The following is a 202,817-nucleotide window of genomic DNA, read 5'->3' as shown; positions in this document are numbered from 1 at the left end:
CCACAGGAACTCTGTTTATCATGGGAGTTACATAACTCTGAATGCCAGGCGCACTCACTCACTTCTTAGGTCTGATTTCTTTTGAATACAATGTGATTCTGTCTGATATTTATGTTATCAGGTCACATTTCTGCATACTGCATATATATCTATTTTATATATCTATAGTGTAAGTAGGAAATCAATGGTCAGAATATGGAACTAGGTCAGCGCAACCATCAACAAACCCTATAGAACTGTGTTGTGATCAATGCAGTGTACAGCTGCTGGTATGAAGGCAGTGTTGTTAATACTCCTCACAGCTGAACACCAGTCGGAGCGGGATGGAAGGAAAGCTGTAGCAGCACGACCGGTGATGTTCTGAACGGCTGGGTGTTTACATCACTTCTTTTTCTTCCCCCCCTGTCAACTTCCAGTCATTCATGTTGCGTGCCTGCCCACTAATGCACATACTAACTCTACTCTTGACTCCGGAGCTGCAGGGGAGATCTATTAATAGAACGCTCTGCTATGCACTGAGCCTCCAGCATGTTGTATGGTTACACAGCAGCGGACATGAACTGGTGGGGTTTTGTACTGGCTCCAGACCTGCACTGACTAATAGACCAACTATTAGCTGTCATTAGCTTGATTTTAGTTACTCCATCATTTCATCTTATGAGCCTGATTTATATGTTCATACTGTATGTGTGCAGTGCAACATGGATGGTGTGTATCCACTGAGCTTTGGAAGCTGTCCATGAAAGCCAGGCAGACGCTGTCTTAAAATGAGGTAGCAGTCTCTAAACCACTTAGCATTTCAACTTTTCCTCTGCCATGACTCACCATTTCCTTCCACTTTAATGCAGGCCTAAATTATTCATGCCAATCCCCATCAATCCAGGAGCTATTCACTTCTTAAAGCAGCTGAGTGCCTGAGGAGCTGTTAGCTACGGAGCTGCTGATTGGACTCCTGTGTGATCTCCACATCTACCCTGCACTCAGGCTGGAGACAGATGCATTAACATAGGCGTGCTTTGTAATCCTAAATAGGATCACTTTTGGCCAATATTTAACAAATGTGAATAGAAACAAAGTCATTGAAATATTGTGTCAATATTTTGATGTGACGTATTAGGAACCTGTGGTGAGTGTAATGGCAGCAGGGGCCTGAATCTTAAGCTGCTGCTGGGATTCAATAATATGGTAAAATACACCTTTGTGACACATCACAGTGTTTATCATAAAAGTCACAGTAATTTCATCCACTTGCACAGACTCATAATCTTCCCTGATCATCCATCCATCATCTGAACCCGCTTTGTCCTGCAGTGCAGGGTCACCGGGCCTATCTACAGGTGAGAGGCAGGGTAACACCCTGGACAGGTCACAGACGGACAACCACTCACACTCACACCTAGAGTCACCAATTAACCTAACAAGCACGTCTTTAGAATGTGGGAGGAAGCCGGAGCACCCAGAGAAAACCCAGGCAGGCACAGGGAGAACGTGCAAACTTCACACAGAGAGGCCCCATCCAGAACCGAACCAGGAGGCGACAGTGCTAACCACCGTACCTCCGTGCTGCCGTTGAGATACTTTTCCTTCTCTTTCGAGGCAATGTCATGTCATCTATCTTCATAATCTACACTCCAAGGTCCATGTTTTAGCCCTAACTCACACTGCAGGAGTCTAAAAATAGTTTTAAAATGATTCTGATGTTATTTTCTGAAGGGTTGAAAGTCCTTTACATAAATAAATATATAAAATTTAAAGTATGATTGTATGCAGTCCTCCACAGTGATCAGAGCTGCTTCCATAACAATGGTCTGTCATACAGAGCAGTGTTTCCGTGGCTAAGAGGTCCATGTGGAACTGTCAAAAACTGTGGCCTCTATGGGCTCTATACCTAGCTTCCTACTTCACACCTAATAGAGTTTGACACTAATGGCGATAACTTAACCATCTTTAATAATTACCACTTGTTGGTGTGGTACACTGTGTTCATTGATAAGGCTGATATGATATTACTATAGAAGGTGTATGGACCAAAGTCCAGCACTGATAAGAGTCAAACAACAGCAACAGCTGTGGATCAGAGCAGGCTCACAGCCGGGCTGGGCAGCAACACCCTGTTCTCACTGAGATTAATCCACCTACTAGGTCAGGACTGACAGCACGAATCATTCTGACCATTTACTGATGTCATCAGCTTTTTTCATTTTGGTGGGTATATTTAGGACATTTAGACTAAATATATTTGTCTTCTCAGCCAATCATAGAGCTACTGTTCTTTACTGTAGGAGAATAATCCCACCAATATAAACAGCTCAATAATCTAAACAGATTAATACAATTGATATTAATTTTGAAACATCTGATATAATGGTTAATTATTGACAGGGAGGCATCATTTCTGTTAAAAAACAACCATTTTCATCATGGACTCATTAAATGTTGTGAAACACTGGATCATAAAAGATCCTGATCTGATGAAAGCAGGCGTGTGTGTGTGTGTGTGTGTGTTTTCCTCTCCTTAGCAACAGCTCAGGATTGTGCCAGTGTTGACTGCCTTCCGGCCAATTAGTGCTCACCAGCTGTTTCCAATAATTACCTCTCCCTCTGAGACCGAAGATGTTAATTTGACAAACTGCAGCATTTGATTGACATCGGCTTCCAGTGTTTCATCACTGCCATGATGTCATCAATGAACACATCTATGTATTTTTGATGTGTTTTCAGTTTACCTGCACAGACATGAGAAACCTTTCATGAGAGATTGGGTCCCAGTTAGATTGAGGTTGTCTGTGTTTTATGAATGATACATACTGAATCAGGAATTTATGATGCTACTCAGATGGTTGCTATTTGTTTTGGTTTCAGTCTGGCATCACTGATTGCAGAGTGATAAAGTCGTCGCCTATAATCAGATATCAGGGCACCCACTGTCTGTTTTCTCTGATTCCTGCTAACCTTGTGGTAAATTTTAATGAAGACTGAACTCTCAGTGTTATCATGTGTGACTGTGTTATCGTGGGTGATCAGTATCACTATAAGTTTATGCAAATATCTGGCCTAATAATGACAATAAAGTCATTTCATACATATTCCTAATGATATGTAATTGTTTTTAATTTCCTGAACAGTTATTAGAAAATGTTGATGACTCATCCTGCACTAGTGGCAGACACACATTTTCATGCCATGATATGCTTTTTCCTTCCTCTCCTTCCCCAGCGTCACTGATTGGTGGGCGGAGCATCAATCCATCGCAGTTGACCAATCAGAGGGCTTTTCTGGAGTAGGTTGGCCTTCCTGACTTCCTGTTTTGTTTTTTTGTACATGGACCACACATCCGTCGTGTTTGCCAGGTGATGGAGACCTAAAGCAGCAGCTAGCAAGCTAGCACATAAAGTAAAGGACATTAAGGTGAACATACCTGCTAAACATAAACATTTTAACAGCATCACAGGGAGCATGTTAGCACGCTAAGATTAGCATGTCCAAGGCCAAGCTTCACAGAGCTGCTAGCATGACTATTTATAGATTAGCAAAGAAACCAGCACATGTACAGTATGATGATGCAGATGCTGGTTGTGTTTGCTCCTCATAGAGTTGGATCACGGTTATTATGTAGACCTGATTCAGGAATAGTCCTTAACCCACAGTTAGCACAACCACGCTGTGGGTGTCTGTGCTGTGGAAGCAGTTATATTTAGAGGTTTGAAGGCTTTCCCTTTGCCTTGTTCAGTGTTTACTGTACAAGCATTGTTTTTCATTGTGATTGTCTTGTGTTTTTCAGATTTTAAATTCATCCACCTGTCAGCCAACAAAACATACAGCCCAATAAGAGTCGAGTGGATTGAGGCATACGTCATCACAGCCACACTGGTTTCTGTAGTTTTCAGGTCAGCTGACCTGACCTGTGCAAAGACCTGCTGGAGAAGATCTGATGATGTAAGTTTTTAACAGAAATGCTTTTTCCAGGTGTCATAGTGCATCCATGGACACATATCCAGTCAGCACTTGTAATGTCTACCTGAAATAATTTGTGCCAAATTATTTTATATAAAAATTAAGGATACATAAAAAGTCAGGAGTCAAACTAAACTATTTTTAATCAAAGTACTTTTGTGCTTAGTTTGAAACCAGTATTGCTACATAGGACTTTAATTTGTCTTGTATCCTCACTTTTTTTTTTTGATTGAACAACAAAAAATAAGTCTGGACCGCACATTTGAAGTCAGCATCACAAACATCAGGTCGTCCCATTTACCAAGAACTGCATGTCACCATAGCGATGTCCGTAACAGATCAATTTATTGTTAACAATCACTGTTTTGGTATAGCGTACTTCAGCAAATGGAGTAAAGAAAACACAGATTAAAATAATGTCTAGCTAACAATCGCAATAAAAAGAAATAAATAGAAAATAATCCGATTAAGGTCTAGTAATTCCATGTTCATATGAATACATAACATCTACAGTATAAGTTAATAAATTGAAGCTACTGTATAAATACATCACCAGCATGCACAATATTGTATTATGGAGAATATTGGAGCAGTTATCATCTTACACTGAAGAAACAGTATAATAGGCAAGTGCATTTTCTTAACCAAGAAGGAACCGAAGACAAAGAAAATTCCACAAACCTCAAATTTGCTTTTACAGCTTCCACTTTAACATTGCATGTGCTCTGTCCATGAGTTAGGTCACTGATAGAGGGGGGGTCTGTGGTTCCCGGTGCCGTCAGATTGTTATGAAGATAGCAATAACTGGAGAATACATTTTTTTTTAAACCTTTATGTTTTTGTCCTTTCCATTCACTTTTATTTTGCTATCTGGATCAAATTGTTTCCAACAAACATGAAGAGCCAATAGAAGTTGTTATAGTAACGACAATACTGACAGTAAGAATTAGGTGTCCAAAAACAGTTAATTTATTTAATAAAGCACATCAGCACATGAGAGGGACAAGCTGCACTAAGTTTACTTCATGAATCTGTATTTTTAGTTACAGTATGACTTGTTGTGACTCAGCTGGACACATATCCGACACAAAGCAAACAAAAACATCTTGTTTTTTTTTCATGTTATCTTCAAATAACATAGACAACCTGCTTTTCACTCGACGATCATGGGTGCGGTGCAACTAAAGACGTCTGAAGATTTACGCGATGAAGTTCGACAAAGCCTGTCTTCACCTCTGTAACCTGTCTCACTCTCTCTGTCTCTCTCTTTCTCTCTGTCTCTCTCTCACTAAGCAAGGCCATGACATTCAAGGTAACTCGAATTTTCTTGCTGTTCAAGCATCAAAAGTGTATTTCTAAATGCTCCTGCTCTCACCAAATACAATAAGACAGCTCAGCTTCATTTGCGCGATAAGACCAGTCCCTGCCAGTGTGAAGGTATCGTTACCAAACAGTCACACTGTGATGAATGACACGTCTCCTGCTTCTAAAGTGAGATTTTGGCAAATGCTGCAGAGGCTATCCCAGAGGGGGTTTCAATCTTTTATTATTTTTTATCGTAGGTTATTTCTCAAACTAAAATTGTCTTCCCTCCTCTTACCTTTTTTTTAATTTGTGGAAAAATAAAGAACAGCAGCTGCGTCAGTACCATCGGCTAAATAGGCCGCCGATGTTTCACCGCCCCGCCCCTCCCTCCCTTTTTTAAATTTCTACGAACTTTTTAATTATTATTATTATTTTGTCATCATTTGTGAGCGCGCGTGTTGTGTTGTTTTGGCAGAATGAGGTTTGAGGCTCTTTAGTTGTTGCCCTCTCCTCCCTCGTCGTCCTGCTGGTCGCTTGTCCACAGCGTCAAGTTGTCTCGTAGCAGCTGCATGATGAGAGTGGAGTCTTTGTAGGAGTCCTCGTTGAGGGTGTCCAGCTCGGCGATGGCGTCATCGAAAGCGGTCTTGGCCAGGTGGCACGCCTGCTCCGGGGCGTTCTGGATCTCGTAGTAGAAGACGGAGTAGTTGAGAGCCAGGCCAAGGCGGATGGGGTGAGTGGGCTGCATGTGCTCCTTGCTGATCTCGTGGGCCTCGCTGTAGGACTTCTCGGAGGACTCCACCACTGTGGTTCTCTTCTCTCCCGTGGCCACCTCAGCCAGGTAGCGGTAGTAGTCGCCCTTCATCTTCAGGTAGAAGACCTTGCTCTCGTGCTGCGTCTCGTTGCAGTTCTTGATCAGGAAGTTGTCGAGGAGGTTTAGCACGTCCTGGCAGACGGCCTCCAGCTCCTTCTCGATCTTTTCCCGGTAGGCGCGCACCATCTCGATCTTCTTCTCATTGCCATCAGCCGACGTCTTCTGCTCAATGCTGGAGATGACGCGCCAAGATGAACGCCTTGCCCCAACCACGTTCTTGTAGGCCACTGAAAGGAGATTCCTCTCCTCATTGGATAGTGCTTCATTCAGCTCTGTGACCTGAACAAACACAGAGGAGAGAATATGGAGGTATTAGCAAAAGCTCCATGTTGTCAGTTTTCATATGTCTTGATGACTTCCATCAGATTTTATGTATAAATTGTGCTACAGAGTATATAAAAATGATTGAAAAAGCAAACTCAACTTCACTCAAGACAACAATGACTGTATCCAGCAGAGTAGGCCACACCTCCAGCACGGTGACATCACCCTCTGTGGTGACTGCTTATTGGCTGTTTACAGCTCTGAAAGCTGGTTTTGTTTTGGCAGGCCAGTGTCTGGCTGGAGGATTTAATCTTTTATGCCCCACTGGGACTGTGCAGCAGAGGCATCTTTACAGACCTTTTTCTGAGTATAAAGCCTGTTGTTGCTTTCTTTTTCAGAATTCAGCTCCATGTGCATAGCAAAGCAGGGGGGGCCCCAGCCAATCACGTGGAACAGCTCTTCACAATGCCTGTACTGAACGCTGTAACGGTCATGGTCACTTTAAATACCGATGGGAACGTGCAGTTATAGATGTATTTCTTAAATATTTATTTTTAAAAAACTGTTAACCTCATGAGGGGAAATCGGGGGATGAGGTATTCTCCTCTGGAGAAGGCCAACATAGTTTCATGACAATCCATGCCCTAGCTGCTGAGATATTTACATCTGAAGCAATTTACCAAATGTGTGAGACCACACTCTCCAGCCATACTGTCAGGTAGTGATTAAAATGTTTTTCAGTGTTCATGCAGGACCCTCCACACACGGAGGAAGGCTTAAACTTGTGACCTTTGAGCTGCTTCACTTCACAGTTATTAGAAGCTAGTCGCTGTGTCACTCTGCTTTGCAATGATGCACAGTAACTGCTAATCCCTGTTCCACTTGTTGCTACAGCCTCTATTGATGCAAACCTATGACTAATCATGTGCTCATCAGCTCGTTCTCAGCATGCACAGACATCACAACCATCTTTGGCTGTAACTCTCACAGCCAATCTTGGTTGTGCTTGAACTGTAAGAAGGGAGTGAGTGGAGGGCAAAGAGCAATCTCTGATGCAATCTCCAGTTTCCATGGCGACTGTAAAATCTGCTTTGTGTGAACCTTTCTATCTCCACTGGAGATGCTGGCCACAAGCTGTTCATGGCGTGGATGCTGACAATATGGTGAAAGCTGCAGTATTAACACACTTATGTTGTGTGGTGTCTATTTTTAACATTTGATAAGCCAAGCCACTTACTAAAAAACTGAAAATAGAATCCCTAATCTGCTCATCAGTTTGGTCTAGATTTCTCAAATACTACTGGACAGAATGAAATTTATTGGTGGTGCTGCCAGACAGCTGACATCTTTGTTTACAAATTAACAAATATTTAATCAACTGCATTGACATTTAGTGCAATAATAAAAAAATCTGACTGATAATCCCTGATGTTTCATCTCATTTAAGGGTTAAAATCCTGTTCAGCTAACTCAATTAATGACCAAACACCTACAAAGCTAAGAACATTTAATATTAGCCTTAGATGAGCATTGTGGACCTAGATACGTCAGCATGTTAGCACTGTGAAAATGCTGCTGTAGTTAGCATTAACTCAAAGCCCTATTGTGCCCGATTTTAACCTCAGAAGTGTGTTAGATAGGTGATTAATCTATCAATTATTGAAATGGTTAATTAACTAATCACACAGTTACTTAATGGAATGCGCTAACTAACCATTCCATCAAGTCATTTATTTAACTTAAGCTTTGCTTTCAAGTTTTTCAAGACTTTAGATAATTTTGGACATGACATGCCATTCAGAATGTTCTGTCAGTGCTTCCTGGTTGCTATTACACACACACACACACACGTCACAGATGGTGAGGAAATGAGATTTTTCACTATTTCGCAATCACCTAGAAAAACAGAAAACCTTTAGCTCAGTGTGAAAAATATTTACATATATTTTTATATTTGATCAAAATGTCTGTTGCCTACACTGATCATTTTTTTAAATTCTACATACAATCATGAATTTTGCATTTTCATAGTTGTTTTCTTCTGTTCCAATCGGCGTAGCCCGACAGACAAACAACATCTAGATTTCATTAACTCATCGAAGTAGTTCCCTTTCCAACATGGGCTGGAAGTGTTGACCATTTACTTTAACTTTGCAAAGCGGCTGTATATTTCCAGACAATTTTGTTTGCAAGAAGCCTACAACACAGCTTTCATGCTCTTCAGAGCAAGCTAATCTTAAATCCTTAAATGTTATACACTCATTTATCCACCCTGACATTAAACTTTAGAGTCCGATGCAGCCTGTATGTAACACAGCTGTAAACTTCTAAGCTTGTTCACTAACAAGTGTTTCTGTGCATGAAGTTGTAAAAATTACAACAGTCATAAATGAGTTGAACTCTGTACTAGAAGAGTATGAAGACAATAACAATGATGCCCATTGCACAATGAACCCACATACAAGCCCAGGAAAAAGCCCCCCCTCCCCAGCCCCTCATCAGTCCATTCTGAAGCACAGCGCTATGCCTTAACCCATTAAATTACAATTAGCTTAAACAAGTGTCTGATCTACAGCGTGTAGAAGTAGAGTAGGTCGGAGCTGGAGCAGCAGAGAGGTCAGAAAAACAAGGCCTAAACAACCCATCTGTACAAACATGGCTGCCTTTGTTTCAGGAGGCTGCAGGGTGAGCAGAAAGCCCTGACGGAAGCTGCGGTGCGGGGATGACAATAGCGCTCTGTCTACCCATAAAGCTCATCAATCGCGCCTGCTCTCTCGTGACTCATCCTTACACAAGGCAGTCAAACTTCCAAACAACTGAGTGTTAATACAAACAAAGGCCAGTCAGGACAATCAATAACTTCCCCTTTGACGGCTCTCAGCGTTGTTGTTAATATCTCAGCAAGTGCTGCAGAGCTAGGAAGGTGTTGGGCCTGAGTTAGAACTCAATGCAAGCCACCTTATATTTCTATTTAATAGGTTACATTTCACAGAATGAAAGCTTGCCACAGACCCACAGCTCCCCCTTTTCTCTTCCTGATCCTGATTCCTTTCCTTCTGTCCTCCCTTTGCTCATTTTCTCTCCTAACCTGATGTGACAACCCCCCTGCCGACACTCTTTCAGGCTGTGGTGCACAAAGGCGCCGTGGACTACCTGACGTCACTAGCGGCGTGAATAGGGTTAGCTGCTTTAGCCACAAAGAGCCCACTGCTAAGAAGAGGGGGGAGGAAGGCAGCATATGCATGTATCTCAGTAATGATGGTGGAGAGGAGGCTTCAAGCACACCTCTGTTGCTATGCTACCACATATGGCAGTTTTACTGTAATTACAGCTGATGTTTCTTAAACCTAATTGGTCTCTTGCAGAGAGAAAGAGACCAAATACTAGTTAACATAAAAAGCTGTGACCTTTTTGATTACAAGCGTTAGAGTAAATAGTATGAAAAAAGAAAATGTTGCCAATTTACATGCAGTGATATTTGCCATGGAAAAATATAATGTGTCTTAAGCGGGAAGCTGCTGCATTCAGCCCACATATTTTCCTGCTTAGCTGTCAGAAGATTTCCTTTTATCCTTCCTTAAAAAACACGTTTGACTAAAACAATATTTCTCACTATAACAGAGCTACTTCTAATTTACATTAAGTGATTTCTTTCAGTTCTTTCATTCCAGATCACTGTTTGGAGCGACTCATGGCATGTTGACTAATAGTATTACTAGCAATGATGGTGCCGAGGTTATGATGTAAGTGTGTTACTAGTTCTTGGTCACATGCTGACACTTCACACTTTGTCATATTTTGGACGTTGTGCCAAAATATCCATACTCGTCTGTAATAAGCTTGTAAACTCATTCAGGGGCATAAAATCCAAACAAACAACCATTGTCGGGTCGACAGAAGCAATAAAGTAACAACTTCAACCATTCCTCTACAAACATGAAATATAATGTGACTCTGACTCAAGAAAAATCTCACCAAAACCGGAAAGGAATTTGAAAAATACACTGTCTGCAAGCTAGAAAGGTCCACAACAGGGTGCCCTTACCTCTAAAGCAGTACCTTGCTCTGGTAATTAGGTCACTGCCATATTGACAGATACTGAAGTATCATTAACATCTGCGGGCACTGGATTCCAGAAAAACACCTTATTCTCTCACTGTATCACCAAGTATGGACTTTCTGGCCACAGCTAGTGCTACAGAGCCACATTACATTTGATTGTGAATGCAAACAAGGATGAGTTGTGCAATTCACATCCTGCTGTTGATTTATGACAGCTAAAGTCATGGCGCTTTCCCAAAGGTCATTTTTTAAGTAAGTTTTGTCAGACAGGATATTCATTCATGATAAAAATAGCATATAAATGTAGCTTTGTGTGTATTTACAATAACTACCGTGGGTGATGATCTGCTGGATAGAAAGTTTAAATGTTAACTTTAGTTCATTCTAAACCAACAATTGTACAAATGGTGTCTTCAATAACTAGTGGGGTTTGGATGTTTAACAAAGTAGGCAAAGATTTCAACGAACTCTGTGGTCACATCTGTTGTTCCAAAGCTGTATTTTAGTTCTGTGAACTGATACTAAATTAATGACCATTTTTGTAGTCATTTAATGTAAATAGCAGGCGTATATTTCCTCACACTTCAGCAGCTACAGGGATACTTACTGTCTCATGAACTACAACACACTTGCAGGTGTGCGTAGGTGTGTGTGCGTGTGCGAGATGCCTTATATTGCTGCAGACATTAATGTTGTACTCTGTGAGTAAGCACAAGGACGAGTTGACATCAAGATGATAAGGTGCTGTTGAATTGCACATACTGCTGCAAATGTAAGTGAGGCTTTTGGATGCGGTGAAATGAACCTGATTGTAGTGTGTGTAGGTGGGTCTGGTAGGCATTCTTTGTAGTGTCTTTGTGATTCACCACTGAGTCAAAACTCATTTCGGGCCGTCCCGAGATGACACTGGCTGCATTCATAATTGCACTGAGGCTTAGGACAATGTTCTTATCTCAGAAGTAAAGAAAGAGTTTTGAAGAGTCCTGTCGCCCCCCCCGCCCCCACCCCACAAAAACTACAAATGAGGATGAACTAAAAAAAACAAGAAAGGGTGGCTGACAGAAGACAGACATTTACTGAGGCTATAACCCCATTTCCTAGTTTAGAACACTTGCTCGCAATCATTTCTAAAATTAAGCTCATTGTCTGATATACAACCTCAATCTTCCACTTATGAGCACAGTTTGAGATCCTGCATCTCCCACAAGATGCACCAGCCCACTCGTTCCCACACCCACCACTCTCCCTCACAGCTGAAAAACGTATCCATCAAAAAATAAGACACAAGATTTTAAAAATTTATAATGAGGGAAAAAAAAGATTGTGGATGAAGTGCTGGGCTCTCTGTCAACTTATGCTGTCTCTCATAGCAACAGACTACTCAGATGCTGGAGTGTCAGACATCAGATTGGCAGTGACAGTGCTACTGTTTACACACCAGAGTTTTGACCATTTTATTACACTACTATTGATAATGTTATACCACTAAAATGTCTATGATTAAATAGAGCCTAGTTTCTTCTGGTAATTAGCCGTTGTGTGCATCGCTTTGAAACAACTGAAGTGTGCAAAACGTCGCACAGCCGTGACACATAAAGCACATACATACAATCTATGGAGCAGCTGCAGCACAATAAGTCAGCTAATGCACTGAATGGACTTCCATGGGAGAATAATGCACTCAGTTCATTAAGCGTGATGGAAGCCTTGGCTCTCTGTGTCATGAACTTCCAAAGACAAAGAAGTAAGCTTCCCAACAGGGTGTGTGTCTTTGTGTGTGTGGGAGTGTGAAAGCTAAATCACACTAAGAGTCCAATCAGCACATCATACAGTAGTGGCTATGGTAACTCAGTTCAATGAAGGTGTATGAAGATGTATTTCTCTGAATTACACAATATATATATATATATGCATTCACATACAACTGCTGTTGCTATGTAACATGAATGGTGGTGATCTGTGTTAATCTCTTCAGATTAATACAGTGAAACCGGTCAACCCTAAGAATAAATGAATGATGAGACCAGGAGTGATGTAGTTTCCTTATGTAATCAAGTTCTACCCTGCTTTTTAGACTGATTTGTATGGAGCTACAGTTGCAGACTGAAGTCTCTGTGAACAGTGATGCTCATGATTAACTAAAGGGAACGCCATCTCCTGTACATCAGGTTCAATCTGGGTTGAATACATGTTCAATAAAAGACAACATATCCACGTTTGTGTGACGAGTAGCTGGCAGACAGCCTGCATTTGATGTTACTACTTCAAAAGCTTGAGAGATAAGAGTTAATGAAAGGTGACAAGAAGGCGCACAGGGACGTGCCACAAAAAGAACATTACTCGAATTAAAATATAATGATATAAATATACATGTTTTTTTAACAACAGCTCAGTGAGAGCAGAAAAGGGCAATTTACTAAAATATAAATGTAACAGAAGATTAAAAACTATATTTAGAGGTGGAAGTAGATGAAAAAATCTATTTCTTGAAGATTAATAATTAATATATATCAAAGTAAGGGGGGCTTTGTGGGGGCCCATGTGGATGATGTAATAGTTTCATCAGATATGCACACTGGTACTGGAATCTATTTAAATGAATACTTAAAATTCACAGTCAATGTTAACATCAATGCAGTTTCTGTCATATGTGCAGCATTACTGCAACATACAGCAAAGCCCCATCCCACAATGTGCAGCGCGGGTCTTTGTAACGCATGGTTGCTAATGAGTACTTCCACATGTGCCAAGAACTATTAGAATGCATGACGACATGAGCTATAATCTGTGATGTGTAGTTTTTTTTTAGCATTTATAGCATTAGCTTTGTGAGCTACACGAATTTACTAGAGCATGGCAACTGTGTCCTGGTAAAAAAAAAACATGGGTAGACCTAAACCTTAAACCTGTGCACCTAATTATTAAATACTGTGTCCTGGATAATAAGAAATACATTATAGTTTCAAAGCTGACTGGTGTTCTTTAGCAAATGAATAATTGAATTGTTGATGCTGTAAAAGCATGCAGTAGCTGCTGCTGCTGAGACATGCTGTTCTCATATACTTATTCTAGCCTCATGTAGGCAGCCCACAAGCCCATCAGCATTATGTCTGGGCCTAGTTCCTCTATCCTCCCGAGGATGTGTGCAGCATCTTGCCATCCCGGCCGGCTTATTTGGTTCTGTTGCCACCGGGGCGGTTGCCATGTCTGCAGTGGCAAGGGATTCCCCTCAAATGATGGGCGAGGCAGCAGACACACCCCGCTGCCCAGTGCTGCAGAGAGACTGGCTGGGTGAGGGGCAGCTCTCTTCCTCTGACTCGGCACAAATGGGAAGGGGTGGAGCCGGGGCCCCCTACTGGCATTACCACCACGGCCGGTCCTAGAGAGCAGAGCATAGCAGCACGCAGCATGGCCTTTAAACACCCTGACACCTTACTTGTTGACTCATAGAGCTAAAGCCAGCGTTCACAAAGTGGCTTCTACTAATCCTGCTTTCAGTAAAGAGACTTAGCTTTTTATGAAAGCAAACACACACTGCTGTTGTGGGGGAATATGGCAACCGAAAGTTAAACTAGTATAAAAATAACAGACATTAAATGTGACAAAAAAAAGGTTATCATTAGTGTATAGAGACATCATAAGAGCCTCCACCTTCTTTGAAATAAAGAAGCATTGGGCCTTGTCACACAGCTCAGCATTACTGGACTGCTCCTGTGCTCCTCCAGTGCAGGCAGTGCTGATACAGAGATGCAGCCTTTGTGAAGCAGTGATAAAGCGCTGCCTATGAAATGGTGCACTACGGGTGGGCCTGTGCTGCATCTTGGCAGATGCTGCGGCACGCCTCTGTGTGGGAACCTGCTGTAAGAGGTCGAGGACGCAGGGATGCGGCTGCTACACAGCATCGATTGTTAACACCGTCATGCTCATGGGTGTGCAGCCAGGGGGGAAAAGCGGCAGCATTTGCTGCAATATGACATATACGGAGGAGATGGTTCTGGAAAGCTGTCCGTCCACCAACACCCACGTCTGAAAAGTGAACGGTTCGTATTTTGTGCGGCTGCTTCTGCGCAAATCGATTGCGATCAACCTTCAGCCAACATTGCGCTTTTTCCAATGCGCCAAATGCGCAGCGATGAGGGGCAACGGTGCCCACATGTTTCCCCACATCACGCTAAAGAAAAGTAGAATTTCAACACTAAATCGATGTCTCATTATTCGGTGTAAACCGGAACCCGACCATCAGCTCAGCCTATACGATGTCACTGTCATCATCATGGTACCACCTAGTCCGTCCTCTGCCCCGGCACTATGCGCATCTTTCGACGGATTCCTTTCATGCTCTCTCTTATTGTTGGGCTTCATTTGATCCACACAGACGATGACTCTCTAATCTGATCTTATCTTTTGTTCCGTGTCTCATTTCTCTCGGTTCTTTTACAGCCGAGCAGCCCGGTGGTTTGTGAAGGAGCCTGGCGAAAGGCACCGCCCCAAGATCAAACAGTCCGCATTTCTACCACAATCCACCGCAGCACACCGCCACACAAACCCCCCTACCAGATTTACTGTGAAGCACTGATTTCCAATCAGCCTCCCTGTGTCTGATCGATTTCATTGATACATCTGCTATGTGTGGACGCTGGTGAAATGTTAACCAAGGCTGCGCGGGCCCGATCAAATCATGATGTCGGCCAAATCCTATAATAAGAACCTACTATCACTCTTATCGTGATGTATTTGTCATCAGCGTGCTCTTTAATCATAAGTTTCATACACCATTTTTACGTGGCTTCTCCACTTCTGTCAAAACGTGATCTAACGGACCCCCCTGCCTGCGTATACTGTCCCAAAGCTAGGTTAGCTAGCTTTTACACACTACTCACACACACACACACACACATACAGACACACACCGAAATGAGGTTTATAATCTAAAAAGGAGACAGAAAGGAGAAAGGTCATTACAGCAGCAGAAGAAGCCTACTCACCGACTTCATGGCAGCTGCCATATCATCATACCGCTCTGCCTGCTCGGCCAGCCTGGCTTTCTGCACCAGTTGCTCGCGGTCTACCATTTTCAAAGTCGTGTGTGTGTGTGTGTGTGTTTTTTTTCTGTCCGGTGTGTGTCGGAGCTGGAGAAATGGATAATATGACTGTTTTTAATGCAGAGTAAAGGTAACGGTCCTGTCGCTGCAGCTGCTGCCTGCTGTCTGTGCGCCTGCCGACGGGACACCCCTCCCCCTCCGAGCACTTTCTCTCGATTGTGTCACCACCCAAAAAGGCGTGTCCAGGCGGAGTGATGTAACGACCCAGGCAGGCAGCCCGGAGACACTGACAGCGCAGCCCACTGCCCTGCACTCAGCCCGCTGGAGGGGGGCTGGTAATGTGCGCTGTGGTACATTTACACATGCCATTCTGTGTTCATACAGAATATAGAGTATGATTGTGAACCAGGCTAATGCTCGCTGGACGGCCCCACACCCTGTATACAGTCCTGATACAGCTGTCACCATCATCCCTGCACAAAAATCAAGCTGATTGTGGACATAAAAAGGCATTTTCCACACATGCTAATGCATGTTATGTTATGTTAGTAAAAAAGACTACAAAAATGGCAACCTGCTTGTTGCAGCTCCATAGCATACAGGCCTACAGCTCACTGTTTTACTATCTATGGCCTGTGTTCATGTTGCAGTATCAGTCATACAGTTAACTAATCCAATACCTGCAGTATGTCATGCAACAGGCTGGCTGTCTCAAGGTGTGTCTGAATCACCTTCTGAGCCCATGTAGCTGATAAGGGACACAAAGGAAAGACACGCCTGTGAGCACACAGCGCTTCATGTCTGATGTTAGTGCAAAACAGCTGCCTGGCAGTGCAGACCCACAGCAACAGTATTATCATGGACAGATTTACAATGAGACCTGATTATACATACGGTATGATACAGCTTATGGATTGAGTAGTGTGAGTATGAGTAGTTTCATTAATATTTCTGCTGATCGTAGTGATTACAGGTAAGAAGCAGGCTCATGACGTGGATGTGCTGAGTCATTTTATCATGACTCACCAAACACGCCCTCTTATACAGTGGACTTTTTAGAAATCAATCAATTTAGATCCAGTTCTGCTCTTGAAGCCTGCCAGCTATGCAAAGCTATAATGTCTGTGTGTGTGTGTGTGCAGATCATTTGTCCAAATGCAGAGAGTATTTCTATTAGAGTCACAGTGCTGAGATACCAGCAGTTCAGATCATAAATATGCAGAAAAATATCTCAACTCAAATACAAAATGCTGTTTTTTTTAAATATCTAATAGTCAAGACCAAAATGTAGAAATTCAGTATCTATTTAAAGCATTTTAGATGTCACCCTTATGTTCTTCCCGTGTTACCCTTTTTGCAGCACACTATTTATTACTGATACATTTATTTACTGCTTCATTTTAATTGACTTTGACTTTAATTGTGCCAGTATTTGGTCAGGTGTGACCATTTTTGGAGGCTAATGTTGCCCAACATTATATTAATACGGTATATTTTACTGGTTGCTGTCTTTATACTCCAGTTTTGCAGATGTTACACTACAATTATGGATTTATTGCCACATATCAATGCTGTTATTAGTCCATTATCTCATCATGAAACAGAAAATATCATTTCTTAGCTACATGTGCTAACTGAGCTAACGTTTCATAGCCTGTGAGCTTCAGAGTCAGCTTCTTTGCATTAGCCACAAATGCAAGGTTCATAAATAATGAATGGAAGGAAATGTCAGGCTTGAAAATAGCAGAATGCATAAAAAGCTGAAACGGACCGACTGAATCTCAGCCTGGTTCTCTCCTGTAACTGGAGACATGTTGTTTTGCCTGAGGTGCATCCACATCTCCCTTGGACAAAATCCAAATAATGGATGAACGTATCAAACTGATACACGTGTCTATGACAGGTTCAGTGATTTTTGCTGTCTTACACCAAAAACATAACAAAAATAAGAACATTTATTTCATCACATATAAAGGATTATTAGTTACATTTATTTATACGGGGTTAACAGAACAGTTATTGGATATATTCACAGGATACACACTTATTTATTGAATGTGTCCTTGTTTTCTTATGGTCTCATTTCCCATTCATTTTATTGTACATATTTGTGAAATGTGGCTCTAAAATATTTAACCTTTATGCACACTTTGCAGTATATTCCTCACTTATTGATCAAAGTGTAACATGTACAGTAAATATTTTAACAAAGAAAGACACGGGTATAGCTTAGTTTTTCTTTATCAAATACAAATGTGTACACTGTATTTTATATCATAATTATAAAGTGCTTAATAGACATAGTTATAATATGTAATCATATAGTTCCATATTAGTTGTTTCGTATGTTGTTGGTGGGGTGTTCCTTCAGCAATGTGAACGCTGTTATTTACATAATGTATACAAGTCCTATGTTGGTCCGCCCACTTCCTACCCAGGGGGAGGAGGTGGGAGTGTGTTTCTGCTGAAATCACAACAGTGAACAGGTGACACCAGCATCTTCAGAGTGGTCACAGTTATGCACGTTCCAGGATATATGGGAGCACTGCTGCAGGGAGGCTTCCATACCGGTGCACTTGAGATTGTCCAGCAGGATTGTTCCCGTGCCGGGCCCAAAGAAAGATTCCCCCCGTGCCGCCATGGCGTCCCCACAGCCCAGACGACGACACACCACCTGGGCGTCGGGGAGGTCCCAGGCGTCATCGCACACTGTGCCCCATTGAGAATTTAGGTACATCTCCACACGGCCCTCACAGCGGTGCTGGCCACCTATCAGCCTCATCATTCCTGCAAAAACAAAGTGTTGTACTTTGATTTTTTCCACAGACTTTGACGCTGTGTCCAAAGGAAACAGATGTGAGTTAAATGTGACCTACCTTCAGTAGGTGTGGTGGTGGTGACCGGTGTCTGTTCTGTTACTCTGAAGTCACGTACGTTTGGCATTAGGAAGAGCTGAGGGTCAAATGCTGGGGAGGCAGAGGAAACAGAGTGATTCTTCTGTGCAGGAAATATCAGGTCACAAAGGCTGTCCTCTAATTACTGCACTGATATGAAGCCTGTTTGCTACCTAGTTCCACACACTTTGCAGAAGCAAGTCTTCCAGCCCTCTTTGTCAAGGTGTATTGTTCCCTTGTGTTTTCTAATTACCCAACAAAAGCAGTATTGCTCAAGATAGCTAATTAATATAATCACATTTCCTCATCAATCTGAACCAGGGGGTTGTTGTCTAAGTAAAGAGGAGGCTCTGTGTGCTTTTAGGCTTAAAGAAGTGTAATCTGGCCTGCAGGCAAGCAGTGATGCTGATGTGCTTTGACTCATCCACTGTATTTTTTATGCTCTCTGGGCTGTCTCCTCAGAGTACTACAGTCATGCATTGCAACTGGACAGCTCAGCAGGGCGGGCACAGATGACTGGATAAATAGGAGGTACGAGTTTTCAGTGGAATCTATGACTTAAGTTAGATGATTATATGAGAACAGATACAGACTTTCCCCCTGTGCTTATGCACGTTGTGTAAACCTTGTGGAGCCTGGTTTAACTCTATGTAATCAAAGTCAGGTCTTACGTGCACAGATGACTCCAGCGTCTTCATGATGGCCACAGTTGTGCTGACCCCAGCCCAGGTGGAAACACTGGGACAGCGCCAATTCAGTGCCACGGCAATCCACGTTGTCCAGGAGGATCGGGCCGGACCCGTAGCCGAAGTAGGCCAGGCTCTTGGCCGCAATAGCAGGGCCGCAGCCAAGCTGCCTGCACACCACGTTGGCATTGGGCATGTCCCAGTCATCGTCACACACAGTACCCCAAACATTTTTGTAGAGGACCTCTACACGACCCTGGCAGCTGCTGTTACCGTTCACCACACGAATAGCTGGTTAGGATGAACAGGAAAAACAGACATGAGTGTCATCTTGAAGAAGAAACTGCTCTTCTTACATGGCTGATGTCATAGTGTTAACCAACCAGAATTCAGTACTGTTACCTCTTGCCTGAGCAGTTGTGGTAGTAGTTGTAGTAGTAGTAGTGGTGGCGGTGGTGGTGGTGGTAGTTTTTGGCACTGTGACGGGAACATTTGTGACTGGAACTGGAATGAAGACAAAAAAAGAATGGTTTGATTGATAATGGTGGAGTTTGAGTCTGTGGAAGACTTTCGCCACCATGTTATGTGACACCATGTGTGCTGCAGCAAAGACAACAGGGAGCAAATGGCTCCCCCTGTTGGTCATTTGGCAAAAGTGCTCTTTTTATTTACTGCTGTGGAAAAAAATCCATCAGCAGTAGTTGTTTTTACCTTGAGTGTTCTGTGTCCAGAATCCTCTCTGCATTTCTGTAGGCGGCATAGTAATGGCTCCTGAAGTGAGTTAAAAAAAGAAAGAGATTTTTAAATCAATACAAAACAATGAAGCTAATGTACACATCAACACCATTTTATTCAAATAACAATTTGTTAATTCTTCAATTATTTTCAAATCATTTCCTGTCTGTCCACTATTTTGATCCAGGTCCATATACTTGCTATTTCCTTTAAACTTTGTAATTCATGGTCCTGAGAGGATCCTGCCAACTGATCTCTAGAACCATAAGGTTTATTGTCTGGTTGAATGTCATCTACCTAAGCTTTAGCTGAACTGTAGCTTGTTGGCATGCTTGAATGAGCTATGAGTGAATGAGTTAATATGCAAATTAGCTGTAGAAATAAACCAATTCTATCAGGCTAACATGCTAAATTGTGAATGTACTTAAGTTCAGCACACACAACAGTATTCATGTTAGCATTTAGCTCAGAGCACCATCAATAAGACCACACAGAGCTGTTAGCATGTCAGTAGATATTTGGTCCTATTTGTATTTATTTGTGTGCTTACATTATGTACTTCCTGTGTTAATGGACATGACATGACTGAGTGCAGCGTACCAGTGCAGGTAACCCCTGCGTCCTCATGGTGGCCACAGTTGTGTTTGCCCCAGCCTAGGCTTTTGCATTTAGTCAAGTCCTGCTCAGTGCCATAGCAGTTGACATTGTCCAGGAGAGTCAGCCCTGTGCCATAGCCGAAGTAGGAGTTGGTGTGTGCGGCGACGGCACTACCGCAACTCATCTGTCGACACACCACTTGGGCATTGTTGAGGACCCAGTCATCATCGCACACTGTCCCCCAGTTTCCCTGGTAGTAGATCTCCACCCGGCCCTGGCAGGCATTTTGTCCATTCACCAGCCGGATGGTGCCATCTCCTAAAACAAGAGGGAGAGTAAAGAATTGGCAGGGGTTGATGCTGAGTACACATTTCTCTACAGAAGATATATGTACTAGGTTTTTATTAGAATCTCTATTAATGTTGGGGAGGATCAGAGGAAAATCTAACTTTGTGTGTGCAGGTTGAAGAAATGACTATAGGACACTGACATAGAGAAAGGGGGGGAGTGCAGGGCCACACAAAAAGCACAGGTGTTGTCATCTTATGCCTCATCCCAGACAAAACCCCGGAGACAATAGACATTCTCATGTGTCCATCATTGAAGAAAGCCATGAACTTGGAATACTTCCCTACATTCTCAGTGGATTTCATGACGCCGCTGAGAATTCACTAGATACGTCACTTTCCAACTAAATTAGACTCGGCTCCGGTCTCTCATCATCCTCTTGGGAATTAGAGGAAAAAAACAACAGGCCGACCACAACAAAGGCAAACCCTGCAAACAATAAGGGTGGCCTGGAATCCAAGAGGCCTTTTGGACCCCTTCTACAATTTCCAAAAGCCACTTTCTTTCCTGAAGCCTTTGAGGTTGTCTGCTTCAGTTCATTTAAATAAATATTTCTCTTTCATACATTTTTGGACCCACACAATGACAAAATAAGGGAACAGTCGTTATTTAATAAAATCTGCCCTTGCATTTTGTGCCAACAGCTGGCCTGCCACCTGTCCACTAGATCTGTGTGTATTTCATGTTGAAAAAAATATTTAATCAGACAGAAAAGGTGCTTTGAAATGTTATTTCTCTCAGATTGAAATATGCATATTCTATAGCCTGTTAGATAATGTGTATTTTTAAATTCGAATTGGAATGAGGTGAAAGTGAGATTCATTTATTTAGCGAAGAGACAAAGCAGCATCTGTGCTTAAAGCTTTATGCAAATCAGCCTGATGGCATGGATCCTATTTTGGAGGTGGCACACTAATTTCATCTGCTGTGTTTGCTAGAGATTAATTCCACACGCAGGTGTGGTTTGATTCTCAAAGTCAGACACTTCCACCTGTGCGGCCACATGAAAAGAAATGACATGATCCTGGCACGAAACAGCAGATTGAAATACGTGGCTATGTATCTTTATGTGGGCACATGATTGGGCCTCTGTGAAAATCTCTGAGTATGAAGAGAGATGTCTCTATAGTAGCCAAGAAAATGGTGGAGAAGCTTGTTACAGAGCGATGTAATAGAACATGAACTCAGCATCCACCCCCACCTCCTTTTGTCTTTTAGCTACCAAATGGCCACATTATTATGGGAGACACTGACAGTGATTCAGTGACATTCCTGTCCTTGATGTGTGTTTCAAGCTAATTGACGTATGTGTATGTGATTAATCAGTTAGCCACTAACTTTGTCCGCTATTACAAACATGAGTCATAGGCTTGGCCTGCTGTGGAAAATGGAGATAGTGACAGGAAAAACAGGGAAATATTGAAGTGGAAGTTGCAAAGAGTGGAACTAGGTGGACCCTAGAAAAAAAGGTATTACTTTCTTCCATACAGTCCTTGTTTTAGAATCTCATTTTCATTTATGGATTTTGGCCATTTTATTTGAGAAAAAAGGCCAATTCATCCCTCCCAGATTACAGCTTGGCAGAGTACCAATCTCATTTTGATAAAAGCAGAGGACACTTACGTAAACCAGAGTTCTCCTGAGGTGGTGTGGTTAGTTCCTCGAAACCCCTGAACCCCACCAAGGCTGGTTCTGGTAGCCAAAAGAAAGGAAAGCAGAATATTTATTTTTAATTTTTTGTCACTTTGTCCTCTTCTCTTACTAGTGTTATACAAAGAGATGATTCACAGCTCATACACTGTAGCAGTGAGCAGAGTATGAGGGCTGTACCTCTGCAAGTGACTCCCACATCCTCATAGTGGTAGCAATTGTGGACACCCCAGCCCAGACTAGCGCACTGGCTCAGGTCTGTTTCACTTCCACTGCAGTCCACATTATCCAACCTGATGTGACCTGTGCCCTGTCCAAAGTAAGAGCTGCTGCGCACCGCCACGGCCACTCCACATCCCATCTGCCGACACACCACGTTGGCATCCACCATGTCCCAGTCGTCGTCACACACTGTGCCCCACGAGTCGTTGTAGCGCACCTCCACCCTGCCCTCACACCTGGTGCGCCCGTTCACCAGTTGTACTTTGGAGAGACGAGGGCAAAGATTAGTCAGGTTCAAGTCTTTTACTGCTCAGAAAAGTTCTGCTATGTGTATCTCTGATAGAAATGATATAAGATAGACTGGCCTGACTCTAATGACATGTAATAGGAAGAAAAGTTCTTCTAGGACAAATCTAATCCAAAGTTTAGGCAAACAATAAGCCACATGACTCCTTGGAAGAGGCTGAGGTGGATGCAGGAGGGTGGGGTGGGAGGTTACATAGCAAATAAGTAGGGATTAGGGAAATGGAGAGCTGGGAAAGTGACCTTGTTTAAAAAGCCCTGGGCACTGCTCAACCTCCTGTACTGTCTTTCATGGACACATCCAGACACTGATAGGTTTTCATAGCTTTACTTCAATGCAGGCATGTTCTTAACTAGCATGAATGTTATGGTAAAGTGAGAAGGTGGAGGTAGCTCTCGCTTACCTTGATACTGCGTCCTGACTGAGCTTTGCACGTCATTTGCTGAAACAGGGGAGGGAGGAGGGGAGAGAAAGCGAGAAAGTATGGTCAAATTATTTGTTGAAAGGCGGTTCTTGGCCTTCCATAGTTACTGTACTCTATATCTACTATATCTATTTTCCTGTAACACTAGACACAGACTGAAACCACAACAGAAGGCCTGTTCTGACTGCACAGATACAAACTGAAATATGCTAGCCTGTCGCTTTATTTTGAGTTTTTAACCGTGTTAGTGACATGAAGCAAAGGAGAAAGTCACGTTTTGACACTTGGTCCAATCATACTAAATGTGATGAAACCCTGACACCACGAGGAGACGCATCTCAACATTTATTGAACAGTTAAGCCATGCAAGTTGCACCACCTAAACATGAACTGCATGTCCCTGTAGTGCCACCATCAGGTCAGAAATCATTCTGTCCAATACTTCAGTTTAAAGCTACACTGCAGACATTCTTCTGGCAGTGAGAGTAAATCCATAAGCACTGTATGCTAGCAAATGTGTCATTAGTCCAGCCAACCTCTTAGTCGTGGCTTTGGAGTTTTGACTAATGTGTAAGACCCTGTCCCTGTTGGACAGCACTGAAGGAGACTAAAGACTGACTGATGTGGACATGCATGTTATCTTACTGCACTTGCAGAGGCGGGTATTTGTTAATTATTTAAGGCTATAGGTATTACATGTACTCTACCTAGATGATGTGGAAATGTCCCTTTATTTTTGTAACTATGTGTGAACATGAATAGAAGTAGTGTGGCGTTATCTTTGGATCACTGTCCAGTACTGCTGTCACCATCCAACTAACACAACATACACACAATATCCAAAACACATGATATTTGTTTCTTTCTTTCTTTTTATTTTATATAGGTTAGCCAAATCAATACTTTTAAATATTTTAAGCAAAGCACAGAGGATCAATGTGCCCTTCAAAGATGTTAGTGTTTTGATGTTCACATGTTTTCCCAGGAGTTAACCTGGAAGATGGAGGACATTCAAATGCCTGAAGACAAATAGCTCAGATTTCAACTTCCCACATAGACACCAGGGTGACTTTTTAAAAACATTTCACCCAATGTAGGCCAATTCTTAGGCTCCTTTCATTTGAAATATGAACAGAACATTATATACATATAACTGAATACTTTAAGCCTCGGGGTCTGTGAATCCATCTTTGACATCATACACAGCAGCTTATATTCTGTGAGGAGACACTGTTGTTATTCTAAGGAGGATCAGGGATTTGTTACTTACTGGATACAGCTCGTTTGTTTATCTTCATGTCTCCTGAAATTAGAAATGAACAAAAAAAATGTTAAAGCAAAACATTTGGGCATCTGTTCAAAATCAATTTCTATCAAAAGATGAAACCAATAAGTTGGTGTCAGCACATTTAAATAAATTGGTTCCTGTATTGTAGGCTACATGTGAGTGGAATTGATCCTGGCTCACTTCTAAATAACTGTAGGGCTTCTAGCCAGCGATCACTGGGAAACACAGGACAGACAGTAACTGTGGACACAAAAGCATCTACAGGGAGTTCACTCACCGGTACACCCGGTTCTAGAGCAGTATCAGAAGCTCACACATGTTTAAGCACTGACACAGAAATCAGCTTAAATGTCACAGTCTGTTTGAGTTTATGGTGAAGGAAAATCCAAAAATGTTAAAGCTCTTTATATATATATTGGTCTGTTTTGTTTTGGAGGAATAAATTAACTATGTGTGCGATTTGGTTCGGATCTTCATACAGATAGAAAATGGTTGTTTGAGGACATCTTATACTTTAATATGTTGTTGTATCAGACACTGAGACATGAAGCAAGAGCACTAAGAGGTCTGTTACATTTCCATACATATACACACATAAACACACTAAAGCAATAATCAGCGCAGATATTGACCTACAGTGTTACATGATATCACAAATGCAAAAAAGTAAAACACTGATGTGTCTTTATGAAATGATATACGCTACTGTTCAAAAGTTTGGGGTCACCAGGCCAGTTCGATAGCTTCTCTGATCAGCAAAACAGTTCAGCTGTGCTAATTTCACAGGAGTTTTCTAATCATCAATTAGCCTTTTTTACACCATTAGCTAACACAATGTACCATTAGAACACAGGAGTGATGGTTGCTGGAAAAGGGCCTCTGTATACTTTTGTATATATTCCATTAAAAATCTGCCTTTTCTAACTACAATAGTAATTTACCACATTAACAATGACTAGACTGTTTGTCTGATTACTTTAATGTTATCTTCATTGAAAATATTTTGTTTAAAAAAATAAAGACAATTCCAAGTGACCCCAAACTTTTGAACGGTAGTGTATCTGTACACATCCAGGCATCCCCCCCCACACACATACACACACACTCACCGAGTCGCAGCAGCACACTGACGGCCACCAAGAAGAGGGTTCCCAGCAGGGACCCCAGGAGCCAGACGGCCGGGTTCCAGCACCTGCACTCACTCTCCACCACACGCTGGCCTCGCATGGCTGCCTGACTGACCATCCGCCTGCAACACACACACGTAGTCCCCCTCATCAGGCTTCTCATGGCTATATGCAACAGCAGACACTCCTGGTCCTGGTTCAGAGTAGTCTGATTATAGTATTGGATTGTTTTCTCTGATGGAGCCTGCAGTTGTTGTTATTGTGCTGTAGTAGGGTATTGATAGTCTGAGGTCAGGACTGGGCAATAGCGCAAAAAAAAAAAAATCATTCCCAGAGGTCACATGACACACATTGATCTCCATGGACATCAGTGAGCGGTAAGGAAGTTCAGTTGGCATACATACTAAATTTCCCAGATATGAACAAATACACCCAGTTACACTGCTGTTGTGTGTTTTATCACAAAATGGCCGCCGACCTGGCAGCAGGGCACGGTCTGTTACACTGAGAGTTTGAGTGAGTTGGTTTGTGAGCATCATCAGCAGCTGGGAAAGGCTAGCGTTACAGACAGAGGCAGGCACCTGTGTCATTGTTTTCAAGGGGATTTTCCTTCAGACAGAGAATATCGGGATTCACTGACAATCACTCAGTAAGGAGAGTTCGATAGAAACATTGCCAGACACCAAATACCACACATCAAGATGACGTTTATCAAACACTGCAGAATAACGGAAGAAAACGGCATAAACGTAGGGCATTAAAGGTCATCAAATCACTGAATAGTTTTGCTGACTTCTCCGATGCAAATCCATCTCCGATGAATCCAAATATCCTGTCAGCAAAACCTTTACTATGTTTATTCAATTTAAATGTATCAATATATTCAACACTTAATTAATGCAGCCTGATCTGATCATTTTAACATCATTTCATTGAACAAAGCTGCTGATTTTAAAACTCTAAATATCCTCTTTACTGAAATTTCCCATAAATGGAGCGTGGAGTGTCGTTAGAAGCTTGTTGTCATTAGGAGACCAGAGTGTGTGGCTCAGCCTTGGCCTGTTGTTTGTCTCTTTGCTAATGCAGAATTCCCCCCTGACCTTACACAGGAATGTGTATTAGGGGATGATGAGGGGAGAATTTGATATTGGACCCTTGAGATAGTGGACATTCCGGGCCCAGGGGGCACAAAAAGACATTTCTGCTTTCTGTGGTCCCCATCGTCAGGCCTAAGCACTGCTTCCTGCAATCTGTCACTAGAACCCTCCAAAACGCTTAGGCACCTGATGACACTGCAGGGGCGCCTCTCGTCTCCTCGGAGAGCAGGAGGCGAGGGCTGATAGGGGTGGGGGTGACGTTAAAGTATTAAGCCACTGTACTGTATACATACAGTTATCTTTAGCTTGTGCAGGTAAATTGAACACACATTAGTGATGAAAAGAAAACAATTACAAATCCATTTCCAGCGTCTCACAACATGCAGCAGGCCAGGGGCCCACGGAGAAGTCACGGTGCTTCTAATTAGGAGGTGGGGATCTTAGCACCAGCACAGCACTCGAGGAGCAGCACTGTCTCATTTGCAGACTGTACCAACAAACCACTCGAAACTCTGGGACAAATGGCTCCGTTATGAGGGATGAAAAATAATCTAGTCCCCAATGTTATGTTTTTCAATACTCCATTCATAGTAGGATGTAGCGCAGATCCGCTGGGGAATAATGTTGCCTTTTGTGTCGGCTCTGCTTCCCCTCCCTTCTCACTTCCCAGTGCTGAGAAATAGCTGAAAGATCTCGGCCCCACAAAAATACCGCATTAATGTCTGAGATAAACCAGAGAATAAGACTGTCAGTCCCAGAATTTGGTGTCATTCAAACAGGGAATCAATGCATTTGTCAGCACTTAATCTGAACATAATCCTTCAATGAGAAGGAGAAATACATCTTGGAAAATAATAGTTGGAGAATATAAAGCAGTTTTGCAAAGTTGACATGACATAATCTCAAGACTCAAGATCACATTGTTCTATTACAAAAATGCATAAAAAACATGAGTTTGAAGATGTTACCATCCACTGCATTGAGCCAGGTTCATGTTAAAATGATGATTAAATTGAAGGCGTATATCAGGCATATAATGGAAAAACAATACATACCTGTTTTAAGGATGTATCTCGACCCAGAAGGAAAAATAAATAAAAATATAAAATAGGTATCCTCCCCCAGAACTAAAAAAATGTCATCAGAACTCAGACAGCGTGCAGCTTAATTCCACAAGTCACAGAAAATACAGAAACTTTGCAAAGAAATGGATGCAGGAGTATCCAGCTCAATGTGTTTTAGGTCTTTCATCTTCTTAACCCTGCGTGGCTATAAGTACCTGGCTTCAGTGACAGAGATTACGTAAAACAATAAATACCACAGCATTGTATGTTAATATTCTAACGCCCTGTACCTGTCTATGCTTAAAAGAAACAGGAGGGGCCAAAAAAAAAAAAAAAAGACAAAGACAATGAAAGCTAACCCTTTACTGGTACCCCTTCATCTCCAGTTTCAGGTAGCGCTCTCAGAAGGTGCGGTCCTGCTCATCCCTGCACACACTTTCAGAGAGAGACAAGGCTGCGCCTTAGGTCCTGTGTGTGTGTGTGTGTGTGTGTGTGTGTGTTTTGGGACTCTCCCACACAGAGGTGCTCTAAACTAGCGGACAGAGCAGCAATGCAGACATGAGAATGATGATTCCTAAACTTGTACGCTGGAGTTCACAGAAAGTTTTGGACATCATCCAGTCTTCATTTCATCCCACAGAAAATAAAAACTGAATTCACTAACTTCCAATAGTTTTCAAAAACTATACATACTGTAAACATACTAAACATAGTGTACTCTTTTAGGTAGAGTACTATGTCTTTCCTCTGTTAGTGTTCTGTTAACACCTTCTGTCGCTAATTAGCATTTCACATAGACTAGTCAGAGGCTCATTGTGTCCATGCACTTTCATTACACTGTACATAATACTCATCCCACTGTATGGCTCCTGACAAGCAAAAAGCTCGGGGCCTCTCTGAATTGTGTAGCAGACTAACACCAATTGATTCCAAGCACTAATCCTCCCTGAGCCTCAGAGAAACGTGCAGGCTGTTCACGGTCATTGTCAGAGATTTCAAGGACCAATTCAGGGCTCCTTCCTGCGCTGTCACCCAAATCAGTGGCTGAGCCAAAATATAGGAATTCTGTTACAAGCTCATTTTCTGAACCTCCAGGACAGAAAACAACACACACACACACAGCAGCAAATGGGTGTAATTGGGAAAACTTCATTTAACTATTTATTGATATATTTGGCTTAAATGAGATCTTACAGGATGCTCCTGATGCATTCCAGGTTTTAACAGTAGCCCAGATTGCAACCTCATTCCCACCTCACCACCAGATGCCACTAAATCCTGCAGCAGTGTTCCTTAAAGAGGACACTGAATGTAGTAGTGTTTTTCTACAGCCAAATTATGCACAGTTGCATTCAGAGCAGGGGCTATAGCACAATAATTATTTAATTGCAGCAATAGCTAAATACTTTAACTGTTCATATTTGTAAACCTGCCAGACACAAATTGCTATATGAGAGCATCTTATGTAGCCATCTTCAAATGTTAAAATGTTGCCCATATACAAATGATTTACTCACTGTTAAGCATTTGGTTCTTTAGCAGTGTATTACTAATTTCAGCGAGCTTGCATGTGCTTTACACCAGAGAGAGGGGTTTAATGCTATCTTCAAGTGTGAGAGAAAACCTAAAAAACCCTAAATATTTGGCACAAAGGTCCCTTAAACAACCATTGTAGAAAGTGGGGAAGAGCAAAACTAGCTATCTATGGCTGTGGCTGGAAGTCCCTCTCACCTTTGAAACACTTTAAAAAGAAATCTTTTGCCAACTGTGACTTCATTATTTCCCACACACTAGTGTTTCCTCTTCATATTGTTGATGCTTGTTTATGATTTTTAGCAGGATCAGGCTGTATTTGCTTCACATAATGTGACAGCTGAAATAACAAAACCTGATTCCACTGCTCAAACATGTTTGAACTTACATATTTCTTGCTGAAAAGCACAATAAGCTCAATATGTGCTGCTGCTGCTGCTGACAGTGGCTGAAAAGTCAAAACAAAGCAAACAAAGGGCCTGGATGAGATAAGGTTGGAGGAAGACCTAGCTGAAATTCCGAGCAGAGGAAGAGTGTGAGGAGAAGATGAGAATTATGATGATGCCTTATGAACATTTGGTAAGGTCAGCTATTGTGTCTGTTCATGTTGCTTGTTTTTACATAACCGAAATGCTGCAAAAAAAATCATGTAAGGAGGTAGAAATTCTAAGATCATCTAGTGGATGTGTTTGACAAAGCTGTGGGTTAATGGTTTTGGTCCCTCTGGCTATAGGGGTCCTAATTATGAACTTAACACAAATAGTCCTGCGTGACATCCTTTCACCTTTGTGAAGACATTGTGAGACTCATTTTAAATAGGTCAAGAAGAATGGTAGTGTTCTGTGTCCCACAGGTGGTGAAAACTGTGACACGGTTCACACATCCCATGTAGAATCAAATCCATTATTGTCATGCAGCTCTTCAATATCTGAACTGAATGAAACCAGAAACTATTGTCTGAATATAGGCTTGACTGGATGTACTGTATTTACTTTAAGTATTTAGATAAGATGATGCTTCTGGAAATTACATAACCTTAAGGGTATTATGCTTACAAAAAAAACTGCAAGGAAATGCCAGCCTGTCCTTTGAAGTGCCAAATAGTTCTTATAAATGACAATATGCACTCTGAATCACAATGAAAAGGGGAATCAAATGTCTTGGTAATAGTAGACTGTAAAGCAGCACTACCAGCCTCTGGTCATTTGGCTTAAGTAAATAAAATCTATTTACAGAGGTTTTACTTACTCAATACAAATGTCATAAAGTAATTTATTGTGTAGGTCCTGATAAAGATAAATGGTTCCAAAAAGATCAGAAAAAATAATCTGAAGTATATTGCAGATATATCAGATAAACTTCCATCTACAATGAGTAAGGACATACAAAAAGGACTGCCAGATGGTCGTGTCCAAAAATACAGAGGCCATATGTGCAAGAACACACTGTGTGTGAAAATATAGCTGGAGAAATATGTGCACGTCATATGCATGGCTTCAGATCTGTGCTACAAACACAGGGCAGATGTGAGAAGCGTGCAGACAGAAATATGCATGAATATAAGGAGCAAATCAGGGCAGATGTACAGTAGCAGGGATGTGTGCAGGAGTCTCATCACTGAAATATAGAGATATAGAAATAACTGTGCAGTGGAAGAGCACAGCAGCTGGAGTTATTTATTTCAGCCGGCTCTCTTCTGCCTCTTCACAACAGTCTGCCACACGTGAGCAGACAGAGATGGGAATGAGACAGGGAGCGGCCCAAGGACACTCTGATAACAGGACGGCGTGCCGTGGCTCTTTCTGTCCGTCCGTCTCTTTATCTTTCTTCCTCACAGTGAACACAAACCCTTAGAGATGCTGTCAGCTACTGCACTTACACTGGTGCTGATCAAAAACAGAAAAAAAGAACAGCGGAAAAATACACCAGAGGAATCCTCCGCAGATACACATGCCACCCAGTGGTCAGACAGAGTTTGATGGATCTTGGCAACATGATATTGAAAAAGTATGTACATACCTTTGAGGATTTATACACTTCAATATCATTGCCTTTGCCAAATAACTAAATCTCAGGAAGTATTTTGTCAGGGTCCTGTGGCTCATATTCAACTGTACATTCCATGTGTGCCTGACTTTGAAGTCGGGTTTTTGTGAACTTATTTTTAGCCCAGCCTGCTGTGCCCTCTGTCTGCCTTCACTGCCCTCCTTCCTGTTTGTTACTTATCCAAAAAAAAAGTGCCACAGAGAAACCTCTGTCATGCACACAAATCATCTTGAACAAATCTATTTTGAAAAAAACATGTTTGGGTGTTATTTTAGAATAAAATAAACTGAAAATAAATTAATACATTTAAATGAAGGAATTTGATCACCAGCAAGATTGGATTCTACAAAATAGAGCATCATGTCAGACAGTGTGATTTATCTTATACCAGGTTACTAGAAAAAACAAGCTAATGTATTACTAATACATACTAATACATACAATGTATGTTAAATGAACCCACCCTTTCAATTATAAATCACAAAATGCCTCTAATTAATCGAGACAAATTTTCGACCCTTAACAACTCAGCATTAGCAGCGTGTGGCCACTAGTGGTCATCCATCTCCCACTAGTTGGTTGGACCATATGTTGGAAAGCAATTCTTATGTTGCCTTCAGGGGATGTCTGTAAAACTCTAATTATTGTCTACAAACAAGCAAACAAACAACAAAACAAAACGTGTAAACCATGTAACCACGCAAATCTAGGCCTATTTATGTAGCCAGAGGGGATTGTAACACAGTTATCATCCAGTTACAGAGGGCAATTAGTAGTAGAATTAGCGGCGGTAAAACAACTCTTAAGAGAGGAACTGCTGAAATTTTTGATTGATGATGATGATACAGCACACGATATTCAAACACTCGTCATGCTGTTGTGGCATGATAATTTTAATGTTTCTGTTTATACTTTCTTTAGCCGTTTTGTCACATTATTTGCATCACTTACAATGCGATTATGTGAATAGGAAACACGGGCGAAGTGGCCGTGAAGGCAGCACAGCTCGTGGTCGGGCCAGCAGGATGACGCTGGACAGGCTGAGTGTGACACAAGTGTCTGTCAGATAAACAAACCTCTGCTTGCATGGCTCTGTGGACCTTTAACTACTAACGGTACCATTCTCCGTATTGCTGCGCCAGTGGTTTTAAAGCCGGCCAGAGTACTGTGGTTAAAAGAAGATGTCTCTATTGATGCAAAACTACATATAACAATAGAGTCCGCTGAGAGGTGAGTTTTATTACGATAAGTTGTTGCAAGAAAACTTAACGGGTTAGCTAGCACTAGCTAACAAGACGTAGTAGCGTATAGTAGAGACTTGTAGCTCCAGGAGAGACTTGCCATTCATGCTTTTAAAATGCCTGCCATGTTTTCCGTCATTTATTTGAACATATGCCAGTATTTAATCATATTAAAGTTAAGCTAGTTTATTAGCTCGAATTAGCGAAGCCCCCCATCCTCTCTGTAACATGAGCCGAGCACAGGCGTCCATATGGGCACCGCTACTTTTAGTGGAGCTAGTGATGGGTAAAACTGCTTTTCAGTAATGGGAGCTAACTGTGCAGGGTTGTTTGCTGGACATTTCACTTGTTGCATTGGTTGACTGTTACATTTATGCCCTTACATAAACTCCAGTCTTCATTGTGTTTCCTGAGTATATGAAGAATTGGTTTTTTTATGTTGCTGTGTAACAAATCTGGTAATTTATCATAGTGTATAAGAATATTATCCGATATTAACGTAGTTAAGATGTTTTCCTCTTTTAACAAGCTTTTTTCATAACTTATAAGAAAATAGATTTTGTTGTGCCATCTCTGACTGCTGTCTTTTTTCTTATTCCACCTTCAAACTGAGAGGATCTGTCTCTTAACCACTATCTATGTTATTAACATTTCATTCTTATTAATCTTAACATTTGGCTATTTTTTTTTCCATCTCTCTCACATCCGCCCACAGTCTCATCTTTCCCATGACCTGATGATGATAATTGCATGCTGCACGATGCATGGCCTCTCTTTAGAAATGACTTCCACTCACCTTTCCTTGCATGTTGTGCTGTGAATGAGGCATCATGAAGGAAGACAGGGATAACCCTCTGGCACTGTCATCCAAGAAACCATGCCAGGGGCAGACGGACTATGGACAGGAGCTGGAGAGGCTGCGTGCTGATTTGGAAGCAGAGAAGAACCGATCGCAGCGGGCACGTGGACAGCTCGCTGTGGAGCTTAGGCGCCTGCGAGAAGAAGCAGAGAAGGAGCAGCAGAGGACTGTGAGGGAGCTAGCTGCCAAGCGAGGGTGCCAAAAGGATAGATTCGGCAAACTACTGGTGGAGGAAGTGCACTCTAAAGGCAGACAGTATAGTAAGGTTGAGTCCACAGGGAAAAAGGCTTTTTGTTTTTGCAGCGGTCAAACGTATACAAAGTTGGAACAGTTGCTGCTGACACTGTATGAGAAGATTAATGGTGAGCAGGCAACCTATAAACTGCATCACAGGCAGGAATTTGAGGTAGAAAAGGCCATTTTCCTCTGCCACCTGCTTGAGGCCCATGCAAGACTTTTGCAAGGGACACAGAAAGCAGGACACCCCAGTTATGTTTTCAAAAACTTCTTAAGGAAGCCAGCTCAGGAAGAGGGCAGTAACTCCTGTCAGACAAGGCCTCTCCGAACTTCCTCCAGGGCCTCGCTACAGAGATCCCAGAGTGCCTCCCACTCACCTAAAAGGAAAGCCAAACAAGATCGGTGGAAGCCGTCTTCTGGAAGGGATTCATGTGCAGCTGATCCCAGAACCACTGCTGCAGTCGTGGACACCTGTCAGCTCAGCTCTCTGAGAATTTGTCACCCTCACAACATTCCCCATGCAGGCTGGGACGACCAGCCCTCTTACTGTGCTACTGAGTCCTCTAGGTCAGATGAGTCAATGGCCACCAAATGCATGGAAAGAAACATGGAGGTAAGCGGGTTCATTTTCCTTCATTAACATCCCAACAAGATAAAGTTAAAATTCAGTAGCTTTCTAGGTAGAAACTTGCCTAATATCTGCATACGTTTAAATCAAAAGTGTGATGTTTTTCAGGCCTCTTTGCTGTAGGGTTTTTGTTTTACAAAATATTTAACTTGCCCATTTTTAATATTATCTGCCCTGAGTGATATGTTGCTATGATGTGGTTACTGGTGGATGTGTGCAGAGAGGAGATGTGGGTGGATGTGTTTAAGCCTCTTGTTTGAGTGGCAGAAGTGGGTCAGTGTGCTTCCTCTCTTAAATTTTGGATCAAGTTTTTAGGAAATTAAATAATTAACCAAAGCTTGAATCAAAGCAAGCTATCCAAACAGCAGTGCCCACTTGCCCAGCCTCATGGTTATTTCATATTTCTTGCATAGCACTGTTCTGATGTAACTGTTGTTATGGACCAGGGGTGGGGAACCTTTTTTACATGAGGTGACAAATTCATTTTCCTAACATGCTTTTTTTGCATTTAATAATAAACTTAAAAATAAAAATAATAATCTGCACTTCTTATTATAAGTGGGCTGAAATGGCTCCTACACACCCACCTACACACACGTGCGTGCATAAAAGCTCACACATTGACCTCCCTAATGCGATGGCTCTTACTGATTCTTTCTCACTGGGCCTCTGATATCTGCTGGCGATGATGCTATCCACTATTGATTTTCAGGGTTGCTGTCAGTCGGTCTTAAGCGGAACCGAGATTTTGCAAGAGTCAGTTTTGAAAAGAACTGCTCACAACTATAGGTTGTCTAGAGCAGAGATGCAAGATGCAGATCTCAGTGCATGTCTCGTCAGAATGGCAAAGTCTTCTGCACATACATAGAGTTTATAAAACTGAAGCAGAGGGAAGTCATTGTACTTTGCTTTAGGTTCGTCATTGCTTTGCAGCTCAATGATTTCATCTTGTAGGTTCTTGGGCACCTTAGACAATTATGTCTGTTTTAGCTGTTATTTATATATTTTTTCATTCATCAAAAAACCTCTTTAGGAAAAACTAACTAGTTTAGGATTGATTTCCCTTCCTGCTGTAATGTCAGTTGTGTTTGACCTGCTGTCTGCACTGCAGTCTGATGGCAGGCCGACTGGGAGGCTGTCAAAGTATGTTTGTATGAAAGAATGTCAATACCACTGAGCCCTGATGGCTACAGATCCTCTCTGTGCACAACATATCTGGTTTGACATGTAATGGTAAATACTGACTGGAGCCTTTTCTTTGTTGTACAACAATGAGATTTTTTACATTTACGCTATTGGGCTTTGTAAAATGTGACAAATACACATGCTGATAGCAGTGGTCTTGTGCACAGCAGTGATTTCACATATTTTGTTAGTTGGTTGTCGTGCTGTCAACATCATTCAGGGAGTACATTTATAATGTCAAGGAGCTCAACAGAATCGAAATAGTGTTCAGTGGAGTTCATGTAAGCTGAGAATTCAGCTGTTGGGCAACTATAGTCATGGTCTTTAGAACAAACTGTAATTAATAATGTTTGAAACAGGCCGAAGTCTTATCTGTTTTTTTTTAACCTTTCAATGTGTTAGAGCATTGCAGAAAAATATAACGAAAGAAGATTTGGCAAAATGAGCCACTGCAGTTTGACAGATTTGTTGATGATGTACTGGCAGTGTACCAGAAATTACCAGTATAGAGTTGTTTTTTCTAAAACACTGAACATTTTTTTTACAAAATGTTCATTCATTTTCTACAAGCTCTAGAAACAGTGGTAAAGGTTTGTTTTCCAAGTCGTCTTTGTTGTTTTTGTCATGTTTCGTTCCTTGCGTGTGTACAGTTATGGCTCTAAAAATATGTTCAGCCCAAGAGCAGCTGCTGTTGTTGGGCGTTTTCTGGTCTGGCCCACCAGACAGTGTTGGCATTAGTTAGCAAAATGTATTGTAAACAAGTTCCTCTACTTTAGCCCATAACCCCTTCTACTTAGCTATGTCAAAAATGATCCATCTGTACCTTTAGTTTGGATGCAGTAAACAGTTGCTATCTGAAATAATGTTACGGCTTCTTTAAGATCATTTGAGCTTTTTTTCAAATATTATTATTGTTTGTTGGTGTTGTGTGAGAACTTAACAAAAGGCTAGCCCCTCCACCCAACAAACCCCCTCCTTAGGCCTGTGTTTACATTGCTGCTTGTTAAATTGATTTATTAAGCTTCCTTGCTCATTTCATTGTAGTTACATAATGAAGGATGAAGGATGAATGGAGTGTGATGCACTACTTTTATGTTTTGCTGCCTCAATCACTCTGCCTAACATCATAGATTAGGTTAGGTTCCAGCATTTCTAAAATACGAGCAGCATCATCTTGTTAGACATCTAATTTTTTTCTTTATTGCACAACTGCAGTAAAACATCAAAACTGTGTGGACACACTTGTTCCCCTGCCTGCCTCCTGCAGCCTCCCTCTGTTGCAGTGTCTACTGCCTCTTGAACAATCAATAGGCAGCCGACATCATTCCAGCGTCATCTCCATGGAAACGAGCTCTAGTCGAAGCAATGATTGGGCCCCGTCTCAAAGCCAGCCTTTTTGTGATAGGATAAGGGAAGCAGCCCTCCCTGCCCCCTCCTCTCAGCGACACTCGCCGTCTTACACACACATTTTTCCCTTCGTCCTCTTTCTTCACCTTTATGGCGCTGCAAACAAGATGGGATTAAGCATCCCTGTCGAGCGTTGTTGCATCTGGATGAAATGCTTTTTGACACACCAGCATCAATGAGGACAGACACACAGCTGTGGAGTCAACATGCCACCCACACCTCAGCCTCACTGAGAGAATGAGGACCGGAGTGGGGACCTGTTAGTTATATCGTTCTCTGGTATTTTTCTCCATCACACGTTTTTGTTTTTAGCCATTTCTGTTTGGCCTACATGGGCTGTTTGAACAAGACGTAGGGTAAGAAGCGGACTGGTGTGTCTTCGTTTTTCTCTAAAAAAAAAAAAACCCTCACTCAGGCCTCAGCGGTCTCTGTTATTATAGTGAGCAGGACTCTAAATCTGAGTACCACACTGTGATAAATACTAAAATCAGTATGCTCAAGAATGCGTGATACTCTTGAATTGCCTTTACATGCCAAGGCTGAAAATATGTAATATCCCTTTGGAGCTGATTGTCCTCATTTTGGAAAACGTCACTGCGCAGAACGAGAGGAGGTACTTTACAACTCTTGGTTCATCCGTAACTGCTGTTAGTCACAACTAGTGCTGTTTTGTCGGATTTACACTCTTGCATTTGGTTACTGACAACCATAACAATAACAGTCCTCTGCGTAGTTTCACCTTAGATGTGGAAAAAAAACTGTTTTTGAACTGTTGGCGAACAGGGGACAGTGACATCTTCATCATTTTGAAGTCAACCTGCAACAGCTGATCCGTGTAATTCTCCTCCAACAAATGAAAAGCATGCGATGGCTCGGTCTTGGCCGGGCACCTCATTTGGTCATATTGATCCCATCTACGCTGTTTGACTTTGACAGAGAGTAATGTATGATTTGTGCACTCGGCCTGAGCAGCCTGAGTCTGCACCAACGCATGCGGAGATGGAGAGCCGCGAGGAGGCTGAAGCTCCTGGGCGACAGCAGCAGGAGCTGAGGGGGCCTAGAGAGCAGAATATTATGCAACATCGGCTCTTGGACAAAGCGCTCCCAGTCCCAACCACTGCTAATATCACCCCGACATCACTGTTAGGGAAGAGGCACCACTCACTTTATGCAAACCTTGGTGGCTTTGAAGTTGAAGGAATGAGAAAGGTAAGTGTGGAACATTTGTTTACCACACCTGGACATGATTCTGATGTTTACATTATCAACATGTTTAAGGCCTGGAGAAAGGCAGAAAGGCGTGCACTCCCACTAATGTTGCAGACTGTGTGATCTGTGTTGGTGTTGGTTAAAATCTTTGACTGAGAGGAGAGAGTGTGTTTGTTAGTGTGAAGAATTTTTGTTAAACTGAACTTGTGAAGTTACCAAAAACAGTGCTGTAGTAAAGTTGTCAGCAATTATGCTGATCTAGTGTGACCTTGTAACTGTTCATGCCTCTGCATGTGCTCCTCGGAAACATAAGATCCACCTAATGCTGTAGCTAATTAAAAATCAATATTGAACCCAGTGGATGCTCATATACAGCAGTGAGATACGGTATGCATCTGTCACCACCTCAAACCAACTAAATACTTCTTCAGGTTGTAGTGTCAATAAAGTCCCAAAACATAAGAAATAATGGATTGTGAAAGGTTCTAATGGACTAAGCAGTCACCTTTAAAGATTGCTGACAGCTCCTTGTTTCTGCAAGCAAAACAGTGTCTCCATCCTAAACTGTGAATGGTAACACATGAAGGCAGCTGAATCAACCTGAGCCATGTGGACCAGCCACTAAACCAGCTACACCATTTGCCTTTTTTTCAGTCATGTGACTCTATGCACCTGCTTACCGATACTGTACTAAAATATGACAGGTGCATGATCAGAGCCTTTTCTTAACATTTATGGGGAATATTTTTTGCAGCATTTCCATTCAAGTTCTTAAACATATCCAAATATTAGACACTTTGCTTTGTATCCTTAGATGTGACAGGTTTTCGTCATCTCAGCAAGGTAGTAATCCCTGTGCAATAACTGCCTGCTGTGTTCCCCACCCCCCGCACACTTTATTAACCACTTCTCCGCATCAGTTTAGCAAACCCCTAATGAACTGTCAACACACAACCTGGGAGAAGATCTGTGACCACAGACGTTTGAGAGGGCGCATCAAATGACCCATTAGAAATCATTTGTCCTTTTTATAGTGGGGGGGCTGTCTCTCTTAGATTACTTTATAATTGCACAATTTTTTACAGCGAGGGTTGTTCCTTTGTTTTCTTATCACCTGTTCCGCCTGTAATTGATGACTGTCTGGGATGTGTGTGTTTGTATGGCAAGATGGCTTTTTTATCAGACAGACATTGATTTAAGAACGGTGCAGGAAGTTGCTGAGTAGACACTGAGAAGAGGCTGAAACAGAGCATCCTCTGAATCAGCTGTGTTATAAATGGACTATAAATGTGGGTGGTTTATCAGATCTCCATGAGACAGTGTGGGTTAGCTCAACAGTAAGTTATACCACATTGATTTTATGTTAAATGTTTTGCTGAAAAGGGGCCTCACAGTTTTTTTTATTCCATGGCTATTTACACACTGGTATATAATTTTAGAAGAAGTCACAACACAACCAAGCTGTCTTCATATCAGTATAGTACAGTATTTTTTGGTAGAAGTCGTATTTCATTTCTTCCACCTAGTTATGTGTTTATTGATAGAAAGGTGCTTGGGTGGCACTTGATGAAACATAGTTCATCATAATAAACCTATAAAATCATAGGTAGGTGTTCATTTGCTGTTGTAAAACATTTTTAATTTAGAACCATTATAGAGCATGTTATCATTTCTAGGTATGGTTTGGGGAGCATCGTGCTTCCCTTCATGGAAGAATCAAGCACGATTCCACTGAAAGGCTAACATGTTTGTTGACTGTGTGGTCCTCTGTGAGCAACTCTCTTTAACACCTGTCTTGATACCATATGGCTGCCTCTCTGATTGTCAGTATTACACACAGTGTGGGTTCCAAATGGAGCTTCAGTGAGATGACATGTAACCCCCCCCCTTCTCCTGCTACACTGCTGAAGATGTTAATTTTGCAGATAGCTGTAATCCCCCTTTGATCATGAAGCTAAAAGGCCAGACTGACAGTCTGTGGTTTTTGAAAAGTGGTCTTCTGTTTATTGTAGCATCATTGTACCATGCAGCAGTACTACAGTAATGATCTATTTACTCTATCCTCTAGTTACCTCTGACAGCTGCAGTTTATTTGTAGCTGATGTCCAAAACTGTTATTTTGGAGTTTTGTGTGGGGAAATAGCTCCTCTTTGTTTACAGGGGTAGCTCTGTTTACACAAGAAATGCCTTTCCATCAGTTGTTACAGTGAGCAGGGCATTTCCTGCCTATTAAGATATCCTAACCCTAATGTGTCACTCAGCCTTTCTCTCAGAGCCAGTAAATATAGCCTTTGGTATCTCGTCAACGTGTCATTTCCCTGCTGTGAATAAAATGGCATAACTGATGCTCAGCAAAAAATCTAGAGAGCTGTTTCCACTACTCAAAGCAGCTCAAGTGCAGAGAGATTTCTAAGGCTAAGAGGTACTATTAAAGCCTGGGTTCTTTTTCCACAGTCTCCTCAATGGAAATGAGGCAAGGTTATTATTAGAGCACAGTGTCTGTGTAAACAATGTGTGTGTAGTAGACTGGTAGGACAGCTAGGATAGTTTACCCACTGTGTATTATTGATTTAAACTGGATTGATTTTCAGTCTTCAAGTCGTAACATATAATTCAATTAGATATAGATTGCAAATTGAATGCCAGATACCTGTGCATCAGAATACTGGGAGTAAGGTCCATTGTCCAGTCTCTTGTCTTTTTGGGTTACATTGTTTGAAGGTTTTGATATAGATTGGTTGCTAATTGCAGACAGCTGGGAGTTGACTGCTTTGGTAGCAGTCCTGCAAGTCAGTGCTGACCCAGTTCGTACCAATGGGACATCTGAAATTGGAACAATGTGTAGAAAAGACCTGATTATACCACAACTTTGCATTTAATTCCCTGAAATTAATCAGAAATCTCACAGCATGTATGTACTTATATGAGTCAGCCACTCAGTGTTGTGCTTTTGATGAGCCAAATATCCACTATGTGAGATGACATATCATCTCTTGATTACTAATTTAAAACAACAGTCATTTCCACTGATCTCTGGACATTCTCTGGGCAGTATTTCATTCAACATGAAAGAACACTTTGTATTTACTTGTATTTTGTATTTATGCGGCCATCCAGCTTATTTTTTGTATGTATCTGCCTTTTTCTGTCACACAATCTGTTGTTGTTACTGCTGTGTTGGAATAAGGATCCCTCCTCTCTTGCCTGAGCTTTTTTTTTTTTTTTTAAATGTTTAGTTTCATGACACATTTCTTCAGGGATTTTATCTGAATCAATAATAAGGACTGAGGGTGTGCTGCACAGACTGCAGACTCCCCTAAGGCCCTCTGTACTGCAAATAAATTAACGTTTATTCAGCATTATATTTTCTTGATTAATCACCCCTTGAAAAATGCAAGTATAATTGTAAAGCAATGAATTATTTTATCCATGCCAATAGTCCAAATGGAAAAAAACAGCATGTAATAACAAAACAGCAGACCTTACATTGGGGGTGATACATTTTTCCTTGGTTCATAATAAGTAATGAATCAATTACCAAAAGTAGTTTCCAATTGAATTATTACAGTATTTCATTATATGGATAGTTTCAGCAAACAATCCAGAACATAGCATTATTCCTGTTGTTGATTTTTGCCTAGTCCTAGTTGTGTGCGTGTGTGTGCACATGTGAGTGTGTTGCATTGGCCAGCCATGTTATGACTTGTGAATAATTGATAGAAGAGTGCGGGGGTATTCTCTGGAGTGCTGGTCTCTCACTCTTCCAGCCATAACACTGTCTGTCTGTCTGCTGTCTGGCTCTTGCATCGAGGAACACCATATACTGCACAGAATTCATTGTATACTGTACTTGTTTGGATCCTCAGGAGAGTGTGCTTTGTGTGGCCAAAGCTGATTTGTGTCACACAAAGAGTGTCTGGCTCCCCTTGAACATAAATTATCTGGCCTATATGGCATCCTGCAGGGTCTGTTTGCTGTCGGTGACATTTCTGCGTCATTTGCTCATTCTCCCAAACTGCTGGTCAGATGAAACCCATGATTGCTAGTGTTCCCCCTCACAATGGGAAATGCTTTTTGCTTGGATGAAAGGGAAATTCATTTTGTTGACCTAGTGTTTGTCAAGAAAGGTCATATGTTTTTTCATTTTAGGATTGCCTCTACCAGATGTGTTTTTTGTCTGTGTAAAGGTTTGTTTCGGCACTGTTATAGTGTTTACACATTCCAGCATGGTTCTCAGAGATTTAATGATTGTTCCTGACCCTCTGTTGCCCTGTCCTGGATCTCTGAACTGGAAACTCATCCTGGTCTGCTCTGCTCTATGTTCCATCTGAAATGTAAAACATGTCATTGTTAAGCCTATAGAACATGATCACTTAATGATGGAGAGATGTGTTTTAGAGTCAACTTTAATGTCCCCTTTCTTTTGATTTTGTTTTTAAAGGAGCTGCTGCCTGAAGAGCAGTGTTGTGTTAACACACGGCCAAGGGCAGGCTAATCAATATTTTGTAACGTTGCCAACCCACAGAGAGCAAACACAATAGCCAACAAGCATGTTTGCACCTGACCTGTGATACAGTAAGGGATTTCCTCATGCTCAACAAAATACCTCTCTGTGCTGGAAATCTGGGGGAATTTTTCAGCTCAGTGTGCTTAAGGCGATGAGATGCTGGCTGGAAAACTGCAGTGACGACTAGTGGTGGGAGACAAAATTGATTCTTCGATGCATCGCGATACGGCCGTGGACGATTTTGAATGGATTAATAAATCTAAACGTGAAATAATTACGTATAATACATGGAACGAAAAGGCGAACCTTTAATGTGTAGCACATTGTCACCTGGACACTTTACTAGGACAAGCACAAACAATCTTGGCTTGTGTCATCGCGTGTTTGTGTATGTATTTAGTGTTGTGAATGATCGAAGGAGTGAGAGCTCTTACCGTTAAGCGCTAACCGTTAAGATCTTTAAAAACTGCGTATGGATAAAGACTGAATGTGTCTCGCTGTGCGCTATGTTTTTATCATGTCTCTCAATCATAATGCTGGTGCACTGGTTCGTTAGTTAGGTAACTAGCTAGCTACTGTTTGCTAACATAAGTCCATCCATGAATGACAGGCTGATTATTTCATTGCCTTTTATTTACCAGCCTCTCTCTTCACTTGATGCCCACAGCCTGCCCCATGACACACAAAGTTATTAAAGTGATTAGTTGCCCAAACTGGTTGTGTGTACACATTAAAACCTTTTATTTCGCTTATAGAAATCTAAAAGCACTATTATCGCTAACAAAAAATGAATAATAATGTGGCCACATTTGTCACATGCTCGCTTTGCCCTTAGTAACATATACATTGTATTAGAATACACAGATGTGGCCAGATGTGATTGGAGTGAAGTGTCCGTTTGATAAACATAATGACAAGTAGCACTTGTTTTTAATATGCAGATGAAAGATGTGGTTTTAAATGTTAAATTAGATTAAGTGAAGCCATTTCTACCAATGTCTACAAATTGCTGCTGGTGTTATAGTGGGGCTCGATGTGCTTGTATGCATAATGTAATTTTCTTTGGAATCATATGGATGAAGGGTTATATCCTTTTGAAGCTCTTAGTGTTGAGCCTATGGAGGATCGGGGAGGAGAAACAATTCATCTCCGCTACATTTTGTCTCCCCTTTATCCACTTTCTGCTGACGCTGCACTAAATGAAATAATTTGGTGACCCCTCCTCCTGTTCGTCCTTTTCCTTTTTAAAAGGCCAGATGTTCTCTACATGTCTGGTGCCTTATTAAGCCCTCAGAGGCTCATAAGATTGTGACATTTAATTTGTGGACTGATGAGACAACCATGCTGGTAGAGTTTTTAATTACTGGATAGGATAGTGTTGTAACAGCTTTAAAAGGAAGCAGTAGATGGTAACACATAGTCACCATTTCTTCTAGTTGTTTTTCTTCATTTGGATTAAAGAGTTTGGTTGCATCATGGATCCCAGTCCTGCACAATAACAGCTATGTTCTCACATCTTATAACCTTGATATATGGAAAAAAGGTACTAACAAGCATATGTGCATTTTATTTTTGCACAACCCCACCCAGAGGACGTCTTTGTGAGAGGGTGGAGGAGGTAGATTGCTGTATGCCTGGGGGAAGTAAAGGGGTGTCTTGTGTTGGCTCTTTGTTCTCCGTGTATGAGAGACCCCCCTAATCTGTCACCGTCAGGTACCCCAGGGAGATGAGTCGTGATAAATACAGGAGGGGATTTGAGAGGACACTTAAGAGGGCTTCTTCATGACTTATATATGAGTGTAGGGGGAGAGCTGCTGTTAATAAAACACCTCAGGCCACAAACAGCTTTGTGGTTTGTACTTCTCTTTTGCAAAATGAAGTCTTGCGATGGCAGAGTTCTCATGTGAATTTGAGCAGTTGCCATCCAAGGATTTTTTTTCATATGAATGAGTTTCATATTGCTGCGCTTATCGTTAATAATCAGAACAAAAGAAGGGGTGTTTCCAAACATATTAAAGATAGATAGACATATATTTCTGAACATGCCGTGGGCTTACAAATTCGTTTACAGTCTAATGGTGCCATATTCAATCATTAGAGATTACCGCTGGTTGGTACTAGGCTAAGGAGATCAGATTCATATCATTTGACTGCTGCTAAGCAGTTCATGAAACCTCATTTAAAACCATAGATGCTACATGAGACAGATAAAGAGTCATTGATCTGACGCTTCTATGTACTGCTTCACTGATGTTAGGTCCATTAGTATTAACTTCAGTGGAAGGCCACTAAAGCCATTTCCAGCCTTTGCTGGAGACTATATTTCTGTTACTGGTCTTTGCTGGTAATTAAACCTCTCTCTTGCTACGTTATGCTTTTGCCTGTGGGCGGTGGTTTTTCCCCTTCCAATATTGCTGGCAGAACACAAGGCCTGGGCTAATTAAGGCACATTTCCAATTTCAGCAGACGGCCTCCTTCATGCCAATGAGGGAAGCTCAGCAGCACGTATACATTGTGTGACAATAAAAATGAGTTTGCAGTTTTTACAAAGTCAAAATCAAACTGTGGAATAACCTGACTGCTGAATAGCTCATAGGTATTATAACATAACATTATAAACATCACAGTACACTTCAGGAGATGTGAGACGTTAAGTAGTGTCCCCAGAATAACTGCACAGCAACAGCATATTTAGTTTCAGTTTTTAGGTTTAACATTGTTTTGGTTTGTTTTTCAATTTAGGCTAAGCCACAGTAAGCTTTGTGCCATTATTGGGCTTGAACACTAACAGCCAAATAAATCAGTAAATAAAGGTTTATAGGGTTATTTTCATATCTTGGTTGATATCGATGTGTTGCTGCATTATCTTGTGATTTCATGGTTACAGTTGCAGTAAAGAACATATCTTTGTCTTTATCGTATTCTTGTACACACTATCAGCATTTGTACTTGCTACTTCAGTTATCATGTCCAACAAAGAGTTAACAATGGCAAACCGTGTGCGTCTATGTGCCTGTCTGTGTCTTTGTTGTAGTCTCCTTAGAGGCTTATAGTGGGGGATTTCTGGCTGTCAGCTAAAAATGCTGATGATGGTGTTTCTACGAAACCAGACATTTCCATACACCGTGCATAAGCTTGCCATGGATCCCAGACAAAAGAACAATCTGGTGCGACCTAATGAATATGTAAGAATAAATCTCTGACCATTTAATAATCTGTTCCAATTTCTGTCACAGAAGCTGAAGTCCCCTGTGGCCTCTGTAAAAAGTATTAGCCAATTGCTATGTTTCCCCTATCCTTATATAATAAGATTTTGTACACGTGTATTCTATCTATGGCTAACATGCAATGTTGTGCCAAACAAAAGAAAAAGGAATATGAAATGAGGCATAAAATGATGTAAAAACAGTAGAAATGTGGGGATTGCTTAAATAATAAATAGTAACATTGCATAAGAACAATAATACAAAAAAATATGAATAAATAATAATAAATCAAACAGGCACATTAAAGCTGTGAGAAGGGTGATGGTTACAAAACATGGTGCTCTGTGTGCCATTTACATATCTTTTTATCTCTTGAGTAAATCCCTTTCAAATGTACTTTTTAACCATACGTAGATATAGCGAACTCAGTACCAACATTTTGCCAGAGATTGTCTGTAAGTTGCTTTTCTGTTGCTCTGGCAATAAAATCTTTGACAAAGAGATGATTGCACAGAATCCCTAAGCTATTTTGATTGAGGGCCTTGGAGGCAAATAAAATGGCACCTGACCTAGATAATGAGAAAGCAATTCAGCTTCCTCTCTTTACACCTCTCACTGTCAGCCTGCTGTCAGTAGTAAAGGCAATGCATGTAGCTAATTTATAACAAACCACAAGCAGTTTGCGTTCTGGGGCGGTGCCCATCACAGAGCTACGGTTTGTATCCCAAACCCCTCTGCATGTTGCAGTGTCATTTGACAAACATGCACTCTTTGGTGGTTTGAGTGTAGGAATGGATTAATAAGAGGGAAATAAGAAGAAAAAAAACTTTCTCTTTCTACTTACAAGGTCAGTGACATATGTTGCTGTAGGAACCACCTGCTGTCTTTCCACGGAATGGTAGAGTTTGACCTTCATTGGTTTTACAGTTTTTTAGGGCAGATAGAGACAGTGGGTTTAAATAACGCAGTGCACATCCCGTAATACTATTGAAGGTTGCCTTACATTCTGGAGACAGTATCAGAGTGGTAATCAGTGTCAGTGTAGTGTGCATGGTGGGAATGTGTGCACTCCCTTCAGGTATCTGCTTGTATTCACAATTAGTGCAGACAGATCAAACGGTGCATAGGGAGATGGCTCCATTTGTCTTGTGTGCAGGCTCAAGGCTCTCCTGACAGACGTTTGTGCAGGGACCCTTGCCCTGCTGCTACTGAGTTACATCTGCCTTGCTGTACTGAGCCAGGCCAATGTGAAAACAGCACTGCTGTGAGAGAGGAGAACTGCCTGAATGCTAATATGAACACTGGCCTTGGGTAGACCTCACCACCTGCAGCCTATTTCAGTGAAGAAGCAAGAGCAGGGTGGTTGGTAGTTTAAAAGAAGCCAGCATTACCTCACGCCTAAAGAGAAGCCTCCGGTGTATTTCAGTATGATTCCCAGGAAACAATTACACAACATGGACGGACTCCAAGATCATTAGAATCAGAATGGAGGCAGGCGGAGGCTGAGTTCACTCTGGCTGGCCTTCCGCTGAAGTGATTGATTAGGCTTTAGCATCATCGTCCTGAGAGGCAGAGGCGATGGGACCAGCTGACTCTTCTAACGGATGGCAAAATAACTCTGAAGGACACAAAGGTTCAACAGTAAGCTGAGGCCAACTCTCTTTAAGCCTTTAAAAAGTATTTGCTAGGTATAGTACAGATTGCTGCTGCAGTAGCTTTCCATTTTATGGGACATAAAGGAGGTGTTATGTTTTTGCCAATAACATCTTCTGTTGTATTTTTTACTGCCACTAAGAAGTGCCATACAGGCAAAAAAACAGTAATTATCCTGTGTGCACACGTTAAGCTACAGATTTGCTTCTCCTGTGTAAACCAAGAATTGCTTTAATGGATGTGGCTTAAAAACTCGATTCAGTGACTGATTATTATTAGTAGTACAGTCTTGTGTTACAGCAAATCATTTTTCTGTGGCTTTTAAAATCAGCATTATTTATAGCAGTGTACCAGGTGTAAGGAAATTGATAATCATGTTAATATAAATGCTAGCTGATTGCTTTGTATTCTGCCTCCTTAGCTTTATCAGCCTTTTGCATTTGCCTTTTACATTTTCCTCATGCTATAATGGCAGCTTGTTCAGAGTAGTAAGTTATACTGCATTTTGCATGATTTTGACATATATCTATAGGAAGCTTATTCACATTAAAACAGATTTTTCCCCTAAAGCTCTCCCCTATTACAAACAGTACAACAAAATAGATCAGTCGGTTCAAGGCAGTTATATAAAGCAGTATCTATGTGTCTCTGAAAAATGGCTGTATCATCACCAAAGCAAATAGTCTGATAATGAAATGCTGCTCATACATTTCTCATGCTTTACCCTCTAGTATGCAGTTTTGTTATGTGCGACAATATATCATCTGAAGGCAAGGAGGGAGGAGATGAGATTCTCTCCCTATGTTTTAGGTTTAGCATGTTTTCCTAGTGTGTTAGTTCTCTGACAGCCTGACCAAAGTTATTTCCTAATCAGAAAGTAAAGTGTTTAAAGCATAGATGGATAAATCATAAGAACTTCTCACTCGTGGCATTAGTGTCATTGAAAAAAGATGAAAAGGAGTGTTGTCTTGTTTGCTTCTGGCAGCAGCAGAACGATGGTCTTAATACTGCTCTGTCATAGTGTGAACAATAAACAGTGAGGCTGATATCAGTCAGATAAACCTGAACCAGACTACAGATGAGTACAGCTTTCCTGTGAATCACTCTTCTTCTCCTGAAAGGACAGATACTACCACTAAAACATAAGCACTGTCATACAGTGAGAATTACTTTGATACACTGGATTGGAGAAACCTTCAGATAAACTTTGTCTTACACTATCTTGTGCCAAGCCATGCCCAAAGGGAGCATTCAGGTTCAAGGAGAGGTACTGCTGACTTGGTGTTTGTATTCATTATAATTGTTGTCAGTAAAGCAGCTTTTGTGCCTACAGTGCCCGATGATGGTCGAGTTTTGTTGTGATTTTATCCTTATATCTGAACTGTGAGTGTTAGCTGTCTGCCACTGGGTTTGTGTTACTGCCACAATAATTCGGGAGGAACACACTGGAGCCTCATCTGCTGCTTTAACAGCTTTAACAGCTGGTCATTAGTGATGTAACTTCAGTAACAGGTACAGTCACATTAAAAACTCACCAGGGAGCCAACAGATTGGCCATCAGCTGCAGTTACCAAGACAACATATCATCAAGATGATGGTCACATGATTGTTAGACTAGTTGATGTCATATGGATGTCAAATCTGTGTTAGTCTGTGCCGCTACAAAGTGTCATTGTGGCAGGGGATGATTTTGGGTTAGTAATGAGATCCCAAGAGTATTACGAGATAATGGTTCACATCTGGACAAGATTCCTGTTGATTCACATGTAGAGTGCTTTTGTCCTGCTTTGTGTTCTATGAGGTAAACCTCCTTTGTGGTTTTGTGGGCAGGGACCAGCAGAATGTTTTACACTAGTCCACCATGCCTCAGGTATCAACTAACCTTTCTCAACAGCAGCAGTTCCTGTCTCATTATACGTAAGCACCCAAAGTCAGTCTAGGTCAATGTATTTTACCTAGGAGGACAAACCCTGCATAAGAATGTAGCAGGTCTGTTTTCAAGCTTTCCTTCTGAAGGCTCATTAAGTGCATCCCTACACAGGCAGGGTGGAATCACTCCCTTGAAGAACCAGTCTCAGCTTTCCCTTACTTCCAGGCTCTATGCATGTGGCCACTAAACAGTCTGATCACCACATTGACAATCTGCCATGTGCTGCTTTGTTCAGCTCTCTGTTCAGCCAGGCATCACAGGCTTATTTGTGCAACACCAATACTACCTCCATATATTTATTTCAGTACACAATAATGGATATGATCATTGTTTTCTCAAAATACAGGCTTACCTATTGTTTTTCAGAAAGAACAGAAAAATTCAAAAATCTGTTGAGAGACACAGTTACTGTTAATTAGTATTCAATAGACAGAGAATCTCCAAGGAAGACAGGAATTAGAGATGCTGGAGCATTTCATCGGGTGGGGCAGGGTGCGGATTGATGAGAAAAATGTTAAAAAGAAAAACTTGTCTAAACACTTTCAGTGTCCTGGATGTGAGAGCAGCAGAGCTGTCCGTGCAGCTATGCCGAGTACTATAATAGGCATTCAGTGCCAGTTTGACGAATGAATGAGTTGGTCTAATGAAAAGCCCATTCAGTGGACTGTCATCTGTCAGCCAACATTAGACAATGCTGTGTAAACCCTGGTTGTTCCCCACAGTGGGGAAGGTTTTCTGCAATCTGAAGATGGAACATGAATTAACTAATTCTGCAGGAATGGAAATAAATAACTACTGTAACACCTCTATGTGACCTTGTGTTTTATCAATAACTCTGTATCTTGCTTTGTTTCAGAATGGTACTGACTATGGCTTCCTGGTACATCAGAACTCAGAACTCTTGCGAGCCCTTGATGAGCTGGAAAAGACCTGCGCCACGCTGAGGGAAGAGAATGGCCTGCTGGTAAGACTAAAAATACCTGAGTGTAGTCTTGACTGAAGGCTTCATAGAAAGTAGGCCAGGTGCACAGGCATGTTAAACTCCATCTCTAATATATTTTGCTGTGGCACTGGTAGCACTGATGATTTCAGACCATGTATGGAGTCCCACTTTAAACTGTTAATAAGCCCTCCTGAAAAAGTATTCGCATGACTTTTGTGTTTGGCATTGCTATGTTTGCACTGCTGCAGGCACTGTCTGATGGTGATATTTGTGTGTGTTTAGCGGAAGAGCAGCGCCCCAGAGACTGAGGAGAAGGTCAGGCGGCTGAGGAGAAAGAACACAGAGCTAGCTGTTCTTGCTAAGAGGCTGGAAGAGAGGGCACGGAAGCTGCAGGAGGCCAACCTCAAAGTGGTACACCGCACAAACAGAATATTTTAAACATTCTCAAAGTGAAATGGGATGCACAGCAGTCTGTTTGCTTTTTCTGTAAATCAAATGAAGCAAGCAACCCTCGTCATCCAAATCATCTCACTGTCATGATGTTTAGTAATGAATTAGGAATAGAAAGGCCGATGGGTGATGAATGGGGGCCTCATAATATACCAGTAGTCATTGTAATGTATCACCACAATTTCCAAAGAAGTCTTAAGTCTAGGAAGTAGCTAAAGATGTAAAATCATTGTATAAATCAACAATAGTGCTAAAGGATAAACTCCTTTATAAAACAAAATAAATATTTATAGCAATTTATTGCTTAAGGTTTCTTTCCATAACACTATCATTAAAAGTGTCATTCATCCATGACAATTCAACAGGTTGATGAAGTCAGCTCTTTAACAAATTTAGTCTACATCCTAATGAACTTTAATGCATAATATAATATAAAATAACTGCATTAGGAGTATTTCAAGGTCGCTGTGGTCACTGGTTGCTGTATATTGTTTGTGCATTCATTCACAAGACCAGAAGAGAACTTCCAGCCACATGCAAATCCCCCTTTCATCTTCTGCTCACTGAAGGGCAGAGCAGTATGCTGTGACTACACCAACATTAAGTGTGCACTCCAGAATAAATGTTCTATGTTGGTTGTTGCGTGGTTGGTTCTTGGCCTGCTGGTGCTATATCATCAGTGAGGAATGTCAGTGTTCATCCCTGCAGGCCACAGTGACACTTTGAGCTCTGACCTGGGTTCTTTGTTTGCGGTCCTGTGTCACTTGTCAGTAACTAAGGTTACATATTTCCTTCACAGGTGAACTCTCCGTCATTGATGAGACCTGGGTCAGTGGAACAGTACAAAAGAGCTTTTGCCCGCCAGCGAGCTCGTGACCTAGCCCAGCATGCTGACACACTGCTCCGTAAAGACAAGGAGATTGCTGCTCTGCAGCAGGAGTGCAGAGAGCTGGAGGCCCGGCTTGGTACCACTAAGGTATTTATAACACAACTGCTCGGTAACCAAAGTAAAGTCACCTAAACTAGATTGAACTGTGCTCACTGATTTAGCCTTGAGTTTATTCTTGACTGAAAGTTTTTATCTCAGTGTTCCATCCACCCCAGTTATCTTCACTACCACAGGCTCATGATGCAACAAGCTTGCTCTCTGCTGGACAGCATGGGTACTGCTCATCCCTCCCTCTCCCTAAGCCCGTATTACAAAGGCTGCGTCATTGCTGATGTCTAGATAAATGACACTGCAGGAATAGGCTGCCTTTCTAAGTGCCTGTTTTTAATTACCAGTGACTTAATTCTCCTGAATGTGAACATCTGTTGGGTTTAATAATTAAAGGTTTTATGGGGTTAGCTGTGCAATGATCTAGTGAGGATGTGCTGAAACTTACACACATCGTTTTTGTACAAAAACAGATTGACTGCATGTTTTTATTAATTCATACAAGATTATCTACAGGTGTTGAAGAGAAAACTGAAACTCTGACTGATGGTTGTATATGATGCACAATTATGTGTCTGTGCAGGGCTCCCCTCTTCCATCAGGCAGAGTAGAATTTGAGAAGCTCCTCAGAGAGTCTCAGAAGGAGGTGCTGCGGCTCCAGAGGCAGCTGTCCGTCACATCATCCAGGCAGCAGTATGACCACAGACCTGACCACGGCGGTCCAGAGAAGTGTGTGGAAACTGATAAAGACCAGAGAGAAGAGAAGGTAAAATCATCTCCCTCGTTTAAGAACACTGTGATACTCTGCACTGTGACCTCTGCTGCTTTATCAGCTTTGGTAAAGACAAGTGTCCTAACTATGCACTGTATAACTGACATCAAAAACATCTTGTAATTATATGAGTCACCTGCTGCTAACAGAGCACATCATTTGTACACTATAAACATTGCAAATATTGGTTATACAGCATTATATGGTCACTGGTTTAAATGAAAGCTTTTTGAAATTTTCCAAAACCTAGTGTATGTTTATGTTGGCATGGTTGCTGTTTTGCAGCGTTATATAATGGCTTGTCGTTGGACTCAGTACTAATCTGCCACAAGCCATAATGAGATGATTCTCTGTCTTGAACTTGGGCCTGATCAAAGATACCAAAGTCACATACTGTGATCCACTCTGCATTCAATGCTCATCTTCTCTGCGCTGCGTTCAATTCTTAGAAACAGCACTCCATCGGAGAATTGATGCTCAGAGGTCTCGGTCACTTTCTGAAAGCATGTATGTTTTATATGTATGTATATATAAGCAATTGCATCATGCAGTATAGATATTATCATTTTTGTACACTTTCATTTATCCACACCAGTAAACAGCTGTTTCAGGGGCAAATATCAGTTCCCGGTGTCCTCTTGTGAGCTTTATTTTACAAGTAGAGTTAACGTAACTTTAAATATCTGCATAATATGTATCATTTTTTTTAATTCTGCACTGCTTGTCAAGTAAATTCTCTGCCTGTGAAGCTCAAATGAGAATGCCGATTGTGGTAATCTCTCATTTGTGGGACGCACACACGCACTCACAGTAGCACACGCGCACCCAGAAAGGGGCCATGTTGTGTGAACTCTAATCCCCTCTAACAACAGAATGGTACAGTCCAGTAATCCGCTCTCTGTTGCTGTGGCAGCGGTGAGAGGGTTTTGGGTGGTAGGTAAGATTCTAGCCGCACTAAAGACTTTTCTATCTCGCCCTGCTCTGGATAACTAGCAGGCCAAGGGAAGCCTTGACATTGCCACAGATCACACGAAAGGGGTAGGTCATCTTGTGAATTTTGTCTGTGTCTCTGTGTGTAGGTCTCCACAGTCTGCTGTAGTTCTCCTTGGCTATCCTTATATGCATCTGCTTGGTGTCAGTCTGAAGCCGTGCAGAACTCAAAGTTGAGACCTGACACTGAAAACAAATCAGTGTCATGATGAATAAGGGGTGTGAGAGAACTGGCTCAAGGCAGCAGGTGTTGCATTTGTGGTACACATTAAAATCACCAGCTTATTCTCAAAGATTATTAGTATGTCACACGCTCCATGTTTGTATTACGATATGAGTCGCAGCTAAGGGGATTTTTCTTTGCAGCCTTATAGCTGTTGTTTTTTTCAATATTTATTTAAGTAAATCCTGTGGTAAATCCCACCCTTGTCTATGATGGACTGCCACTTTCTTACGAACCAGAAAAACTGCACAAGCATGAGGCCTAGTCAAGGACAGTCTGTCAGAAACATGGTTTTGTAATAGTCATGTTTTGGAGCTTCCAGATGTAGATTTCATACAGACCGATTTAGTGATAGGGGGTAGAGTGTTTCATTGGTGGACATCGATATGTTCCGTATTAAAAAGAAAATCAACGGCCAGGCCAATCCATTAAGGTGCTTTTAAAAGAAGTGATCCAGTTACCCGTTTCAGTAGTCTGCAGGGATTACACCAATGTGCTTATGGCATTCAGGGCCTGCTGAATGGGATCTGACCCTGCTTTAGTACGCATGGGCCCAGGGTGTACTTGATCCTTTAGTATACATGGACCACATCAGTGTGAAGTGTGCACAGTGGCACCTCACTGTGTGAAGTGTGTTAGCAGAGTTAAGGTAAGCACAGACAAAACCACCTTCAGTGGCACCTGCTGTGGTCTCAGTATGAACACCGACTGTAGGCATGGCAGGGTCCTGCATTCAAGTCAATTATGTGACTGTGTTTACACATCCTGCACATGACTGTTGCTGCTGCACTAAACTTCTAGTTTACTTTAACTTTTATGCATGTACATTTTTTTGAGCTCACATATTTAAAATAGTGTAGTGTAGCTATGAAAGTCCACTGATTTTGTCATGTTGAATGTGTGCATTTGCAAAGAGTTTCTGATTACTTTAATGCCAACGCATCTCTGTATTCTCTTTTGCAGAACATAGATCTAGAGATCTACAAAAATAAAAAAGAATGGATTGTGCATGATTAAATATGGATGAAATTCCTAATTCTCTTCAGGATTTTGAAATAAGGTTTAGCATTTTAGCCCCTCAGTGTCCAGCTTGCCTGTTTAACCATAGTTCATTCTAGCAAGCTACTTTTTGTATACTGCACAACACACTCTAGAAAGTTGTTATTTTTTAGGGTTTTTTTCATTTACTATAGATCAAATTTCTGCATGAATACTGATCCCAACAACCTCAGGCTGCAACCCGAGCAGCAATGTTGATTCAATATGTATTTTGATGCTGAAAGAACAGGAGACTCCTGGTTTTGCCCTCCTGTAATTTCTTTTATATTCAGATTCAGAATACTTTATTTGTCCCAGAGGGGAAATTGACAGTTGACTGCATGAGCAATGACTCTTTTCTTCAAAGGCAGTGTAACAGAATGATGCTTTGTTTACCACAGAAGTAATCATCAGTGTTGGAGTCTGCTTCCCCCCTGGTTTACAGAGACTCAAACTTAGTTTTATTTTGGCCTGACATCTGGTTAAATCACGGCATTAAAGTTTGATAGTGACAGCTGCTGTTTGTCATTTTAACCAGCAACAAACAGCACCAGCTGAAACTGGAGCTCTGAGGCAGCACACTGTCCCTGATTAAATATGGTATTACCTGTGTGTAAAATAAGAAAACATGCATACATGAAATGAGGTTTCACAGTGTGTGTGCAATTCACCACACTTAAAGTTAGTTTGATTATTAGCGTCATTGCATGAAGCCGATGCTCAATAACATAATGACATAGAATAGTTGGCTAAAAATGAATATTTGGTGAAAAGCCCATATTAACACAGTAGAATCAACTAACCAATATAAAAGACAACTGTAATATATATACCCTGAACCAGTGATAGACTGACTTCAAATAATCAACAGTTACTTGAATTCTGCTGTCTGTACCCATTTTATTTAAATCATGTATCCCACAGATACCATGATTATTTGTATCAGTAATGTTTTCTGGGTTGTAATTTATGTCGAACCCTGACTGATTGCTTGTGACCATCAATTCCATCACCAAATTCTTGATTGACATACTGTGTTATTACCTATTCCAGGTAATATAAAAAAAGGTATCAAATATTTACAGCTACACAGATATTTATGGCCTGCGATAGTTATCCTCTGACATGATTTACCCAACTGATTAATTTCGCTAAATGTAGTTAACATTTCTGTTCGGTGGCAGGAAGCAATTGGTGACTCCGTCACAAGGTCAAGTCAGCATGATGTTTGCGAAGATGATGTTGTCCCTTGCATTATGTTACTAATTTTTATTAGTTATTATTATAATTCTCGGCCACAATTGTTGAAGAGTTTTTTCTGTTCGGTATTCATTGAAAGATTCAAAACATTTTTGTAAAGCTCACGTCCTCATTAGCAAGAGACTGTATTCCTTCACAGGCATTGCTTGACTGTACTACTACTGTCAAGTGTGTACAGGAATGTCACACACAACTGGATTTCATGTTTAAAGGGCTTGTAGCCTCACAGCTTATGTATTGTAGAAAATGCAACAAAAATATTTCTTTTTTCCTCATATTGCAGCTTTGCTGCTCAACATGGGACAAGATGTACAGTATGCCATGTGAACGTGTGGGAGCAGCTCTGTGAGCATAGAAAACATAGCTCTGTACCACATCCTAGTAAGATCTCCAAAAAAAGGTGCAGCCGGTTAAAAAGTAACTTTTGTTAGGTTAGTGTGTTGGCACATAAACCTTTGAAATGATTCATAATAGCCTAAGCTTTGGTCTAATGCTCTCTGTGACAGTCCCTTTATTCCTCACAACATTGTATAAATGAGGCATTATGTAATATTCCTCCCTCTGTGCTCATTCGTCAAAACCATGTCAGAATTATATCACACGTTGGCTGAACCCTGATTATATTTGCTCTGAACTCATCACTGCAAGCTTTAACATTCCCTTTTGAAAAAGGATTGCTCTTTTATGAAATATGACCTGTATCTTAAGTATACAGGTAGTTAACATTGTGGAAAAAAGAAGCTGAATGGTGAGTAAAAAAGAGTGTGTTTGAAATTGTTGTAAGAATCTTACCTTGGCCAGTGTTTCTCCCACCTCAGTGTATCGCTGCCAGATTGTAGCAGCAAGCTCCACACACTTAAGCCTGCCCACTTAATGGGTATGAAGTGCTAGGAGCTAATTAAGAATCACAAGATGGCTTGACTGCTTTAACCATGACTGATCAAACAAAGGTGGAAATCTTGCCAGGACACTGGGATCCTCTTGACTCTTTTGCATTCGAGATAGACATGATGGGATGTTTACCAACCACCACCAAGAAATCAGCTGCAGAAAAATCAGCCGAGTGCCCATTTAAAGCCCTCACCCCTGTGCACTGTTTCTGTCCAGGGGCCAAAGGAATTAGTGCCTCCTGCTGGCCTTTCATCACCACTACTAACACCATCTGGTCCTGCATCCAAAAGATAAACCAGGGAAAACCTTGTTTAACTTCAGACATGTCACTGATTTACTGCTGAAGAGTTAAATTGTTTTAAGACCTTTTGTATTAACCATAGTGCCTCATGTCAGAAACCATTCTGATTGATATAAGTTGTGGGAAAGCTTAGGTTCTTTGCAGTGTGGTGGAGGACACCATTAACATGACTCTACTGATAAAGGTGGTTTTGCTAGAAAACCACTATCTTGTTGCCTAAAGGTAGTCAGCTACATTATTGAAGAGTGCTGTTTACTGGTTGACCATTCTGTCTGTTAGTGGAAGGTTGCTTTTAGAACATGATAATGAAGATTCTCAGTCATTCAGGTAATTTTAATTCAGAATGTGCTTTTAGAAGAGATTTGCAGATAATGTAAACTTAGCATGGACTAGTAGGAAAAGAACTATGTTTCTTTTTGCAAGGTAGGTGTTGTGAGGGTGTGTTTGGTTAATTTAATTAGCAGCATTACATAAAGTTCCTCATGCAGCATTCAGGAAAGGTTTTGTTAATAAAACTGTTCCTGACACTGTTTCTGATATGTATCTTCAGTGTAAAAGAAAGCAGAGATCCCCTTAGCAGCACGTGGCAGAGTGCCTTTGATCCTGTTATTGGGTCATGGCCTTGGCTGCACTAGCACAGTTTTACTCTAAACATAAGTAGGTTTGCTCTAAAATTAGATTCTGATTCCTGACTCTTGACCCTTAACCAATGTCAACCTGGTTCTCAGTTACAAGAAACTTTTTCTGTTAAATTTCAAGTTATTTGTCTAATGGTAATTTGTTAACAAACCTAGTGTGGAACAATCAAGTTGCTAATTAGAAAGGACAGACTCACTGCTTAATGTGTTCCAGTCATGTTGGAGGCTAGAGGGATTCCCCCAGGATTATTCAGTGATTGTAGTTGGACCACTGAGAAGGAAGCTTGCTGCTAATCCCTCTCTCACAGAGGGGTGCAGTGTTAAAGGTTACTGCATATAACAACAATCATGCATTTGCCCCTTTAGGTTCAGGTTCAGAACCGAGGCTTTTTTCTGCACTTTTTAAAGATTTCCTGTGTAAATGAGGAGTGACTGAGGGATCCTATCTGTTCCTCTCAGGTTATAGGAGAGACCCCGTGTGTGGTATTAGATGAAGGTCCATCCAGGTGTGAGAAGACTCCCGGAGAGGAGGAGGAGGCGGGGCAGCGAGTGACGCCCCTTCCGGGCCTCAGCCCGACCCCCTCCTATCAGGAGGACCACACAGAGGAGCAGCACCTACAGTTTCTGGTGAGACCTCGTAATATCATACTTCAGTAAGACTAAAGAATGAGCCCGTCAATAAGACCTGCAGGCTATTTCTACTGCACACGCCCAGCTAGATGTGTATTTTTTCCATTAAAAACAGCTTTAAATACTGATTTCATTGGTACACAACAGGTTATGAAAGTTGATAGTGTTGCTGATGCTTATTTAATATTCACACATTAACATGTTGAACAAGTGTCATTGTGTCAGCTGGGCTGAACAGCCACTGCCACATCAATACCACATTGCAGACATAGTTGCCCCCCTCTTACACTCACCAGTGTAAAGAAGTTATTTTTGATGCGTTCGCGCCCTTCCACCAGGGACATGGTGAACATAAGCCAGCATCAACTTATCTGCTTGTCAGTCATTTTAAAGCCTTCATCTGCCTATACAGATGATGTCCTGACATAACTGTACATCCCTACATTTTTAATAAGAGTTGTTGTTTGTCAGCAATGCACAGGGTTAATAAGTGTGACTATATTGGCTCTCACATCAGTCCTGTTCTCTACAAAGACATCCTTACACACCTCAATATGCAGTAACTGCATATTGTACCTAATTACATATATTTACCTTTGTCATCACCTTTGCATTTTCGTTTTGTGAAACTGAAGCATGAATGTCAGCGCTGTGACTTGGCTGACAGCCACTGAAGGAAACACTACAGTCTGATTTGTTATGTAATGCTGGGATTATTTTGATCTTGTCCCTTGGAAACAGGAGAGTAGCACATTGCCCTTGCTGATTCTACAAGTAGGTTTCGCGGTTTAAATAGACCATATTTCCTTTCAGCTCTGTGTCAGGATTGAAAGTGGAAATTTTTAGACAAAAGCAGAGTCCTGACATTGTACATCACACTAGTTGAACAAAAGTAAACAACGACATTTAATGCAAAGTACAATACAGTAAGTGTGTGACTGCATGCAGTCATTATTGTTTTAGATGACTTTGGTGTGTGTCCCTAAGATCATCTCTAAAGCTCAAAGTGTAATTCAGTTCTCCCAGTTTCTAGTTGGACAAAGAGAAAGGAAAGCTTGGGTTTTAAGGAAAAAAATATTGTTGAGCTTGTAGACAGAACATAGGTGAGACACAAACAGCAAAGAAAAACGCAAAGAAAGTGGGATGTTAGACTGACGAGTAGCCGATTTACATGAGGTACAGATGTAGGACAGTCCAGCTTGTCAGCTGAATAAACACTGAGCTCCATCTGAAGCTATGTTAGCCCAGAAAGCATGCAGATGATATTTTAGTTACACTAGCAACAACAGTCCAACTACTGTTTTGTTGGATATCTGTAGAGATAGACATAAAAACTGATAGCTGTTAAATTTGGTGTAGACTCGATCTTCTCTAGATGATGAATATAGTATACATATATTGTCATCTATTGCCATCAGCAGAGGTGATACTGTAGCATGATGATCAGCTTCAATTGTCCTATAGCATGCTAACAAACTGTTATTAATGGTGTCATCATAGTAAATATTCATACCAACACCATATCATGTTAACATTGCTGGGGTAACCATATCATTAGGTAAAATGTAACATCTGTGTGTTAAATCAGAGCCATGGTATTCTAGAGTCAGTACAAACTGATTTGACAGTATTATAAATGTAGCTGTATACAGTAGGACATGCTTGCTTGCACATTCAACCCCCACCCCAAGCTGCAACTGACACAATCAAGCAAATCAGACCACAGATTGCAGTTTAATTATCTTTATTGTCTTGCTGTGTCATCACTGTTGAGAGTGCAGTATCTCTTCCAGTCAGCTGTGGGTGGTCTGCAATTAGCCTGTCTGTTCTGTAGCTCTCCCTGTCACAGTCACAGTGGTAATACTTGATGAGGCCCTGTGGCCACGCTGAAATAAGCTGATTTCTCCTATGCTGGTCCTGCATGTAAGCTGCATTTAGAATAATTAAAGGATGCTAAGCTTTGTAATACCTCATTGCTGTAGTGTCAAAGGTCAATATGGAAACTAAAAGCCAATGTATTCTGTTTTGCAACATTTAAATGCAGATCAGGTGGTATTATATTACAAACTGTGTTGAAATTAAAGATCTAGTTTTCATAATAAGGACACAGTGTAACTGTATTTGTCATCTGGTACAGGAAAGTGAGCTGAGCAAGAAGAGAAAAGAATGTGAAAATCTTGAGCATGAAGTAAAGAAGCGACAGAAGAGATGTCTGGATTTGGTAAGCAATCTTCCTCCTCCATTATTGCCTTCACTCGTGCTCTCTGGCAGCCTTCCAATCTGGTTTAAGTATTACCATGGTGGACATAATAAGGACTGGGGAGACATGGCTTTCCTCTGGTTTATCTCAACATTGTCCTGTGGTTTTGTAACAGGAGAGCCAGCTTGAGGATGAGCGAGGCAAAAATGAGCAAATAAAGGAGGAGACAGATCTCCTCAGGAGGAAGGCGCAGCTGCTCGACCAGGTCAGTGTCCGTCCCCTATCAGGCCTCTTATAGGATGAAGATGTGTAGCTTTGGGGTTGTCATGTCTGTGTTACTGTATTGTTTTAGTAATTGCTGTTTAAGTAGTTGATTAATTTCTGGAGAGCTACAAACGCAGTTCTTCACTTCATAAATTGCTGTTATCTTCTAGACTCGGGCTGAGAATGAGGAGCTGAGGGAAGATCTCTCTGAAGTGACCGCTCAACACAATTCAGTTCTCGAGGAGAACCAGAGACTCCGTGCCAAACTGGAGAACCTAGAGCAGGTCCTAAAGGTACTCTGTGTATGTCATTTTAAAATGCTCCCCACCATACCATTCCACTTGCTCTGATTGCTTTGTTCTTCTCTTCTTGTACAGCATATGCGTGAGGTCGCCGAGCGAAGGCAGCAGCTGGAATTGGAACATGAGCAGGCACTGGCTATCCTTAAGTTCAAACAGGATGAGATCAAACGGTTACAGCGGGTAAGGAACACCACAGCTTGATCACTTTATTTGTTTTTATAAGTACTTTTCTTGCACCCTCATCTATAGGGTGCTGTCAGTGTAATAGAGAGAAGGCTGCTCTGTCCAGCAGGAGGCAACCTTTGGGTGTTAATAACACATTACGATTATTCAGCAGAGCCACTGTACTGTGAATCAATATTTCATTGACAAAACAATGAATGTTAACACTGACTTGAATGTGTTTTTATTCATTAGGCTCAGTTATTTGCTAAGAGGGAGCATGAAGGAGTGGTACAGATGCTGGAGGTGAGTGTGTTTTACACAGCAGTGTGCAAAGGCCTTTTATTGCCATACTGTAAAGCCCTGATGTGCATTTAAGGCTTTAAGAAATAAAAAAAAATCAAAGCTACCAACGTTAAAGTCACACAAAAGACTGGAGCTTAGAGCACAAGTAAGAGGAGGAGACTTCCTCATGCACTGCTGTAGTCCTGTGTGCTAGGATAAAAAGAAGTTAACTATTGTAAGCATTTTTGTCTTCCTAACAGAGCAAAAGTATGGCAGAAGGCATTCCATTGCTACTGAAACAGCATGGATATATAGTATTGTGGGCTCTATTCTTATCTAAACACCTGGCTGAGAGGCTGTTACAGAGCATACTTGTACTTTTGTTGCACTCGTAGGCCTGGAAAACCGTTTGAACAGATGGCTTCTGCGCTGCTTTGTGACGTTTGTGCCTGCTTGCTCTCTGTGCGAGTGCAGCACACTTTGAATTCAAACTGAAGCCAGACAGCCGATGGCAGTTGAAATCCCCCATCTGTCTGATTGGTTACCAATTTGAATCATGAAAAAAAAAATATATAACGCTTCAGCACCTAAAGCAAAAAAAATCCACTGTGGGTGACTATTTAAATCTGGTGTCTGTGCTTTCACATGGTGGTTTTTGTTATAAGAGTTTGTTCCCTAAAGAAGTGTGTATTTGATTTTAGGAGTTGACTCAGCTTGTGTTGCAGAGGGAGCTGGTAGAGTATAGTTACTCCTGTTTCAAAAATGGCTTGTTTCCTTCCTCTTGGCTCTTGGCTTCATTTCTCTCACTTTCTGCCTCTCTGTTTAAACCCAAAACATCACTAGAGAAAGTCTCTTTCCTTCCCAAGAGCCTGAGCAATGTTGCCGAGTCAACACACAGCCTTTTTTTTAAACAGCTATTAGGAATGTGTGTGAGTTCATTCAAATGGCAGAGGTTGGCTGCTCTTGGTAAAGAGACATTCTTGTGATTCTTGCATCTGGGAGGATTTTCTTGCTGACCTGGGCTCAGACTGCTGTTGTTCTACTTTATTAATGTCTTTTATCTTTCACAGATGCATTGTTTACCAAGCATGTGTTTGTTTTGTGTATCTTTTTGTCCTTTGTGCTATCTTTTTGCTAACCAGAGTACACTGGACTGCATGCAGGTACATCTTGACCCTAATTATTTATCTCCCTGCCTCAAATTCTTCCCTGCCCCCCTTAGATTGAACCACCAAACTGTTGTGTACATGTGGATGAATTGAAAGCAAGAGCAGCACTGAGAACATTTAACCACTGTTTGATCTTATCACTAATTTTCGGCTCCTCCAAACAATAATAATTTCAAGTAGAGAAATGATTTCTTTTGATGTTTAAGCACTCATTACCACTACATCTCACTGTAGCTAGATAATGTTTGGCTGCAGACAAGACTTTGCGTAGGTGCAAGCTAACAGGAAATGTTGTTCAGAGAGTTCTCGTGCAAAGGCTTTTGTCAGATCGGCCTGCCAGGAAACTCCCACCGCAACCGGAAGTGAAATCAGCCACATATAGAAACAGCATGGCTGAGAAACACTTCTGTAGTGTTCTAACAAATTACCTTGCTGTCTAGTGGCTTTAAAGTGAACACAAGTGAATACAACACAGAACCAACATAAAACATCTCAAACCTGTGCTGCCTTACTGGCATTTTAGTCCTGTTTCCTATCTTACCAGAGAGAAACTGCCCCTTTATCTTCCTTTTTCTTTCTACTGAACCTGAATCTGTTTGTGTTTGCAGCTAATAACCAATGTTAAGTAACAGACTGTCTTGTCTGTCTTGCAGAAACCTAACCACACACTGTTAATCTATTGCATAGTACTGGAGATTAGCCATACTATACTACATAATATTCCCATTGGTCCATGCAATTAAATAGTCATATATGTGTAAGATCAAGATCAGTGATAATAGTCCATTGTTATAAAGGATAAGGACCTATAATAGCTTTCTGCATGACACTGACATTTTAGAAATGACGGGGTTAAAAGAGAAATCCACTTTTAAACACTAAGTCTGGTAAAGTTTAGAGGAAATAAAGCACCACATCTCACTGACATTTATTCCTAATTACATATTGACGACGTCCTATCTCATAGTGTTGGAAAGTGGATTTTTCTAGCTAAAGATGCGATGCACTGTGTTAACGTGCTCTTCATCTTTGTACACCCTGTGTGTAGTCAAAAGTACGAGAACTGGAGGAGAAATGTCGCAGTCAGAGCGAACAGTTTGGCTTGCTGTCCCAGGAGTTGGAGAAGTTTCGACTGCAGGCCTCAAAGGTGGACTTGGCCAGCGCTAGCCTCCTCAACAATCCCAGCCTCTCTGTTCTGACCAATGGGGTGGGCCTGACTACAGAGCGCGGTAAGATGTTGGCTTCTTTTGCTCACTCTTGACTGTAGTAAGCTGTATATGAAGGGATTCTTCTGGTCATACATTAGTCTTTCTTTGTATGTAATTATGTTTTTCAAAAACAAGTCCCATCACTTAAAAAGGAATTAGCTGCTAGCACTTAAGCATGGCTTGGGAGATGCCCTCAGAAGCAACTAAATCCACCCTTTCAGTGTTTATATATTTTTATTGTTAACTCTGCAGTTTCCTTTTAAACAGTTTGCACACATTAAATGCTGCCTGAGTGTGTAAAATGCATTGTTCATAGAATATTTATTATGATGTAATCCCAGCGACAACTGCCTTTGCTATAACATCGGTACAAGTCCAAATCTCTCCTCCTCTTCGTCTCCAACCTCTTTCTTCTACGCTGTCCATGTGTTTTAGACTGCACAGGTGGCTCATGGGACATGGTGTCTCTTGGTGAAATAGCCTTTTGGAGTCTCGAGGGAGGTGACACTCTCTCCTGCCCTGAGGGTAATGATCCGCTCGGTACGCCGTGTCTCTGTTACTCATATGTGTTGGGCACGGCATGTTCTGACCTGTCATCTCACCTGCACCGTCACTGTAACAGTCCAACACTGTAACAGAGCTTGTGTGTAACGTTTTCCATCACATGAGGATCAGAGCTTGTGGTCTGAGGTGTCTGTGGAGCATGGAACCAGTTAAGCCCCTTAACAGTGCTGGTGTGACACGTTGCCACAAGATAGTGTGACCTCTGACCTCAGACAGATGGAGACAGGATTTCTCCCTCCACTGTTTAATCAGCCATGTTCAACCTTGAGCCTCCAGCATGTCAAACCAGAGACCTCACCCACCTAGCAGCTCATGGATTCAACCAGGTTAACAGGTGAGAGGGCCAAAGGTTGTCTGTTAAAGTCATGGATTATGCTTTTCAACTTTCTCCTAGTAGATGTGGCCGCCGCACTTCGCATGGGGGCCACCCCACACGCTGCGGGGCTGTCCAGGGTGGAGCGCTCTCCCGTCACCAAGCACCGTGAGCTGCCCACCATCAGCGTCAGCAAGTCAGGCTCTTCCTCCAGCAAGTCGGAGACCACGCACGTCACCCCCAAATCTGACACTCACCTCAGCCCGCACAAATCAAGCCCAACGCATGAGGTACATGCAGTAAGATTGTACAGTGCAGTACTTGTTAGTCATTTCAAAATCAACACTGGGTTTTGTTTTTTGTTCCCTTTTTAGTGATTAACACACAGTTTGTTCAGTTTTTCTTCTCAGGGAGAATTTCAGCTGCTATATGAGTATAATTGCAAAAAAAAAATGAAAATATTTCCACAGAGCCCTGCTTGTAATTAAGTCAGTGCTGATGAATCATCTGTTTATTTTTTTGTTTTTTTTGCAAACTTTGCATGTTAAGCAAATCACTACCAGTAATTTTGCTCAAAGCAGTTACCTCTCAGAATAAAATACAGTGCAGTCCAATATTTGTTTCATTTATTTGCTGCTTATTTTCTCTTCTAGTAACACATTTACTGTTCCAGTAACAATTGCTGGGTATATTCATATGAAGTCCTGTTAGTAGGTTAATGCTCGTCCTTGTTGCGTTCCTTCTTTGTCTGCACAATGATGGGCAGATAGCTCATCAAGATTACCAATGCACACATTACAATCACATTGTTTGTGTGGATTTAATGGATTAAAAAGCCCCCCTTAACCTCCTTGTCATCTCATGGAAACACCATAGCTAAATATGCTGAAGATTCTTCTACACACATACATTAACAAAGATTTTGGATCTACTGCCAAGACTTAAGGGTTTTGTTCTACCATGTCTTCAAAGTGAATTTCTGGTCATGCGCAGCAGACATCTTGGTGGTCTTTTCATTCAGTCACTCGTCTGCCCACAGTTCAATAAAGCTCATATTTAGTGAGATAATCCACTCGGCACTGCGGATTATGAAGGTTATACAGTAGTAGTTGTAGGTGATTATGCTTAAAAAGGCTTTCCCTGTGAGCTATAAATAAATATAAATAACAACCTCTCCTATTGTATTGTGTGTAGCCATTATGAATGAAAATCAAACTTCAGATATCAAGATGATTCTCTGCTAACAGTGAACACTTGCATTCATATTAACACTTTGATTAGTCCTTCATGATTGAAGGATTTACTGCAGCACTACGTTACATTGTATATGTATAAGCAGTTTTAGATTCCTATGGCCCTGTCAGTTCACTGTGTGTTTCTGCTGTTCTCAGGTGGACACTGCCAGTGAAGTAGAGGAGTTGGATGTTGATGTAGCCCCGGCACCTTACACAGCCAGCAGAGGAGCAGCAAAGCTTCAAGTTTTTATTGCAAGATACAGGCATGTATTAAAAAGACAGAATGCATGACTGACTGCAAAGAGTTGTTGAAAAGTGATGAAAATTAATTTTACTTTTAACAGCTACAACCCTTTTGATGGCCCCAATGACAACCCCGAAGTGGAGCTCCCCCTCACTGCTGGAGAATACATCTATGTGTATGGAGACATGGACGATGATGGCTTCTATGAAGGTAATTTTGACGTTTTATTTCATTATTTTGTATGTACAGCTTTAGGTTGCTCTGCATGATGTGCAGCATGTTTTTGTGCCTCCTATCAGGTGAGCTGATGGATGGGCGGAGAGGGCTGGTCCCCTCTAACTTTGTGGAACGTGTATCAGATGATGACATGATGGGCGCTCACCATCCAGAGCCTGGGGACATGTCCCATAACTCCCTGCTAGACAGCACCCTGCATAGTGCCAGCCACCAGCATCCCCTCCACACAGGCGTCAGCGCCTCAGAAAGGACAGAAGCCTCTGCTGCCTCCGGTCCTGCCTCAGCCCCCTCAGATTCAGCATCGGCCTTGGCTGTCCCAGCCCCCCTCACCAACGGCCTGGACTTGGATTTGGAGGAGGTGGGAGTGGACATTGTGCCTTACCCACGTAAGCTCACCCTCATCAAGCAGCTTGCCAAGAGTATCATCATCGGGTGGGACCCTCCGTTGGTGCCGGCTGGGTGGGGCAATGTGTGGAGCTATAATGTGTATGTGGACCAGGAGCTGCGACTCAATGTGCCCTTTGGTTCCCAGACCAAAGCGGTGCTGGAGCGGCTTGACATAAACCTCAAAGCCTACCGCGTGTCAGTGCAAAGCCTGACAGAGAAGGGTCTCTCAGACCAGCTCCGCTGCAGCATGCTGGTCGGTCGGGACGTTTGTGTGGCTCCCACGCAGCTGCGTGTGGAGAGGGTCACCGCCACCTCTGCCAACCTGACCTGGCTCCCCAGCAACAGTAACTATGTGCACATTGTGTCCTTGAATGAGGAGGAGTGTGAGCTGGTGAAGCCTGGCTGCTACTCGCTGTGCCTCAATAACCTCTTGCCCAGCCTGCAGTACACAGTCAAAGTGGAGGCACGGCCGCACCGCACACCATGGGAGTTACCCGTGGAGCGGCGTGAACACAGAAGCGCTACAATCACCTTTACCACACTGATGGCAGGTCAGGATTCTGTTTTTTAATCTATTAGATATTTTCAGATAAGATTCAGATAAGAGATTTTGGACAAATGAGTATATTATTTGAGTATGTTTTTTTAAATAAAAATTGATTTTTATTGATATATTTATTAATGCAGACACTCATTCTTGTCCATCTCAATGTGGACACATGGCTCTCTCTATATTTCCACTTAGAGGTTCTGGTATCTGTGCATGCAAAAAAAGAGACCTATGATCCTATTTAAAACCTCAGTAAAGATTTGTGTAGATAATACTGGCAGTAGTATGCAGATATTGCTGTTGGTGACTGATGTTTGTGGTGCTGCTACTACTGTAGTGTGGAGTGTAGACCTCCAATACCCACACCACACTACAGCAAAACAGTTTTTAAGGTCTGCTCTTGTCTTTGAATTAGAGCTTTATGTGTACTGTTGCCTTTTTTTGGTATAGAAACATTTACTTTGTGAGTCTTTCACTTTAGAGTTACTTTTACTTGCACTACTTTTACAAAGGGAAGAAACGTATCACAGTCATATGTGGATAACTAAACTCAACTTGCGTCCAACAAGCCAAAAATATATATTTTTATCTATAGCTTATAAGGTGCATCATTGTGTGACATTTCTCTAAATGATCAATCAAATTTGCTTTAGTTCCATGCCCACAGCCTGGGAATGCAGGTATATGGATTCTAAGTTTTTTAACTTGCCTTTAGTGTAGTGAAGTTAAGATGACAACTTTCTTGGTAGTCTCTTTTTCGTAGAGTGGTAGAGTCTTGTACCCAGTGTAATAATTCCTTCTTCTCCCAAGCACTGTATTATATGAGCAGTTCACTTTGTCCCACATGAACTTTGAAACATGGTTCTCTGTGTATTTTTTGCAACTGGGTGTTTTATGCCACTTTTAATTGTTGCAGGCCCCCCTGATGCTCCTCTGGATGTACAGCTGGAGCACGGTCCCTCTCCAGGAATTGCTCTCATCAGCTGGCTGCCAGTTACTATAGATGCAGCAGGAACCTCCAATGGAGTTCGTGTTACAGGATACACTATATATGCCGACAAGAAAAAGGCAAGGACCTACATTTTTTGTTGAATGTTTAAAAAACTGAAATTAGTATAAATATATCTGCCTCCAGTTCAAGTGTAAGTTATAATGTGTGAAATGTCATTTTTCTTTCCAAGGTGCTCGAAGTGTCTTCCCCCACAGCTGGCAGTGCCCTGCTGGGCCCCTCTCAGATCCAGTCCCTGCAGGCAGCTCAGGAGCTCACTGTCCGCACCACGTCCGCCCACGGGGAGTCCTGTGACTCCCTGCCAGTAAACGTGCCCTCCAAGCTGGCTGCTATCATGGCAGGCCCAGTTATCACCGCCCCAGTTGTGCCACCGCTGCCCTGTACTGCAGTAATTCCCAGTAACCTGCCCTCTCCATCATCCTATGGAAACTCTGCTGCCAAAGTCTCTGTGCTGCCCAGCACTTTGCCATCAGACCAACATATCACAGGCCTAACAGTGGAAGTTGCTGCCAACCCGCCTCATGCTCTCCACTCTCCACACAATTTCTTCTCATCTGCCTCATATGTGCAGGCCTGGGCTGACCCCTCATCAGCCGCGGCCTTGGCTGCCTGCGAGGCCACGTTACATGTGGCCTCCACCACCACTCCAGTGGTAATCCTCACTCTACTTCCATGCTTGAAATGAAAACGCAAAATGTGTCCAATGATAATGTGCTAAAATTGCAGGTTTTGTTAATAGGAGCACTAATTAACTCAGTTAGACCTTCAGTAGTTTGTTGCTTGTTTAACATACTTTTAATGATGACTCAATGGCAACACGGAGGAGGTAAAATTGGGCGCACACTTTGACAAGTGTCAGTTTTGTCTGATTGGGAGTTGATCATTGCATTGACTGTGTTTTCCATTTACAGGTTAATGTGACCTCCCCACCCACCTCAATACCGCCGATATCTCCACCACCAGCAACTCCACAATCACCAGTAACATCAGCAGCAGCAACAGCACTACCGCTACCAGTGTTAGAGCAGCGCAGAGACATCGACAGCCCTGGAACAATATGTCCTTTCCCGTCTATCATAGATTTTATTGACGACCCCAGTGCCAAACTTGGGACCCCTGAGCGCATTCCTACCCCACCTAAAGCCCCAATAACAGACTTCCTTAACCCTCAGGACACCAACCTCCTCCGACCTCCCTGCACTTCACCTCTTGAGTCAGAGGTAGAGGAGGAGCAAGAGAATACACGCCTGGTGTCCATCGAGGAGTTTCTGAGGCAGGACCAAGAGCAGGTGTACAGTAATAGGCAGCAGGTAAATGCTGATGTATTGACACCCTCCGATGGTCTCTTCACTGTGGAAATCAATTGAGTATGTACTGTATGGATCAGACTGAGTGTGGCTGTGTCTTTTCGCAGAGTTATGGCAGAGGTCTTGTGGAGCCTGCTACTGACTACCAAGCGGACAACAGCCGCTCAGACCTGTCTGACATCCTGGAGGAGGAGGAGGAGGACCTTTACTCTGACCACCTTGGAGAAGTACAGGCCAGGAGATACACAGTTGGAGCTAACAGGGTAAAGAAATGCGTGCTAACATGTTGTGATTATGCATATCTATTTAGGGATTTTGTTCTCTCTTTAGTTTACCTTCCATGGTTAAGTTCTCATTTTGAGTCTTTTGATTGTGATTCTTTCCTCTTTCTTTTCTTTTTTCTTTGCATTTGCCGGGTTGTCATCTGTTTTTTCTGCACTTCCTTTGTTTTCACTGAACAATATAATGTTCCACCTCACCTTCACTGACCCATCCTTGCTTGCTTTGACCCCTGGCCCTCCTTGCAGTCACGTAAGTTGGAGCCACCAGATAGTGATGAGGAGGTTCTTGAAAGGATCCTTAAGTTGCCTCCTCAGGTCTACCACAGCAAGCAGCTGTTCATCATCCCTGAGGTGACAGAAGAGGAAGATAGCAGTCAAGAAGAACCTTTACCCCGCCACAGCCACCCTCGGCCAAAGTCCAGCCATCTTCACTCCAAAGAAGCAGAACGCCTCCATCATGGCCCCCAGCATCATTCACATCACTCTAACCCGCACCCACACATCCCTCCTCCCCATCACCACTTCAACAGGGATCCCAGATCCCTCACCAAAGAGCCTTTACTCAGACACGGACCCTCGCAGGTCAAGCCCAAGACACAGCACAGGGTGCACTATGCAGACACAGTGGACACTATCAAATATCCTGAAGAAGACAACATGAGTTTATATGAAGGTCCCATTAGCAGGCGGGTCTCAGCCCACTGTCCTCCTCAGCTTACCCCCAACAGCAAAGACAGATCACTGCTTAGAGGGCTAGGGGACCGCCTTAGGAAGGAAGCCATGCTCAGGAGTCAGATGGCTGTTGCTGCAGCAGCCAAACTTGGTCATGGCCTCAACCTGCCAAGATCCCACCCTGTCAGCAAAACAGTACGAAATGTGAGGTCACCTGTTAGTCGTGGAATGGAGATCGATGTGGAGTACGGCACAGATGACAACGAGGAGCCCGCTGAGTACAGACCTGGGGAAGTGGTGGTGGAGCAGATGAGCTCTGAGTGGTGGGTGGAGGGGGCTCAAATGGAACACTGCAGACCTCCTCTTCACCGCAGAGGACTGAAGGCGGATCCGCTGGTAAACATGACTGCAGGCCAGCTGCGATGGTTGTGTTGTCCCAGCCCCCTCCCCTCCTCTGTATCTGTGTGGATTTTTTCCTCTGAGTCCTTTAGTAAATAGCAACAACTCCACCTCTTTATAGACAGCAACTTACTGTTTTGTTCATCATGCAGGGGGCAGAGAGAAATCAGGCAGCACATGTAGTAGACAATTGACAATTTGGTGGCCAAACTGTAACCACTAAGTTCCTACTGAATGTTTAAAATAATAATCACTATTCTCTGGATTCAGTATTCTTTTTGTCTGATTTCTATCAGACAGCTGAATCTGGTTTCCCTCTGTATGCCTGCACCCATTCCTGCTAATGCACAGTGGTAACCCCTCAGCTCTTGAGAACTGCCCTGCATTAGGTTACCATGCTGTGCTTTGAGGTGTGTCTGTGTGACTGCCACTGTGAAAAAGGAACATGTTCATGTTGCAACAATGACATGTAGGAAACCTCATAGTTTGTTAAATTTGATGGAGTTTTTGATCTGTATATAATATAAAACTTTTTTCTTATTTTTTTAGGAGTCTTGCCAAGTCCCTCCAGCTGAGGCGGGTCCATCGTGGGGGGGCCAGACAGAGCTTTCTTGTAAACCAGCATGCTCACAGGCCATGCAACCCAAAGGTCAGAGGCTCATTTTCCTCTGTCTTTGTCTTTTCTTTCTTACTTACTGCACTGGAAATGTTTAAGGCGATACTGACACACCTGTGCCTTCTGTTGGCAAGCTTCCCCCCTCTCTCACATGAAGGCAGCCAGATTAGCACCTTGAGTATGAAGTGGTGGGGGGAGGAGGTGCTGTAGCTGCAGTGGAGAAGTAGGAGAGAGCCTGCTAAGCTGAGAACCGGCTTAACCCAAAGTGGCTTGTCATGACAGGAGGAAGTGACAGACATTAAAATAGTACGTAACTTCGATTAGCCAGCAAAGAAACAGCCTGTGTTTGGACGTCCAAGCCCCTCTCTTTCTCCTCCTCCCAGCACACCTCCCCTCGCTCTCTTCCTCTCTTCTCTGCTGGGTCATCTTGCCGCCGCAGACCACATATTTATTTAGTCTTTCTGGTCTTTCTGCTATATTTGTGAGTTACATACATAAATGCATAAGTGCATACACATAGAGGAAGGTAGCAGTGGGAAGTTCTGTCCTATCTACTAGAGAAGCAGTGAGGATGTGAAAGTGTGCAAGTCGTCTGCCCGTGACTCTTGCCACAGATGGGCTGATTCTCCCTAATGAGATAGAGAACGCGTCTCTTGAGTGCAGCTTAAAGACTCACTACAGCTCTACAAATTTGTCTCTCACTGTCAAATAGGCTCCGGGCACAACGCTTTTAATCACACTGATACCATACTTCATGTCTGCTATGCTGCACACACAGCAGGCCAAATTTAAAGGCTGCTGTGTCTAGTGTATGTGTGTATTCAAAAGCACCCTGGTTCATGTTAGTATTCCTTTTTATTTGTGTTTGTGGCTGTGTTATAAATTAATGTCCATAGATTTAGATTAGAGATAAACGCTGTCACTCGGTTGCAGATCATGAAAGAGTGCACGTTTGTCAAACGGCTCACACAGCTTAGGATCAGTGGTTTAGCTTGATTACCTCTTTTAAGGACATGCCTGTGCTGGGCAAACACTGCTCATAGCAGCACTGCAGTTGGTGGGCAGTGGGGGAGGTGCAAGCTGCCTATACTGTGCAAACTAAGCTTGACTTCTCTGCAAACTCTGCTGTGTCGAATACATTCAAACAGTCACTTTTTAATGATATTAAATGAATTGCATGTACACAAAAACTTGTTTACCTTCCTAACATTGATTTTAGATTATGTAAAACCCACAGGAAATACCTGGTTGGGTTTGTGTTTTGTAAGATAAGTAAGATAAGTCACATGACCTATATTATTAAATACTGTAGGTATGTGTAACAAATGGTTTTCTGTGTGTGTCCACAGGTGGCGAATTACCACAGACAAAAGGAGAAGGTGACGTACGCATCTTCGTTGCCCTCTTTCCATATGATCCCACCAGCATGTCCCCCAATCCTGATGCTGCTGAGGAGGAGCTGCCCTTCAGTGAAGGACAGATCATCAAAGTATGACCACTTGCTGCTCAGACAATGACAGTTATGCATATTTCCATGTACAGAAAATGGCAAAGAGCTACAACACACATGTGCATAGAAGGCTGAGTGACTTCTTTACATCATGTTACATCAGCTGATACAATTTCACCACCTGTACAGGTTTATGGTGACAAAGATGCAGATGGGTTTTACCGTGGGGAGTCAGGTGGTCGCCTGGGCTATGTGCCATGTAACATGGTGTCTGAGATCCAAGTGGAGGACGAGGAGACCCGGCAGCAGCTACTGCAGCAGGGCTTCCTGTCCACAGTGACTGCATCCATGGAGAAGATAGGTATGTCAGTCAAAGCGCTGTATTTTTCTGTGAACTATATTTTCTCTCTTGAAAACAAGTGCATTTCGGCGTCTTTTACTATAGGTGTAACTCGTAATGTTTGACCCATGATATCACCATGTTCATGTGTAAGTGGTAAGTGAAAATAGCAGCACCAGTGACGCAGAATCGTGTGCATCAGCATTTCTTACAAATGACTGTTTGTCTTCTTTTTGTCTTCATTCAATTGGAGGAAATATTTAAGAGTATTAAAGATTCCTTTGCTGGTAAAAATTATGTAAAAACTCAAGGCTCAGGTCAGATCTTTGACCCGAAGCTTTTTGTGCACTGTGCTGCTATTAAGGAAATTATAACCATCTTCCAGTCACTGCCTGCATTTATATGCAGGTGTCAAAAAACTAAATCTATGTCAAAGTGTTTGTGGTGTTAATGGTAGCAAGCCACCCTACAAAAGCAAGCTAACACTTTGCTTCCGTTTCCTGCCTTCTACCCAAAGCAGTATTTGCAGATGGTTTAACCTTTTCACTTCCACTTGTTCTCACTGCTGTGTCTGCTGCTCACTGGTTGTCATTTTTTAAATGGCTCTTCGCTGGCTTTTCATTGTCTATTTTGTCTGGTCTGCTTCTCTCAAAAAGTTACACCTGTGTTTCTGTTTGTTTTTTTTTTTTGTTTTTTTTTTAATTTTATTTTAAAAAACTCCATTAAGGCACTCGCACACACGCACAGCTTCCACGTCGCCCTGTTCCACCGCCGAAACCGAGACGATCCAAGAAAGGTGTGTCTCACTGCAGATTGCGGCTTGCCACCTCTGTCCTTTCTTCTCCTCTCTGGTTTGCTTCCCTCTCTCTCTCCTTTACTTTAGACTTTGCTCTTTCAGTTGCTGCTTCTCACTCAGCGACCAGGGGGGAATTTTAGGCCACCTACTATAGTGAATACATACATAACATCCCAGCATTATGGGCAAATATGACCCCTATGATTAAGTGCTTTGATCTAGTTTCAAATGCTATAATTACAGCCTAGTGTCACACTTGCTCAGTGCTTATAGGCTACTCAGACTAGCATTTTTTCACAGGTTAACTTTTGATGATTTTGGAAGTAACACCTGTGCAACAACTTCACACATGTTAAATACATACTGAGTCCTGTCATTGGATATTCATGTAATACTTTGCAGATACAGCAGCAGGGTGTTGCAGCATTTTGCTAATTGTTCACTTATCTTCTAAGAAAAAGATTTCTCCAGTATCCTGCTCCTATGTCTCAAATAAATTACATGAAGGTCACTTGTTAAAACATCCATCCCCTCTGATCTCCACTTTTGTGTTCTAGCAGGATTTTTTACACATTGGTTCTCGTATCTTTCTATGATTGTTCTTATGCTCTCTCCCCCCTCATCTCATCTCTTCTCTTCTAGTGGAGTCTGCAGCACTCTGGGAGGAGAGTGTAGACTCCTCCAGTCAAGGTTTGTAGTTAGTCATTTAAATCTGCATCTGCATGATCAGTGTGCACGGGACAACTGCATGCCTTCACCTTACTGCCATTGCTTTTTTTTTTCCAGAGGTCTGTATTCTAGTTGCTGATAATACCTGGGTTCTACTGTAATCCTTCTTATAAGGGACTGTGTGATTAATGAAGAATCTGAAGCTGTTTAAAATCCTAAAAGGAAAGAATTAAATAAAAAAAGCCCTTCAGCGGGTTGGAAATGACTAAATGAGAAAAAATAAACCTGATGATGTCAGCAGCTCTTCAAGATCAAGCAGTCCCATTTCTTACCTCCAATCTTCATTTGGAATTTGAAAAAGCATCATTATATCTAATAATCTAATCCTTTCTGTTTGTCTTTATTTGTGCTAGCAGCGTTGCAGAGTGTTTTCTTTTCTTTATATGATGTTAAGTATTTGACTGACTGCAGCACGCCTCATGCTGCCGTGCTGGTTTTCATGGAAATAAATATGCTGACTGTGTTAAACTGTTTTTATTAACACTTGATATGTTTGTCTGCCATTTTTTGACTTTCCCTCAGCTTCACATGACGCTAAGTGACATGCAGAGACAATGAGTCGCATGTCAACAGGCTGGATGGCACTGCATTGGCATCTCTAATTCTTAGGATGTCTGACTAGACTCTTTGCTGCTCTCTGTTTGATTGACAGATCCCAGCCAGGCTGCTGGTGCTGCAGCTGGTGGGAACCAAGCTCCAGCCGCCCGCAGGATGGTCGCCATCTTTGATTATGATCCGCGAGAGAGCTCCCCTAACACTGACATAGAGGTCAGACATGAGACAGATGTTTTGATTTGTTCTGTGCATAGGTATATAAACTGTTTGCTCATTGATCTGTTTTGCTATGACTCTTCAGGCTGAGCTGACCTTTAGTGCAGGAGACATTATACATGTGTTTGGAGACATGGATGAAGATGGCTTCTTCTATGTAAGTAAAAAAATACTGTGGATTTTGGAGTTGTGTGTGTGTGTAGGATGTTGACAGATGCTAAAACCTGTTGGTGCTGTAATTTGATTCATTTTAATCAAACACTGCTTTCTTTCATGTATCAGGGAGACCTGAATGGACACAGAGGTTTAGTTCCCTCCAACTTCCTGCAGGCTCTACCAGACCAGGCCACTGCTGACCTTGCCCCTGCGCAGCCTGCACCAGAACCCAAGAAAGAATCGCAGGTAGCCAAGTATTTCAGTCTGTTTAGCAAATGTGTCTATATGGAACTGTGGATGACTCATCACTGACATCAAAGCATGCTGTATTTTGATTTAATTGTTCATCACATATTATTTCCAGTGTCTGTTGTTTTTCTGTTTCTTTAACTCAGCCCTGTTGCATATGTTTCTGTCCCGTTCTTTCCTGCATGACATTTTGCAGAAACAAAAACGAACTGTACACTTTGAGACGTGATCGTAAGTGTTTTGAAACAATCAGTGCTAGTGTCCCTTTGTTTACTTTCTGTTGATAACCTCTCCCATCCACCCCTAGCTGTGTGTCTACAGTGCACCTTTGTTTAGAGTCCCACACCTGCCCATGTGTTTAGTCTGGATAAGTTGAGATATCACTTCCTTTTCTCTCCTTTTCTGTTAGTATATCCTTCCCTTAGGAACAGTAAATATGGAGTGCACTCCGCATAAACAGAGAACTTAGTAACATTCAGATATTCCAGACTTTTTTTAAAACCAGTTTTACCGTTCTGTAGGATACCTGGATGTGCTCTGCGGTGCCACAAGATGCTGGGCACTCGACACAAGAGGAGGCTTTGCACCCCCAGACTGAATCTTCTTGCCCTGACACGACAGAGCACACAGACCTGCGGTCCCAACTGTCACCCACTGCAAGCCCCAGGTCAGACCTGGACCCCGCCTCGGGCCCTGCTGCAGACCTGGACTCCGCCTCGGGCCCTGCTGCAGCAGAGAGCAGCCACTCCCCTCCAGCCCCGCATCCTGCACACAGCCCAGCACAGACAGACTGCTCAGTGCCAGGAAAGAAGAAGAAAGGCTTTTTCTACAAAGGCAAGAAACTGTTCAAAAGGCTGGGATCCAGCAAGAAAGAATGAGTCAGGACATCCAACTCGGAATACTTCACATTGAAAGCACTTTCTCTGTCTGTACTGTTACTCTTAGCTGGTAGTTAGTGCGGTTAGTATCAGATCCAATAACTGATGCTTTAACTGCCAGTACTTATACACTTGCCTTAGACTAATTTACAGCATCAACGTTCAGCTTATGAAAGCATGTAGAGATGCATGTTGAAGTGAGCAAATATATTCTCTAAATGCTATCTAAGCTTTTGCAGAAATTTAACTCATTAGAGGCTTTAAAGCTTGAAATTGATTGGATGTATTTACAACAGTAAAATGCAGGAGATAGCTAATTTTATATTAGCTTTAGTGCTCATGTACTGGTGCCACTTTATTTATGTGAAGCAGCAGTCCATCTCTTCCTGTAAAGAATGCACTATCCATCCTCAATGGATGTAATTAATAATTTAAATACGTCTGCTTCCCTCACACGTTTCTTGTCTCGAAGAGTATTTATACAGTACACTTTGTATTAAACATGTTATTTATTTGTAGCAGACTCTTGCTCTTATCATCATCAGGCTGCATGAAGTGGCATCAGGGCAGGAGGTTAGTAAGATAGTGCTGTCACAGACAGAGAGGAGCCTCTTTGTGTGTGGAAATTAGAGCCACTTCTTCTGTAGGATCAGTTGTGACTGTTGAAGGTAAATGTAAAAAGTGTGTGTGTGTACATGTGTGTGTGTGTGTGTGTGTCCACCAGTGAGACTGAAAACAGATGCCTTTTTCCGATGTTATCACGGGAACTCCTGATGGTTGTGACAACAGTCACAACTGGCCTAAATATTACATACTGCATATTTTCTGTGTGAGAGTGTGTGAAATGTGTGCAGGGATAGATGAGTAGCATCTGAGGATCAGCAAGCTGCTCTGGTAGCTAATAGGGCTGCAACTATTCATTTTGAAACATTAATATACTGGGATCATGTTGAGAAAACATGTCAGTCCCCTGTTGGGAAAACCGTTAATGATAGTGGTTTTGTTCTCATTGTTACAATTGAGGCCATCATTTTAGTCCATATTTTAGGCATACTTTAAAGTATGCTGAATTAGTTATTAGCACTTCCTGTGTGCAGTGTACCCACGGATACTCAGACTACTATAACTGCATTACGTATGAGTTCTGCAGCTCGTATTACAGTGTGTTTATTTGATATAGAAATTTGATGTAATGAGTCATAACTGAATTACAGTAAACAAAAGTGGCACACCTTGAATTTGTAACTTCTCTCCACTTTAATTGATTGCTGGGCTAATTGTTGCAGCCTGTGCTAATTTGTTGCCCAAACTCATGCTCAGACTCACACACTCTGTGCTGCACTTTGCTACTGTAGAGTTTGTTGTGGCATGTTGGTGTTTTTTTTGTTTTTTATGTGCGACAGCGAGCAGGAACAGCGTTCCTTTGAACTGCATGTGCAGTTTGCAGTCATGGAACTGGTGGCTTGTGGCACTATTGTACTGTGATAGACTTTGCAATAAGATATTCATTTATCTTTTACTTTGCCTCCACGTTAACCTGTGACGTTTGAATCTGAAATCTTCATCAGCCCGTGCGCAGTGTAACAGGGGTTCATGTATTGTTTTCTGCCCGCACATCTTTACTTTATTTCAAACAACTATATAACAATATAACCATCTCAGATGAGGTGAATGTGTGGAGCAGGCCCTGCAGTGATTGTTCACTCAGTCTGATGGACACAGAGGCTGTTAGGTAACTTCTCAGGTTTTCACTCGTAGTTTCTTTTCAGTGCTGAGCCACTTGTCCACTTTGGCTGACAAAGGGCAGCAGAATATGCCAAAACGTTAGGTGCTTTGCCTGTTACCATACAGTAGCTATGTGACAGCAGCATGTGGACGTTTAGTTGTGTGTTTCTAGATTTTTCAGACTGAGTGGAAGTTTGGAGGCTTTTGGTTTTCTTCTTCTTTAATGTCATGAATGTTTCATTTGTCAGTGTTACATAAAGGGAGCATCATGATGATGATGATGATGATGATGCCAAGAATAAAAGGGAGGGTAGATTCTAAAAGACACTTTAGATGTGAAATAGCCGGGATAGAGGCAAGACTGAGGCTGCACTGTATGTATTATTTATTGTTTTTTTTTTAAGGGTCGATGCTCAAAAGTTGCCGAAATGTACAGTTGAATATTCATACTGATGTTGTATTTAACGGCCTTTAATGCACAAGTATTCCTCTCTACCTGCTGTGTAGTGATTTAGGCGGCTCCACTGTTGACTGATAGGACCTAGACCCATATGTAGGTAGTTAGTATTTTAGCTCAGCTGATCATATTTAGCCTTACATGAAGACCTTGTTTAGTCTTAAGATGTTGTTTACAGGATGTTTATTGACTGCATGCATACCAATGTTATACCCATGTTCGGCCTTATTTATGTTGCTGTCACAGTTGTGTTTTTGTAGGTTGACTCGTCTACAGTATTGTAGATCGTCACTGCAGTGGAGGAGGAGTCTGTATATAATGTTGGGACTTGTTATATATTTTCATACAGTGCGGGAAACTTGTTTTTTTTTTTTTGTCTTTCCTGAACTGCATTCATCATAAAATCCAGTGTATAATTGACCTTTTTATATTATGTATTTTATTACCCTTTTTGGAAGCTCATCTGTAAATATGTTTTGTTAATATTGTTTTTCAGAGTTTTGTTTTGCATGTGTGGACAGTGTTGATGGAGGAACAGTATGTAAAGACGTAGTACGCAGCGGAGGACTCATTGACTTGAAATTGTGATGTTTCTTTCAAAAATGGATCTTTTTACAGAATAAAGTATGTATATTTTCACAGAACAGTGTTTAATGCATGTGCTGCTGCCTGAAAACAGAAGGTAAAACAAGATGCTCTTTCATTTTTTCCTTTATTGAGTCCATGAAGTTCACAGATTTTACATTGTGTTGATAATATTCTCTCCCTCTTTTTTAAGGAGAGGTGAAACAGAAAGAGTTTTGCTCGGCGCCACACTCTGCCCATGTGAACTGGCTGCTGCAACACTCTGGGTAATGCGTGGCCTTGCGAGACAAAAGCAGCTTCCTCTTTCCTGACTTCCTGCGCGGGCGCCATGCCGGGCCTCTGCTCTGCTCTCCCTGAAGCCCACAGTACACTCATCCATAAAGTAGGAAACACTACACTGTGGCGTGGAGTTTAGTAGTGCTTTCTACTTTATGGATGACTGCACTGTACATCCATCGCTTCCTCCTCTTCCGTCTTGTGTCGTTTCCCACTTCTTCTTCTTCTTCTTCTTCTGCACCTGCACTCGTGTCTGCAGCTGCACACAGTAGCCCTCCCCTCCCCTCCCCACACGCCCAGACACACACAGTACACACCAATATGAAGTCTCTCAGTTCAACAGCCTTACACCAAAAAAAAAGCACACTTCCTGATTCAGCTTGAAACATTTGCATGCCTGGTTTTCTACATGTTCAAACCCAAACGAGGTCCGGTAACATTTCTAATCAATGAGACAAAAATGAGCCAAACGGACCTCGTCTGTCTTTCATAAAAACAGTTTTTGAGGCAAATTTCAGACCCGGTAGAGGAAGCGCTATCTTGAGGAAGCCATTTTGACAGGCATGAGTAAGCTTTTCTGTCTGAGCAACATTAGAAGTTGTTAAATAAAGTTCAGAATATCTGCCGTCAGCTCAATTTGAAACTCAAATAAACGCAAATATTAAAAAAACAAACATTTAGCATTTAAAAAAAATTATATTACAGGCATAAAACTTTGAAAATGAACTTTAAAATACATAATTTCTTCAGATTCCACATGTACAAAGGCCCTTTGACTGTAGATTTGTTGAAATAAATGCACAATAACTGAAATAAAAGCTGTTTCTCTTTCCAAATCTGACACCGTTCTTACAAAAAAAAGGTCACAAATAATTGTAGCATTAAACAGACAGTGTCGTCCATCATACTTTACCTGAACCCTGTGTTTTGTTTTCTTTGTTTTTTCTTTGTTCGAAGCGATGAGTGTCCGGCAGCCTCACAGGTGTCTTCTGTCTGTCCGAGGAGTGGATGCAGAAGAAGAAGAAGAAGTTGTCTCCTTTTGAACCCTCCTCAGCCACGTGATGCAACCACAGGAAGAGGTTTAACAGTCACAGCCGCTCTCTTTCTCTTCTTCCGTACTTACTTTTTCTGCCTTTCACAGACGCCTTGAAAAAAAAAAAAAAGCAGCCATGCTGATTTTACAGCGCTAACAGACACGAGAACGTCCCGCATTTTAATTTTAAATTCATCATCAGACTCATATTAATCTGTGACATTATGATGTCATTGATACTTGTGTAGAAATCCTGTATCTTCGTGCGGAACAGTGCAACATAATGAAATAATCCCACCATCAAGTGACCATGTCTGTGTCCCGTGTACGTTTACTGTACATATCACATCAGTTGAGATTTGAATGACTTGTATACATGTACATAAAGTGTGTTAGGCGACAGAGAGAGGAGCAGAAACGTTTCCTGTGCAAAGATGTTTTCTCAGATAACCTTAACTTTCAGCACACATACGCCGTTAGAGCATAGATTCACAGTTTTCATAGTTTCAATTCAATACTTTCGATTCCTCGCACGTCTGGCTGTAACTGTGTGTTTTTCTATAATGCAGAGCCACACAACAGTCAGGCTGGACCATGGATGTAAGTTACATTAAGTAATGTGGAAAAAGTTCCACTAAGAGAAGCCTAATGTGTGAGTACACAGAGCTCTCACCTGCTTTACTTACAGTCATAGGGTACAGTGAACATGCAGGACATAAAAACTCTGCAAATAAGACATTTTTATTCCTAAATGATAACTTAAGTATAAAAGCACATTTTTGACCTCTGATAGTTAATGCTCAGTTTTTAACATGCCAAAGAGAGCAGCAGCTTTTCGCTGTCAAAGCATTGACTACTTCATTTTTTCTGTCTTATGTAGGTCACTAAAACATGTTGGCTCGGATGTTTCATTTTTTCTGGGATGCATTACAGTGACAGATTATTTCATAAGCTCCAATGAAGCTTCCCATATAGCCGACATAAAGACATTTTATTAACATATTATTGAAGATGATATGAGACACATTTCCTTTCTTCTGGTTTTATATGTGAGTATTGTGTCAGTGTAGCAGGCAAAGAAATGCACACAAGTTACGCTGTGTGTATGTAAAGGTGGAGCCTCTTTAACTGCTGCCTATACAGATAGATTAACCCTGTGGTTTCCTACCTAAAGGCCCAGCCCCTTCAAAAGGTCAGCAGATAAACTGAGGAGTTGTGAAATGACTAAGAAGAGGGGGAAAAAGCTGTGCTACAAATATGTGAAAAACGACTTGTTGCCTCAAAATCTTACTCTGACACTAACGTGGAGTGTTTCCCTCAGCATGTGGAACAAACACAGTTCTGCAGAACACACGTACGTTCCCTTTAGTTTAGAGAAAAGAGCAGACGTCACTCAGACACCTGAGTGCATCCGATGTGAGGAATAAACCTATTGTTTCTACGTGTGTGTCCGCAGCACAACAAAGAAAAAGATGACGCAAAAGGTGTTAGGAAAGCACGTATTGAGTTTAATTCTAAGAAAAACTACAAAAAACCTGCAGCCTCCAAAGGCAACAAGAACAAAGCAGAGTTCAGACCAGAGTGTGTAATGCTGCACAGTGTGTTATTTTAAGAAAAAGTTCACAGTAATGCAACATAAAACCAGCCACGCTCAAGCCGTTCGCCTCAGCGTTAGCCAATCAGCTAGACCAAAATTATGCTTTTATTTATAAGTAATAACAAACAGCTCACAGTCTGTGTGATTATAAATACAATGGGGGAAAAAGCCTCAGCTGTGATGCTACGGTTGCAAATAAAGCCAGTGAGAATGTTTACAGCATGTTATCTTTAGAAGCCACACACATTTTGTAGCCTCTAACCCTCCAATCTCCTGACCCATGCCCTGAATATTGCTAATCCCTGCCCTCCTCAACTTACTGAGCCTCCTCTGAGGGGAGAATACAGCGTCCTTCACCTGTCAGACCACAGCCAGCATTCACTCATCTGTGTGTGTGTGTGTGTGTGTGTGCCAGTGAGGAACTGGTGTCAGCTCCCCATGTGAGGAGTTCACCAACTCCTCACAAGGTGCCTTCCCAAGCCCACGCTGCCTCTCATGATAGACCTTATCTGGGCACACAGCCATTTCCCCTCCCTTGCCTGCACTGTCCAAGCTCCCCCTGGGCCACAGCCAGGTGTCGACACCGCTGAGCCAGCCGTCCTGATCCCTCGCAGACCCAGCAGGCTGCATGTATGCTGAGCCGCTCAAAAAACAGGATCCTGTGGAGCACTGTTTGGGGAGAAAGAGCTACTACTACCAGCAGCTTATTGATAACAGTCATAACCAGCTGTAATTATTTTACATGAGTAATGAAATGCCTGTAATTTACACAGAACACATTGCTAAATTTGACATTTGTGGTTCTCCACGGTGTTGCTTGACGGTCAAGCTGGCGCGTCAACAGAGAAACGTTTCCCCTCTCTCCCTCTGAAGAGCAGGTTCCCCTTTCTATTTTTGTTCTTTTACTCCACATGCATCTGTAACATGATTTCAAATTCAGTCTTCATCTTCGTTGTCTGGAAAATATAAGACAAGAAAAAGGAGATCTGTAAAAACTCAGGACACACCATCATGCTGCATCAGTTTGTCAGTTTGTCATATCAGTACTTTCACTTTTGATTTTTGAAGAATACTTCTTGCTGACAAGAAGTATCAGTAGAATGAAGTACTTGACATGTGAGCGTGCTGTCACATTGAACATACAGAAGTGACCTGAGGCCCGGCCGCTGAAGCTGCCTCCTCTCTTAAAGGGAATTGAAATTGTCCGACATGACGAGCTGCTCTCAGTTCTGTAGCAGCTCTCTGCTCTGCCTGAGAGAGGAAGTTTGTTAGCCTTATGAAACATGCTGCAGTTTGAGTGTGTGTTTGTGAGATAATGTCCATCCCCCATGTAAAACACATCCTGTTGCTTCACTTTGTCCACATTACTCCCACCACGGTTACACAGGACATTCAGACACTGAGCTGGAACAAGGTCGTTTTTCAGCAGAGGTCAGTGAGAAGGTGCAGCACCTCGCTGTCTGATCTGACACTCTGCCTCCGCTCAAAGCCTTCATATAGCCAAATAAGGGCAAAAGCCACACATGCAAGCACCAATGAGGCCATGGCAGGCCTCACTGCTGCCCTTGTGTTTGTGTGTGTGTGTGTGTGTGTGAAAATGAAGGGCGTGCTTCGCTTGACTTCTCTCAGATGCTGCTGTGGAAGACAGACTCTGGGCGGAGCTGAGAGCCTTCCTGACAACGCCTGCGGTTGTAGAAGCTGAGTTCTCGGTTTGGTTTTTAGTTTGCTGGTGAAATGACTTCACCCACAGACACAATCACAACTCGCATGGAACAAAAGAGTCAGAGAGGCTGCTTCACTATGGAACTGCTCTCTGAACAGTGAAATGATACACATGAGCTGAAAACCCACATGGAGGCGTTCAGACTGACACCTGTGGTTTTCATCTCATTTGGTTATCAACTGTCAAACACTGGAGACACACACACAGTTCAGTGGCCTGTTGGTGAACATTTTCTACACTTTAATTACCACAGGAAATAGCAGCTGCATGTGTATTCACATTCAAATAAGGCCTTATTGAACTGAGGTTTTATGTATTTAGTCTAACCTGCAGGTAGACTGTAGATAGGTGTAGAATCAAACAGTGGCTGGTGTCAGATTACTTTCTTACAGCTATTGTTTCCTACTCAGACTCATTTGTCATTTTTTAGTGCCAAACATTAAAGACAAAAATGAATGGGGGATGTTTATACTAGCAATATCTATCTATAAATGGACTCTGTACTAGTGTGAACATCTGTCTAATTGTGTCAATTCGTATCTCAAATCTTAAAGATAGTTATGTTCTTTTAAAATAAGATATTTAGTCCAAACTTGTTAAGTTCTGATTTAGAATGTACTTTTTAAAGCAAGCTATAGAAATGCCAAGATGATGCAAACAGTGTATTTCAGAGGAAATGTGCACATTAGACCTGAGAGACCAACACCATCACCTTATCAGCACTGTGCTCCTTCATACACACAATGACTTAGACTCAGCACCTTCTCTGTTAATGGAGCACTGTACTGGAGAGCAGTACATTACTGGAGCAGATGTTTTACTTTTTATTGTGTTGTGTTATGTGTTAAGCAGCCTGAGTTCATCAGTTACTTTAAAATAGTACAGGTAGAGGACAGGAAGTGAGACAGAGCTGTTGTTTGTCTCTTGAGTTGTAGTTTCACGTATGACCTAGTTCCAGTCTATTTGCATCTTTCCCTGTAAAGATATCACTTTATTATAAAGAATAGATTCAGAAACACTTCCTGCTGGTATACACTTCTTGTGTTATTAAATGAACAAGGATCTTCCTTCTTCATTACAGTAATAAAGAAACAAGGTGTTTCCTAAATTTAGGTCGGGGAATATGCTGCGTGTTATCCCATCTCTTCCTCCCATATTCCCAGATTGAAGTCTGTCCAGAAAAGTAAAGTAAGAAAGGTCCCTAATGCAGGAAAGTGGGACAGCTTTATTGGGTATCACATCACAGACACATTAGTCTTTTTATGCGGTTTTCGTCTCATGTTATTACTTGTAGTGGTAGTGTGATCGGACTGACATAAGACAGCCTGACCCTGGTCCCTTGGGTTACAGTGAAATCAGACACCAGGACCCCCTGGCATTAAATATGGTTTTATCCTAAACAGTAACACAATACCATGCTACACCTAAACAGTACCTGATACACACAGCATCACAGGATAAACACCTATAAACCTGAGATGCTGTTCTGTGACTATTGTACAGTGAAACAGTAACCACAGCAGAAACTGCTTTCACTTGGGCTTATCCTTTATTATGAGGTTTACACTGACGGTGTGGCGGTGTTCACTGCTGCACTCTGTGATTCAGGTACGCAGTACAAAGCACCATCTTGTGGTTGAGTGAAGGAAGTGCAGAATAGCAGGAGTCTATATGTATGTATACATCTATGCAGTGTTTAATACCCTGTGAGGCTTGGCCCAGTGAGTACAGCAGACTTATCTGATCAGTCAAGGGTGTGACCGGATTCTGTGGTGATGAGGACTGGTTCTTTTGTTTTGTACAGTTGGTTGTACACAATGTCTACAACCATGCTAGTGGCTCAGTGAGACTGTTGTGAATATTAGTTGCCATATCTTGCAAGAAGCCTCAGCCCCTATTAACTATCTGTTGAGACTTGTTTTTAATCTCAATAATATCAACCATTTATACCTCGTGTTAGTTTGCTGACGTTTGTTATTCATTGTCTGTCTCTCTCACGTATTGCTGTGTCATACTGCAGTCAGTCTCAGTTTGCTGAGCCAGGCAGACATGGCAGCTATAAAATGTACCATCACAGGCATTGCGACTGTTTATGCAGTGTACAGTAAGTTAAGATGTGAAAAGAAAATAGATGTATAAAAATACAATATATTATAGTTACTTATAAAACAGTTGTTTATTGTTTGAACAATCAAATACATAAGAAACACCCATGGGAATATTTGTAATCACAAAAAATAGTTCAGCAAGACATAAACAAGATGAATGTATGGTGGATGATGTTTACTACATCAACAGAGTTATGTCTTCACTGCAGTGTCCCTGGATTTATAGATCACTCCTCTGCTTTTCAACTCACGAACCACACCTTCAGAAAGGGATAAAATGATGAGTAATGTAATCAGGTGGCACGTACACACATCAGGATGAAATTAATTCTAATCAAGGACAAACCTGGAGGTAGTCTGCCCGTCACTGACACTGCATATACACCTGGCTTGAAGTTGCCTGTGTGACGGAGCAAAAATATACACATTTGTGATTGGCAGAATAATTCCAATTATGACCTGATGAGTTCTCATTGATATTATTCACACAAAAAACAAAGTTATTGACTAGGTTGGTACACTGAATGTCATCTGAGCAAGACACCATAGATTAGTGTCCCTAATACACAGTGCAGATCCTTACCTATTCTCTGCCATTTAGCTACCCAGCTGTCTTCAGGACTCATCATGGCGATCACACTGTGAACGTACAAACCATATTGGTAAACAAAGTGAAATTAATATAAAAACAAATAATATAATCAATACTTCCGTCAATATTTACCCATCAAATGAGGAACTTGTGCATTCATAAACCATTTCTCGGTTCCCTTTCATCTGAAGATACGACTCACAGTTGTCACAGCCGTCGTATTCAAACTGATCAATGGTCTGAAAAGATGAAGGGAGTTAAGTGAGAAGTGATATAAACGCAAAGACACAAGACAAGACAAAACATTTCCGATCATGGGCTTACTTTTACTCAAGCGTAAACACCACCACTAATGTGTGGTATGTATTTATTTTCATGAATTAATACCGGGAGACGGCGCATCAGGTCGGGTGCTTTATTATAAACATACCTACAAAGAACCACGATGTCTCTGCGTGTTTGAATAAAAGTCCTGACGGAAAGTCAGCTTTAAATGATTACTTTCCACTTTTTTGTTTGTTGGTTTTAGTTCACAACTGGAGAAAAATATCGCACAGAGAACGACTACACGTTAGCATAGAAGCTAGCTCGAGTATTTTTTTGGCAAATTTAGATTTTACCTTGACGAGTGAACAAAGAAGACAAGCTCGCAGATGGCGCAGGTCTTTAGGAACCGTTTCCAACGCCATTACGTTTAGCTTTATCGGGAAAAACGACGAATTTAGTTAACAATCCCAGCAATTTATGTTTCGAGTGTTATCCAGTCGCTGGGTGATTACGTCACACTTTGAGGACCCACTTAAGATACGATCCTGTTGCGTGCCTGAATAGAAATATCTTAATCACATATTTAGTTTGATTGCCGCTGCTAGGCAATCAAACTCTGTTATTCACCCTCTTCTTCTTCTTCTTCTTCTTCTTCTTCTTTTTTATTCTTCCGTACGTTTTTTGGCGCAGCATATCTTCATCATACATTGACTGATTTCAGCCATTCAGCTATCAAAATGTTCATCTCACGGAGGACATTCCGGGTCAACTTCAGTTTTTTTTTTTTTTTTAAATGATAGTTTTTCAAATATTAAGCAATTTCGGTGTCATCTGCCAAATGTATCTCCTCCTACAAATTTCAAGCTATAGACTCCATTTTAGTCTTAAAATGCTCATTAGATGCTGCTTTATCAAACTTGTATTCAGAATTTTCTAATTTCGAATCATTTCTGCACGCCATGCTCTCAAAGTTGGAGTGGTTTTTGTTACCATGGTGACAGGCTGACACACAGAGGCATACAAACCTTAATTGCTCTGATTCTCCAGCAATTCAGAGCAATCCTTCACATGAGCATTCAAAGCAATGCTTCAGCTGCAGCAATCAAACTTGCATTTTCTTCAGGAAATGCCCTTTTCTAGTTATTATTATTATTTAGCTCTGACGTCAATGTATAGACCGCATCTTAATGAATTATTGATAAGTATAACAATTCATAAAGCCACTGTAAAATCAGTTCTTTAATTTAAGTAGGATGTTGGATCCATTTTTACATAATGTAGAACTTTTAATCTGGAAAAAATCACTACACCATGTAGTGATAATGATCATTATCAACAGACGTTATAGATAAGCAGAGTTACATGCAGACCAAAGTACCTTTAGTATACTCACTAATTAAAACATCTCAGCAATGACAGAAAAAAATGAAGCCAAATTTTTTTTCTGCCAATATCATGGAGTATTTGAGGTTTATCTGCTGGGGTCTGGAGCTGGAGACTAGACTGGTTCCTGAACAAAGGCGCCCTCTACAGGAAGGGACAGAGCTGACTTCAACATCTGCCAGAAGCTGCTTCAGATTTTCTACCAGATGGTCATTGCCAGTGCTCTTTTCTGTGGTGTACTGTGGTGTGCTGGGGAGGCAGCACTAAGAAGAGGGACGCCGCGTGGCTGGTGAGGGAGGCCAGATGAGTAGTTGGTGCTGAGCTGGACTCCTTAACATCTGTAGCTGAGAAGAGGATCCTCAGCAAGATATTGTCCATCCTGGACAATGCCCACCACCCTCTGCACCAGACCATCATCAGGCACAGGAGCTCCTTCAGTGACAGAATGTTGTCCCTGGCCTGCTCCACAGACAGACTGAGGAAGTCATCTGTCCCTCAGGCTACGGCTCTTCAACTCCTCCCTGTGAGCAGGACCTGAGCCATGTGTTAAGCCACTTACACATCCTCTTGCTGTATTGTATATTACAGTATTTACTGTATTTTTGCACACCTTTAACTCCACTGTACATATATTATATATGTTCAGTGGATATATATATTATGTGTATATATTATATACTGTACCTCTTATATTTGTACACATCTGATGCTGCACCCAGCATTCAACAGCAGTATTTTCCCACCCATGCACCTATTTAGTCCATCCTGCACTACTTTGCTTTTTATTTTAGTACCCTATGTTATTACCCTTATGAATGCTGTTCCAATGAACAGGGATCAATAAAATGTCTGCACCAAGCAACTACAATGACAACTAGAAATGTTTGATTGCTGCAGCTGAAGCATTGCTTTGAACGCTGATGTGAAGCATTGCTCTGAATTGCTGGAGAAGCTGCAAGTCCAGCAATTCAGAGCCTTGTATATGCCTCCGTGTATGCCTCTGCGCGTCAGCCTGTCACCATGGTAACAGCAGAGGAGACCTCAAAAACATTCCAGCTTTGAGAATGCACATGTTAAAAATGATGCCGAAATTGCTTAATATTTGAAAAATTAAAATTTTTTGGAAAAAAAATAGAAGTTGACCCGGAATGTCCTCTGTGAGATCACTTCTTGTAATCACTTGTAATCCAATTAATTCGATCAAACTTTGAAGGACTGATTTGTTGTTTGTCTGTTTGTGTGTCTGTCTCTGTTTGTTTGTTAGTCTGTCTGTTTGTCTGTTTGTTTGTTTGTTAGTCTGTCTGTTTGTCTGTTTGTTTGTCTGTCTGTTTGTCTGTTTGTTTGTTTGTTTGTCTGTCTGTTTGTTTGTCTGTTTGTTTGTTTGTTTGTCTGTCTGTTTGTTTGTCTGTTTGTTTGTTTGTTTGTGTAGCCTGCAGAGTGCTGTATATATATAACTGCCCCGTCCTCTGCGCCTCGGTGTGATCATCTGTGTCTGATACGGCAGTTGGATCAAAGCGAACTTAATAACGGGTCAGAAAGTTTAACGGCTCTCGGTCAGAGCAGCAGGAGATCTTTGCAGACGCAGGTACGGAAGTTGTGCTGTTTCCTTTCCTGTATTGTGACATAATATGGAAGCTAGTGGGGAATTCTATGCAGATTTATCTAGATAAATGAAACATCTCAACCAGCCTCATTACCGCGTCATTGACGTTATGCTCAATGCTAACGATAGTTCCTGCTAGCTCTATTATACTGAAGCTAACAGAAAGTTAGCATTATCAGGTTGTTGACCTGCGAACAGCCTGCCATTTACACACATTTCATGTTAGAGCACACTGCCATGAACTCGTAACGTTCTAAGAATTATGCTGCGCTAGCTTAATTGTAGTGAAAGTGTTGTGATGGCTACATGTCAGGTGTTGACCCTTAACCTTTGAACTCCTTTTTTTTACTGACTTGTCTGTTTCCAGGGTTACCAGCTCAAGCATGGATGTTAGTGAAAGTTCACTCCCCGACACTATCCACCTGAATTCTTTCCCTGCCAAACTCTGGCGTTTGGTGAACAACCCAGCCAACACAGCCATTTACTGGGACAGCCACGGGTTGGTCGTTATTATCAACCAGCAGCTGTTTGAGACAGAGGTCCTGTCCCCCAAGTCCAATTCTGAAGACAACGATGAGACTTTTAAAACCACCAACTTCTCCAGCTTCATCCGTCAGATGAATCTGTACGGCTTCAGGAAAGTTGATCCACATATAGTATATATAGATGGCGCCGGGGATAGGGTGATGTTTCATCACTTTTACCACCCAAACTTCAAGCAAAACCATCCTGAACTCGTCGCAACCTTGAGGAGGCTCACTGTCCACAATAAGGCCAAGATTCGAGCAGGTGAACAGGTGAACTGTCGACCCCCGAAACGACAGCAGCAACCGAGTGGAGACGGCAACAACATGCAAAAAGACGAGTCTCATTGTATGAGTAAAACAAAGTGATTGTATTTCACTTCCACAGACATGCTCTGTCTAACCAGTTGTGTTTTGTGCAGTGTCTGCAGGCAGCTCCTCACCGTATAGCTCCATGCACCAGGAGTCCCCTCATCCTTATTATCCAAATAGACCCCAGCCCATAAAAGCACATGTCGCAACCCCAATCCCACCAAGATACCTGATGAGAAATCATGGGGCACCCCTTTCTACTGCCCTCTTTGCATCACACAAAGATATGCCAGGACCTTTCACTCGCTGCCACCCTGGAGTTGCCTCAACCTCCAACACTCTGCCGCGACTGGCCCCTGCAAACCTGGAAAGACCACATTACTCCAGTATTAATCCCTGGAATGCCCAATATCAGCCTTACTACTACCCACCATGTGAGATATCACCTGCTTATCAACAAAACACCCACTTGTTGACAAAAACTATAATGTGCATTTACTTGGTCGTAATCAGTGTATTTATGTTATTTTTATATTTTGTCTTTTCTGAAGTTTGCTGTTACTACCATCCACATCTTATGCCATCACATATGTCAGGTGGTTATTATCAGGTAGGTGAACTGTGCTGTGTTTTCTCCACCATATGATCAGTGATTCAATAAGGACAATGAGCTGTTTTGACACCGTTATGTTACTGTTTTAGGCAGGATATTCTCTGATTGAGTTGTCTCATGGGGCCCAAAACCAGTACTTTAAAAGTAATGCAAACCAGGAAGAGAAAAAATGTGACTTTGACACATTTTTCCAGTTTGCAAATGAGGTGATGCAGACTCCCCTCAACAGCCCGATTAAAGTTGAGCCCCCAGAGAGGCCTGAGCCTGTGTTACAGTCAACCTCCAGCACTGGCAATGCAGATGGTCTCTGGCCTGGATCTATAGAGGAGGCTGCGTCAGGCGATGCCCCCATAGTTACATATGAACATCAGGAGTCTGTGGCTTCGGTACCTGAGCAAATGCCCGCAGATGCTATATGTGAGGTGAGTCCTTAAACAGGAAATGAAACACTGACTGTAGTTAGGTCATTTCAATCCTGGCCCTCTGAGCTGAACATGCGTTGTTGTGACATGTCATTATTTTTAGATAACTAAAAATGATACATTATGATAACTACAGACAGTGTTTAATTTCTTTTCTTGTTTACAACACTATTTTATAAAGGTAAAAATTACAGCAGAATCCATATTTGTATGTTTGATATGTATGTAGCACAGCACTAGATCTGTACAGTATTTGCTATAGTCTTCCTTTGTGTTATGCCAAGGTTACCCATGAAGATGCAGATGACACTGTGGTCATAGAGGTGGAGCTCAGTGACATTGTAGATGGCAGTGAGGATCAGAGCTGTACGGAAAATACGCCTTGATCCTTAGGTGAGACATGACAGAATATTTATGGAGGCCAAACAAGTTATCAATAGTGAAAGGAAAACGTGGTAGCAGTAGCTTTGCTGACAGTTTTATTTCTCATTGCAGATTGTTGAGCTCAGCTTGTTGAGGACAGGGAGTCCTGATTCACTTGAGATCTTAACTTTCTTGAGATCTTAATCTCCAATTTCTCCAATTTAATGTTTGTTTGTTTTTTGGGTGGGGTTCTAACTTTTTCTCTTTATTATCTTATTTAAAAAATATTATAGTAATTGTACATTTTATGTAATTTTAGTGTTTTCTATTTTTATATTACATTCGTAAGAAACAGTACATTTGAGTACAACAGTGAGAATTTCTCTTGTACCACACGACATTTTAAATATGTTGTTGTTTTACCTCCAGATTTTAGATATAAAGATTTATTGACTTTTTAAAGTGTTGCTCATATAGCCTGACTACATTTCAGTATGCACTATGCAGATTGTTTTAGGGGATTGCTTTTTATATTTTATAAAGGAAGAAATATTAAATATATGTAATGGGGATTGAAATAGTAAAAATGTACCAATATGTTTGCTTCGTAGTAGTGACCATGAGGTGATGATTTCTTCACCTTTTTTCTTTTTCACTACTTTTTATCAACTGTGTAACAAGTATTTGTATGAAGCGTTATTAAAGTAAAATAAGGTTGGCTTGTTTATTCTTTTATTTAGGCTAGATAGTCCGCTAGCTTTGTGGACAGTAGAGGGAGCCATTCACTTGTTTTTTAAGAGCACGACTGATGTGCGCCTGCTCCGCCCTCGGTGTGTAATGCTGCTTTCAGGTGCGACTCCAAAACTCCGCCTTTTATTATCAATAACTTAGAAAACGTTTTCTAACATTAAAGTGCATTCGGTGGACAATCTGCTGCTTGTACTAAAATTAGTATTTGATGGCACTTGATCATTAAATTAAAGTTGGAAAGAGTTGGTGAAATTTTACTTTACATTTCCAACAGTAACATTTATTTTTTTACACGACTTGTTTTTGTTTTCTTACTCCTCCCCAGTCTTTTGGCCGCTCGTTTTAAAAAAAAAATGTCTGATGTCCGTTAGCACATGAACGCAGCAGGACAGCCGAGCAGGTACAGGCTGTCAATGAGATCCCAGGGGAGCGACAGAGAGTCCGGGAGGTAGACTTTTGGGACGGTGTCACAACTGTACACAGTGTCTCTCCGCTTTATCACCTTTACGTGGAGTCCACGAGGAGGTCGGACCACTTTTACTCCGCACTTGTTGCAGCGGTTCGTCCTCGTACGTGTTGATATTTTTGATAAACGATTCATTTTCCCCCTCGGGGTTCTCAGGAGGATCGGGTCTAATTTCTCACAGCGCAGCGGAGGCTCTGAACTCGGGGAAAGCCTCTTGTCTATTCTGGCAGCCGCTTGCTTAAAATGAGGACCAACAGCAGAAAATGAGTTTATATGAATGTTGCAGAAGTCGCCTCGTTTTCGGATCCACTTTAATCACCAAGTTACGAGTGAAGTAAGCAGCCATCGGTTAATAATTAGATAGAGCAGTGTGCTGAATTTAACAGCTTCTTCGAGGATTATTTTTCGCAACTGCTCGGCTGTAACAAAAAAAAAAAAAAAACATTACTCAACTTTCAGCAGCGCATTTATCCGCCAGCACGCGCTGTAACTGCGGCGGCAACCTGTAGCGCAGCCTTTGAAGTTCAAGTCGTGGCTGTGTTGCGTTTCGGGTGGATTTATCCAGAAAATGTGGCCGCCACGGGACCCGCTGTCTGTCGACGCCACATGTGATTGTAAGCTACAGTGACTGACGTGCACTGTAAAACAAAAGTCGGATACACAGGACGTGGATGCAGCAGTTCAAACACAAACGGGGACGACGGTGTGATGAAGAGCAGCCTTTTGGAAACCAATGCACACTTCAGCATCTGACATAACGCGGCGCGTCCTCACGGCGCATCGGTGCGTGCAGCGTTCCGCCGGCCACATTAATGACACTGGATAAAAGTTCATTGTTGTATGTCGAAGGTTTGTCCGCAAGGAAGCTCCATATGAGAGCTATGCATTTCTATAACGTGTTTGAATATGAACTCTGCTGCTGAATGGAAGTTTCGGGACATTCAGGCTTGGTTTATGATGGAGGTCCTCCAGCTTTAAAAGTTTGGATTGTATCTGTAAAGAAGTAGTCACCGAGGCAGAAAGACGAGGGACCAGTGTGTATAAATATTTTCTGAGTTTTGTTTATCCGCGGTGCTTGCCTGCTTTGAAGTCCACCATGTGCGGCCGAGCACCGCCGCTACAGCCGAGGCCATGACCGTCCCCCAGCGGCGCCTGGCCGGGCTCTGGCCGTGGCTGCTCATGGCGGCCCTGCAGGTGGTGCTGGGCCAGCCGAGCCTGGAGTCGGAGCGGCCGGCCCTCAGAGCCCTCATCAAGGTGTCACTGCTGAAGCACGAACCGACGGGGAAGCCCATCATTTTGGAGGGGGTGTTTGTTGGAGGAAGCGCCGGCAAAGCGGAGGGAAAACTAATGCAGGTAAGGTGTCATCAAAGAGTGTTTACATGTTGTCACTGAGCATGCACCTACAGACACAATCCACATGGACACCTGATGCCAGGTGTGTTTCTGTGGGCCACCCTCAAAACTCAGGATGAACCAAAGTCACCTTAGTACACTAATGAAACATGTTATGTGTCATTCTCTGTACATGTACATGGATCAGAGGGGATCTGTCTGTGGACGCTCTCATTCCATCCATCCAATGTCACAGCACTGATATGACAGGGGCTCATCTTTCAGCGGATCCATCCCTCTGTGTACTGACTATGGGCCCCACATGCTTCTCCTGCAGACTCCTTTGTCTGATGAACCATCAAAATAATCAGCATGTGATGACAAAATATCTAAATTCTGTGCTGACAAACAGCTGTTACCAACGTTTGTTTGTTTTCAGTCTGTTTTAACAGTGGTTTGGCTGATTGCCCAGCGGTTTTTATCTGTTCTAAGGTGACGGCTTTGTTTTGCTGTAACTATTTTTGGCATCAAACTTTCTTCCAACATATTTAATATCTAGGTGTGGTAGCATACTGTTAAGTAGCACAGTAAATCATGTGGAGACCTATGTAAACCGGTAATTTAGGCAAAGTGATTTTAGCAATAATATAAAAACATATTAACCCCATAGATGTGAAATATGTGGTGTATTCAGTGTGCATATTTAGGATTCAGGAGTGGATTATGGTTCCCAGACCATAAAGCTCGTCTGTGTCGATTTATTTACCGTCTCCAGAGAAACGGGGACGACAGATATGAGGTACTGTAGGATCTTGTCTCTCTTCACTCACCAGGTGTGGGAGGTTTTGTGAATGGCCAAGCCAGATGCTGCAGTTTGCTATAATTGATAAGGATTTACATGCTTCTTTACGGAGAAAGCCCATTAGGCACGGTGAAAAGGCCCTGCTGTTTTCCTTCCCTGATGTGACTTTAATGTGTCTGTGTGGGATGTTGACAACATGCTGTGATGCATATCACAGCCTTGCTTCAGATCAAACGTGCTCCAGCTCTCTGGGATTTCCAGCTTTCTTTTATTTTTCCATATAAAATCCTTTACTGTTTGCATTGTGACAGGGTTTGATCAAGGATATAGAAGAGATTTGTCCCCGCATTTCCCTAAAGGTGTAAAACAAGTTGCACCGGGGCCACATTTAGCCAATTATTTTGTTTTTATGACTGACACAGTCAGAATGGCAACAGGTTAAATCCCTCTTTTTAAGATCCCTCCCTTTTTTTCCTCATTCTTTTTGCTGCCTAAATAGTCTGTACAGTTGGTTTTGTCTGCTCTTCTGTTTTCTTGTTTCCTTAAGTCAAACCCATGATTGTGGTTCTGTCAAAGGTGTAGTTTTGTCAGACTCCCTTGCCGGGCTGCTCTCACAGTGCACAGAGGTGGTGTTATGCTGCAGGATGCTCTTTGTTGCAGCTTAGGCCTGTTCTAACAGGCCTTCACTGCCTCTGCAGGCGGCTTTACAGTCCCGCTTTATGTGCTTGTCTTGTGGTGGATGAGGGGGATAAAGGCTGGCAAGTTCCAGAGATAGGTTCTGTGCCTCGGTGTGCACACCAGGCTCAGTCTCTGTGTTGAATACGTATACGTCTAAGTGTAAGTCAGCTTGGTGGGGTATTTAATGGAGATGTCTGTGAGTTTTTTCGTGCTTTATGATTTTTCAGCAGCTACCACAGCTTTAGTTCTGGACCGGGCCAATGCATAAAGCTGTTTTATATCTTTTCAGTTTAGCTGCAGATTTACCTTCATCAATGTGATGCTGCTCTGAGCCCTGCTTTATCCTTTGTTCATATTAAGATTTCTTCTGTAAACCATCACATCCTGTTTTGACCATGTCTGCTAATGTGTGTGGGACCAGCTCATACTACTCGAGATAGAGGACGTTCCCAGTTTCCTTAAGTCTATTCAAGTCATGGGACTTTACTTTGGTATGTATCTCCCTCTGATCTATTAAACTGTGATCTCCCTGGAAGTATGCCCTATCCTCTGAATGAACACGTTCTTTGGGACACTGGGTGGGGTCTGGCCAGCACTATTTGGCCAAATACAAGCACTATGGAATTCTGACTGTCCCTTTCAAAGTAGTCCAAAGTCCAAAAGCTTCAGAGATAATGCTGAACTTTTGAGGGGATTGTTCCTCGAGTCTCTGCAGAGATGGAGTTTATCCTTAACACACTGCCCAATTAAGAGACTCCACCTTTTTTTCACTTAAAGGCATCTTGACTTTCCTTTCTTCAGTTTCTGCTTTGTATTTTTGGCTCTTTGTTCTTTGAAATGTTGAGTTGACCTTTGAGAGCTCCCTCAAATACATCAGCTGTAATTAAGGCAGGCCTGACCGTTGACTGAACACCAGTTAACTCTGCACCACTTCACATTCTTTGGTCTCATTTCTCAGTGTCCCATAAGGTACTGTATGCCTCCTCGTGTCTCTCTCTCTCTCCCAGAGGCCTTGGTTGTTCGAGTCCAGTATCTCCATGTCCCCCCGCCCTACCTCCTCCCTCCGTCCGCCTCCTCCCGGCTGGCCCTCAGCACAGTCGTTTGGGAACGAGGGATGGGAGGGCGGAGGGGGCGCTGAGGGAGAACATCAAAGTGTGTTCAGTTCCAAACGTGAGCTGGGATGATTAAAAGCTGAGACTGTTTACACTGCACTTCCCATATGGGCCCTCTCCTTCCCCTCCCTCTAGATTTCCTGTCCGTACTTCCTATCTCCCTGGATGAGATAACAGCCTGTTCAGGGCTCCTCAGGGCTCCTTGTGCTTTACATTGCAGGGGTTGCTGCAGTGTATAGTTTGACTTTAGTATATGTGGCATAATGTGCAAATGTTTCATGTTCTGAACCTTAGTGCATAGTCATAGACAGTTTGTGGATGAAACGAGACTGTGAATGGAATATACTAAAAGAAAAATGGATGGATGCTGAACTCAATAAAACAGTAATCCTCACATTTGGCAAACACATTTGCTCACTGAAGTCAAATTCTTGCATCTCTTTTGATAACACACTACTCTGGAGTACTCTGAATTTTGCTATAAGCCTCACTTCACATCCACTGCACTCATGTCTGGCAGACAAACCTCTGCTGTGTCCACTGGTATGGATACCATATGAGACCTCAACATAAACAGCAGTAGAATCACGTCCCCATCCATCCCATCTGCCCCTCGGCAACACTGGCAGTTACATAAAGGTATGAATGAAATCGCCATAAGCTCACAATTTCCCCCTGCTCCTGCCCAGCGCCTGTTAAAAAGAACACCGACTTTTTTGTGATTAACTGCTGTTTGTGCAGAAAGGGAGGCCATTTGGGGACAGGTGCCAACTTTAAAGTCAGCATATAACATTAGAAACATGCTGCTCCAAAGATTATTTACATTCCTTTATTTAGCCAGCTAACACAGATGTGCTTTCAGGGCATATTTCTCTTTTCTTATTTCCATATGGTCATCAGTTCAGTTGGCCCGTCACTGCTTTGCTGCCGTCTCCTTCCTCCAGTGAGACCACAGGTCTGTGTTGCCCCTTGTTCATTCCTTGAACAGACCCCTCATGTGTGTCTAGGTTATCAGACAAGCTGTGGACTAATGGTTTCTCCTGAGCAGGGATCAGACAAAGCTGCAGCCTGCAGCACAGGAAGCAGGAGCTGCTGTTGTCCTGTCCGCCCTCTTCCACAAGCGATGGCTGTTGAGATGTTTCTAAGGGCAGACGCAGGTAGGGGAAACATGGCAAATCTCTTAATCCTGCCGGCCCCCTTCTTTTTTAGTCATTAGCCCAGGTCTGGAATTCTTGAATGTTATACAACACATACTTGTGTCTCTTTCATAGCTCTCCTCATGCAAATAACCAGGGAAGGTCTGTTTCTTCTGTACACTCCACCACTGTCACTGTTTCACTGATCCAGCCACTCCCTCAAACATTTATGAAAGACTTGCATACTTAATTCCACATTTTCTGGTGCGCACCCATATGGAGCATGCACACACACAAGGAATTACTACAGGACTCCTCAGTGAACCGAGGAGAGGACATCAGAGCAGAAACAAACAGCATTACCAAATTTACAATTACAGAGAGGCCTTGTCCTCCTACACTGTTATGCTTCTGTGTGTGCTTTCACATTCACACACATCAATGGTCTCAGACAAGAGTAGTGGAAAAACCTGAAATATACACACATTGAAATTAAATGTTGATAACACAGGCCTTGTTTTGCTCTTCATTCTGAGCACTTTTATTGTCTGTCCCTCTGAGAAACCACTGAGGCACTGAAGGAGCAGCTCTTTTAACTTGTATCATTATGTAGACACGCATCCATTACAATGGAGAGGAGTGAGTCACGGCCGAATATAAAAGTACACATGCACGCATACTCTTAATACATACATACATTCATTTCCCTTTGATGGCAGTGCACCTGACATGGGGCCGGGAGGGGCCCAGCTGCTTTTAGGGTGAGCGGAATTTAATTATGTAAAACGTCTGGGGTTAAACAGTGGAGAATACCTTGGCATTTTTGCATACTCGGTGAGATGTTTATCTTGTGCGACCTTTCTGAATTTGTCCTGACAGCTCAGGTCAAGTGAAGCACCTGTCTCTTTCCAGTTGAAACCGATCCACTGGGAGTACAGAGGAAAGCCTGCTGATCCATAGCGGGTGTGGAGGCCAAGCTATCCCCTCCCTGGGGATCAAGGCCACATTTATAGAGATTTACAGAGAACCATGTTGCAACAGATGACAATTGTACCATATGGCAGGAAAATTCATATGCTGTTGATGGGAAAGTTGGCTGTGTCTGTTTGGTGTCCTCTCCCAGTCGAAAGGTTGGGATAGCAGCAGTGAGGTGACTAAAATGCACCAGCTTTCTTGTATTATTGTGTCTATACAACCCTGGACAACTCATTCATTCATTTTTTTATAAGCCTAAGACAATACTGCACACATTTAATCAGTACTATTGTCTTTAGACATGGTTTTCCAGAGGCCTGTGTTTATCAGTCCACAACTTTGGTTCTGACTGTAATGTGTCAACTGTACACTGGTACAAATGCATTTCAAGATTTTCATTTAGTGCTATTCTCAAATCAGAATTTCACTTTGGTTTACGGTTTCATATCTACCCAATTGTGCTAAGAAGTGGTGACCTTGGATCTCAGAGCTGGTGCTGTTTTTTTCTGTGGTGGAGAACTTTCTTGAGATTCAAGATGATGAGCAGACTTTTACAAAAAAAGTTTTCACGAAAAATATAAAGTGACAAAAAGTGAAAAATAATTTTCTAGATTTTCTAAAATTGAACTCACTATCACCCCTCATACTGTTTCCCGTCTTATTTAACAGTTAATATTCCCTTGATTTCAGTCATGAAGTCAGTCTCTAATAACTTCTGCCTCGCCTGCAGACTTTTCTGCTCCTGCTCACATCAAAGGCTCAAAATCATCTCTGCAGTTTTTTCATTTCGCTGCCTGTCTCGCTCTCCTTTCTCCCAGCAGCGCAGCTTCAAATTCCTCTTCTTTACCTCCTCTCTTCTAACCAGCCCTCTCTTGTTTCTTGACAGCTCTTTAAATGTTTGTAATTCATTGCATGTGCTTTAGTTTCAAGGACAAAAATGGCTACATGTACTCAAAGGGCAGGAAGCGCTTAGTTTGCTGAGAGGTTGGAGGAAAAGAGTCATCACCATACCACAGATAAATGCTGTCTGACAAACTCCCTCCCTCTCTCCGGCTCCCTGTGGCTCCTTTAGTCATTCTCTTAGATATTTTCTCTTAATTGTCTTTGTGCTCGCCGCTTTGGCAAATACAGCCAAGAACACCTCCAAGTAAAATCAATTCATTTGAAGTTGTTTAGGTCCTGTATGACAAGCTGGAAGTGTTTGCACTGCTTGTTTATAACAATATTAGCATCAGAGCTGTGGAGAGAAACTGTTAAAAAAACAGAATCTGCAGCGATCACAGAGCAGAAGAAAACTCTCTGCTCTTCTGCTTCAATGCTTGGCTCAATGATCCGCAAGAGGAAGAGCTTTCACCTGTGTGACGCTCTGATTCTTTATGTGTGTAACAGCCTGAGTGAGTCTCTGTGAGTGTATCCACAGTGTGTGTGTGTGTGTGTGTGTGTGTGTGTGTGCAGGAGGTAGTGCACCCATACTGAGATCATTTACTAAACTCTATTAAGCGGGATCAAAGTGACTTAGATCTTTCAGTGCTGCATGACTACAAAAGCCATATTGTAACCCCAGATCTAGGGAGATAACGCAGCTGACAAAAAATGCTTTATGTCTCTGAAAGTCACATGGTCACTTCCAAACAACAAACAACATGTCCTGATTTTGACCTGATTTTTTTGCCTCCTCAGAAAGGCTTCAGTGTTAGTTTTGATAATAGTCCTCACACTCCCTTGTCCATGCAGAGCCTGATTTATTGAATTAGCTAAGCTGAATACAAATTTCAGATTTCAGAATGACAAAGACGGACTGAGCCAAACTCACTGCAAACAATGAAACTGTTCTAAACCATTTTTAGCTGTGTTAAAATTGACTGCTTGGTTCTTGCAGGTCTGTGATACACATTCTCACTTTAATGCAGGCCACAGACCACTCATCATCATCATGTGTTAGTTGGTGCATAAGTGGAGTCAGGTGGATGCACATTTTGTCTTCAACAGGTTTTGTTTTGTTGTTATTTAGTAGATCTTTAAAATTCAGCCTTCATCCTTGCTGTTTTTGAACATGTCTATATTTCCACATGCACTGATGCAGATCTTGGGTGAAAGCGAGCTTATGTTGTAGTCTAAGATTGCTCGACAGCAGCTACTGGTTGACTCCACATGTGTTTACACCATAGCCAAACTAGTTTTGTAAATGCACTTTGTGTAGCGGGTTAATGTTTTTATATAATGCCTCAGCAGCATGGTCAATTAAGCTGTAAATGTATATGTAAGTATTTTGTTTAATAGAGGCCACAGAATCACAGAAGGTGAATAACAATTCTCTGTGAAGGAGCAGTACACCGTCATGCTTTGACTGATGCTCTCATTCTTGTTTCCCTCTTTTTTTTCTCCCTTCTGCAAGTTTGTGTTGAAAATGCACAGTCGTGCCTGCAGACAAAAAGTCCCATGTGACTTGCTGAGAGAATTTGAACTGGTGTCACATGGCCTCAGGCACACCTATACATGCACTTACAAATACAGTTTCCCTGCTCATTATTATTGGTGCTACTTCTCAGCCTGCCTCTGCTTGTTTAGTTGCATCCATAGTCCTTATCACACAATTCAGCCCTGGATTTACTGGACTTTACTGCAAGGTTCTCTGCATCTTTAATTTATACTGAGGTTCTTGTCTCATTTCAATTGTTTACATGGTGTGCAAGCTTTTGGTCATCATCTGCCGAGCTATTTTTACTATACAAAATAACTTGCAGAGACTAGATGTAAATTGTATCCAATAAGCATTGTACTAATTGGGTTGTTTTTCCTTAGTTGATATGAAGTAGGAAAGGTCGGTTGGTGCTGCTATTTATTTTTTGATGCAATCTGAACAATTCCTTTGAACATTTGTCAAATTGTTGGCCATGATGAACTGTAAGATTGTCCGATTGCCCATCACTATGATGACCAAATGACTTCCAAAAATACTCCTTAGTTATTTTAGAACTCCCCTATCAAACTGTCCCATGTTAAATCAGTGCTGCTGCTGCAACCATTTATAAGTCTTACCCCCCAGGTGGAATAACTGTTCAGGACAGCTATGCAGTGACCTTGTTGCATGCTCCAAAAACAACTAAACCAAAACTTGACTGTATGTAGCTGACTGTCCAGCAGCCCTCAGGAGAGGACTGCGTATCTAGGAGACCTATTCCAATTGGCCATGACCTCCTGACTGGCTGCTCCTAATTAGAGCCAGTCCCTCTCAGTGCCTCCCTCTCTTGTCCAAAGTAAATACCTTGGCACCCAGCAGGAATGCTGACAGACTGCTGTTCAGGGTGCTCTGAGAGAGGCTTGGACAGTCACTGACTCCCTTCACATTTAACCCTCTGGAGGGTGGTACAGCCAACACTAACAGCTCACACTGGCCTGTAACGGCAGCACAGATGATCTCATTGCTGAACTCTCTCAAAGTATGCATTACTATCTTGAGGTTTTTTTCATGCCAGCATGCTGTGTTGGTTTTCCACTTGGAATGCTTTCAGATTATTCTCTTGAAATGGCCTTGACTACAGGGTAGGACTTTGAGGGGAAGTGATAGTGGTGGTGGAATATCATCTGCATCTGGGTTACATAACCAATGTATTTACATTTACTCCAGCATTAGGCTCCCGCACACTCCAAATGAAAAAAAAAAACAGATCCTTGCTGTTTCAATGTCAGATGCCCTTGGTGTGCAATGACTGAAATCAGGTGGGCGGATCAAAAGGCAGTTTGTATTTGAGAGAACAGGGCCATGATGTCTCATCAGGGCCGTTCACCTGATAACCTCCTGTGTGGGAGGGAATCCAAAGCAAGAAAAAAGCAGTACTTGACAGTTAACAAGGCATGTTTTTAGGGCTGTGTGGAGTTATATGGGCTCCTTTTCTACTTTGAGATGGTCTGTTGGTGACTCCAGCTGCCAGGCCTCATTCCCTCACAGCCTGCTATTTAAACCCCCAGATTGCTGTGCGGGAGTGGAGCGGAGCATGGTGTTGCTCTTTGTTCTGAGCCCTAGGTTAAGGTTAGCACAGCATTACACCACAGCAGAACTGAAAGCCAACTCTAAAGACTAAAGCAGAGCTGTGTGTGGTTTGGTGTTTGGTCTGCTCACTCTGAGATTAGAGCAGCAGGTTGGCAGAGGATTGGGTAATGACATGTCTACCGCTTTTTGAGTCCTTGGACTGTCTGAGGCTGCAGGCTTACTTGAAAGCAAGACGCACACACGCACACCTACACACATAAGCGTATCCCTTCTTTCTTAACCAGAGCAAATGTGAGCATGAAGAATGGCCAAGAGACAGGCTGACATTGTGGTAACAGAAACAACATAACATTTATAATCTCTGCCAAATGAGATGTGACACGGTCAGCCACTAACAGTCTTGGACACAAAGATGACACATAATGTTCCACTCATGTCACAACCTTATTTTCCAGTGCATTAAGTCTTTGTGAATGTATATAATAATGAGAAAATGAAGCAGTAGGACATGAGTGGAAGTGTGCAATGTCTAAATAAGATTATGGTGACAGTGCCTTTACTAAAAGTTAAGCAATGGAAATTAATTTCTGTTAGTGGTTGCACAGTTTTGATAGACCTATTGCTAATCTGTTCATTTACCTCCTGCTTGAATTATATATCTGTGATCTGCCTGGTAGCTCCATATTTGATGGCATCACATCTCTATAAGCCCTTTTCATATTGGACAAAAACCCATCCACAATGCACATCTGGATTTTGTCTGCAGTGGAAAAACATTTAGAAAATCGATAAACCAGTCATTATCTGTTATAGAGGAAACAAACTCTAGATAGAAGGCATACAAGTGAAATCTCTTTGCCAACTAGTGTTATAACTGTGTAATTAGATACATGGCATATGTCAGTGGTATAGGCAGTGTGTAAAATCTGTGAAGTTTTAGTTTTTCCAAAATCGGAGCAAAAAATTAAAAAAGGCATCTTAACCTTACATTATTTTCAGAATCTCTAAATTACATTACACAAATTTCAGCATTGGCAGGCCTTTCAAAGCATTGGACTGTTTACACCCCTTTAATGAAGAAACTTCTCATCACATCACTGTGTCTTATATGAATCAACAGCTTGTTTATCAAGATCCAGTCCAAACCTTAGAGTCAGGAGCTGGGCCAAGAGCCGAAGTGCAACGCCAGATCTATCAGAGGGAGAGGGAGGGAGGGCTGGGCTCAGGGGGGTTAGCACTGTGTCTAGTGCAGTTCTCTGACCTACCTCCATGCTGCTGACTTCCACTGTTTGCCCACTCTGTTAACTATTACCAAAAGGCTGTGTACCTTGGCTGCAGCCCAACACTCTTACACATACTGTGGCCCATTATCAAAGAAGACCTGCGCTACAAGCCCTGGAGTCCTTCCAAAAAGGCCACAGCCACAGTTTCTGCTTCAGGATCTATCCCAGCTCTAAGCACTCCCCATGTTTTGTCTCCCTATCACTCTCTTTCTGTCTCTCAGCCTCACATTCTTCCTTTTTCTCATCTCCCTTGCTTCAACATGCACATTTTGGTTAAACTGTCCTTGGCAGACACCTCACCCACTCACACTTCTCTTTATAATCCCTCTTATGTTTGCATTCATTTTTTTAAATGCAAGTGAAAGAGCAGAGACATGAATGCTTCAACTTAACCCATGAAATAACTGTTTTTAAGGACTTACATCCTCTGTTGTAGTTTTGTGTTATTAAAAAATCACAGTTAATTTGCAATTATGCTGCCACTGCAGAGCCACAAGAGAGTCTTCCTTGATGATCATCCTGTTGTTGCATAGCTTCTGGCTATAACTCCAAGCATGGATGCAACAAGGATTCTTTTAATTTACAATTCTGACACTAACAGCATTACAACAATTATTATATTAATTAATCTGTTAATTAAAAATGACTTGACAGGCAAAGATCTTGTTATAGTTATTAGGCTGAAAACCCTATTTGTACATACTGCACAATATTATGGAATACACAGTCACAATATATTTAAATAGATGATGATTTCAAGTGAAAGGGACTTAAATGGACATAAATAATATAAAAAGCAATAAGGTCAGCTGGTGATAAATAAGAAGGCTGTGCTAGGGTGAGGCTTTATATACCCATGCTGTAAGCGGATGTAGCTGCTCATAAATGTTAATGCCAGTCATCTCATATCACATTGCCAAGGCAACATCCGTGATCCAAATGTAGAGTAGCTCTGCCACCAGAAATACAACATGTTCTTTTTTAAGTGTTGTCATTATTGTCATTATTCCTGACAGTAAATCACACTTTCATGAATATCAGGCTTATTATGTGAGCCTATTATTCTGAGATAACATGTCCATTATATTGCTATCTTAAGATATCAAACACTAATATCTCAGCATCATGACTTTATTATCTTGTTATCTCAAGATGACAACTTCATTGTTTTGCTCTGATCCAGCCTGATTGCCTCATTATGTTTAATGAGTTTATCCATAAGAACATAGCAACACACAGTGTACACAGCTCATCAACAAATCAGATTTTATTCATTGACTTAGTCATGAAACATTACATAACATGTATGCCGACTCAGAATCTGTTTTATTTAATTGGATGTTGGTGATGATGAGAATTTTCTCTGACAAGATTGAGAGATACACAGATCAAAGTGAACAAGTTTTAGGAGGAAATAATTACTATTAATACGGCCTGTGAGGACCAGAAAATCCAGATACGTTTTTTCAAGTCAATTTCCAGAGAAACCTAGTTTGGTGTTCCTTCTCTGTAATAAGTGTTAAATGAGCTGCTTGATCTCTTTTTGTGCTCTCAGTCAGTCTTTCAGAGTGAGAGGGATCTTTACACACAGAGCTGTGACCTGTTTTACTAAAATACAAATCCAGCTTTGTTTCCCAGTCTTTCAGTTTTCATATAATTTACTATGCATGCTTCAAATAAAGGTCCTGACAGGCCATATGAAAAGTTTCCAATTTAATAGTTAGTTTTTCTCCTTTGATTTTTATGCCATCGTGTCACAAGGAATTCATTAAAACTAAAAGTTCAAAATATTATAATGCTGTTAGACACATGTGAGCCATGTATTATCAACAGGTGAACCAGATTTAGACACAGCTGAATGTATTTGTAATGCCCCCTGTTGGCTAATGCTGATATGTGGCAGCCACATTGTTCCTCTAATTTTAGATTGCATAGAGACAGTTTGTGTATGATTCCCAACACAACATTTTTGATTTATCTTGCTGACAGCAGCTGGGTGAATACTGTGAATGTGTGTCTATTATGGTGTATTATATGGCTTATTTGATCAGGTGGCAGCATCATCATACTTGAACCAGGTGCTTGCCCATATTAGGCTGAATCTTGTCTGTACATACGACACTCTCAGTGGCATGTAAACACGTCATACTTTAAAGTTTGGACAGTTGTGTGTTTTAAAATTGGATTGTGAGTCTTTATAATTGATATGTAAACAGAAGGCGCTTTGAAGTGTGTGTGTGGCACATACTGTATATGCGATGTTACTGTAGATATCCCCGGGCTATACAGTATGCCGCTCTGTTGTTCAGTGGAGCTGGGTAAATTGGAGAGATAATCCCCCTACGCACACATGCACACGCTCGCACAGCCCACTTCCTCTCCCCAGCAGGAAGTCCTGGCCTTTTTCACCCTGACAAAGCAATGGAGACAGTAGCTTCTCATTTCAGTCTTATCTCTGGAGCTTTTAATTAACAGTGAGGTGTTTATTCCCTGCCGTTTAAGACAGGACAGGTGATTAGGCACACAGTAACAGCACTGCTGCAATGCTGTAATCTTCCACTTGTTCATAATGTACGATAAAGTTTTATCAGCTATGGGATGGACTACTTTCAGTATAGGCATAATATAGTCACTTGCTGTTAAAATGATTATCAATAAATGGCCGCTAACGCAGCACCATATATCTGCCATTAGGGTGTACATTGGCAATGCCAGTATGCTAACAATCATATAAGGTTGCTAATATGCTGATGTTTAGGTAATGTTCTCCCTCATATTTCATCTGATTTGCGTGCTAATGGAAGATTAGGTCTTCAGAAATCAGTGAAATGTGGGGTGACAGATATCATAAGATCTGACCAAAGTCCTGGACTTCAAAGAATTCATCCTCCTGGAATGTTAAGTGCAAAAACTTTACAGTATATGATGTGAATGAGCGTAAACATTGACCTGCTTGACACTCCTTTGTGCTTCTTTCAGCTGACTTTGAATAAAATGGCCTGATTTAGTGCCTATAAATGTCATGCTGTTTGATTTCAAACGCAGCGCCCTCTGTGAGCTGGTTGTATAATAATCATTTTTGTGTTGGTAAAGGCCCGTTCTTGCATGGCAATAGAATATGCACAATGATGCATAGGCCACAATCTGAATAAATTACAAGTTAAACCAGTTAAAATGTCTGCAGTTACCAGTACATAATTATGTGTAAAATACAGTTACTCACCACCTCATCAACACAGAGTTATTGCTTTAAAGAGCCTAATTAAGCACATCTTAAAAATTGGTGGCTAGTAACATCACATACACACACCTCCCACACACTCTAAGAGTAAGCACAGACAGACATAATGTGCCCTGCAGAGAGCCAGTGGTTCCAGTCTTCATGGCGAGCAGAGAGGAGTGAGGGCAGTACCCTTCAGAGGGTTTCTCTTCCACGCCTACAACGCCTTTGTTTTCTCGCATAATGATTTCCTTTTGGGTCACCTCTCCAGCCTTTCAGGGCAGTGAAAGTGGATCTGTCCAAGGCCTCTCCATTACATAGCCCATCAGATAGGGAGGGCTAGATAAGTCCCCCCTGTATAATAAATGTCTCATATTTGATCTTCACAGGTGGGAGTGATCTCACAACACTGTAGCCAGCGTGACTCTCTTGGGACAGCTTGCACAAACACCTGCTCTTTAGGAGGAGAAAGACACGTCTACTTGCCTTTTCACATACACTGTCATGCAAACACACATTAAAAAAAACCTACACACCCTCATGTTGCTGTTTCCAGCGACTCTACACTGTAGGTGCGTGGAAAGGTGAAAGGTTAACATACCCGTGCTTATTCAGCCTTTGCAACCTTTCAAGAAGCTTTATGGTGCGAATCGTAAACGAGTTAACCCCCAACCCAGAGCCCTCTCCATACCTCACCGCCCTGCAGTGCTGCTTCGCAGGTTCAAAGTTCAGACGCAGAGCCCGACAATCATTGACACAGTAAGACGACACCAGTTTAATAGAGGGAAATGTGCCGGGAAATCAAAAGGAAATTTAAGACAGCCTGGCTCCAGAGTAGACAAGCTATCATAAATACAGAGGAAAGTAAATAGTGGAGGCTGAATGTCAGACTGCCTTGTTAGCAGGTATAGTATTGCACGACTGTGGTTTGAATGGGAGGCACTGGAGACATAGGAGGCAACCCTAGCTGTGAGTTATGTTTCCCTTGCTGGATGGGTATGCAGTACTTGTTCCCTCCTTAGCATTCACCAACAGTCAAAGCTGGGTCTTGTCAATCTTTGTGTGACATTGTTCATTGGCCACCCTGAGCAAGGGGGTGGGGGCTGAGCTGAGTTGAATTTTGGACAGTATGACCCCGTTCAGACTGGGGCGAGTCATTTCGGATAGCTTTTAAGCCGGATATGTTCAGACCTATTTTCAAATCCGGCTATTGCACACGTGTCCACGCTAAATCTGGCTCTATCCGGCGTCTCTGCTGTCCTCCACACCGCTAGGTGTCACATTGTAAAATCCAGACCCCATTGAGACCAGGGTAGGACTGGGTGTGCACACGTGTCATGCGGATGCTAGAGCGGGATACAGCCCGAGTCCCACTCTTGCCGGATTGATTACACATGTCTGAACAGGGTCTTTGTGCCCTGGTGTGGTCGAAACACAGTGACCTGCTTTTGTGCTATGGCTGCTTCCCTGAGTCCAGTGTACTTGACATTTAGCAGAAATGTTCATACAACACACCTATATGAGGAAATAGGTGCAGGTGGCTGTTTGAAAGGACATTAAGCTGCACTGTACACTTTACTGAAAATCACTGTTTCCAGAATCTGTGTGTAGTTTCAGCAACTTGTCATATTTGCAGCCTTTTGTCAACTGTGCTGGAGATATGGTTTGGACACTTTGTACTGTTCTTTGTTTTACTGTATTCATATGGCTTATCTAATGTAAACAAGTCTAAAGATTATTAATATCAGTTGCAAGTTGTTTTCCCATTGCTGGAATTTGTTATACCTACTTTTATTATACAAATGTGGATTACGTGGAATAAAAAACCATTAAATGGCATATTATACACTCACTAGAGTCATCTATATATGCAGTTTTCAAGCTGAGATGCTGACCCCAGCCTGTTGTTGTTCCCAGTGTTTGTATCCAGTAGCAATGGAAACAGGCATTTCCCCATTTTATCTCCCTGTTTCCTCTGCTTTACAGATTCAGTCATTGTAACCTGCACGCTTTGCTTTGTCACCGTCTACCCACTTCTTTAGCCTCTTATATTTTTAGATCTCTTATCTGATATTGTCATGGTGATGCAGAATAAACAAACCGTTTGAATAGCTGCAGGTTTTTTGGTTGGAACCTGTTACTGTGTGCTTTGATCAGAGAGGCTTTTTATTTTGCCAAGAAGCTTGAGAAGCCAGGAGGGGGCAGAAACTGCAGCGAGGCAGCCAGAGGAGCAGCCTGTGCCTGAATCTGAGGAGAAATGAGTATACCTGATACTTAACAAAGTTAGTGGAAGTATGTTCAAACGTCTGGTGTAGACTACATTATACATGCCCAACTTCACACCACCTATATCTGATTGGGTGATTACAATGTTTATGTGTCATCCGTTCTTCTTGGCATTAGTCACAGACCAATTACTGCTTCCTGTCCTAAAAATAATAATAATTTTCAACCTGCCTGCAGATCATACCAAAGAAACCATATAGTTATTTGTCTGTCTTGTGCTTTGCACTGTTTTGTGGGGGACAATATATGGGTCAGGTTATATCATGCATACTTTAAGGATGTGGGCACACTTTGGGAGAAAAGGTTAAGTAAACCTAAAACTATGAGTCAGTTAAAAAGCAGGTGATTGAGCTAATTCATCTCAATTTAAATCTTAAAACTGCACATATGATGGTTTTAGACTAAAAGATTGTTTATGTGCTTAATTATATTTGAAGGAGAAAAGTAGTTCAGGAATACAGCAAATGTAAAATTAGTGAGATTTATTTTTGATTCAGGCCAGAATTGGTTCATAGTAATCTGCCATTTTTATTACCCCATGCTAAATGTTTTGTCGTACCCATTGAGCTGCATTTCATTTTCTGTCAACACAGAGGATGTAGTTATCTTGTTTAAATAATCTTTATTTCAATGCTCCTATTGTGGCCCATCAGATGATTTGTACAAGGCTCTGTTAAAAATGGAGAGTGAGCGAATATGACCTGAAAAATCTAAATCGCTGTGTCTTGTCCCTGCATGCCGTGAGCTGCTAGAATGTAAACTTCTCCAAACCAAACAACCAGCAGTTACTCTAAACTCTGGTAAAGTAGCATCTTTTTTTCCCACTGGATGGATGTTTCAGTTTCAGTATGTTTCCTAACATAGTCAGCTCATGATATGTCCCTCGTATAAGCTCTTGTTAGGATAGTTTAGGTAATTCCCTTTATGTGAATTTGGGTTTTTGCATTCATGAAGAATTCTGTTTTGGGGGCTATGTTTAGCTTAGCATCCTGACAAACAAGACTTACCTGGAATTGACATTTCTAGTATGACAGTATCTAAAATAATAGCAACATGCTGACAGGTGGAACAAAAATATGTCACCTTCCATTCCAATAAGTTATTCACAGTGAGTGACAGCAAGGACTGTGGGATAGGTGGTGGCATTGATAGAGTAGGTGTGTGCTCATGCAATGTTTGTGTGCATCTGATGTGCATGAGCGCAGAGCCTCTACATGGTGAGGTCACTGCTGATTGGCCCTTTTGTGGGAGTAAGGTTGTGGAGCAGTGATGCTTGCTACAGAGAGGGGAGTGTGGGAACCAACTGCTCTAGTGTGTGCAGGGGAAAGGGGTGGGGGTAAAAAGATGAGGTAAATGTTCTGGAGCCCAACAATCAGCATGTTGATGTCTTCACTGGGTGGCCTAGTTCTATGGGGGCTGCAGGACAGAGCAGGTCGCTGGGCCTCATGGCACCATGGAAGCACAGGACCATCCTGCTGGATGAGGGCAAAGCTGTGCTGCTTGCTGCTAAAAATATCAGGATGGAATCATTCCACGGGGTGTCAAAATATGTACTCCATTTGATACTAAATCCAGCAGCATGAATGGACTGGAGGCTTGTTGGTGTGTGTTTGGAGAGTGTAGGATGAGCCAGTGATTGTTTTTTCAAAAAGTGCTACATGCAGGGAATCCCACCATATTTTTTCAAATAAATATTTAATATCTGTGATCCTAAAAATAACAAAATAATAAAAAAAAACTTATTCCACTATTCAGTGGATGTACATCTGTACAAATGTCATGACCCAAGGTTTTACAGCAGGATGTTGGGCTATAGTAGGATAATCAGTATTATTCATATTACCCCTTGTTTTATGGCTTATCTGTATTAATTGAATTGATTCTATTGGTGCTAATAGTCTGAGTTTGATCAGTGACTGAATTACAACTAGGACACTGAACTAAGTGCAGCATTGACAATAATACAAACTATTGGAGATCTGCACCTATTCATCCTTTCCTATCTGTTCTGTGCATGTATTTTAACAGCGTGCACTCATTGCATTCACCGAATAGAGCCATCATCAGTCATATTAAAGCATCTGTTTTGAGTAGTGTGCATGACGTATAGACTATTTCCTGTCAGCACTACAGTTAGTGGACACTCACTGGCTTATTGTCATTTATGTGGTAAGCAAAACAAGTTCCATTCTGAGATTTTTTATGTAATACATCAAACAGACCTCTGTTTATTCACACATTAAAAAACATATCTGTTCTTTTGACTCAGCTGCCAACATGACTGTAGTCCACAAGGTCTGGCCTTTATTGTGGGTTGGGCACTGCTATGTTGGCATAACATCACAGCTTAGAGGCTTGTTTCTGTGATTTGTAGCTGTGGTAAAGTTTGCATTGCTTACAAATAATGATTAGTCTTCTCTTTTCTCTTGAAATAGCATGCACAGTCTTTGTGGTAAGTCCTGCCAGTGGCTCTGCAGAGGCAGCATCATTTCTCCTGGCTTGACAATACAATACCTCCATCACTCTTCCATGCCATTTAGTCCTGTAGCATGTATTTATATTTTTCCAAGCACAGTTGGCTACTGTTGGGACAACGTCAGTGCCCCCCCACCACCCCCTTTGGAGTGAAATCTTAACTGCCAGTACTTAAAGTCCGTCAATGAAAGGCCACCTGTTCCCCGCCCTCTGCCGGCCTGTGCAGGCCTCTGTTAGATGCTTGCCCCCAACTCACACACACACATACGCACACACTGACAGCTCAGGCTCGTGTGAAAGCATGAAATGCCATTACTAGTGGGCGTCAGGTTACGCAGGCACTGTACCAAGCTATGTCCCCACTGCTAGCAAAGGATGTGGTGAGAAACTTTTATGCTACATGCTACAACTGCACTGCTGGGCTCAATTTCACACACACACACACACACAGAGCCACTGGTTGTCCAGAGCACAATTCTGTAAAACTTAACCACTACAGAAATAGAACACAGCAGTCTTTAATGTTAGAGTCTCCTCGAGAAAACACAGGCTGCTGGTGGGACCCCTTGATATAAATGTAGGCTTTTGTGGCCAGCTCATATGTTACTGTAAGAGAAGAGATCTTTGACTGTTTTGAGCCGTGGCTAATCAAACACAGTGTGGTACAAGGTCATGGTGGCTCACAACCTGAATTATAATTACAGCCAATGTTAACCATGTTGTTCACTTTCATTTTCTTTACTTTTAACCCTACTAGCAGCATATCTAAGTGCTCAGCTGTGCTGTGCCTTTAGATCTGTTATCATCACCCTGACAAATTCAAACCTACATGGAAAACACTGTAAACATTATACCTGCTTTGAAACTGTATTTGGCGACCAAGATTTGAAATCCATGAAGATCATTATGGGTATTGGACTGTATATGTAGTCACAGATTTGTTTTATGCAGGGCAACAAATAGCACTGTAAGATGGCACCGTGCTGTTGTTACTGATAGTAGAGGTGGTGTTTCTGATTGAGAGATTGGATTCATTTCCACACGTGGGAGGCATACTCTGCATAGCCCCAGGACACATAAGCAGATATCTTTTGCATCTGATATCAGTTCTTGAGTCTTATCCATGCCAGACTGCACACTGCCTTCAGTTTTACTGTTTAAGGTCTACTTTTTGATAAGATATTTTCTTGGTGTTAAGAATCACAAGATTTTTGGATACATTTGTCTCTTGCTCTCTTTGTCAGAGGTGGGTTAGCTTCAATGAGTGGACTCCATTGTTACTTGGCTCAGCCGCCTGCTTGCAGCTGTGGATGAAACTATCTGGTGTATTTGGCATGGCGCCTGTCTTCGGCCTTCTTAGAGGAGGAGGAGGAGGAGGCGGCGGAGGCCGGTGCACTGGATGTGCTTGATGTGGACTGATGGACAGCAGACAGCTTGCCATGCACCCAGAAAAACAAGAGTGCTTTCCTAATCTACTTAGACAGGAATCCATGGAAACCAAATGCTGGTGGAGAAGGATGGGGAGTTACACCAGATGAAAGATTGGCCAACAGCACTTGAAGTGAAAGTAACCCTCTGTTACTTTTTTTTCCCCAGTTCTGTTGATATCAATGATCTCTCTGATGATTTGTTGTTTCTATACAGTGTAATCTGTTTAATGGTTGTCATGGTGGAGTATGTGACAACATCAAATGTAAACTCTGGGTTCCATTGTCCTCTCGTCATTATCATGGTCCATCAGATGCTGCTGACAGACAAAACACTGTTATCATTTTATCACTTTGGGCTTTCCTAGTTTTTTTCAAACTGTATAGATAATCTGTGACATCAACTGTACTCTCATAATCCTCATAAAACCTGAGTTATAGCCAGATGAAGGTAATGCTATGGAACTCCCACATTATGCATCACCAAAATAATATAATGTGTGGACAATAGACTGTAAATAAAGATGAACAAACTTGCAGGTTTTCTTAGCTACCAGTTTTAATCTCAGTATGAGGAGTGAAGCTGAGTGCATGTAAACATCCGAGTTTGCTGAATACTTGATTAATCTAAATGTCCTGAAGATATTTTTTGTACCAGGCTGGGAAGATGTGATGTGATTTTGTGCTCAGAAGTTGAACATTATAACATGTAGATCTGTGGAGATTGACTTGCTTTAGGAGGCAGTCTCAAGTGGCTGCTAGAGGAACTGCAGCTTTTGATTTTTAGACTCAACAGCCCTTTTCTCAGCAGCTTAGCTGAGCCCTGCTTTGTCTCATTTACTTTAAGTTCAATATAACAGCAGTTCTATAATTAGAGCTAAAAAAGCAACTGTAATGTGATCCAGCCTGCCGTCATGTAACGCTATTTGCTGGCATCACTATCCTGTTGAATAATTACATGTGGAGTAACAGGCAGATTGGGGAGGAGTGTGTGTGTGTGTACATGTGCGTTGGCAGAGTCCTGGAATTATTTTTCTGGGGAGTTTTATATTTGTTCCAAAACAGAGTAAGAGCTGGACAAGTAAGTTGTTTCCCAAAGCCAGAGTCTCTCAACACCTGGGAAAGTCATTGTTGAGTCATTGGTATTTATCAGCATTCATATCGTTGTGTTGCTTTGTGCGCTGCAGCAATAAAATTCCGTTAGTGGCCCCTTCTGTTTCTTTGCATGCTCTGCCATACATTGTGATCATGCAGACCAGTAAAGCCAGATTGTCGTCATGCTCAGTGGTTTGGCTGCAGGAGGAGATTTGACCCCGTGAGCTGCCTTTTGTCTGGTTTGTGTACATTTTATTGTGTCTGTGCAGTTTTCATGCTGCTCAGATCAGCAGCACAGCAGAGTTACTGCAAGTGGCCTGGGTGGAAATAAAGGATGTGGATGAAAGAGGGCAGATTACATATTCATCTGGCCCATTTAGAGGAAGCGAAGCCTACAGAGATGCCTGTCAGAGCGCACTGACAAACCCCCGAGATTACTCACAGGTGCAACTGTGAGATCCACACACACCTCCATCTTGACCCTCAATCTCTGCTATACCTTCCTCCTTCTTTCTTCCTGACTATGTTTCAGATGCTTGTGTTTCGCCACCTTGAGCTTGGTGTTTCTTATCAAAGGCCCTCATCTCTCTCTGGTCTTGGCACGTTTCTGCATGTACAGTCTTTGTCTCTTATCGCCAATCTGCACTGCTTATCAGTCCCCTTTTATGCACAGGATTTTTCTTTTTTCCCTTGTCTGTTGTCGACATGCTGTTATTTTTCCACAGCTCATAATAAAGTCCTTCATAGGAAGGTCCTGCTGCAAAGCCAGCGATGTTTCTGGTAGAAATGGAGGAGCCCAGTGAAGGCGGTGACATCATCAGGTGCATGTATGCAATTGACAGATCTTTTTTTGTTTTTGTCGAATTGGTAATGTATTTACTTGTAGAATCTTGTAGTGGCTAAGTCAACTGTAAAGAGAGATGCTACAGAGATCTGGTGAGCTTACTTCTTGAAGCACTTCCTTCCTCTGAAGCCACATTAAAGTCTCAGTCACTCTGTAGTAGGCATTTATATAGTAGTATCCAAGTGAATGCCATTAGATGTTAAAAGTTTATAGGTTTGAGATGACTAAATCTGAACTAGGAAGTCAGCACTGTTGCTAACACTGCCAGCTAGTATTAGTTAATTGTGTTTTACTTGTAGCCTTTTGTTTTGCTAAAGTAATATCTACTCTTGTCTGACCTCTTGCTCTTGCTGTCTCTTAGCTTCCTCTCTCAACGTTCTATTCTGGTCTCCTTCCCATTGTCCATACCAAACCAAGCTACCTTTTTTATAGCCAACTGTAGATCTGTAGCTGGGGATATGTGATGGTGCTGGATCTTGTCGGACTTTGTATCTGCTTAACCCAAGTTAAACAAAAAAGGTGTTAGGGCTGCAGTGGGCTGGACAGAGGAGCATTTTCTATATTGCAAGTGAATGTGAAAAGAGCAAAATAGTATTGCTTTTAGTGAAACTAGATTAATTTCTTTACATAATGCCCATTAAACGACTGTCAATTCTATAAAAGGCTTTGTTGCAGTATGCAAGATATGTGCAAACAGGACAAAACACACACATCTTTAGCTTCCCAAAATGCCTTTTTTGTCTTTTCCGAGGTGCTGCACTCCTGTCTCTCCTTGCAGAGACATAAAGGATCTACCTGCCTACCTCTCTCCCAGCTTGTGACTGACTGGCCTGAATATGTCAATAGTCGGCATGCCTCTGAGCAGATCTACAGCAGTGTGTGAGAGATCTCTAGTGCCCTCTCTCTGTAAGATCACTGGATTCCATTTTTACATTAACCCACACTGTCAGACCCATGGCTGATAACAGCAAACAATTCATTTAGTCATGCTTTAGATCAAGTGATCCCACAGCAGCATACATTTATGTATCTGTGTAATTCTTTAATGTCTTGAAAATGTAAAAAAAAAAAAAAACATATGAAGTGGATTGCTTGTCAGTCCAGTCTTTGGTAATCCACTGTGACTGTTTCAGCCTACTTTCATGCAGTGGACTTGATACAAAATGTTTGACCTGCAGTTGATTTTCTGCACTGTTTATGGACTGCATGATAACAAGGTCACGACTGAAAAGGCATTAATCACTTCTCTTGTGACATTATCAGTCCAATTTACCACTTCTCAATGACAGAGATTGTACACTGGCTCCAGATAAGCCCTCTTGTTGACTTTATGTGGAGGAGTCCGTTTTTGAAAACATAATGTAGAGCATAGATGGCAGAAGTTTTTCTCCCAGTAAAAACACGTCTTGTTTTTGTACAGATTAAACAAAAAGATGTGAAACTAGAGTCTTTGAGCTAACTGTTGTCTTTAGCTGCACAGAAATGTCTCTACTTTTCTGAAGTGGTACAGTCTGGCTCTCCTTAAGGGTCTCTTAGCTTGACAGATGTATTTTTGATTCATACTTGATCTACCTGCCTGTTCCTCACCCTGCTTGTGCCTGACTGGCCTGAAGGGCCAGATAGACGGCATGCTTCTGTGCAGATCCACACCAAAGAGAAATGCTGCAGCTCAGCTGTCGCAGGTCTGTGCCTACGGCCAGATCCATCGCGTGCAACCACCTCAGCCTCTAATTAAACTTCTAAAGGGCGCGACAGCTTTTATTAAGAATAGAGATATAATTCAGTGTACAACTGTTTCTCCGGCTTCGTCTCCTTTATATTTTATCCTCCAGCAATGAAGAGGCGGGAAGCTAAATGACAGATGACTTACATCTAAGTCCTGCTTTAACCTCTGTTGTGTGCTTTTGTGCATGAATCAGTAAGAGTGCGTGCATCTCATTGTGCTTTTGCATTATGGTGGTTTGCTGGTGGTTGGATGGGGCAGCTGTGTCCACTGGAGCAGGATGACTCCTCCAGATGATCCTGTGTGTAGCAGCAACAGCTACGCAGCTGGAATTGTTATCTCCTTTGATATTAGGGCTGCATGTAATGTGGAAAACACCCTGGGCCGGCTCCACTTCCTCCTCAGACGATAGGGGTTTCACATGCCAGTTCCTTTTTATAATCCCCCTGAGATTTGTAGTTTATTCCACTGAATTCAACTTTAGCTATGTTAAATATTTCCCCATTTTCTGTTTTTGCTGAAAGAAGAATATGAGGATTAGATTTTGTTTTGCTGTTTCTGAATCAAATCAGCCACGAGTGCAGCTTGACTTTAGATTAGATTCTGAAAGTTACGCCCAAAGTCAAGGTTGCAGCTTTAAAAAAAAGAAAAAAAAAGAAAACTGCACACTGGAGAGTGTTTGATAAAATGATAACTTACTGAGCAAGTAGGAGTGGCCTGATAAACAACAATCATGTCAATGTATTTTCCTCTGGGCCTTTGCTACTGATCTTGCTCTCATGTGATGAATGTCTGGGAATCCTGGCCTGTCTCCCTACCTTAACAACATGTTCCTTTGGAGGACTATGAGAGGAAGTGCTCTGGATGTCATTGCCCCACTACCCCAGAGGGGCTGCATGTTGAGACACCCACCTCCCCTCTCCTCCTCCTTCCCTTCACACCCCTTGCACTGATCTTCCAGCCCATCCATCTCTCCTGAGGCGACAGTCTTTACTAGAGCTGTCTGGCCTGTAGGGTCCGCATAATGAGACAAACACACACACGCCCCCTTAAAAGTACTGCCAACATCACGTCAACACTCAAAAATAATACAGACTTTCACATGCTCATGTGCGTGTCAGTGTATGCGTGCTTTGTATGTGTGTTCATTTTTATCAGAGGAATGTTGCAAGTAAACCGTGAATAGAGAGTAAGGTCTAAGCAGCTGTTGTAGTCCAGAGAGATCAGAGGATGGCCTTTATCTTATTGAAATTTAGTGACATATTTTGGCACTTACAAGAGGTAGACAAATGCATTATAGTATGTTTACAACTGTCGAATACAAAGGTTAAGTCAAAGTAGCGTGCCCAAACTGAACGAAGGGCAAAGTGGCTTTAAAAAAACAAAAACTTAAAAGCTCTTCAAGCAATCTGGCTTGAGCTTAGCTAACCAGCTGCTAGCTTCAGCCTCATGGCAGAAAAACATGAGGGCCATCAAACCTCTCTTTTGACTCTATTATGAGTGTTTGTGCTGATAAAGTTTGTCACACTGAGTAAATGTCCAACAGCTGTAGTTTTCAACATTTAGCTAAATAATAAGCCACTGTATTCACTTAGAGCAGCCGGGGATTTAGTGCTATACCTTCAGGCAAAGCAGTAAATCCTTCCCTTTGTGGGAGGTCTAGAGGGTGTGGCTGATGCACTGCCCTGAAAAACTTTCATTAAAAATAACAATAAAATAATTAATAAGTAATTCCCTAAAAACAATACATAGTCATCACTCTAATGTAATACATGAGCGCTGTGTCCTGCCTCCAGGTAAATCAGGCACCAGGCATGAAGACTCCTTGGAGTAATGATGCAGTAAACCTTTAATAACTGACCATTTGTGTCTTTACATAAATGCCTCATTGCACTGGCTTTTTCCACTGCCAGTACTTTAGTCATGTAACACTAAACAAATAACTCTTAATAGAATAAATGTTTGTTATTGATTAAAAGGAGCAAGACATGAAGACTAATGATATTGCACTGTTTTGACAACACACGTTACGTGTTTAGCTGGCATCTTGGTGAAAAGTGCGTCTAAAGTGTCTTTGTGTGCCAAGAATCACAGAGAGAGGAGAGATAACAACTTAAGTTCATGGAAACACTGCCTAAGCTTAAACAGTCAGGATGACTCACGTGGGGCTTGCAGTGATAATAGGCTGGCAGAGTGTCAGCATGACTAAACATCTGCTTGAATCACACATGTCTGCTGGTATTGATTTAACAATTCATTCTGGGCTTTATATGTATCAGACTGAATTAATTCCTCTGTAATTACTGAGTTTAATGACACACAATGTCACACCTTCAACACAGGCGGAGGAAATCAAACTAAATGAAGGCAGATGAGTAACCAGCTTACTTCTTATGTTGTGATGGTTTCATTGGTACAAAGGATAGAAGTGTCTGGGGTTGGAGTTTAGCATGCTAATTGTTCTATTAAGTCATTGCCCCCATGGTAACTGTAGCATTTTCTTACGTTAAACAAGACGTCTTAGTGTTCTGCTGATTAAAACCTCACCTTGGACTCTTGAAACTGTTTTATATTTTTCCAGGTTCTGCCTTTTATAAGCAGGTCAATCACTAAAGAAAACAAACCAAACCAAAACCAAAAAAAGAAGCATCTGCTGTTGAGTCTCACAGAGTTTGGGATTGCTGGCAACACTCCGAAATATCTTTTTGATTGTAGGAGTGAATTCACATAACAAAGCCACAAAATAAAAACATGTGCTTCTATTACTAAGAAGTGGCTGTTTTCCTTTCCTTTATTGTTACCTCTCAGACAGATGGTTAACATTAGCTTAACACCCACAGGAGCTTATTTTGAGCTGTTTAACTAAATCATTTAAAGCTGATGCTCTGCCTTCCTATTCACTCCCTCTCTGTTATTTCGCTATTATCCTGCAGTGATAAGCAGGTGTGAATGGAAATGGGAGGGACGTGATGATCAGGAGGCGTTGAGTGGTCTTAAAGGTCAGAGTTGCTGTTGGTTTGGCTGTGATGTGGTTTTCTAGCAGAGAGTCGGAGCGTGAGGCAGTTTGGTGGAGTGGCAGCTGGCCTTTGCCACACAAAACTGATCCCTATAAGAAGCTGGTTCTGATTTACAGCCCACCCACAGAGCAGTGCAGCTTTAGATGAACCTAACTGAGGGGGAGCTGTGCTTTCCCTCAACCTTTATCGCTTCCCTGCCAGGAGTTTAATTTTATTCGGTTATTTACTGTGCTCTACAGTTGAGTTCCAGTGCTTTTTTCTCTCTCCTCCTCCTCCTTTTCCGCTGGGTGCAGGTGTGTGTTCACTCAACCGAGGAGATGTGTTGGCTTGTCTACAAAGGCACCAACATAAAAATGGATCAGGAAATTCTGGTTCCAATTTATACCGAGTCCCTCCCCTCACATGGCAGTAAATGCCACAAACCAACCCCTGACCCACCCACAGCTTCAGGAGAAGGTGATGTAAAGTTATTGCCACATGTTTGTCACCTGCTCACCGCTGAGCAGATCATTTTGTTTTAGTACTCTTTAATTAGTGCTAAACTTCGGCGATTTGATCAGTCGGACTCAATGAAGAAACCTGATACAGGAGGTGTTCTCTTTGTGCCACAGGCGTTTGTGCAGACTAACTTGACTCAGGTGACAGTTAATAGGCAACTGCAGGATTGTCAGCATTGTGGACCCTCCAGTTGACTCCAGTTTGGACAGGATTCTCGAGTCTCCTTTCATGTTATATGAGGTCACTTTCTTTTGTGTCAACACACACACAGTGTCACAGAGACTCACGGTCTTCACACCCTCGGGGCCAGAGGAAGGAGACCCAGCAGAGGAAGTGTAAAGGTCTAATGTGAGACTGCTGAGTGACTCTGGAAGGATACTGGATCGAGTTGCATTGCCAGCTAGGCCTGTATTGTAACGATCGGTTGATCTGTCTTGGTGAATGGGTGATGCATCCGTCAGTAGGGTCCTGTTTGTGCTGTAGAACCCTGGGCTTGCCCGCAGGTACTAACTGCAGAACGCCACAGTGGAAATTCCTTTGTATTGCAGAGGAATGCCATTCAGGATTTTTTTTGACTGAAAAAAGATACAGGACCCAGTGATTCATAGATTTTTCACATGTGGATGGATGTTTTTGTTTTCTGTAGGTTTCTGTATGTAAAACTAAAGGAGGGGTGTAAAACCATCATCATAACATTTAATCTCTCAAATTATACTATTTTTAAGGTGATCTATTTCTAAAGAAAAGGCACATGCAGAAATGTGCTATTATTGATGGAAGAGAGTGACCCCATGATGAGCTGAGATTGAAATAAATAGTCCATCAGGAAATGACTTAAGGAGCTTCCTGGCACTGAACCCAGGCTGGTTTAGTCATTTGCCAGAGGTTAGAAGACAGCACCAATGTAAGGAAGGCACACTTTCCATCAGGGACAGCAACACGGAGGATCCTCTGTTTACAGTGAATCCCAGCCAATCATAGTAAGGAGAAAAAAGTGAGCGCAAAACTGTGATTGAATTGAGAAGATATGTCTGTTGCTGCCAAGAATCTGCAGAAAAACAGCCATGTTTTGTCTTCAGGCCCACAGAGCTTCCAGGTTAGCAGGAGGAGAGTACAAGGCATGGCTGTGAGAGACAAACCACTGTTTGGGTTTTATGTACCTTACCCTCCTGACCAAGGTCTCTCTCATTGTTTTGCCAGCAGTGCAGCGGTGCCTACTTGTGGTATCGGCCGGCCTCTAAATCATAGACAGAGTAAATCTCTGCTCTGCTGGAGCGATTTATCTGGCTGGTACCAGAATACACCAGCAGACCTGCCCTGCCAGGCAGCACAAGTACCAATTTAAAAGCTTCCCTATGATATGACAGTGTAGTGGTGATGACAGGCCATGCTCTGTTCTGGGCTCCTCTATCTCTATCTATCCTATCCTCTAGTAGAAAGAAGAGGCACAGCACAAGACTGCTGAAAGGCCTTTAAAATAGGAAATCGTTCTTCATAATGCTGCTGCTGCTGTGGTGGAAGGGTGCCTTGAGCTTTATTGTCTGAGGCTGATCAAGTCTGGCTGAGCACACTCAACATATGCTTCTGTAATTATGCACCAAATATATTTTAATGAGGAATGATGACTAGATAAATGTCATTCGTGCAAAGCCTTTCTGTTCTCTGGAGCTGCTGGGGGATATTTTGGATGTTTTTTTTTTCCACTGGCACCAAGACAAAAGTATGACTGTACATTAGGTGAATGCTGTGGAGTTCATTCATCGGACTCAGGGCTGTGCGTTGATGTTCAAAGACGCTCGGGCTCTTCCTGCTCAGGTGACACTGCTCTGTGAAAACGCAAGCTGTCCATGGTAGACGAGAGCAGCAGCCACATCTCAACTTTGCTTTGTTAGTGTCTGTGTGTGCGCTGTATACATACTGTTACCGAGTAGGACAAGTGATTTATGTATATGTACACTATAGAGACTTTTATGAGTGTATATGGATGTTGCACGCAGGCAGATGTTAGGTGATGACACAACCTCTAGTACTTAAGACTTCATTGCTGAAAATAAGCACTGTTTTCACTAACAGGTCTGACTGTAGGATTCTCACAATGTAGATTTATTTCATTAATGTTTCCATGTACAGAAGTTATTTTGATTATATACATCAAATAATCAAATATTTTGAGACAACTCTAATAAAAAAAAAGCTTTGTCATCGTGGCTACATCTTAGGAAAAAACTAAAGTGCAGTGCAGATGAAGGAAGGTGTTAGCAGATGGTAAAGCTAAACCAAAAATATATGATTTTTACAATAGGGTAGTGGTGACCTTACGATTAGAAATGAGATGATGAAAATGAAATGTCATTGGTTTGATTGGTTGGTTGAGTGTTTTCCATTCCTTGTTGTCAAACTGTAACATTTCCTAGAGTGCAGAAGGGTCCAATACACTTTAGCAGGAGTTAGCATGTGTAATAGACTGCTGGTGTCATCAGTGATGCTCATATTTTAGATCGGGCAGGTCCTGTTCCTAAGGCAACAAAGACAATGGAGAGGAGAAGTCATGTGGTTAACATTGTGAAAGGGTGTATTTTAGACCCAAACCATAATCTTGTCCTAACCAAACAGTGCCTGAAGGCAGCAGAAAACCATGGCAAAGAAACAATAGGCAACAATAAGTGAAAAAAGAACAAAAAGAACAAAGTGATGGTTTTATTTAAGAATAGATGTAAGGTCCTCGATGAAATTCTTGTTAGTGATGGAGGTCCAGCATCACTCCTTCTTCCTCCTGATGTGAACTTTGTGGCAGGATGTCACCCTGAGCCACCAGGTGTGAGCATGTGAACAGAAGGAGCCTCTAGTGCAGCAGGATGTCATTAATCTGAGATTTTGTAATATTGGATAGTTTTTGTTGTTTGCATGCCTTCATTTAATACATAAATTATAGTGCAGGAGTATTTATGTCTGCCTTGTCTAGAACCATTTAGATTCAGCATGTCTCTCTTGTACACACTGGTAGCAGGAGAAAGTGGTGTTCCAAAGGGCAGCAGTGTTTACCTGCCCACTTGAGTGGATTCCTCAGCCGGGTGGCTCAGACACTGAGGTACAGGCTCCGGTGCCTTCTTGTCTACTGTCTACACCGGAGACATTCTTAGCCCTGATATCACTGCTGCACGCTCAACAAAGATGTTGAAAGGCCATATTGAGGGAGGAGGAGTGGGATGGAGGGGGGCAGTGAAGGGAGGAAGCGTTTGTGAGATAGATGGACTTCGTACATAAAATTCACTGTAGTCAGCCGGGCCGGAAACTTGAAGTGTTGTGCTTGCAGAGGGAGAGCAGGTGTGAGCTTCTGTATATGTTGGTGTGCTGCATGTGGCCACGCTGGCATGTGTGTGGGTGCATGTGTGTGCTGAGTGCATCTGTGTTTGAGTAATAAATAGAGTGTGTGTTCCGGTCTGCCGGACACTGAGCCTCGCTAAAAATTCACACATTTTGTACGCGCTGTGTTTCCAGGTTGTGTTCCACAACAACACACAACTTCCCCTTAACCAGTAAAAATCATGCTGTCTTGGCAAATCGCACAGCAGTAGGTGTGTGTGTGTGTGATATGGAGATGGAGTGACTTCAAAGCGGCATGGCAGCATTCTCTCAGCCCAGCCTGTTTACACTGCTCAGTGGAGTCTGCATTCCTCTGTCTCATTTTTCCATGGCATTCCATGAAGAGCTCAGTGCTCCTGGCTGCATGCCCTGCAAAGTTTACCCCACCCCCCTCCCTTCATTCCCTACACATATAGTGTGTGCATACTTCTGTACACACAACTGTACTCTCCATTTGGCCATTAAAACAAGACAGGACCCAGCTGGGACTGAAGCTCCCACCAGCAAGGCAAGTTTAGGGAAAAGAGGAAGAAAAAAGTTAGGGACTGCATGCACCACAGCACCACAGGAGGGCGGGAGATTCAGCCTCCCAGAACTTCCTCTACTTACTTCTTTTCCGATGAATTCAGGTGGATATTCAAACACAATGTCAGTCTGCATCTCTCCAATGTCAGACCTAAACATCTGCGGTAGTTTGTCTTGAAAATCTCTCAGCACATTCCCTGAGCATAAATCAGACAGCTTCAATGCCTGCCATGCAGCCACAGTGAAATATATCAGCAAAAAAGAAAACAATTATGCTGCCAATTACAAGGTGTGTTGCAAGCAGTCTGTGTGCCACATCAGAGATGCTCTGTGATGATGTTTTTGTGACTATTTACTTTTCCGGTTGCCAAGGATGCAGCGTGTGCCTGCACAATGTGACCACACAAACATTTACAATGAGTAAAAATAACACCAAAATCCCTCAGTTATTATTTTTACCCACTCTCTGCCTTTATGACTGCATTTCTCCAACACAGGTGGTTATGGGATTCCCTGTGGGGTGGAGTAGAGGGGCGGTGGCAGACAGTGACATCTGTGGAGAAATATGTCACTGCTCCTCTTTTTTTCCACTGGATCCTCCCTTGGATTAAATTAAAGATCTTCCATGACAGTGTTGGACGTAATGACAGCTGCACAGCAAAAGCATCCATCTGAAAGAGAGCTTTTATCAACTGTGAGACCTCCAAATATTTAAATCATTTGTAGGAGACCATTTTCAAGTTTCTAGACTGTAGCCTAGTAAACTGCTTAACTTTAGTTTGTTTTGTTGCAGAGGTCCTCTTTGCAGGAAAAAAAAAGATTTAAGGTGATGTATCTACATGTCTCATTACTTTGGAACAGGTTTGCAGTGTATAGCTGATGCACATGCTATTCATAGCATTCATAGGGACAGATGTTAAAAGAATCAGAAGTGAGAAGCGAGGTAGTCAGGGGGTTAAGTCAGCTCAGAATGGAGGATGGGGATGCCTCGGAGGGCGTTTCAGGAAAATTATATAGTGTAAACCCAAACTTGATAACTGAACTTAAACCTTCCTCTGCAGCCATTTATAGTCTGTTTACATCTGTGCAGGTAAATATGTGCGTTGCCAGTCTGTGGGGAGTATGGACATTTATGTAACTGTATTTTAATTATATCAAAATGCAGTATTAATAAGGTCAGATATTTATTTGTGAATTTTGACCAGAACCATGCATTCTTCTTCCTTTAAAATCTCAGGGCTACATTACCCATAATGCAACTCGACTGGGGACTGCTCTGTCTGAGATTTGAATGTGTTTATATTGTAGGAGTAGGTCAGTGCAGTCTAACAGCCAGCCTCATGGAGGGATGTTCTTCACTTTACTTTTTGTCTTTTCTTCTGTGTAGAACACTCTAAAATGCTGTAAACAGTCTTCGATATATAAAATCAGTCACCCCCTTAGAGCATCTGTACTCACACAGTGTTCCTCATTTTCAGTCCAGAGCTGTGTTTTGTGTTATAAAGTGCTATTAAGCTGACTGGAAGAACAGTTGGAGGATGGGGAGGGAAGGAAATATGTCTCCCTCATGTCCCATAATAAAGTTTGACCTGTCTTTAAGACCAGCATATTGCTACAAAAAGCACATGTTGGTGGGTTTTAGGTGGGGTGGTGGTGGTGGCAACATGGGATTGCATTTCCAAGTCAAAGAAGGGTGTTAAAAGCACCCCCAGCTGCCTACTGTTTTTTATTTTATGTGCTAGTGTGTAAAAAGGGCACCTGTCTCTTGTTAAAGAGAACTACACTGAAACTACACTATGGTGTTCTTCAATGTGTGTGGACAGATTTTCAGTGTTACACAGTGGTTTAATGCTGAAACTGTTCCACCTGTCAGATCTACATTCAGACCTAATCTTCAGTGCAGGTCCTGCACCAGTTGTCGAGGGTGAAATGTTTAAATAAGCGTTGCCTCATTGAGGTTTGTTCCATATGTTTTTAGCCACACTAGGAGCATGGATCGAGGGGTGGTTGGCTGGTCCACCACTTTGGTCTAGACTGAAATATCTCATGGTATGTTATGAAAGTTTGTACAGATGTCACATGATTGTTAACTTAGAAGATGCACATATACAGTCCTATGATGGGGTAGAAGAACACTGCTGAAGAACTGCTTCTACTCTTCTACTGTCAAGCAAGTAAAAGGCATGTTTTTAATGCCATGTGCTATTTAGTCAGTAGAGCTAGGCAGGCATGAACACACTCTTCATTCACAGTACTCATGGAACATGTTTCTTTCACTTTCATCCTGTTGCATCTGCTCTGCCTCCATCTCTCCCCATAATTTGGAGTTTCCTTCTGCGAACAGCCTTCCTCACCCCCCTGGCTAATCGCTTTCCACATTGCTGACCTTGAGTTCCCAACCATAATTGATTGACACTTTGAAAAGAGTGGGTTTTCTCTTTGACTGATGTTGTGGAACCTGAGAGAGTTTGTGAGTCGTCCTGCAAGCCAGAGACGGGTTGGAGGAAGCCTGGAGGCCGTGTGGATGCGGCCCCTGTGTCTACAGGGAAGAAGGATCACTGCAACACTAACAAACTGCTGGATTACAAAGCCACTGACTTGTTATGACAGGGAAGTGCTGTGTTTATGTTTAACTCAGAGCTTTGAAATGTATAGCACAGCGCTGGCCTGGGGCTGATGGAGTGGACTAAAATGTTGGTGGTGTGTATGTTAATGTGTGTGTATATGCGATGGTGTGCGTTTGTGTTAGTAAGACCAAAGAATCCAGTGAATGACGCGTGGACAGGACACAGGACTCCATCTTTAAGCTGTTTCCATGGCACTACCAGTGTGACTAACACACTCTGTCTGTTGAGTAGCAAGAAGTGTCTGCCATGACTTACCAAAACAATAATAACGACTAAAAGGTAATAGTGCATAATGCTTACATGAGGAGTGCCATGTGGAGGTTTGTGTGAAGAGAGATTTTTGCGAAGATTTGTTGCAACATCCAAACATTTTAGCTTGTGGAAATGTGTTTGTGCCAGTCATGCATTTGCGTGGATTCTTGCTGCATGTTTGTTACTGGATGTTTTCACAGAGGGCACAACAACAGATTTAGACCACAGGAAGCAAGAAGTGCCAAAATTCTTTTCTGTGATGGCCCAACAATAAACACCGTTTTATTGTGGCGATGATTTTTAGGTTGTTCTAAAACAGCCAATCATTACGCTTGCATTCAATTCCACCCTGGGCACTTTGCTTCATGACGTCTCCTCATGTCATAAATAATTTATAGTCTTGCCATTTCTATGTGTTTTTGTATTCTGTATGACAAAGCTTCAGTGTTGTTCAGCTGACTTAAGAAGAAATACAGACATAAAGACATTGGGAAGCCTGGTTTGTGGTATTCACATGCCTTTTTATTTTGTGGGAAAATTGCCATCTCAAGCTGCTGATAGCTGGTGGACACCATGAGCACCATGAGTACTGTCCATGTATTTTTGCAGGTTTCTAACATCAGCTACTGAATGGTATGTCACCATACAACTGCACTGACATACTTTGCAGATCTGTGTGAATGCTCATCATACTTCTGGTGTTCTGTGTATATAGGTTTGTTGACACATTGAGAATTAGACTTCAAACACACAGGGCGTGTCCCTCTGTCTGTCCACAGAACAGCTTTATGATTTTTTTGCTGCAACATGTGATTTTAGTGACACATTTAGATGTGAAGTTATTTGCATAGTGTATTATAGTCCCACACTGGGTTTAAAATAAACAATGTTCACTGATCAAGTTTGAATTGAAATCTGCTGGACTCATCAGAGCACTGGTGCGGCTGTACCCAGCTCACCGCCTTGATGTGCAAAGTTCATCCCACTTGAACTTTTGTGCTGTGTCACCTAATAGAATCAAGAAAAGCCAGCAGTGATTCCTGCAGAGAAAAATGAGAAAAAGGTGTCAGATGGAAAAATGATGCATCACAAAAGAATTAGCAGTTATTCCTCATCTGGTATTCCACTAGTGCAAGTGCTCAGCTCACTCCTCAGCTTCCTTTCTTTAAGACCCAACTCCTCTTCCTTCTCCAGGTTCTTTCTTCTCTGTCTAATCCCTTTTATAGAACAGAGAGACAGTCTGACGGGCCTGCATTTGGGGAGAAGCACTCCTACTTAAAGAAAGCGCCCGGGCAAATTTGGGGCTGGTGGTAATTATTTAGGCCTCATTATAGTATCACGTTTCCCCAAGTCATTCTCTGCGGTAACCGTTACTGGATATGGGTCTGACACTGTCAATAAAGTGGGGGGGAAAGATGACACGCCTTTTGTTTTGACAGGACCAAAGCACTAATGCCTCCTGTTCGTTTGCATTTGCAAAGACAGAAGGGGCGAGGGCCTCCACTTTTCCAGATGCTGTGACAGAGAAAGACCCTCTGCTCTGCTCCCCTGGCACCGGGCAGCTCTCACTCTCACATCAGCCTTTCATGTAAATCCACTTAGTGTAGGGTCACGACATGCAGGGATGTCTGATTGAGGAGTGTGTATCTGTTTTATCTGTGGCACTGAGAGCTTGACCACAGTGTGTGTGAAGACGCCAGCACTGCTTGATTATTGGTGCAGAGACGGATATGACATTTGAGAAAAGGCTCAGTCACTTGGCTTTCAGTGGCCCCCTGAAGCAACCGCTGAGATTTAGACACACACGTACACACTGCTGCACCCAGCTCTGCTCTGCAGAACCACACAGAGCCATTTGCACAAGTGGATCAGTAGACACACGCTTATACACACACGTGTTCCCATGCTAGCACATGCTCAGGTGCCTGTGGCAACAATACAGAGCTACATTCACTCATTAGCCCACATTTTAACACAAACTGCTGCTCTGCTGAGCAGAGCCGGCACCTGATGTGTTTTTAAAGTAGCTGGACAGGAAGCAAAGGGTCAGCTCCTTTGTCACCTCAGGCGACATACAGATTGTAGCCGAGTTGCCCAGTAACCTAGGTAACCAGATACAGATCTCTGCTTGCAATGCTTTTATATACTCTCGTCGTAGCATCCTCTACCAAAAGAAAGCTTTCATTTAGACAAACATATACAACATTTACAAAACTCGTTAAGGATTTTTTCATTACTGCTATGTTTGCCCCTAAACAGGTGCATCTTTAAAGAAATTTTATTCAGCCTAAATGTGGGAAGCTGCTGAAGAAGCTTCCTGCATTAGAAGTGGGTCAGAACCCAGAAAAACAGATACTATGCGCACATGCAGTTTTGCATGTGACAGGGCTGATTGAATTCTTCCTTGATATGCACCATGCTGGCAGGCTTTCCTGGCCTCCAGGCAGAGCTCCATTGCAGAAATCTTCTCCTCACTCTCAGCCTTGATTCATTTGATAGAGTAGTCACATACTGATGTGTGTCTTTCATCTCCTGCAACAACGATCTGCTTCTTTTTGATTGTTTTGTGTAAGCCATGACGGTCGGTAGCAGCTGGTAATTGATTGGTATGACTTGATGAGAGGCGCAAGATCCTTTTGCTTCCCCTCTTTAACACACACTGACATAACAGCCTGGCCCTGGTTCCCTGCTGGCAGCACATGAACTAAAAAGTTGTGCTGATTATTGGCAGATGAAAAAAGAAGATCCGCAGGGCTAAGTGAGGGGAAAAAATATTATTGACTTCTCACCGCAGCTACTATTTATTTTCCCCTTTTACTGTCCATATATTTGTTTTTGAGGCTGTTAGGTTCTTGCCTGGGAATATTTTTGGGGTAGTCTTTGATTGAGCTAGAAAGGAATGCCTTTAATCGTGGCTACAAAGGAACCGAGGGACATGTCCCCGTCAGTTTTGCAACAGATCTAGACAGATGAGGAGGAGGAGGCGGAATGGAGGAGTGAGCATTGTTAACAGTCTGTGGGGAACTGTTTGCGTGCCCTGTGGTTTCTAGTCCCTGTGAAATGGAGACTCAGTGATTTGGTTTCCCAGGCCCCTTTTTCTCAGGGCCACACAAAAACCAAATGAAGACGTTTCAGTCTGTCCTGGTTACTGTTTATAGTCCAGTACTTCTAAGTGGTAGATGGCACCATTGGTGGCACATGGAGAGTGTTCACAGCCATCTGATTGTAAGTGGTGTGGGCATATATCTAAAATAGAAGATAATGCTTAGTCTTGTCAACGATGCAAAACATAGACGCTGTGACCATTGAGGTGGTTGCCCTCAGAGCCTCAGAAAGCCAAAGGAAACTAAAAGCAGCCACTCCTTCTGAGTCAGTTTGGCTCAGCTTGGGATTATTATCTGCTTTATTAGGTATGATTGCACAGCTCCATGCATCAACATGTTTCACATCACAGCAAGATCCAGTCATGATCAAGTATTTACTGTTAAATCGTCCTGAATGTATCCCTTCCTTAGAGTTTCCCGTAAATCTATCGCAAAAAAAGAGTAGAGGTCATGGCATCAGTGAAGTTGTGTCATTAAAGGATTTTTTTTATTTCCTCCTTTTTCTTTGTTAAGGGCCAAGTTCAACTGTAGGCCTTTAATTTGGGCCTAGTAAATGCAGACTGGTAGAGGCAGCTGGCAGCGCAGCATGCAGGCCAGGCCAGGGGTTCATGCTGTCTTGATGCCTGCCTTCCTTCCTGAAGGTCGGCTGCCAATGTGGCAAGATGTGAGGGTCTGAAGACCTCATTCAGGGCAGAATACCCAACAATTTGTACTCTAACTAACCCTAACCCTGTGAACACACCTGTCGTGCTTTAAATGTTGGACTTTAAGTCTATATTATTGATAGTCCATTTTGTACAGATTACGCTTTTAATTATTTCCAATCAACTGGATCTATTGATATAAGTCTCAATCATTTATTCATTACTTTACTTTTAGGTCATTAGTATAATAATAAATGTAGTATAGAAATAAGTATGGTAGCAAGTGTTTACTACTTACATTTAAGTATTTAATCAGTTTGAGTTATTTGAACTTTTTATCCATTACTTTGTGTTTACCTATTACTAAGCTTTCTTTTTACTGCAAATTTATTTATTTCTATTTAAAGAGTTTATTTAAGTGTTTTAGCCTTCAGTGTCCATTGTTGTGAGCTAGCAAATTAAATGTTATTGATTACCTATAGGTAACATGAATACATTTTGTTCATTTAACCACTGGTTTTACTTAATCATTGACTCTGGTTGTTGAAAGCTATACTTTTATTCTATTAACACTGTTTTCAGCACCACACTTGCTAGCTCTGAATCTTCCTATAAAGCCCCTGCACTCTTAGGAGTTGGGCGTCTCTGTCTATAATCCAGTTCATACATTTTTGTGTGTTCAAGTAGGATTAGTGCTGCTGTTACCTGTGCGATAGTTCGGAGTAGATATCATACTCTACCTTGAACATTTTCAATGCTAATTTGATTATACGTATAACATTTCAACACTAACATTTCCCTCCCACCTTTGTTTTCTGTCCTCATTTTTTATCTGCTTGTCCCACATCGGTTCCTCAAGTCTGCTTTCTTTCTGGTCTGCTCTCTCTCCTCCTGACAGACATGCACCAGCCCTTTGCTGCACATTACGTCAATTCCCCTACCCGGGGGTGCCAGCTGTTGATGTCACCCATGGGTCTTTTTAATTTAGGGATTTCCGCTGGGTGAGATGAGGGGGAGCCCCGTGACCTCAGCCCACAGCCACATGAAGAGGCCCACCAGGGCAGAACTAGGACGGGGCAGGACTGGGGAAGGGCAATGCAGGGTGGGACCGCTCTACTGGGGTGTGGATGTGTGCAGGGGCCTGGGTGCTGCAGGGTGATCTGGGAGCACTGTGTCGGGGCTGTCTCCATTCTGGGAAGATTAGTGTTGTGTGGAGCTGTTTCAGGAGTGGATTGCAGCCTCCCTGACTGCTGTGCAACTCCTCGTTCCCGTGACAGCATGTCTGTGACTTGCAAACACTGCTGCTATCTCTTGAGCTCTTAAATGCAGCCTTTCAGCAGCTATGAATTTCCTTCCTTTCAGAGGGGATCAAATGTTCCTACCAAAGACTATCTCTCATTCTTTTAGTCCTCAAGGCTTTGAGTGGGAGTGAACATCGTCATCCATGTAATTGATTTCGCAGGGGTGCCAGAGTTTTTCCTCTTGATATCAGCTGGATATGGTTTGGAAGGAAACGCCTCAATTTAACACATAAAGGCTTCCATCAAGTGCAACTGTTGTTCTTGAATGGTGTGAAAACAGCTTTAGTATGTCTGTATAGACTTTTTTTCAAGGCTGTCTTGAAAACTTCTTCTCGTTTGGGTCATATGTACATATATATTTTTATGTATGTATATAAATAAATATGTCAATATGATATTTTTTGTGTTTCATTACACACTATGGAAAAAATGTGAATATACTATATGATCTTCATTGTCAGTTCAGAATCAGATTAGAATCAGAAATACTTTAATAATCCCAGAAGGGAAATTTCTGTCGGACATTTGGGTTTTCACCCACAGTGTAATTAAATAAAAAATGATAAATTGAATTCAAAAGTAAATTGCCATATGCACGGAAGAGCAGCTTTGAAGCTCAGCTCAGTGTGGAAGGCTCTGGATGTTCTTGCACTTCTGCACACATGTGTGTGTGGATGCTGCAAAAAGTCTAACTTTTTTATGTATTGCTTTCCATATATTGCATGAGTGTTAATCACTTTCTCTGTCACCTCTTTTGCAGTATCACCCTCTGTCTCTGTGCAACACAAGTGAGGATGAACGACAAGAGAGTGACTTCATCACCATTGTCAAACTGGAGCACAGGGTACCCCGCTGTCTGCCGCTGCTCGATAAGGTACTGATCAAACACAGACATGACGCTGAAACCTTCATGCATTTTTCTCTGATGATGAGTCTGGGAACCTCCCCTCTCTGTGACCCTTCCTCTTTCTCAGACATGGCAGCAGACAGACAAACCATCTTGTCCTCTCTCCAGTACCCCTTCCGCTCTTGGATTTAGACTTTAAAGGGAAGGTGGTTTTAGAGGGAGTTATTTGGCAGCAGCTTAATGTTTTGTTCAGGACAGTGATCTTTTAAAGTGAAGGCTTGGACAGGAGGGGGTGGGCTTAGCTCAGCACTGCTATGTAGCAAGTGGCAATGAGCCCTGGCTATGGATGTAAGGCTTTCAAGCCCCAGCTGTCACTGGTCCGATCCCAGCCAGCCAGCCAGAACCAGACACTCACTGTTCTCTATTTCTGCTTCCCTCTAATATGAATGCAGCCAGAACTCCATAGATTCCACCCACAATGGTTTAGATGTATGTGTAAGTTTGATGGAGTTGACCTAAATCTCCCTTGTGTTTAAGTATTCCACCATACACACTGGCTGGCATACCCTAACTTTAAAGTAGTGTGATTTAAAACTGTTGCTATTTTTTCCTTGTTTTTCAAGTGGTGACAAATTAGCAGGCAGGAGTATAGTTAGGCGACTGCCTTTTTTTAGCCTGTGTTTTCTTTTCCCCTAATTTAAAGCCATGTTTAGGAGCTGCCCGCCGTGGCGACGATGTAGAGACATTCCCACACTTCTCTGCTCCTTTCTTGCTTCTCCTGTTGCTCCCTCAGTGGGAACTAAACTGGGAAAGAGGGGTGTCACTCAAAGCTGACTCCAGAAAACAGTTTTGATTAAAGGCTTAATGGCAACACTGTGTTGTTCCATAAACAAAACGTCCTCTCTCCCTCGTGCAAAAGTACCCGTGAACAAAAGGCTGCTGCTTCCGAGTGCTTTCTCCCTCCCTTTGAAATCAGGAGAAGTGGAGGAGGAAGGAGGAGGCGTGTATGAGGGGGTCTTTCTTGTTGTTTTGGTTGTCTGGAAAGTAGATGTTGTAATAAACTCCGCTCCAGCCACCTGCATCCTCGCTTCCGTTGTGAGATTCAAAGCATTTTGGTGGTGGTGGATTTATTGGACATTCACTCTGCAGCTGTTGAGGAGTTTTCTCTTGGCCTTTTGAAGAGGATGAATCAGATGATTTGGGATGTGCGGTGCTGGGTCAGCCTCAGTCTCTGGATGAGACTTGTTTACAGTTTAGTCTGACTGTATCCCGCCCGGTTGATCTATAGATACTTCAACAGCCACAGAGGGCTCATGTTGCACCACATACACTTAGAATAGACCGTAAACCAAACAAAGTGAAGTTTGAAACCTTCAAGGATAAGGTTTCATTGTTATCCTCTGTTTTTATTTTGGTTTTCCTATAATCATCATTGCAGGGAGATTCCTTAGCTGATTTGCTCTAATGCTCTTTACACCAGATCAGACTTGCTGTATTTCTGAACTGCTTGGAAAAATACATTTTATCTCTCAGGATGTCTATGCTGCTCTTTTACACCTTGTTTTGACAAAGTAGGTCACCTTCAAATACAGAGGAAAACATCTTAAGCACTTCCGCTAGATATCCTACAGTTTAGGCCTCTACCCACCACCCCCAAGTAAATTACCCCAAGTTCATACTCTTGTATGAGTTGTGTATGTATTTTTGATTGCATTTAACAGCAGTAGATAATTTTTGTTGCTTAATATTTACCAGTGATTTTGAATCCTGCATTTGAAAACTTGAAAAATATAGATAAATTAAATTCTATGAAACAGACTGTAGTCTTGACTGCTGCTGAGGGCTGTGGTGCTTGTGGCACTTATGCCATAAAGATGATAAAATATCAATAACCAGCATGCATTGGGTTTGATGCTTTCTTAGGCTGTGGCCAGTCAGAGGCATTTAAGTGAGGTTTAAACCCCAATATTAGTGTTTGTAGCAAAACATTGACCCTGTTAGTCTCCCTCTGATGCAGACGCAGTTGTTCATCTACTCATACTTTCCACATTCTTCTGACAAAGTTTTCTTTTGCATTAATATTATTAAATACAAAAATCTGAAACTCAGAATTATCCAAGCAGTATACAAGAAGCTTTCGCTCCGTACTGCCCATCAGTCTGTTTCAGATGCATCTCTCTCCCTCTCTCTATGCAAAAGCCTGAATCAAACCCTCCACTGCTCTGGTGGTTTTGCATCATTAGACAACACAACACAAGGCCAGCGGCTCTCACTGCCAGCATGTTGTGCTACAGTAGAAGTGATCTGTCTGCTTTCCACTTGCCAGGATGCCTTTCCTGATTATACAAAAGCCCAGAGAAGATTCTGGAGTCACGGAGCAATACATGACTGAATGAAGAAAAGCATCACAGTGGTGCCAGGAGGACTGCTCTAAACATTAACCCTATTTCACTCCATAAAATTGTGCTTTTTAGTTGACTTTCTCACCTATGAACTTCAGCTCTGTGCAATGCCAAGAACATGAAGCTGTTTTAAAAGCAGCTCTTACAGTGATTGAGTTTTTGGCCCATGTCTGAACTTGTTGACTCTCTCTGCTTATTGATTCTGCTCCTCTCAGATGAAAAGACTTCTTGGCCCGATTGTGCTGTAATCCTGTTTTCTTTAACTAGGGTGTGTGTGTCTGTGTGTGTGTGTTAGCATACAGCATGTGAGCATGTGTAACAGTGCTTTTAGTGAGCTTTACAAAACTGGCAGCACAAAGGTGGTTTTAATCACATGGATAAACAGTGATAGAATGCATCTTTATTATTAATATTATAGTATTTTTAGAGTGTAGTGCTCACAAGCAAGATGACAGTCTTATAGTACTAGATATTATTATTAGATTATTACATTATTGTCGTTTCCAAGTGGGTCAGTTAGCCCTCCCACTGGTTTAACCTGCACTGAAACATGTCAAATGGATGAGTGGTTCTGATGAAGCCTAAGTTTGCCATTTGTTGATTGACATCAAATATACAAAATGCTAGGATGTTAATTGGGTCTCCCTTAATATAACCATGCTAGTCTACTAGCTACTTTGATGCCCCTGTTCCTATTACTGTGAAAGAGGGGAGAGGTTGAGCAGATTAGGAAGAGGTCAGCTTCAAAATTGCTTTTCAGGAAACCTGTGTGTGTCACATAGGGTTTGTCTACTCTTGCAGTGTGTTTTTGCACACTACCAGCCATCAGTTTGTTTTTGCTTTTACTGTACATACAGATATTTTGACCATCAGTAGGTTTTGATGTTGCCAACTTGAAATTTCAGATTGACGTGGACAGTTTATTCGCCCCTTAGCTTCTGCACATTTAAAAAGGAAAGGAAACAACCTCACAGGACTGCTAACAGATCACAGAGGGGCCACAATTCTTGTTCACAGTCACACATTTCCTCCTATTTGGAGGTGCAGTTATATTCATGTCCAGACACACTGTGTTGTACCTGTAGCACTCAAACAGTGTGGGATACATAGATTATATTTGGCCATGTTGAAGGTTATGATAAAAATTGCTATTCAATTTTCATGCTCCTTTACATACAGGGCAGTTCCCTTCTTATACTGATAGTATGGAAACTTGTGAGCTGTATGCTGTTGTCTGTGATAAATATGCTACCATGGGCAGGTGATGTCTCTTAAGCTTAAGTAGTAGTTGTGTAGTGTAGTTAATTATCTATACACTATAGTGTACAAACATAACGCACAGCTAGTTTTTGCATGTTTGATAGTTTTAAAAATATGTTATCCTAAATATGATATGGCAGGGGCTTAGTGGTAGAGCAGGTCATCCAAGGTTTGAAGGTTGGTGGTTCCTCCTTAGTCGCTGTTGTGTGTCCTTGGGCAAGGCACTTTACCCTCCGGCACACACAGGTGAATGAATGAATCACTGGTGGTCAGAGAGGCTGTAGGCACACATTGGCAGCCACGTCTCCGTCAGTCTCCCCCTACATGTGTAGGTTACAACCGCCACTGTGTGCATGTGGTGTAAATGAATAATGCATTTTAATATAAAGCACTTTGAGTGCCCAGCAAAAAGATGCTATATAAAACCAATGCATCATTATCATTATTATTATTTATGTGTGAGACTGTTTTCATATCAGATCAGTTTTCATATTACGACATAAACAGTAGCAATGATCCTCAAGTCAAAATTTTTGACAACTCATTTATCTCAGTCAACATTGCTGTAAAATTGAACCTGAACCATCTCTGTCACATCGTGTTGGTTATCGCAGTAACATGTCTACCTGCAGGCGACACTTAAAAGTCTCTTGATGTGTGCAGGTGTTGCCCTGGTTACCTGCTGTTTTGGAAGGAGACACTAGGATAGAATTGGCAGGAATCAATGGACCTGAGGGAGCATCAGAGAGACAAGTTTTAATTACTTTACGGCTCTATGAGACTTGTTCGTGTGTCAGTATCCTGCCCACTTATAGATACTGCAAATTAGTTAATCAAAATGACAAGTCTGAAGTGTACATAACAATCAGGGTTTCTGTGGTTATTTTGAAACACCCTAATGCTTGTTGCACAATGTTTAAGTGGAAGTGTTGTGTTTAGTTGTGGCTCAATAGAAGCAACATCACTTCAGCTCAGAACAAATGCATGCAGACTACAAAGAGAGACGTCAGAGTGAAGAGGTGGAGGGCTCAGGGCATCGCTGGGCTGGCTGTCCGCCCACTGCTGCCAGCAGTGACTATCCATGATACTAAACCACCACATTGCTGGAAAATGTAAAGGATTAAGAAGTCATAAAAACTAGTACTACTTAATGGTTAAATTGATCTCCCTGTGGCCTAAACTCTCAGGCCAGGAAGAGTGGTCCCAGTGACAGGAAGTGGTTGAAAACAAGGGAAGCCCGTGCAGGGAGAAATAAATCACGGCCCTCATGACAATGTTTTTGTCTCCTTGTGTCTTAAGTTGTCAAGTTGGGGGGTGACTCCGACTTCAGGCTATTCCTGCTTGCTGTTTTTTAGCAAAGACGGAGGCTGGAAATGCAATGGCAGCTGCCTTTGGCTGCTTTTCCTTTGGTGGCTGAGTCCAACATCTCCAGCTCATCTGAGACAAGTGAAGTAGGAGGAACACAGGGGAACATCTGGAAAAGGAGGATATCTCAGCTTCTGAGTCTAAATGCAAAAGGCAGCAGGTACACAATGGATATTTTGGCTGGTATGAAGTGCGTCAGTGTTAGCGGGCTTCTGGATTCACTTTGATTTTTCTCCCAAGAAAATTCATTATTTGCTTCTCTCTGCCAGACTGTTGCACGGGATGAACCTTGCCTTTCTGCTTCTGTCTTCTGCTAGTCAGAGTCGGTTTTACCTTTGCAAACTTGGCCATGCTTTGCTGATCTAACAGCAAGGACCATGCACCTATTAAACCATTGCATGCAACTTAAATGTTTTCATCTTGAAAGTATAAAAAACACACGCGCCACATTCCTACTGTTTCCAGTATGATATAAACTGTAAATCACTGCATAAAACATTTGAAAACCGCATGGGGACAGTTGAAAATCTATTTTTCAGTCCTCTGAGCTGAAGGTACAAGCTCTTTCTTCCTGTTATCATGAGCATAATATTCCTTCTGCTCCTAGTCAGATAGGTTTACAGTGCTTTGATCATTCTTGAATGCAAATGCTTTGCTAGCCTTGTGCTAATGCTAGTGACATTGAATTACTTTGGGCTTATCCCTCCAAGACTCCAGGACTCCTCCTGCCTTTACTGCCCATTCTGTTTGACCCCAACGACTCAGTTTTCTCCCTCCTATTTCCTTTATGCTAAAGTTAGGCACTCGCCATATCACTGTGGAGATAACTCAGTAGGAAGTACTTAGCTTCGAATCCAGCAGCCTAATGACTGCCTTCTTTTCAGTCAGTGCACTCATTACAGCTCTCGCTGTGCCCTTGATGTAATTTGTGGTTTGATTAGGCCGTCTCTGAGGGTTCTTTTATTTATTTTGTCTTTGAGACAGATGGTGTTCTGACTGCAGAGCTATTTGCCTGAGCCACAGTGCTTTGACTCTTGATCTTTGCACAATGATGCAAATATTGAACACTCACAGTGGTTTTTAATAAAGCCAAACAATGGGCACCTTTGTCAGGCTGTTCTCTGATCCACCTACACAGGCAGTATTTTAACTCCACCTCCTCCTGCAGACTGTGTTCACATCAGCTGCAGTCCTGTGGCATGATGTTGTCAGAGTTAGTACTGGTAATAGTGTGTGTTCATACATATGTACGAAGTGTGTGTGGCACATTGTGGTAGTAACAGATCAATACACTGAAACACCTTGTATCTACAGTAGGGCAGTAGTGGAGTGCAAATTTAAGTGATTCTTAAATTAGATTCTTAGATTAGTAAGATGTTAGTTAGAAGTGTTACTTTATATTGCACTGACTATATTAATAACTCAGTAGCTCTCAGAGCTGCTAGTGTGCCATGGAAACATACAAGTATTTATTTACATGGCACATATTTAGCCATTCTGATGCCAAAAGTGTTTTCTATTCTTTTAGCTGATACATTAATTTTTATTATCTTAGGTTGAGATACTGTATGTCAGGAGTATGAATACTTTGTGCTAATTAGCAACTGTTAGCATGATAAACTAATATGATGAACATGGTAAACATCATTCTTGGTAAATATCATCACTGTGAGCTAATAAGCTAACGTGATAACTGTGTTTGTGTCATATTTATAATTTATTGTAAAAGAATGGGTGTGTGAAGCTCCAGGGAGTCACTAAATGAAAATGAAAAGCAAAAATAAAAATACTGAAGTCTGAGTTCATCTGTATGTCATACTGAGCTGCTTCCTCCTTTTAAGTGGTTCAGCATGACATTTTAGTGGCTAACACTATGCTCATTTCTAACCCAGAGCACATCATTGAGTTTTTGTTTGCATGCCCCTCTTGCTTGCAGACATATATTCAGACACACTGAGTAAGTGATGAGCATTTTACTGTGGGACCTGCTGTCCTGGATGCTTATGCAGAATCTGCTGTGTTAGAAGTCCAAGGACAGGAAAACTGTGATAAGTCCTGTGTTGTCGTCCCACAAGCATTCCCATGGGACTCAGCCAGAGAATATTTTGGACAAAGAAGCTGCATGCTATAAACAAAACAAGTCTTGGGTTTCTGCTTGTTGACCTCAGCTTGTCTCTGGAGGGCTGGAGGCACAGCTTCAAAGAATGAATGCATTTCAATACAGGCCTGTGTTGTAGATGCTGGTCTCCTGCTGTAACCACCTGAACGGTGGTGATGAGAGTTCACAGAGGAGTAATCTGTGAAGAGGGTTGTGGCTGCACCTATACTGTACAGTGGTGTACTTTTAATACGTGGTCCGTGCAGCTGGGTGAGAGATTAAGCAAAAGCTTTTGGAACAAGCTTTTTTTTTCCTTGTGCAGGGGGAGACCTTTCACAGAGAGCTTGGCTTTGTGAGCAGCTGAACAATGAGTGGAATACTTCAGGTTCCCCTGCTTAATGGGAAAGTGCATTCCTTTTTTTGTTGCCACTTCAAAAACAAGTGGTGTGCTTTGCATTTCGCAGTCATGTGTGGTTTTTGGAACAGTGATTTTGGTGGCCCCTGAGAAGCACAAAAATCACACTGAATTAAATGTGTCTGTTCAGGTGTGCAGGTAGTGTACAAAAGGGCAGCATGGTTACAGAAATGTCAGGAGATGGAAGGAATGAGGTCTTTGTGTCTGTTTGAAGGCACATGAGGAAAAATGCATTACACAACTGACCCACAGAAGCTATAAACACAAGTCTCACCAAACATCATCGTCAATAATCAATAATCGGTCATACACATTTCAACCTAGCATTTGAGACTCAGAGGTTAGACAGGCCCAATCACTCTCAGGTCACAGCTCAACAGATGTCACCTTTACCTGCAACATTGTTGTCGTTCAGCTCAGTTCTGCACTGTCATCACTCCCGCCATCGAGGTGTGAGTGATTTGCAGAGGGTCTGCTTCTCCGCTCTCTCTCTACTCATCCTGTCATGTCTTGTCGGTTTCTCGCCTGATGCCAGCGTTGCTAAGCTAAACACTGGCTGGGCCTATGGCACGGCAAACTCTCCTCTCCACATGTACATAAGATCTGGAAGACATGTTGTTTGCTTTGAGAGGTGATGTTTTCAGATGCTGGCTCTCATTTCCAGTGCCTGACGATTAGCAGCTTGTTGCTCCCGCTTTCTCACTTTTCTGCTCTTCCCTTTTTCTCCCCCGTCGCCAAGCTGACACAGGCTGTGTACTGGCTCTGCATAGTTACCGTCGGCATGCGGAGCTCAACACAGTCTTCTCTGAGTCCAATTGGAGTTTGTCGACAAGATCGCCGCAAAAGTTTTGTACCCAAATAGCGAGATGTCTACAGTGTCGCTCAGTGGAAATGCCTCTCCAAAATAGAAGCAGTTGGACTGTCACCTGCTTGTGTATGTGTGTGGATTGCAAAGTATCCATAAGATGCTCCAGCTCATATTTAGTCCTGTTTTTCTAATGAAAAGAGGAAAGGCATACGTGCAGTTTTCTATAATCCTTCATTTTATGTTGTAGAGAAAAGGGCAGATCCTTTTCCGTTTTGAAACATTATAGCAATTTAATGGAATCATCTAAACTTTATCATAACCTAATGTACAAAAATATGTACATTCAATTATTTTACATATAAAAGGCAGCATGCTGCCTATTAGAACCAGCTATACGAGATTTGACAACTCCCTTTTTAAATCTGCAAATTTTGAATAAAGAAGAACAGTGATTTTTATGCAAATTACATTACATTAAAAGCAAACTTCTATATGCTGCAACTCCACATGTTAACAGTGGGCATCTTCATGCATCTGCTTCTTGTGTGACGTGTATACATGTAGGTAACCATATTGAATTATTTTGCATTTTCCAAAAGCCATATTGCAGTTATGACTTTAAGTGTTTGACTTTAACGGTCTGTTATCGAATTAACTGACAGTGTTGATTAGGACAATGACCCACTGATGAAATTAACATTGAGTAGATAGCGTTATAGAATCAGTCTCTCTGGCGACGTTTACCCGGGTGATGTGTGATCCATCACTGAGCTGTTTTCTGACATTCTGATGATCTCACACAGGTTACTCTGTTCATATCTGAAAACACACCTGTACTGCTTGTGCTGTACTGACATTGCTAAGGCAAAGTTGAACCAGTTCGAGGTGTTGAGCTCTCACACAGATGACCCCTAAAATTAACCAGCTCAGCTAATGAGTCTGTGGTGAGAGAAAATGCTATTGTGTATTTGTTGTCACGCACACACACACACACACACACACACACTAATACATTGTCTGAGTGTCTATGCATGCTAGGCAGTTTATCTGCTGCCTGAGGGCTGACACGCCACCCTCTTGCTGGGCTGCTCCCGGTATTCAAGAATGAAAAGTGTTTGCGTCTCAAGGCGTTCTTATTAGAGCGGCACATCTCTCACTTGTTTCTTCAAAGGGAGCGTGCGAGGGTCAGGGTTTCATCAGACTGTCGTCGCCACTCACTGCACATGATGTGCACTAAAAATAGGATGCCGTGTCATTCTCAAAAAGAAAGACAGAGCCCAGTGATACCAGTGCGTGCCAATTTTCTGTTATTAAAATGCCTTCATCCAAACTAGTGGGGAGACACCTTGAGCTGGCTGTGGGGATTGAGGGGTGATGGTGGGGTTGTGGTGCAGTGCCAGAAGATTTAGAGGTTTGGCTATGGTGGTGATGTTTGTGTACTTCCTTATCACTTCAGGTTTTTGGCATTAGCAGGAGTCACCGGGCCTGCAGAGCTGAAGATGTTTTTCCACATGGGGATGGTAAATAGGATCATATGATGAGAGCTTAATGGCCCTGCAGTTACAACTGTACTATATCACTGCCTCTCCCTGATGAATGAGGCGTTCATAGGGCAGTAAGTTATTATTATTGCAGTGTTAGTCCTTTGATCTTCCAGCAGTTTGAACCCTGCAGTTTTTAGAGGGGTGGCTTGTTGAAATAGCTTTGCAGATGGAATCGGGCCTGGTCTTGTCCCGGCTATGAGGAGCGGAGGCCTGGAGGTGAGCAGAGGCTCCAGCAGGAAGGAAACCTGACTGCAGGGGCATGACACTGCTGTCTAATGGAACCTTGGTTCCTAATGTCTAAATGGATCAAAGAAAACATTTATTCTCGTATATTTGTGATTGATCTGAGGTATTTTTGTTCACCACTTGATTTGTGTTCCTGCTGTAGAGATGTTTTGTTGAAAAAGGGGAAAGGCCCAGTTTGTCTTCAAAGACTCTGAATATAAAGGTGCTGCCTTGAATCCTTGCTCAGGAGTTGCAATAAACCACAAGATGTCATCGTTGCCAGGACATTCCTCTGTTAATGACAAAGGCGAATGGTAAGTATCACGGTGAAATGTGAAGACGGAGAAAAGAAGAGAGCAGGAGGGAGTCAGAGAGGTGAACGGGTTGATTCAGAGGAGTGGCAGGCGAGGCCAGAGGGCGACCCACCCTGGCCCTGTCTGTCTGACTGCCTCAAGGTCAGGTCTACCAGGTCAGCAGCAGGACTGTTGACAGGAAACTTTGTTGCTTTGATTGAACTCTTTCACGTCTTTCTGTTGTCACCCGTCCCTCTCTGCTGCTTACATTCCCTCCTGTTTACCTATCTAATTCTCTTTCCACCCTCCCATCCTCTATCAGTTCGTCTGGCAAATCCCAGCTCTCATTGTGCAGGCTGAGCCGCTGGCCCTCTTTAAGATCTGCATTAGAATGTTGTTTTTATATAGCAGCAAGCGGAGGCATGTGGAGTCTCTTTTGAACTGCTCGGCAAACAGATGGAAGTTTTCACGCTGCCTTTATGAGATTAACTGAAACATTCCCATAAAAAAGACATTTCCCTGCATCCCTTCACACTCCACTGTCTCACTCTCTCTCTACTTTCTTTCTCTCTTCATCTCTGTCTCTTTTACTTTCTCTCTGTTTTTTTCTGGCTCGCCTCAGGCTTGGGCAAGGGAACGCTGCTGCTGAAAGTGAAGTGGAAAGTAGACAGGTTTGTGTTACCAATAACTACTTCCCCAGGCAAGCTAGCGAGCACCGAATGTGTCTCAGAGTTCAGAGCAAACCAGCAAACAGGTCCTGTGAGTGCGACCCTGCAGGCAGAGGGAGTGATTTCTGGTTTCTCCTCTGCAGGGTGAACCTGTTTAACTCTGACTCAGGTAGACGTGTGCCAAGTGCCCTCCTCAATGGCTTTTAACAGGGGTCTGACAAAACAGATTCACAGGGCAGACAGTACAGTATGTAATTCACCAGGATACAATGAGACTATTTAGTCTCCAGTTTGCATGGGGTGGATGCCTAATGGCTATCAAGCATGGTTAATTTGAGATTTGGGGATTTTTCTTATTTTGACCCACATGTTGTAAGGACGTGTTCGAGGCCGTATGAAATTCTGAAAGGCCAACTCTTGTCACAAGCTATACATGTGAGCTGCACTGACTTACAGTACCTACCAACCTTTGTTTGTTAGCAGACAGGAAATGTCTCATGCTGGAACCCAGTATGAATGGCTTACATGACCTGTTGGTTTTTACCTGGCCTAGCCATCATGGTCCACGATAACTGCTGAAGTATTTCAATGTAGATGCTGGAGGGTGTTCAGTGTGTTTCTCAGTAAAATGTCCTGACTTTAACCACCTTAGGATGAGTTCCAGTGTGATCCTCTATTTGTATCCATCTATTTGTTCAGTACATAACCAAATGCCTGCAGAACAACCACTGTAACGGCTCTTTAGCTTGTTTAAAAAAAGCTGTTAAATGTGGTAAACATACCGGTTATTATTGCACTGTTATCAATGTGAGCGTGTTAGCTCATGTTAGCATTTAGTTCTAAAGACTGTGTTTAAATAGCAGACGCACAGGCAGGCTACAGAGTGCTGGAAGGAAGGAAGGAGTCCTAAAACAGAAATGCACTACACAAAGTTTGTGGTTTTTGAATGAGTTTTGATTAGATGTTTGATGTACGTTCAACATAAGCTCATAGAAAGTGGTTTTCTAACAAGTGGCTAAACGAGATGATAAACGAGGTGGTTGAGGACATTAGATGTCATCATGACAAACAGCTCAACCACGCTATGCTTGATGTTCAAGTCAAGGAGCAGTTTGTTCATACCTTTTCAAAAAATTGTAAAGTGATGTTCATTTGTTTAGATTATCTTACTGAGTGAAACATGTAAATGCCATAAACTTATGGAGTTTATTTACTATAATAATCCATCTTGTTGACATGGTGAACCCAGCTGATGCTAACGTTCTGGTTGGCCTGCAAACATACATCATCCCTTGGAGTTACTATACCATATTTTAAAGATGGTAAAGCCACTAAATAGATAATAGATAATTAAATAACATCCTGTACAAATGTGGGGCAGGGTAGTTACACATCCATTTTGTTATAATACAGTTTTTTTCTGTTCTGCTCCAATCATCTGATTTAGACCAATAAAGAAGAAGAAGCCTCTGAAAGCCTTAGGAAACTACAATTAGTGTTTTTAACTGTTTTAACTGTTGTGTTTTAACTGCATTATAAAGGTCAAAGATATAAATGCCTTTATTTTCAATGAAGACCTTTCATTGAGTTAACAGAAATATAATTTCCATTGATGTATATGACAGAATATTATGTTGGGCATTCTTGCAGTTTTTGTAAGTTTTTTTATGTAAGTTAACCTCATTTACAGACAGCTCAGTTGTCACTGCTGGTCCTGTCTATGTACGTGTGTTTACTCTGCAGAAAGACACGGCTTACTGCATGGCCTGTTCCAAGAATGAATTCCTGGAGGCTTACAAGAGCTGTTGAATGAGATGGAGGGCTCAGGGCAGGAATGATGGAAGGGCGGGAGAGGAGGGAGGCTGTTCCACACTGTAGGAGGGGTGTCAGGCTCTCACTTACAGGCCTGATTAAATAACAGGATGCTTTATGAAAACAAGAACATTATCTGCCTCTTAAAAGGCCGGGAAAAGCCCTCTAATTGGCTTCCCCTGACTCTCTGTGTTGCCGCCCATCGGTAAGAGGCAGAAAACAAAACAAAAAAAAGATGCAAAACTTTTTCTCAGCCTTCTCTAGTTATGTTCTCATCAGAATTAAAGGAATGTATCAACACACTGATATAAAACCTCCAAGAAAGGGTGTCTCTTTCTGCTCAAAGGAGGACAAATTGATTGAGTGCAATACAAACAATAAAGAGATCTAGTGCGGCACCAGGCAGCTTCTCATGTGGTGGTACTCGCAGCTGAGGTTTTTAAACAGGCCCTCTAGATGTTTGGAGAGGTGAGGAGAAGGCGTCAGAGGTGGAGTTTGGTATGTTTGTGTTCCCTGTTAGATCAGAAGGGTCGGTGCATTTACAGATCTGACTCTCCCTCCTGTCTAACTCAGGTGGTTTACTTAATTATGCCTATTACAGTCACTACAGCTGTATATCATGATCGTTTCTGTTGTAATTCATTTTTAGAACCATTTCCTACACAGCTTTAGTTAATTACAGTGATGGTTCAGAGGGGCAGAACTGAAAATGTTAACTATAGTTGTACAGCTCATTACCTAAGGTGAGACTATAAATGCATTTCCAGGTGTGACACAGGTGTGTAAAACAGAGTTATCAATTTAAATACATGCACATAAATGTGTGCGTGTTATTACTTGTTAAACTCCTTGATCCTTATTTCTCTATCCATGCATCAAAATCAGTGCAGCCTCTTGTCTGTACATTACATATTCATTATGCAAGCAGTTGTTACACACTTACAATATATATTATAACTCCCTTGGAAAGCAAGAGCACAAAAACATTGATTAAACATCTATCAAAGCCTGTCGATATCAGGGGTCAAACAGTGGCAGTATGCATCAGTCAAAACATCTACAGCCAACCCTTACAAATTATTTACAGTTAGCTATCTGAGGTGTAGACAACAGTGTCCTTTAGTGTATCTGACCAGTTAATTAAATTAGTTGTTGTCCTACAGGCATAACTGGCTACAGCCACTAATGAAGAAAATGTGTATTCAATTTGTGTCTTTGCTGCCCCCCAGTGGGAGCATCAGAAATGATATATTGACGGACACCACTGAAGGTGTGTGTCGTGTTTCTAAATTACCTATTTCCTAATGTCATACTACGTTACCCAAAGAATATATAGCATAGTGTCTATAATCCTAGGTGAGCTAATGATGCTAGCACTGGTTAGCCAGGTGACACTGCACTGGTCCAGCAGGGATAAAAGAACAGTTTCAGTAAATACGCTTACAGTTTTTCTGATGATCAATGCCACTTCCACATCTGCTCTTTAACAGAGGCTAGAATCAGAGAAAAACATTCAATCATTTTTTAATTGGACTCTTCCTGCTTTTTTTATTCTGATCCATCTCACTGTGTCCATAGCATACAGATACAGCTGCATTTTACTGAACTGTTCCTTTAAGCTTTTAGTGGCTGCTTTTCTTCTTTTTCTTGACACTTTTACTGGCTGTGAACCCTCTGTTAACACTCTCAGTGCCTCAACACCAGGCTCACAGGGTTTAAGGAGTGATGTGTAAGGTCACACAACTGGGTGTGTGTGATGCATTTGGGCTGTTCGACTCCATCATCACGGATGTCACTGGTGGCCACATCAGTCTCATCTGCCCCCCTCAGGGTTCAAGTGCTCGCTGCTCTTTGATGTTTTGATGATGTGTTTAGCAAGCGATAGCGTATCAGATGACACTGGTATTTCTCTGTCACCCTGCGCTTTGCATTTCAAATATGTGTCACAGTGCGGCCCGCTAACGAGAGGAGTCGAGAGACAAGGGAGAGAGGGAGGTGGACTTAGCTACAGCTAAATGACCTCTCTTACCTCCAGACAGGCAGATCAGGTTCATAACTTTTTCCAGTACGTTTCTCTCCTCTGCACGAAAAAGGTAGCCCAGGTTCTGGATTTAGTGTTACTCCGTGTGTGTCTGTGTGTGTGTTCAGGGTGAATGGGAGGTAGAAGGAGGAGTGTGTGTGATTCAGACCCACCCCCTCAGGCTCAATACTTTTCTTGAGAGCATAGAATCTGCTCACCTGCCCTGACAGGCCTGCCCAACTCCCCCTCCCTCTTCATACAGTACGTGCACCCACCACCCCTCCAGCGGCCCCACATCAAAGTACCCCTGTGAGTAATGGATACCCAGCAGGGCCACACCCTTCCCTCCTCCAAACCAACTCAACTACCGCTCAGCCAGTAGTAAGCACCCGGCAATCACACACAGCACACACACATGCAGCAATTATTCACACACAATTAGACCATAAATATACAGCTTCAGAGCTAGGTAAACAATATTTAAGGCTAATTCTGGTTGTATTTGATTTATTGAAAAGACATGAATAAAGAGTAGAATCTTAAACTTGCCAATCTCAGCAGTTTGTCATGTGTTTTTAGCAGGATGACTGTGTGTTTATGTTATAGAATTCTAGATTTTTACCAGAGAATGTGTGCAGTGTAACACAGGGAGGACTGAAATCATCCATGTGTCTGAAGTCTCCTATTCAAGTTGTAGGAAGTTTGGTTACTCGGCAGCCATCTTGGTAACGCACAGACCCATCCTCAGTCGAGTCCTGAGAATGAAACCAGTGTATATTTCTTCTACACATGTACATACCAGTAATTACATTTACAGTTCTGACTGCTATGACGTGACCAACGTCGCACTGGGTGCTTCTGGAAATGCCTTGCTTCATACAGTGTATGGATGTGAATGGCTTTATCTAGGAAAGCTTTGGAATATGTCCCATACCTCTGCCATCTGTGGCGAGTTTTTCCCTGAGTCAGCTCTCAGAGTGGCTGCAGAACACTAAATTCAGATGTCATGTGGGTTCAAGGTGAATATCTGACCGAAGCAGCTTAAGGATGACTGTGATGTTTGTGCTCTCATAACTTAACAGGTAAACTGGCCAGTTAGCAAATCAGTCTAGCTACATTAAGGCCTCTTTGAGTACAACAATTTGTCACATTAAACTGGATACTGGTCTCTATAATACCAACACAGACTCTGCACCTGTTTTCCATGCCTCTTTGCCCCCCCATCATCACCAGCCCCCGCCCCTGCCTGCTTCTCATTTAGCCATGCGGCGTGTCCCAGTGCCTCAGTAATGGTTCCAGTGTGCCGGGCCGGTCGGGAGAAATGACAGAGCAGAGAGTCAGCCTCAGACCTGTAGGCCCGGAGCTCTGTACTCTGTCATTAGACACTTTAATGCTGCAGCACCACAGCCTGCTCGCCTCACTCCTCTCTGTCCCTCCCTCCCTCCCTCCCTCACAGTCTTTTTCTCTTTTTTTCTTTACCTCTTTCACTCTCACTCTTTATTCCCACACATATTATTCCACTGTATAATTTGCTCAAGCAGTGAATGATGTGGAGAGTCATGCTGGGAAAATAGACCTACCAGGTTTCCACATAAACTTATAGAGTGTATGATCAAGTGAAAGTTTTCCATCTGTTACCAATACAAATTTTTACTTATTCATCCAGACACTGCTGGATCAGGTGAGTGTTATGTCTTATCATATGAAAATGGGAAAATAGGTTATGAAGCGGCTGGCTCCCAGAATGAATACAGTTCTGCAATCATGGATACAAAATGCAGCAGATGTTTCTCCCCGACAAGGCCGAATGTGTGTGTCTGTGTGATATTCTCATTATTGCCCCCTCCCCATTCTCTCTCTTACATTGGAACATGGCTGCAGATGAAGGGATTCTTCCCGCTGCATAGAGTTGGCATGGCTGTGCCCTCCACACCACATTTAACCCAATGACAAACACTGAGACCTTCCTGTCAGGCGATGGAAAAACCCTCAGCTCATCCTGTAATATAAAGACATCTGAGCAGTGTAGTTTTTGCTCCTTAGCAAAACACATAGTGATGCCAGGCCTGGCTCACAGACCAAACTTCATCAATGACGTAAACAAACAGCGCTGGCTGCCTCCCCTCTAGCAGGCCACCCACCGCTGGAGACGGCCGCTCACCGGATCCAGCTGATGTTTACGCAAGATGAGCTGAGGTTAATACTGTGGTTGGCTGTGTGCAGCTCGTAGTAAGGTGGAGCATACAGACATTTTGGTTTAGTTTGTTTGTGTGAGTCATTTTCTCCTGTCAGCTCATCTCTCCTCTGACTGGATGCCTCTGTGTGTAAGATTACGTGATCAAAGCGTCTGTTAAATAAGTTTGGTTTGGAGACACATGATACACTGTAATGTTTGTGTGATGTTTTCAGTCACTTGTCAACAAATTGGTCTTGTTACAGGCTTTGTTTAGTTTTACTTCTGACAAACAAAATTGAGCAAAAATTGGAAAAATTGAGTCATTTGCTTCCAAATTACTTGGTAGGAATTATACACCAGTATCAAATTTATAAGTCCATACATGAACAGTAGGTATAAGGGAACTAATGTGAGGTTATTATAGTGAGGCACAGTGTTATGATTTAATAGAGGATATAAGGAAGTGTTGCAGGCTTTTTGTTCCGTATTGTTGCTCCGTAATAATTTTAACCCAATTCTTAATAAAGACTTTGACATTTTATTTAACATATTTGCAAGGGTCTGCATGTTTGTAGACTGTTTCAGTCTCTGTGCAGATGACAGCGTACCCACCACTCACTGCAAAGACTCCAGCTGTGTATGCACCGCAAAACCAAAAGTGACTCTAAAGATATGCTGAGTGAGTCTGCATGTTTAAAAGAATAAAAACAAGCAAATGTGCAGAGAAACTGACCGGACCGAGAACAGAGGAAAGCGTGTGTGTCAGCAGACACTCATCCAGTGGATTAGCAGGCTTTTCTGTAGTGTTATAGGAACACCCACATACCCTTGGTGTCTGCAGCTGTCTTGTTTACTCTTTGTACAAAATAATAATAATAAAAACCTTCAATTCTTACTGCTAACTGCAAAACCGTTCTTAGTGCTGCGCTGTAGTGCTGCTTTTTCTGTAAAAATGACTGTTGTATGGAAGTAGGACACAACTGGTGTATTTTCTTCTGCTATGTGAGGCACGCAGCTGGAAAGTTCTGCTCATACTGACCTAAAGACGAGCTCTGAGACATTTAGATATGACACAGCATGAAAAGCCCTGGTGTTAACAACATGATGAATCATGGTTGTATGTTGTTTCAGTTTCAGGGTCACTCACACCATCAGAGCCATTGTTAGGATACTAGTAACACACCTGTGCTTTTTGTGTTATGAGCATGTCTGCTATGAATAGGTGTCACAGACATTTCGACAACAGGGCCACATTTACAGTTATGGTTGGTCACCAAATCTGAATATATGTTCAGAAGAACCCTGATAAACCTGTAAGCTGTGGGTTGTCTGTGCTAAATGCATTCCTCCCTGAGTACCTGTGTGACCTCACACAGCCTCCCTCTGGCTATGTGCCCTCAGGTGTGTTTGTAACAGTGTGCTTCTGCTGCTCTACGATTCCTCTCCGTATCCCTCCATCCCAAAAAAAACTTCACCAAGTTAAAAGTAGAAGCAGCTTGTTGTGGTATGTGTGTTGTTGTTGCTTTTCACTGATGACGTCCTCACAGTTAAACCCTATAAACCACAGTCATTTCCGGTGCTGGAATTGTTTCTGCTCACGTGCCAAATACTGTGTAATGACATGTGTTGAGTTGCACCTCAAGAGAAGGGATGTTTACCTAACCTCAGCCATGTCTGTTTCAGTTCCGACCATAACAGACCTGAAGATGTTGAAATACTTGTGCTGGTAGTTCTTTGAAGCGTCTTATTAGCGTCAGACCTGCATTTTCACTGCACCATTAAACGTTAAATATATCTGCTATTAATCATGTAATGAGATCTCTCAGGGACGCTTCCGGATCTGTGGCTCAGAAGAGGCGCGTGGTTTGGCGACCACACTGTGGTACCACTACTACTAATACTGAGATATAATAAGACCACAGCAGCAGTCAGTTGAAGAGTACTGTATTATGATATATTCCCAAGCTGGCCGCTGTTAGTCTGAACTGTGTTTTGTGTGTGTGTTTGTTGGACCACAAGAGCGGTCGTCCTTGCATTTATTACCAGGATTAGAGGATGTGTGTGCTGCACAGAAACTCTGAAACCCCAGGTAGAGCACAATCCCACATGTTGAACATCCAGCTTTATTTTTTTCTTGTGTGACCGCACCCCATTTAGGGGTATGCATGTACCCAGTGCACTAAAAGAACCATCACTTTGAATACCATCTGGACATTGTTACTCCTGCATACACACACAGATAGATGTGCCTTTATTGTACATATTACTGTGAAAGAAAGAAGCATAAAACTTCAGTCTCTTCGTTGGTATGTGTTGACTTTCTCTTTTTGAAATGATCTATGTTCATGCTGCCACACCACAAAAGTGGTTTCTCCTTAACTTGATTAATGGATCAACTGAGTGCTGTTTCCACCTGAAGGTTCTTTTGTTTTGTGCTCCTCCCTGCCCCGAGCTGAGCGCTGCGGGCCAGAAATGACTGTTTAGTGTTGTGTTTGACCCGGGCCATTAGGTGTTTAAACTTTTGACTCCTCCTCATTAAGCGTTGGCAGATGCCAGACACTTGAGAGGGTGTGATGAAACATTGATGAAACGGCTGCTGTTTGTTTTCTTGCTGTGTACTGGTGATGCTGCCAGAAGCCTTTTTGGGCTTTTGCAGAGGTTGTTGATGATGAGAACAACACACACGGGCAACATAGAAATGCCTACACGTGACTCACGCTTTAATAACAGTCATGTCAATTATGAGCCAGTTAGCAGCAGTAGTAATAGAGTAACTTGAGGACACACGGTTTAACATTTTTATCCCAAAGTGTGCTTAAGATATTTGCAACTTATCAAGCCTCACATCGGGTAAGCATAAAAGCTATCAGTGTAATTATTCAGTTTAAATAACTTCTTTTATATACACAGAGAAAATTATTTTATTTTGTATTGTACAAATTATTTATTTGTAGGAAATATCCCCCTTTGTCTTGCTTTAAATGGATTCAAATTAAATTCTTAAATAATGAATAATAGTCCTGTTCATGAAGTCAGTAGACCTGGAAGTTGACCTAGTACACACACTGCTCCCACAGACGTCTCGTGGCAGGCACTAATCTTTCAATAAAATAGCTGATAAAGTAGATGATTTTTAGCAGGCAGTAGCTAAAGAGTCAATAGTTTCCCTTCAGGAATCAATAGACACCAAAGCAGAGCTGCAAGGAGTATAAATATTGATACAAATGACAGGAGATTAAGGGATTCAGGAAAAGTTTTTGATGCTTTAGATTTAATTATGACTGTGTGTAAGTTGACCATTTCTGTTAACACCACATTCTAAGTCTGAACAGTTATCCAGTTTGCTTTAAAATCACAGTGTAATGACATCATGAAACAAATTGAGGAGCAGCTGCACATTCCCAAAGCCTAGTTTGAATACAAAATGTGCCTTATTTGCATGGTAAGCTGATACTGTGCCTATTTTCTTTCATGCTAAATAAAATTTCCCCCTATTTTCACTCAGTACAGTGATCCTCCTCTGATTAGTTTAGCTGAACTGTTTTGAAAAGTTGAATAAAGATTTTATCAGGCAGCAGAAATACACTTTCTGTTAGGGTCTGACTTCCAGAGTCAGGTGGAGAAGTGACAAGATGAGCCGTATGTCTGCCATGTGAGCCCTGAGACATGACTGCCACCTAGTGATAGTTTAAGATACCAACCTGTAGGACAGACCTCTGAAGAAGGGGATGTTGACTGTTGATTGTCACAAGCCAGCCTACTGATCATCCACTTTTAGACCATTGCTCAGGTCATAAAACTTTGTCTCAGATTATCCAAATGACACCTTGCTTCCTATGTGCTAAATATAGTTTGTCCTATTCTGTCTCCTTCAGGCTCGCATGGCACTGGATAAAGGAGCTCAGGCTGTTATCTTTGATGTCAGCGATGACACCAATGCTGCTGCAGAGGTCAGTGTGCAGACACAGCTGTTTAAAATTGTACACTATGTATATGGTAATATTTGTTTGTAAGATGTAAAATACATGTTTTTCTACCACACACAAACACACAGCTGCGAGAAACAGACTCCCTTCCCCGTCCAGTCGTGCTGGTGGAGGCTGATGATGCTGAGGAGCTTATGGGTTTGGTCAACAAGAATGAGGAGGCCAATGTTGTTATTGAGATCAAAATGGAGCCTAAATGGGTAAGTGCTGAAACACTCTCTCTCCCTCACACACACAAACTAAACAAACACAGTTTCCCATAGAACATGGTTCCTCCTGGTCCTGTCTTCTTAAAGAACATTTCATAGTTTGTCAATATTTGAAATACGAACAAAAGTCAACTCTAGTATTGTTGCTTTACCCTTCTCAGCCACATTATGATGTGGGTATCCTGCTCACCATCGTCCTGGCCATCCTCACCATTGTCCTAATCTTTGCCTTCCGCTACAAGTGCAAGTCCAATAGAACCTGGGTGAGTGCACTTCTATGGACAGAGGTTTTACATTCTGACTTGCTGACTCTGACCCACCCCTCCTTCTCTGGTGTGCACAGGACTCTGTCCATCAGCAGACCATGCGGGCCATTAGTCGATTGGAGACCACAACCTACAGCTCCCAGGGCTGCTCAGGCTCACAGCGCCACCGTGGGGCCTGGGGTTCTGCCAGCAGTTCCAACTCGAGCCCTGTCTGTGCTATCTGCCTAGAGGAGTTCCAGGATGGGCAGGTAAATGGAGAGAGGAGAATATGTTATGTTATCTATTAAATTAATGATTTAATGACCTTTTACATCTGCTTCACTCTCATGCCAGCATCTGAGGATCATCTCCTGTGCTCATGAGTTCCACAAAGACTGCGTCGACCCCTGGCTGTTGCAGCACCGAACCTGTCCCCTCTGCATGCACAACATCATGGGTGGGCATATCTCTAGTTCCTCAGATATTTTCTTTGCTCCGAATTTTGGAAATCTGATTTGACAAGTACTCTTTGGTCCACAGGAACAGAGCGGCAGACTCAGAGGAGCAGACTGCAGCAGAGTCCAGAGCAGAGCCAAGGCTTCCTGCACCCTCAGTCTTACAGCAGCCCACACAACCACCCTTTTCCTCAGCATGCCATACCTTTCTCTCTGAGGCCCCATTATCCTCGTGGGCCCTCTGGACCATATCCCAATCTTGGCCACTACAGTGGCTCTTCTCCCATGGACACGCAGACACTGCGTTTCCTGGCCAGCAGGACACACGGCTGTGGGTACCACCTCCCTGCAGAAGGTCCTGGGAGGCTACACAGGATTGGAGGTAACTGCAGGACTTCCACCCACCACTACACCCCCCGTCGGTCCTGCCCTAGCTATCGCTCATCTTGTCCGGCCCAGCGCAGTTCATCCAGCTCCAGACTGCACCATACCGTCTCCATCACACCACAGGCACGTGGAGCAGCGGCTCACAGCCGTCAGGATGAGGGAAGCTGCTCGGGTGGCAGCTACCACACAGAACGCAGTGGGTACTTGGCTGATGGGCCTGCCAGTGACTCCAGCTCAGGGCCATGCCACGGCTCCTCCAGTGACTCAGTTCTTAACTGTACTGATGTGTCCCTGCAGGGAGTTTATGGCAGCTGGTCCACCTTCCGCAGCTCTCTGAGCAGTGACTATGATCCGTTTGTGTATTATGGGCCAGGTCCTGGGCGTGCCCCCCGCAGGAACAGCTTGGAGGCGGGTGGCCAGGCCAGGCCCAGGTCTCTGGACTCTGTGGTAAACAAAGCAGGGTGTCCTGAGGAACAACCACAAACTGTGTTTAGCCACATCCACTACCACCGCCACAGACACCACCACTATGAAGAAGGGGAGCACAGCCAGGGTGCAAGCAGAGGCTCAGATGAGGAGCAGGGGGCTGCTGCTGCCACAGCTGCACCTCCTGCCCTCATCATGGACAAAGACTCGCCTGTGTGCCGTCCTAAGCACAGCCCCTGCCACTGCCCAAAGCCAGACCCAATTGACCGGCCCAGCCCTGGAATAGAGTGTCAGGACCATGACCCCAGCAGCCCTACAGGACCTCCTGCCCTCATGTCCCCAATTCCCTTGCAGCTCCAGCCCCACTTTTGCCACCAGGGACACGGACACCCTTCTGCTCCTCTGGGGAGAGTAGGAGGCTGTATGCTTGATGGCCCTGCTGTTCGCTTCCACCAGAGTCTGGATCTACAGGACGACCGCAGCATTCACATCCACTATGGTCAGGGCCCGGGTTTCTGCTGCTCTCCTCCTGAGCTGCACCCTGCCTTGCTTCCAGTGCCTCTCATTCTGGACTCTGGAGGGATAGAGGACTGGCCTTGCTGTGGTGGGGCGCATGTTGTGTGGCAAAAACGAGTGCAGCAGGCCCGCTCGGAGCCTCAGCTCCTGGGGCCTGGGACCTCTGTGGACAGGTCACCATGCAGGTTTCACCAGGAGCCTGCTGCTGATCGCAACACAGACATTTGTTTATACTGTCAATCACTACACCACAATCAGGGTGGGTGTCTTATTCGTCTGACAGGTTTAGGTAAACATTCTGTCCTCTGCATTTCTTTTTGTTTTATAAGAGTTTGAATGTGACTTGAGCTGTGTTTGTGTCCACAGGATCAGAAGAGGAGTCTGGAGTGTGAGAAGCTGTAGCATCCTGCTACACAGGAGCCAGCATGGATAAGCCTCTCATCGGCCGTCATGTCTTCTACCAGCAAAGCATTTGTTCAGAGGACTCCTCAGCTCATCCCAGGATTTCAGACGAGGAAAATGTGTTCTCCTCTTCAATTTTCAGAAAAATAATTCTTGGAATCACAAGTTGCCATGTTCCTTGACGATACAACCACCAACTGATCCTTGCTTATGGTGTTGAGCCTTCATGAAGTGAGACTCCATCTCTGTATTTCTCACTCTTTTACAAAACAACTTGACTTATCTTAGAGGTACAACTTTCATCTGCGCCTTCCTTTGCTGAGTCGAGTCTCAGCTGAGAGATAATTTTCTCTCCAGACCTACCTCAGCTCAGATTTCTTAACACGCCTCACACAGGGGGTCTTTAAAGGTACTGCTGTAGTGATTTTTCCTTTTTTTTTTGTCATGACCTTGTAGCTCCCATAAACTCATCAAAAGGTTACCCTTTCGACAGTCTGACTTGTCCAGAGTGAGAGAAAGGTTGATGCCCAGCCCCTCAAACAACAAGCATTCACTGAGGTTGCTGAGCCTTGCATGGGCCTTGTCTTCATTATTTCAATAATGGCAGCTGTTTTGTTTGTGTTTTGGATCTTTTTTCTTTTTTTTTGTAGTTTTAATTTTTTTCACCATTCAAAAAGAAACCAGTTTGACTGAATCATGTTATCTTCAATACAAGCTATTGTTGTTTTTTGTCATTTCTTTTGCCAGTGGTTACTACACATGTTTGACCTCAGTGCTGTTAAACTCCCCGATCATTGAACGGGCTTCATCAGAAGGATGACACCCATGTCCTAGTCACAGTATCCTTCAAAAACAGTCACAACCCTTCGCTTGTCTTCCAGCACCTAAAGCTTTAGAAAATGTTCCTTATTGCAGCCATAGAGACGACTATGTAATAGTACATAACTGGAGCAAAGCCATGCTAGATAGACTTAACAGTCCCAAGAATCAGCTCAGTCTGTTGCTTTAGCACCAGTTTGATGAAAGCTTGGCGTGCTTATCCCATGCTGAGGAATGTCTCAGAATAATCAAACACTGGAAAATGGGAAGAATTCATCTTAGTTACAATAATCTCACCTGAATTGCTGAAAGATCCTTTGTTGTGGTAGATGTGCATTGCCAAGTCCTGCTTATGAGCTTACAAGATCCACCATAAATACGAAATGAAAGCAAATAATATATTTTCATTCTGGTTAATAGTTTTCTTATCTTAAAATCATCAAAGATGTCTTTATTTTCCAAGGAATTTACTTAAACTGAGTAGATGAAAGTGCCTGATCATGCCTCTAAAGATGGATCTTCTAAACAGCGGCAGACCTTTGCATGCTCAGATGAACCAGACCAAATAACCAGGAGAACAGGACTTCTGTTTTAGCGTGGACCTTCTTCTAAGGCTCAGTGAAAATGTGAAAGGATTCTTCTTTGCAGTCAGACTGCAGATATAGCTACAGCAGAGAGATAGGTAATACAGTGTAAGCAGCAGCACTTAACCCCTCACATGTGCCTCATTTAATCCAAAATCAGCAGCATCCTAACACACTAAGCTCTTACCTATCTAACCAAAGAGGCAAAAAAAAATCTTCAACACAATGACTTTTGTGTCACAACTGTGCCTTTTTCCCCTGCTTTGGCCCTTTTCTTTACATTTCAGTGTGTTACCTCACTGAAATGAGACAGAAGTGAAATCATCCTGGACTCGATATTTTTGGACAATCATGCAGAATCTCTCTTATATTAATACCTCACTCTGAATGTGTCAACACAGCTAAAGTATCAGGTTTTCCTTTTTGTGCCCAAACAGTCTCAGAGACTGAGATGGAAATGACTGAATTACAAGCAGCACTTTTGCTTAAATAGATTTTTCTTATAGAAAGACAAACAACAGAAACTTCATAGTATTAACGTAAAGCAATCCCTAAAACCAACAGCACATGGAAAAACTAGCATTTAGTGATGCCGCAGATTATCTGGTGTAATTTCATCCCGTTCAACATCTTTCTCTTTGTGTTGTTTATGTGTTTGTTTTTTTATGTTTTGCAAGAATAATGAGCTGAAACTGCCTTTTTCTAATAGAGTAAAAAAAAAAAAAAGTCCCTCCAGAACTTTAAGGGATACGTCAGTATATTTTGGATACTTTGTGTACAAAAAGAGAACAACGAAAGCAGAAATGAAATAGTGTTGTATTTTATATATAATAGAACATTTCAATATAGTGACATGTCACTAATATATTTATTTACTAATATATTTATCCATTTTGCCCAGGTTTGAAAGAGTGCTTTCTGTATAGACTGAATGTTTCTATATGGAAACTGACTGATGCCATCACAGATGTATCAACCTGTCTTCATTCCAATTATATGCAAATAAATTATTTTGAAATAAATCCTCTGTACTGTATTTTTTAGCAAATGAGGTGGATCTAAGCCTAATACTGAATATTGGATTTGAGTAGAGTTTCACCCAAGGAACAGAAGAAATCATTGACAGTTTGGTCTCAAAATTAGAGATTTTATGACAAAAACTTTCCAGCACTGCATGCTGTGACTGGGAAAGTGTCCCCGCTATCAGTTTTCATTTATCATTGCTAGCTCAGGTAGCATTATTCCTTCAGTTTCATATTTTTAGGATGATTATATTGGATGTTGATTTAGCCATGTTACTATTGATGTGTAGTGGTGCTGTCCACAGAACAGGGTGCAGCAGCTGTGTGTTGTGATGCATAAAGCTACTGTGTGATCAAAGTTAACATGTTATGTTTAAATTGTCCATATTGTGGTCGGTTGGATTTTTTTCATTTTTTCTGCATAATTATCAACTCTGTGCATTAAAGTGATCCGTTTTTTATGACATGTTGTGGTACAGGGTTGCTGCATGGTCCTTGTAGATATTTGTATTATTATTATTATTATTATTATATACCACTGTCACTATTCTATAACCTTGAAGTAAAACAATATATTGGAATACATACATTTGAAAGTATTCCTTGAATATGTGAACCTCTGTTTCCCACACAAAGATGGCAGCCACTGTGAGCATGCGTTTCTTTATTTAGCCAAACACCATGCAATCTACTGACAGCTTAAAGCATTATCTGATAACGCTTGCAGCTTGTCACATGAACATATTCAACACTCTGTATATGTGTTTGATACACTGCAGTTGTAGTGGGTGTTGCTCGTCACCTCTGTGATGTGCAGCCATATATAACAGTTTTAGTGAGGTTTTCAGTAGAAGGCTTGGGCCTGCCCTTTGGGTGTCAGCACAGTGAGATTGCCCCTGGCATCCTGGTCCTTCTCAATGGCCTCAAAGAGAGACTTGAAGTTTCCTGCCCCAAAGCCCTGGAGAGAGAACAGACACACACAGATGGCTAATTACCCAAAAAGATCTGCCGTCTTCTGTGTCATTTGTTATGGCTCTGGGGATCTTCTCTCAGACGGTGTTCAGGGTGTTTTAACACTTTGATGTTGGATCATAAATGACAGATAAATATTCTCACAGGGTTCAAACATCCCCTCGTCTCTGACAGGGAGAGTGCAATCACCCGGAGCTTGCTAATTAATCATGTAAATATTTTCATAGATAGTCAAAAGATCAAGTGTTGGTGGTTCCTCAGAGATTCTTTGCTGTGGTTCAGATTCAGTTTCTCACTTTCATGCATTGTATCCACATCTGTAGACTCTGCAGAGTGACGAGGGGCCTGTTCTGACAAGCAGAATGGGTGCTGACTGTTATAAATTAAGCGCCACAAGGTGCAACCCAATCCAAAAGATCCCCCTCGCTGTGAAGTAGTGAGCCTTTTAATCTGTGTCTGTGATAGATTTACTGAGCTTTTACAAGTGGGCTGCTCCTCTACTGTTCACACTGGGTGGGAGATGGAAACAGGTGTTCAGGCCACTCTTTAAGGTAGTGAAGGTGGGAAAAACGGCCACGGGCCTGTAAATCCCACCAATCATGGCTGGATTACCGAGCAGGCAAGGTGGAAAATGGAATGTACAGGGGCCCCAGCGCCTGCAGGGGCCATCTATAATTTATTGCCAACCTGTCAGATTGTGTAATATTTAAGTACACCAGGTCAGGTGTGAGTTTTGAGACCTACATCGTTTATGGTGAGCTAGCTTACAGTGTGGACTACCACCATTTCTTTCAACTTCAAGTGTTTGGGAGAAGGAACTTTGTCTTTGCTTCATATTGTGACGTGTTGCTTCAGTTTCATTATCACTTGTGATTTGATCAGCATCAAACTTACTTTGCGTACGTTTTGACCATTTTCTTGGCTACTGGGGTCACAATTTCTTTTACATGCACTATATGCACATGGACACAGGAGGGCGCAGCATACCATGGACTCAAGATTTGACCTGTATTTTCTAGTGAGGATCACTGTCACAGGCTAACCCCATCGCTTCAGTTTACTTCCTGCTGTTGCTGCACCTGTAGCTGGTAGTGCTGTAACAGGTCACTTACAAAGTGGTTATGCCTTTGAATGACCTCCAGGAACAGTGTTGGTCTGTCCTGCATGGGCTTGGTGAAGATCTGGAGGAGGTAGCCTTTGTCATCGAAATCAACTAAGATTTTCAATTCCTGAAAAAGAAACAGATCGTTTTTATTTGAGTGTGAAAGAAAAGAGGCTGTTTAAAAAATCTACAGATCCTCACCTGTAGTCGGTCGAGGTCCTCCTTCACCTTGATTTTGGCAGTTTTGAGATTCTGCCTCAGGGTGTCATAGTATGTGTCGGGTGCAGAGAGGAACTCCAAGCCTCGGGCGCGCAGGTTCACAATCTGATTCATGGCAAAATACAGACAATGTAATATGTGCCCTTGTGAAATAATGTGGTATTTAACCATGATGACTCACAGCTCCAATAATGTTGGATGTGTTGAGAGCGATGTGCTGAACACCTGGTCCTCCATTATAGTCCACATATTCCTGTAAAGACAGAGCAGGACACTAAATGAACAAATCCAAATGTCATAAAGGCTCTTTCATGTTTAGTCTGCTGAAGGGGCAGACGGCAGAGCAGCAGACAGAACCTCCTACCTGGATCTGTGACTTCCTTTTCCCCATGGCAGGCTCATTGATGGGCATCTTAATGGTCTCCTCATAGTTAGTCACCACTATGGACCTCAGTGAGCTGTACTGTGTGTGGATCTGCTTGTCATCTATCGACCAAAACCGATGGAACAGCAGACACTTCTGATACCTGGAGTGAAGATAAAGACAGTAGTAGAATCATTTTTTCTTTCATTGATTAGTTTTTCAGGCCCCCCCCCCCCCCCCCGAGATAGAGGTGGAGTTTGGAGTGTTTACTTGTCCTTTGGCCCCGTGTGTCTGCCACCATGAGTGTACGTGCTCTCAGATAGGAGTCTTACCAGTCTGAAATTGGCACCATTTGGTCATCTGGCTGATTTCCCACAATGTGATCGATGAAGCTCAAACCTCCTGGTGGACTACAGAGAAAAAACACTGCGTGGGTACTTTTCCATTAATGTTGCACTGTTTACCGCTCTGTAGTTATAGATATAAGACACTGCAGCAGTAAACCTAGCTGCTATTATTTGTTATTGTGCTACATTTATATTGATGATAGCAGATAATGGACAGAATAAAGTATGGACTGACTACTTTCAATTTTTTGGTTTGCTTTTACTGAAGTCGGAAGTTTAAAGGGACAGTGCACACTAAATAACTTTAATAAAATTTGTTATATTTGGGAGAAATTTCTTTGATTTTGGAGTGAACTGTCCCTTTAATTTGTAATCGAGAGGTGACAGGTCTAAATATATAAAGCATGCATATTAAGATTTTTCTGTGAGATGACGTGGTGTTGTAGACTCACAGTTTGGTTAACAGGGGATCCCTGAACAGAGGCTCTTTGTAGCCCGGCAGGAAAAGGCCTTTGTAGGGTCCAAGGTACTCAATTAATGTGTGTGTCGTATCTCCATACTGGGGACAAAACATTTGCTCAACGTTGTAATTCATTTCCAGTTTCACGTGTGTATTTACACAAGGCTTTCAATCGTGAGTCAGTCTTTATGTACCGTCTGAACCACAGCATACTTGACCCTCCCGTGGCTGTCCTGCTCCACCCAGGGCTGCTTGACCACCACAGCTCCTCGCTCCACAGCAGTCTGTCAGTGTGGAAACACAAAAGCTTACAAACACTGAGACAGCTCCTGGAAGCCCCCCAGTGGCTGAAGAAGGAATATCTTCAGATCACTGATGTACAGTTTAGCAAGCTGATGCCACATTATTGATCAGTGCAGCATTGGTCTGTGTGTCTGTGCAGCCAGCAGAGTTTATCTAAACCTCCAGTCTGGCCTTGACTGAGGTAAAGAGTTCAGATGAGCGGCACTTTCAACACACTCAGTGCCAAGTTGTAGACGTGAGTGTATGTTTAACGTGACCTAAATTTGAATTTCTGCCAGATAACTTACTATGACATTTTTTTTCAGGTGCTTTATGTGTGTTTCCTTTTTTCGTCATACTTCTACTTAACTACAGTTCTACTGAATTAATCTGATAATTTATAATAATTTAAATATATTTTGAATTTACAAATTACAAAATATAATCTGCAAATTATTATAGAGCTTTGTTACATAGAATGACTATGTTTCCTGTACTTAAGGTAAGATTTTGAATGTAATATGGTGTCTTCTTTCATCACTTCCTAATAATAAACAGCTATATTTACAGTACAAAGTCACACATGCGTCATCCTCCTGTTACCTTGATTAGGAAGTCACAGTCCTCCACCTGGAAAGCGATGTCTTTGACTCCGTCTCCATGCTTGACCAAGTGTTCTCCGATTTCTGAAAAAAGAAGATTAAAGAATGTTTAAACGCAGACATCATCTGTCACATAACCCCAACTTTCCTGGTGAGAAAACCTGCCTTCATTTCCAGGATTTAGCGCCGATTCAAAGACAAATACGATCTGTGATGGGAGGGAGGTGGAGAGGTTATGTTAGTGCAGAGGATGCAAACTCAAGACGATCAGAGCTCAGGACATTACAGTCCTCACCTGATCCTGCTTGATGGCATGAGACACCATCTCTCGGCTGCCAGTCTCCAACCCTTTGTAGGCCAGAGGCTCAAAGCCCATCTTATCACAGTAGAAGGAGGCTGCCTGCAAAATGGTCAGAGGGTGTTTCTATTATATTTACGCTGTTACAAAGACTGAATTGCAAAAAAAAAAGTGTCTGAATGATGAGGATTGGTGCTAAGATCACCACCAAAGTAAACTCCTTGTCTGGATACTGACCTGCTTGGCATTGCCGACCCAGAAGGTAACATGATGAAACCTAATGAATCTTCCTCTTGTGTGCTAAAAAGTACAAGTACAACAACTTTCAGCCTTGTTTTGCAGAACCACACATTTAATTACATTCTGTGTAAAATAGAAAAAAAGCTCACCTTCTCGCCTTTGTCTGTGTAGCTTGTCTAAGAAGTATGAAAAGACAGAAACCATTATGACTTAATTTGCATTTGCCTTAGACTAACCTGCAGTCATATTACTAATGAGACTTAATCTGTTAAAGAGTCACTCTGCTGTTGAACCATCCAGTCCCACAGCTGAGAGCATCTGCTTATCATAAGCTAACTCTGATTGGATTGAAGGCTCTTACCATGCTGTGATTGCAGATGAGTCTCAGTTCAGGGAACAGAGAGATCATAAAATCAGTGCCTGGCCTGACGGCGTGTAGATAAGTACTGACCTGATGACCAGCTGTGATTGGTCACTCGGTATCTACACCCACCTGCCCACCTCCTCGCTTCCTGGTGCACTTTAGCTAAACAGATCAGCAGCATGGTCCACGGGCTGTCATTCTTTTCTGATGCTTGTGTCTAATGAGTTATCAGATATGTAACCTCAGTGAAAAAAGTTTAACACTCACTCTTTGGATTTATTTTTTCTGAAACATTTTCCATGAACATACAAGAATTTTTTTAAAGATGCAGAGGTTAAAGAGAGAGAGAGATAATCCTGTCCTATGATTCCTTGATGGTGTATGACTTTCACCACCAGAGGGAGCAATACTTCCTGACAATTCTCCCTACTAGCCCATAAACACAGGCTGGTCAAAGTATATTTCCAGAGCCAGAACTTGTACCGGCATGTGATCTGATATTAAGTTACTCTGTGTTCAGTACATGTATGCTCTATAATAATGTAATACATTTAAGGCAGACCCTTGAATGGAGACAAAAAATGGAGACATTTATCTGATGTTTTTTCTGGACATTGATAAAAGCAGGAAGAATATTTTCAGATACCTCAACCACTGCAATTTATAATCATTTGAACATTTATTTTTATTAAACACTAACCACGTTTAGGATCATATGCCAGAAAATACCCACTGTTATGTAGAACAGAATAACCAGCGCATGTCCTGATTCATTCCTCAATAGATGTCAGCTGGAAGCTGAAATATTTTGTCTTTCATGTCTCTGTCGTGGTTTTGTTTCTCTTCCCGCTGATTACATTTAATTGAACTGTTTATTGTAGCACTCTGCATGTGATCAACATTTTGAATGTGAAACCCCCGCTGTGTTCTGACTAACTCGTGTGTGCCTGTGCGCACGTACATTTGCATGTGTGTGCGTCCCGTTTTGTGCCGCGCTGTGATTTTCTATTGGTGGGCTTTACCAGTGTCGTGGAGCCTGATTGGCTCTGCTGTGGGTGTGTGCCAGTCACAGGCCTGACTGTTGTCAATGCTCATTGGCCCATACGAATTCTGTATCGCCATTGGGCTGAACTGTTCCCTTTTCTTCGTTGCAATTGGCTGGCTCTGTTATCATCACTCAAGAATGCGGAAGTCGTGCAGTCTACTGAGTCACCGTTGTCAGCTGATTCTTTCTGAGTGAGTAACTCGATTTATTGTTTTAAATGAAGTAACTTCTGTATTATGTTTTGCGTGTGACATGTTTCCCACCTGTCAGACTTGTGTTGTACTTGTGAACCTTGAACCGTTTAGTCGTTTTCTGTGTGCGAATGAGCGGGTTTTACACTACAGCCTCTATTAATGTTGCTATCCGGTAGCTAGCATGATGCTAATTGTTGCAAACACCAGACACACACACATACACACGCTCACTTTCGGTTTGTCTTCCACTCTCATCGTACCACAGTGCCATCCTGTAGTGAGGCTGTCGCCCACTTTCACTTTCACCATTCATGCGTGTAAACTTTATCCCCCTTGTCATTTGTGCACACCTGTTGTGTTGTCAGGAGTCTAACTAGCACCTGTTTAAGTAGGAGTTTACGGTCTCGCCGGAAACACTGGAAATTTCGAGACTGATGTTTTGGCCATAGGAAAGCACCACGGAATCCCCCGGTGTGCTGGAAAATGATGTGCTAGGAGAAAGAACACATGATTTAACAAAAGACAACACGCTAGTATCACTAAATGCTTCATTTAAAGTGGCTTTAATTAGTTATTATTAGCCACCAGCTGTGTTACCTTCTCGGTACTCTGTGCTGGAGTCTAAAGATATTTGGCATTATTACCTAGTATCTCCCCGCCCTTTGAATGTGAACAGAACCATATTAAAGCTAGTTATTTTATGTTACCAACTGTTTTTTATATTAATTGATAAGCCTTTTGGGTTTGTCAATCATTCCGGATAATATTTCCTGTGTGATCTTTTGTGTGAGCAACAGTCCATAACCCAAAGATATGTCATGCCCTGTGTGGCACAGAAAAGGCATCGAATAATCATGTTTATGAAGATGGAGGCATCACAAACTGCCAAATTTATTGTTTTAACACAAATCAATAAATGTGTCTTCTTTTTTTATGTACTGTATACATATTTAAAGCATAAGAACTTGTATCCAAATCTTTCTGAACGTACTGCTGTAACTGGGTAGGAAATGTCAGTATGCATAGTATTTGTATTTAGTTCTTTAGTCAAGAATACCCAGCCCTTTAATAGATATTGACTAGGACTTGTGGAATATGTCATATGATTCTGCATGCATGAGCATGCAGAATTCTTAGGTGCGGTTCGTACCTGCCGTTAATCCTTACAGTTCCTTTTTACCTCTAGACAGACAGACACACCTCACTGTACTGTGTGTGGAATTCTTTTTTTAGGCTTTCCGGCAAGACATTTAATCATGTCTAAACTGTTACGCTGTAAGTATGATAATATGTAACATGCAGCCTCTGGTATAGTTTTTTATACAAGTGATGGCTGTGTATACTAATATTTTACTACAAATTGCTTTTTTTTCAATCGCTTTGATATTTTTTGTGAAATCAGTAATTCACTCATATTGTTTTGAACATACTGTTCTACCATTCTCAGTGCAATCATGACGACTTTCCCGCATGGTGTCTATATTCATAACTGATTTCAGATAAATGCAATCCCTTCTGATGAAATGAGTCATGAGCGTGCTGTACGTGGGTGAATTGTTAAGCGCCTGTGCCCTGTAGTATGGCTCCCTTTACTTAGAGAAGCCTGGCACTAGAGAGTGGGAGGGAGAAAGAGTAAGCAATACAGACAGAGTGTGAGAGGGAGGGAGGTATGTCATGCTCTGGATTACAACCAGTATGTGTTTGGGAGACGGAGACTACTGCTACTTTGCAAGGCACTTAGCTTAAATTCAACCTAAACAGTACACAGAAGTTTGAATAAAAAGATTGATTCGACAGTTTGAACAGGTAAGTCTACTTTGAGAATAGTATTTTATGAGTTAAGTAGTATTTTTTTTCTATTTGTGGGGCTGTGTGCAAAAGGGGGTGTGTCTGAGGGGAAAAAAACTAAGCAAGACAACAGCACTGCACAGTGAAAACCTCTATCCAGTGACAAGTTGTGTCCTTGCAATCAGTTTATTATTGTTAATTATGGTCCAACACACAACAAAGTGAACACTGTCTCACTGTGTGAATCTTTTCATAGTAAACTTAGGCTGAGTGTGCTCCACTCCCTGCTGACTGAGCTTGCATATACACAGGAAGGAAGAGTGCGATATCAGTGTTACTCTTCATACTGCCATTTAATGAATCAAGTGTTTAGTTTCAGGCTGCTCAGTGTTGCACTCTCTCTTCTTGTATTTTAAATGTTTAATATGTGTGCAGCCACTGTAGCAATGCATGATGCTGTTCAGATATCTAATATTACATTGTCTAAAGAGGAGGAGAAGCAACAGCTGATTTAGATGTATGTTTCTACACATTAAGGCACAACATTGAGCTGTATCTAACCTGAGTTTGCAGCACCCATAGCCTAATATACAATCATTAGAATAGTTTATAGACTTATTGAAAAATGTGTCTGCTCAGAGTAACACCTTGTGGTGTTTTGTTTTGGGTGTGGAGTAGAGTTTTGGAGTTTGTCCACATCTCCTGGGCTTATCTGTTTAGCTTCTGATAATCTGCTGAAAAATGTCGAGTTTGCATTTCTTGTAAATCAGAGCTTCTCCTATCAGGTCTGGTCAGCTGATCTGCTCCAAGGAATCCATCGTGGTGTCAGGCTACACTGTGCTTGCTTGTCTGTCTGCAGAACTGCATGTGTGTGCAGCGTGTTTACACTGGTTTGACCTCATTTGAGCGCTTCTTGTACCTGGCAGACTGTTAAACCACTGCTCTGTATATCTCACACTGTCTGGAGAACAGTTGGATTGATGAGGGTCAGTGTCTCCCTGTAATAAAATGATAAAAATACTAAACATCCTCAGAAGTTTTATGACTTTTTTTAATGCCACATTCATACTTCTTGTTGTACTTTAGACCTTGAGGGTTGGAGTCCAAGCCTTTACCTAATCACTTGCACTACTTAACCGCCCACATACACACACGTCTGAATGTAGTGTGTTTTTACGTTGGCAGGAGACATTGCTGGCACGGCAGAGTCCAGTAGGCGGAAGGAGAGGGAGGGACCTGAACAGGAGCGCCCAGACTCTCTGTCTACAGCACTGGCTGGCAGCATGGTAAGCCAATCACATTATTGAGGAGGGGATTTGCATATCATTACAGTACATCTATATATTCTGCTGAAAAATTCCTGATTGCTTTTAAACCTCCTCTGAGCTCCCTGCATGTTATCTGCAGGGTGAAATGACAAGTCAGGACAACACACTCACACAGGAAATGGCACCGCTAGCTTCTAGACCAAAACAAAGTGCAGGGTGTTGCAACATATTAAACAAAAGAATGCACTTCTCAAACTTTGGTGACTGATTTAACTTTAAATCTTAATTTAAATGATGTCTCCACCTTCTATTTCAGGAGTTTGACATGCATCATTTTGCATTTGTGATACTTTGTTAGAAGGGCAGTTTGTATTATGACAGAATTCCGTGATGGATGATGTAATTGTTGCTGCAGTTTAACCCTAAACAGAGACTCGTAGAAATGCTATTCAGAGTGCATGAAAGGAGGCGGGGTATGTGTTCACACCAGTAGTAGTTTTTTCAGCAGGGTAACACCTTTATTGCTCCGTTTAGATTGATACATGCTTCTGCATCAGTAAGAGTGCTGTGTAGGAGGCAACAGCTGTTGCATGTCTTTGATGTTGCTTACTGCCACGTGTCTTCTGGTCAAGTTGCTGTTTTGGAGAACATCCAGACCCTGTTAAACTCATTTTCACATGAAGAAGCTCATGTGACATTTCAGAATATCAGAGGCACAAGTCCTGAGTAGGACAGTTATTATTTAGTGTGTGCGCTAATTCAATACTGCAATTATGGACAAGTGAGCAAGACGGCAGCCTGCAGCAGTTTATCCACAAGTTGCCTGAGTGGATGGTATAATGTTCCATAATGCATCGATATGCCTCTGTGCAGTCCACTTTGACAGCATTTTTGGATGTTTATAGGGACTACCTTTTGATCATAAAAAAACTCTTTGAATGTGATATGTCACCCACACATTTAGTATTACACGCTTTTAGCTTTTACATTGTCTGAATTGGACTGTTCTCCAGGAATGCTGATCAGATTCTACTGCACAGGAAGCAAGCAGTGGTTTGTTGAATCATGTTTCTGTGGTGGGCCTGAGGGTTGCAAGTCTACTGAAGCACAGATAATATAACATGTGAAATGCAAAAGTATTTGCAGGTGTCAACTTGAATTTCAAGTTAGCCACACAAACAGTATGTGTGTACATATAATAAGCAACAAAAATTCTGTAGAACTGCAAACTATGTTTGCAACAGGCTTTTTAATAATCGATCCATCACTGCCAGTAATTTAGGAGAACTCTGGTCTCCTGATATCTTCTCTGCTCTTTGTCAGTCAGTGTACAGTAAATGTGCTTTAGTCGGAATAGATGGTGCTTTCAGAAAAGGGAAGCAGTGACCAGATGAGTGACAAATTCCTTTTGAAACAAATGGGCACAGTTTTTATGGGACAGAAATAGGAAGTGTAACAGGAGGATGTGTGTCCCAAGGTTCTGGTCAACTAGGTCCACAGAATGTCCCCGTGGCTATGTGCCCAGCTTTAGCCTTTTTATGGGAGCACAGGGCTTAATTGATGGCAGGGCTGATGAACAAATAATGTGCCCAGGGAGGCATGTAAAATGAGAAAGCAGACCTCAGAGTGTACCAGGCAAGGCCTGTGTTAAAGTTGGGTTTCATTTATTTCTAAATTTAATTCATCTTGGTTGTATTATGATGAGTTTGGGTGTGGTCAGAGTATGTTCATGCACATCAATGCACCACAATCCAGGTGCACTAAACATGCCCAGCAATACTTTAATCATTACAAATCAAAGCCATGTTTGAAGTTATGATGCAGTACAGTGTTGTGCAATATTTGAACAAACGTATAGCAGTGGACACGGCTAATGATTTTTAGTCTTTAGGTGTTGTTGATCTAAGAGTCATTTTCTCAGGTGGGATTGTGAGCAGTTTGTTCCACAGGTAATATGATCCTTTTAATCCTGTCTTGTGAAGCAGCATTTGTTTGCTTCCCAGCCTCAAGCTTTTTTTTCCCACTGAGACAAAACGGGAAGTATTGAGTTCATACTGTCATCCACTTATGCTGCTGTATTGTGCGCAGGATAATGTGAGCATGGAAACGAGGACAATGGGGTTGTTTTACCCTGCCCGTGGTACTTGCAATACATGGTAAGGCTACCTTGCTAATGCTAACGTTCCAGTACCATGCAAAGATGGGTGTTTTTGTGTCACCGCTCCATATGATGTCACCTTGTTACACAAGAATTAAGTCACCTGGGTCTGTGTGTGTTTCCAGCAGCAGCTCGCTGTAGGTAGAGTTGTAGGTAGAACCAGAGGGTTCATTCCAGGTCGCTGTTAATGATTTGACTGCAGCTCCTCCTAAAGTGATCTTTGCCTCTGTTGACCTCACTGGGTTCCTGAAGCTTGGCTGTCAGTGACTGGTTCCTCATTCTTTATTTTCTTTAATGCTGTGCCTTTTTTTTTCCAAGTTTGAACAGATGCATGTTTTAGAGGTTCTCAACAATTCAATCTGGCATTAGAGCTACACTGGTAAACAGTTCATAAATTGGGCAGCCAATATTTAAATGCATAATGATTATAATGATTATATGTCAAGCCTGTATATTGCAGTAGCTACCCACAGAACGATTGTATTTTGGATGGGGGATGGCAGGACATTAATATCTGTTGAAGCATCAACATTGCAGAATGCTTTTATAGTTTAGCTTGTTTTGCTTGCAAGTCTTTTGTTTAGTCTGTTTTTAGCTCCATAGGCATCCCTCCCAATACTTCATGTGTTATTCAACTACTTCTATAGCTGTGTGTCAACATGCAGGCTGTCACCCTGCATTGGTGACTCGCTGCCCTCCTTTCCTAAAATAAAACCTGAGACACAGGAGGCCAAATCTGGTGCTCCCTTTTGTGGCTGGTTCAGGCAGGGCTTAGACTGCATATTAACACATCATAGATTAGACAGTGAGATTTCTAAGTTTGGATAAACAGTAGGATTATTTCATATAGGCCAATCTCGATACAGTTGAAACGTTTTGTGGAAAATGGACAAAAACAGGAAGTTTAATGTTACAAAGTCTAAAAAGTGAAATTATCTTTAAAGGCAAGGGAAAGCCCCATAATTAATAAAGCTGGATTGTTTGGGCTTAGCTGCAATCTTGTGTTTCACTTCTCCATTTCACCCATGTGTGAAGATAAATGTAGTGGGTCACAGGTTTAAGATGTGACATGAAAATGATCCTCTGCAGGGTTCTGCTTGATTTGTGGAAGTGCGTCTAAGCAGCAGATGCATCTGTCCACTTTCCTGATGAATTGAAAGTCATTCTGCCAACAACTTCAATGCGTCATCTCCCCTCCTACTGTATATATATGTAATTATAGTGAGTATGCATTAGGGAAATTATATTTTATAAAATGCCCTAAAAAAGCCATGTTTAGTAAAAGAACAGAATAATGTACACTATATGGACATGCTATAAAAATGCCAGATTTTAGTACTATAGAGTGTCAAAATGGCACATTGTTTAAAAAAAAAAAAAAAAAAAAAAAGGAACTTAAAACACAAATTCCTTTTTTTCTTGACGTATAGTTTCAGTATCATTCACCTTCCCTTCCACAAATACAACCTACGAAGTGTTTAATAGCACAGAAAAAAGCAGCTGCTACAAATCCCTTTAAGCTAGATTCAGACTGACTTTTTAACACCTAATATTGTAGTGAAGTATAGAACATGGCACTTAAATACAAAAGTAATTATTAATTATCTCAACTGGGATTAAGATCCCTCCTTTTACTGTGACGCTCTTCATGTTAAAATTACATGTAGCCCCTCCCCCAGTAAAATTAATCCCATTTTATGGTGCTGTGCTGTGCCTGCAGCTTATACAGTGTGGTCTACGCTGTACACATTACATAATGTTGGGGTCATACAGCTGTAGGTGACTGGCTGTCACGACACCGCCAGGAAGGCGAATAGGGTAAGAGGGGGAAGGGCTGTGTGTGTCCCCCATGTTGTATATAGAATGCAATATGTGCCATATAGGTTTCGTGACCTTCGCTGGTGTACCGTTAGGTGCAGCATGCATCGCTGTGCGCAAAGACGTGTCAGATAGCGCAAAGACAGCGGAGGAGAAGGATTTGTCTGTAGAATGCTGTGTCACCAGAGATCTCTGCATAGACTCACTCTGAACACCCCCCTCCTCTGTCCTCTGCCACGTATTTGCCGTCTGCACTGGCTTCATCGCTGCCAATGCTTCGTTTTTTTTTCTTTTTTGGGTTACTGTCCAACAATCGGTGTCTCTCTGCTCTCTGCGTTGGCTTAAGGTACTGTTTTTGTGTAGCCAGCGACAAACAGAAGTGTGTGCTTCATAGAAGCTCCACCGTATTCCACAGCCGCTGTCAGATGGTGCATATGTGGCAGTTGGAGCATCCTCTGGTTGCCGGTGATACACTTTAGGCTTTACCGCCTCGTTGCTAAGGGAGAAGCGTATTTATGAGGAGATGTCGGTGAAGGGTGAACAAGAAGAGTGGGGGAGGAGTGAGAGATGAGAGGGAGACAGGGGAGAAATGTGAGCATGTGAATGTGAGAGGGAGGTAGATGCGCATGCAGAGGGTGGAGCTTAGCATCAGGCAGTTCCCTCTGTCTTCCTTTCTCTCCTGCTTTCTCTTCTCGCAGCTTTCCCCCCATCCATTCACTATAGTCGAGAAGACACATCTGCAGTCATTTCATCACTGTTGCTCTCCCCTCTATTGTAACTCGGCTGACCGGGTGGACTGCTGCTCCTTTCTCTACCTTTGTGGACTATCCTTTCTTCTTCTCAGCAGTGCAACAGGAGCTGTCATCAGCGTGCTCTCTCTCCTCTCTGAGGGCTGTGGGGCTGGGGTGGGATCCTGAATGAAAGCCAGAACTGGCGAGTTGTACCCTTGCACCTCTTGAGAAGGGGAAACGTCCACAAGGTGTGAGTGGGGGGAGTGGGGAGGCAGGCTGAGAGGATTTGGTGCAGACGAAGAGGGGAGAGGCTGGGAGAAGAATGGTAATGCCGGCTCCTCGTGCTCTGGTCGTGCTGCTGCTATATAGGCTGCGTCTCACTCAGGCACAGTCCTGCCTCTCCTCGACATGAGCCTCGCAGGAAGGGTGTCCTGCTCCATGCTCAACTGTTTTGTAAGTCCACAGGCTTTTATTCTAGTGTTCTCTTTTGATTGTGATGGGTGTGTTTTAGGGCCCTCCCTCTTTACCTCGCCTGCTTGTGTGTGCCTGCGTTCCGATCTGTGGGGGGATGGGGGGGGGTGGGGGTGTTGGCCGACACACGTGAGCGATGCAGCTATTAAGTAACAACAGTGACTCTATACAAATAACTGAATTAGCTTTGTGTCTTCTTGAGCATGTAGAACTATTTAATTGCTGTCATCACTTTGTTGTGTGGCACTTTATGTTGGTTGGCAGGGAGGAGACAGGTGTCAGTTGTAGGACAGTACTGGTTTGTGCTCCTCAGTGTGCACCAGCCTCACTGCAGCATGAGCCCTGCATTGTGTTGGGAAGTAGAAATGGACCGTATAAGGAATGTGACAAAGACTGATGTAGAACACGTGTTTCTTTTGGTTTGCATTTTGAGAGAGAAGTGAAAAGGTCAACAGCTTAAGATCAGAACAGTTTCAGCCAAGTGTTGCAGGGCCTAAATTAGCTGGTGGCTCATGTACACCTCTGACCTTTCAGTGGTGTCCACTGTCTGTATCCATCATCATAACTTTCAGTAAGTCTACTTTTAAGCTTAAGCTCAATTCCTTCACACTCATACCATCCTGTTAGCCTCGGTCAAGTTATAATATTTATTATTTATTTTGTTGGGCATCAGCAAGTAATTGGGTCAGCATTTTTGTATCTTTAAAAATGGTACCCATCCAAACTAAATGACAAAATGTAGAAACTACACTCTCAAACCTGGTAGCACTCATTTGTTTTGCTACTCAAACTTTATAAAGACAGATGTAAATAGCGGTAATGAAAACAGATTTATATTTCTGTATATAATTGCTATGTCATCTGTTGTGCATGAATTTCAGTAAGGTTTGCTTTGATTTTAATGTCATTTTGCTGGAATAAACATTCACTAATGGCCCTAAATGGAAAGAAAGTTAGGATTTCTTGTTCAAAATCTCAACTGTGACCTTCATGGTGGTGATGGATCATAAGGGATTGCGGCAGTAAGCAGACTTTGTCTTCTTAGAAAGTCTGTAAAAAATGTATTAGCAAAAACAATTATTGTTTTTACTATCTAAAATAAAAAATAAATAAATAAACATGGTCAGTCCTAAAATGATATAATGACATGATAAAATTTTCACAGAACACAGCCTTCCTACTTTGTCTAGACATCATTTTATTTTTGGCACTGGTACTGTTTAAAAAAAAAATGTTGCCAGGTGGATAAAGAAGAGTTCAGGTGTTAGTCTCCTCTCAGTGAACAGACGTGGCCAGTCGTTACACAATTTATGATCTCTCTCTAATATGTCTGTGTTGCAGCTGAGTCGGCACTTCTTGTTCTGCGTCAGTGTCTGTATAATTTAGTATCCAGGTCCTCTGTTACTTAAATGGATGACTGCTCTGTCCGTCTCCTGATGTGGAAGAAGTCTGCAGCTTGTTCATCCCCAGCCACCATTGTTATCAAGCAATGGAAAAACATCTTTAGTTACTGTTGCAGCGAACCATGTTTATCTCCCTCTGCGATATGTTTTCTGCACTAAATGGAACTATAAAAAGCCTAATTGAATTGCTTACGATTTTCCATGACTCAGATTATATTATATCCACTACCTAAATGAATCAAAAGTGCAACTAAAGCCAAAAGCATTTGTGGGGTGGGCAGTAGGATGTGTACTTTCTTGCACCATGTCAGTTCTTGTGATGAGTCTGACATTAAGTTTCACCACTGTGACTGTGTCCTGTGTGTTTGTTTTGGTATCAGTCCGTCATAACATTGAGAAAACCCATGTGACCACAGCATGGTGACAGAGGACTGAACCAGGCAGAAAAGGCTGTTTGTTTTTAATGATAGTATGCCAGCAGCTGGTGTGTTTTCTCAGTGTTAAAGGCCATCTTAACTGTGTCTACATAGAAAGACTTGTTTTCACTGTACTGCAATGGTTTATTACAGCTTCTGCTTACCTAAAACCCCTGTTCAGTTTTGCTCAGTACATGGAGTGCACCCCAGTGATGTATAGCACTGAAATGGAATTGATCATTTAAAACGCAGTGGTCTATGAAATATTAACATTGTCAGAGCCTGGATGGGTAGAAAGAGAGAGAGTGCATTTGAACATTTTTGTCATACTGTGCCATCTTTGAGCTGGGTGTTTTGCTTGGACTGTATATCCAGGCTCTGGTAAGACAACATTACCTTTATGGTGGTGGTTTTTCACTTTTTCCCTGTCCATGCAGCTTCTGATTCCGCCCACCCTCGTCCTGTTCGAACACCTGGCATCTTTTGCATTTTAGACATTGTTCTAAGCTGTCTCTGTCTGACTCCCAACACAACAAAACAGGACAGGTTTTGCAGCAGACATAAAATTTAGAAGGTCACCTCTGCATCATGTAGTGCTTCTCTAATCTGCACAACTCTAGGACAAAGCTCCAGTCAGATTAAGTGAATAATCTGGTGAGTAAGGACAGCAAATAGTTACCAAAAGCTTTAGTGAGAAAGGAACTCTGCCTCTAAAAAGAGGTTGTTGTATCCATGGTAACCAGACACTTATTCATGAAGACTGTACCAGTCCTATTCAGTCTCTCTACCTTTTTTACTTCTGTGATGTCACACTGTCCATTAGATTCATTTTTTCCATTCACATACATGCAAATATCTCTGCAAGGGTTTTCACACCTCCCCTCTCTGGACCTGTAAAACCTTATTTTAATGCATTAAACGGAGCCCTGTGTGTTCTGCCCTCCACACACACTACTACGGTACTCTGCTCTGCTATGGCTGTCTAGTGGGCTTCTACAGTCAGGGATATTGTGACAATACATGTTATTATGACATTACATGTGCTATCAACTCATGACATTTTTATTTGATAAATGCATGAAGGCGGACGTGTGTCTGTGCGCATGCTTGTCAGCTCTAGCTTTTTGATTGCTTGTTGGACGAAGGTGGGGGAGGGTGTATAGACACACAGCAGTGACGAAGCAAAAACGTGTCGGGCACAGGACAAGCTGTGCTCCATCTTTGAGAGCCGGTTGGAAGTGTGAGCATTTCTCTTTCCTTTTAATCTTGTGTAAGCTGATTGTCTGGTATGCAATAGACCAAAAATAAAAAAAAGTGCTTGGCTGCTTGTGTTTTTGAAATATAATGGCATTTTAAGCCAGGTCCTAGTCGAGTGCCTTCTGCTGTGCAAAAAGACCTATGAAACTGAAAATACCAAGGTTGTCTGCAGGACAGGTTTCAGTTGTTCAGTGTGTCTCACTCCACCTGGCATTTTCCATTACTTGTTGTCCCTTTAAACTGTCATAATTGTCAGCTAAACTTATGGAGCAGTACAACATCTGTGCAACTTTTATTCAGCTGTCTGCCTTTTTAAAGTACACCGTGTTCTAGCATGCCTCTCAGTGGATTGCCGCGTCAGGGCTGCTCCATAAGAGAATTCAGTAAACGGTGCTAAGTATCTGTCACGTATTGCAGCGCAAGACCAATACCAAGGGATCGGATGGATTGATGTAGCATGTGCGTGAATAGAAAATTGAATGCATGCTCCTTTCAACTGATTGGCATTGATTTATTTGGTGGAGGTTCCATGATAGTGGCATCTACAGTACTTTATGACAGCTATCCAATGTGCCATTGTAAACTTTCTTGTGAAAGCAAACGGCGTGCACTTGGAGGTCAGGCTGCTGTTTTAGGCTGCCTGGCAACAGCGTGTGAGATCGACCTGTAACGACCTGAACCTCCCAGGATGCCTCTGACCGATGGCCACTGTCATGATCTATTCTCGGGTGAAAATAAGTAAAATGGATGATGCACAGCTGCCTCATCAGTGTGATGCTGAAGGCTGGCTCTGGTCAAAGATCAAACATTAGTGGGGTTTGTTGCGCTTCTAAGGGAGTCCCGACTAGTCTGGAGTCGAGGCTTTTAAGATTAGCTGGCATGTCTTCCTAAAGAGGCATCACATCTTGAGGTTTAAATTGAACATTGTACAATTAGATTTGGTGGAATGCTAAGTAGTAACACTTGGTACACATCATGTGATATCTTTTATACAATAATTCAATTATACCATAATTACAAGCAGCAAATTGTAAATCAAGTCAAAGGCATCAAAAAGGGCAAATGTTTAGCAAAATGCCTATAAAGCTATTATTGCTAGGAAGACAATTCACTCATTTTAAAGGTGTTCACTGGCCACTGCAAACACTGTATGTGGCACAACAAAAGTAACAGTATTCCAAGTGATACAGTTTGACTTGTTGGTTAAGGGGGAACTTTCCACTCTGAATAGGGAGTTTTTCCCTGTACAGTAAACATTACAAGAATGTTGCATTATGTTTAAAAGAAACCTTCACTCCACCTTCACCTTGAGTGTGAGTTATGTGCAGATGGATGCACAGCATTACCATGAACATAAAGCCATCATCTAAGGTAAAAACACATTTACCTCAGACCGCACAGCACTTAAAAGTGGAGCATCTTTCAGAGAGTGTAGACATCTCTGTTTGGAACAACCTTGACCCCCGCCTCTATGGCTGCCATCAACAGCACAACAGACTGCAATTTATGGAGTAGAAGTAGCCGGAAGACTGGCTTTGTGTAGTGACGTATTGTATTTGTTTAGTGGCTTTTATCAGAATCAGAATCAGAAATACATTATTAAATTGCTTAACCTTACCCATGGCTTCCATACTAATTAAAGGTCACCAATACAAACAACAGCAGCAAGGGATTCTCCATCCATCTATAAATCTATAGATCCCGAGCTAGAACTACATATTTATCAGTGTTTTCAAAATCTGTAAGCTTTTTATTATATTTTTTGAAGAAAAGCATCCTGTCTTCTCATGTAAAAAGGCTCAGCAGGAGTTTTTTTTAAATGAAAAGATACATTTTGATAATATACTCTCAAGTTAATCTCAAAACAGTTTACATTTAATTTGGAGTCTGTCTTGATTGCATCATTTGACATGATTGCATTCAACATTTTAATATTTGAAATTGGTATCCCTGTCATCATAATGATGCCCCCACACTCAGTAACAATGTTGTACATCAAAATTGTTCATTTAGAACAACAAAGATGTGCACATCATGGCAACTACAAAATATCATAGGATCCATGACATTGTCTTTCCAATCAGACGGTGACATGTTGTAGGGTAGGATTTGTCACTGCAGGGACACTATCTCCATCTGTTACCATTCAACCCAGCCTTTGGTGTACTTATCATGTGTTGTAATTACCGGCTTGGACCTTTTAAGTGTGTGTGGTCAGACATCAGGGGATATCCCATCTAGTTGTGCTTTTTTCCCCTAGTATGCAGCAATGTGATGTAGTTCAGAGACAAACCACAGGATTGTTGTTCTGTTTTCATTAATAAACCACAATAGATATTTAACATCAGGATGGTACGTGTATGGTGAAGTCCAGCAGGGTGGAAACCTGAATTATGCTGGTTGCGTACTGTACAAAGGGAGCCAGGCTTGTTGACAGTATGTTCCATGTAAATCTTACATGACAAAGGATAATGTGCAAAAACAGGATACTATTATAATGTCTAATATGATCAGTGTGGTAAAACCCTGATTTTGTTTGCAAATGGTTGAAAGCACATGAAGGACATGTCCTTGGAGTAAAACCAATCATCTGATTTTACCCTTCTCTGTCCAGCGAGTGCAGTATCATCTGATGAAACTTTTTGCTCTGTCTGAAGTTGAGCACTGGCACCCAAAGCTGCAAGGACAGGGTTGACTGTCCTCTTTGTTCCTCCCTCGTTTTCATCGCTGCCTCTTGTTGCCGTGCCAGACTAATTATAGCCCTCCATCCATTAGAACAGGTGTGAACTTGATAAGACTGCATTTGGTGATTCATCAGCAACCGTAGTATTTACTTAATTTAAATTAACATTAATGATTAGTATAGTAAAGTGTGACCCTGCAAGGAGTTGTCTAAACTCATAAAGAAGAGAGTCGATGCATGACTCATAAATAACATGTGTAGTGTGTGAAATACTTGACTAAGACCCGCTATCATTGTTTGCACAAGAATCCTACACCCAGTCAAAGTCTACAGGTTTTTTTGATCCAGTGCCAAATGCTGCACATGCAGTACCCGCAAATAGTAACACTATAAATATGCATTGAATATGTTGAATTCCTTCAACTTTATTATTGATCATTTAGGAATAAAGTTTCTCAAGACTGTGTGATAAATATTTTACAATGGCTTGCCTCGTCCTAACACAAGGTCATGTGCTGCTTATTTATATGGAATTTCAGGTCCCTTGTAGTCAATTTTTAATCTCCTACGTGATGTCTGCGAGCTACCTGATGGACATTGTGAAATTTCTCTTGGCATGAGTTTTATACCAGAGGTTAACCAATATGATAAATGAAAAACATGACGGTGAGAATATTAATTTTGGCTCCACCTTGATGCAGCTCTTCATTCTAGTGGTTAGATTTTGCCTCTTATATTTAGTTGTTCTTAATGCCTGGTGTGACGTTGACCTAAATAATAAAGTATTAATCTGTCCCTCTGCATTGCGCTTGTGTCTGACAGGGTGAAGAGGGGCCTCCCAGTCTGGAGTACATTAAGGCCAAGGACCTGTTCCCCCAGAAGGAGCTGGTGAAGGAAGATGAAAGCCTTCAGGTGAGCTCCTTGATAACTGCAAGTCCACCTGATCTGACACCTAGCAACAAAAGTTCAAAATGTTGACAAAGCATTTATTCCTGTGTGAGGCATATAGAGGGAAAAAAACAGAAGTCATTGCAAAGGATAAAACGTGGCTTAAAAGCATTTAGGTCACTCAAGGGAGCAGGATTTGTAACTCTGCTCCATAGTGAAAATGCCCGTAGCAAATCTGTGATGGGCAACTTGTGCTGTGCTCTGTGTAGTGTTGAGTTTGTGCTCCCTGGCTGCCTGGTGCTTAATGGAGCTGAGCATCATGTGTCTGGAGAACTGGACAAAGGAAAGGTGGAGGGAGGAGGGACTGACCCAGCCTGTGGTCACTATCTGTTGTTTCATTTTGCAGATTTCAATTGAGGCATGTTTCCACTTGGTTTGCAGGGAACTGCAGGGAGTATAAACCTTTTGTGTGTGTGGCTATAAGAACTCTGTGTGTCAAGGGTCTTGGTAGATTATTTATTTCCTGCTGACAATCTGATCACGGTCTAATAAAGTTTGTACACTGTCTTAATCTGAGCAGCCAGAAGGCACACTCTTTGTAAGTGGTCTCATTGCAGGATTTTCTGTTTTACACTTTATTTTCTCCCCCCCCCCCCCTGCATTCACACATGCAGTCACACGTTGTGTCTCTGCTTTTGTGTTTTCTTTGTGTGTAGGCCCTCCCATGGTAATTTCACTGACAGCTGATGTCTCTTACCACAGCTTTCCCGCAGGCAAATTACAGGCATTCCCTACCCGACCATATTTAATAGCCGCTCGTGTGCATGCAAGCTGCAGTGCATGTTTGCAGTCGTGTATGCACATGAGCATGTCCTCACAGGCAGGCTGCTTCAACCGGAAGTCACGACTCACAAGTCAGAGTGTTATTCACGGGTCTTTCTGCTCATCCACTCTCCCTCCCTCTCTTTTTATATTTCTGCTGCTGAAGGCTTTGTAGAGGAAACGTGACACAGTATCTTCTGCTGCACTTGCTGCCTGCCAGTGACTCATGCACCTACTTTTGGAGCACAGCTTGTTTAATGTAGTTCCCAGTCTGTACAGCATGCTAACTATGGCACTCTTGGCAGGACGTTTTAGTTCTCTTCCACATCACACAGACTGCTGCTGCATGCTTTCATTTCAGATATTTCTACTGCTGTTGAGGCAATATGAAATGCATCTCTGTTCACTTACTTGAGCACACAAATGCAAACGATCATTTCTGTCCTCCTTTACATTGTAAAACAGTGTCTACAGATTTTTTTTTCTGTCAGCTCTGCTTTGGTTTCTTTAAAGTTCTAAATCAAAGTGAAATGTCTCTGTCCAATTTTTAAATATTCCAGTTTTTCTAAGTCGTAGTGCTGTGTGCCAGGGGGATCTGATGGCGTCAGAGTGCAGAGTACTATGTGCTCCAGTTCCCAGGTTAGGTTGTACTCTCTTCTCTCATCATGCCTTCTGTCTGGACGCACGTATGCATTTGCAGCTAGAGATAAGCAGCAGCAGGTGCAGTGATAAATGTCAGGCACCTATTTTTTTTTTTTTTAAACAATCTGATGCACTCACAGCTGCACCAATTGCCAGTATCGCTTTTTAAAAGTTTTTAGATTTATTACATGCACTAGCGTGAGTGGTAATAGACTTAGATGTGGAGTGTCACACATCCAGTTTGTGTGCTCTGTGCGCCAAGGCTGTGCTTTTAACAGTGTTGGCTGATGTTGAGGTAAGCCTGATTTTCTCATTTCCTTTATAATCCCCCATCTGCCCCGCTGCATGCCTCCTTTTAACATGCACTAGTGGGTCCTCTGTTGCGTGACTCAGCACTGCATGCTAATGCAGAATGAGGTAATGTTGTCTCTAAGCAACAATGTTGTCCTCACGACCAGCAACTCAACAACATGACCTTAGTCCCCACTGACAGTGATTAGTTCCGCAGCCACAACATTAAATTGGTGCTTGCAGTGATCACACAGAAGTGATGACTTGGGAGAAATAAAGTGTGATAGAGGTCATGTAGGTGAGGAATGAATGAAAGAGGCTTCACTATTTCATATCAACCAGAGCGATTTATGCATATAGACTGAATATGAGTCATTCTCTTCACATATGTTATAACTGAAATCCTCCAGGTCATCACTCTGAGTGGGACCATGCTAAAACTGGTTAAAAGCTTATGTTAAAAGTCAACAAACATAGCTGTGTGTCTGTTCCACTTGGTCAGCTTTTAAAGATAATGCCCTGCCTCAGAATGAAATGAAAAATGTTCTATTAACCTCTGTTGGGACCCAATTACCTTAATGTAGGGGTGTTGTTGCAGCCAAAGCTAGGGCTTGGCTGTGCTGTAATAAAATGGTACAAGTAAGAATGTTAATGGACAGTTTGGGATCCCTCGCTGTCCTGTCAGCACTGCTGCAGACGGTCCCTCTCTCTCCCAGCCCTGCCTTCATTTGCTTGCTCATTCAGGCTTACCAACAAGCCCTCTGCACTCACAAAGGTTCTTCTGTGCAGCTACTATGTGCTAATTGGTCGGCCACACATGCGTACTGTTTTGTATGTCAACTTTTTTCTTGTAGTGTTACTCTGACAGGATGAACTGTCCAGTGCTGGTTATAAGTTAATATTTGTAAATAGCAGGGCAATCATAATGAAGTAGTTATAACTGACAACACTGAGAGCAAAACAGAAATGTGGATGTCATGATTAGACACAATAATCAGGTGTTGCTGTAAATGCTTGATGCACCACAGACTTAAGGAATATTGTCATGTGTCCCCACAGGTGCCATTCCCAGTTCTTCAGGGGGAAGGGGTGGAATATCTCGGCCGTGCTGACGAAGCCATTATTGCCATTTCTAACTACAGGCTCCACATCAAGTTTAAGGACTCTGTCATCAATGTGAGTGCACGTGACACAACAATAAACCCACTGAAGAGCAACATATTCATTGAGTCCAGATGGCACGACTCTCTGAGTTTACTGCTGCCATGCCACGCCACTACAGAATCCAGTGGCAGAGGAGGATATAATGTTTAGTTTGGAAGCACATAGACTTTTTCCTTACCCCTGTATAAATTTTATAAACACATTACTGTGCTAACAAGGCAAATAAACCTTCAAGTGTTTTATATAAGCTACCAGTAAAGCAGTTTTAGTTGTGTTGCAACATAGTTGGCATAAAGTTGCATGTGCCAGGACTTTATCACCAGAGTAGCGGACCCTCTGATCTGCAGACGGGAGAGGTTTAATGCGACATCCAGGCTCCAAAGGCCCGGCCCCCACTGGCACTGATGTCCACCAGCCTGGTCTTGCTGACGTCAGGCCTTGGTCAAATACAAACAGGCCAATTGTTTGCATTCATTGGCAGAGGAATTCCTCCTTCTCCTCAAATCCCTATCATCTTTTCCACAAGGATTCGGCTTCTGGAAACAATGACAGGGTTTGGAGAGGAGGAGGTGTTCAGGGTTGATCACAGGACGTTAAAAACAGCTCGTTACTATGACTTACTTAAGGGGAGGAGAGTTCAGATGTCACTTGTGAACAGTGCATTTCAAACTCATTGCCTACTAGGCAGAGTCCTGCTTCGACCCCAGCAGCAGAGATGAACTCTGTATGAATGCCAACAAGCCACAACCTCTCACCCACACCTCCCCTTCACCACTCACCCCCTGCTTCTAAGCTGTTTTCTTGCCCTTTGCTCCTGTCCATGTTTGTCTTTCTCCATGATTTCCATTTGGCTCAGTCATGTGCTACAAGTAGCACACTGCGTGATCCACTCAGTTATCTTTCATCATTTGGTGTTTCTTTTCTTTTAACTCTTTATTTCCCTATGTCTCCTGAATTTTTTTGGTTTAATAGTTCTTTCATTTCCTCCTGTCTTGTGTCTTCCCTCCCTCCCTCCCTCTCTCTCTCTCTCTGTGTGCTCCATGGTGTCACTGTGTTTTAGACCTACCCAGGTGTGGACAATGAAATATCTGTGAGTACCATATGATAAAACACCACCCTCTGCCACAGTCTAGACAGCTTAGTCATTCAGCTCTGCACTATTATAATTGCAATTTACATTCAGCTGGGTGGGAAGGCTGGATTTATAATTTTCTGTGAGTGCACCCTGCTAAATTATTGTGAAGCAGGGCTGACCTTGAGACAAAAAGCAAGCGCTGTCTTCACCATCATTTGACAGATGTTTTCTTATAATGTTCACACAGTGCTAGTACATGAAGGTTTATTCAAAAGTGACGTTGGGTGGGTGTTACTGTAAATCTTGGCAGTGCCTTCATGAACATTCCAGTGTACAGCATCACTTAAAAGCTTCAGATGCAGAATGGCCAACACATTTGAAGCTGTTGTTTGATACCATAACAGAAGCCTTGCTCTCCTGTGCAGTAATGTTAAAGCTCCACTCTGTGTAGGGTAACTTCTATGCAGATGGCTATCTCAGTGGGCCATCAAGCTGATGCTATGTGCTCTCTGTCTCCCCCTATAGGTGCCTCTCAGGCTGATAGAAAGTGTGGAGTGCAGAGACATGTTCCAGTTGCACATCATCTGCAAAGACTCTAAAGTTGTCAGGTATGAAGCAGCAATTACACACACACACACACACACACTTTGGGCAAAACATTTGCTGTTGGAAACCAGAGAGAATTTCTAAACTTGTCAGGATTCCCGGTATAAAAATAGCTGTTACAGCTGTTGTAATTGATGTTTTTACATGGCTGTGTTCAATACTAATTTCTAATCGGTTAGTTGTAAATTGGTTAGTTGCTAATGTGAAGTTTAGAGACCTAGAATATATTTTGAGTTTTTGAATGATTGATAAACATATTTCTTTACCTTTTGGTTTAACTGCATCTTGAGATAAAACCTGTACTAGTTGTATCTATATCTTAAGTCTGTCTGTCTATCATGGGCAGATTTTGTATCAAACCCCACTTGACTACACACTACCTACAATCTGTAATTGTAGAAATGCTAGACCTTCTTCTGATGTGCAGTGTGTAATATGAGTCTTCTGATTACAATATGGGCAGAAATGTTTTATACAGGCAGCCAAAATTATTTCCTAATTCTTATTAAATATGCTCAACTACCCTCAGCTGCTAAAAACCTCAGACAGAAGTGTTATGCAGTCTACACTATTAACATGATTAAGATCTCCCCATCATTAATCTGTTTTACTCAACACGGAATGAAATGAACATTACAGGCTGTTTGTTTTACTTATTTTATGAGTGGCCATTCCAGAGTTCATTTATAATTCAATTATAATTAATGTCAGTGTTACACTATGGTTTGCACAGATCTGAAAGTTTGAAAACTCAAGACACTGTTGACAAAGTTGTAAAGGGAAAGAATGTCAAGCCACTTTTCATTTCACAGCAGATTGAAATGAATTCATTGCTACCTGCTCTTGGACATCTGTAAAGGTCACAGCCACTGGAGCCTTTAGATACTCAAAGGCAGATGTGCCAGTTGCATCTTGGTTCTTCATCATTAAGCAGCCACATTATTACCCGTCTTTAAAGGCTGGAAAATCACTGAACATCTGTTACATTTCTTCTTTTTTTCTCCCTGTCCCCTATGCATGAAGTTCTAAAGAAATATTTAGTTGTTAAATCTTTCTAATCTCCACACTGGGTTCTCCAGATGTCATTTTGCAACGTTCAAGCAGTGCCAGGAGTGGGTCAAGCGTCTGAATCGTGCCACAGCCCACCCATCCCGTCTTGAGGACCTCTTTGCTCTGGCCTATCATGCTTGGTGTCTGGGAGGCAGCGCTGATGATGAAGACCAGCATGTTCATCTCTGCCGCCCAGGTAACCACACTTAATAGATTCATGTGAAAGTTCAGGAACAAAGTAACCCCTTAGGATTGCATTTATTTATACCCTTTCTGCATCTTCTGTGCGTGCAGGTGATCATGTGCGTCAGAGGATGGAAATGGAGGTAAAGAGGATGAGCTTCGACACACAGAACGTCTGGAGAGTGTCGGACATCAACTGCAACTACAAGTATGTCACAGATACTTTACCATAAATAGCATGCCTGCCGGGCGGATGGCTGCACTGCACGTAGTACTAGTAATACAAGATCAGTGTTCAGAAAGTGAATGGTGAATGTCAGTTTCACAGAGCTGACAGGGAGGAGGGCTGGAATCAGGCAGAGCTAGAAGCACTGTCAGCACTATGTCACCAAACCAAACAGACGCTGTCCATTTTACCATATTCCCCAGATAGCAGGAAAGCAGTGATTAATTTTATAAATAAAGACTACAGCTCACCAATGTATTTTTGCCCTTCCTTTAAACTTCTTCTTTCAGGAAGAAGAGCTCAGATTACCTCGACTGTCAGCCACTGTGTGTGGACTAATGCTGATTGATTGATACACCTATTTGTGACAAGTCATATGATAGCTGCATATGTCTGCTGTTGTCTGATGTTGTGAAAAAAGGGAACTAAAACATGTGACAGTGACAAACCAGTAATAGTGAACTCAGAAGAAGAAGGAAATTCAAGTGGTATAAATATAACTAAAAGTACAATGGATCTTAAACAAATCAACACATGCACACACAAGCAGAAACAATATACCAAATGTGTGTGTGCAAATAAATGCTACAAAAAATATCAGTCTCCCCAGAAGGCCCAAGAGAACACAACCTGCTGAGGGACACAGACACCCAGGACAACTGGCTAATTAAACAAGCTGCAGCCTGCTGAGGCCCATGACTCAGCACAGTATTTCACTTTCCCTCACACACCACACACACACACAAGCACAAGCACTTGGTGCCTCTCTCCCTCCTTAGACAACCAACAAGTGAATAGAAATTGAGGAAGGTACAATGGGAGAGACAGAGGAGACAGAGACAGATGGAGTTGGGCGGCAGCATGCTGATTTCTCCTCTACCAGCCCCGAGTGTTATTGATGCTGCAGAGTGACCCTGAAAACTAGAACATGACAGAGAACACGTGCTTGTAACATCTCAAAGAATTTTGTTTTTCTACACTAAAACATTATTCAGCACTATATTTTGTCTGTAGTGCACCTCTGAAGACTTGCATGCTTACCCCCCTCCTGCTTCGTCCTGTAGGCTGTGCTCCAGCTACCCACAGAAGCTTCTGGTTCCAATATGGATCACTGACAAGGAGCTAGAGAGTGTGGCTTCCTTCAGGTCCTGGAAGAGGATTCCTGTGGTTGTCTACAGGTAGCTTTACAAACACCGTCATATACACTGCCTCCTGTTTTCTCCACTTACACAACAATGTGTGTGTGCCTTTGTGTTTGCTCACTCTGTAAACTGTTATTCTAGACACCAGAAGAACGGGGCAGTAATCGCACGTTGCAGCCAGCCTGAGATCAGCTGGTGGGGCTGGAGGAACACAGATGATGAGTACCTAGTGACTTCCATCGCCAAGGCCTGTCAGACGGACAGTGGAGCAAAGAGTGCAGCACCCTGCCGGCAACGCGGGGAAGCTCCCGACTCATCAGATAGTGATTTTGGTAATTTGGTTTGATTTTTCAGATCCATGCATACATAATGTAACTCTTAGAGAACCAAGTGACTCACAAGCATAATGTCACAAATTCATACAACAGTAGATTAATTAGCAATAAATTACATGGTCCTTTATTGATTACATGTTCTAATTTTAAAAACAGTGTATCTGCCAAAGACAAAGCCATAATGCTGAAAGAACCTTCAACACAACTACAGGCTAGCAGCACAACACAGAGTGCAGAGAGGAGTAGTTCAGTTTCAGTCTCAGAGTAATTGCTCATCTTTCACTGCGATTGCTGTAGCAAGCAAGCATCTAGACTTGTGATCGTTACCGGTGGAGGGTGTCATCAAGGGAAAATATTGATTTTCAGTTGGTTACAAATAGTCAGTCTCTGTTAATCATGTTCCCAGCACCTCTCTGATTCCTTCCCCTTTTTACTCTTTTTTTTCTTTCCCGTCCTCTCTAAAGCAGGTGAATAAAAACTTAACACTGAAAATCTCGTGTCTCCTGTTCCCCACCAGACTCCTCTCTGACAGGCGGCTCTGGATGTGATGACAACACTGTGCCACAGAAGCTGCTGATTCTGGATGCTCGCTCTTACACTGCTGCAGTGGCTAACCGAGCCAAGGGCGGAGGCTGCGAGTGTGAGGGTTAGTGTAAACCTTAAGAAATATGTGAAGATATCAATAGATGTTTGTATTTTGTAGTTTTGTAGATGTGTATATTTTGTGTAGAAACACATTGAAAAATGCTTGTGTCTGTTGGACTTGTAAATATTTGCCATATTGACTTTGTAAAGTTGATAATTGGACAGAGGAAATCGGTTATAAAGGGGGAAAGCTAACAGTGGTTTAAACAGCCACTGAGCAGTGTAGACACTGGAAAGAAGAATGTTATTAGACTTACATATGGTCAGAACCAGTCCAGTTTTTTGCTGCATGGAACTGAAATGCTGCTTCGCCTTGTGTAGTTCTAACTCTTAGGACCACCAGCAGCCTGGTCCCAGATGTCCTCAGGGTCCAACAGGCTTCATATGGCACAGTAATGTGGCCATACTCCTGGTCTTGTCAGGACCTGAGCAGCTGCACTCTGAATACACTGAAGCTGTACAGCTTGTTTTGAAAGTCCTGTGAGCAGTGTTGCCATTATTCCTCTCAATACATTTTAGGTGGTAGTAAGCTGATGAAGTTAAGAATTTAATGTGGCTGTGAGTACACAGTGACAACAGTAGTAGAGTAGACTTATTTGTTGGTGCTAGAGTGCCACTTGCAAAAATCCATTGTTACAGGCTGCTTGGTCACGTATCTGTTTAAGAGTCTGTTAAAATGTCAGACTGGAAACATTGACTCCTGCCGTGCACAGTGTCTTGTGTACAAACTAAAAATTTCACAGTGCTTCTGTATCTAACAAACAAATTGTTGTTTATATCTTGTGGTTGTTTTTAGAGTACTATCCCAACTGTGAGGTAATGTTCATGGGAATGGCCAACATCCACGCTATCCGCAACAGCTTCCAGGCTCTGAGAACCGTCTGCAGTCAGATCCCAGACCCAGGAAAGTAAGTCGATCTGTTTGACCTTTCTCTCTGAGCAGCTCTGCCCTCGTTTGCGCTGCCCTGTCCCTCACTGTTTTAATGGCTTCACCCCACCGTAAGGCAACACCACACAGAGATGGGAACTCTGCCACAGCAGTCCAGTCTCATTCCTGCTGGGCCAGCCAGCTGTCCGTCTGTACACATCAACAGTGCAGTGTGCTTCGGGTGTCTGTCTGTTCCAGTGTTTAGATGTGGGGGCCAGCTGTATGTGATACATATGTTGTCGTATGTAGAGACCATAGGTTAGCTCAGCTGCTGTGACATCATGTTATTTTAGGCTTGTTGTTATTCTGATGGAGGTGTGTAATGACGCAGAGAGGCCACCTGAGATGTAGGTCAGAGCCTCCTTACGTTTATTTAACCCAAAGTAACCTCAGGTGCAATACATATACAGTATCCAGGCTCCAGATCACTTCAATTAAAATATTATTCCATATAGATTACTAGTTTGTGACTCTAATCAGCCCTCTCTTGTTTTTCCAGCTGGCTTTCAGCACTGGAGAGCACCCGTTGGCTGCAGCACCTCTCTGTGATGCTGAAGGCAGCCACTCTGGTATGTTCAGCAGTGGAGCGGGAAGGCCGTCCTGTCCTGGTTCACTGTTCAGATGGGTGGGATCGCACACCACAGATTGTTGCCCTTTCCAAGATCCTGCTGGATCCATATTACAGGACACTAGAGGTGAGAGCCAGTTTTTGTGTTAGACAGTATAGTTTTGTGGCACCATAACCTTCGGTCCTGACGGCTGGGTCCTCCACAGGGTTTCCAGGTGCTTGTGGAGACAGAGTGGTTGGACTATGGTCATAAGTTCGGAGACCGCTGTGGCCACCAGGAGAATGCTGACGATGTGAGTGAGCAGTGTCCCGTCTTCTTGCAGTGGCTGGACTGTGTTCACCAGCTGCTCAAACAGTTCCCCTGCCTGTTTGAGTTCAACGAGGCCTTTCTGGTGGGTGGTCATACAGCACACTCTCAATCAGCTGTCACACACAACTGAAAGACAGAGGAAATAATGGACATCATTGCTGTTGTTAAGAGTCCTCACTTGATGTGTCTTCCTTGCTTGTCCAGGTCAAGTTGGTGCAGCACACATACTCGTGTCTTTATGGCACATTTCTGTGTAATAATGCCCGTGAGCGGGAGGCAAAGAACATCTACAAACGCACCTGCTCCGTCTGGTCACTGCTTCGCACAGGAAACAAGAACTTCCAGAACTTCCTCTACATCCCCAGCCATGATATGGTACCTTCACTCATTACAGAATGATCTGTGCTTGTGTAATTGAGTAAATTACAGCATATCACTGCACTTCTCAGTTACTGAGGAGTGAGGTGACTTGCTGAAGGGAACTGAGGTATTTTAGGATCACAGCATACATTTTCAGATCTCCAGTCTTACTTCTTTTAGATCCTGTTCAGAATAAATGGCTTGATTATTAATTAATGAAAAGCGTGACTCCAATTTGGACTCCCAAGATGTCTTTCAGATAAAAGATTTAAAGCATACTATTACATCTGTCCCACATTCTCTGCCATCCTCCCTGATCCAGGCTCTCAAAGAATTATGTGATCATAATACACAACTCTTAATAAGGAATAGACACCACTTATTGACCTTCTGGGTTTGTCCTCTATTATGTGCCAGGTGCTGCAGCCTGTCTGCCACACTCGGGCATTACAGCTGTGGACAGCTGTCTACCTGCCCACCTCCTCCCCATGCACTGCTGTGGATGATTCTGTGGAGCTCTACCTCCCACCCTTAGTTACTGGAGATGAGCTCACCTCCCGTTCCCTCGACAGGTATGTTATTTTAATGTAAACCTGATCAGTACTTTGTGCTGGTGGTTGTTTCTGTCAGAATATTTACAGGGGGTGAGACTGCCCTCTAGAGCATCTTATGTAAAATTGTATTGTACCATTTCTGCACATGTGCAAAAAAATAAAGTTAATGTTCTGATTTTCAGACTTCCCAAGACCCGCTCCATGGACAACCTGCTGTCAGCTTTTGAGAACGGGGTGCCCCTGACACGTACGTCCAGTGACCCTAATCTCAATAAGCACTGCCAGGAGGGTCGCTCCACACTGGAGCCTTCACCTACAATGGAAGAAACCTCTGCAGACAGCTATGATGAGGCCATACCCGACACTGGAATAAATAGTGGTGAGAGACAGTCAGCACATCAGAGTCCTGCCAAGACCCCAGAGGAAGTTCCAGGCCCTGAGTGCTGTAATGGTCCACAGGAGGAGCCCTGTCTCACCACACAGCCCCTGCCCTCTCTGCCTCTCCCCCCTGTCCCTCTTAGTAATGACATCACTCTGACTCACACTGCCTTTTCCACTCCTGTCCTCCAGCAAGCTTTGCCTCAGATCACAAACCCTCCACTCCCTCCACCTCCACCTGAGGCTGAGAGCCCCTGTAGGACTACTGAGAGTACCACATCACCCACTCATAAACCAGAGCCATGTTTACCTCTGCCCTGCAAGAACACGCAACCTGCAACCAACACACCCACACCACTGCTGAACGGACACATTAACGGTGAAACAAACGGCCTCCCAGAATCTGCCAGCCTGCTGGCGCTGAAGCAGCTAACATCACTCCTTCCCATGGAGGACTCCACTGAGACTCTGACAGGTGAGGGAGAGCTCCCCCCTACTTTGCCTTCCACAGTGACCCAGGATCTTACCCACAATAATTTAAATGATGTGGAGCAGCCAGAGCTGCGGCCACAAAGTCAGCCCCAGATGGAGAAAGAGGACATGAGGACAGATGTAGTGAAAGGAAGAGATCGTGTGTTAACAGTCACAGCAGCTCCTGTAGACTGCAACCAGGTAACAGCTCGTCAGCTCATTTCCCAGAGTCAGCTGTCAGACCTGTCCCTGCTCGGCTCTCACTGGGAGAGTGTCCAGGGTCTGGTCCAGTCAGCCTGCAGTCATTCCGGCGTCAGCAGGGCCCTGCAGCCCAACACTTACCAGAGCCGTCGGGTTGCTAGTAAACTCCTGCGTGCTCAAGGCTTCACCTTTGCCAATGGGACACAGTGCTGCCGCAGGGAGGCTCTTTGTTGTCCCAGCAGCCCTCTGCAGCCTGGATGGCTGTCTGCTGCCAGGAGCGCAGGCTACACTGGGCCTGCAGCCACTGCCCTCAACAGCTACTCTCTGGCAGGCCTTCAGCTCCTGCCCGCATCATATTCCTCACCCTCTGCCTCCAGCTCCCCTCCCCCTCCCCAGGCTCCATCTTATCTGGATGACGATGGGCTGCCAGTGCCCATGGATGCTGTGCAGCAGAGACTGCGACAGATTGAGGCAGGTTATAAGCAAGAGGTGGAGGTGCTGCGGCAGCAGGTGCGACAGCTGCAGATGAGGCTAGAGAGCAAACAGTATGGTACCCCTCCCTCAGAGCCGGACATCGACTATGAGGATGACATTGTGAGTAGCTCCATGAGTAATGACATTTCAGGCAGCCAGTGTTTGTAAATATTTCCAGAATGTCCCTGTCTCTCCTCTGATTGTTCCCTGATTTCTCTGCTTTAGACATGTCTGCGGGAGTCGGACAACAGCAATGAGGAGGATTCTCTGTCCACCCACAGTGAGGACCGTCTGTCTGAGGGCAGCTGGGATCGAGTGGAGCGCAAGGACACAGAGGTCAGCTTCCTTCATCTCCTCGCTTGTCTCTTCCTCCACTCTTTTTTTCGCCTTCACCTCCTACCTGGTGCACATTTTAATATCACACACTGTTCTAATAGATGCCTATCTGTGTGTGTGTGTGTAGGTCACAAGGTGGGTGCCAGACCACATGGCCTCCCATTGTTTCCACTGTGACTGTGAGTTCTGGATAGCAAAGAGACGTCACCACTGCAGGTGGGGCTTCACTATCTTCTCCTGACATTACATTAATAAGCACAACAGCAAAGGTTCTATCACAAACAGTGACTGAATAGCTGTAGAGCACACGTGCAATACCTGAGACTAACCTCCAGTCAGTGAAAGAACAAAACAGATATAAGCAGCCTGCTCATTGTACGTCTGGTGAATGTGTCTAGTAGTGGTCAACATGTGTGGAAGCATAGTTCTTACATTTCTCTCTTTAAATGAGTTACAGCTTTCTGATTGAAACCAAAAGTTACTTTTTTTAACTGTTGCTACATCTTGGTTCCTACAGATTGTTTAGTATAGAAATAGTCCTTAGTTAAAGGTTCTTCTTTTAATTTTTATAGTATAGTATAGAATAAGTCATTATTCAAAGATTGGCACACATGTTTTATTGATTCAGTTTCATACAGTTAATTATCATATCCTCTCACCTTTTCTAAAGTCTGGGTCCAACTGTTCAAAAAATCAAAATAAACCAAACAGGCAACAAGTGCATTTTGTTTTAGAGTATCAGAATGATTGTTCTCTCAGTTTTTTTGTTTTGTTCTAATTTAGTTGTTAATATTTTGTTTCAGGAACTGTGGTAATGTGTTCTGTAAAGACTGTTGTCATCTGAAGCTGCCCATCCCGGACCAGCAGCTGTACGACCCAGTGTTGGTCTGTAACATCTGCCACGACCTGCTCCTGGAGTCCCGCACACGCGAGATCCGCAGCCAGCAGCTTAAGAAGGCCATTGCCACAGCCTCCAGCTGAGAGAAACGCCGTGCAGCGTGGATCGCCTCGGCTCTGTCCTGCTTGTTTCGGACTGATGAGCTGAGCGCCTTGTTGTTACCCCAACCTGCTGCTGTGGGGGATGAGGAGGAATTGTTACCGGGCTTGTTTTTGAAATGGAGATGCACTGAGACACTGGGAGGGCGGATGGTTGGAGGTTGAGGCATGCCAGCAGGTGGGAAGGAGGGGGATGTGTTCTTCCAGAACAAACCCCACAGACCATTTTCAGCCCAGAGCGTTGCAGCGTCCTGCTGCCTCTGCACAGTCCTGTCTTCTAGCGGTGCCCTGTCCACCCACCTCTAGTACCAATCACCTGGCCCCGCCTGACGGACACCGTCTCACGTTTCAGAGGACAATCGCTCACCCTTCCACATGTCGGGGACTCCAAAGCCTGTACCTGTACTACTGGAGGCTTTCAACTTTAAAAGAAAAGAATTGCTGCTACAGTATTTAAAAGTCTAATTTTGTATCCTTATTTTGTGCACTACTAGCTGTTGAGTATTTGAGGGAATTTGAGACCAAACTTGAGTGAAAGGGAGAAATCTGCTGTTTACTTTGCCATTGCATTATTTTCTTGGAGCCTGAATGTAACATGTAATGGGTTAACTGGATAGTTTGTTGGTGTGCATTCAGTGGGTGGTATATATATGTTCATTGCTGCAATGTGTTCTCAGAATTCTGTGTACGCACAGTCAGTGTGGTTCTGTCCTTATCAATGCTTTTCTCCAGAACAGCTATGTTGCTGTGTTAAGTGTCGTTCTGAGGGCTGTGCACGGACTGATTGATGCAACGTTACGTGTTTGTTTTGTGCGACGTTTGCATGGCGTGTTAAGAGGGAGAGGACAGAAGAAGGTGAGGAACTACAACAAAGTCATTTGAAGGTACCGTTGGCTTTATGTGACGTGATTGAGGGATTTTCTTAAAGGTTTCTGCTGCGATTGAATGGCTTTGTGTTCACTTAAAGCTTGATGTCCGTCTGACTGATGACTCCTCCTCAGAGTGTTCCCTGGCAGTCTACGCTGCTCGGGAAAGGACTGAACAGAGTGCTTGGAGTTTTTGTTCTGTTGGGGGAGTTTGGCTGCAGTCTCCTTCTAAAGTGTTTGTGTCTACTGGTTGTTCTTTGAGACAATAGTGCCATATTTTGTTTCGTCTATTTTGAAGCCTTTTCTTTCTAATGGACAGCAGCAGGTTTCTAATTGGCCACCTCTCTGTATGTTTTTAATGGTACAGATAGTTAGCTGCGTGATAACACTGAGGCAACTAAAGATTAACAGATGGATGAGTTTGATAAAAAAGGTTAACCACATCAATGGGTGATGGGATATCCCTGAATTAGTTAAACATTGGTGGTTCTCCATCGACTAATATTGGGATTTTTGCACGATGTTAATGAAGTCAAGGAGCTCAGAAGTGTAACATACATAGTTATCTGATCTGTAGTGGTGGCGAAAATCTGTCACTTAATGAATAATTGTTGTAAAGAAATGCACTGTAAAAGTTAAATCCCATGGGTTAAAATAAAAGATTATATCATAAATCTGTTTCCAGATGTCATTATTCACTACTTCTCACCACGTATTTAAGTAACATCAGAACATTCTTGGGGCACCTGAGAAAGGGACACTTTTTTAATAATAAAGTTTAGAGACAAAAACTGTATTTTGTACTTATTTACATTTATTTAGGTAATGTGTTTAGTTTTGTCAGTTTGGTCAAATTTGGTTGTTGAGGGAGTCACAACATACTGTAGTTATTGAAACTGGGATGCAGTCTTTACAAAGTGCACAAACCCACATTATCATGAAAACTATTTTTTTTAACATAACTAGACAATCACTATTTCTAATGTGGATTCTAAAAGCAACTGCACTATTGATTCGCTATGTTATCTTACACATGCTAGTTGGCACACTAAACGGTTCTGGCTAGATACCAAAGCCAAATGTTAAGACCTATGAGAGGTGTGCAATGACCCTTGTTGATACAGTAAATTCAGATTGGAATTACAGAGGACCACCTAATTACACAACTGATTTCACTTCCAATTTGTAGTACCTAACCTCAGGGTGTCACTCAAACAATAATAGGCCTTTGTGATGTAGAATCTGAAAAGTACAGCTTTCTGAAATGTGATAGTTTGACTGTTTTTAGCTATGCATTAATTCAGAACCTTTAGTTTAAAAATTGACACTGGTTACGTTCCTTCTCCTGCTGTCTTGTGGAAAAACCCCTTAGCAATGCCCTACCAGCTATTAATAAAATTACAGACAAATCTGAATCTGTGGGGGACTATTACACTCACCTGCATGCCGTCTTCAATGAACACAGCGGCCTTCCTGAACCAGTTGACCGAGGTGATGTCAGTGGCATATGGGAAACCCACTTGAACACGCCTTCTTAAACGATGGTGCTAGGCTTTCCAAAGTCTGCAGACACCTGCAAAAGATGAGAGAAAAGACTAAGTGGAGATGTAGCCAAGACCAGCTCACCATGCTACAGGCAGTGGCTGAGATGGCTAATGCTACATCACAACAACAGAACACAGCTCCCCTGGTCATAGCAGGGATCGAAGTTACTCCCTGTGGGACAGGGACATTTGTGGACATCGTGGACATTGGGCACGTGACTGCCCACATCCTGTAAACACACAGTATGGAGGCCTAGAGCCCAGCGCACCTCAGCAACACCAGGCAGACATCATTGTTTTGGGACTCGAGCTATATCGCAGCCGCAGTACAGCTGACACCAGAGCAACAATCATTTTCACCGTGCTAGCTTCTCATCCACATGTCTCACTCGCCAAACCAAATGTGGCAGATAGGGCTGAACGATTTTAAGAATAAATTGAATTGCGATTTTTCAGGCAAATATTGCGATTTCGATTTCATCCACGATTTTTTTCAAATCAAGTTTTAGTGCACATGAGCATTTGCAAAGATCACAGAAACTTACATCATACCTAGGGGTGGGCGATATGGCAAAAATTTTATATCACGATTCTTTAATGATAAAATCACGATCACGATTTTATCACGATTTGTTTTTACATTGACACTAATTTGCATGTTTCTGTGTAAATGACTTCAGGTAGCCTACTCTGTCACCTCTCAAAAACTATCAGTAGATCTAAAAGTAAACTCTGATAACGTGCACTCAGTATTAGTTTTCAATAAATTTAAATAACAATTACAGAACAAAATAAAGTTTTATTTCAAATAGGCTAAAAAGAAGACTAATGTAGTTCTGTAAAGTATTATTCGTCATTTAAACAGACTGAAGTGAGCCTCCTAAGGTTAAACAATAAATACAGTATTGAGACTTAAGTAACTCTTAAAGTTCAATGTGATTTAGAACAAATGATCAAACTTTAATGGGAATCATATCTAAGGAAAAACGGAGCTGCTGCTGTCAGCTCTGTCCACCGTTTACTAGAGTCCTCATATGGAGCCTCTTCATCAAATGCCTGCGTTATTGTTTTGGTGACGTCATTAGCTGTTGCCTCTGTCTGCATCTGATGTACACACGCGGCCCTCCCACTGCACACACACACAGTCTGAAATCACAATTTTCGGTCTAAAACGATAGATCGTTCAGCCCTAGTGGCAGATCTGAGACCTTTTGTCAACAAGTGTGCTCTGCACTGCTGGTCCTAATGTTTTCTACTCTCCCTCTGCTCATGTCTTTACTCTCTCTCTTTCATCTTTGACGACTGCTCTTTGTAGCATCTAGACTAGACTCTACAACATCCTCTTTTTGTGTCTGTAACAGATCCAACAGCTGTCTCACCATTGTTAGCAGAAGTCCCACCTACACTGTGGACAGCTCACAAATATGATGTAGGTCTTATCAAAAGAGTGGAACCAGTTGTGATCATGCCAAAATCTGAAATTAGAGACAAAGGTTAACCAACAGAATGGAGATTTGTCCGGGACTTGCAAGCAGTCCACGCCCGAGCCCCAACTGTTCCAGATCCTCACACCATTTTGTCTCAGGTCCCTGAAGGCTCTCAGTGGTTCACAGTAACTGATCTAGCAAATGCTTTCTTTAGAGTCCCTGTACACCCCGACACCCAGTTCTGGTTCGCATTCAAAGGCAAATTCTACACGTGGGCACGCCTGTGCCAGGGCGACACCGAGTCTCCCACCATTTACAATGCAGCTTTACAAGACAGTCCTGAATCTTTGGAGCCGACTCCTGGCTCCGCTCTACTCCAGTATGTGGATGACTTTCTGTCCAGGGGACAGTGTGACATTCATTCTCTTGCCTTGCTGCAACATCTAGCCAAAGGACATAAGGCTAGCTTGTCAAAGCTTCAGTGGTTGTAGCAACGGGCGACATTATTGGGTCATGTGATCACCGCAGAGGGAAAACAATCTCTCCAAATGGTTTTGTTAATATTGCTGCAAAAACACAGAGAGAAACTCCACCCTGTGGCTGACTTTTCCTCAGCTTGATCCTGTAGCAGCAGGCCTTCCTCATTGTCTGCGTGCTGTAGCTGCTACGGTCCCTCATTCTACAAGACCAGAAAACGTCTCATCTTTCTGCTGCATGATTTAATCGCCATCACATTTGTTTGTTGAATATGCCTGATGTTACTGTGAAACGCACTGTTCTTAACCCTGATCTTGTGATCTTGTGTGATGTCGACGGTTCAGCATCACATGACCCTGTCACAGGGGTGTGTGTTCTGGCCCTCTTCCATGTCACTTCTCAGCTCAGGCAGCAGAACTGGTTGCTCTCACAGAAGCCTGTAAATTGGCAAAAGGTAAAATTGTGAGCCTCGTAGACATTATTCCTGGATGGCGAATACCAAAAAAACCGAGCAGTGACAACAGTGCACATTTTATCTGTGGATGCTCTCATTCATCCAGGTCATAGTCATTTCCAAGAGTTTAAATCGAGGCAACTGGACTCAAGGGTTGTTTTTTGAAGACGTTTCGCCACTCCCCCAAGTGGCTTCTTCAGTTCTGCAAGACAGGGAGGGCAGATGGTATGAAAGAGGAGTCAAAGAAGCCATCTATGTGAAATTGAAAAAAACCCTCTCTAAACAGAGGAGTAAACACCTGTTTACAACTCTGTCCTTTCATCCCCTCCTAGCAGACGTCACTCACATTCAAACTAACGATGGGCCGTCAACTAGTCCTGCACATGGTCCAGACACAGTTTCTGGTCGTTAACTGACCATTAACCAACTAGAGAGATCTTAGTAGTCATGTGAGTTCCTGCAAGATCCACCCACAGAGGTCCTGAACACATAAAACTCAGATTGTTGCAGAACTGAAGAAGCCACTTGGGGGAGTGGCGAAACGCCTTCAAAAAACAATCCTCTAGTCCAGTTGCCTCGATTTAAACTCTTGGAAAAGTGCATGTTTTGTAAATTCAGCCATTGAACAACTCGGTAACTGTTTTGGCATAAATCTAAAAACACATTGTTCTTACCACCCGACTAGTGGAGGTGCAGTGGCTGAATAAAACGACTAAATGGCACATTAAAAGCAAATTAGTCATATGCTGTAAAGAAACAGAAAAAAATAAATAAAAATAAAAATCATTAAACTTTCTGTTGATTCAGAAAAATCCACAATTTTCATGAATTTAGTGTGATTAATTAGTGTCTTTAATGAGCACCTGCAATATAAATAGCCCATTCATGTTCACAAATAAACCTGGTAATTAAAGAGAATGAAAAAACTTTTTTTTCCAGTATAAAACTAAAGCAAAGACTCTTTACATCCATGCATTTATTGCAAACAGTAACCCTAGGGACCTGATTAGCATGATTCTAATGTCCGTGGTTTTCCAAATTGTAAACCAGCCTCAGCAATCCAACAAACAAAAGCCTACGAGCATGACAAACTGCAACCTTTCCTGGACATATGTGACCACTTCCGTTTCCCAAACTTTACTATTTCACAAAGTAATTCGTCTGCTATAATCGTCGACATGAAGTTTCGAGATTGTGTACACTGCAACAGAGCAAAACATGAGACAAAACAGCCGTGGAGCTAGTAGCTACACACACTCGGCTACGCAGCGTCAAGGCTCTGTGCGCGCTCCCGCGACGGAAATCCGTTTCTGGCACACCTGTTGTTATGTTAGCTTAATTTTGACACTACGCTTCCATATGCGCTCAAGGCTAGATTAAAGTCACTGGCAGCAAAGTAACGACATCACCCATCTCCCAAAAAGACATAAAGCCCATATAAAATAAGCGTTACTAAATCTAACTCGAATGAGCTAATGCTAATGTGCAGTAACTTTTAATTAGCTCGCGCAAACGCTAATTTCACAGCAAACACGTTTACAAAATACAATCACATAACATAACTGGTGACAACACGAATAAAATGCACTTTGAAAGCATTGGCTACTTACAGTTTTATGTCCCCAAAATGGCACATTGTGTGCACTTCTGCTCCCAACCAGGTCCTAACGTAAACAGGCTCACTCGCTGTCCAGAGTCAGGGCCGCGGCGTGACTCCACCGGGTGGTGCGGGTTCACTACAACCATCATCTGGCAGCTGGTGGGAGCTGATGGCTGATGCGCATGCGCAGCCTCTACTAGCAGACAATTATCATTAAAGAGGATCGAAGTGCAGATTGATGCTACTGGTAACATTGTCAGGGGTCTTAAAGGAGTATGACACACACACACACACATTTCTTTTTACTTTGTATTGTCTTATTTTTATAATAAACAAATGAGAATGCTTCACTAGTGTAACTTTACTTACTTTAAAAATGGGAACACCAAAAACACTCCACACTCTGAA

The 202,817-nt window shown here is 42.3% G+C and overlaps 7 protein-coding genes and 1 long non-coding RNA gene across 16 annotated transcripts; 3 read left to right on the top strand and 5 right to left on the bottom strand.

The window, feature by feature from the left end:
- Window positions 1-4,900: 4,900 nt before the first annotated feature.
- Window positions 4,901-15,709, bottom strand: ywhag1 (3-monooxygenase/tryptophan 5-monooxygenase activation protein, gamma polypeptide 1). Its single transcript, XM_028421791.1, has 2 exons — window positions 15,442-15,709; window positions 4,901-6,409 (listed from the first exon to the last, which is right to left on the bottom strand). Exons 1-2 carry the CDS (start codon window positions 15,526-15,528, stop codon window positions 5,753-5,755), a joined length of 744 nt encoding a protein of 247 aa, XP_028277592.1. The 5' UTR covers window positions 15,529-15,709; the 3' UTR covers window positions 4,901-5,752.
- Window positions 15,710-17,968: 2,259 nt separating this feature from the next.
- On the bottom strand, window positions 17,969-25,891 carry LOC114446571 (scavenger receptor cysteine-rich domain-containing group B protein). The gene is made up of 11 exons (XM_028422223.1): window positions 25,756-25,891; window positions 24,629-24,658; window positions 23,338-23,376; window positions 22,589-22,891; window positions 22,382-22,450; window positions 20,414-20,728; window positions 19,790-19,849; window positions 19,475-19,555; window positions 19,064-19,369; window positions 18,375-18,464; window positions 17,969-18,285 (listed from the first exon to the last, which is right to left on the bottom strand). The coding sequence occupies exons 1-11, from the start codon at window positions 25,889-25,891 to the stop codon at window positions 17,969-17,971; spliced, it is 1,746 nt and encodes a 581-aa protein (XP_028278024.1).
- A 6,678-nt stretch (window positions 25,892-32,569) lies between these two features.
- tspoap1 (TSPO associated protein 1) lies at window positions 32,570-80,247 on the top strand. Of its 5 annotated transcripts, XM_028420681.1 has the most exons (33): window positions 32,570-32,743; window positions 33,470-34,463; window positions 50,432-50,539; window positions 50,801-50,929; window positions 51,768-51,944; window positions 52,489-52,671; window positions 58,478-58,645; window positions 60,786-60,869; window positions 61,024-61,113; window positions 61,283-61,405; window positions 61,490-61,594; window positions 61,832-61,882; window positions 62,563-62,595; window positions 64,079-64,259; window positions 64,674-64,778; window positions 65,200-65,405; window positions 66,507-66,613; window positions 66,695-66,804; window positions 66,894-67,769; window positions 68,685-68,836; window positions 68,950-69,429; window positions 69,689-70,087; window positions 70,192-70,347; window positions 70,612-71,433; window positions 71,986-72,085; window positions 73,402-73,541; window positions 73,692-73,863; window positions 74,570-74,638; window positions 75,281-75,328; window positions 76,020-76,135; window positions 76,224-76,295; window positions 76,421-76,540; window positions 77,065-80,247. In XM_028420681.1, exons 2-33 carry the CDS (start codon window positions 33,585-33,587, stop codon window positions 77,419-77,421), a joined length of 6,918 nt encoding a protein of 2,305 aa, XP_028276482.1. In that variant the 5' UTR covers window positions 32,570-32,743; window positions 33,470-33,584; the 3' UTR covers window positions 77,422-80,247. The 5 variants fall into 5 exon arrangements, with proteins under 5 accessions (XP_028276482.1, XP_028276486.1, XP_028276483.1 ...); XM_028420685.1 differs by lacking the exons at window positions 32,570-32,743; window positions 70,612-71,433 and having other exon boundaries at window positions 33,585-34,463; XM_028420682.1 differs by lacking the exons at window positions 32,570-32,743; window positions 74,570-74,638 and having other exon boundaries at window positions 33,585-34,463.
- A 6,721-nt stretch (window positions 80,248-86,968) lies between these two features.
- On the bottom strand, window positions 86,969-88,304 carry supt4h1 (SPT4 homolog, DSIF elongation factor subunit). The gene is made up of 5 exons (XM_028420686.1): window positions 88,138-88,304; window positions 87,650-87,756; window positions 87,509-87,564; window positions 87,272-87,325; window positions 86,969-87,185 (listed from the first exon to the last, which is right to left on the bottom strand). The coding sequence occupies exons 1-5, from the start codon at window positions 88,204-88,206 to the stop codon at window positions 87,118-87,120; spliced, it is 354 nt and encodes a 117-aa protein (XP_028276487.1). The 5' UTR covers window positions 88,207-88,304; the 3' UTR covers window positions 86,969-87,117.
- A 5,842-nt stretch (window positions 88,305-94,146) lies between these two features.
- On the top strand, window positions 94,147-160,676 carry rnf43 (ring finger protein 43). Of its 2 annotated transcripts, none has more exons than XM_028421222.1 (9): window positions 94,147-95,573; window positions 134,691-134,804; window positions 155,739-155,813; window positions 155,918-156,049; window positions 156,220-156,321; window positions 156,402-156,572; window positions 156,658-156,760; window positions 156,844-158,346; window positions 158,454-160,676. In XM_028421222.1, exons 1-9 carry the CDS (start codon window positions 95,352-95,354, stop codon window positions 158,477-158,479), a joined length of 2,448 nt encoding a protein of 815 aa, XP_028277023.1. In that variant the 5' UTR covers window positions 94,147-95,351; the 3' UTR covers window positions 158,480-160,676. The 2 variants fall into 2 exon arrangements, with proteins under 2 accessions (XP_028277023.1, XP_028277021.1); XM_028421220.1 differs by having other exon boundaries at window positions 156,844-158,376.
- Window positions 160,677-161,558: 882 nt separating this feature from the next.
- hpda (4-hydroxyphenylpyruvate dioxygenase a) lies at window positions 161,559-166,247 on the bottom strand. Its single transcript, XM_028421223.1, has 14 exons — window positions 166,162-166,247; window positions 165,950-165,976; window positions 165,798-165,860; window positions 165,558-165,662; window positions 165,428-165,470; window positions 165,264-165,346; window positions 164,573-164,662; window positions 164,371-164,477; window positions 163,904-163,981; window positions 163,572-163,734; window positions 163,389-163,460; window positions 163,190-163,312; window positions 162,999-163,115; window positions 161,559-161,872 (listed from the first exon to the last, which is right to left on the bottom strand). Exons 1-14 carry the CDS (start codon window positions 166,207-166,209, stop codon window positions 161,759-161,761), a joined length of 1,233 nt encoding a protein of 410 aa, XP_028277024.1. The 5' UTR covers window positions 166,210-166,247; the 3' UTR covers window positions 161,559-161,758.
- A 1,083-nt stretch (window positions 166,248-167,330) lies between these two features.
- mtmr4 (myotubularin related protein 4) lies at window positions 167,331-197,581 on the top strand. Of its 4 annotated transcripts, none has more exons than XM_028421060.1 (20): window positions 167,331-167,400; window positions 170,377-170,477; window positions 182,219-182,308; window positions 185,099-185,215; window positions 186,264-186,293; window positions 186,804-186,886; window positions 187,964-188,130; window positions 188,229-188,325; window positions 189,408-189,521; window positions 189,627-189,817; window positions 190,338-190,466; window positions 191,262-191,373; window positions 191,893-192,088; window positions 192,168-192,353; window positions 192,476-192,646; window positions 193,049-193,203; window positions 193,368-194,829; window positions 194,935-195,045; window positions 195,173-195,261; window positions 195,849-197,581. In XM_028421060.1, exons 2-20 carry the CDS (start codon window positions 170,475-170,477, stop codon window positions 196,024-196,026), a joined length of 3,681 nt encoding a protein of 1,226 aa, XP_028276861.1. In that variant the 5' UTR covers window positions 167,331-167,400; window positions 170,377-170,474; the 3' UTR covers window positions 196,027-197,581. The 4 variants fall into 4 exon arrangements, with proteins under 4 accessions (XP_028276861.1, XP_028276864.1, XP_028276863.1 ...); XM_028421062.1 differs by lacking the exon at window positions 167,331-167,400 and adding an exon at window positions 168,657-168,678 and having other exon boundaries at window positions 195,849-196,026; XM_028421061.1 differs by lacking the exon at window positions 167,331-167,400 and adding an exon at window positions 169,032-169,209 and having other exon boundaries at window positions 195,849-196,026.
- Window positions 192,268-202,528, bottom strand: LOC114445820 (uncharacterized). Its single transcript, XR_003671710.1, has 3 exons — window positions 202,420-202,528; window positions 198,347-198,480; window positions 192,268-192,397 (listed from the first exon to the last, which is right to left on the bottom strand). It is a non-coding gene; the product is annotated as an uncharacterized LOC114445820 (long non-coding RNA).
- Window positions 202,529-202,817: the final 289 nt, after the last annotated feature.

Source organism: Parambassis ranga, chromosome 14 (genome assembly GCF_900634625.1).
Source record: "Parambassis ranga chromosome 14, fParRan2.1, whole genome shotgun sequence".
NCBI classification, from domain to species: Eukaryota; Metazoa; Chordata; class Actinopteri; family Ambassidae; genus Parambassis; species Parambassis ranga.
This window is presented reverse-complemented; position numbering and strand designations above follow the sequence as displayed.

What these genes read in the sequence shown, in the direction of transcription:
- ywhag1 (XM_028421791.1), bottom strand. Translation starts at nt 15,528, where the DNA reads ATGGTAGACCGCGAGCAACTGGTGCAGAAAGCCAGGCTGGCCGAGCAG. An exon ending in TGGCAGCTGCCATGAAGTCG is followed by an intron (nt 6,410 to 15,441) that starts GTGAGTAGGCTT and finishes GTGTTTGTTCAG; the next exon opens with GTCACAGAGCTGAATGAAGC.
- LOC114446571 (XM_028422223.1), bottom strand. Translation starts at nt 25,891, where the DNA reads ATGGTCAGTCAGGCAGCCATGCGAGGCCAGCGTGTGGTGGAGAGTGAG. An exon ending in AGTCAGGACGCAGTATCAAG is followed by an intron (nt 22,892 to 23,337) that starts GTAAGCGAGAGC and finishes GTCTCTCCAAAG; the next exon opens with TACAACTGGTGAACGGGCGC. An exon ending in TGCTCAGGCAAGAGGTAACA is followed by an intron (nt 19,370 to 19,474) that starts GTACTGAATTCT and finishes CATCCTAACCAG; the next exon opens with CTATTCGTGTGGTGAACGGT.
- tspoap1 (XM_028420681.1), top strand. Translation starts at nt 33,585, where the DNA reads ATGAAGGAAGACAGGGATAACCCTCTGGCACTGTCATCCAAGAAACCA. An exon ending in AGGAGGCCAACCTCAAAGTG is followed by an intron (nt 50,930 to 51,767) that starts GTACACCGCACA and finishes TTTCCTTCACAG; the next exon opens with GTGAACTCTCCGTCATTGAT. An exon ending in ATGAAGATGGCTTCTTCTAT is followed by an intron (nt 76,296 to 76,420) that starts GTAAGTAAAAAA and finishes TTCATGTATCAG; the next exon opens with GGAGACCTGAATGGACACAG.
- supt4h1 (XM_028420686.1), bottom strand. Translation starts at nt 88,206, where the DNA reads ATGGCGTTGGAAACGGTTCCTAAAGACCTGCGCCATCTGCGAGCTTGT. An exon ending in ACAAGTTCCTCATTTGATGG is followed by an intron (nt 87,565 to 87,649) that starts GTAAATATTGAC and finishes GTACGTTCACAG; the next exon opens with TGTGATCGCCATGATGAGTC. An exon ending in GACGGGCAGACTACCTCCAG is followed by an intron (nt 87,186 to 87,271) that starts GTTTGTCCTTGA and finishes CCCTTTCTGAAG; the next exon opens with GTGTGGTTCGTGAGTTGAAA.
- rnf43 (XM_028421220.1), top strand. Translation starts at nt 95,352, where the DNA reads ATGACCGTCCCCCAGCGGCGCCTGGCCGGGCTCTGGCCGTGGCTGCTC. An exon ending in GTCTGCCGCTGCTCGATAAG is followed by an intron (nt 134,805 to 155,738) that starts GTACTGATCAAA and finishes TGTCTCCTTCAG; the next exon opens with GCTCGCATGGCACTGGATAA. An exon ending in TCAAAATGGAGCCTAAATGG is followed by an intron (nt 156,050 to 156,219) that starts GTAAGTGCTGAA and finishes TACCCTTCTCAG; the next exon opens with CCACATTATGATGTGGGTAT.
- hpda (XM_028421223.1), bottom strand. Translation starts at nt 166,209, where the DNA reads ATGATCTCTCTGTTCCCTGAACTGAGACTCATCTGCAATCACAGCATG. An exon ending in GGGTCGGCAATGCCAAGCAG is followed by an intron (nt 165,663 to 165,797) that starts GTCAGTATCCAG and finishes ACCATTTTGCAG; the next exon opens with GCAGCCTCCTTCTACTGTGA. An exon ending in AGTATGCTGTGGTTCAGACG is followed by an intron (nt 164,478 to 164,572) that starts GTACATAAAGAC and finishes TTTTGTCCCCAG; the next exon opens with TATGGAGATACGACACACAC.
- mtmr4 (XM_028421060.1), top strand. An exon ending in TGTTCATCTCTGCCGCCCAG is followed by an intron (nt 188,131 to 188,228) that starts GTAACCACACTT and finishes CTGTGCGTGCAG; the next exon opens with GTGATCATGTGCGTCAGAGG. An exon ending in CATATTACAGGACACTAGAG is followed by an intron (nt 192,089 to 192,167) that starts GTGAGAGCCAGT and finishes GGTCCTCCACAG; the next exon opens with GGTTTCCAGGTGCTTGTGGA.